Here is a 270527-nt window from a genome sequence, read left to right as displayed (position 1 = left end):
TCCCAGCTTTGATGCAACTGTACTGTCACCGCCTTCTAGATGGTAGCGGGGTGAACACACCTCCAGCCTGTCAGTGATTTAACCAAGCAATAGACCAGTGAGCAACAAACCCATCCTCACAACATCAATGCTAGCCAAGATATTTAGAAATAATGTCACTATATATTAACAAACAATTATATGTACAGTATATAAAATAATAATATAATAACAAGTAGTACACATAATAAGTAATAATGTAATAAACATTATTACAATATAGAGTTACAAAGTAAGGTCGCTCACTCTAAATATATTTTGCAGAGTTAAATTAACTATATATCAGTAGTCAGCTGCATACATGTACTTTCACAGTTACAGTGAGAAATGTAATTGATGACTAGCACGACTTTATACACACGGCACAACACACAGGTCTAAACATTGAACTGGAGGAGTGGATAAAAACACTATGAATGAAAAGAGAACCATGTAGAAATCTTAGGAGAGCAGAGATATACTTGACATATTATAAAAAATATTGACCAAAAATCTTAAAGTTGTCATGAAAGGTCACTCTTCTTGTGTTGTCACAATAACCCCATGATTATAGGATACGGTAAAAGCTGAACTCTTGCTATCAACAGGAAGACAGCCCATGCCTGCCCATGAGCAGACATCTCGTGAATCTGGTGAACAACAATGAAGAAAGCACACTGTTCTCTGTTCCCACTTCAGTCTCATAACATCACATTTCACAGTTGTAAGCAGTTAGCTAGATCTTGCTCGCCCACTCTCCACACACAGATTACATATCTGACACGTCTGTGGTCATTCCACAAATAGAGTGCATTTTGTGTATGTCTAAGATTGTCTGTGCATTTTGATGAAAAACTCAAAACTCCAATAGCACTGTTTTCTTAAAAATAAAAAAAACATTTATCTGAAAATGTCAAACTTCTGGGAAAATTTGTATCCATTGAACCACAAGATGTTCCCATGTTTTCACAAAAAAAAAAGTCAAATCAAAAAATTAATAGTCAATCACAGAGCAAAACAGGTGAGCTGGTCCTACTCTTTCGGACATTTTCTATTTGTGTTTTGTAGTGAAAAACTGAGCGCGTAAAGAATAACATGTCAACACTGTTTCCCATAGATAGACAGGCTAGACATTTTGTAACAAGTTCAAATATTGTTGTTAAGTTTGCATTCAATTTCCCCTCCCTGTTGCACACAACAATCTTCAATCTTCAATGAAATTGTCAACCTTTTCACGGTCCACACTCACTTTCATAGTCACTTTTCTATAAATGTTTCTTAATTTAAACTCTTGAGATGGGATGTTTATGAAGTTGAACATGTGTTTTTTATGATATGTTACAAATTATGAAATAAATTGTTATTTTGGCCAAAATTACACGACCCTATTCACAGAATGACCCAAGAGCAACGTATCACCAACTGGATATGGCATAGATAAAGGAAGACAGAGCAGTACTTGTCTGAGAATACACATACTCGAGTCAGATAAGGGCGGTTGGTGTATGAATGTAATGGTACTGTAGAGGGTCAGGAAATAGGGGCACATTACTGTAGAAAAGTGGAAGTGCAAAATTTCTTCATATCCAACTATTTTGCCACCATGGGCAGGCAACACTAATAAACAAGGTGTACATAGTGCACTCTGTTTGGTATTTGCTTTTCTTTTATTAGGTAAATTGATTGAGGACACGTTCTCATTTATAACAACAAACTAAAAAAAATATTGCTGCCGACAACATTGCAAATCCCAAACATTTGGGCAGCAATTGTCTAAATATTTCATATTATATGTGTAAATAGCGTAAAACACTTCCCCAAAGTGTAGTTAAATATCCTGAGTTAGTTAACAATTTAGGTCTTCTCCATTAACAAACACATATTAAGGTGTGTGGTGCTTACCCAGAGATGGTATGACAAGCTAGCTTGAAGTCTATCTTCTTCCCAGAGAGGTAGATAGAGACCTGCATTTGAGCCCTTATGGTGATAAAGACAGAGAAAGAGGAATCTACAGACCACATTGGGTTGGACAACATTGAAATTGGGAGATACGCACATACACACATCAATACATGAACATGCATATTCACATACAGTTGAAGTCTGAAGTTTAAATACACCTTAGTCAAGTACATTTAAACTCAGTTTTTCACAATTCCTGACATTTAATCCTAGTAAAAATTCCCTGTCTTAGGTCAGTTAGGATCACCACTTTATTTTAAGAAAGTGAAATGTCAGAATAATAGTATAGAGAATGATTTATTTCAGCTTTTATTTCTTTTATCACATTCCCAGTGGGTCAGAAGTTTACATACACTCAATTAGTATTTGGTAGCATTGCCTTTAAATTGTTTAACTTGGGTCAAACGTTTTGGGTAGCCTTTCACAAGCTTCCCACAATAAGTTGGGTGAATTTTGGCCCATTCCTCCTGACAGAGCTGGTGTAACTGGGTCAGGTTTGTAGGCCTCCGTGCACGCCCACACTTTTTCAGTTCTGCCCACAAAATTTCTATAGGATCGAGGTCAGGGCTTTGTTATGGCCACTCCAATACCTTGACTTTGTTGTCCTTAAGCCATTTTGCCACAACTTTGTAAGTATGCTTGGGGTCATTGTCCATTAGGAAGACCCATTTGTGACCAAGCTGTAACTTCCTGACTGATGTCTTGATATGTTGCTTCAATATATCCACATAATTTTCTTTCCTCATGATGCCATCTATTTTGTGAAGTGCACCGGTCCCTCCTGCAGCAAAGCACCCTCACAACATGATGCTGCCACCCCTGTGCTTCACGGTTGGGATGGTATTCTTCGGCTTGCAAGCCTCCCCCCTTTTTCCTCCAAACATAACGATGGTCATTATGGCCAAACAGTTTTATATTTGTTTCATCAGACCAGAGGACATTTCTCCAAAAAGTACAGTCTTTGTCCCCATGTGCAGTTGCAAACCGTAGTCTGCCTTTTTTATGATGGTTTTGGAGCAGTGGCTTCTTCCTGGCTGAGCGGCCTTTAAGGTTATGTCTATATAGGACTCGTTTTACTGTGGATATAGATACTTTTGTACCTGTTTCTTCCAGCATCTTCACAAGGTCCTTTGATGTTGTTCTGGGATTGATTTGCACTTTTCGCACCAAAGTACGTTCATCTCTAGGAGACAGAACGCGTCTCCTTCCTGAGTGGTATGACGGCTGTGTGTTCCCATGGTGTTTATAATTGCTTACTATTGTTTGTACAGATGAACATGGTACCTTCAGGCGTTTGGAAATTGCTCCCAAGGATGAACCAGACTTTTATTTTTATTTTTATTTTACCGTTATTTTACCAGGTAAGTTAACTGAGAACACGTTCTCATTTGCAGCAACGACCTGGGGAATAGTTACAGGGGAGAGGAGAGGGATGAATGAGCCAATTGTAAACTAGGGACTTTTAGGTGACCATGATGGTTTGAGGGCCAGATTGGGAATTTAGCCAGGACACCGGGGTTAACACCCCCACTCTTACGATAAGTGCCATGGGATCTTTAATGACCTCAGAGAGTCAGGACACCCGTTTAACGTCCCATCCGAAAGACGGCACTTGTGGAGGTCTACAAAAAAAAATCTGAGGTCTTGGCTGATTTCTTTGAAATAGATCCACAGGTACACCTCCAATTGACTCAAAATGGTGTCAATTAGCCTATCAGAAGCTTCTAAAGTTATGACATAATTTTCTGGAATTTTCCAAGCTGTTTAAAGGCACAGTCAACTTAGTGTATGTAAACTTCTGACACACTGGAATTGTGATACAGTGAATTATAAGTGAAATAATCGGTCTGTAAACAATTGTTTAAAAAATCATTTGTGTCATGCACAAAGTAGATGTCCTAACCGACTTGCCAAAACTATAGTTTCATAACAAGATATTTGTGGGGTGGATGTTAAACATGTTTTAATGACTCCAACCTAAGTGTCTGTAAACTTCCGACTTCAACTGTACCTCCTACCATACAGCTTTCACCTTTCTCACCACATCCTTTCACACCTCCAGCTTGTGAGTTTTTTAACCAAGCAACACCCCAGTGAGCAGCAAACCCATCCTCACAACATCAACATCAGACACAATGCTAGACAAATTATTTTGAATTAATGTCACTATATATCAGAACAAACAATCATATTTACAATGTGTACAATAATGCAACGATAAGTAATATTCAAAAGTAATGTAATTATTATTACAATATACTGGAGATCCACAAACTAAGGTTGCTCTCACTCTAAAGATGCCGGTATTTTGCAAAGTTAAATGAATTAGATATAAAAGTAGACAGCTGTGTTCATGTACTTTCATAGTTACAGCGAGGCAAGTCATTAATGACGAGCATGACTTTATACACATGGCACACTGCACAGGTCTAAACATTAAACTGGAGGAGAGCAGAAATACGCTTAACATATAATTTAAAAAAAAAAGTCAAGTTATCATGAAAGGGCACGCCTCCTGTCTCATCACAATAACCCAATGGTTATAGGATACGGTAAAAGCTGAACTCTTGCTATCAACAGGAAGACAACCCATGCCTGCCCATGAGCAGACATCTCGTGAATCTGGTGAACAACAATGAAGAAAGCACACTGTTCTCTGTTCCCACTTCAGTCTCATAACATCACATTTCACAGTTGTAAGCAGTTAGCTAGATCTTGCTCGCCCACTCTCCACACACAGATTACAGATCTGACTCACCTCTGTGAAAATGGTCAATCCACAAATAGAGTGCCTTTTGTGTACCTCTGAGATGGTGTGTACATTTAGATGAAACGCTCAAAATTCCAATAACACTGTGATTTCTTTCAAATAATTTGTTTGTTGTTTCTGAAAATGTCATACTTCTGGGAAGATTTTAATCCACTCAAACCAAGATTTTCCTAACTTTTCCCCATCACTGTAAAGCCCTCAGGTTTAAAATAAACCCTCTAAAGGGAACTAAACTCTCGCTTTAATATGGTAAAACTATTCCCTTTAAAAAAAAAATTTAAAGCGACATTGAACTTCTAATAGTCAAATCATAGAGCAAAACAGGTGAGCAGGTTCTACTCTTTCGGACATTTTCTATTTGTGTTTTGTAGTGAAAAACTGAGGGCGTAAAGAATAACATGTCAACACTGTTACCCATAGATAGACAGGCTAGACATTTTGTAACAAGTTCAAATATTGTTGTTAAGTTTGCATTCAATTTCCCCTCCCTGTTGCACACAACAAGCTTCAATGGCTGATTTAAGATGAAATTGTCAACCTTTTCACGGTCCACACTCACTTTCATAGTCACTTTTATATATATTTTTTCTTAATTTAAACTCTTGAGATGGGATGTTTATGAAGTTGAACATGTGTTTTTTATGATATGTTACAATTTATGAAATAAATTGTTATTTTGGCCAAAATTACACGACCCTATTCACAGAATGACCCAAGAGCAACGTATCACCAACTGGATATGGCATAGATAAAGGAAAACAGAGCAGTACTTGTCTGAGAATACACATACTCGAGTCAGATAAGGGCGGTTGGTGTATGGATGCAATGGTACTGTAGAGGGTCAGGAAAGAGGTGCACATTACTTTAGAAAAGGGGAAGTGCGAAATTTCTTCATATCCAACTATTTTGCCACCATGGGCAGGCAACACTAATAAACAAGGTGTACATAGTGCACTCTGTTTGGTATTTGCTTTTCTTTTATTAGGTAAATTGATTTCAGGACACGTTCTCATTTATAACAGCAACCTAGAAAAAAATAGCTGGCAACAACATTGCAAATCCCAAACATTTGGGACTTCTCAAACTAATATTAAAGTGTGTGGCGATTACCCAGAGAGGGCATGATAAGCTAGCTTGAAGTCTATCTTCTTCCCAGAGAAGTACAGTTGAAATCGAAAGTTTACATACACCTTAGCCAAATACATTTAAACTCAGTTTTCACAATTCCTGACATTTAATCCTTGTAAAAATTCCATGCCTTAGGTCAGTTAGGATCACCACTTTATTTTAAGAATGTGAAATGTCAGAATAACAGTATAGAGAATGATTTTTTCAGCTTTTATTTCTTTCATCACATTCCCAGTGGGTCAGAAGTTTACATACACTCAATTAGTATTTGGTAGCATTGCCTTTAAATTGTTTAACTTAAGTCAAACGTTTTGGGTAGCCTTCCACAAGCTTCCCACAATAAGTTGGGTGAATTTTGGCCCATTCCTCATGACAGAGCTGGTGTAACTGGGTCAGGTTTGTAGGCCTCCGTGCACGCCCACACTTTTTCAGTTCTGCCCACAAAATGTCTATAGGATTGAGGTCAAGGCTTTGTTATGGCCACTCCAATACCTTGACTTTGTTGTCCTTAAGCCATTTTGCCACAACTTTGTAAGTATGCTTGGGGTCATTGTCCATTTGGAAGACCAAGCTTTAACTTCCTGACTGATATCCACATAATTTTCTTTCCTCATGATGACATCTATTTTGTGAAATGCACCAGTCCTTTCTGAAGCAAAGCACCCACACAACATGTTGCTGCCACCCCAGTGCTTCACGGTTGGGATGGTGTTCTTCGGCTTGCAAGCATCCCGCTTTTTCCTCCAAACATAACGATGGTCATTATGGCCAAACAGTTCTATTTTTGTTTCATCAGACAAGAGGACATTTCTCCAAAAAGTATGATCTTTGTCCCCATGTGCAGTTGCAAACCGTAGACTGGCTTTTTTTATGGCAGTTTTGGAGCAGTGGCTTCTTCCTTGCTGAGTGGCCTTTCAGGTTATGTCGACATAGGACTCGTTTTACTGTGGATATAGATACTTTTGTACCTGTTTCCTCCAGCATCTTCACAAGGTCCTTTGCTGTTGTTCTGGGATTGATTTGCACTTTTCGCACCAAAGTACGTTCATCTCTAGGAGACAGTCTCCTTCCTGAGCGGTATAACGGCTGTGTTGTCCCATGGTGTTAATACTTGCGTACTATTGTTTGTACAGATGAATGTGGTACCTTCAGGCGTTTGGAAATGTCTCCCAGGAATGAACCAGACTTGTGGAGGTCTACAATTATTTTTCTGAGGTCTTGGCTGAATTTTTTGATTTTTCCATGATGTCAAGCAAAGAGGCACTGAGTTTGAAGGTAGGCCTTCAAATACATCCACAGGTACACCTCCAATTGACTCAAATGATGTCAATTAGCCTATCAGAAGCCTCTAAAGCCATGACATAATTTTCTGGAATTTTCCAAGCTGTTTAAAGGCACAGTCAACATAGTGTATGTAAACTTCTGACCAACTGGAATTGTGATACAGTGAATTATAAGTGAAATAATCTGTCTTTAAACAATTTTTGTAAAAATGACTTGTGTCATGCACAAAGTAGATGTCCTAACCGACTTGCCAATACGATAGTTTATTAAGAAGAAATTTGTGGAGTGGTTGAAAAATGAGTTTTAATGACTCCAACCTACGTGTATGTTAACTTCCGAGAACTGTAGATAAAGAACTGCATTTGAGCCCTTATGGTGATAAAGACAGAGAATCTACAGATCTCATTGTATTGGAAAACATTGAAATTGTGAGATAGGCACATACACACATGTGTACGTCAATACATGAGCACGCATGAGGTCTTTATTCCTGTCTGCACGATGTACTGAGAATCCAGATAGCTGAATAGACGTGGAAAGAATATCCAGAGACGGCCATGTTTCCGTGAAACAGAGTATGTTACAATCCCTTTTGTCTCTCTGGAAGGAGATCCTTGCCCTGAGGATGCCTGGTTGTTCTTTAAAAGTGCTTTCCTCACCATCTTAAATAAGCATGCCCCTTTCAAAAAATGTAGAACTAAGAACAGAAATAGCCCTTGGTTCACTCCAGACTTGACTGCCCATGACAAGCACAAAAACATCCTGTGGCGTACTGCACTAGCATCGAATAGTCCCCATGATATTCAACTTTTCAGGGAAGTCAGGAACCAATATACACGGTCAGTTAAGAAAGCTAAGGCTAGCTTTGTCAAACAGAAATTTGCATCCTGTAGCACTAACTCCCCAAATTTTTGGGACAAAGTAAAGTTCATGGAGAATAAGAGCACATCCTCCCAGCTGCCCACTGAATTGAGGATGGGAAACACTGTCACCACCGATAAATCCACGATAATCGAGAATTTCAATAACTTTCTCTATGGCTGGCCATGCTTTCCACCTGCCTACCCCAACCCCGGCCAACAGCTCTGCACCCCCCCAGCAACTGGCATAAGCCCCCCCGCTTCTCCTTCACCATAATCCAGACAGCTGTTCTGATAGAGCTGCAAAATCTGGATCCCTACAAATCAGCTGGGCTAGACAATCTGGACCCTCTCTTTCTAAAATGTTCAATCTCTCTTTCGTATCGTCTGAGATTCCTAAAGATTGGAAAGCGGCCGTGGTCATCCCCCTTTTCAAAGGGGAAGACACTCTAGACCCAAACTGTTACAGACCTATATCTATCCTGCCTATATCTATCCTACCTAGCCTTTTTAAAGTCTTTGAAAGCCAAGTGAACAAACAGATCACCGACCATTTAGAATCCCACCGTACATTCTCAGCTATGCAATCCGGTTTCCGAGCTGGTCACGGGTGCACCTCAGCCACGCTCAAGGTCCTAAACGATATCATAACCGCCATCGATAAAAGACAATACCATGCATCATCAACCTGGACAAGGCTTTCGACTCTGTCAATCACCGTATTCTTATCGGCAGACTCAACAACCTTGGTTTCTCTAATGACTGCCTCGCCTGGTTCACTAACTACTTCTCAGAGTTCAGTGTGTCAAATCGGAGGGCCTGTTACCGGACCTCTGGCAGTCTCTATGGGGGTGCCACAGGGTTCAATTCTTGGGCCGACTCTTTTCTCTGTATTTATCAATGACGCGGGTGATTTTCTGATCCACCTCTACGCAGACGACACCATTATGTATACATCTGGCCCTTCTTTGGACACTGTGTTAACAAACCTCCAAACAAGCTTCAATGACATACAACACTCCTTCCGTGGCCTCCAACTGCTCTTAAATGCTAGTAAAATGAAATGCATGCTCTTCAACCGATCGCTGCCTGCACCCACCCGCCTGACTAGCATCAATACTCTGGACAGTTCTAACTTAGAATATGTGGACAACTATAAATACCTAGCTGTCTGGCTAGACTGTAAACTCTCCTTCCAGACTCATATTAACCTTTCTGGGAAGGGGGTTCCGCTAGCGGAACACCTGGCCTACAGCCAGTGAAATTGCAGGGCGCCAAAATCAAACAACAAAAATCTCATAATTAAAATTCCTCAAACATACAAGTACTATACACCATTTTAAAGATAAACTTCTTGTTAATCCAGCCGCTGTGTAAGATTTCAAAAAAGGCTTTACGGCGAAAGCACACCATGCGATTATGTTAAGACAGTGCCTAGCCACAAAACCATACAGACATTTTTCAGCCAAGGAAAGGTGTCACAAAAGTCAGAAATAGCGTTAAAATTAATCGCTTACCTTTGATGATCTTCATCTGGTGGCACTCCCAGGACTCCATGTTACACAATAACTGTTAGTTTTGTTCGATAAGTTAATCTTTATGTTCAAAAACCTAATTTTTGTTCGCACGTTTAGTTCAGTAATCCATATGTACAAAGCGCGGGCACAACATCCAGACGAAAAGTCAAAAAAGTTCCATTAAAGTTCGTAGAAACATGTCAAACGATGTTTCTAATCAACCCTTAGGGTGTTTTTATCATAAATATTCAATAATGTTTCAACCGGACAATACCGTTTTCATTAGAAAGGAAGGGGAACGGCCGTCGCGCTCACACGCGATAAACAACTCATGGCTTTCAGCTGAGCCACTTACTCTGAGTGCTCTTATTCTCTCCCCTTTCACAATAGAAGCCTGAAACAACTTCTAAAGACTGTTGACATCTACTGGAAGCCTTAGGAAGTGCTATCTGACCCCACAGACACTGGATTTTCGATAGGCATTCACTTGAAAACTACAAACCTCAGAATTCCCACTTCCTGATTGAATTTTTCTCAGGTTTTCGCCTGCCATATGAGTTCTGTTATAGTCACAGACATTATTTTAACAGTTTTGGAAACTTTAGAGTGTTGTCTATCCAAATCTACTATTATATGCTTAGTCTAGCTTCTGGGCCTGAGTAACAGGCAGTTTACTTTGGCACGCTTCTCATCCAAACTTCCCAATGCTGCCCCCTATCTTAAGCATCTCCAATCCAAAATAAAATCTAGAATCGGCTTCCTATTTCGCAACAAAGCCTCCTTCACTCATGCTGCCAAACATACCCTTGTAAAACTGACTATCCTACCAATCCTTAACTTCGGCGATTTTATTTACAAAATAGCCTCATACAGTCTATCACAGTGCCATCCGTTTTGTCACCAAAGCCCCATATACTACCCACCACTGCGACCTGTATGCTCTCATTGACTGGTCCTCGCTACATATGCATCGCCAAACCCACTGGCTCCAGGTCATCTATAACTCTTTGCTAGGTAAAGCTCCGCCTTATCTCAGCTCACTGGTCACCATAGCAACACCTACCCGTAGCACCCGCTCCAGCAGGTATAATTCACTGGTCATCCCCAAAGCCGACACCTACTTTGGCCGCCTTTCCTTACAGTTCTCTGCTGCCAATGACTGGAATGAATTGCAAAAATCACTGAAGTTGGACACATATCTCCCTCACTAACTTTAAGCATCAGCTGTCAGAGCAGCTTACCAATCGCTGCAGCTGTACACAGCCCATCTGTAAATAGCCCATCCAACCAACTACCTACCTCATCCCATATGTTTTTCTGCTCTTTTGCACACCAGTATTTCTACTTGCACTTCCTCATCTGCACATCTATCACTCCAGTGTTCATTTCTAAATTGTAATTACGTCGCCACTATGGCCTATTTATTGCCTTACTTCATTTGCACACACTGTATACAGATTTTTCTATTGCGTTATTCACTGTAAGTTAGTTTATCCCATGTGTAACTCTGTGTTGTTTTTGTCGCACTGCTTTGCTTTATCTTGGCCAAGTCGCAGTTGTAAATGAGAACTTGTTCTCAACTGGCCTACCTGGTTAAATAAAGGTGAAATAAAAATAAAAACATTTTGGGGCTCGTAAGTAAGCATTTCACTGTAAGGTGACCTGTTGTATTCGGCGCATTTGACTAATACAATTTGATTTGAAATGTATTAACTAGGTTGAAGGCCGACTGGTCAAGCTCTGTTTTATCATGACTTCGAAATACTGAGTTTCTACTTATCATTAAGCATATTCTGACTTACATGTACACAGTAGGAAATAGGTCCTTTTATGCAGTCAGTAGCCTACATATGATTCCATTTTAAATTTGGCTCCCCAGCGCGGGCTGACTTCCTGGCTATTTTGACGCATCTGGCAGTTCCTTCTCTTCCTAGCATGTCACGTGGCATGGTTTCCATAGTAACGTATCAGTTTTGGTTGTTTTGATGCGTTGCTGGACTTGAAGCAAACTGTGGATGTGCTAGCAACAAACAAGCACGTTACGTGTAGATATAGCTAGCGAACTAGCTAAACTATTGTTATATTTTTACAGTAGCAAGCTTTCTAGCTAGTTAACCGTTCCCGAAACGTAGCTAGCAAGGTACTGAAAGGTAAGCCTAACGTTAGCTAGCTAGCTAGCTTTGGCTATCAGTGTCATGATTAAGTTAGCTACGTTAGCTAACTAGCTAGCAAGCAGGCTCCTTAATAACTAATATGTAACTAACAGTAACGTTAATCTAACTAAGGTTAGCTAGCTAAATTATATAATATGGTAAATTATCTCCAGGCTAACGTCACTGTGGTTACTCAAATTAACTAGCGAACGTAGCTAGGTCCTTCTAATAGATTTATTTCGGTGTGGCACCATGCTATGTCGTGACCCCTTTGAAAAGTTTAGTTAATCTTGTTTCAATGTTCTAGAGTTGGTGGCCAAAGCGGGCCAGTGAGGAGGTCAGAATGTCGGGCGACCTGGTAGGAGTGTGGGAAGTGGCCCTGAGCGATGGAGTCCATCGGATTGAGTTTGAACATGGCACAACCACTGGGAAAAGGGTAATCTACATAGACGGAAAGGTAAAACTTGATAAATAATGGTAATAATGTTACACTTAACCCTATTTATTAGACAAGCAGACAAAACGTCAAGCATCAACAAACTCGGAGAATCTTTCCCACTCACTCAACTCACTCCCTCCCTCTCTCTGTTTGAGATTGAGTGGTAGCTTCTCTTGATCTCCCTCAATGGCAGTCGCATTCAGAGTACCATTTGACATGTCATCCTTTGCCATGTTGTGTGTGTGTGTATGTATATTCGCTTACAATTACTACTCGGGGACTGTCAAAAAAGTAAATGTAGGCATTTTGAATGTAGGTCCAATATTATAACAGTATGACAATAACATAGAATCACACTGAATTATTGGACCTCTTGCATTTGTCCCTTTGCCCAGGAAATTGTAAGAAGAGACTGGATGTTCAAGCTGGTGGGAAAGGAGACCTTCAACGTGGGAAGTGCGGCCACCAAAGCGACCATTAACATTGACGCAGTGAGCGGCTTTGCTTACGAATACACCCTGGAGATCAATGGAAAGAGCCTGAAAACGTACATGGAGAACCGCTCCAAAGTCACCAACACTTGGCTGCTCAACCTGGACGGCATCGACTGCAGGGTCGTCCTGGGTAAGATATTTCCTCTCCCCAGCTTTTAATGCAAACATACAGTATGTCAACCACTATAAGGGAAAACTGGTATTGATGGTGGCCTCCATTAACACATTGTCTGCCTGACTTTTTGAGCCATTGAGATTTATTTACAGAGTGCCAAAGATTGCTGTGACAATGTTTGTATTTTGTGGATGTTTGCAAAGCACCTCCCATAAAATATAAATTACATCAAATTACTCAAGTCTGAATGCTGATAGGCTATGTCAGCCACTCCGGAACTTCAAAGTGAAATAGATGGGTTCAAAATAAACTTCACTGTTTTTAAAATGTCCCAAGGTAACGTTAGGTCTGACTTGTCGTAACACAATGAAAGGCAATGGTGCTAAACAAAATATGTCACAGACCCATGTGTTAGGTTATTGGTTGTTGCATTTGTTAGTTTAAGGATATGGAACTAGCTAGGCTATAGTACCTTTGATGGTTCACTATTGAACAGAGTGGGCATGACTGTAAAAACATTCACTCCTAGTGTGGTTAGTATAGTGTTAGCCTATTTCTTTATGCTACAGCCCTTAAAACTCATGCCCCTCAACAATCAAAACAAAGACCACCTGAATTGACTGGACTATTTAGAATAGCAACACCTATCTTCCACTGGTGCTATGTCATGGATGAGGCTGTTATTTTTATAGCCTCTAAACTCCACACCACCATCCTAGGCCTTATGGAAAACAGTAGGCCTTGTAACTGTTCCAGACTGGGAAAGACAGGTAGCCCAGAGGTTAAAGAGGTGGGCCAGTAACCAGAGGGTTGCCAGTTCCAATCCTAGGTCTGAGGGGGAAACCGAGAGCTGGATGAGAGCTGGCAAATGGAGATGCCATCACCTGCTGTTGTGCCCTTGAGCAAGGCACCTCTCACCTAAAACTGCGCTTCCGAGTGGCACAGCGGTCTAAGGCACTGCATCTCAGTGCTAGAGGCGTCAAAAAACAGACTCTGGTTCGATCCCGGGCTGTATCACAACTGGCTGTGATCGGGTGTCCCATAGGGCGGCGCACAAATGGCCCAGCGTCGTCCGGGCTAGGGGAGGGTTTGGCCGGGGTAGGCCGTCATTGTAAAAAAAAAAAAAAAAAAAAAAAAAGGCACCAGGGGCTCATTTCTAAGGCCAAATTCTTATTTTTCTGATTCATTTGGCACTTTGCCATCTGTCCTCTACACCGCTGCTCAGATAAGTTCAGATATCTGGTGATACTGTCCCATTTTCTAGGAATTGGCTCAGATGGGTTGGCCGGTCTAGCGGTAATACCGCAGCGTCTACAGTGTCAGCATAGCTTTGAATCCGGCCTACTTTCCCCACTGTTATACTCTCACTATCTGTTTTAATAAGGTCTGAAAATACCTTAAAAAAATACATATATTTTACCATTGCGTGTAATAATGTAAAAAAAAGCTGAAGACACCACGTAATTTTTGGACACATTTTATTGACACGGTAGCGCCACGGATACGGCAGCGTCATGCTCATTAGCAAAATAGTGTAGAAGCAATTGCCTGACTGTAAACCATTTTAGGTGGCTAGCTAATCATCTTGGCTATCTGTGGGGGGAAACAATTCACTTATTTACCATTAATTAACCACTGCAAATGCATTTGCTAACAAACATGACGCTGTCTCCAAAGTCAAGGTTTCTCCAGCAATATTTACTTGACGTTCTTTGACGTCTCCACTTTACAAGCTCAGGATCCACTTGTGTTGGTAGGCAGTTAATTGTATCTGTTCCTTGATTGTATTTGGCAACCCTGTCCCTGTATTCATAGAGAGAAGCAACTGGTTGGCGTGAAAATGGGCGCGGTTGGCTCGTTGACGCAGCTGATTTGTAGAGGCCCCCCATCTTGGCGCTGTGATCATTTTTATAATTTTTAGGCCAATTTCCTGCAATTCTACATGGAGCGGATTTTTTAAAATTCAGTGTCAGAAGCAAATTTTCTACAATTCTACACATTTTGACAGGCAGCTGAGAGAAAATGTTGTAATTTTAAAGCTACTTTCCTGCAATGCTATTGCAATTCCTGCATTTTGCCATGGATAATTCTGTATTCTTTTGCTCAAACAAAATAAATACTGCTCAATTTTATTTTATAATATTATTTTGGGAATTTCCTATTCTCCCTGACTGTCTAGCTTTTATATTGGTGATTGTTAGTTCTCAAAGACTATATTGTAAAAAATATATATATATACAGTTTAAGTCGGAAGTTTACATACACTTAGGTTGGAGTCATTAAAACTCGTTTTTCAACCACTCCACACATTTCTTGTTAACAAACTATAGTTTTGGCAAGTCAGTTAGGACATCTACTTTGTGCATGACACAAGTAATTTTCCAACAATTGTTTACAGATTATTTCACTGTATCACAATTCCAGTGGGTCAGAAGTTTACATACACTAAGTTGACTGTGCCTTTAAACAGCTTGGAAAATTCCAGAAAATGATGTCATGGCTTTAGAAGCTTCTGATAGGCTAATTTACATAATTTGAGTCAATTGGAGGTGTACCTGTGGATGTATTTCAAGGCCTACCTTCAAACACAGTGCCTCTTTGCTTGACATCATGGGAAAATCATAATAAATCAGCCAAGACCTCAGATAATAAATTGTAGACCTCCACAAGTCTGGTTCATCCTTGGGAGCAATTTCCAAATGCCTGAAGGTACCACGTTCATCTGTACAAACAATAGTAAGCAATTATAAACACCATGGGACCACGCAGCCGTCATACCGCTCAGGAAGGAGACGCGTTCTGTCTCCTAGAGATTAACGTACTTTGGTGAAAAGTGCAATCAATCCCAGAACAACAGCAAAGGACCTTGTGAAGATGCTGGAGGAAACATGTACAAAACTATCTATATCCACAGTAAAACGAGTCCTATAGGGACATAACCTGAAAGGCTGCTCAGCAAGGAAGAAGCAACTAATCCAAAACCGCCACAAAAAAGCCAGACTACAGTTTGCAACGGCACATGGGGACAAAGATCATACTATTTGGAGAAATGTCCTCTGGTCTGATGAAACAAATATAAAACTGTTTGGCCATAATGACCATCGTTATGTTTGGAGGAAAAAGGGGGAGGCTTGCAAGCCGAAGGACACCATCCCAACCGTAAAGCACGGGGGTGGCAGCATCATGGTGTGGGGGTGCTTTGCTGCAGGAGGGACTGGTGCACTTCACAAAATTGATGGCATCACGAGGAAAGAAAATTGTGTGGATATTTTGAAGCAACATCAAGACATCAGTCAGGAAGTTAAGCTTGGTCGCAAATCGGTCGTCCAAATGGACAATGACCCCAATCATACTTCCAAAGTTGTGGTAAAATGGCTTAAAGACAACAATGTCAAGGTATTGGAGTGGCCATCACAAACCCCTGACCTCAATCCCATAGAAATTTTGTGGGCAGAACTGAAAAAGTGTGTGCGAGCAAGGAAGCCTACAAACCTGACTCGTTTACCCCAGCTCTGTCAGGAGGAATGGGCCAAAATTCACCAAACTTATTGTGGGAAGCTTGTGGAAGGCTACCCGAAACATTTTACCCAAGTTAAACAATTTAAAGGCAATGCTACCAAATACTAATTGAGTGTATGTAAACTTCTGACCCACTGGGAATGCGATGAAAGAAATAAAAGCTGAAATAAATCATTCTCTCTACTATTATTCTGACATTTCACATTCTTAAAATATAGTAGTGATCCTAACTGATTTAAGACAGGGAATTTTTACTAGGATTAAATGTCAAGAATTATGAAAAACTGAGTTTAAATGTATTTGGCTGAGCTGTTTGTAAACATCCAACTTCAACTGTAGGTCATTATCTTTTCTACATAATTTATATCTGGTTTTAGTTGTTTCAGTTTACACTGAATGGGTCCCCCCCCACTGTTTGGATTTAGGTGACCCGAAAAAAACACTTAGGTGGACCACCCAAGAATTTCAATGGCATAATAATCCCTGAGTCCCTCACCCTTGCGCTCAGAAACAATTGAAGTGTTATGCACACTACCCTTAAACGTCACATCTACTTTAAATTAACAGTTTAATTGAATGTGCTCTCTAAATAATTACATGACAAATAACACTGAAGGAAAACACAAATGAGTTAGGCCTACTACCATAACCAACAATGCCATCTCGATAAATGATAGCAGGAGAGCATTTGAAAGAGACTGGAGAAATCCAGGTTAATTTTCAGTTCCATTGGTAATTTTGACTCACGCTCCTTTGAAATCAGTCAAAAGCTTATCTGAACATAGCCTAAAGAAAATGCTTTACTTTGGCAGAAGCCAAGTCACAGCTAACTTAAAGGCATGTTCTCATGGTGATCATCAATCAGGAGTACAATATGCGCTGCTTACATTTTCTGTGTAACCTGAAGTATTTTATTGATGTTTGCCTAATATGTGTTATTTCTCTTTCCACAGAGAAAGACACTATGGATATTTGGTGTAATGGACAAAAAATGGAGACAGCGGTAAGCATCTTCCCTCCAATCATGCTGAGTAACAACGCGGATGCCCCGTCTACCGGACAATCTGTTTATTTCCTGTGTTTGAGGGGTGCAAAGTCGACAGCTGACGATTCGCAACAAAACGTTTGATTTTCCGGTGGTCACGCTTCAATAGTTTAGCTATTTAAAGCGTGCTTCATCCGTCTGAAAGGCATTTTAAAATGTTTGACTTTTCAGTGTCAATTAAATCAATTTTTTAAGTTAGTTCAGTATTTCCCCATTAACGTTACAACCGCAGACATTTTTGTAATGACCTGTCAAGCACACTCCGGTAATGGCTGGAAAGGGCTCAATGGAATGCGTTGTTTTTCCGTTGCATCGATAAGAATGTTTAAGCTTTGTTGTAGATTTAACTCATCGTCTCAACACTTACATCACAAGAAAGAGAAGAAAGTTACCTTTTTTGATGGGTGTTAATTTTGGGGGAATTGAAGAAAGTAATAATTTAATATATTTGAAATGTTTACAAATTAATGTGCTGTTATGAAAGCAACTTCTGAAAATGAACACTTGGATTATAGTGATATTATGGCTGTAATCTAGAGCCAAGTGTGTTGATTTTTAATCCAAGGGGATCTTGCTATTGACACACTTGTTGAATTATGTAACAGAATGTGACAACAATGGTAATTAATGAGTCAGTCTAGACAGCACTGGTATATGCAGGTACTGTAGGCCTAGACAAAGTACGTTTTTGGTGGTTGCAGCCCTGTTCCACACCTTTATGTTAATGTATTAAATACACCCAGTGTATTAATGCAAATGAGGCACATATCATTTTGATTATTTTAACACAAAATGTTTTTTTCAATTCCTGATACCGTTAGAAAAATGTATGAGAGGATTCTAGGAAAAAAATGGAGGTTGCATGATTAACATTATTTGATTTTATAAACAAGACGCAATAAAAAACATGTAAAATGCACCACTCCTAACCTCCTAGCCCATTTAAAATCAAATTCCCCTCTATATCCCTCCATACACTCTTAATATATGTATAATATTTCCATTACATTAAACTTTACTGAAATCTATTGATCATAAATGACAATCTGTTCATCTCTATCTCGTTCACAGGGGGAGTTTGTGGAAGACGGTACTGAGACACACTTCACTCTAAGCGCCCATGACTGTTGCATTAAGGCCGTGAGCAGTGGAAAGAGGCGAGATGGCATTATCCACACTTTGCTTGTGGACGGCACAGAGATAGCTGAAACCACAGAGTGATTGTCTGTATAGGTGTTTTGAGCACTTTGTTGGAGTGAAGAAAGCCTTTTTCAAATCAGGGACAAAATAATAGACTGAACATTGGTGCTGTGTGATATTTCACTGTCAAGCTGGAGTCCATGAGGTACCTCTGCACAATGTCCATGATCTTAGATGGTTAACCACCAAAGATCATGAGCATCGTGCAGAGGTACCTCTTGGGCTATAGTTCTGTAGACATCATTTTATCTGGTAAATTGACATTATCACCAGTGGGTGAAAGGCAGGTTGCACAGTTGTGTCAAGAGGAGTAGTTATGTCAAAAAAAATGTTTTTCCTAAATGGGAAAACATTTCTTAATTTTTAAGTTGATGTTCCAGTCACATTCCAGAAAGTGCACTGTGTATGAGGAATCATCCTTGTACTTGTAATTTACAAAACACACATTCTGCTTCCCAAAATGGCACCCTATTCCCATTGACCAGAGGGAGCCATATGGGCCCTGGTCAAAAGTAGTGCACTATATAAGGAATAAGGTGCCATTTGGAGAACCTGTCCATGGGCCATGCAGCTCACTTATAATGCATTAATGTGCCAGGATTATTTGCTTTTGTGTGTAGGCTGCAACATTCTAAAACAAATGAATTGTAATAACTGGAGTATTTATAAACAGATCTGTCCCGTGCATAGTTGGTAACATCAATGGTATGTTTATGTTAATGATTATTTGATGTCAGCCCTTACAATTAATTAATACATTGAGTTTAGTCAAGTTTGGTAGGGGATAAGTGTATGTAAATATATGTGTATGTAAATACATTATATGAACTTGTTGGCCCAAATTCTAACAGTTGCAGATAAAGGAAAACCACACTGGGGGTTCACTCAGAATGTTGATGCTGTATTGGAGGTGTAAAGTGTTAAGAATGATTAATAGCAGTTAACCCAGAACTATAGTCTCGCATATCTGGTCAGATACTTGATTATGTTCTGGGTGTTTAGAGAAACCGTAACGAAGAGCTCCACAATCTTTCTTTGCAAGTTACGGGCAAGTCTATGGGCAAAATGTCCACTCCCCTTCGGGGAAAAAAAGTGCTAACATCTGCGAAATTGTGATTTGTCCAAAGCACCAGAACTAATGCTGCTCGTTATCTCATGCATCCCGTTGTATTTTGCCAGATCTACGCTACCATTTATATTTATGTAGTCTGTCCAGGAGAGATTAAAAACTGACACTTGCCATTGGATAATGACGTGAAAATAAACCTGTCCTAAGTATAACGTAAACCTGTCCATGCACCAGTTTTCCTATATCTGTGATTGATTGATTTGGGGTCAATTCAATGGAACGGGACTTCTTTTGCTAGATTCTAGCCAGTGTCTGACATGAACGGAATAAACTGTGCTGTTACCCTCAGATTCTATTTATTTCATATCAAAAGAGGACTATATGTATTCAGGCATAGTTACTGTATTGTTTATATTATGTACACTGCATGACCAAAAGTATGTGGACAGACACCTGCTTGTCGAACATCTCATTCCAGAATCATGGGCATTAAGTTGGTCACCCCTTTGCTGCTATAACAGCCTCCTCTCTTCTGGGAAGGCTTTCCACTAGATGTTGGAACATGCTGTGGGGACATTGCTGTGGCTTCCATTTAGCCACAAGAGCGTTGGTGAGGTCGGGCACTGATTAGACCTGGCTTGCAGTCTGCGTTCCAATTCATCCCAAAGATGTTCGATGGGGTTGAGGTCAAGGCACTGTGCAGCCTAGTCAAGTGCTTCCACACCGATCTCGACAAACCATTTCTGTATGGACCTCACTTTGTGCACGGAGGCATGGTGATCTTAGGCTTCTGTGTGGATGCTTGGCTATGGAAATACATTTCATGAAGCTCCCGACGAACAGTTCTTGTGCCAATGTTGCTTCCAGAGGCAGTTTAGAACTCGGTAGTGAGTGTTGCAACCGAGGACAGAAGATTTTTACGCGCTACACACTTTAGCACTCAGAGGTGCCGTTCTATGAGCTTGTGGCCTACTACTTTTCGGCTGAGCCGTTGTCGCTCCTAGACTTTCCACGTCACAATAACATCCCTTACAGTTGTCTGGGGCAGCTCTAGCAGGGCAGAATTTTGACAAACTGACTTGTTGGAAAGGTGCCATCCTATGACGGTGCCACGTTGAAAGTCACTGAGCTCTTCAGTAAGGCCATTCTACGGTCAGTGTTTGTCTATGGAGATTGCATGGTGGTGTGCTCGATTTTATACACCTGCCAGCAACGGGTGTGGCTGAAATAGCCAAATCCACTCATTTGAAAGGGTGTCCACATACTTTTGTATATATAGTGTATATTTTGTTTTGTGTGTCAGGTGTTTCAACATTTTTGTAATATGTATATTTTGTTGAACTTGTCAGACATTACTTATTTTATTAAATCCATGTAATTTCACTCAAAGTTGACCCTTATTGTCTTTGTCTAGACTGTTAAAACCACTTTCAGAATCAGTGTGACCTCGCCAACCTGTGTCACATATGCTGTAGTCAACTGTGGTGGAACATGTAGCCAAGGCCTAGTTACCTAGATTAGACACTGCAGAAAATGGATAGGTTTCTTGAAATGGTACATTACTACGTTATTTGAGAAGTGAAAGCTAAGAGATATATTTTTTATGAGAAGCCATTCTCTGGCGTCTGCTGGATGCCTCAAGTAAAGAGGTGTAAGGTTAGGAACCTAGGTAAAATGTGTTTTATATTGGATATTTGGTCGATATTCGGCATTCTCTCATCAATAGCTATTGAACCAAGCCATTACTATGAAAATTATATATTCTGAATCAGGTAGGATGGAGAAAGTCACTTTTTTTTTTTTATGTCTTTTTGTATCTCTTAAGCTCTTAAAACCTGTTACGGCTAGACGTTTCGCTCGACAACATCCGGTGAAATTGCAGAGCGCAAAATTCAATACACCAAAGTGCAATACACCAAAACGAAGATTAACTTCTTGTAAATCCAGCCACCGTGTCAGATTTCAAAAGGCTTTACGGTGAAAGCGAACCATGCGATTATCTGAGGACAGCACCCCATCATACTAACACATGAAAATCATATTTCAACCAAGCAGGTGCGACACGAAAGTCAGAAATAACGATATAATTCATGCCTTACCTTTGAAGATCTTCTTCTGTTGGCACTCCAATATGTCCCAGAAACATCACAAATGGTAATTTTGTTGGATAAATTCCTTTTTTATATCCCCAAAATTTATTTGGCGCGTTTGATTCAGAAATACACCGGTTCCAACTCACCCACAAATTATCTAATAAATTACCTGTAAACTTGGTCCAAACATTTCAAACAACTTTCTTAATCCAACTTTAGGTATCCAAAAACGTAAATAATCGCTAAAATCTAAGACGGAATATACTGTGTTGAATAGCGGATAAAACCAAAGTGGAGCGAGCTCCAGGTCGCGCGCACCAAACAAAAGAGTCCACTTGGCCTGACACTTAGAAAGTACAGCCGTACTTCTTCATTTCTCAAAGGAAAAACATCAACCAATTTCTAAAGACAATTAACACAATTAATCTTCTCCTTTCCCCCCTCTGATAACCAGGTGGTGAATCGCATCTCTGCATGTCTGGCAGACATATCAGTGTGGATGACGGATCACCACCTCAAGCTGAACCTCGGCAAGACGGAGCTGCTCTTCCTCCCGGGGAAGGACTGCCCGTTCCATGATCTCGCCATCACGGTTGACAACTCCATTGTGTCCTCCTCCCAGAGTGCTAAGAACCTTGGCGTGATCCTGGACAACACCCTGTCGTTCTCAACTAACATCAAGGCGGTGACCCGTTCCTGTAGGTTCATGCTCTACAACATTCGCAGAGTACGACCCTGCCTCACGCAGGAAGCGGCGCAGGTCCTAATCCAGGCACTTGTCATCTCCCGTCTGGATTACTGCAACTCGTTGTTGGCTGGGCTCCCTGCCTGTGCCATTAAACCCCTACAACTCATTCAGAACGCCGCAGCCCGTCTGGTGTTCAACTTTCCCAAGTTCTCTCACGTCACCCCGCTCCTCCGCTCTCTCCACTGGCTTCCAGTTGAAGCTCGCATCCGCTACAAGACCATGGTGCTTGCCTACGGAGCTGTGAGGGGAACGGCACCTCCGTACCTTCAGGCTCTGATCAGGCCCTACACCCAAACAAGGGCACTGCGTTCATCCACCTCTGGCCTGCTCGCCTCCCTACCTCTGAGGAAGTACAGTTCCCGCTCAGCCCAGTCAAAACTGTTCGCTGCTCTGGCACCCCAATGGTGGAACAAACTCCCTCACGACGCCAGGTCAGCGGAGTCAATCACCACCTTCCGGAGACACCTGAAACCCCACCTCTTTAAGGAATACCTAGGATAGGATAAAGTAATCCTTCTAACCCCCCCCCCTTAAAAGAGTTAGATGCACTATTGTAAAGTGGTTGTTCCACTGGATATCATAAGGTGAATGCACCAATTTGTACGTCGCTCTGGATAAGAGCGTCTGCTAAATGACTTAAATGTAAAATGTAAATGTAAAGACTGTTGACATCTAGTGGAAGCCACAGGAACTGCAACCAGGTGCCTCAAATCTAGTTTCCCATAGAAAACCGATAGAAAACACAGTGACCTCAATTTTTTTTTCTCCCCTGGATGGTTTGTCCTCGGGGTTTTGCCTGCCAAATAAGTTCCGTTATACTCACAGACATTATTTTAACAGTTTTAGAACCTTTAGAGTGTTTTCTATCCAAATCTACCAATTATATGCATATCCTATATGCCTTTCGGCCTGAGTAGCAGGCAGTTTACTTTGGGCACGCTTTTCATCCGGACGTGAAAATACTGCCCCCTATCCCAAAGAGATTTTAAAGCATTCCATGACTATGAAAACACTACATTCTGAATCAGGGGAGGACAACATTTTTGTTGTTGAATTGTGATTGTTCCTTCTCTCTTTCTTTCTAGAAACAACACATGATCATGAACTCGCTGCTAGTTTAAAGCAATGACATTTCTAATTGTTACAAAGAATGAATGTATTGGCTACATTTATGAGAATAACACATGCATTTGCTTACCGTATCAAGCTTGAAGATGGTACACTTATTTATCACCAAAAAAAAGTGTGATGAGAGTGTGCACCACAAACATCTTTTCAGGGTGTTGAGGCATCCTCTTGTCACGTTCCTTACCTTATTTTCCCTTATTTTGTATTTATTTAGTATGGTCAGGACGTGAGTTGGGGTGGGTTGTCTATGTGTGTTTTCTATGTTGGGTTTTTGTGTTCGGCCTGGTATGATTCTCAATCAGAGGCAGCTGTCAATCGTTGTCCCTGATTGAGAATCATACTTAGGCAGCCGGGGTTTCACGTGTGGTTTGTGGGTGTTTGTTGCCGTGTTAGTGTTTTTTGACCACACGGTAGTGTTTCGGTTTTCTGCACATCGTTTATTGTTTTTGTATTTCAGTGTTCAGTTCAGTTTTAATAAATCATCATGAGCACTTACCACTCTGCATATTGGTCCGATCCTTCTCGCCTCTCCTCGTCCGATGAGGAGGACGACTTAGACTGCCGTTACAGAAACACCCACCACCAAAGGACCAAGCAGAGTGGGAAAGGGCAGCAGCAGAAACAGACACAGGACTCCTGGACTTGGGAGGAGATCCTGGACGGCAAGGGACCCTGGGCTCAGCCAGGGGAATATCGCCGTCCCAAGGCGGAGTTGGAGGCAGCGAAGGCAGAGAGGCGCTGGTATGAGGAGGCAGCGCGGCGACGCGGTTGGAAGCCCGAGATTCAGACCCAAAAATGTCTTGGGGGGGGGGGGGGGGGTCACACGCGGAGTGTGGCTAAGTCTGGTCTGGCATCTGGTCTCCAGTGCGTCTCCTCGGGCCGGCGTGCATGGCACCAGCCTTACAAATGGTGTCCCCGGTTCGCCAGCATAGTCCAGTGCGGGTTATTCCACCTCGCCGCCCCGCCAGGGCTACGGGGAACATTCAACCGGGTAAGGTTGGACAGGCTCGGTGCTCAAGAGCTGTTGTACTCCTTCACGGTCCGGTATATCCGGTGCCACCTCCACGTACCAGTCCTCCGGTGGCAGCCCCCCGCACCAGGGTGTCTCTCCGAGTTCTCTCTCCAGTTGCTCCCACCTGTCCAGCGCTGTCAGAGCCTTCCTCTTCTCCAGCGCAGCCAGAGTCTCTCATCTTCCCAGCGCTGTCTGAGCTGCCTGCCTGCCTGCCCAGCACCGTCTGAGCTGCCTGCCTGCCCAGCACCGTCTGAGCTGCCTGCCTGCCCAGCACCGTCTGATCTGCCTGCCTGCCCAGCTCTGTCTGAGCTGCCTGCCTGCCCAGCGTTATCTGAGCTGCCCGTCTGTCCCGAGCCGGCAGAGCTGCTCGTCTGTCCCGAGCCGCTAGAGCCGTCCGCCAGACAGGAGCAGCCAGAGCCGTCCGCCAGACAGGAGCAGCCAGAGCCGTCCGCCAGACAGGAGCAGCCAGAGCCGCCCGCCAGCCATGACCTGCCAGTGCCGTCAGCCAGCCATGACCAGCCAGAGCCGTCCGCCAGCCATGACCAGCCAGAGCCGTCAGCCAGCCATGACCAGCCAGAGCCGTCAGCCAGCCATGACCAGCCAGAGCCGTCAGCCAGCCATGACCAGCCAGAGCCGTCCGCCAGCCATGACCAGCCAGAGCCGTCAGCCAGGCATGACCAGCCAGAGCCGTCAGCCAGCCATGACCAGCCAGAGCCGTCAGCCAGCCATGACCAGCCAGAGCCGTCAGCCAGCCATGACCAGCCAGAGCCGTCCGCCAGCCATGACCAGCCAGAGCCGTCAGCCAGCCATGACCAGCCAGAGCCGTCAGCCAGCCATGACCAGCCAGAGCCAGCCAGCCAGGAGCTGCCAGAGCCAGCCAGCCAGGAGCTGCCAGAGCCAGCCAGCCAGGATCCGCCAGAGCCTGCCAAAATCGCTCTTCACTCTGGAGCTGCCGGAGGCGTCCTTCACTCCAGCGCTGCCGGAGTCTCCCGCCTGTCCGGTGCTGCCGGAATTCCCCATGCATTCGGGACCCATGGCTAGGGTCCCCAGGCCAAGGTCGGTGGCGAGGATCGCCGCTCATAAAAGGCCACGGGGGCGATTAAGGAGGCGGACAAAAACATTGTTGAAGTGGGGTCCACGTCCCGCGCCAGAGACGCCACCGCGGACAGACGCCCACCCAGACCCTCCCCTAGAGTTTTAGGAGTTCGCACCTTAATTGATGGGGGGGGGGGGGTTCTGTCACGTTCCTGACCTTATTTTCCCTTATTTTTTATTTATTTAGTATGGTCAGGGCGTGAGTTGGGGTGGGTTGTCTATGTGTGTTTTCTAGGCAGCCGGGGTTTCACGTGTGGTTTGTGGGTGTTTGTTGCCGTGTTAGTGTTTTTTCACCACACGGTACTGTTTCGGTTTTCTGCACATCGTTTATTGTTTTTGTATTTCAGTGTTCAGTTCGGTTTTAATAAATCATCATGAGCACTTGCCACTCTGCATATTGGTCCGATCCTTCTCGCCTCTCCTCGTCCGATGAGGAGACAAACGTTAGACAAACGTTACACCTCTTCCAAATGCAGCCTCTTCAAACACCATGGGTAGGGGATGGGTATCCATCTGCAAAAGTGAAGTTTTGCTTTGAAGTCAAGTCATATTGTTTCTACTAGAGGTCGACCGATTAATCGGAATGGCCGATTAATTAGGGCCGATTTCAAGTTTTCATAACAATCGGAAATCGGTATTTTTGGACACCAATTTGGCCGATTCTTTTATTTTTATTTAACTAGGCAAGTCAGTTAAGAACACATTCTTATTTTCAATGACGGCCTTGGAACGGTGGGTTAACTGCCTCGTTCAGGGGCAGAATGACAGATGTTCACCTTGTCAGCTCGGGGGATTCAATCTTGCAACTATACAGTTAACTAGTCCAACGCTCTAACCACCTGCCTCTCATTGCACTCCACGAGGAGACTGCCTGTTACGCGAATGCAGTAAGCCAAGGTAAGTTGCTAGCTAGCATTAAACTTATCTTATAAAAAACAATCAATCAATCATAATCACTAGTTAACTACACATGGTTGATGATATTACTAGTGTATCTAGTGTCCTGAGTTGCATATAATCGATGCGGTGCGTATCGTTGCTCCAATGTGTACCTAACAATGCCTTTCTTAAAATCAATACACAGAAGTATATATTTTTAAACCTGCATATTTAGCTAAAAGAAATCCAGGTTAGCAGGCAATATTAACCAGGTGAAATGCAGTCGCAAAGACCAGCAAGCGCTATGATGAAACTGGCTCTCATGAGGACCGCCACAGAAAAAAAGACCCAGAGTTACCTCTGCTGCAGAGGATAAGTTCATTAGCGTTGCCAGCCTCAGAAATTACAGCCAAAATAAATGCTTCACAGAGTTCAAGTAACGGACACATCTCAACATTAACTGTTCAGAGGAGACTGCGTGAATCAGGCCTTCATGGTTGAATTGCTGCAAAGAAACCACTACTAAAGGACACCAATAATAAGAAGAGACTTGCTTGGGCCAAGAAACACGAGCAATGGACATTAGACCAGTGGAAATCTGTGCTTTGGTCTGAAGAGTCCAAATTTGAGATTTTTGGTTCCAACCGCAGTGTCTTTGTGAGACGCAGAGTTGAACGGATGAGCTTTGCATGTGTGGTTCCCACCGTGAAGCGTGATGGTGTGGGGGTGCTTTGCCAGTGACACTGTCAGTGATCTATTTAGAATTCAAGACACAATTAACCAGCATGGCTACCACAGCATGCTGCAGCGATACGCCATCCCATCTGGTTTGCGCTTAGTGGGACTATCATTTGTTTTTCAACAGGACAATGACCCAACCAACCTCCAGGCTGTGTAAGGGCTATTTGACCAAGAAGGAGAGTGTTGGAGTGCTGCATCAGATGACCTGGTCTACACAATCACCCGACCTCAAACCAATTGAGATGGTTTGGGATGAGTTGGACCGCAGAGTAAAGGAAAAGCAGCCAACAAGTGCTCAGCATATTATGTGGGAACTCCTTCAAGACTGTTGGAAAAGCATTCCAGGTGAAGCTGGTTGAGAGAATGCCAAGAGTGTGCAAAGCTGTCATCAAGGCAAAGGGTGGCTACTTAGAAGAATCTCAAATATATTTTGATTTGTTTAACACTTTTCTGGTTACTACATGAGACCTTTTGTGTTATTTCATCGTTTTGATTTCTAAACTATTATTCTACAATGTAGAAAATAGTAGAAATAAAGAAGAACCTTGAATGAGTAGGTGTGTCCAAACTACTGATTGGTACCGTATGCCTTGAGAAGTTACAGCTCACCCAAAATTATGCCACCAGCTAGTTCAGAACATTTTGCTTTGGGTAATTCAGATACAATCAGATATGTATGACTAGTTTGAATGTATGCTTTCGGTAAACCAAGTAGCTGTCCATAAAGGGCAAAATGTGATTTAAATATCATGATGTAAGAGTGTTTTGTCATGGTGGATGCATGTAACGTTACCTAGCTAGCTAACTGGAGACATACGTGATGGGACTAAAACCACAATGGCCTATTTCGACGAGACTTGGTTTAATAAAAACATAGACCGTTAACCCTAAAGCTGGCTTTGGCTAGCTACAGGCTGGCAGTGACTAGTTACAGGCATGATATTGTCTTGAGATTCACTCCATTTGGCTAGCTAGTCAGCCAACTTAAGCCTGCCAACTAAACTATATTTAAGCCTGCCAACTAAACTATATAGTTAAGTAACGTACTCAGTGCTTAATTTGAGCCGTACCTCTCAAATTTGACTTTGTTTGTTCCTGCACCTATTTGCCCAGATTCGGTACCTCTCGCAACATGATTTATTAATTATTTCGCTGTTCGCACTGTAGACACTGTAGACATTCTAATAATAGCGACCAGCATTAAATGAAGTTACTTCCTCGTTATTTCTCCCACCCACCAGAAAGACCATCATGTAAAAGCGCAGTGATCCTTCTATGTAATCATCCTATCCTGCCACACTGATTCCAGACCTGCTCTCTTATTTGTACATATGGGGAGTGTCAGTGGGGTAAGTAACTGATCTTTACATAGTACTTGGCAGTGGTGGTCAGCTAGTGAATAGGTGGTCCCGACGTAATCAAGCCACATAGCCTAGTCGTCTCCCTACTGAATTTGAGTCGTCGGGAAAGCCAAATAATTACATTGATAAGCCAAATAATTACATTGATAAGAAAAGACAATCGAGTTTGACATTTTTCAAATCCAAAAATCCAGAGATAGATGGTGAATCGAACCCATAACGAGCCAGAGAACTGTTAGTGCCGGAGGAGACGAGTGAGGGGCAAACTGTTCCTGATGGCGATGCTAATCCCGCCAGTTCAGCATCACCACCGGCACCTCCACTAGCAAGTCAGACTCAGCGGGAGAGGGAGACAGGGAGCTGGGGTGGAGGGGGGCAGTGCCTCCACCGACGAAGTGCTCGGAGCAGGTGCAATTTGCAGTTCAAGAACAAGCAAACGTATAATCCCTGGCTTGTCATGCAGAATTCAAAGTTGGGCTGTACAACATGCAAAAATGTAGCTTTGGTTTAGAAATGACTGGAGGGATTAAACTAGCAAAAGAGTGGGTGGAATGTATAGTACATTAACATCCTATGCATCAGACGTAAAAAAAACAACAAAGAGCCCTCAGAAAAAACGTTTTTTGAACATACCTGAACAAAGGCGTATTTGGTGGCAGCAAGCCTTGTAGACAAGGCTAAAGGGGACACCCAGGTTAACACTCAAAATGAGAAAATAAATAGACACTACAGCCAGAGTCTTCAGAACAGCCTTAGAAGGATGCTAAACATCACATCCACATACCCGCTCATGGCTTTGAGATGTTGAATCTCATGGCTTTGAGAAGTTGAATCTCAGGAGTTAAATGGGCTTGACGTGGGGAGAGTCTTTGTGGGAGGTTTTGAAAACTAAGGTTGGACAATTCTTTTCCTTTACCTTCACAGCACAGAACAAGTTTGTAATATCTCTCTCACACGCACTGATGTCCGATCATCTGTTTAAGTAGCCAATAGAAAAAAAATCCACTCTATCATGTTCATTGATTGGGTTAAGATGAACCGTCACTCAAACTAGTCGATCAATGGAGACTCATTGTCTACGCCTCTTTCTAAACCCCACCCTTCGCTGAAAAAAAGCAAAGGTATGAGTAGCGTAACCAAAAGGTAGTAAATGCAGGCAAGAGCGTAGGCAAATGGATTCAATATAACTGATTTTTGGGAAAGTTGAACTGAAAAGGATTTTTGCATAAAATTAATTGCTTGCAAGTTTTGGGGTTTTGCTTTATTATATCATTGTTTTTGTTTACCATTCTAGACATTTTGCTTTCAATTGTTTGGTTTTTTGACTTAAACATCCATTATTTCCCCCTTCCTCGAAAATATCATGTTTACATTTTCAACTTTATATTTAATGTTCACAATTTATTTTATTTTAAATGTAATACATATGGCGTAAAATTGGCCACATACATATCGCTCCTGGATGCTCCGGCTCAAGTAAAGCGCCATAGACCCGCAAACGTATTAAGATAAATGGATACTTTTTTTGCTGGCGTTCTAAAAGAACTCCCCCTTGTTCTGCGAACAACTTGAGCGCATCGCTCTCTTGCGGTACTGTTTGTAAACACAGAAAGGAGTCTATTGTTAGCTCTCCAAGAATAGGGTTGGAGAGCCTGCACTAGAAGCACTCAGGCTAATGTTACACAAAGCAACTTTAACGCAGTTTTAGTTGGTGGCATCCTCTCAAGCAACGTTGCGGTTACATGAAGCAACTTAAACGCCATGAAAATGGCATGCAACCTGGCAATTACATTGAAGCTGCATGTTTGAGAATTCCAAACTCACCCCAACTCATTGGTTGCATTACGTCGTGGTTTCACAAATTATTTGTTTATCCAACCGTTTGGTTATTGTAACAGAGATTTGTGTTCTCTTCGAAATTACATGTATTGACTGATAAACCATGTACACAAATTTGCATACATCTTGTTTTTATTGGCTGTTGCTGCAACTAGTTTCACAAAGTTGAAAAGTTTCAAATGGATGCAACGTAGTTGCAGATGAGTTTTTATTTATTTATTTTTATTTCACCTTTATTTAACCAGGTAGGCAAATTGAGAACAGGTTCTCATTTACAATTGCGACCTGGCCAAGATAAAGCAAAGCAGTTCGACACATACAACAACACATAGTTACACATGGAGTAAAACAAACATACAGTCAATAATACAGTGAAAAATAAGTCTATATACAATATGAGCAAGTGAGGTGAGATAAGGGAGGTGAAGGCAAACAATATATATATATAATAGTTACTTATTAGTTGCAAGGAAGGAGGTGTTTCATTAAGCAATCAAGAAGCAACTAAAATTGAATGCAAGTTGCGTCCTGTAATGGCAACATTACAATCGCCCTCATTGGTTTAAAAGGAATGGGCTGGCAGTCTACACTGTTCTTCAAGCAAATGCGATTTGGCGGAAATTGTTAAAAGTAGTCATTGTGCATAGAGTTGTATGGGTTGTTTAAATTAAGCAATCCTTCGTTTATGTTTGACATACATTTTAAAGGGAAAAATCTGAGTCTCGCGTAATTCCGTCATTATGGAATTGCCCTGAAGCCTCATGTACAGCAATAGGCGTGGTTGAGAGGAGGAGGCATGTCGCGTCGCTTCCTTAGCAACCAAAATGGCAAGTGGCAACAGCTCGCTGTCGAGAAATATATTTACTTGGCTGATTTTAGCTATGAAAGAAACCAGATAACGCCACATTTGATGGGCAAACAATTGCTAGATACTTGTAAAAAAAAAAAGAAGAAGTTATTAGCAAGCTTTGCAAAGAAGGAACATGCAGGTTTCTTAGTTGTAGCGTTTTGCGAAAGTTGTGGTGACATTATTTTATGTGCTGCTAACGTTGCTACGTTACCTCCTCTAACTAACGTTAGCTGACTTCGACCAGTTCTTGAAACGGTTACAAAGTTAAATTTGTTTAAATACGGCAATCACTAGTATGTAGAGGATAACATAATTTCTTTACATTCTTCAACATGGAAACTCAGGTGAGTTTGCTCTAACATGACCCACATAATGTTAGCTAAGTTACTAAAGTTGGTTGAGATGGAACCTGAACGGAAAAAGTTGGTTGAGACGGAAATCCAACATATCAATTATACATTTATAGACAAACTGGACTTAAAGCCAGACAAAGTCAGTGACACAGATGTAACAGTCCAAGTAGAAGACACATCAAACTCCTTCAAATGTTGATATTTGTTTGTGTTGACAACCAAACATAATTCAATTTTACTAAATATCTTTACATTTGAAATCAACCAGTGCTTGAAACCACGAGGCCGTTTTTTTTTTTTTTTTTTTGCGGTTGAATCCTGTGTTAAATTGAAACAATAGCTTTTGACTTTGTAAATAGCATTATTAATTTGCTGCTCTGTTAAACCTACTCTTTGGCATGACTCAACAATCATTCTCACATTGGTAATATTCATTGGAAAATATCAAAGCTAAACAGGGCTGGGCTTGGTTAAAACCATGGATGGAAGACCAAAAGGTAGCTTTAGATAGACACATTCTCCAGTAAGAGGTGCCTCTCAGCCTATTGTTAATTTTTTTCTGATAGTGTACATAACGTTGAGGATCTGACGTTGTCTTAAAGGTACAAATTAAACATATTTTATACAAGGTTTGTCTATGTTAAAATTTGGTTACCATGATGACATAATCCTGTGGTTGAAATTGAATCCTGAAAACAATTGACGTCTTCTGGCGGGGGGAGTTTTGTTAAGTGCGCCAACACTTGCCCTGAAAATTAACATGCATCACTTGCGGTACTGTTTTGGAAATATAAGGTCGGAACGTATCTTTCATATCAGCGAGAAATAGTTTTTGAAAAAAAAGGTCAAATGTACCTTTATAGGATTAACGTAAACTCGTACATCGCCTTGGTCTGTACAATTGGTCCATACAATTGCCCTTATTTTAGCCCTCCAAAAACATAATACTTCCAGATCAACTGTAATGTCAATACCTTTGTAAAGCACAATTTCTCCCCTTTCCAACAGAATCAATTACATGACCTAAACACTGCCCGTTTCTGCATAATTCAAGCAGGCAATGAGCCCCGTCGGGTCTTTTTAAAAATGGCGGGTGGGGAAGCAAAACTAATACGTGATAGTGAGAAGGACATATGTCGTGGGGGAAAATTGCTTTTTTCACTCGATCTGTCCAACTTATCGCCTCTAAAATGTAAATAAAACACTATAAAGAGTTTATATAATGTGTCATTACATACCTATTTGAAGGTTTGTGTCGAATTTGAATCAGGTTTTTAGGGCGGTGCTAAAGTGATCTTAGAAGTAAACAGCGGCTTTGAGAATGATGATCGCATGCAATGATGACGCAAAAAATGACTAGGTATCCCCCCTTACCCCCGTCACTGTCCATTTTTTGTTTTTAAACGATGAGAGAAGTGCTACACCTGGTGGAGAGAGATTGTAAGACAGAAATAGTTGCTTTATGCGTGCTGTACGTTACGACATGACACGTCAAGATATAACGGAGGGTCAGTTTTTTCAACTTTTCTCCAATACTATAGAGCCATTACCATGTCGATCAACGCTTGAATAGACACCTAGTTCACACCCCCGATTTTGAAGTCAACACAGTCGCTACAGTTCCATTAGTTTTCTTTGTAGCCTCGTTTGAATGTCGCGGTTACGCACATTTGTACGGAATGGGGTGAGTTTACGTTAGGGTTTCCACGGCCATATTTCAGAGTCGACTACCTATGCTAATGATATATCTGCAACTCTGAACAGCTGTGTGTAAACAGAAGGCCTGTTGTCACTGAAAAATACTGTCAGCGGCAACTGTGTTAAAACAGTTAAAACAGTGTACAGTAAGTGTATATTTTGCTTTGTGAAATTATTTTGATTTGATATCAAAGTAAAGGCCTTTATGTTTTTAGAACCGTACCGCAATTTTCGATTCATTTTTAGATGCAAACTCAGCAAAAATGAAACGACCTCTCACTGTCAACTGTGTTTATTTTCAGCAAACTTAACATGTGTAAATATTTGTCTGAACATAACAAGATTCAACAACTGAGACATAAACTGAACAAGTTCCACAGACATGTGGCTAACAGAAATTGAATAATGTGTTCCTGAACAAAGGGGGGGTCAAAATCAAAAGTAACAGTTAGTATCTGGTGTGGCCACCAGCTGCATTAAGTACTGCAGTGCATCTCGTCCTCATGGACTGCACCAGATTTGCCAGTTCTTGCTGTGAGATGTTACCCCCACTCCTCCACCAAGGCACCTGCAAGTTCCCAGACATTTCTGGGGGGAATGGCCCTAGCCCTCACCCTCCGATCCAACAGGTCCCCGACGTGCTCAATAGGATTGAGATCCGGGCTCTTCGCTGGCCAAGGCAGAACACTGACATTCCTGTCTTGCAGGAAATCACGCAGAGAATGAGCAGTATGGCTGGTGGCATTGTCATGCTGGAGGGTCATGTCAGGATGAGCCTGCAGGAAGGGTACCACATGAGAGAGGAGGATGTCTTCCCTGTAACGCACATCGTTGAGATTGCCTGCAATGACAACAAGCTCAATCCAATGATGCTGTGACACACCGCCCCAGACCATGACGGACCCTCCACCTCCAAATCCATCCCACTCCAGAGTACATTGCGGACAGTCTGAGCACTGATGGAGGGATTGTGCATTCCTGGTGTAACTCGGGCAGTTGTTGTTGATCTCATGTACCTGTCCCGCAGGTGTTATGTTTGGATGAACTAATCCTGTGCAGGTGTTGTTACACGTGGTTTGCCCCTGCGAGGACGATCAGCTGTCCGTCCTGTCTCCCTGTAGCGCTGTCTTAGGCGTCTCACAGTACGGACATTGCAATTTATTGCCCTGGCCACATCTGCAGTCCTCATGCCTCCTTGCAGCATGCCTAAGGCACGTTCACGCAGTTGAGCAGGGACCCTGGGCATCTTTCATTTGGTGTTTTTCAGAGTCAGTAGAAAGGTATTTTTAGTGTCCTAAGTTTTCATAACTGTGACCGTAATTGCCTACCGTCTGGAAGCTGACAGTGTCTTAACGACCGTTCCACAGGTGCCTGTTCATTAATTGTTTATGGTTCATTGAACAAGCATGGGAAACAGTGGTTAAACCCTTTACAATGAATATCTGTGAAGTTATTTGGATTTTTACGAATTATCTTTGAAAGACAGGGTCCTGAAAAAGGCACGTTTCTTTTTTTGCTGAGTTTAGTATTTGGCTGTTTGGCAGCCATAGCCAATTAGCCTCTAAACAGAACATGTAAGGTCCTTGGACTATAAGGAGTAATGTTAGGCTCCTTTTGTCCATTATTCAGCTAAGGAACAGCAGGACAGACTGTGGCTTAAAATGCATTTTGAAGCTACATTATTTGTTTACAAAGATTGAAATTACAACAAAAACATAAACATTTGCATAATATTGTTATGTACCCTATACAGTACCTTGGTACCTAGGCTGTATTTACATTCTTCAGCAATCAATGGATATACAGTCATTAAAAAAAGTAAATACACCCCCTGGAAAGTATTATTATTATATATATTTTTTTTTACATATTTGGACACATGGATATTTGAGCTAAATTCCATCGACATTCATCGATAAATGTAACCCAATTTAACAAATCACAACAACAACAAAAAATGTTGAAAATGTTATGCAATTAAAATAAACAAAAATGCAATTTCCTTATGTGCAGAAAGTTAGTACACCCCTACCTTTACCATCACATAAAATGGTTAAAATTAGAATCAGGTGTACCAAAACAGGTGCTAATGATTAGAAAATCATTAGAGAGTAACTTGGTCTGGTTGGTTTTAACCATTTGGGTGTGTGATAACACATCATGCCACTATCAAAATAGCTATCCAAGGCCCTTAGAATAAATATTATTGATGCCCATGAGTCGGGAGGAATTACAAATATATTGCCAAGCATTTCGAAGTACATCATTCCACTGTCCGATAGATCATCTGCAAATGGAGAAAATTTCAGACCACTGGCAATCTACCTAGGACAGGTCGTCCCACCAAATTCAGCCTAATAGCTGACCGAAAGATGCTCATAGAAGTCTTAAAGAACCCCAGGGTAACATCAAGGGATCTACAGGCCTCTCTTGCCACAATCAATGTCGAAGTGCATTAGTCAACTGTCAGAAAGAGACTGGACAAACTTGGCCTACATGCGAGGTCAGGCAGGAAGAAGCCTCTGGTCTCAAGAAAGAATATCAAGACACAACTGACATCTCCAGACAACATCTGGGTAAAGACCAAACTACTGGAACAATGTGATCTGGACAGGCGAAAACAAAACACTGCCTTTGAACAGAAGAACCTCATACCAACAGTAAAGTGTGGAGGCGGTGGCATTATGGTTTGGGGCTGCTTTGCTGCCTCAGGGCCTGGCCAACTTGCCATCATTGAGTCAACCATGAATTCAATATTGTACCAGAGAATTATTGAGGAGAATGTGAGGCCATCTGTCAAAAAGCTGAAGCTGAACCGGACGTGGATCTTGCAACAGGACAATGATCCAAAACACAAGCAAAGCTAAAACAGAATGTCTCAAAAAGAAGAAATGTGGGGTTGTGGAATGGCCGAGTCAAAGCCCAGATCTCATTCCTGTCAAAATGCTGTGGGTGGACTTGAAGCGGGCCGTGTATGCAAGAAAGCCCTCGAACATGACACAATTGAATCAGTACTGTAAAGAAGAATGGGCAAAAAGGCCTCCCAGTCGATGTAAAAGACTGATACAGTTACTAGAAACGGCTACAATAAGTTATTTCAGCCAAAGGGGGCAACACCAGCTATTGAAACTAATGGTGTACTTATTTTTTTCTGCATTTCTTTTGATTTTCAATTAATAAAGTATAATCTTTAATAAATACATTTAATAAATCGATTAATAAAGTATAATCTTATATATATATATATATATATATATATATATATATATATATCTATCCATCACTACTTTATACACTGCTCAAAAAAATAAAGGGAACACTTAAACAACACAATGTAACTCCAAGTCAATCACACTTCTGTGAAATCAAACTGTCCACTTAGGAAGCAACAATGATTGACAATATATTTCACATGCTGTTGTGCAAATGGAATAGACAAAAGGTGGAAATTATAGGCAATTAGCAAGACACCCCCAAAAAAGGAGTGATTCTGCAGGTGGTGACCACAGACCACTTCTCAGTTCCTATGCTTCCTGGCTGATGTTTTGGTCACTTTTGAATGCTGGCGGTGCTCTCACTCTAGTGGTAGCATGAGACGGAGTCTACAACCCACACAAGTGGCTCAGGTAGTGCAGTTCATCCAGGATGGCACATCAATGCGAGCTGTGGCAAAAAGGTTTGCTGTGTCTGTCAGCGTAGTGTCCAGAGCATGGAGGCGCTACCAGGAGACAGGCCAGTACATCAGGAGACGTGGAGGAGGCCGTAGGAGGGCAACAACCCAGCAGCAGGACCGCTACCTCCGCCTTTGTGCAAGGAGGTGCACTGCCAGAGCCCTGCAAAATGACCTCCAGCAGGCCACAAATGTGCATGTGTCTGCTCAAACGGTCAGAAACAGACTCCATGAGGGTGGTATGAGGGCCCGACGTCCACAGGTGGGGGTTGTGCTTACAGCCCAACACCGTGCAGGACGTTTGGCATTTGCCAGAGAACACCAAGATTGGCAAATTCGCCACTGGCGCCCTGTGCTCTTCACAGATGAAAGCAGGTTCACACTGAGCACATGAGCACATGTGACAGACGTGACAGAGTCTGGAGACGCCGTGGAGAACGTTCTGCTGCCTGCAACATCCTCCAGCATGACCGGTTTGGCGATGGGTCAGTCATGGTGTGGGGTGGCATTTCTTTGTGGGGCCGCACAGCCCTCCATGTGCTCGCCAGAGGTAGCCTGACTGCCATTAGGTACCGAGATGAGATCCTCAGACCCCTTGTGAGACCATATGCTGACACATGCACATTTGTGGCCTGCTGGAGGTCATTTTGCAGGGCTCTGGCAGTGCACCTCCTTGCACAAAGGCGGAGGTAGCGGTCTTGCTGCTGGGTTGTTGCCCTCCTACGGCCTCCTCCACGTCTCCTGATGTACTGGCCTGTCTCCTGGTAGCGCCTCCATGCTCTGGACACTACGCTGACAGACACAGCAAACCTTTTTGCCACAGCTCGCATTGATGTGCCATCCTGGATGAACTGCACTACCTGAGCCACTTGTGTGGGTTGTAGACTCCGTCTCATGCTACCACTAGAGTGAGAGCACCGCCAGCATTCAAAAGTGACCAAAACATCAGCCAGGAAGCATAGGAACTGAGAAGTGGTCTGTGGTCACCACCTGCAGAATCACTCCTTTTTTGGGGGTGTCTTGCTAATTGCCTATAATTTCCACCTTTTGTCTATTCCATTTGCACAACAGCATGTGAAATTTATTTTCAATCAGTGTTGCCTCCTAAGTGGACAGTTTGATTTCACAGAAGTGTGATTGACTTGGAGTTACATTGTGTTGTTTAAGTGTTCCCATCATTTTTTTGAGCAGTGTATATAGTATATATACACACACACAGTACCAGTCAAAAGTTTGGACACATCCAGGGTTTTTCTATATTTCTACTATTTAATACATTTTAGAATAATAGTGAAGACACAAATAACACATATGGAATCATGTAGTAACCAAAAAAGTGACAATTCTTCAAAGTAGCCACCCGTTGCCTTGATGACAGCTTTGCACACTCTTGGCATTCTCTCAACCAGCTTCACCTGGAATGCTTTTCCAACAGTCTTGAAGGAGTTCCCACATAATATGCTGAGCACTTGTTGGCTGCTTTTCCTTTACTCTGCGGTCCAACTCATCCCAAACCATCTCAATTGGTTTGAGGTCGGGTGATTGTGTATACCAGGTCATCTGATGTAGCACTCCAACACTCTCCTTCTTGGTCAAATAGCCCTTACACAGCCTGGAGGTTGGTTGGGTCATTGTCCTGTTGAAAAACAAATGATAGTCCCACTAAGCGCAACCCAGATGGGATGGCGTATCGCTGCAGAATGCTGCGGTAGCCATGCTGGTTAGGTGTGCCTTGAATACTAAATATATCACTGACAGCGTCACCAGCAAAGCACCCCCACACCTTCTCCTCCATTCTTCACGGTGGGATCCAATTGAGTGGTCCTGCGGAGATCATCCATTCACCTACTCTGCATCTCAAAAAGACACTGCGGTTGGAACCAAAAATCTCAAATTGGACAAATTTTCACCTGTCTAAAGTCCATTACTCGTGTTTCTTGGCCCAAGCAAGTCTCTTCTTCTTATTGGTGTCCTTTCGTAGTGGTTTCTTTGCAGCAATTCGAGCATGAAGGCCTGATTCACGCCGTCTCCTCTGAACAGTTGATGTTGAGATGTATCTGTTACTTGAACTCTGTGAAGCATTTATTTTGGCTGCAATTTCTGAATCTGGTAACTCTAATGAACTTATCCTCTGCAGCAGAGGTAACTCTGGGTCTTCCTTTCCTGTGGCGGTCCTCATGAGCGCCAGTTTCATCATAGCGCTTGATGGCTTTTGTCACTGCACTTCAAGAAACATTCAAAGTTCTTGACATTTTCTGGATTGACTGACCTTAAATTTCTTAAAGTGGTGATGGACTGTCATTTCTCTTTGCTTATTTGAACTGTTCTTGCCGTAATTTGGACTTGGTCTTTTACCAAATAGGGTTATTTGGTAAAACAACACAACTGATTGGCTCAAATGCATTAAGAAGGAAAGAAATTCCACAAATTAACTTAACTGTGCACACCTGTTAATTGAAATGCATTCTAGGTGACTACCTCATGAAGCTGGTTGAGAGATTGCCAAGAGTGTGCAAAGCTTTTTTGGTTACTACATGATTCCATATGTGTTATTTCGTAGTTTTGATGTCTTCACTATTATTCTACAATGTAGAGAATAAAAAAATCCCATAATGTCAAGCAAAGAGGCACTGAGTTTGAAGGTAGGCCGTGAAATACATCCACAGGTACACCTCCAATTGACTCAAATTATGTCAATTAGCCTATCAGAAGCTTCTAAAGCCATGACATCATTTTCAGGAATTTTCCAAGCTGTTTAAAGGCACAGTCAACTTAGTGTATGTAAACTTCTGACCCACTGGAATTGTGATACAATTAAATAATTTGTAAATAATTGTTGGAAAAAATACTTGTGTCATGCACAAAGTAGATGTCCTAACCGACTTGCCAAAACTATAGTTTCTTATTTTTAATACATTTGCAAAAATGTTGAAGAACCTGTTTTCACTTTGTCATTATGGGGTATTGTGTATAGATTGATGATGGGGAACATTTAATTTAATCAATTTTAGAAAAAGGATGTAACAAAATGTGGAAAAGGTCAGGGGATCTGAATCATTTCCGATTGTTACTCAGTGACATTTGTCATGTCCAGCTAGCCACCTAGGTCCGAATGACAATGTTCAACGTTCTCTTCACAGAAGTCTTTGCATAATAAGAAGCTGACCAAGATCCCTGACAGTCCAAACCGCCTCCTACCACAACTTCCACAGGTACGCTGCCTAACATCAGTCTCCCAGGCTTTGGCAATTGCTAACCAGTAAGCCTATGTAACAGACAAGTTTGTCCAATATAGACTAAGCATAATGTCTTGGCTTTGCTTCATAGAAAGTGTGGGTGGTGTAACTCAAATAACTAACCATCTAATTGTTACATTTCCAATTATTTTAATTTATTAGTCCCGTACTCTCTCGTTTTGCACTGAACTATTCAATTATATCTGTCTTCAAAGATCCGCTCCAAACCCCAGTGGCAGGAGACAGCTCCTGCCTTTGTCCTGCAGCCGCCAGTCAGAGGAGAGTCCCATGGCTTTGGGGCGGCAGTTAGACTGTCCAGTAAGTTATGTTCTCACTGATGTAGCAAATTGGACATAGTTTCAACTTCGTTATAGTTTTCAAAACATAATTAACCAAAGGTGACTCTAATGGAGAAGAGCATATTGTATGTTGCAATCAATGAGTAGACATAGCTCCGTACAATAAGAACAATACTTTTTGAACATACACACCCTCCACAAACTGTAAATTGAGTGGTAAAAAAATGATGGATTTTATAATTGACTTCCCTCACCATGTTTTTTTCTTAGCCTCACATACTGTAACTGCGTGGAATATATTCCCATCACCCCAATGCCCCATATGTTTCTTTGTGACCTATATGATAAAGTCCATCCACTGTAACTGTGTGGAGAAGGCAATACTATGCTTTATAATCCCCCTATAAGTGTCTTATGTGACCTATAATGACGTGTTTCCACTGTAGGAGATGTGCTGGGTGGAGGGTCGGGGACCAGGCGTTACCAGAGCCTGAGCAGAGGCCTGGAGGACTCCCAGAGCAGAGAGGCTGGCCTGTCATCAGAGTCCTCCAAACATCGCAGCAGTAGCCACACTCAGCCCAAAAAAGACCGGGAGCAGTTCCGCAGTGCCCTGGTCGGCATAATCCTGTGAGTCCAATCAAATAATCAATCAATCCATACATTGCCTATTCATCTCCATCCATCCAAGCATCCACACACCGACTCACCTGACGTTCGGTAGCACTTTTCACTGAAATACAACATTCTCCTTTCACCAAATTACCCCGTGTTTCAGGCAGCATGAGTCTGCCAGTGGCAAAACCATTGTGGAGGACAGTCAGCCCCCTACCTGTGGGTCCCCCACAGCTACAGAGAAGGATATCCTGGTAAGGGAAGGTGACATTTTGGGGTATATTGTTAATTAATAGGTCCAAAAATGAATGTAGCAACTGTGGATTAGCTCTTTAATGTGTCTTATCTTTTTATGTCCACCTTGTCAGAGATATTACTATTACATCCGCAATGGGATCGACACAGAGCATGTGGCAGCCATGGAGGACTCTTGGCTGGAGAATGTTCTGGACCTGGTGCCCACTCACCTGAAGAGGCTGACTAGGACCATAGAGCTGCTATCAGACGAGATGAAGGAGGACTACCTGCTCAGTGTGAAGAAAGCCATCGGTACCTAACCCAACACAAATCCATCTTTGTTCTTTATAATTATCATTAAGGCATATCTGTCTGTAGACTCAGATTTTTCTCTAGGTTCTGTTCTAAAATGTGCATATCTATTATTAGCCTTTTGCTGCACAGTCTTGCTTTTTAATTAGTCATGTTGTTTTGTTGCTGCTGTTTGCAGTGGATTTCGTACTTCGGGACCCGAGGGAAAACGATGAAGACAAGGTCAAAGATGTTCCTCCTCACAGAGTTGAGTAAGTCCCATAAAATGGAGAGAGAATGTGACAATGTGTGCAGTACTTTGAAACACACTTGGTCCTATTACATGGACAAGAAACCACATGGGCTCAGATTAATTGCCTATAGAAAAAAAGGAATGTCTCCTGAGTGTTTTGTTGCTCCCGAACTTGGTTGTTTAATAAAGCAACATTTTGACCGTCGTGGTCTTCAGTTACTTGACGAAGACCATGTTGGTTGAAATGTTCTAATTATGCTTTTTTGGTCAAATTGTATTCCTCTTAAAAATATTAAACTTCTTCTTATCCTCTTTTCCTTGCTGTACATCATTTTCACTCTTAAGAATGGAGGTGGTCCCTAAACCATGGAACAAATCATTCCTTTATGCCCAAAAGAGGATGAGAGACAAGCTGCATTCCATCAACCCCACTATGCTATCAGTGCTGGACCTGTGGCATGTGTCTTTCAAGTGAGTACACTTCTATCCTACCATCCTATTCTCATAGTCTTATTTCTTTCTATATTTTTCTTCTCTTTCACTGTCCCAAGCCTTTATATTCAGTATTGTCATCTTTTCTGCTCTATGTCTGCCTCTCTTTTTCTTTAATCTCTCACCCCCTGCGTTCTCCTTGTAGGAAGATGCGTCTCATCGATGTTGAGGAGTTCCAGAACAGGCAGGAGTCCATGGAGCTCTCCATCTTCCAGCATCTAGTCACCAGACACATTGAGTGTGCCAAGGACATCCTCCTCAAAAAGTATGAGTACATGTAATAGAGTAGGTTCCCACTGGGCTAGAACCAGTGACCTGCATACTAACACTTTACACTTACATTTCCTGTCACCTCACAAAAGCCATGTCCCTTGCTGAAAAAGGAAACAACTACTTCAGGTCTCAGGAGGATTGATGTCACTTGCAGGATGAATACTACAAGTGCACTGCTAACTAGCAAGCGATTCCACATGGACTTTTGTTAGGTTCTGACAAACAGAGTGAAAAACTAGCAGACAAGTAGTCAAAGCTCAAACCATGTTTATTCACCCACTGGGTCAAAAGGCTGCAAAGACAAAGACATGTTTACACAAGCACATATATTTATATCCTCCTAGGCGGAGTCCACTCCTTGCACCTCTAGACAGTCAATACATCTCTGTTGCTAGGCAAGACCTTAAGTGGTGACTGTTCCTTCTCACTTCATCTGACCTGACCTCGGCCCGAATCCTCACTCCTTCTTAATTCACGGCTGTCCTACCTTATCTTTTACTGAAACCAGACGGTTACCATTTTCCTCTCCTTATAGGATCCTTGAGATTTAACAATAACATATTCTAACAGAATGTAAGCTCTCTGCACTCCTCCTTCCTCACTCAGTAACTTTCCATACACCTAGTTGTTATCCCTCCATTGACCTCAACATATACATTCATTATGCAGCAATCAAATAAGTTCTAATATGGTAACATGAAAAAGCATATTTCAAGCTATAATCCAACACTTGATACCAGTGGAGGCTACTGAGGGGAGGACGGCTCATTATAATGGCTGGAACGGAGCAAATGGAATGGCATCAAACACATGGAAACCATAGGTGTTTCTCAAAATGCATACTACTGTGCTCTGAGCATGCAAATTGGGGCCATGGCAGGGTCAGAGTATGAGTAAAAATCAAGGCATGTGAAATGGAGCATGCATTCGAGAAGCGTACTTCGTTTGTAAATGTTTTGAAACATGCATCGATGCAAGCTTCAACGGAAAGTATGCAAATGAATATGACGCAGCAAAGTAAAAAATGACGCATGATTTCTTGAAATCAATGGTGGACATTATATGAGCTGAAGCGATAATGAAATGCTGACTATTCACATGTCATATGTTGCCTGACAACAATATTTTATCTTGATACGTTAATAAATGCATGCTGTGTTAGTTTTGGCATGTTTACCTGCCTACGTACCGTAGATCGCAAGGTCATGAGTAAATAGCTAGCCAGAAAGCCACGAAGAATTGACATCTATCTTGCATAATATTCATTTTTTTGTTCATTTTTACTTGTTAAACAACCTGACTAGATAGATTTTTATGATTCACATATAGCTAGCTGATAGTTATGAAGTAAAACGGTTGCTTTGTGTATATTTTGTTTCGTCTATTGTTGCCATTGTCCTGGCTGGAAGAAGGTTCAGTGAATGGGGAGGTGAAACGTGAGGTAATACAGTAGGGGGAGTGCGAGTGCTTCTGAAATGTAATGTTTTATGCATTCTCCACACTCTCGTCTTCACAAGAACTTACTCAAGAGAACATCGTCGGAGATTACACTCGGCGCATGAGAGTGTGGAGCACAGTAGAATGCATATTGAGAAACACCCCATGTGTTATTTGATACCATTCCACTTATTCCGCGCCAACCATTACCATGAGCCCGTCTTCCTCGATTAAGGTCCCACCAACCTCCTGTGCTTGATACTACCAAACACCTAAAAATAACTGTAGCAGGCTTCCGAGGTGGCATGTCAGTGAAAAGTAGCATCTTAGCCGGGCTGTGTCTTGTCTTCCATTTCTATCCTATAACCTAACTTTGTGCTTCTGAATAGGTGGTTTCCCGAAGTTCAGCACATTTACTACCAGGGGAACAAACGCAAGCTGGTCCCCAGCAACACCAACGCAGCCAAACTGCAGTCCTTCTTCAACTGTGTGGCTGCCCTGATGGCCTCACAGCTCCAGAGTCTAGCACTGGAGTCCATCCAGGATTACACACACCTCATTTCCCAGGACCCGGTAACTACAATACACACACACACATACACACACACACACACTCAGTGTATGCCAGTCATTTTGATTTTAGGGTCCTATCTCCCAGTACTCGGTGAGGGCCTATGAGCACCCTGGCTTTGTCCTGCGTCTGATCCTGGATGAGAATGACATCAAGTTTGAGCCTGACTTCAAAGACTTTGAGGTCATCCTTCTCAACGTCTACGACATCATGCTGAAATCCATCAGCTTGGTGCCGCGCGTGGAGACCAAGCTCTACTCAGAATGGGTAATATATATATGTGTGTGTGTGTGTGTGTGTGTGTGTGTGTGTGTGTGTGTCTGTGTGTTGGGATGACAGTGCCACTGTGTATCTCTTTGGCTTGAATTGAAGACGTAGACATCCTACTGTGTTTGTGTGTCTTACCCTCACAATTTACGGCACGAGTATAAGACTTAACACCCATCATATCACCTCATCCACCTTCCATCCTACAACACTCTTCCCAAGCCGGGCTGCCAGAGCGGGAGCACACTCAAGCCCATCGTCCTCCCGGAGATCATGCAGGCCCAGCAGGAGGAGGTGAGGAGGGTAATCTGGGAGGAGAGCGCCGGGCCTCTGGACCATGTGCGACTCTACGACAAGTACGCTCCCCTGGTGTCCCAGCAGGCCCAGGATGACGTGGAGCAGTTCCTCCGCGAGCAGCATTCCTTCCCGGAGATCATGATGGAGGTCACCCGTTACCAACAGCTGGCAGATGAGATCCAGTACAGCTCCAGCAAGGTATGGATCTAGTTTAGACCAATGTTACATTTTAGCCCATTTTAAAGATACCCTATGGAAGTTGAATTGCTCATTTTGGCCTCTACCCTTCCCACCATAAGCCTCTTTAACAGAGTTACGTAAAATAAGTATGCCTACATTCAAAAGTAAATTCAACTAAGGAAGGTGAAACACATTTTATCTTTATTGAGGACATTTAGGCCTGGAAAATGGTAAATATACGAAATGGGGATATACTCAATAGATACTGGGTGCCTGAGGGTATGGACTGTTTGGATTTGTTTGGAGGATATGCTTCACTGCAGTCATTTAGAGCAGTGATAGGCTATTGCAACCACTGTTGGTATTGAGCTTGATAAAGTGTTGCTAGGATTTAGAGTTACAACACTAGTTTCAAGCAGCATTGTTAACAAGCTTTGGTCATTCAAACATGGTTTGCAATAGAGATTTTCCATTGTCTTCTCTTCCTTGCCATATTGTGCACAACAGGTGGTGCGCCTGGGTATGTTTGAAGTGCACTGCCACGAACTGATCCGTGCCCTGGTGAAGCGTGCCGAGGGACTGCGGCAACATCTGGTCACACATATGTTGGAAAACCACCAGGAAATGAACAAGAAGTGAGTCACTTTACTACCCTGTGAAGATTCCCATTCTCTCAGAATGAACTTTAGGCCTAAACAAAGCACTCACAAAAATCATCCCTGAGACCATTGCAGAAAGTGCTCTGTCAGAGTGAAGGTTCTCCTCAAGAAATACCTTGGGCATAAAAATACGTTCTGCAATCAAACTTCTCACTTTTGACTAGGGATGCACGATATATCGGGGAACATATCGGAATCGGACGATATTAGCTAAAAATGCCATCATCGGTATCGGCCAATGTCTAGTTTAACGCCCGATGTGAAAAACCGATGCCAAAGCTGACGTTCATACCTATATAACGAAGGTACGTGACGTCACGACGCCACGTAAAATGTTGCGCTATACGTGCAACACAGCATTCATAAACTAGCCCACAATGTCTGCTGTGAGGATCGAGCAGTCAACATGTCAAGCAGTCATTTGAAAGAGTAACAACATTTTAGCGAGACAACTCAAAGGTGAAAACCATTAAAGCCAAGATAATGGAATTCATTGCCCTTGACAATCAACCGTTCTGTCGAGCACCAGTTAACACTACAAAGTGCGCTATTTTTCCGATGTTGTCCTACCGGAGTTACACAGTAATAGCGTCACTGCTATTAGCTTCACAACATACATACTATGGAACGCCGTTTGGATCTTTGCTTGTCAAAAAAGATACAGTAGCACTGTCAAAGCTGTACAAAAAAGTCAGCAAACAGGCAAACACCGGCAACGAACGATGTGTTTACAATACCGCGTTGGTAATAAAGCATAATTTGTTCGGCTGCAACTCCTAGCTAGCTTTAGCTTGGTACCTAGCTAGCACCAATACAACCAGCCTGAAAACAATGACCAGTAAAAACTGAAGTCATTTTCATTATTCTTAGCAATGATTTATGAATCCTTGTAAGTATTAGCTGGGTTGCCACTTGTTGTTCGCCTACTGAAATTGAACTTCAGTCCATGAAAATAAATAGCTAGCCAGCTAATTAACCCTGTTGCCCAAAGCTAACGTTTTAAGCAGCCAGCTAGCTTCATCTGGCTAGTGAGGCTCGACCGGACCAGGTTATGTGTTGTGAAGCTAGCCACAATAAGAATTAGGCACAAAAGTGGAATTTACGGTTTGCCGTCAAAATAAAAGTATGTCATTGACAGTGTTGCAAATGAATACAAATAGTAGAATTATGCCATACTTTTATGAAGGCTAATCCTTATTGTGGCTAGCTTCACATAGATGGGTCCGACCACCATTAATCAAATAAGGACTGTATTATAAATTAGGGTTATTTTAGAGGATGACACCTAGCTAACTATAGCTACTGAAACAGATTATTTCGTTTTGCTATGTTTTTGGGGAAGAACATTGTTTGCATCCATGAGCTAGCTAGCTTTTTTTTATGACCAGCACTGTAGGTGCGCGAGACAACTTTAACAGCATCATAGCATACGTATCGATGAATCGTTGTGACAAATACGAGTGATAGTGTAATCAATGTGTAATAACTACGTAAAAAATGTATGAATGCTTTAAATTATTATGTGACGTGCACTCATATTCAGGTCCTGATTGGTCAACAATCTTATTTGACATGTCAAATAGTGTTAATTAGTATGTTTTGTGACACGCAAAGACCCAGACGGCGTTCCATATAAATCCTGGTTGAGAATGAAATGACTGAACAAATGAACAATGAATCATCACAGCAAGTAACTTAAAGAAATAGGTTTTGATTATGTTTTACTGTTAATGGGGACATGCCAACAAAATAACTTTTTGGTCAGTTGTGTGTGTAACCTTTATTTAACTAGGCAAGTCACTTAATAAAAAGTTCTTATTTACAATTATGACCTAACCCCGGCCAAACCGGGCGACGCTGAGCCAATTGTGGGCCGCCCTGTGGGACTCCCAATCACGGCCAGATGTGACACAGCCTGGATTCGACCCAGAGACTTTAGTGAGGCCTCTTGCACTGGGATGCAGTGCCTTAGACCGCTGCGTCCATGTGTGTGTGTTAATGCTTAAAAGGCTGCTAAAATTTTAAATATCGGTTATCAGTATTGTTTTTTTTTTTGGCAAGGAAAATATCGGATATCGGTATCAGGCCAAAATGTCATATCGGTGCATCACTACTTTTGACCAATACCAAATAGAGTGCAGGACCTTAGCTGACCCCACTTCGTGAACAAGTAAATTTTACAAAAACAAGTGTTATAGCCCTACATTATTGACCTTTAAATCACAATACCATTCAGAGCTCCCTGTAAAGTGCTATCATTCATTAGTCAGACTTTCATGCTCTGGCCTGGCTGTGCTGCCAACGACTCTGAGTTCGCTCTAATATGGTCTGACTGCAGGCTCTGTGATGAATTACCAGATCCCCTGTGTGTGCATGCGTGTGTTTGTGTCCTGTGTGTGCCTGCGTGTGTGTGACTGCAGGCTCTGTGATGAATTTGAGAAGATCGCAGACAATGCACTGAGCACCCCTCCCAACACACAGGAACTGATGGAGCTCAAGGTAAGGTCCCTCATTACACTCGCTGCTGCTGCTGTAGTGTGTATCATGAGTGATTCGAAACCCAGACATAAAATACCATGATTTGGGGGATTTCCACAGAATGTAAACTATAGAACAGTCCTTTGGAGGAAGGATTGTTAACAGATTTGACATTTGTATCTAAAAGAATAATCGAACAATAATTATAACCAAAGTTACTGGAATCTTGAGTAATTTTGGTAATTAACAGAAAATCTATACCAATAGTTGCGGTAAAGAGATCAATCGAACTTGACCAAAACAATGGAATTGCCATGGAAACACGTGGGGGAAAGATCCTGAATCTCCTCATTGCCCCCCAGAAAAAGTAGCCTACGTTTAGGCTATTGTTTAATATGTGTATTTCACATCATGTTGACGTAAAAATCGGAGTAAAATGCTTGTAAGTATGTCAACCCCAACGCATGTTCATGTCATCGTCACCAATCAACTGCATTATGGTTAAAAACGACTTTGACTACCACCAACGATTTCTGTATGCTAGCTATGCTAACCAGCTTATTGACAGGTTGTTTGTTTAGCAATAAAAACTATGTGCGTGCAACCATGGGACACAACAGATGATGTTGACTTAGATTGTTGACAACGTGTAAGCTATATTTTGTCTCCAATGTTTGTTGAAAAGACAAATACATTTGCACAATGACCACTCGTTGTTTCTCAAATACATTGTTAGTTGGTGGTTAGCTAGCGAATTTTAGCCATATTTGCATTGACATGAAATCAGTCAAAACACCTCAAAACAAGACATGATCTCAATCGTGGACTACAGGAAAAGGAGGGTAGAACACGCCCCCATTCACATGGACGGGGCTGTAGTGGGGCGGGTCGAGAGTTTCATGTTCCTTGGTGTCCACATCACCAACAAACTATCATGGTCTAAACACACCAAGACAGTTGTGAACAGGGCACGACAACATCTTTTCCCCGTCAGGAGACTGAAAAGTTTTGGCATGGGTCTTCAGATCCTCAAAAAGTTCTACAGCTGCACCATCAAGAGAATCCTGACCCGTTGCATCACCGCCTGGTATGGCAACAGCTCGGCATCCAACCGTAAGGCGCTACAGAGGGTTGTGCGTATGGCCCAGTACACCACTGGTGCCAAGCTTCCTGCCATCTAGGACCTATATATTAAGCGGTTTAGAGGAAGGCCCAAAAAATGGTCAAAGACTCCGGTGACTCTAAGTCCTAGACTGTTCTTTCTGCTACTGCACGGCAAGCGGTAGCGTAGCGCCAAGTCTAGGTCCAAAAGGCTCCTTAACAGCTTCTATTCCCATGCCGTAAGAGTGCTGAACAATTATTCAAATAGCCAACCGGGCTATTTACTTTTAATACCCCCCCCCTTCGCTGTTTATTAACTATGCTAAGGGCTTGTAAAGTAAGCATCTCACCTGTTGAATTCGGCGCATGTGACAAATAAAATTAGATTTGACCTGATAACAAGATGACGCAAGCCACTTACGATTCCTCACATTGCAGTTTCTTGTCATTCTTGCTAGGAATCTGGCCATCCAGAATCACAACAACAGGCAGACTTCTGCCCCATGGAAGCACGCACATTGTTTTCGTCACGTTGTCAGCCAACCCATTTATAGGCATGGTAGTTAACATTTAGAAGAAGTGTCTGCTAAATGCTATGCACCGAAAACAGCCAAATATATCAAAATCGGACTTAAGGGCCTGTTGTAATACATAAATCTTGAAGGATTTGACGAATATCCACTTTGTTATATCAGATTGTTTGAATGTGCGCCAATATGCTCAATGGAATGATCTGCGCTCCATTGACTCCTTTACTGCATCTACAGTTCAAGTCGGAAGTTTACATACACCTTAGCCAAATACATTTAAACAACATTTTTCACAATTCCTGACATTTAATCCTGGTAAAAATTAGGATCACCACTTTATTTTAAGAATGTGAAATGTCAGAATAATAGTAGAGAGAATTATTTCTTTCAGCTTTTATTTCTTTCATCACATTCCCAGTTTACATACACTCAATTAGTATTTGGTAGCATTGTCTTTAAGATTGTCTTTTGTCTTTGTCTTTAAAATGTTTAACTTGGGTCAAACGTTTCGGGTAGCCTTCCACACGCTTCCCACAATAAGTTGGGTGAATTTTGGCCAATTCCTCCTGACAGAGCTGGTGTAACTGAGCCAGGTTTGTAGGCCTCCTTGCTCGCACACGCTTTTTCATTTCTGCCCACAAATGTTCCATGGGATTGAGGTCAGGGCTTTGTGATGGCCACTCCAATACCTTGACTTTGTTGTCCTTAAGCTATTTTGCCACAACTTTGGAAGTATGCTTGGGGTCATTGTCCATTTGGAAGACCCATTTACGACCAAGCTTTAACTTCCTGACTGATGTCTTGAGATGTTGCTTCAATATATCCACATCATTTTCTTTCCTCATGATGCCATCTATTTTGTGAAGTGCACCAGTCCCTCCTGCAGCAAAGCACCCCCACAACATGATGCTGCCACCCCTGTGCTTCACGGTTGGGATGGTGTTCTTCGGCTTGCAAACCTCCCCCTTTTTTCTCCAAACATAACGATCGTGATTATGGCCAAACAGTTCTATATTTGTTTAATCAGACCAGAGGACATTTCTCCAAAAAGTATGATCTTTGTCCCTATGTGCAGTTGCAAACCGTAGTCTGGATTTTTTGTGGCGGTTTTGGAGCAGTGGCTTCTTCCTTGCTGAGCAGCCTTTCAGGTTATGTTGATATAGGACTCGTTTTACTGTGTATATAGATACTTTTGTACCTGTTTCCTCCAGCATCTTCACAAGGTCCTTTGCTGTTGTTCCGGGATTGATTTGCACTTTTCGCACCAAAGTACGTTCATCTCTAGGAGACAGAATCCGTCTCCTTCCTGAGCGGCATGACGGCTGCGTGGTCCCATGGTGTTTATACTTGCTTAATATTGTTTGTACAGATGAATATGGTACCTTCAGGCGTTTGGAAATTGCTCCCAAGGATGAACCAGACTTGTGGAGGTCTACAATTTATTTTCTGAAGTCTTCTTTTGATTTTACCATGATATCAAGCAAAGAGGCACTGAGTTTGAAGTATGGAGGTATGATGTCAATTAGCCTATCAGAAGCTTCTAAAGCCATGACATCATTTTCTGGAATTTCCCAAGCTGTTTAAAGGCACAGTCAACTTAGTGTATGTAAACTTCTGACCCACTGGAATTGTGATAGTGAATTTTAATTGAAATAATCTGTAAACAATTTTTGGAAATATTACTTGTGTCATGCTCAAAGTAGATTTCCTAACCGACTTACCAAAACTATAGTTTGTTAACAAGAAATTTGTGGAGTTGTTGAAAAACTAGTTTTAATGACTCTAACCTAAGTGTATGTAAACTTCCGACTTCAACTGGTTGTATCATATCTTTGGTAATTTATGATTTTGTATATACAGCCGTGGCCAAAAGTTGAGAATGACACAAATATTAATTTCCACAAAGTTTGCTGCCTCAGTGTCTTTAGATATTTTTGTCAGATTTTACTGTGGAATACTGAAGTATAATTACAAGCATTTCATAAATGTCAAAGGCTGTTATTGATTTCATGAAGTTGATGCAAAGAGTCATAATTTGCATTGTTGACCCTTCATTTTCAAGACCTCTGCAATCCGCCCTGGCATGCTGTCAATTAACTTCTGGGCCACATCCTGACTGATGGCAGCCCATTCTTGCATAATCAATGCTTGGAGTTTGTCAGAATTTGTGGGTTTTTGTTTGTCCACCCGCCTCTTGAGGATTGACCACAAGTTCTCAATGGGATTAAGGTCTGGGGAGTTTCCTGGCCATGGACCCAAAATATCGATGTTTTGTTCCCCGAGCCACTTAGTTATCACTTTTGCCTTATGGCAAGGTGCTCCATCATGCTGGAAAAGGCATTGTTCGTCACCAAATTGTTCCTGGATGGTTGGGAGAAGTTGCTCTCGGAGAATGTGTTGGTACCATTCTTTATTCATGGCTGTGTTCTTAGGCAAAATTGTGAGTGAGCCTACTCCCTTGGCTGATAAGCAACCCTACACATGAATGGTCTCAGGATGCTTTAATGTTGGCATGACACAGGACTGATGGTAGCGCTCACCTTGTCTTCTCCGGACAAGCTTTTTTCCGGATGCCCCAAACAATTGGAAATGGGATTCATCAGAGAAAATTACAGTCCTCAGCAGTCCAATCCCTGTACCTTTTGCAGAATATCAGTCTGTCCCTGATGTTTTTCCCAGAGAGAAGTGGCTTTTTTGCTGCCCTTCTTGACACCAGGCCATCCTCCAAACGTCTTCGCCTCACTGTGCGTGCAGATGCACTCACACCTGACTGCTGCCATTCCTGAGCAAGCTCTGTACTGATGGTGCCCAGATCCCGCAGCTGAATCAACTTTAGGAGACGGTTCTGGTGCTTGCTGGACTTTTTTGGGCACCCTGAAGCCTTCTTCACAGTAATTGAACCGCTCTCCTTGAAGTTCTTGATGATCCGAAAAATGGTTGATTTAGGTGCAATCTTGCTGGCAGCCCTTTTTGTGCAAAGCAATGATGACGGCACGTGTTTCCTTGCGGTTAACCATGGTTTACAGAGAAAGAACAATGATTCCAAGCACTACCCTCCTTTTGAAGCTTCCAGTCTGTTATTCGAACTCAATCAGCATGACAGCGTGATCTCCAATCTTGTCCTCTTCAACACTCACACCTGTGTTTAAAGAGAATCACTGACATGATGTCAGATGGTCCTTTTGTGGCAGGGCTGAAATGCAGTGGAATTTTTTGGGGGGGGATTTAGTTAATTTGCATGGCAAAGAGGGACTTTGCAATTGATCTGATCACTGTTCATAACATTCTGGAGTATATTCAAATTGCTATCATACAAACTGAGGCAGCAGACTTTGTGAAAATTAATATTTGTGTAATTCTCAAATTTGGCCACGGCTGTACGTATAATATGTATTTTCAATTGTAGTATGCATTGTTTATATCTGTCTACATATTGGTCATGAGTTTCTAGTAGATAGAACATATGGTTGAAGAGAAAATATCCTAATTGATGAAAAAAGCATCTAATTAACAATGGCATTACCTTTGCAACTCGTCCAACTATTAACTTTTTTCACAACTGCCACTAGTTTGACGCCAAAACATTGACAACAAATACATACTGACATAGTAAAATAAATGTGTAAAAAAATGTGAACGATTTAAGCAGCAAAATATTATGACCACATCACTGAAAGATAAGACTCCCAGGAACATTGCCCATAAGCCTAATTTGAACAGAGTGTAGAAGACCAGGCACTAAATCAGACTGGGGGAATAAGAACATCAGTCATGATGTTCTCTTCTACACAGAAGATCATACAAAATTATTGCCTGATGATTTTCCTAACTTCCCAATACCTTTCTGATGGATTTTAGTCACTTCAAACCATACTTCCTTCATATTGATATACGGTCAAAAGTACTGTCAGACTGATTTGTAATAGACAATCATCGTCCCAATTAAAAAAGTAAACATTGGCTGTTGATTACATCCCTTTTTTTACATTGTGGTTTATATTTAAATGGGGTCGCGGGACAAAAAGGTTTGGTAGCCCCTGCTCTACGGGGCGTATCAAAGTTCCAGAGTGGGATCTCTGCTGCTTTTAGAGTTTAGAGTAAACATTACCAACATTTATTGGTTATCATACAAGGCAACATGTTTCTTTAGATTGCAGGAAATGGCAGTTACATGTGTTCAAAAAAATCTCTGAGTCCAAAGTGGCACTGCCCACCTCCGGGCCTCCCCCCGGCCATACTCAGCAGCACCACCTTCTTAAATTATCCTGGGGAGAACTCTGGCATTAAAAATAGTCCCCCTCTGCTGGTGATTTGCAGGGTGTCCAGTGATACAAGTAAAAGGAGAGCTGTAATAGGTTTTATTGCCTACTATGCCAATTTCTCCATATATAATGGGCCATAACTTTAAAACTCGCTGATATCCCACTCTGGAACTTTGATATGCCAGTAGAGTTTACTTTGTTCAACAATATATTGAAAAATGTGCCAAATCAATAGACAAATATTCTCAATATTAGGGATGTTAACGTTTAACCGTTAATTGGTTAGACAGCAAAAATGCATTTGACCGGTCATGCTTATCAGTATAGGTTAATTTGCATAATTTAGCATAATTTATTTTTCACACACGCACAGCATACAGAGTCTAGTTTGAGGAGCGGATTAGCCTACCACCTGTCAGACAGTGAATGTATCTCCTCAAAAAGCCTGTAGGCTACTGGAGTGAAACCTGGTGGCCACGATTAAAAATGAGCTATTTTTATTCATAAATCTCTTCTCGTAAAGCGCGCCTCCCATTCTCCATTCGGATGCATAGGCTACTATAGGCTGCCTACCGTTTACTATCAGTTAGTCATCCACCAGTGCAGTGCTTGATTTGAACAGGATCCGGCTCCTCTCAAATTTGACTTTGTTTGTTCCTGCACCTATTTGCCCAGATACGGTACCTCTCGCAACATGATTTATTAATTATTTCACTGTTCGCACTGTAGACATTCTAATAATAGCGACCAGCATTAAATGAAGTTACTTCCTCGTTATTTCTCCCACCCACCAGAAAGACCATCATGTAAAAGCGTTGTGATCCTTCTATGTAATCATCCTATCCTTCCACACTGATTCCAGACCTACTCTCTTATTTGTACATAGAGGTTATGGGGAGTGCCAGTGGGTTAAGTAACTGATCTTGACACAGATCTTGGTAGTGGTGGTCAGCTAGTGAAGAGGTCCCTACGTAATCATGTCACGTAGCCTAGTCTAGTCGTCTCCCTACTGAATTTTCAGCTTCTACCCCCAAGCCATAAGACTGCTGAACCGCTAATCAAAAGGCTACCCGGACTATTTGCATAGTCCCCCCCAATCTTTTTTTTTAACGCTGCTGCCACTCGCTGTTTTTTACTGTGCATAGCATAGTCACCTTACCCCTACCTACATGTACAGTACCAGTCAAAAGTTTGAACACACCTTCTCATTCCAGGGTTTTCTTTATTTGAATTTAATATTTTCTACTTTGTAGAATAAAAGTAAAGACATCAAAACTATAAAATAACACATTTGGAATCATGTAGTAAGCAAAAAAGTGTTGAACAAATCAAAATGTATTTTATATTAGAGATTCTTCAAAGTAGCCAACCTTTGCCTTGATGACAGCTTTGCACACTCTTGGCATTCTCTCAACCAGCTTCATGAGGTCATCACCTGGAATTCATTTCGATTAACAGGTGGAGGTGGTATAGATAGCCCTATTTGGTAAAAGACCAAGTCCATTTTATGGCAAGAACAGCTCAAATAAGCAGAAACAGTTCAGTGAGTTTTATTCAAAAGTCCTACATTTTTCTATTTTGAGTCTGGTCGTCAGTCAGTTTCCTTGGGATTCATTAAAACAAGTCGCACATTTGGTAAACAAAATAGCTGTCTAACTAAGTCCAGCATTATTACATCTCAACATTGTCTAATTTGATTGTTGTGTACTGTCCCTGTTAAACAAATTATTTGATAAATAATACATACCATATCGAGTGGTTACCATTTATTTTGAGAAATGTTAAAGTACTTGAAAGTGTTACCCTTGTCATTTCCTAATGAACCTCACAAATACAAATACAAATACAAATATAAATAAAAGTAAGCATCACTATGACCTTCTAGTTTTCTATTCCCAGAATTTACCACATTCTATCCCACTTTACCAGGCGTTTGTGGACAAGGTGGAGGCTACAGAGATGCCCCTCCTGGAGACCAAGCTGTCAGAGTCCAAGACCCGTCTGTGTTTCCTAGTGGACTATGTCACCTTCTCCCCTGTGGACATGCGCCTCAACCGGCAGACCTTCCAGTGGCACACACGAATGCCCTCCATCTTCGAGGAGCACCGGCAGATCACCAGGGAGAAGACAGAGCAGTACCAGGGTGGCCTTAAGGTCAGTTAGACAGAGGGAGGGAGAGTGGAAGTAAAAAAACAAAAACATATTAGGTGTATCCATTAGTGCACCTTGTAGTAAAACACTGCAACTGAAAACAACAATTAGCGTTTATTATTGGACCAGGTCCAGGTAGTCCCTCCCTGTTTCACTCTGTTTTCGTCAGTTTGGTGCCTGATGAACATGACCCTGATAATCTGTCTAAGCCACTCTTGAAAGTTAACAGTACACCAAACCCTCACAATAACCTAAAACAACCAATTATCCTCCACCTCACATCAATGACATACAGTACTTTGCATTAAAATGACCTTGCAACAAAACTCCAGCATAAATCACTACAGATCACCATTAATTTAAAAAGGTGTCATGTCCAGACCATTTATTAACTTCTATTTATTCAGGGTAGCCCAATTGAGACCACAGTCTCATTCCCAATGGTGCCCTGAGTACAAACATTGTCTCACAAACAGGAAGAAAAATGTACCTTACAAATAAAACCAGAAGAATATAAATAACCACAAGGCACAACCTCAACACCACAATGTCAACAAATAAACCACTACCATCAATCGAAACTGCAATCCTCAATTCATTCAACACCCGAGTCCTAAACTCCCCTAGTGGCACCAGGGAACAAGATGCAAGGAATTTAGTAGGTTATTCCAACAATGTTGGCACTTAAACTAAAGCTAAAGGATTTGGCTCATTCTTTTATACGTTAGCAACAAAATTAGGTAAATTGGAAGCTTGTGTAGTAGAGCTTTGTAAACAAAACATTTATAATTAGGTGATCTATGGGACTTTAATGAGGACCAGCAAACCTTTTGATACAGGATGCAGTGGTTACTATTAAAACTTACTTGTGATAAAGGGAAGGGCACTATCATAGACGGCATCCAACGTTTTAAGAGTAGGGCTGCTGCAATCTGGTAAATGGTGTCACCATAGTCAAGAACTGTCAGGAAAGTTGACTCTACAATCTGCTTCCTGCTATTTAGGGTGAGGCAAGATCTATGTAAAAAAAAGAAAAAAAGACTTTAAATCCTTGCTTTTCAACTAGCTCATTCATATATATTTGTTTAAACATTAAGTCTTTGTCAATCCATGCCCAGATATTTATAGGTGGGAACCCGATCGATGGGAGAACCATCCAATTAACAAATACAGTTTGTAGTCCATCTGGAATGTTTTTGTGAGAGTTAGAGAGCAACATATATTTAGACTTGCACACTTTAAGTACAATACCACTGACTCACCTACTTTGATAGTGCATACGAACAATTATCTCCAAATGTGTATCTCTCCCACTGTATTTCCTCTTTAGCTGCGGTGTGAGAGGTTTGTGGAGGAGCTAGAGAGCTATGCCAAGCAGGCGGAGGAGTTTGTCACCTTCGGGGACCTGTCCGAGCTCAGCAAGTACCTGAAAAAGGCACAGACCCTTAACTCCAAACTGGACACCGCCATGGAGAAGGTGAGGAGGATTGGGACTCTCAGCTTTTCGCCAGGGTTTTATGCAATTAGCATGCTTGCTGAAAGGTGTTGATCTGAAAATAACAGTGGACAATAAAATATTATTGTTCTTCTCTGAAATGACTGTAGAGGGCGGCAGAGACAGTATAATAAAGTGATGATGAGTGTTTGTGTTTACATATGGTGTGCAGGTTCAGTATCTCCAATAACACAGACCCTCATATATTTGAAAAAAACTTTCACACTGAGTAATTTTTTTGATAATTAATTGATTGCTTTCTTTTGTTACCACTGTAATTACCCATGGTTTCAGCATTCCACTTTGCCTTGACGCCTCTGTCTCCACCTCCTTTCCCCCTACAGATCGACGGCTTCAACCAGGAGGAAGAGGCCTTCAACTGGCCCGTGTCCCAGTACCCGCAGCGCAAGAAGGTCCAGGACCGCCTGCTCCCCTTCCTCCGCCTCTACGAGACAGCCTCAGAGTTCCAGAACCAGCACCATAAATGGGTTCACGGGCCACTGTCCGCGGTCAACCCAGACAAGGTGGAGGGCGATGTGGGCAACTATTGGCGTGCTCTTTACAAGCTGGAGAAGGGTTTCGGGGATACGCCCAAGGCTCTGCACATTGCTAGCCGTGTTAAGGCTGAGGTGGAGGCCTTTAAGGAGCACATCCCTCTCGTACAGGTATGTAGCTGTTGATTGAAAATCTTTGCACTTGAAAACGTAATCTGCCTCAGACCACTCGGAGAACAGCTAAGTGTGTCGTTAATGCTTTTTTTGCCCTCCATCGTCACTTTATACACAGAAGATCTCCTCTAAACGTATCCGTCTCGCTGTGACCGCCGATAACTTCTGAACAAAGTTGACTACGAATACAAAGTTGTCAATGTCTTTGCAATTGATACAAACAAGCGATGTATAAAATTATGATTCAAATGAAAATCAAGATGAGTGCATTCAAATATACACTGTGTACAAAATATTAGGAACACCTTCCTAATGTTGAGTTGCACCCATTTTTTCCCTTAGAACATCCTCAATTCGTCGGGTGTCGAAAGGTTGACTCCAATGCTTCTCAGAGTTGCGTCAAGATGGCTGGATGTCCTTTGGGTGGTGGACCATTCTTATTTTTTTGGAGGGTGGATCAGCTTTAATATTGCGGCTTCCATCATTGTAATTGGCTGCATCATTTCCAAACCCCCCATAAATATTTTGTTGTTGTTGTAAATATATATATTATTTTAAATATATATATTTTTAAAATATATCTTCCTTGTTTATTATTTTCCCCTAACCATAACACCCCTCCCCTAATTGGAGTAAACTAATGGACAACAATACATAGGCTTCCATTTCTAGCTTATGCATACTACATACATTTCAAGGACAGTATATTTTACATCAGATATCTTTTCTTTGTTTTTGGTGGACCATTCTTGATACACACGGTAAACTGTTGAGCGTGAAACTCAGCAGCGTTGCAGTTCTTGAAACACTCAAACCAGTGCGCCTTGCACCTACTACCATACCCCGTTCAAAGGCCACTCTGTTTCTAGCTCCTAAGCAACTGCAGTATTTTTTTTGTTTTTGTTATTTCATTCATTATTAGGCCAGAACATTTGTTTGTGTTATGTGTTATTACATACAGCCTGAAAGATCTCCTTCCATAGAGACATCAGGGACTGTAACATGCTCTGTTTCACAGAATCATGGCTCTCTCCGGATATACTGTACCCGTCCCTATAGCCAGCTGGGTTCTCAGTACATCGTGCAGATAAGAAATAACTCTCCAGGAAGAAGAAAGGCGGAGATCTTTGTTTCATAATTAACTACTCATGGTGTGATTGTGGTAACGTACAGGAACTCAAGACGATTTGTTTACCCATCCTAGAATACCTCACAATCGAATGCTGACTGTATTACCGCTTAATTCTCTTCGGTTATCATCACAGCCATGTATATTCCCCCTCAAGCGGATACCACAACGGCCCTCAAGGAACTACACTTGACTTTGTGCAAACTGGAAACTGCATATCCTGAAGCCGCATTTATTGTAGCTGGGAACTTTAACTAAATCTTTAACTTTAATTAAATCTGAGGTAAATGCTGCTGAGGTTCTATCAACACATTGCCTGTAGTACTCACGCATCAAAAACTCTCGACCATTGTTACTCTCCCTTCCAGGAAGGCTACAAGGACGTCCCCCGCTCTCTCTTCGGCAAATCAGATAACGACTCCATTCTCCCTTCCTATAGGCAGAAACTCAAACAGGAAGTTCCCGTGCTAAGGTCTATTCAATGCTGGTCTGACCAATCGTAATCCATGCTGAAAGATCGTTTTGAGTTTGCAAACGACACAACAGTAGTAGGCCTGATTACCATCAATGACAAGCCAGCCTACAAGGTGAGGGCCCTGGCTGTGACATGGTGAGGTTGCACCCAGGTGCAGAGAAGAGAACAGACGAGGAATTAGTGGTTAAGGATCAACATAAAACTTTACTGAGAAATGGTAACGGAAGGAGTACAGTAACACTGGGAAAACAACAAACACTAAGTCTCAAACTCACTCAGGAGACCAACGCACACGGCACACAATTCAAGCTTAAGCAAAGGACAACAGAAAACACACCTCTTTTAACAGGGAAATCCTATTGAGTAAATAGGACACACCTGACTGTCATTAATGTCTCTAGGATGGTCTCTGCCGCCCTCTGGTGACAGGTGGAACCATGACACTGGCGGAGGGATGCCATGTAAATTACCTCTCACTTAACGTTAACAAAAAGAAGGAGCTGATCGTGGACTTCAGGAGACAGCAGAGGGAGCACGCCTCAATCTATGCTTCAAGATTGTTTTGATCATGTGGACTGGGATATGTTCTGGGTTGCCTATGAGAATAACATGGACATGTACACTGACACACAGACTGAGTTCATCAGGAAGTGTATAGGGGATGTTGTTCCCACTGTGACTATTATAACCTACCCAAAACAAAAAACGTAGATCGATGGCAGCATTCGCGCAAAACTCAAAGCACGAACCACCGCATTTAACCACGGCAAGGTGACTGGGAATATGGTTGAATACAAACAGTGCAGTTATGCTCTCCGAAAGGCAATCAAACAAGTACAGAGACAAAGTGGAGTTGCATATCAACGGCTCAGACACAAGACATATGTGGCAGGGAGTCCAGAAAATCACGGATTACAAAGGGAAAACCAGCTACCAGCTAAAACCAGGACACCGACGTCTTGCTCCCCGACAAGCTAAACACCTTCTTCGCCTGCTTTGAGGATAACACAGTGCCGTTGACGCGGGCTGCTCTCGAGGACTGTGGGCTCTCGTTCTCCGTGGCCAACCTGAGTACGGCATTTAAGCATGTGTTATCCCTTGCAAGTTTGCCGGCCCAGACAGCATCCTTAGCCGCGTCCTCAGAGTATGTGCAGACCAGCTGGCTGGAGTGTTTTACAGACATATTCAATCTCTCCCTATCACAGTCTGTTGTGCCCACTTGCTTTAAGATGTCCACCATTGCTCCTTTACCCAAGAAAGCAAAGGTAACTGAACTAAATGGCGATCACCCCGTAACACCCACTTCTGTCATCAAGAATTGCTTTGAGAGGCTAGTTAAGAATCATATCACCTCAAACTTACCTAACACCTAGACCCACTTCAATTTGCATACCGTCTCAATAGATCCACGGACGAAGTAATTGCCATGGTACTCCCCTATCCCACCTGGACAAGAGGACTAACCCTGCACCTTAGAGGATGCTGCCCTATGTACATAGACATGGAAGCACTTTAATAATAGAACACTGGTCATTTTAATAAAGTGTACATAGTGTTTTACTAATTTCATATGTATAAACAGGGTTCTAGTCAATGCCACCCTATTAAACTACTGCTGTATATATACTATTCTATCCTACGTATTCTACAGATATACTAAATATTCTATCCACATACCGTCCATAATGTCTATACATCCCATCACACGCAGTGCCTTCAGAAAGTATTTCGGACCCCTTGACTTTTTCCACATTGTAACGGTCCTGACCAGTTTTATGTTGTTTTTGTATGTGTAATTGGTCAGGGCGTTAGTTTTGGGTGGGCAGTCTATGTTATCTGTTTCTATGTTGGTTTTGGTTTGCCTGGTATGGCTCTTGATTAGAGGCAGGTGGTTTGCGTTTTCCTCTAATTAAGAGTCATATTTAGGTAGGGCATTCTCACTGTTTGTTTGTGGGTGATTGTCTCCTGTGTCGTCATATGTATTTTCCATACGGGACTGTTTGGCTGTTCGTTTCGTTTCGTTTCGATGTCGTCTGTTTCCTGTACGTGAGTTTATGTTTAGTTATGTAAGTTTATGTTCAGGTTTCGTCAACGTCGTTTTCTTGTTTTGATGTTTTGAAAGTGTTTTGTTTTGTTTCGTATTGCCGTCGTATTTATAATAAAGATGGCTTATTTCCCAAATGCTGCGTTTTGGTCCGAAGATCCTTCTCTCCTCACCTCGTCTGAGGATGAGGAGAGCGACAGCCGTTACAGAATCACCCACCACGCTAAGACCAAGCGGCAAGGGAAAAATAAACGGAGTAAGGGACAGGAGAAAAACAAGGATTTCTGGACATGGGAGCAGATAATGAATGGAGAAGGTCCCTGGGCTAAGGCAGGAGAAAATCGCCGTTCTCAGGAAGAGAGGGAGGCAGCTAAAGCCCAGGAGCGGTGGTTTGAGGAGGCAGCAAGGAGACGTGGCTGGAAGCCCGAAAAGCCATGGGAACAGGTGGAGGCACTGAGGAGAGCAGAGGCTACCGGGGAGAGGAACCGGAGCTATGAGGGAACGCGTCTGGCACGGAAGCCAAAAAAGCCCGTAAGTAATTCCCCAAAATTTCTTGGGGGGGGGCTAGGAGGTAGTGGGCCAAGGGCAGGTAGGAGACCTGCGCCCACTTCCCAGGCTTACCGTGGAGAGCGGGAGTACGGGCAGGCGCCGTGTTACGCAGTAGAGCGCACGGTGTCTCCTGTACGAGTGCATAGCCCAGTGCGGGTTATTCCACCTCCCCCGCACTGGTAGGGCTAGATTGGGTATTGAGCCAGGTGTCATGAGGCCGGCTCAACGCGTCTGGTCTCCAGTGCGTCTCCTCGGGCCGGCATACATGGCACCTGTTTTACGCATGGTTTCCCCGGTTCGCCTACATAGCCCGGTGCGGGTTATTCCACCTCCCCGCACTGGTCGGGCAACCGGGAGCATTCAACCAGGTAAGGTTGGGCAGGCTCAATGCTCAAGAGTGCCAGTACGTCTCCACGGTCCGGTATTTCCGGCACCACCTCCCCGCCCCAGCCTAGTACCTACAGTGTCTACACTACGCACTAGGCTACCAGTGCGTATCCTGAGCCCTGTTCCTCCTCCACGCACTCTCCCTGTAGTGCGTGTATCTAGCCCGGTGCCTCCAGTTCCGGCCCCACGCACTAAGCTACCAGTGCGTCTCCAGAGCCCTGTACAAACTGTATCTTCTCCCCCTACTAATCCTGATGTGCTTGTCCTCAGCCCGGCGTCACCAGTGCCGGTGCCGCGCATCAGTTGTGGAGTGGGCTTTGAGAATACAGTGTGCCCTGTTCCTGCTCCCCGCACTAGTAGGAAGGTGCTTATCCTTAGCCCGGTGCCTCCAGTTCCGGCACCACGCACCAGGTCTACAGTGCGCCGTATCCGGCCTGAGCCATCCGTCTCCCCAGCGCCATCTGAGCCATCCGTCTCCCCAGCGCCATCTGAGCCATCCGTCTCCCCAGCGCCATCTGAGCCATCCGTCTCCCCAGCGCCGTCTGAGCCATCCGTCTGCCATGAGCCTGCAAAGCCGCCCGTCTGCCATGAGCCTGCAAAGCCGCCCGTCTGCCATGAGCCTACAGAGCCGTCCGCCAGACAGGAGCCGCTAGAGCCGTCCGCCAGACAGGAGCCGCTAGAGCCGTCAGCCAGACAGGATCTGCCAGAGCCGCCAACCAGACAGGATCTGCCAGAGCCGCCAACCAGACAGGATCTGCCAGAGCCGCCAACCAGACAGGATCTGCCAGAGCCGCCAGCGAGCCATGAGCAGCCAGAGCCGTCAGAGAGCCATGAGCAGCCAGAGCCGTCAGAGAGCCATGAGCAGCCAGAGCCGTCAGAGAGCCATGAGCAGCCAGAGCCGTCAGAGAGCCATGAGCAGCCAGAGCCGTCAGAGAGCCATGAGCGTCGAGAGCCGTCAGAGAGCCATGAGCGTCGAGAGCCGTCAGCCTGCCATGAGCGTCGAGAGCCGTCAGCCTGCCATGAGCTTCGAGAGCCGTCAGCCTGCCATGAGCGTCGAGAGCCGTCAGCCTGCCATGAGCGTCGAGAGCCGTCAGCCTGCCATGAGCGTCGAGAGCCGTCAGCCTGCCATGAGCGTCGAGAGCCGTCAGCCTGCCATGAGCGTCGAGAGCCGTCAGCCTGCCATGAGCGTCGAGAGCCGTCAGCCTGCCATGAGCGTCGAGAGCTGTCAGCCTGCATAGACCTGCCAGAGTCCCTCAGCCAGGATCTGCCAGAGTTTATCAGCCGGGACCTGCCCCTTGTCCCGGTGTTGCCCCTTGTCCCGGTGCTGCCCCTTATCCTGGTGCTGCCCCTTGTCCCGGTACTGCCCCTTGTCCCGGTACTGCCCCTTGTCCCGGTGCTGCCCCTTGTCCCGGTGCTGCCCCTTGTCCCGGTGCTGCCCTTTGTCCCGGTGCTGCCCCTTCTCCTGGTGCTGGATGTTTATTTAGGGGATGTGAGTTTTAGGGTGGGCATTGGGAGGGGAAGAAGAAGACGGGGAGTGACTATGGTGGTGTGGGGACAGCGTCCAGAGCCGGAGCCACCACCGTGGTCACCTGCCCACCCAGACCCTCCCCTGGACTTTGTGATGGTGCGCCCGGAGTTCGCACCTTGAGGGGGGGGTTATGTAACGGTCCTGACCAGTTTTATGTTGTTTTTGTATGTTTAATTGGTCAGGGCGTTAGTTTTGGGTGGGCAGTCTATGTTATCTGTTTCTATGTTGGTTTTGGTTTGCCTGGTATGGCTCTTGATTAGAGGCAGGTGGTTTGCGTTTTCCTCTAATTAAGAGTCATATTTAGGTAGGGCATTCTCACTGTTTGTTTGTGGGTGATTGTCTCCTGTGTCGTCATATGTATTTTCCATACGGGACTGTTTGGCTGTTCGTTTCGTTTCAATGTCGTCTGTTTCCTGTACGTGAGTTTATGTTTAGTTATGTAAGTTTATGTTCAGGTTTCGTCAACGTCGTTTTCTTGTTTTGATGTTTTGAAAGTGTTTTGTTTTGTTTCGTATTGCCGTCGTATTTATAATAAAGATGGCTTATTTCCCAAATGCTGCGTTTTGGTCCGAAGATCCTTCTCTCCTCACCTCGTCTGAGGATGAGGAGAGCGACAGCCGTTACACACATTTTGTTACATTACAGCCTTTTTCTAAAATGGATAAAAAAAATGATCAGCAATCTACAAACAATAGCTCATAATGACAAAGCCAAAACTGGTTTTTAGACATTTTTGCAAATGTATTAAAAAAAATAACTGATACCTTATTTACATTAGTATTCAGACTCTTTGCTATGAGACTCGAAATTGAGCTCAGGTGCATCCTGTTTCCATTGATCATCCTTGATGTTTCTACAACTCGGTTCGAGTCCACCTTTGGTAAATTCAATTGATTGGACATGATTTGGAAAGGCACATACCTGCCTATTTAAGGTCCCACAGTTACCAGTGCATGTAAGAGCAAAAACCAAGTCATGAGGTCGACAGAATTGTCTGTAGAGCGCCGAGACAGGATTGTGTCGAGCCACAGATCTGGGGAAGGGTACCAAAAAATGTCTGCAGCAATGAAGGTCCCGAAGAACACAGTGGCCTCCATCATTCTTAAATGGAAGAAGTTTGGAACCACCAAGACTCTTCCCAGTGCTGGCCGCCCGGCCAAACTGACCATCGGAGGAGAAGGGCCTTGTTCAGGGAGGTAACCAAGGACCCGATGGTCACTTTGACAGAGCTCTAGAGTTACTCTGAGGAGATGGGAGAACCTTCCAGAAGGACAACCATCTCCAAATTTGTCCAAATTTGAGAAAGTGAACGGATGATCTCTGCATGTGTAGTTCCCACTGTGAAGCATGGAGGAGATGTGACAGTTGTGGGGTTGCTTTGCTGGTGACACTGACAGTGATTTATTTAGATTTCAAGGCACACTTAACCAGCATCTATACTACAGTATTCTGCAGCGATACGCCATCCCATCTGGTTTGCGCTTAGTGGGACTATCATTTGTTTTTCAGCAGGACAATGACCCAACACACCTCCAGGCTGTGTAATGGCTATTTGACCAAGAAATATAATTATGCATCAGATGACTTGGCCTCCACAATCACCCGATCTCAACCCAATTAAGATGGTTTGGGATGAGTTGAAAAAGCATCCAACAAGTGCTCAGCATAGCTCCTTCAAGACTGTTGGAAAAGCATTTCAGGTGAAGCTGGTTGAGAGAATTTCAAGAGAGTGCAAAACTGTCATCAAGGCAAAGGGTGGCTACTTTGAAGAATCTAAAATATATTTTGATTTGTTTAACACTTTTTAGGTTACAACATGATTCCATATGTGTTATTTCATAGTTTTGATGTCTTCACTATTATTCTACAATGTAGAAACTAGTAAAAATTAAGAAAAAACCTTGAATGAGTAGGTTTCCAAACTTTTGACTGGGTCTGTATATTTTTATTTTATTTAATCTTTATTTAACTTGGAAGTCAGTTAAGAACAAATTGCCTGTCAAAGGGAAAAAGGCCTCCTGCGGGGACGGGGTCTGGGATTTAAAAAAATATATAAAGTAAAAATATAGGACAAAACACACATCATGATATATATACTCCGGACTCCGACATTGCTCATCCTAATATTTATATATTTCTTAATTCCATTCTTTTACTTTTACATTTGTGTAAATTGTGTAAATCTGTGATTTTGTGCATTTTTATTTGCAGCCGTAGGTGGTAATATCTCTCTAGGAGCTGATTTTGTTGTCAGTATTGTGAAATAATTATGATGTTAAGGTAAGATTTGAATGGAGAAAGCTGATCCGAGAGCAGCGCTCCCTTTCTTTCCATCCTATCAGTATTGACACATGCTCCAACGACGCACTTAGCAACCGTTCGTTTTGCGTGCGTGGTGTTTTGGGAAACGCATGTTACGTCTTCGGGCCGTTGTAGGAAAGATGCATTGTTTAAACACTTGTAAGCCTAAGTTCCATCGCTATCGGGAAACAGGGCCCTTTAACATCGCACCGACCATCATGATTTATGCACTGATTGATTATTATTCTGTCTATTACTGACACTGGAATAATTGATTGTATTCATGTAGCAGCACTTTCCACTAGATCTCAAATAACTTTTACCTTGTATTGCAGCGGCCAACTCATGTCACCCACACTAATCTTTTACAGCTAGTTCTCAACAGTATAAGAATAGCATCATACATTTCCCAGTAATATGAGGATACAGTACACGATACAACAGCCTGCTGCTGTTGCTGTGTAACCCTAGATGCTGTGTAACCCAAGGCTTATTGACCCCACACTTAGCCAAGACACTGCATACTGGATGCTTCCCAAATGGCAACCTATTCCCTATGTAGTGCACTACTACTGTAGCTATGGGCTCTGGTCATTTAGGATGTAGGCACAGTATATGACACAAGAGACTAACAATAAACCAAATCCCCTCCAACTAAGGTGCTGTGTAACCCGGGGCTACGTGACCGCCACTGGAACAGCATGTCAGCGGTGGTGGGCTTCCCGCTGCGTCCAGCCGAGGAAGGTGCCTGCGTGGCCCGCTTCCTTCCACTGCACCTGGAGGCCCACCTGGCCAGCTTCGAGGGCGTCAGCGAGGCGGCCAGCAAGGAGCACTCGCTGGAAAAGGCCATGGAAAAGATGGCCCTGGAGTGGGGCGACATGGACTTTGCCCTGCTGCCCTACCGCGAGACTGGCACGTCCATCCTGTCGTCGGTGGACGAAGTGCAGATGCTGCTGGACGACCACATTGTCAAGACGCAGACCATGCGGGGCTCGCCCTTCATCAAGCCCTTCGAGGCTGAGATCAGGTGAGGAGGGGGGCGGTATAAAATTAGGTGAGCAGGTGAGGAGTTTAAATTACAGTTAAAAAATACTGTGCATTTTGTACAATATTCTCCAATTGAATTGTACACATATTGCAGTACACAGTACTTGTCTGGGTCATATTCATTTGGCACTAAATGGTAGAACATTTACTGAAACCGGAAGTTCCAATAAGAACTGCTTGTTTTTGTTTTCCGTATATATGTTTATTTTTGGGGGGGGATATGGTGTGCACACTGAACATTCTCCCAATTACCACCTTTATTGACAACAATGGAGAATTTAATAAATCAGATTTTTAATATGAATAAAGGCCCTTCATAAACCCTGTGTCTTCTAGGAACATTTCAACCCACTTAATCCCAACATTACTTCCAAGTTTCACCATCATTGTAAAGGCCTCGTTATTTTGATGCTTTGGCAAAGTAATTTCTGAAGATTATTATTTATATTGATGTGGTTAGTGATGTATTTACGTTTGTCCCTCATTTTAAGGCCAACCCCGTTGCGCAAACAATTTACCCCTTTAAAATAATGGACCATTCCACCAAGTTAAATTATTCACAGTAGGAGACATTGTTTGGGTCCTCTGAACAGCATGGTGGGAAAGGAAGTAAGTCATCTCTCTCTTTTTGGCCTATTAATAATTGTTTTATCATCTTTGACTGAGGTGTTCGAGCTCAACACATCAAGCCTGTTCGCTCAATTCACTTTAGGAGAACTGGAATTTGATTTAACTTTCATTATGTGTGGAACATATGTATAATTACTAATTTCATGAACACCATGTAGTCCCATGCTCTTCACCATATGAGGAGTAATGGCCGATTTTCACTTAAAACCTCAAGCCTGTAAATCGTCAACCTTGTTAGATGCCCAATGTTAACTTTATTAGTTTGATATTTTACGTGAGTTTATTTGTACAAGGGATACTTGATCAATGAGAACTTTTTGGATTTATCTCAAACATGCTTTTAAATAATAGTTAGGTAGTTAGCTACATACGTGTCGGTAACAGAGTTGACAGACAGTGTGGTACAAGTGCAGATAAAATGCTCTTAGTTCATAGGATTTTAATCCCTGAGATGGGAAAAGGTTTTTTTCCATAGGCTAAACTTATCCTTCATGCAACTGAATGTTGAAAGAACAAATATTTGAAAGTTAATTTCTTAAAAGTTTGCATGCCTAAAATGCACCCATTTCGTGGAACAATCCAACTGTTTACAAGGTCCTAACATACTCCTTGACTTTTTCCACATTTTGTTATGTTACAGTCTGAATTTAAAATGTATTAAATTTAGATTTTGTGTCACTGGCCTACACACAATACCCCATAATGTCAACATGGAATTATGTTTTTAGAAATAGAAAGGTTTACAAATGAATCAAAAATGAAAAGCTTAAATGTTATGGCAAGCCTAAATAAGTTCAGGAGTAAACATTTGCTTAACAACTCACATAATGGACTCAATAATAATGTTTAACATAATGTTTGAATGATGTCATCATCTCTCTACCCCACACATACAATTATCTTTAAGGTCACTTAGTCGAGCAGTGCATTTCTAGCACATATTCAACCACAAAGACCAGGGAGCTTTTCCAATGCCTTGCAAAGAAGGGCAGCTATTGGTAGATGGGTAAAAAAAGAAGCAGTCCTTTCCAACTCAGTTGCAGGAGAGGAAAGAAACCACTCATGTATTTCACAATGAGGCCAATGGTGACATTAAAACAGTTACAGAGTTTAATGGCTGTGATAGAAGAGAACTGAGGATGGATCAATAACATTGTAGTTACTCTAACCTAAGTGACAGAGTGAAAAGAAGGAAGCTTGTACAGAATACAAATATTTCAAAACATGCATCCTGTTTGCAAGAGGCACTAAAGTTAAACTGCATAAAGTGTGGTAAAGAAATTTACTTTATGTCCTGAATACAAAGTGTTATGTTTGGGGCAAATCCAACACATCACTGAGTACCACTCTTCATAATTTCCAGCATGGTAGTGGCTGCATCATGTTATGGGTATGCTTGTCATCGGCAAGGACCAGGGAGTTTTTTAGGATAAAAAGAAAAGGAAAATAGCTAATCACAGGCAAAATCCTGGAGGAAAATCTGGTTCAGTCTGCTTTCCAAAAGACACTGGGAGACAAATTCACCTTTCAGCAGGACAATAGCCTAAAACATAAGGCCAAATATACACTGGAGTTGCTTACCAAGATGACATTGAATGTTCCTGAGTGGCCTAGTTACAGTTTTGACTTAAATCGACTTGAAAATCTATGGCATGACTGGAAAATGGCTGTGTTGCAATGATCAACAACCAACTTGACAGAGTTTGAATAATTTAAAAATTTATATTGTGCAAATATTGTACAATCCAGGTGTGCAAAGCTCTTAGAGACTTACCTAGAAAGACTCACAGCTGCAATCGCTCCCAAAGGTGATTCTAACATAAATTGTCTCAGGGGTGTGAATACTTATGTAAAATAGATATTTCTATATTTCACTTTCAAAATGTGTTAACATTCCGAAAAACATGTTTTCACTTTGTAATTATGGGGTGTTGGTGCATGATGCGACTCGATTGATGATTTGAAAAAAAGTTGCCTGAAAGGCATGAGCTCTTTGTTTCTTGCACAGGCTGCACTTACTTCATTAGTCTCTCATTCACAATTTGACAAGCACTTGCGAATGCCTCTAATATCCCGGGAGCATCCCCCTAGTGTCCGTAATGGCCCCTAAACAAATCCATGCCTTTAGTGGCCGTTGTGCTCTTGGGCTGAATTTAATAATCAGAAATCCCTTCGCCCGGCTGCATGTTCCGAAGCACCTCTCACTCACATGGCTCTCTCAGATATCTCAATTCTTATTAGCCAATGCACGTCATTTGATTGGGTTCTTCTCACAGGCATCTATCTCAGCTCTGAAGTAGGCTACAAGTGAAGACAGACACATCGGTGTCTGTCTTTCCGAGGCGCATATTGAAGATGTTAGAAGAACTGTCTACATTCACTTTTCATCAGCCAAAAAGACGAGTAGGCCTAACGAACAGCAAAAGCACCAGCCAAGTCAATCTACCATCCCCCATATTACAACAATTGAACTATTCTATTCTGTGCGATAAATAAATATTCCAAACATTGTCTGGGACAGTTGTGGGTTGCGATAGATCCAAAATGAACACAACCACTCTCATCAAAAAAAACTCAATCCCAACCTGGACAACCTGCTGGCTACCCGCGGACGTCCGGATCAGGACCTGTCAGTTCCATCCCCCACTCACCTCCGCTCCGACACCCATGGAGCTGGGAGGTGCTGCCCTTGGGGCGACCGGAGGATGGGCCATTCCCTGCACCATCTGTGGCCGCAGAGGACACACTGCTTGTCGGGGGGTTCCTCAGGGATTCGAGGCAGCAGGCAGGGCACTATCGTGTCACCACAGGCTCACCCAGAGCCCCCTGTTGCTCACATGTACAGTGGGGCAAAAAAGTATTTAGTCAGCCACCAATTGTGCAAGTTCTCCCACTTAAATAGATGAGAGAGGCCTGTACTTTTCATCATAGGTACACTTCAACCATGACAGACAAAATTAGGAAAAAATCCAGAAAATCACATTGTAGGATTTTTTATGAATTTATTTGCAAATTATGGTGGAAAATAAGTATTTTAGGCATGGTTACACAGGAGGGTCACAAAGAGAGAATCAGTCTCTTACTTATTGATTCTGCTGTGTTTCCCGTGGTGCTGGGCCTACCCTGGTTGGCCTGTCATGACCCCAATATTTCGTGGAAACAGAGGGCTCTCAAGGGGTGGTCACGAAAGTGCTCACAGAGGTGTGTAGTGGTTTCGATCGGTGCGACTACGGTGGAAAGTCCAGACCAGTTCTCCACCGTGCGCATCCCCTCAGAATATGCCGATTTGGCTCTTTCCTTCTGTAAGAAGAGGGATTGTGCGATAAATCTCCTGGTAGACGCAGCACTTCCCAGGAATCACGTGTGTCCTCTGTCCCAGGAGGAGACGGCGGCTATGGAAACACATGTCTCCGAATCCCTGGGGCAGGGATACATTCGGCCCTCCACTTCACTTGCCTTTTTTTGCTAAGAAGAAGTATGGAGGTCTGCGCCCGTGTATTGACTATCGGGGTATCAATCAGATCACTGTGAGGTACTCAGGATACGCACAACCTCGTGCATATCCGGGAGAGGGACGAGTGGAAGACGGCATTTAGTACCACCTCAGGGCACTATGAGTACCTCGTCATGCCATACGGGTTGATGAATGCTCCATCAGTCTTCCAAGTCTTTGTTGACGAGATTTTCCGGGACCTGCACGGGCAGTGTGTGGTGTATATTGACGACATTCTGATATACTCCGCTACACGCGTCGAGCATGTGTGCTTAGTCGACTTTTGAAGCATGACCTGTACGTCAAGGCTGAGAAATGTCTGTTCTTCCAACAGTCCGTCTCCTTCCTAGGGTACCGCATTTCCACATCAGGGGTGGAGATGTAAAGTGACCGCATTTCAGCCGTGCGTAATTGTCGAATCTTCTTGTCTAAGAAGGCACAGGTGGCAGAGAAATAATTTGGTATTGTTGCATTGCACAAATCAAGAGTCTTATTTTTCGTAGCGTGACATTTAACATAGTGGTGGTACGTGCGCGGGACCTTGTGCAAAGTGCAATTAAAATACCCTAAAATAAATGTGGGTGCATCGGGGAAAATGGATTCCAGTGTTCTGTGACAGATTATAAATCATCTCTGATGCCTTTGTTATATTAACTTTTCGTTGAATGTACACGACGGTAACAAACAATTGGGGGAACTCACGGGGCAGATAGTAGGGTCGCAGTGACACAGAAAGCAGTTCAATGTCAGGGGTACAGAGTCTCTCGCTTACCAGGATCAATTTACACCACTGGTCTCTAACAAGCAGGCAGACGCCCCCGCCGTGAAGTTTCCCTGTGACTGTCAGATCGCGGTCCGCTCTGACCAGTGTGAACCCGGCCGGCCCCACTTCCCTGTCCGGGACTCTGTCATCCAGCCAAGTCTCAGTAAACGCCAGCAAACAGGCCTCCCGGTATTCATGTTGCTGCTGACAGCGTATCCGCTTTCCCCCTCAGTGACTGGGCGTTGATCAGCAAGGTGGTGTGTAAGGGAAGTTTGTTCTTACATTTTTTAAGTCTGTCTGATTCCTCTGCGTTTTCCGCTTTTGCATTTGGGTTTGTAATCCACTCGCAGACAATAGGGGATTAGATGGGCCATTGGGATATCCATTGCATTTGTGTGTGAGTTGCATTGTAGTAGGATTTCTTTTCTGTATTGGATTCCGCTGTCAGCAGCATTTTCATAACTTAATCCGTTTGTAGCGGGTATGTACACGATCAACAAGATCAGTCTAACACCTCGCCTCTATAAAGCAATCGTTGACAGATGGTTTACAAACAAAGTGTAAAAACAACAAAGAACACCACACCAAACGTCACACACACTGCTGGATGCAACAGCTGGGCCACCAGAGCCTTTACGCACTGTATTTATGACACCTTCAAATGGACTAGATACATAAAGTATTTTAATTTCTAAACGGTAAAACAGATATGAAAATACCCTCAAATAAAAGGTAACATTCTGTACTTTCACCAAATATAAAACATTGGATCTCAGATCACAAATAATTTTTTGATACGGTGTGCCCTAATGAATATGACCCTGATTTATTCATTAATTCATCCATCCATCCCCAGGGAGTGGGAAGGCAAGCTTCTCCTGCTGCAGGAGATCCTGGACGAGTGGCTGAAGGTGCAGTCCACCTGGCTCTACCTAGAGCCCATATTCAGCTCCCCAGACATCATGGCCCAAATGCCAGAGGAGGGACGCCGCTTCACTGCCGTCGACAAGACCTGGAGGGACACCATGAAGCAAGTCTCTCTGGTAAGTAGTAACAAGCACACACTCATACATCAGTTATTAAGGGATTGAATTTATTGTGTTTTTCCAGTTGGCACATAATGTAAGGCGGGTAACTCACTTTCGACTACCGACATATGAATTCAGAGAGCTTGGTATCCTGATCTGTGCCTACGTGCGTGTAGGTTTACCTGTTTTGGACTTTTGACTGTCTAAAGAACTAGAGCTATGTCATGGCGGCCTCGGATACAGCGTGTTTGTATATCAATTTGCCCATGCAACAAAATATGGATATTTCTGTGCATATGCAGGATTTTACTTTTTTAATTAGCTGAATGCCTGCTGTGCTGAGTAGTCCTCTGCCGCTCGCCCTTCCTTTACCACCTTTGTCTGGTCACTGGTGTAGCCTACAAAACTTTACGTTGTACACAAGACCGTTTAATAAACTATTGCATTCCCTCAATAGGCTATTATGCATAAGCACGATTTCCTACAAACTTCATGTTGTACACAAAACTGTTCAATTGCATTCCATGCTTCAGTAAGCATAAGCAGAATTTCATGTTATTTTTCATCTAAAAAAGGAGGGGAGTAGGCTACATGCAGCTATGTACATGTTTTACACAAAATACATTATCAACATGTTCGTACAACCTTTGTTGTCAGAATTGCAAACATGAGCACGACACAAACAGGCAGTCGAGCAATTTCATTTTATTCTTAGCTGCTGAATTACATGCAGCTATGATATCGGCATATAGTGCCTTCAGAAAGGATTCCACTCCCTCAACTTTTTCCACATTGCTTGTGTAACAAAGTGGGATTAAAATAGATTTAATTGACATTTTTTAACAATGTTCTACCCAAAATACTTTGATGTCAAAGTGGAAGAAAAATGTGATTTAAAACACTCATATATTTTGATTTAGAGAAGTTTTTCAACCCCCCCCCCCCCGAGTCAATACATTTTAGAATCATCTTTGACAGCGATTACAACTGTAAATCCAGGTTTGCAAAGTTTAAGAGTTGCAAACCTGGATTGTACAATATTATTATTTTTACAATTCTTCAAGCTCTGTGAAGTTGGTTGTTGATCATTGCTAGACAGACATTTTCAAGTCTTGCCGATTTTCATACCGATTTTAGTCAAAACTGTAACTAGGCCATTCAGGAACATTGCTCGGTAAGTAACTTAAGTGTATATTTAGTCTTGCGTTTAGGTTATTGTCCTGCTGAAAAGTGGTTTTGTTTCAGTGTCTGAACTAGATTTTCCTCTAGGACTTTGTCTGTGCTTATCTCTATTCCTTTTAATTTTATACTAAAATCTCCAGTGTATATTTGGCCTTGTGTTTTAGGCTATTGTCCTGCTGAAAAGTGAATTTGTCTCCCAGTGTCTGTTGGAAAGCAGACTGAACAAGGGTTTCCTCTAGGATTTTGCCTGTGCTTAGCTCTATTCCTTTTCTTTTTATCAAAAAAAATAACTGCCTAGTCCTTGCCGATGACAAGCATGCCCATAACATGATGCAGCCACCACCGTGCTTGAAAAAAGTGTGACTCTGTGATGTGTTGTGTTGGATTTGTATTCAAGACATGAAGTTAATTTATTTGCCACATTTTTTACCTTTTTTTTTTTTTTTTTTTACTTTTGTACCTTAATGCAAACAGGATGCATGTTTTCAAAGATTTTTTATTCTGTACAGGCTTCCTTTTTTTCACTCATTCAACTTAGTATTGTGGAGTAACTACAGTGTAGTTCATCCATCATCAGTTTTCTCCACAGCCATTTAACTCTAACTGGTTTAAAATCACCATTGGCCTCATTGTAAAATCCCTGAGTGGTTTCCTTCCTCTCCATCAACTGAGTTAGAAGGACGCCTGTATCTTTATAGTGACTGGATGTATTGATACACCATCCAAAGTGTAAGTAATTAATAGCTCATAAGGATATTCAGTTTTTGCTTTTTTTAATGTTTAGCCATCTACCAATAGGTGCCCTTCTTTGCTAGTCATTGGAAAACCTCCCTGGTCTTTGTCGTTGAATCTGTGCTTGAAATTCACTGCTCGACTCAGGGACCTTACAGATAATTGTATGTGTGTGGGAAAGAGATGGCGTAGTCATTCAAAAATCATGTTAAAAAACATTATTACAGAGAGTCCATGCAAATAGGGCTGTTGCGCTGACCATATTACCTCCACACCGGCGATCAACGCTCATGAAGGCAGTCAAATTCCACGTGACCGTTTAGTCATGGTAATTAGGCTTCTCCAAGCTCTGATGCTGCTGATAGTCATTAGTAGCCTACCAAACTTGCTAACTGCCTGGTATAGGCTATGCAATTGCTCAAGAAAACAGAGTGATGGCCTCTACTAAAAAGTGGAGAATCAGCTTTCTATTGGCTAGACCTAGTATATTTTCAAATTTCCTAATATTAAGCACATTGCTTATATTTACAACAGGAGTATAGCCTACCTGGCTGGCATGAAAATAAACCATGGGGAAATTGTCCTTCATTCACTATTTAAGTGCATAGATTACGTGTATTTTTTCCCGCTGACCCAGTTTTGCTACAGGTGCCTGATAATGGCCCATTCTAAATCAAAACACATTTCACACAAATATTATTTAGTGTATGTAAAGACAATATTAAATCAAGAATAGTCTGATGGGTGACAATATTAGCCTATCACTTGTGAATTATATATTATCACTTTTGAATGATGCCTAGCATATGAAACAATGCCTTTTTTTGCTACTTTTTCAAATCATAGTCCCACACCTCATGTAGCCTAGCCCATAGAAATATATGTTTTAATAAGGTTTGTATTACAACTAAAGTGACCAAATAACTTCTTAAAATTAAGCAAATTAATACGCTTTACAAGGGGTGTAGAGCCTATCTGGCATACATAAGCAGCGTGTGATTTTCAAGTTTGGGGAAGATAATTTTCACCATAAAAATGTACCTTTATAATAAAAGCTACATGCATAATTGCAGTTCCGGTCACTTTTGATAATGGATTTTCTTACATTTACATTTACATTTACATTTAAGTCATTTAGCAGACGCTCTTATCCAGAGCGACTTACAAATTGGTGCATTCACCTTATGATATCCAGTGGAACAACCACTTTACAATAGTGCATCTAACTCTTTTAAGGGGGGGGGGGGTTAGAAGGATTACTTTATCCTATCCTAGGTATTCCTTAAAGAGGTGGGGTTTCAGGTGTCTCCGGAAGGTGGTGATTGACTCCGCTGACCTGGCGTCGTAAGGGAGTTTGTTCCACCATTGGGGTGCCAGAGCAGCGAACAGTTTTGACTGGGCTGAGCGGGAACTGTACTTCCTCAGAGGTAGGGAGGCGAGCAGGCCAGAGGTGGATGAACGCAGTGCCCTTGTTTGGGTGTAGGGCCTGATCAGAGCCTGAAGGTACGGAGGTGCCGTTCCCCTCACAGCTCCGTAGGCAAGCACCATGGTCTTGTAGCGGATGCGAGCTTCAACTGGAAGCCAGTGGAGAGAGCGGAGGAGCGGGGTGACGTGAGAGAACTTGGGAAAGTTGAACACCAGACGGGCTGCGGCGTTCTGGATGAGTTGTAGGGGTTTAATGGCACAGGCAGGGAGCCCAGCCAACAGCGAGTTGCAGTAATCCAGACGGGAGATGACAAGTGCCTGGATTAGGACCTGCGCCGCTTCCTGCGTGAGGCAGGGTCGTACTCTGCGAATGTTGTAGAGCATGAACCTACAGGAACGGGTCACCGCCTTGATGTTAGTTGAGAACGACAGGGTGTTGTCCAGGATCACGCCAAGGTTCTTAGCACTCTGGGAGGAGGACACAATGGAGTTGTCAACCGTGATGGCGAGATCATGGAACGGGCAGTCCTTCCCCGGGAGGAAGAGCAGCTCCGTCTTGCCGAGGTTCAGCTTGAGGTGGTGATCCGTCATCCACACTGATATGTCTGCCAGACATGCAGAGATGCGATTCACCACCTGGTTATCAGAGGGGGGAAAGGAGAAGATTAATTGTGTGTCGTCTGCATAGCAATGATAGGAGAGACCAATGGAGGATATGACAGAGCCAAGTGACTTGGTGTATAGCGAGAATAGGAGAGGGCCTAGAACAGAGCCCTGGGGGACACCAGTGGTGAGAGCACGTGGTGCGGAGACAGATTCTCGCCACGCCACCTGGTAGGAGCGACCTGTCAGGTAGGACGCAATCCAAGCGTGGGCCGCGCCGGAGATGCCCAGCTCGGAGAGGGTGGAGAGGAGGATCTGATGGTTCACAGTATCAAAGGCAGCCGATAGGTCTAGAAGGATGAGAGCAGAGGAGAGAGAGTTAGCTTTAGCAGTGCGGAGCGCCTCCGTGACACAGAGAAGAGCAGTCTCAGTTGAATGACTAGTCTTGAAACCTGACTGATTTGGATCAAGAAGGTCATTCTGAGAGAGATAGCAGGAGAGCTGGCCAAGGACGGCACGTTCAAGAGTTTTGGAGAGAAAAGAAAGAAGGGATACTGGTCTGTAGTTGTTGACATCGGAGGGATCGAGTGTAGGTTTTTTCAGAAGGGGTGCAACTCTCGCTCTCTTCTATTGTTCTTCTTCTTCTATTATTCTTCTATTGGAACATTCACGCTTATAGCTTACTACCATGTGCTCTTATAATGTGAATAAATATTTTAAGCTAAACATTCTGATCTGTTCCGTCAGCCACATTGCGTATTTATTTTTTATTTTTTTAATGCTAGTGGTTTTATTATTTTGGGTTTTATCACATCCCACAACTGTCCCAGACTATGTTTTGAATAAGTATTTCTAGCACAGAAAATAATAGGTCAACTTTGTACCATGGGGGATAGTAGATTGACATAGGCTAATGCTTTTGTTGTTCGTTAGGCCTACTCATCTTGTTGGCTGACAAAGTAAAGGTGGACAGTTCTTCCAATATCTTCAATATGCACCTCGGAATTGGATAAGGATGTGGGGAGTTGCTTCTCAGATGTGTCTGTCTTCATTTGTAGCCTGTGAGATAGACCTGATCACTTGATGGAGTGCGCAGGGAGAAGGGCACAACAGCCACTCGCCCACACAAAGGGGATGCCGCCGTGAAATTCTAGGCATTATCAAGTGCTTGTCAAATTGTAAATGAGTGACTGATGTAGTGTGTACAGCCTGCGCAAGAAACAAAGCAGAGCTCATGCCTTTCAAGCGACTTTTTTGAAATCATCATTAGAGTTGCATCATGCTGCCTTACAACGTATTAACAATCAAAACATAAAGCCCAATGTAGAACAACTGAAGTTACATTAAAAACTCGAAATTAAGCGTATAGGAGTACCTTTTTCTTTGTTAACCGCCCAACACAGAATAGCCGCATGTGCACACTCCCTCAAATCGTTTAGAGAAAATATCCCTTCTATTTTATTCAGCTTTGTTCAAGTGTATTCTTCATACTACAAAATAATGCCACGGAATTATAAGCCAATCTTGTCTGCTAAATGAACTAGTGTAGCACACAGCCATTTGGCATAGCCAGATCAGGGCCTAACATTAGGACAACTCAGAGTATGCTATTTTGTTCTTCTGAAATAGACTACATTTTCTTCATTTCAAAGTCTTTAGACTTGTCTAAAATAAATAAGGGATTTATTGTGAAGGTGTAGGCTATATTACATTTATTAGACTTTTTCAAATGTAGATGTTCCAAAGGTCAGCATCATTGGCTTGTAGGCTATGTGTGGAAGCCAGGAGATGCTAAATGTGTTTATGTTAATTAGCAGTCAATTAATGTGAAATCGACAGTTATTTGCTTGACAATCACCAGCTGAAGAATTTGTGGCATTCTCTCAACCAGCTTCACCTGGAATGCTTTTTCAACTATCTTGAAGGAGTTCCCACAAATGCTGAGCACTTGTTGGCTGCTTTTCCTTCACTCTGCAGTCCAACTCATCCCAAACGATCTCAATTGGGTTGATGTCGGGTGATTGTGGAGGCCAGGTCATCTGATGCAGCACTCTATCACGCTCCCTCTTGGTCAAATAGCCCTTATACAGCCTGGAGGTGTGTTGGGTCATTGTCATGTTGAAAAACAAATGATAGTCCCACTAAGCGCAAACCAGATGGATGGCGTATCGCTGTAGAAGGATGTGGGTAGCCATGCTGGTCAAGTATGCCTTGAATTCTAAATAAATCACAGACAGTGTCACCATTAAAGCACTCCCACACCACCTCCCCATGCTTCACGGTGGTAACTACACATGTGGAGATCATCCTTTTACCTACTCTGCGTCTCACAAAGACACAGCAGTTGGAACCAAAAATCTCAAATTTGGACTCATTAGACCAAACAACAGATGTCCATTGCTCGTGTTTCTTGGTCATGTTTCAAGTCTCTTCTTCTTATTGGTGTCCTTTAGTAGTGGTTATTTTGCAGCAATTTGACCACGAAGGCCTGATTCATGCAGTCTCCTCTGAACAGTTGATGTTGAGATATGTCTGTTACTTAAACTCTTCAAAGCATTTATTTGGGCTGCAATTTCTGAGGCTGGTAACTCTAATGAACTTATCCTCTGCAGCAGAATTAACTCTGGGTCTTCCTTTCCTGTGGCGGTCTTCATGAGAGCCAGTTTCGTAGCGCTTGCTGGTTTTTGCGACTGCACTTTAAGAAACTTTTAAAGTGTTTTAAAGTAATGATGTACTGTCATTTCTCTTTGCTTTTTTGAGTTGTTCTTGCCATAATTTGGACTTGGTATTTTACCAAATAGGGTTATCGTCTGTATACCACCCCTACCTTGTCAAAACACAACTGATTGGCTCAAATGCATTAAGATGGAAAGAAATTCCACAAATTAATGTTAAACAAGGCACACCTGTTATTTGAAATGTATTCCAGGTGACTACCTCATGAAGCTGGTTGAGAGAATACCAATAGTGTGCAAAGCTGTCATCAAGGCAAAGGGTGGCTACTTTGAAGAATCTCAAATATTAAATATATTTTGATTTGTTTAACACTTTTTTGGTTACTATATGATTCCATATGTGTTATTTCATAGTTTTGATGTCTTCACTATTATTCTACAAAGTAGAAAATAGTAAAAAATAAAGAAGAACCCTGGAATGTGTTGGTGTGTCCAAACTTTTGACTGGTACTGTATATGTAGGTAGGGGTATAATGACTATGCATAGATAATAAACAGCGAGTGGCAGCAGCGTAAAAGAAAGGGGGTGGGGGTGGGGGGTGGGGGCTGTCAATGCAAATTATCCAGGTAGCCATTTGATTAGCTGTTCAGCAGCTAATCAAATGATTATTTGTAACCCTAACCCTAATTGTAAACTTAACCCCTAAGCTTTATCCTCATGTGGACATGGTAAATGCCCATACGAGGGATAATTTTCCTTATTTTACTATCCATGCAGACTTTTGGTCCCCACATGGATAGAAGAACCAACCCATGCAAAACACACACACACACACACACACACACACACACACACACACACACACACACACACACACACACACACACACACACACACACACACACACACACACACACACACACACACACACACACACACACACACACACACACACACACACACATACACACACACACACAGACAGACAGACGGTCACACACAAACACGTACACCAGTAGCCCTATCCTAGAGACTCTCGAAAGGGTAATTGGTGTCCCCAGCAGACCCGAAATGAGACACATCAATATCAGCCCAGCGTCCTCCAGAAACTCGGCTGACTGCACCATCAAATAGAAATTATGGATTTTGTCTGGAAAGAGCGGTCCAGGTGGAGTCTCAAAGAAAATGAGGTTGCAAAGGGACAGAGGGCCTATAGTCTGTCTTAATGTATTTTTGTGGGATGTGTGGGTCCATGCGGTGTGATGTTATGTGTAGGCCTACTAGCAACTGTCTTCAAAATTGATAAGAGATCAAAAATACAGTTCTGATAATTGTAGCCTAACAGCTGCATAATGGAGTAAGATACTCAACACTTAATGTAAAAAAAAATCCACCAAATATTGACTGAATTAGGCTGTAGCACATAAACAAACAAAAAACAAAAAACAAAATTCAATTTGGTAGGAATGTATGTATTTCATTGAATTCTGTTCAATATTCATATACTTTTCTTCTTTGAAACAACACATGCCAACATTTTAAAACCATGGCCTATTTTTGTGTTTTGTTGCTTAGATAAATGTTTTAGAATAAAAACGTTTGGCTCATTTGCATATAGACAGGGCATACATTTTGTTGTTTTTGCATGGTATTTACTCTATCCAACCTGCATCTTTCTAAGGTACCACCCCATTACAATCTCACATTCTACTGTACCTCCGATCATGATGAATTTCACTCATATTCATGATTGTTTGTGTCAAATTCTCTTGCATATAACATTAGGTGGAGAATATGTTTATAAAACAGGCGGGTATCCTTTTCTTAATATTAACACCCTTCTACAGAATATACCAACACACAAATAGTTTACAATGTCTGCAAGATCAAAACCCTTATCTACGACATTTTGTTGTTAATTTTTGGAAGCGGCTTGAGGTACTTTGTAAACATTTCAAATGAATGACATCTTTAAACTGTATATAAAAAATCAACACACACTTGTGCAATGATCGCATTCTCCTCTGTCTCCTATATCATCCCAGAATATTATGTACACGGTAGTGAGGTAGGAAATTAACACCTGCCACTAGCCAAATGCTGGTACTGTAGATTTTGGCATTGGCTGGTAAAATGTCTATTCTTCACAGCCACATTGGCGGGTGGTCACACAAAGCATTTTGGAGCATTTTTATATTTTTTCAATCTAATTCCCACATTAGATTGAGTGTGTGTGTGTTTTATGTGATATAGTTTTATCTTCAACCACAGGGGTGCGCTCCAGATCCGTGAAGCTCACACCAGCCTCATCCCGCAAGTCATTATTTACTCTCTACTTTAATGTGTCAATTAATGTGTCAGCTTGTCCTCAGATGCAGATGGGAGTGAAAATTGTTCATGTTTTCTTTCTTATGTTTTTTCACAGTCAGTATTTCTCCCAGTTAGGGGCGGAGGTGGGGTCATGTCCTGAACTAAAATAAGTCATGATTGAGCTGTCAGGTATGCCAAGCAGAGAGAAAGAGTGTGTCTGTGTCTGTCTGTGAATTCCCCTCCTTCCCTCCCCCTCCTTCTCCTTCCTTCCTTCTCAAGGTAAACTGCTTTGACACCACACACTTGTAATTAGAGCAGCACAACGGAGATCTGCATGGAGGAATGGAGGTGTAAATTGAGGAGGTTGATGAGGTGGAGGAGAGGGGTGGGGTACTGTGTGCCTATGTGTGTGTGTGGGGGGACAAGGTTATACATGACAATGTTTTTAGTTAAGGTACTGCAGTACCACTCTTATTGTACTATATCTCTTGGTCGTGCCAATTCAACTCCCATGCTGAAGGATTTCATCTGTTTGGCCAATAAAGACGACAATGACACATTAAACATACATTATGGCAATGTCATCCATAAATATTACCTTGGTGCGTTTAATCCCTGTCCAAGCGTCGCCTTTGAAATATATGCAAGTCAAAAAACCACGTTCCATTGTTGACATTTTGAAGGGGACTTGCATGTCACCCGGTCTTATCAGATGTTTGCGGGATCGTAAAAACAATAGGAAAATGCGCTTTGTACAAGCAACAGTTGGAGTGTGCGTTGCTTTTCATAAATAGATCCAGTGACAATTACTGTGTGTGGCAGCTTAAGTTAATTTCCACCCCACAAAAACAGGGAAATAATGACTGGAAAGGGAAGAATCCTGAGGTGGGTGGGGCATGCGCATTGCTATGTGTACAGAGGGAAGAGAAACGAACGTAGATTTTAAAAAATGCGCTTACACTCAGGAGAGGACCCATTCAGTGTCTCACTCCTCACAAAGCCTTTCTGTTCGCAGACTGAATAGAAATGTCCCCTTTATTATATTGTATTATACCAAGAGATGTGCAAGAGAACTGAGTCTGATGCAAGAGCTGCCATTTGTCTGAATGCTACAATGGCTAAATCATCTGTCCTGATGAAGGAGCGAACAACTTAGCACAATCACCCAATTCAAACTCATCAAAATCAGCTTTTTATTTCACAATTTGCTTGCCAAATGAGGTTGATGATTAGATTTAGCCTGTTATCGTGAGTTGGTTACAGTAGCCGGAATGTCGCTAATAACGTGATCTCGAGAAGGGAGACTATCGCCCATAAAATCCAACAAAAAAGGGATTTCATCTTAGAAAAGACAGTCTCCCCTTTCTCGCAGTAGGATCATCAAATTGCTAATTTTCACAGTTACAAAAGGTGATTTAAAGAAGGCTTAGTGAGATGGGGTGCCTATTACCACTTCTTTATTACATGCTTTTTAGAGTCAGTCTTCAGAAAAAGTTTATTTTGGAATGAGAGACATCATTAAAGTAAAATTTCCAGCCACTGCCTCAAATAAATCAATAGCAATCAGGGTAAGAGAAGAAAGGCAATTATTATCTCTTACTAGATGCTGTGTGGGTTCTATACTTTGTGGGAGGGCAGAAAGAGAGGATAAAAACATGTTTTTAAATCCCCCCCCATCCTCCATTATAACTCCCCTCCTTACTTCAAGAACTTAGACTTTTCCAGTGCAACCCTGAGAAGAGTAAAGAGTACGTGTTGTATTTGATCTAGTGTCGCACATTGTTCAATGCTTATTTTTTTTCCCATTCACATGGATAGGAATTGCCATAGATTTACATTTAGAACTCAATTAATAGTATATCTGTGGGAATTGCTCTGTGCTGTACAACTACTGTATACATTACAAAAAGGCTAGACTAGAGTAATCTCTAAAGCCTTCAGCCAATAATGTGAATAATGTCGCATTCAAGTTCCAACAGGACTGTATTAACTTTGCTCTCTCATTTTATGAAGAAGGGAAGACTGAAGGTAGTTAGTCTACAGTATGTGGTTTAGTTGTAATTTAGTACACACAGAGATAGATATCCATTTTGGTGTTACGTGTTTGTTTCGAACTTTTCTTAACATTTTCCTCAAAAAGGAAAAGCACACCAGTTGATCACGGCAACACCAAAATGGTTTAGTCTCTCTCTTATCAGTAAAATGGATACATTTAAAACTTTCCCCCTGTCGTTAAGAAGATGCTTTATAACTCCAAGTTCAGTTATGAGTTATGTTTCTCTGCATTATCTCTGTCTGTGCTCTTCGTATTATATCAGCATGGTAGTATCCCTCGGAGCCGTGATCATGCATTCCCCATCTAACCTTGGAAGATTAGATAGACTTTAGGCCTTCCAGGGATGTCTAGAGCCAACATGTTAAATTAGTTGAAAGCCGAGATCAGATCAGACCTGAATTGTACTGTGGGCCTCAAGACTTAAAAAAAAAAAAAATCCTAGTTTTATGTTTGACTGGAGGCTTGAATGAGGATATTGGAGCGAACTCAGAACATCGATGCTATAAATATAGATGGAGACAAATTGCAGAATAACAACGTAAGACACACTGTGACTTTTGTGCACGTCAATGCTAGATTTGCACTAAAGTTTACATTTCACAAGCATATCATAAGTCGTGATTAATCTCTAAGTGAATATGATACCGTCGAAGTGTGGCAAATAGAATAAGAATGACTGCTCTATCACAGTCAGGGCCATATTCTGACATAAGAAACCATGTAGCTGGGTAACTCAAATTGTCACACACATCAGTGCCTGTATTCAAAAAGAGTCTTACTTTATCTAAGATCAGCCCCCACCCTGTCCATATAATCCTTATTATGATCTAAAAGGCAAAACTCATCCTATATCAGCAATCCTACTCTTAAAGCGGCAATCAGCAGTTGAAACAATGACAAAGCATTATCACCACCCCTGTTTAAGTAAAAAGGGATGGGGCAGGAGAAATGTAACCGCTCTCAAATGTATAGACATAGCTATGGATGCAAGAACTGACCATCCATCTCATCAAAATTATAGTTTTAACCATGTTTTGAGGTTATTTCGTGTTTGTCCACAGTGTACAAATAAATAGTGCTACCCTCATGGACAACCTCACACTCATGGACATTTGCTTATATGGACAACAACATCTGAAAATGCTCTGGATACATTCAGTAATATAATAAGAACATTTTGGAGTAGGTACAAGATAAGACAAAACAATTACAAGGGTTTGAGTGAGAGATCCAACTGGTGTCTCGAAGTGGCCACACACGTCTCCACCTGTGCACAGTTACTAAGTCATTTCAATGCACTTTCATGACTTAATGAAAGAGTTTTCAACTATAAGGTGATACTTTGACCTCTCATAGCATTGCCATTGAGGAACTGAAGCAAGCACACTTGTAGTTTTTTTGTTAGGAACATCCCCACCATCACACAATTACTGTTGTTGTTGTTTTACGCTATCCTAAAATGTTCAATTATAAATCACAATCTGGGTCAGGTGGGCATCATTTGAAAGCTTATTCTATTGCCAACACGACTAGCTAAGTCATATGTACGGTGTTAGGCTTTCAAAAGTCACTTTAGACAAATTGTAATTTTGGTGCATGTAGAATGGAGTCACAGGTGCATTCATGCGCGTGTTCCGCGGCTAATTTTCATCGCAATACAACAAACGGGCTCATTCTGTTCAGGACAACCCAGGGTATAACACGTCACCCTTGGAACTGTGGGTGAAACAAAGCGATCATAAACGTTGAGACTGTAAATGACATGAGTTTTTTTTCAAATATGGAAATGTGAGGTGCACATTCGAACTCCGGTGGATGGTTTGTTTGTGTGATATCAAAGCATGTATGATATCCTCTCGATTTACAACATTTCCCTCACTCGGACAACAAACAATGAACAAAAGTATCCCAAGTATGGGAGGGATGGGTCGTCTCCTTGTCATGCGCGGTGCTCAAGTTTATAACGGCTGTCAGTCAATGCCCATACAGAGCTGTGAAGCGGAGAACCGGAGCTCTGACGTCATGTATACAGTAGCATGTTACTGTACATCCACTGCGTTCCAATTTAGGTGGTTATCAATGACACCATCTGTCATTTTCAACCCGTATCTGTGAGTGGAAAGGGGTACTACTATTCACATAACCATATTTGCAAGAGATCCCAATGAATTTCAATGGCCATATACTTAAATGGGAAGAATTCAGGTCGCTACTTATTTTCAATGGTGTAAACTATAAACTTTAAAACTGCTGACCGGTCTGGAATAGGTTGCTTGTATACAGCTTTTTGATACCATCTATACTTTCTGAACAATGTTTTAAATGGGCATAAAACATTTTTTAAAGTCACATACACCGGATAAGTGCAGTGAAATGTGTTGTTTTACAGAGTCGGCCATTCTAGTACAGCGCCTCTGGAGCAAATTAGGGTTAGGTGCCTCAGTCAAGGGCACATCAACAGATTTTTCACCTTGCCGGCTCGAGTATTCGAACCAGTTTCAAACGCTCTAGCCGCTAGTCTACCTACCGTCTCCAATCCCATTTGGATTCGCAACTGCTCTTGAACAGTTAAAGATACCAACACCAAAACAACTTTAACACGTGCAGACTGTCTCTGGTGCTGTTGCTTGAAAACACATTGTTGATACTACTTGTACTATTCACACTACAACCATATTTGCATAATTCCCAATGCATTTCGGTGATAGACTTGAATGGGAAACATTCTGGTTGCTACTAGTTTGCAACCATTTAAGATAGAAACACCATTCAAACTATGAAACGTGCAGACTGGTCTTGAGTAGTGTGCTTGTATACAGCTTTTTGAAACCATTTATACTTTTTGAACTATAACCATTTAAATGTGTATAAAAGCTCCATATGCTTCATGGTACATTTTTGGATTCACCACTGCTCTTGAACCATTAATGATACAAACATGAAACCAACATTGAAATGCGAAGACTGACTAAAATCTTGTCAAAAGCCTCTTGATACTATATATACTTTTTCAACTTTAACTCCATAGACTTCAAAGGCAACATTTGGATACACATTACTCTAGATCTGTTTCAGCTAAAAACACCACCCAAATGTTGACATGTGCAGACTGACTCAACTTAGATGGTTTCAACAAAGCTTTTTGCTACCATTCATACTTTATTAACTATAAAGCTGGTTATTTCCACATTCATTTCAGAGGTGGAATGCAGGCTTCAACATTCTAAACTGAAATCCACTGGCACAAAACTTTCAGAATGTTTAAACTAAAGGATTTTGTGAACTTAAATGCACATGATATGGCTTTTGATGATTTAGTGATCACTCTAGCCTAATATACTAGGCCACTATAATTCACTATAATAACTCCACACCTACAAACCACCATCAATTTACTTTTTGGTCCAGCCACTGACAGTTGGATACAAAAAATCTACCAGCCACTCAGATTTTCTAACAAACAACCAAAAACAAAAAACAGGTGTGCATTCTGTTTTTCTAAAACAGGAAATATATTACTAGTAAGAAGTAATGGGGTATATTGCTTAATTTAATAAAAAATTTGTAACCTGGCGCAGCGGTCTAAGGCACTGCATTGCTTGATGTGTCACTACAGACCCGGGTTCGATCCCAGGCTGTGTTATAACAGGCCGTGTCTGGCGCACAATTGGCCTAGCATCGTCCAGGTTAGAGGAGGATTTGGCCGAGGGGCTTTAGTTGGCTCATCACGCTCTAGCGACTCCTTGTGGCGGGCCAAGCACCTGCAGGTTGACGACAGAAGTCAGTTGAACGGTGTTTCCTCTGACACATTGGTGCGGTTGGCTTCCCGGGTTAAAGTGGGCGGGTGTTAAGGAGCGGGTCATGTTTGGCGGGTCATGTTTCGGGGGACGTATAACTCGACCTTTGCCTCTCACGAGCCCGTTGAGGAGTTGCATCGATAAGACAAGATTGTAATTGGATTTGACAAAATGTGAGTTTTTTTTTTTACACGTTTAGATACAATAGTAAAAACAGATAAACAGTTCTACAACTGAACATCAAGAATCAACAAAGTGCCCTGCCATAAAAGACAGAGTTATATGGCATATTCATTATTACAGTTCACGGCTCTATTTTTTTTACAAGGACTAAATTATGTGCTCCTAAGTAGCAATGTAGAAGAACACAAATAAATCCTGGACAGTGGTCACCAGCCTTTTCTGAGTCAAGCTCACTTTGTCAAAATGCAAGTCAAGATCTACGACTCAGATTCTTTTTTAAACATGACTTAACAAACGTAAGCCTATGCAACATTAACCAATTATAGACAGTTCTTCAGCAATGATGTTGCCTAATACCTAATACATTATCACTGCATATTGGCTATAATTGAATTGCCCTGCCAATGTTGTTCTTCTCAGACCATATTGAAATGATTTACACTACCGTTCAAAAGTTTGGGGTCACTTAGAAACGTCCTTGTTTTTTAAAGAAAAGCATTTTTTTTCTCCCTTAAAATAACATCAAATTGATCAAAAATACAGTGTAGAAATGGGTGATTTTTTATGGATTATCTACATAGGCGTACAGAGGCCCATTTTCAGCAACCATCACTCCTGTGTTCCAATGGCACGTTGTGTAAGCTAATCTAAGTTTATAATTTTAAAAGGATAATTGATCCTTACAAAACCATTTTGCAATCATGTTAGCACAGCTAAAAACTGTAGTGCTGATTAAAGAAGCAATAAAACAGGCCTTCTTTAGACTAGTTGAATATCTGGAGAATCAGCATTTGTAGGTTCGATTACAGGCTCAAAATGGCGAGACAGAGAGCTAGCAAGATTTCATTTTTTTTTTCAATTTTAATTTTCACTTACTTAGTGAATGCAGCTAGCTAGTTTAGCATACTCAAACACCCGGCTCAAACAAGGATGCTATGTTACCTAGCTGGCTATTGCTATCCAACATTGTAACTCTTCCAAGTCAAGGTAAGCTTTTGGTTTTATTAATTTATTGCCACCAGGGCCAGCCGGTGTAACTGCTTAACTGCTTGCTATCTGTACACTGTACTGCATGATTGAAGCGGTGATATGGCTGTGTGTAGCGATTAATGTTTATAATATGAAGGTATGGCTTGGAAAGGTTTTTTCGAACTGGTCACAGACAGCTGATGTGTTGTGCACTGAAGTGTACAAGTGAAGGGAAATGGTGAGAGGAGGAGAGCGCATAGATGTGAGAAGGAATTATACAACGATCTGGCTGCTATGAAAGTGAACTGTGTTTGTGTGTGATCAGGGGTTAATTCATTCCACCGATTCTGTAGAAAAACATTTCTTAAATGGAACAAAAATGTTAATTTGCAACTGTTGGACTAATGATTACACCCTAGATCAGCTAGATGCAGGCAAGATTGTGTAAGGCGGTATTGAATGTGTCAATGTGATTACACCTTGATTACTCAAATTTATCTTGACCTGTGCACCTACGTTGTAAACTTTCATTCATAGGCTAATTTGTAGCAACCTCATGATGGGTATAGGGAAATTATGAGTATCATGTAGTAGCCTAAACCTATCAGTGTTAGCATTGAGCTGTAATAGAAATAAGGCCATGCTCATAAAAATAAATGATCATCCTCCCTCATCTTAAATGGCACCGATCGCCACTGATCTCATAGTATCAACGTTGCTGTGCGTTTGAGGTTTCTTTTTGCAGTCTATGGTTCGAGGAAACTGGAGACACAGGGATCTGAGCTATCTGATTGGCCAGCGGTAGGCCTATAAGTGAACTTGACTTGCTCTATGCACCTGCCGGGTAGGCGGAGTTCAACCTTCAGACACATGAAATGGTTAAAAATAGGAACACTTTGCCTTCCCGGCGCTAGGGCTGCTGAATAAAGTTCACCTACCGCCAACACCGGGAAAAACATTAAATAAATAGGAACGCAAAGCTTTATCATTAGATTGCGATCGACCGGTTGGTGACCACTTATATAGGAGAACAATGAAAGTATTTGAGTGTTTTAATGATAAGAAATTACCAATAGTTCATGAATATACGTTTTTAGGAGTGATCCATGCTCAATCAAGCACAATCATTAGGTGAGATAGAAATGTTCAGCTCCCCCTTTAAGGGGGCAGCTTGCTTGTCTGTGATGAAAAAAAACTCAGACGGCAATGTCTTCCTAGCAGCAGACAGGTGGAGCAAACAACCTAGTGTGTGAAGAAAACAATGTCTGGCCAAGAAACACAATGAAAAAGTCACACTTTAGTAGCCTTTCTTGTCAATTCGACCAACTTCTACTTGTGGCCTGTCCCCAAATGTTCTGTGTGACCACCCGCCAACGTGACTGGTGAAATAGATATTCTTACCTACCAATGCTAAAATCTACCCACATTTGGACGGTGGCCGGTGTTAATTTCCAACCCTGCAAACCACCCCAAAATGGGTCACTATAACTAACACATAGCCAATGAAAACCGTATTACTACCATTAATACTACGGCCATCCCTGCCATTTACTACTACTATTTCACAACCATAAATACTTCAAAGACTAGCAAGCACACCACATTTACTTCAGTAAATGTCCTTTTCTAGTTATTACAAATTTAAGTCCAAAAATTGATGTTGCAACAGCAGATTGCTCCTTTTAATACAGGTCACGCCCAGATTATGGGAAATATTCCATTTCCCTCTATCCCTGACAGGACAAGCACGTGCTGACCGTGGTGGCCATTGACCAGATGCTTGAGAAGCTGAAGAAGTCAAACGAGTTCCTGGAGTTGATCCTGAAGGGCCTCAATGAATACCTGGAGAAGAAGCGCCTCTACTTTCCACGATTCTTCTTCCTGTCCAACGACGAGCTGCTGGAGATCCTCTCTGAAACCAAAGACCCCACAAGGTAAGAGCCCTGGCGTTAACCTTATACCTGTTCAGACCTGGGCTCAAATACTATTTGAAATCATTCTAAATACTTAATTGGGCTTGAATGAACTTGCCTAGCACAATGGCACCAATGGTATAGCCTTAAAATGGAAAACTCTGTCCATCTGGCGCTCCAGGCAGGGTAAAACAAATGCTAAAATGACTGTTACAGTCCTATCCCCGTGGGATTAACCCTATTTCACTAGTGCGTCACAGTGTAAATTATGCGTTGTATTGTAGCATTTCAGTTTCACGCGAATGCTGCCGTCAATCAACCAGAAACCGTGGATTGACGGCAGCATTCGCGTGAAACTGAAAGCGCGAACCACTGCTTTTAACCAGGGCAAGGTGACCGGAAACATGACCGAATACACACAGTGTAGCTATTCTCTCCGCAAGGCTATCAAACAGGCAAAGTCCCAGTACAGAGACAAAATAGAATCGCAATTCAACAGCTCAGACACAAGAGGTATGTGGCAGGGTCTACAGTCTATCACGGATTACAAAAAGAAAACCAGCCCCGTCGCGGACCAGGATGTCTTGCTCCCAGACAGGCTAAATATATTTTTTGCCCGCTTTGAGGACAATACATTGCCACTGACACGGCCCGCTACCAAAACCTGCGGGCTCTCCTTCACTGCAGCCGAGGTGAGTAAAACATTTAAACGTGTTAACCCTCGCAAGGCTGCAGGCCCAGACGGCATTCCCAGCCGCGTCCTCAGAGCATGCGCAGACCAGCTGGCTGGTGTGTTTACGGACATATTCAATCAATCCTTATCCCAGTCTGCTGTTCCCACATGCTTCAAGAGGGCCACCATTGTTCCTGTTCCCAAGAAAGCTAAGGTAACTGAGCTAAACGACTACCGCCCCGTAGCACTCACTTCCGTCATCATGAAGTGCTTTGAGAGACTAGTCAAGGACCATATCACCTCCACCCTACCGGACACCCTAGACCCACTCCAATTTGCTTACCGAACCAATAGGTCCACAGACGACGCAATCGCAACCACACTGCACACTGCCCTAACCCATCTGGACAAGAGGAATACCTATGTGAGAATGCTGTTCATCGACTACAGCTCAGCATTTAACACCATAGTACCCTCCAAACTCGTCATCAAGCTCGAGACCCTGGGTCTCGACCCCGCCCTGTGCAACTGGGTCCTGGACTTCCTGACGGGCCGCCCCCAGGTGGTGAGGGTAGGTAACAACATCTCCACCCCGCTGATCCTCAACACTGGGGCCCCACAAGGGTGCGTTCTGAGCCCTCTCCTGTATTCCCTGTTCACCCACGACTGCGTGGCCATGCACGCCTCCAACTCAATCATCAAGTTTGCGGACGACACTACAGTGGTAGGCTTGATTACCAACAACGACGAGACGGCCTACAGGGAGGAGGTGAGGGCCCTCGGAGTGTGGTGTCAGGAAAATAACCTCACACTCAACGTCAACAAAACAAAGGAGATGATTGTGGACTTCAGGAAACAGCAGAGGGAGCACCCCCCTATCCACATCGACGGGTCAGTAGTGGAGAAGGTGGAAAGTTTTAAGTTCCTCGGTGTACACATCACGGACAAACTGAATTGGTCCACCCACACAGACAGCGTTGTGAAGAAGGCGCAGCAGCGCCTCTTCAACCTCAGGAGGCTGAAGAAATTTGGCTTGTCACCAAAAGCACTCACAAACTTCTACAGATGCACAATCGAGAGCATCCTGTCGGGCTGTATCACCGCCTGGTACGGCAACTGCTCCGCCCACAACCGTAAGGCTCTCCAGAGGGTAGTGAGGTCTGCAGAACGCATCACCCGGGGCAAACTACCTGCCCTCCAGGACACCTACACCACCCGATGTCACAGGAAGGCCATAAAGATCATCAAGGACAACAACCACCCAAGCCACTGCCTGTTCACCCCGCTATCATCCAGAAGGCGAGGTCAGTACAGGTGCATCAATGCAGGGACCGAGAGACTGAAAAACAGCTTCTATCTCAAGGCCATCAGACTGTTAAACAGCCACCACTAACATTTAGCGGCCGCTGCCAACATACTGACTCAACTCCAGCCACTTTAAAAATGGGAATTGATGGAAATTATGTAAAAACGTACCACCAGCCACTTTAAACAATGCCACCTAATATAATGTTTACATACCCTACATTACACATCTCTTATGTATATGTATATACTGTACTCTATATCATCTACTGCATCTTGCCATCTTATGTAATACATGGACCACTAGCCACTTTATACTATGCCACTTTATGTTTACATACCCTACAGTACTCCTCTCATAGGTATATACCGTACTCTATACCATGTACTGCATCTTGCCTATGCCGTTCTGTACCATCACTCATTCATATATCTTTATGTACATATTCTTTATCCCTTTACACTTGCGTGTATAAGGTAGTAGTTGTGGAATTGTTAGGTTAGATTATTTGTTGTTATTACTGCATTGTCGGAACTAGAAGCACAAGCATTTCGCTACACTCGCATTAACATCTGCTAACCTTGTGTATGTGACTAATAAAATTTGATTTGATTTGATTTGATAGGTAGGTAAATGGAAGGTAACAGTATGATTTGTATTCCCTCCCGAGTATAAGAGGTGCCCAAGCTTTGCAGCAATGTAAACTCTTTGTAAATCTATCCCTTTAAGCCTTAAAAGTGGGCTATTTTTGTGGATAAAGTGTTTCTTGCCCAAGGTCCTAGAGTGCAACTCAACTGAGGCAGGCAATCACTAGCTTGATTGTGACACTGCTGAAATGAAATTGATTGCTCTTGAAAAATCACAGCTCAAGCCTTTGCTATAAGACTTCAGGGACACACTAACCACTTGTTAGGAAGAACTGAGATACACTGAACAAAAATATAAACGCAACATTTAAACCGTTGGTCCCATGTTTTGTGAGCTAAAATTAAAGATCCCAGAAATTTTCCATACGTATAAAAAACGTATTGCTTTCTAATTTTGTGCACACATTTGTTTACATCCCTGTTAGTGGGCATTTCCTCTTTGACAACATACTCCTCACCTGACGTGTGGCATATCAAGAAGCTGATTAAACAGCATGATCATTAAACAGGTGCACCTTGTGCCGGGGAAAATGAAAGGCTACTTTAAAGTGTGCAACTTTGTCACACAACACAATGCCACAGATGTTTGAGGGAAAGTGCAATTGGCATGCTGACTGCATGAATGTCCACCAGAGCTGTTGCCAGAAAATGTCATGTTAATTTCACCACCATAAGCCGCCTCCAACATCGTTTTAGAGAATTTGGCAGTATGTCCAACTGGCCTCACAACCGCAGACCATGTCTATTCAATATCAAAATAGATAAAATAGAAAATAGATCAAAATAAAAAACATGATAAATAAGACTGGAAGCTACGCTACAGGAAGCTAAATCTCATTCCAAAATCATGGGCATTAATATGGAGTTGGTCCCCCCTTTGCTGCTATAACAGCCTCCACTCTTCTGGGAAGGCTTTCCACTAGATGTTGGAACAAAAGCATTGGTGAGACTGGGCACTGATGTTGGGCGATTAGGCGTGGCTCACAGTCGGCGTTTCAATGCATCCCAAAGGTGTTCGATGGGTTTGAGGTCTCAATATGGCCTCAATGTTTTGCCAATATCGTGCAGCCCAACATGGCAGTGGGGAAATCATCTCAAAGGAGTACAGAAAATGCAGAAATTGATTAAAATACTGACAATTATTTTTCATTGAAACCAAAAAACATAAAATACAGTCAAATACTGTCAACATTTTTTTTTTTAAAGTGATATGATATTTTGGCTATATCGCACAGCCCTAAAATGACTCAGTGCCTTCAGAAAGTATTCATACTCCTTAGCTTATTCCACATTTTGTTGTGTTTTACAGCCTGAATTCAAAATCTATAAAAAAATGTATCACCCATCTACACACCCCATAATGACAAGGTGAAATCATGTTTTGAGACATTTTTGCCAATTTGTTGAAAATGAAGTACAGAAATATCTAATTTACATAAGAGTCAATACATGTTAGAATCACCGTTCACAGCGATTACAGCGTTGAGTCTTTCTGCGCAAGTCTCTAAGAGCTTTACACACCTGGATTGTATAATATTTGCACATTATTCTTTTTTTAAATTGTTCAAGCTCTGTCAAGTTGGTTGTTGATCATTGCAACACAGCCATTTTCCAGTCATGCCATAGATTTTAAAGTCGATTTAAGTCAGAACTGTAACTAGGCCACTCAGGAACAATCAATGTCGTATTGGTAAGCAAGTCCAGTGTATATTTGGCCTTGTGTTTTAGGTTATTGTCCTGCTGAAAAGTGAATTTGTCTCCCAGTGTCTTTTGGAAAGCAGACTGAACCAGGTTTTCCTCTAGGATTTTGCTTGTGCTTAGCTCTATTCTGTTTATTTTCATCCTAAAAAAAAACTCCCTAGTCCTTGCCGATGACAAGCATGCCCATAACGTGATGCACCCACCATCATGCTTAAAAATATGAAGAGTGGTACTCAGTGATGTGTTGAGTTGGATTTTTACTTTAGTGCCTTATTGCAAACAGGATGGATGTTTTGGAATATTTGTATTATGTACAGGCTTCCTTCTTTTCACTCTGTCGTTTAGGTTAGTATAGCTTCTACCCCCCATAAGACTCCTGAACAGCTAATCAAATGCCTATTACCTCAATTACCTCGACAAACCTGTGCCCCCGCACACTGACTCTGTATCGGTATCCCCTGTATATAGCCTCGCTACTGTTATTTTACTGCTGCTCTTTAATAATTTTTTACTTATCTATTTTTTACTTAACACTTATTTTTCTTATAACTGCATTGTTGGTTAAGGGCTTGTAAGTAAGCATTTCACTGTAAGATCTTCACCTGTTCTATTCGGCGCATGTGACAAATCAAATTTGATTTGATTTATTGTGGAGTAAGTACAATGTTGTTGATCCATCCTCAGTTTTCTCCTATCACAGCCATTAAACTATGTAACTGTTTTATTGTCAGTATTGGCCTCATTGTGAAATCCCTGAACAGTTTCCTTCCTCCCCCGCAACTAAGTTAGGAAGGACACCTGTATCTTTGTAGTGACTGGGTATATTGATACACCATCCAAAGTGTAATTAATAACTTCACCATGCTCAAAGGGATAATTATTGTCTACTTTTTGTTTTTGTTTTTACCAATCTACCAATCAGTGCCCTTCTTTGCGAGGCATTGGAAAACCTCCCTGGTCTTTGTAGTTGAATCAGTGAAATTCACTGCTCGACTGAGGGACCTTACAGATAATTGTCTGTGTGGGGTACAAAGATGAGGTAGTCATTATCAAATCATGTTAAACACAAGTATTACACAAAGAGTGAGTTCATGCAACTTAAGTGTCTTGTTAAGTACGTTTTTACTCTTGAACTTTAGTGTTGCCATAACAAAGTGGTGAATACTTATTGATTCAAGACATGTCAGCTTTTCATTATCAATGAAGTTGTAAACATTTTTTAATACATATTTCCACTTTGACATTATGGGGTACTTTGTGTAGTCCAATGACACAAAATATAAATTTAATCCATTTCAAATTCAGGCTGTAACACAACAAAATGTGCAGCAAGTCAAGGAGTATGAATACTTTCTGAAGAATAACAACACTTTATATTTTCTGAAATAAACAAAAATGAACTACAGTAACTGTTGGCATTTCAGTTTCCCGCTGAACTGAAACCGAACCGTGCCATGACCCCAAAACCGCAATACCTACTGAACCGTTACACCCTAGCGATCGGGGGTAGCTTGTCAGAAAGCCATGTTTCAGAAAAATAGGATATTGCAATTACAAGAGTCTCTTTGAGGGAAGTGGTGGCCGGTTTTCTCCTCGCCTTAGTTTTACCAGGACCCCCGCTCGCTCTCCTGCCTTTTTTTTGGACTGCGCTTCCTCTTTTGTAGCCCGAAGATTGGGTCAGAGGTACACAAAGAGCCCAGGCAGATGAATCGAAGTTGATGCCGGAATTTCGTTTATTAACTGCCGATGTTCAAAAGTTTTTGTTAATCATAGGAAATAATAGCAGACACATTTCGAGCAAAGAAAGTAAAGATACATGCCAAAAGAATCACAAAATAGCAAAGTCGAGTTGGAGCACGCAAGACGGCAGACATACAGTACGGTGCCATCTCTCTTAATGTGTATCAGATGTTAGGGTTATTTATACAATAGATAGATGCATTGTAGCGGTTGGTCATACACAGGCTTTAAAGTAGTGATGGCATTTGAGTTCCTTCCGTAGTGAGGTATATGGGCATATTTACATTTCAGGTGTTTTTCACAACTCCTGTTCAGAGAATAACCTCCCAAAGTATAATATGAACAGAACACACAAACTTGGCCACTACATGCACTTCATTCAGCAATAAAGGAATTCTCAGAACCACCTCATCAAGATGGCTCAAAAGAGATGGGAATAAGGAGAAGAAGAGAAAAAGTTGAGGCTTCGAAAACGAAAATCCTGTACTTACTGTGGGAATTTAATTCTATAATGTCTTCTCCTCACGACACTCTGCCCTACTTACTCCACCGTGGCTCCCTGAGTAGGCGAAAGGCTGATAAGCATGCCTTGTCTTATTTCACCAAAGGCATGTGGTTTATAATGAATGTGATTTCAGACAAAGGAGGCTCAGCCCTTTACTCTTCTGTTTCTTTTCCCCCCCCCTTCTCATCCACTACTGCCATGAATTTCATTAGCCTCATGTCGCCTCGTGCAGTCACTGACTTTTCTGAAAAGACAGAATTTTCCAAACACCTACGGTAGTTTGATTTTGACAAGGCGAGGAATCTGTTGCGAGGCTGAATAGGACCTAGTGTGCCGTCTTAATGCCCTTTTGAGCAAGGATGTGCCATTCTCCCATCCGTAGTGCTTTACCGCAGTTCTTTCTGTATCGAAGTTTGGCAAGACCAACCCAGTCAACCTGCACAACCATTTCATGCAGCCACACATTTTCCCCAACGCTGCTTGGTTGCTTTATGATTCATGAGTATTTTTTAAATTAACGACTGTCCTTTTTTTCAGAACTGTTTTTTTTTTTTTTTTAGTGTTAGACTTCAATCCAACACAAAATAATGTATTGCAAAGTAATTTGTCACAGAAAGCACAACAAAATGCTTAGGCGTGGCGCATGTGTCGTATGTAAGATTTGATTCGTCTCTTTTGTGTTCCCCGACTGGTGGTTAGAGGACAATCAATAGCTGATTATCATCAGGATTAGGACAGATGCAGTAGTTTGCGTGCGGTGTGAATAACAAACATGTTGTTGATTTTCCAGGCAAACCCTTGCATGCAATATAATAATCACAAGCAGTAGGCCTAAACGAGATGCTCCAACTGTGGCAGTGTTATACAGATAGGGAAGGACATCTAATTGTGGGAAGTGATGCATGGAAAGCAAGGACTTTGCCACCCAGGAGGGCCAAGATAAATAGGCGACCTGCTTACATTTGGATTATGCCTTCTATTAAGGGTATGATTAATCTTAAAATTTAAAGTTTGTTAGTTTTGTGGCCTAGGATGATCGAGCAGTGTAAGCTGCTTTGTCCAAAAAACATATACCGCTGCATGGGTTTGTTTACATCCCACTGCTATTTCAGCACACTCTTTCCTCTATCTTTCCACGGTATCTATCCTATCCAATCAACATCAAACAAACATGTTTGGCATTTTTGATACATAAAAAGTGGTCTGAAGTCAAACTGTTCATGCTCCATGCAATATGTGTTGTGCGTCCGGTTGTAGGTCTACAGTGCATTCGGAAAGTATTCAGACCCCTTGACTTTTCCCACATTTTGTTACATTACAATCTTATTCTAAAATATATTTAATTGTTTTTTCCCTCATCAATTTACACACAATACCCCATAATAACAAAGCAAAAAGAGGTGGTTTAGACATTTTTGCTAATTTATTACAAATAAAAAACTGAAATATCACATTTACATATTTGTATTCAGACCCTTTACTCAATACTTTGTTGACGCACCTTTGGCAGTGATTACAGCCTTGAGTCTTCTTGGGTATGAAGCTACAAGCTTGGCACACCTGTATTTGGGGAGTTTCTCCCATTCTTCTCTGCAGATCCTCTCAAGCTCTGTCAGGTTGGATAGAGAGCGTCGCTGCACAGCTATTTTCAGGTCTCGAGATGTTGGATCGTTGCCCTGTTGGTAGATGAACCTTCGCCCCAGTCTGAGGTCCTATAAGCACTCTAGAGCAAGTTCTTGTCAAGGATCTCTCTGTACTTTTCTCCGTTCATCTTTCCCTCGATCCTAATTAGTCTTCTAGGCCCTTCCGCTGAAAAACATACCACAGTATGTTGCTGCCATCACCATGCTTCACCGTAGGGATGGTGCCAGGTTTCCTCCAGACATGACGTTTGACATTCAGGCCAAAGAGTTCAATCTTGGTTTCATCAGACCAGAGAATGTAGTTTCTCATGGTCTGAGAGTCTTTTAGGTGCCTTTGGGCAAACTCCAAGCGGGCTGTCATGTGCCTTTTACTGAGAAGTGGTTTCCGTCTGGCCACTCTACCATAAAGTTCTGATTGGTTGAGTGCTGCAGAGATGGTTGTCCTTCTGGAAGGTTCTCCCATCTCCACAGAGGAACTCTGGCGCTCTGTCAGACTGACCGTCAGGTTTATGGTCACCTCCCTGAACAAGGCCCTTCTCCCCCGATTGCTCAGTTTGGCCGGGCGGCCAGCTCTAGGAAGAGTCGTGGTGGTTCCAAACTTCTTCAATTTGAGAATGATGGAGGCCACTGTGTTCTTGGGGACCTTCAATGCTGCACACATTTTTTTGGTACCCTTCCCCAGATCTGTGCCTCGACACAATCCTGTGTCGGAGATCTACGGACAGTTCCTTCGACATCATGGCTTGGTTTTTGCTCTGACATGCACTGTCAACTGTGGAACCTTATATAGACAGGAGTGTGCTTTTCCAAATCATGTCTAATCAATTGCATGTACCACAGGTGGACTCCAATCAAGTTGTAGAAACATTTCAAGGATGATCAATGGAAACCGGATGCACCTGAACTCAATTTCGAGTCTCTTAGCAAAGGGTCTGAATACTTATGTAAATAAGATATTTCTGTGTTTAATTTTTAATCAGTTTGTTTTCACTTTGTCATTATGGGCTATTGTGTGTAGATTGATGAGGAAAAACATTTATTTAATACATTTTAGAATAAGGCTGTAACGTAACAGAATGTAGATAAAGTCAAGGGGTCTGAATACTTTTCAAATGCACTGTATGTGCTCCTGACAAACTTTGTTTTTGGGGTGAACTAGGCCCATTATTTTTTTACTACTTTGTGTCCCTAAAGGGTGTTACAAATGTGTGCTTGTAATTTGAGAAGAGTTACCCACACACATCCCAGTGAAAAACTCTCCACTGGCTTCCAGTTGAAGCTCGCATCCGCTACAAGACCATGGTGCTTGCCTACGGAGCTGTGAGGGGAACGGCACCTCAGTACCTTCAGGCTCTGATCAGGCCCTACACCCAAACAAGGGCACTGCGTTCATCCACCTCTGGCCTGCTCGCCTCTCTACCACTGAGGAAGTACAGTTCCCGCTCAGCCCAGTCAAAACTGTTCGCTGCTCTGGCACCCCAATGGTGGAACAAACTCCCTCACGACGCCAGGACAGCGGAGTCAATCACCACCTTCCGGAGGCACCTGAAACCCCACCTCTTCAAGGAATACCTAGGATAGGATAAAGCAATCCTTCTGCCCCCCCCCCCTTAAAAGATTTAGATGCACTATTGTAAAGTGGCTGTTCCACTGGATGTCATAAGGTGAATGCACCAATTTGTAAGTCGCTCTGGATAAGAGCGTCTGCTAAATGACTTAAATGTAAATGTAAATGTAAAAACGCTGCATAAATGCTATCCATGATTGTCCCCTTTCTTTCTTTAGGGTTCAGCCTCATCTGAAGAAGTGTTTCGAGGGCATCAACGACGTGGTGTTCACAGACGTGCTGGACATTACCCACATGAAGAGCAGCGAGGGAGAGGTGGTGGAGCTCCTAGATATAATCTCCACCTCCAAGGCCCGCGGCCAGGTGGAGAAATGGCTCCTAGAGCTAGAGATGGGTATGATCAGCTCCCTGCATAAGGTACAGTACCAGTACTTATGGCAACTCCATTGATCTTCTAACAACAGATCTGATATCAGTGTCTAAGGTCTGCTTAAAAATAGATAAATTATATATCTGACCCTGGACCAGTATTTTGAGAGATAATGTACAGTGTCATCAACACCCACAATACACTGTACCATGGACTGGCTAGGCAATCAGTTGGAATCTACGGAGACAGAATTTTCTTAAGCCTTCAGAAATGATTAGAAATAAAAAGTACTTGGGCAATTACTCTAGATCAAATTAAACCTGAAAATGTAACTATTTTTGCCTACTAAGGATTCAGCTCTATGTGAATACAGTAGATTTTGGTGCAAATTAATTGAAAATACTTATTTTTCAACCAAAAAAATCCTCAAATTTTTTTGTAAAAAGAAAATAAGGTTATAAAGATTTGTTCTTAACTGACGTGCCTAGTTAAATAAAGGTTAAATAAAATACACATTCTCTCCTAATTACAGTGTTGTTTTGATCATTATTTTCAAATCCAATGGTTGTGTGCCCCAGGTGATTGGGGAGGCCATTGAGGCATACCCCAAGGACCTGAGGATCAACTGGGTGCGTACCTGGCCCGGCCAGACGGTGCTGTGTGTTTCCCAGGTGTACTGGACCAAAGACATTCACGCGGCCATCGTCTCAGGGCAGAAGGTACAAGGCCAAACTACATTGGAAAGAGTTTACCTTATATTATATCATATAATATCTACAGATGAAAACTAGCCAGCTGGCTTAATCTGGCACATCTTATTGATGTGCATTATCACTGTCAAATAAATACAGAAATATAGGAATATAGGCTGCTGTCATGCTGCAGAACAGATTAAGTGCTATCTCACAACTAACTGAGGAAGAACCACTTGACGAGCACTGGACCATGTTAAGAAAAACCTGGTGTGTTTGTGTGCGTGCATGCGTGTAAAAGCCCGCACAAGTTACTGTGAGTGCATGGGTGTATGCCTTTGCATATGACCCTATGATTGACATATATTTCCCTGTCAAACCAGTGATGTCTCCCTTTATGGTTTTGCAGGCCCTGGATGTCTACCTGCAGCAGAACAACAGTCAGATCGATGACATTGTGATGCTGGTGCGCGGGAAGCTGTCCAAACAGAACCGGGTCACCCTGGGTGCTCTGGTGGTACAGGATGTCCACGCCCGAGATGTACTAGCCACACTGGTCCAGAAAGGCATCAGGGACGAGACTGACTTTGAGTGGCTCAGTCAGCTACGCTACTACTGGGTGGTAAGTGTATGCGTGTGTGTGCATGTGGGTTTTTTGGGGTGTGAATGTGTGCATGCATGCATGTTTTGTTTGTGTCTATGTATTTTACCTTTGGCTCCATTTAAGTACTAACTGACCAGGTTTGTGTTGACTTGACCTCTGTATATACAGGAGGACCGTCTCCAGACTAAGATGATCAACGCCGGCCTTGCTTATGGTTACGAGTATCTGGGGAACACACCACGCCTGGTCATCACTCCACTTACTGACCGCTGCTACAGGTAAGGACCACTAATACTCACCGCACTCGTTGGCAAGTCAGAACCCTCAACATGCTGATGTGCTGCGACTGTAATGCAATGCCCTCAAATCAGACCTATGTTCAAATACTATATGAAATCTTTCATGCGACTTGGTCTAGAAGGATTAGAGTGCCAAGTGTGCGGGGTTTGCACTCCTTGTGACTATTCTATTGGTTCTACTGTGCCAGGCAAGCACAATCATGCATAGATAAAGTATTTTAAATTATTTCAAATAGCATTTGAACACAAGTCTGCCGCTTCTCCTACAGAACACTGTTTGGGGCCCTGCACTTATACTTGGGAGGGGCACCTGAGGGCCCCGCAGGTACAGGGAAGACGGAGACGACCAAGGATCTGGCCAAGGCTGTGGCCAAGCAATGTGTTGTCTTCAACTGCTCCGACGGCTTGGATTACATCGCCCTGGGCAAGTTCTTCAAGGTGGGCATATCCCTCTTGCGTGGTAAAACCTGACTAACCCTGAGTGAACCAGACGCTCACCATTGATAAGTGAAGTGAAACAAGGGTGTGTGCAGCGTTCAGTCATGTTTAACCAGGCTAAGATCCCTCACACCCACTCTTACTGTAGGGCTCAGCTTCTAGTTGGCATGGCTCTATTGATGAATGGCCTATGCTCATGAATACAGTTTTTAAATTATGATAAACGAAAAACGTTCCAGTTTTAAAATGTTGTATTGTAGACCAGCTGATTGAAGAGGGGTCATTCAGATCCCAAAAAAAATGAGATGCAGGGCTGAGACCGTTTCCATGGTAACAGTGACACTTTGGAATGATGAAACTTTGAAACAAAGTTGCCACTTGTTGTAGCAAGTGTTGTAGCAAACCAGTATCATGACATACATGCACCACAAACAGGGCACATGTGTATCGGCTAGCTAGCTAGCTGCTTGGCTAGATACAGAACATCAGCACACTGTTCTTTGATTGGCTAAACAAATCTGTCTCTTTTGACATGTTGCATCTTGGAAACTCCAGCAGCTGACATGAGACATTCTGAAACTACATCGTTTAGATCAAGCAAACTTCATAAAACCATCTTGTCTCGGCTGTTAGATCTGTACCGGGCTTTATAGGCATTCCGTGAGGCAGTTATTTACTCAAATATGATGATAACATTTTATAATAACTGCTTAACAGAATTGTCTACTTTTTGTTTCTGACCCAAAAGAGGACCCCCATGGTGTGGCCCCCAATGCAGGTCATTGTGATTCAGGCCACTTGTATAAGAGCTTAGATTTTTAAGAGGGTCCTTTTGGGTTATTCATCTTTAATTTAATTCAAGTTTTAACTCATCCTTTACTCGACACTTCTCTGCCCACACGAATATGGACTGACAAATTCTTAATATCTACACTTGACACATTGTTCTAACAACACTGCTGGAGCCATGCAGTACCATATAGATATTGTGTTTTGGGTGGCATGCACATTGAGACTTTTAGCCTTGAGTTAAGGATTTTCATCCAGAAAAGCTGATTGTCCCTTTTTGGGGAAAAATGTAACTGATATGTAACTGATAGCTAACATTCCCAAGGTTGAGTGCTCTCCTGTTGTCCATGATGGGTACTAAGACATAGGCTACTACTGAACCTCCTAAAGAACTTGTGTGGCAGCAAGATGGATATCACAACGAAGCCTTGGCAACCGCAACTGGTCCAAGTTATGCTGTGTGTGTATATGTCTGTTTCAGCTGTTTCAATTTGAAGCTGGTGGACAAAACCTAAAGCAAAAGACTCAAACACTAAACTTAAGGAGGGAATGGGGGACAGTTGTTTGAATTCAGGCTGTGGTGTTGCAATTTGCCTAGTTTCCACAAGGGGGCTTCGTTTTACATATAACTCCTTTAAATTACAAATGCCAAGGTATTTATATGAAGGGACTCACTTAATTTGTGCCCTATTCAAAGTGCAAATATGCACGTCTGTGATGCCAATGCTGTGGGCTCTATAAAAAAACATATATTTAGTTTTAGCTGCATTCAGTACCCGTTTAAGGTCAATACGTGAGTTTTGTATGACATTTAAAAGCAGTTTGTAGATCAGCACAGTGTCATCAGCATAACAGTATACAGTTCTTCACTAAGGAACCAATATCGTTAATATACAATGTGAGTAGTACTGGCCCTAGAATAGACCCCTGCGGTACTCATTTTGTGACCTTGAGGAATCAGGTCAGCAACTATACATTGAGATCTATCAGTTAGGTCATTAGTGAACCAGTTGCAGGCATTTTGATCAAGTCCGACAGAGGACAACCTAGGCAACAACAGTGAAGGATCCACTATAGATAAAAAGCAACGTTTAAAGATCTAGAGCCTTTGATACTTATCAAAGGCTCTAGATCTTTAAACGTTGCTTTTTATCTAGAGAGCATACAATAACATTGACTAAGGGATGCAGCTGAGATGGTACTATGTCCCTGTCTAAATCCTGATTGACATGTGTTTAGTATACATTTCCTAGATGTGCATAAATGAGTTTCTACTAAAATAATGTAATTTTACTCATTTCAAATGTAATTCTCTATTTGAGGCGTATGTGCATGCTTCTCTTGTCATATCTCTTGTTGCTTGGCAGGGTTTGCTGTCCTGTGGAGCCTGGGCCTGCTTCGACGAGTTCAACCGCATTGACCTGGAGGTTCTATCAGTGGTAGCCCAGCAGATTCTCACCATACAGAGAGGTGTGTGTTAGAGAGTCCCATAGTGTGTGTGAGAGCAATTCCCCATAATTTACACATTCTCACACCATACAGAGAGCTGTGTGTGTCCATTAAAGACAGATTCTCAACATACAGAGAGTTGTGTGTGTGTGAGACGCCATAATACACATTTTCACACCATACAAAGAGGTGTTTAGGTGTATAGTTCAACTGTTAGTACTTCAACTATAGCGCATTTGGCCACATGTTCTTACTTGTCGCTAGCATGGTCAGTCAATGGCACTGGTCAAATGTAGTCCCGGTCTCTGTAATATAATAATAATAATATATGCCATTTAGCAGGCACTTTTATCCAAAGTGACTTGCAGTCAAGCATGCATACATTACATTACAATACCTACATTTTCTCTCTTAGGTATTACTTCCCATGCTGAAATGCTGCTGTTTGAGGGGACGGAGCTAAAACTAAACCCCTCCTGTGCTGTGTTCATCACCATGAACCCAGGATACGCCGGTCGCTCTGAACTGCCAGACAACCTAAAGGTACCTACATTTACATTACATTTAAGTCATTTAGCAGACGCTCTTATCCAGAGCGACTTACAAATTGGTGCATTCACCTTATGACATCCAGTGGAACAGCCACTTTACAATAGTGCATCTAGATCTTTTAAGGGGGGGGGGGGGGGGGGGGCAGAAGGATTGCTTTATCCTAGGTATTCCTTGAAGAGGTGGGGTTTCAGGTGTCTCCGGAAGGTGGTGATTGACTCTGTGCTAAATGTATTAGTATTATTATCTGAGATCACATTAGCACAAGCCTCAGTGACTGTACCCAAGAGCCATCTGGTTGTACGGGATCACATGATGGCACACATGACATATGTTACGTCCCAAATGGCCCCCTATTCCCTACATAGTGTACTACTTTTGACCAGAGCCCATAGGGTTGTAATGCACTATGTACGGAGTAAGGTATCATTTGGGAAGCAGGCACAATTTTGGTGGGTTGTTTCCTTTCGATAGGCTCTCTTCAGGACGGTGGCCATGATGGTCCCGGACTACGCCATGATATCTGAGATTGTGCTCTACTCTTGTGGGTTTGTGACTGCCCGGCCACTGTCGGTGAAGATCGTAGCTACCTACAGGCTGTGCTCAGAACAGCTGTCCATGCAGCACCACTACGACTACGGCATGAGGGCCGTCAAGTCTGTGCTGACCGCCGCCGGGAACCTGAAGGTACCTGTCACAAGTCATCACATTGACTCTTTGCCCATGTCGTTCAGGTCCCTACAGTGTACTCGCAATAAGCGGTTACCTCTGTCCTCTAAGTTCCCACAATGTTCACCTCTATGGCAGTGTTTCTTAATCCTGTTCCTATGAACCCAATGGACTACACAACTGCTTCCACTAATCAACTCATCATTAAACCTTTGATAAGTGGAATCAGGTGTGTAGTGCTAGGGCAAAACAAAAATGTGCATACCTACAGGCCCCACAATGTCCTCACATTTATCCTTTGCTCCTTTCCTCTCACTTTGACGATTGTGATGTTTTTTTTTATTGCTAGATCAATTGGACAAAAGGGAAAATTATTAACAACCCTTGTTGTTAGTAATGGGACAATTTGTCCTCTCAAACCAGGTTGTCATTGTCTGAAGTTGAATATGAAGTCGAACATGACTCTTTGCAGCCACATAAGATTGAAATTGTCTCTTTTGACATTGTGATGACAGTGAGAAATTGGGGCGTTCGTTCCTAACACGCAATGACATAGCAGAGTACAATGAAGACAGAACCTGGAAGATTGACTTTCAAAGATAAAGGTCTGAACCCAGAACCTGGTTCCCCATATAAATAGAACATATTCTTTCCCAGGCTCTAAGGGTTGTTTTCGGAGCGCCGCAATGCATTCATGTAATTTTTACATCAATTTCAGCACTGCCGCCTCCAGGACTTTACCCTGTCGCCTCTTTCAAAATTACTTTTGGAAAATAGTGGCATGCATTTAGCCCCTTGAGCTAAAGCGACAAAAACCACTGAAGGCTCCCTCGTCTGAAATAGAGCGCGTGTCAGTGCACACAAAGGCTCCTGAATGATATCTTTCCCCACAAGGCCCACATTTGTCTCTCTCTCAATATGTATCTACCTCTTCACACCATTATCTCTCTCTCTCTCTCGTGTCACAGCTGAAGTATCCTGATGAAAACGAAGACATCCTGTTGCTTAGGTCCATCATTGACGTCAACCTGCCCAAGTTCCTGGCTCATGATCTACCGCTCTTTGGGGTGAGATTTGCAAAGTCAATTCCTGACAATATAAACTCAGGAAAAATAGAAACATCCTCTCACTGTCAACTGCGTTTATTTTCAGCAAACTTAACATGTGTAAATATTTGTATGAACATAACAAGATTCAACAACTGAGACATAAACTGAACAAGTTCCACAGACATGTGACTAACAGAAATGGAATAATGTATCCCTGAACAAAGGGGGGGGTTAAAATCAAAAGTAACAGTCGGGTGTGGCCACCAGCTGCATTAAGTACTGCAGTGCATCACCTCATCATGGACTGCACTAGATTTGCCCGTTCTTGCTGTTGTTACCCCACCACTATACATGTGCATCTTCCCAGGGCATCACCTCTGATCTGTTCCCCGGGGTCAAACTCCCCAAACCGGACTATCGTCTCCTGCTGGAGGCCATCAAAGAGAACAGCGATAAGATGAACCTGCAGGTGACAGACTTCTTCGCAGAGAAGATCCTGCAGATCTTTGAGATGATGATCGTGCGCCACGGCTTTATGCTGGTGGGGGAGCCCTTTGGTGGGAAAACGTGCGCCTACCGGGTGCTGGCAGCAGCCCTACAAGACATCTGTGAGAAGGTAACTTTCACTTCTTACATACAGATGCCATATCTTCTTTTGATCATCCTGCTGCTGCAGGATTCTTTTCCTGTTGTGTGAAACTGGATCAAATGAAGATATGGCATTTTAGTTCAATTCTGTGTCTAAAACCCCTTTAAAGGCCCACAGGAGCGGAAATTCATTTTTTTTTCATTCACTTTTTTTCAGCTGAAAGATGATGCCAATAGCTTACCTATGATGTTGCACAATGATTTAAGTCAATAAGTTATCTTAGTCAAAGTATGATATATTTGGGCTTGAAGTGGGAAAGCCAAACTGGTATCTTCGATATTTTCTGTGTCAATTGCATGTGTTTCCTCTATGAGATGACGTGCTAATACTTTTTAGTCTACATTTCTTTCCAGGGCTGGGATTCATTTGAATGTTACCATCCACCAGCATGGCATTGTTTATTAATCAGAAGCACCTGCAAAGTTCTTCCTCTCCGCGAGTTGCGACAGCTGTACCAAACAGCTTTTCGCCGTAACCTACATGGCCTACATTCAGCCATGGTGCATAGGGGTGTTTAAACGTACATTTTCAACCATTCCATGGGTCTTACGGAAACATGTCCACCCACCCGCGGCACCGGGCCATGCAATAGGAACTCGCCTTCACTACACGCTCCACTGGTTTGGTTAACGCAGCTATAGTAGATCCACAAGTGGCTATCCTATGATAAAAAGGCACCCGCGAAAGAAAAAGAAACGTGTTTATCTATTTTGTAGTGCCGTAACATTTGTATTGGTGTTTAGTGTTGTCACATATCATTTGTGGCGTACATCATGAGCATGGTCATTTTAGCCTTATCCCTATAATTTCACTTCCCCAACCATGGCATCAGCACGGGCTGCCTTGGCTCGCTATACCGCAGCCAAATAGCCTGCCAGCACCCTACTAATGGTTGCACCGTGTTGTAGAAGAACGCGTCTCTCGTCCAAACCATTCAGTAGGCTATCCATATTACCGGAGCTTCGTCTATTCTTTCTATGGCGGATTCGCGGCCGCATTTTATGGAAGCTGCCAAAACTTTGGAGATAACAGTAGATTGCAAATACAAAGATACTGGTTTCCCCTATCCGTCTGTGGCGGAGTTTTCCCTATGCTTATGACAGATCCAGCTCCAGAACTAGCCATAGCCTAGCTGGCTAATCTTTTGAATACGGTATAGACCTAGTTAAAAAAATAGCCACAACAGATAACATTAGCAAGCTAGATGAGGTTAGCATGTTAGCTAGATACACTGACAGCTGTCAGCGCTTTATTGTTGTTATTTATTCACTCCACGTGGAAATCTCCAGAACGTTCCCACCCTCAATTCGTGAACATTTTCTTAGCAGCCTTCGTAATTTTTTAGGGTTGAATTAGAGGCTGCATTGCCCTCTGGTGGGGGTGTTAAAACCCCTCTCGTTAATTTTCAAAGAAATAGACGGTATAGAGAGCAAATATGACACTTCAGTGCCATGGTTGACTGGCTGGTGAACAATTTGCTGTTTAGGATGGGTCGGATTGAATTTTCCAAGGCAGTTCATTTAATATTTTTGGACTTGAGATGTGCTCCTAAAGCAACCCTCGTATTTAATCTCCAATTTGACATCCATGCATGAGTTTGTGGAAGTCCATGTTAGCCGAACTTAAGTGTCCAATCACTTTGGCTGCCATAGTAAAAAGAGAACCATGTTTTCTAAATCAGAATCACCTTTACTCAGAATTTTACTTGGTGATATGGTGCTGCCAGTGATGGACAACACTTAGAGACATAATACCGACAGGAGTTTAAACAAAGTTATACACCATATATAACAAGGAAGAAATTAACATAGAGCTATAAGAGAATGAGCAGTGGATATACAGTCGTGGCCAAAAGTTTTGAGAATGACAAAGCTGCTGCCTCAGTTTGCATGATGGCAATTTGCATATACTGCAGAATGTTATGAAGAGTGATCAGATGAATTGCAATTAATTGCAAAGTCCCTCTTTGTCATGCAAATTAACTGAACATTTCCACTGCATTTCAGCCCTGCCACAAAAGGACCATCTGACATCATGTCAGTGATTCTCTCGTTAACACAGGTGTGAGTGTTGACGAGGACAAAGCTGGAGATCACTCTGTCATGCTGATTGAGTTCGAATAACAGACTGGAAGCTTCAAAAGGAGGGTGGTGCTTGGAATCATTGTTCTTTCTCTGTCAACCATGGTTACCTGCAAGGAAACACGTGCCGTCATCATTGCTTTGCACAAAAAGGGCTTCACAGGCAAGGATATTGCTGCCAGTGAGATTGCACCTAAATCAGCTATTTATCGGATCATCAAGATCTTAAATTGTTGTGAAGAAGGCTTTCATCAGTCCTGTGTCATGCCAACAGTAAAGCATCCTGAGACCATTCATGTGTGGGGTTGCTTCTCAGCCAAGGGAGTGGGCTCATTCACAATTTTGCCTAAGAACACAGCCATGAATAAAGAATGTTACCAACACATCCTCCGAGAGCAACTTCTCCCAACCATCCAGGAACAGTTTGGTGACGAACAATGCCTTTTCCAGCATGATGGAGCACCTTGCCATAAGGCAAAAGTGATAACTAAGTGGCTCGGGGAACAAAACATCAATATTTTGGGTCCATGGCCAGAAAACTCCTCAGACCTTGATCCCATGGAGAACTTGTGGTCAATCCTCAAGAGGCAACAAAACCCCACAAATGCATTGATTATGCAAGAATGGGCTGCTATCAGTCAGGATGTGGCCCAGAAGTTAATTGACAGCATGCCAGGGCGGATTGCAGAGGTCTTGAAAAAGAAGGGTCAACACTGCAAATATTGACTCTGCATATACTTCATGTAATTGTCAATAAAAGCCTTTGACACTTGAAACGCGTTTAATTATACTGCAGTATTCCATAGAAACATCTGACAAAAATATCTAAAGACACTGAAGCAGCAAACTTTGAAATGTTATATTTGTGTCACTCTCAAAACTTTTGGCCATGACTGTACAGTGGGTCTACAATTGATATACAGTGCCTTTGGAAAGTATTCTGACCCCTTGACCTTTTCCACATTTTTGTTACAGCCTTATTCTAAAATGGGTTAAAAATATATATCCTCAGGACTCTACACACACTAACCCATAATGACAAAGCAAAAAAAAGTTTTTAGAAATTCGCCGCAAATTTTTGAAGAAAAAAACAGCAGAAATACCTTATTCACATAAGTATTTAGACCCTTTGCTATGAGACTCGAAATTGAGCTCAGGTGCATCCTATTTCCATGATTTGGAAAGGCACACATCTATCTACATAACGTCCTACAGTTGACAGTGCATGTCAGAGCAAAAACCAAGTCATGAGGTCGAAGGAATTGTCCGTAGAGCTCAGAGACAGGATTGTGTCGAGGCACAGATCTAGGGAAGGGTACCAAAACATTTCTGCGCCATTGAAGGTCCCCAAGAACACAGTGGCCTCCATCATTCTTAAATGGAAGAAGTTTGGAACCACCACGACTCTTCCTAGAGCTGGCCGCCCGGCCAAACTGAGCAATCGGGGGAGAAGGACCTTGGTCAGGGAGGTGACCAAGAACCTGATAGTCAATCTGACAGAGCTCCAGAGTTCCTCTGTGGAGATGTGAGAACCTTCCAGAAAGACAACTATCTCTGCAGCACTCCACCAATCAAGCCTTTTTGGTAGGGTGGCCAGATGGAAGCCACTCCTCAGTGAAAGGCACATGACAGCCCGCTTGGAGTTTGCCCAAAGGCACCGAAAGACTCTCAGACCATGAGAAACCAGTTTCTCTGTTCTGATGAAAACAATTTTGAACTCTTTGGCCTGAATGCCAAGCATCACGTCTGGAGGAAACCTGGCACCATCCCTACTGTGAAGCCTGGTGGTGGCAGCATCCTGCTCTGGGAATGTTTTTCAGCACTAGGGAGTGGTAGACTAGTCAGGATCGAGGCATAAATTAACAGATCAAAGTAAAGAGAGATCTTTGATGAAAACGTGCTCTAGATCACTCAGGATCTCAGACGGCGGCAAAGTTTCACCTTCCAACAGGACGACAACCCTAAGCACATAGCCAAGACAATGCAAGAGTGGCTTCAGGACAAGTCTCTGAATGTCCATAAGTGGCCCAGCCAGAGCCTGGACTTGAGCCCGATCAAACATCTCTGGAGAGACCTTAAAAATAACTGTGCAGCAATGCTCCCTATCCAACCTGACAGAGCTTGAGAGGATCTGCAGAGAATAATGTGAGAAACTTCCCAAATACAGGTGTGCCAAGCTTGTAGCGTCATACCCAAGAACAATCAAGGCTGTAATCTGTGCCAAAGGTTCTTCATCAGAGTACAGAGTAAATGCTCTGAATACTTAAGTAAATGTGATATTTCTGTATTTTATTATCAAAAATTTCAAAAAATCTGTTTTTGCTTTGTCATTATGGGGTATTGTGTATACATTGATGAGGGGGGGAAAACAATTGAATCCATTTTAGAATAAGGCTGTAACCTAACAAAATGTGAAGAAAGTTAAGTGTCTAAATCCTTCCCTTGATGGATGTGCAATTTTGCAGGATCAGTATGAGTGTACAAAACATTAGGCATACCTGTCCTAATATTCAGTTGCATCCCCTTTTGCCCTCAGAACAGCCTCAATTCGTGGACTGTACAAGGCTTGGAAAGCATTCCACAGTGATGCTGGCCGATGTTGACTCCAATGTCTCCCACAGTTGTGTCAAGTTGGCTGGATGACCTTTGGGTGTTGGACCATTCTTGATACACACAGGAAACTGTTGAGTGTGAAAAACCCAGCAGTGTTGCAGTTTGAGCACACTCAAACCGGTGCGTCTGTCACGTATACTCCCTCTCCGACCTCGAGGTCATCAGGTTGCTGATTATCCCGCACACCTGTCACCATCATCGAGCGCACCAGCACCTGATGACACTCACCTGGACTTCATCACGTCCTTGATTATCTTCCCTATATCTGTCACTCCCCTTGGTTCTTTCCTCAGGTGTTATTGACTCTGTTTTCATGTCGGTGCGTTGTTTGTATTTTGTGTTTATTGTTTTGTTTATTTATTAAAACACTCACTCCCTGAACTTTCTTCCCAACTCTCAGCGTTGTCCTTGCAGAGTAGCACCTCAGCTAAAGGAAGAATCAGGGAGTGTTTTTTGTTTGTTTTTGTGTCAGTGTAAATTTGTCCGGAAGCTGCTACAGACTCGCATGCCTCAGGCAGATCTCCAGGCTCTCATGCCTCAGCCGGCTCGTCGGGCTAGCATGCCTCAGCCGGCTCGTCGGGCTCTCATGCCTCAGCCGGCTCGTCGGGCTCTCATGCCTCAGCCGGATCGCAGGCTCCCCTGCTTCCACCGGCTCATCAGGCTCTCATGCCTCAGCCGGATCGCCATGCTCCCCTGCCTCAGCCGGTCTGTCAGGTTCCCGCTCCCTGCCGGCTCGACAGGTTCCCGCGCCTCAGCTGGCGTGACAGGTTCCCGCGCTTCAGCAGACCGGCCCACTCCTGATCCCCGGGTTCGACCCCTTTGTCGGCGTCCTGTGGCTGGAGCCGCACGTCAGGGAGGGGGTACTGTCACGTGTACTCCCTCTCCGGCATCTAGGTCATCAGGCTGCTGATTATCCTGCACACCTGTCACCATCGTCAAGCGCACCAGCGCCTCATGACACTCACCTGGACTCCATCACCTCCTTGATTATCTTCCCTATATCTGTCACTCCCCTTTATTCTTTTCTCAGTTGTTTTTGACCCTGTTTTCATCTCGGTGCGTTGTTTGTGTTACGTGTTTATTGTTTCATTTATTTATTAAAACACTCACTCCCTAAACTTGCTTCCCGAATCTGAGCGCACACGTTACGGCGTCTGGCACCTACTATCATACCGCGTACAAAGACTTCAATCTTTTGTCTTGCCCATTCACCCTCTGAATTGTGCACATATACACAATCCATGTCTCAATTATCTCAAGGCTACAAATCCTCCTTGAACCTGTCTCCTTCCCTTCATCTTCAGTGAATGAAGTGTATTTAACAAGTGAATCAATAAGGGATCATAACTTTCATCTGGATTCACCTGGTCAGTCTATGTCATGGAAATAATGTTTCGTACGGTCAGTGTATCTAAGTGTGGAGAGATGAACAGAGTGTGGTGCAGTTATTTTGTGTACAGTTCAGCGATGGCTTGATGTGGTGTGCAACATAAGGTGCATATTCCTTTAGTCTCTATGGTCCAGATTGCCGGTTGGTGAGGGCCACAGCACAAGGAAAGAAACTGTTCAGTTGGCGGGTAGTTTTGGTCATGATTGACCTGAACCAGTCTGCCGAAGGATACTTTTTGAAAGAGGGGGTGACCGGGTGGGAGTAGTTTGCAATGATCTTTGATAGGTGGCAGCTGATGACCTTCTCTGCAGACCGGAGAATGTGTTGCAGTCTGCCCTTGGAGGCCGATGCAGACCCAAACCAGAGAGTGTTGGAGGATGTGAGGAAAGGACTCAATGATTGATTCTTTAAAGGGGGCGGCAGGTAGTCTAGAGCGTTGGACTAATAACTGAAAGGTTGCAAGATCGAATCCCTGAGCTGACAAGGTAAAAAAATATGTTGTTCTGCCCCTGAACAAGGCAGTTAACCCACTGTTCCTAGGCCATCATTGAACATAGGAATCTGTTCTTAACTGACTTGCCTAGTTAAATAAAGGTTAAAAAAAAACAGATCAGGATTGACTGGGGGATTTTGAGTTTTTCAGCTGGGTTTAGTACATCTGCTGGTGTGCCTTCTTGGTGACCACTGTGATGGTGTCCTCCCACTTGAGGTTGTGGGAGATGATAGTCCCCAGGAATTTGAATGATTCAGCCATGCTAACAGCTGAGCCACCAATCTGGAAGGGGATAGATGGTGGAGGCGTTTTCTAAAGTCAACCACCATCTCTGCGGTTTTGTCTGTGCTAAGTTCCAGGTTCTTGTGACTGCACCTGGTGATTGAGTGGCATTTGTGAGTCAAATCTGCAGTAAAACTGGTTAGTTTATTCGGTATTGAGCGGTTGTCTGCCGTCGGGGACTCGGGAGATTTTGGTTTGTAGTTCATTTGTTTTATTCCTTTCCAGACAGACAAACAGTCGTTGTTGGAGAACTACTGCTCCAGCCTGACTTTGTGCTGCTATTTGGGTACCTTAATTTATGAGTGTAACTTTTTCTTGGTCTTACTGGTCTTGCTCCTCTGGTCTTCTTCTTTGGCAGAACATTGTCTAGTTAGTACATCCTTTCCCTATAGTTGGTCCACTTCTGCACTGTTTACTAGACATCACTGTTTCCCAGACAAGCACAGCACAGCCGTTAGGTGTTTACATGCCTGAGAGGCCTTCTAGCTTCCCCATGGGAGGAGACAGAATGGTAAATGATGGAATGCCGAATGATGTCACATTTATCATCGTCCCCGGCAACGCTAGACGGCCCGTCATGTCCATCCTCCTCTCATTTCCGCAAGCTTCCGCTTCTTTTTTAACACCGTCTGACAGCTCCACTCAGAAATGGCACTCGCTGTGGTTTTGGCTCTCCTCCTTTGTTTGGAGAAGCTTTTTATCATGGAGACATTGATCTCGGAGGCGATTTATGCCTTGGCAGAGGAAGTGTGGTCAAATGAGGTGCTCGCCTAATCTACATTGCGTTCTAGCTGTCTTTTTTTTCCTTCTTTTTTTCTGGTGCTTTCAGATGGGCTTGGATCTGTTATCTATTTTAAGTAACTGGTTTCTATTGTCCACAGATAATGTTGCTAATCAGCTCATTTTGTGTGTGTGTGTGTGTGTCTGTGTCTGTGTCTGTGTGTGTGGTCTATGTACTGTAGGGTTTAATGGATGAAAACCGGGTCCAGATCACAGTTATAAATCCCAAGTCCATCACCATGGGCCAGCTGTACGGTCAGTTTGACCCGGTCTCTCACGAGTGGTCGGACGGCATCCTGGCGGTCAGCTACAGGGCCTTCGCCTGCTCTCAGGTAAAATGTTCATCCACGGTAAACTCCAAAAACAGAAAAAAATGGAGAAAGTGGAACTCAAAACATTCCGACAGAAACCGCAATGACCAAACTCTAAATTATAAACTGAGTCCTGAATTCTGATTGGCTGAAAGCCATGGTATATCAGACCGTATACCACTGGTACGACAAAATATTTTGTTTTACTTCTCTAATTTCATTGGTAACCAGTTTATAATAGCAATAAGGCTACTCTGGGGTTTGTGATATATGTCCGATATACCACGGCTAAGGGCTGTGTCCAGGCACTCCGCATTGTGTGATGCTTAAGAACAGCCCTTAGCCGTGGTATATCGGACATATACCACACCTCCTCCGGGCCTTATTGTTTAATTATATGGCTCTACTGCCATGCACTGTTTCCATGGGAACAGGGATTTTAGTTACAATCTGTGGATTATAACCTTTTAAAATGAGATTAAGATGTTCACAGAGATCAATAACTCAAGGGAATTAACTTGTTGTCACTGCAGTGGGTCAAATGCTGTGAGACCTTCATCTAGGAGGCTGTTAGAAATGACAGAATGACAGTAAGAAATGACAGAATGACAGTAAAATATCTTCATTTCCCTATTAAACAAATCCGCTGTTATTTGTCAGTCAACAATTGTAATTGACAGAAACAACGGGTAGCTTTGACACCTTTTGATCACACTTCTCTTCAGGAGCTTGTTGTTTTTTCCCAAAATATTTCACCTATCAACTTGAGGTATTGAAGTACATAGGTATTTTCAATATGTTTTGACAGCTTATGTATTAAAGCAATAAAGTGCGTACCACCGAACGACGCCTGGCTTCACTAGGCTAGAATACTTTATTCCCTGCTTGTTATTTAACACACTAAATCCGGTAAATTCCAGTTTTGTTGGCACTTTAATTTGAAATCATTAGCTTTGACACAGGAAGCATCTGCATACTTTATGTGATTCCCCCCCCCCCCCCCGGTTCAGGGAGATCTTTTCAAGTAATGTTTTCTGTCAGATGATTACATTATGCTTTCTCGAGCACCAGATGGCCCAAGCCGATCGCATCTCGAGTTGTTTATATTATAACAAATCAATTTAACCAGAACTCCTGCCAGCTTTCTCATTGGAGGATTGGTGCTTGATGTCGACCTCCATTATGCATGTGTAGGTGTTAATTTACATCAGTTCTGGAACGCTACATTTTGTATATGAGGCCTGTTATGACCTTCAAAGTTGGACTCGAGGTGAATAGTGTCAGGGAAAGTATGAATATGTGCATATGATTATTGCTTAATCCGTATGGGCCATCTTTAAATCAACTCCGATTTACCTAAGATTTTTTTTTTAAATGTACTTTTAAGCCTTTCAGAAACTTGTGAGCTCCACTAATACCTCCCACTAATACCTCCCCTGAGCACTGCAGGATCTCCCTTTGCTGTAGTTTTCCTTTTGCATGAGCTATTTTATTTAAGACTGAAACGGGCATGACCATAACCTGTGGTGACAGCAAAGATTGAGAGAGTGGCAGGCTTCACTTGTTAGCACCCACACAGCCACGCAATCATCTGGGTGCACGTGGGTCCACTCCTCTTTTGTGCCCCTTGAAAACTGATAGTTAGTGATAGTTAGAAAGTACCACACAGCACATACCTCTTTCCATCCGTAGAGTCCGGACAGGAAGTGGCTGATCTTTGACGGGCCGGTGGATGCTGTGTGGATCGAGAACATGAACACGGTGCTGGACGACAATAAGAAGCTGTGCCTGATGAGCGGAGAGATCATTCAGATGTCCCCGCAGATGAGCCTCATCTTCGAGCCCATGGACCTGGAGGTGGCCTCCCCAGCCACGGTGAGACTGGGAGTTGTAGTTCTATTGAGGTTCTCAATATAGTTCTCAAATACATACAGCACTGATAATGGTGGGAGAAGAAGTTCTGTAAGGGCTAATTGAAGTATTATCAGCAAGAAATATCATTATCTTCGTCACATCTTGATGCATAACTCATGGCCTTATTCAATCCCGACTATTTTAGATCACAAATCTTTTAACCAACTTAAAGTCACTGTCAATTACGTATTTATTATCTGCACTGTGTTATGTCAGGAAACATCAGGGGGATTTCATGAGATTTAATGGCCCAAACAAAACAAGCATCAGGTAACATTCTCTCTGATGTCTTAGAAAAAGAAGTCAGATATGCAGTTGAATAACTGGGGCAGACTTCTTGTACAGTATTGTGTAACGGTATCAGCCTCCACACTGTCACAATGCGGGTCACTAAAGGGAGAGACCAATCCTCTCAGCACATAATTACAGTCACAATTACAGACAAATTGACACCAGAAGGACCAATGGCACACTATGTATGTCTCGCAGAGTTTGGGCATGTTGGTAATTATATAATACAGTCCACTTGGATCTTCTGTGAACACATTAAGTATGACAAGGACTGTTTCATTGACACAGTAGTCCTGTGCACAACGTTCATCGTATGTAGTGTCCAGAGATTTCTCTGACCACATAACCTGACTAAGAAAAACTTGGGGCTCTTATAGGGGTAGGGCTAAAACTGTATAAATAACGTATCTTAATTTGATCATCCTGTTGTTGCAGGAATTTTCATGCACAGCAGGAAATGCAAACTTGTGTATTCAAGGTTTAAAAAGGCTTCTAAAGTTTGCACTTTAAAATGTCAGACTTGATTTGCCGTAACGAAAAGTGTATCAACCCCTTAAGATTTTTTCCATTAATTATAATCCACATAATACATTTTTTCTTGTAAGGTCATGTTGTGGTCAGGAATAACCCCTTTCTGTGTTGCATATGATTTGAGCCCAGAGTTCCTGGGCAGCCCTACAGTACATTCAGAACGTATTCACCCCCTTGACTTGTTCAGCCTGAATTGTCACTGGCCTACACACAATACCCCATAATGTTAGTGGAATCATGTTTTTTTTAAATTTGTATTATACAAATTAATAAAAAATGTAAAGCTGAAATGTCTTGAGTCAAGTATTCAACCCCGTGGTTATGGCAAGCCTAAATAAGTTCAGGAGTGAAAATGTGATTTACAAGTCACATAAGTTGCATGGACTCAATTTGTGTGCAATAGTGTTTAGTGTAGTTACTCCACAATACTAACCTAAGTGACAGTGTAACAGTCCTGACCTATTTATGTTAGTTTTTATGTGTTTTTGGTCAGGGCATGTGTTTTGGGTGGGCAGTCTATGTTATCTGTTTCTATGTTGGTTTCGGTTTGCCTGGTATGGCTCTTGATTAGAGGCAGGTGGTTTGCATTTTCCTCTAATCAAGAGTCATATTTAGGTAGGGCATTATCACTGTGTGTTTGTGGGTGATTGTCTCCTGTGATGTCTTCGTTTGTGTTCGATATATTCACTTTTGGAGCTGTTTGGCTGTTCGTATGTTTCGATGTCCGTTCCTGTTCGTGAGTTTACGTTTGTCTATGTAAGTTTATGTTCAGGTTCCGTTGTACGTCGTTTTGTTGTTTTGTTGTTTTGTTAAAGTGTTTTTGTGTCGTGTTCATCTTCGTGTTAAAATAAAAGAAGATGGCTTATTTTCCAACTGCTGCATTTTGGTCCGTTAATCCGCCACACGATCGTGACAGAATTACCCACCATAGGACCAAGCGGCATGACCAGCGGCAACAGGAGCAATACAAGGATTTATGGACATGGGAGGAAATTTTAGACCGGGAGGTACCAGGAGAATATAACCGCCCCAAAGCTGAAATGGAGGCAGCACAACGAAGCGGTAGGAAGCCTGTGGGAAAACCCAAAAAATTTCTTTGGGGGGGGCTTAAAGGGAGAGTGGCGAAGTCAGGTAGGAAACCTGCGCCTACTCCCTGTAATTACCGTGGAGAGCGAGAGTACGGGCAGACACCGTGTTACGCAGTAGAGCGCACGGTGTCTCCTGTACGTGTGCATAGCCCGGTGCGGGTTATTCCACCTCCCCGCACTGGCAGGGCTAGATTGAGTATTGAGCCGGATGTCATGAAGCCGGCCCTACATATCTGGCCACCAGTGCGTCTCCTCGGGCCGGTTTACATGGCACCAGCCTTACGCATGGTGTCCCCGGTTCGCCTACATAGCCCGGTGCGGGTTATTCCACCTCCCCGCACTGGTCGGGCAACGGGGAGCATTCAACCAGGTAAGGTTGGTCAGGCTCAATGCTCAAGGGAGCCAATACGCCTGCACGGTCCGGTATTTCCGGCGCCACCTCCCCGCCCCAGTTCAGTGCCACCAGTGCCTACACCACGTAACAGGCTTCCAGTGTGTCTCCAGAGCCCTGTTCCTCCTCCACGCACTCGTCCTATGGTGCGTGTCTCCAGCCCGGTATCACCAATTCCGGCACCACGCACTAAGCCTTTTGTGCGTCTCCAGAGTCCTGTGCATCCTGTTGCTGCTCCCCGCATTAGCCCTGAGATGCGTGTCCCCAGTCCGGTACCACCAGTTCCGGCCCCACGCACTAAGCCACCTGTGCGTCTCCCAAGTCCTGTACACACTGTCACTTCTCCCCGTACTAGTCCTGAGGTGCGTGCCCTCAGCCAGGTGCCACCAGTGCCGGTACCACGCACCAGGTATAGAGTACGCTTTGAGAGTTCAGTGTGCCCTGTCTCTGCTCCACGCACTAGTAGGAAGGTGCTTATCATTAGCCCGGTGCCTCCAGTTCCGGCACCACGCACCAGGTCTACAGTGCGCCGTATCCGGCCAGAGCCATCCATCTCCCCAGCGCCATCTGAGCCATCCGTCTCCCCAGCGCCATCTGAGCCATCCGTCTCCCCAGCGCCATCTGAGCCATCCGTCTTCCCAGCGCCATCTGAGCCATCCGTCTCCCCAGCGCCATCTGAGCCATCCGTCTCCCCAGCGCCATCTGAGTCATCCGTCTGCCAGGGGCCTGCAAAGCCGCCCGTCTGCCATGAGCCTGCAAAGCCGCCCGTCTGCCATGAGCCTACAGAGCCATCCGCCAGACAGGAGTCGCTAGAGCCGTCAGCCAGACAGGAGCCGCTAGAGCCGCCCGCCAGACAGGATCTGCCAGAGCCGCCCGCCAGACAGGATCTGCCAGAGCCGCCAACCAGACAGGATCTGCCAGAGCCGCCAACCAGACAGGATCTGCCAGAGCCGCCAACCAGACAGGATCTGCCAGAGCCGCCAACCAGACAGGATCTGCCAGAGCCGCCAACCAGACAGGATCTGCCAGAGCCGCCAGCGAGCCATGAGCAGCCAGAGCCGGCAGAGAGCCATGAGCAGCCAGAGCCGTCAGAGAGCCATGAGCAGCCAGAGCCGTCAGAGAGCCATGAGCAGCCAGAGCCGTCAGAGCGCCATGAGCGTCGAGAGCCGTCAGCCTGCCATGAGCGTCGAGAGCCGTCAGCCTGCCATGAGCGTCGAGAGCCGTCAGCCTGCCATGCGCGTCGAGAGCCGTCAGCCTGCCATGAGCGTAGAGAGCCGTCAGTCTGCCATGAGCGTCGAGAGCCGTCAGCCTGCATGGACCTGCCAGAGCCGTCCAAACAGGACCTGCCAGAGTCCTTCAGCCGGGATCTGCCCCTTGTCCCGGTGTTGCCCCTTGTCCCGGTGCTGCCCCTTGTCCCGGTGCTGCCCCTTGTCCCGGTGCTGCCCCTTGTCCCGGTGCTGCCCCTTGTCCCGGTGCTGCCCCTTGTCCCGGTGCTGCCCCTTGTCCCGGTGCTGCCCCTTGTCCCGGTGCTGCCCCTTATCCCGGTGATGGTCCTTATCCTGGTGCTGCCCCTTGTTGTTGTGCTGCCCCTTGTCCCGGTGCTACCCCTTGTCCCGGTGCTGCCCCTTGTTCCGGTGCTAGCTGTTTATTTAGGGGAAGGTAATGTTTGGGTGGTCAGTGGAAGGGGTAGAAAGAAGAGGGGAGTGACTATGGTGGTACGGGGACAGCGTCCGGAACCGGAACCACCACCGTGGTCAACTGCCCACCCGGACCCTCCCCTGGACTTTGTGCTGGTGCGCCCGGCGTTCGCACCTTGGGGGGGGGGTACTGTAACAGTCCTGACCTATTTATGTTAGTTTTTATGTGTTTTTGGTCAGGGCATGTGTTTTGGGTGGGCAGTCTATGTTATCTGTTTCTATGTTGGTTTCGGTTTGCCTGGTATGGCTCTTGATTAGAGGCAGGTGGTTTGCATTTTCCTCTAATCAAGAGTCATATTTAGGTAGGGCATTATCACTGTGTGTTTGTGGGTGATTGTCTCCTGTGATGTCTTCGTTTGTGTTCGATATATTCACTTTTGGAGCTGTTTGGCTGTTCGTATGTTTCGATGTCCGTTCCTGTTCGTGAGTTTACGTTTGTCTATGTAAGTTTATGTTCAGGTTCCGTTGTACGTCGTTTTGTTATTTTGTAGTTTTGAAAGTGTTTTGTTTTGTTACGTGACCATCGTATTTATAATAAAGATGGCATATTTCCCTGACTCCGCATTTTGGTCCGAAGATCCTTCTCTCCTCACCTCATCTGAGGATGAGGAGAGCGACAGCTATTACAGACAGAGTGAAAAGTAGAAAGCATGTACAGAATACAAATATTCAAAACATGCATCCTGTTTGCAATAAGGCACAAAAGCAAATAAATTAACTTTATGTCCTGAATACAAAGCATTATGTTTGGGGGCAATCCAACACAACACATCACTGAGTACCACTCTTCATATTTTCAAGCATGGTGATGGCCACATTATGTTATTGGGTATGCCTGTCATCGGCAAGGACTAGGGGGTTTTCATCATAAAGAAAACAGAATAGAGCTAAGCACAGGCAGAATCCTAGAGGAAAACCTGGTTCAGTCTGCTTTCCAACAGACACTGGGAGACAAATTCACCTTTTAGCAGGACAATAACCTAAAACAGGCCAAATATACAGTGGAGTTGCTTACCAAGACAACATTGAATGTTCCTAAGTGGCCGAGTTACTTTTTTTAAACTTAAAAAAAAAAACTTTAAAACTAAAATTCAATTGGCTTGAAAATCTATGGCAAGACATTTTTAAGTCTGTCTAGCAATGATCAACAACCAACTTGAAGCTTGAATTATTATTATTATTTTTTTAAGAATAATGTACATACATTGCACAATTTCAGGTGTGCAAAGCTCTTGGAAGACTTACCCAGAAAGACTCACAGCTGTAATAGCTGCCAAAGGTGATTCTAACATGTATTCATTCAGAGGTGTGAATATTTATGTATTTCAAAAATGTCTAAAAACATGGTTTCACTTTGTCATTATGGGTTATTGTGTGTAGATGTGTAAAACATATATACAGTATATTTAATCCATTTTGAATTCAGGCTGTAACCCAATGTCGTGTCTTTGCTATCGTTAAATTGAAGACTTATAGTTTTTATCAAAGATTCCTGTAGTTAGGGATTACGCGATCACTTGAGTAATAACGTAACTAATTAACTATGAATTCTAGGGCACCAGGGAAAGTTATTAGATTACAAAGTTATAATTTCCCAATATAACCTTTCAGATATTTTCATATCTGATCAATAGTCTTCTGATTAATGATTTATTTATTTTTTACCTCACGTTAGTCTCATTCCAAACGTCGTAAATTGTTGATTATCTGCACGAACCCAGTCTTCACTATGAGTCATCCATACATCAATTGTCTTAAATTATTTATTTATTACTAACTAATTAATTCACAGAAATGCATAAACAAACAAACAAACTTAAAATAGTTACATGAAATGATAGGAGAAAATATGCCCTAGTGGGCTGAACCGGCATGGCGGCTGTTAGACAAAAGGGATGGATGGGGGGTCGATTCAGAAGTCACTACAGAGTCCATAATTATAACAATTGACATGCTAATCCTTACACATGAACGCTCACTCATTCGGGAACAATTGCAATCAATATATATATATTTACGCTCATTGTGTGTCGTCTTGATCGTTGGAGAGAAGTTCGTTTTTGTTGGAGTTCCTTCTATCGTAGTTATTGTGGAGAGTTCAGAGTGACATTCGTTATAGAATGGATGTTTCGGCGGTTGTCTTTCTTCGCGTTCAATGATACCGAATTCCTAGCTGCAGACTAGTAGTCAATATCAAAGACTTGTTATTATTGGTATAAGAGTTTTAACCACGTGGTATGGTTAAAGATTCAGCAATTATACTCAACCTTCGTTCTCCTCCTTGGAGGATAAACATGGTCTAATGGTAATTTCTTAGAGTTGGCTTTTATTCAGATAGCAGAGAGGGGCTGTCCCATGGTCTCTGACCCATACTGGGCTCAGGGCGGTCCTTGGATTTAGTTCAAATCAAAAAGGTATTTGTATTTTTCTTAATTAAACAGTCCAAAATCATATTACACAATTATACAAACAGTATCATACTCACTCATTCATTTTATACAACAACCAGATGTAAACCTCATATCTGAGGTTATTATGTAAACAGCGATATGGTAATGTAGTCCCACAGTCTCACATGAGTTTCCCACGTGGTGACAAATGGACCGGTTCATAGCTGGACTCTCCACCGAGCTTTCATACTTTTGCAGGAATATGAAATATGTTCGTACCTCAAGTTCTGTGAGGTGGAAGAGAATTCCTTTGTCCTGAAAGTTTACCATCTGTCTAATACTGTTGGGCCATGAGGAGATTCTCAGGAATTTACGAAATCTCTCTGTGATCACCGCTTGGGTTGTGGTAGGAAAGGGAGAGGCAGGGAGAGGGGGATGGGGTTTGCACTACCCAAGCAGGCGACGTCATGACACCAACAAAACATGGAATAAGTCAAGGGGTATGAATACTTTAATGGCACTGGACAACTTTGATAGCTTTCTACTACTTTAATCGATTTTAATAAAAGCAATGTTTCTTGCCCATGAGGAAGCTATTTATCAGAGTTATTGACCTCACAATATGCCAGATTCGAGTAACTTACATTGTGGTGCTGAACCTTGAAGCAGCAGCCACGGCACAATCAGTCGGAAATAGTTTCAACCTTCATTGTAATTTGACTATACTCACAACAAGAGGGCTTTGTGTTGGAGTATATTTCTTCCTATTTAATAAATAAGAGGTAGGCCTACCTGTTTGACAGAACAAACCAGGCTATAGACAGCTATCCATAGATTTGATGGCCAATTCCTCCTCCCACCATGCACTAAAAACAGATCTGATTAATATAAAGTGATCTATAACGGTGCTTCGGTCCGCAATGTTGTAAGGATACCTTTTGGTTCATTTCTATGACATTCAGTGGCTGAGCTACAACCTTCTATAGCCGACAAGACAAGTGTTTGTGTTGTGTGTAACAGGTGTCTCGCTGTGGCATGATCTACATGGAGCCTCACATGCTGGGCTGGCGGCCCCTCATGTTGTCCTGGCTCAACACACTGCCCACCACAGTCAACGCCATGCACAAGGACCTCATCACTGGTCTCTTTGACCGGATGCTGCCGGCCTGCCTCCAGCTGATTCGCAAGGCCACCCAGGTACAATACAAAGATGTAGTCATTCTATATTGGACATTCCCATAGATATATTTATATTAAACATCATGCGCACCATGTTATCCAATGGTTTCTCAACTCCAGTCCTCCAGGACTACTGTCTCTTCTGGTTTTCATTCAATTTAGTGACTTGTGTATTTACAGTTGTATATGTTTTTCGACCTGGCAATCATTGGAGTTGTATAGTGAATTCAGAATAGACTAGAATATATGGATATCAGAACAGCGATTACTCACCTTGAACTGGACAAAGATTTTTTTCTTTAAGACTTGCTCCCAGGCAAGTCCCAAAACCATAAAAAAATGAATATCTTACGTTCCACCAAGTCGTGGCTGAACGACGACACGGACAATACACAGTTGGCTGGGTTTCTCGTGCATCGGCAAGACAGAACAGCTACGTCTGGTAAGACGAGGGGTGGGGGTCTGTATTTTTGTCAATAACAGCTGGTGCGCGATGTCTAATATTGAGGTAGTCTCAAGGTTTTTCGTAGCTGTCTATTTACCGCAAACCGACGCTGGCACTAAGACCGCACTCAACGAACTGTATAAGGCCATAAGCCAACAACAAAATGATCATCCAGAAGCGGCACTCCTAGCGTCTGGGGACTTTAATGCAGGGAAACTTAAATCCGTTTTACCTCATTTCTACCAGAATGTCACATGTGCAACCAGAGGCGGAAAACAACTCTAGACCACCTTTACTCCACACACAGAGATGTGTACAAAGCTCTCCCTCGCCCATTTGGTAAATCTGAACATAATTATATCCTCCTGATTCCTGCTCACAAGTAAAAACTACCAGTGACTCGCTCAATACGGAAGTGGGCAGAAGACGTGGATGCTACGCTACAGGAGTGTTTTGCTATCACATACTGGAATATGTTCCAGAATCATCCAATGGCATTGAGCAGTTTACTACCTCAGTCACCGGCTTCATCAATAAGTACATTGACGACGTTGTCCCCACTGTGACCTTAACGTACATATCCCAACCAGAAGCCATGGATTACAGGCAACATCTGCACCAAGTTTAAGGCTATAGCTGCCACTTTCAAGGAGTGGTACACAAAGTTCATCACTAAGCTCAGGATGCTGGGACTAAACACCTACCTCTGCAACTGGATCATGGACTGCTTGATGGGCCGTCCCCATGTGGTAAGGGTAGACAACACATCTGCCACGCTGATCCTCAACATGGGGGCCCCTCAAGGGTGCGCGTTTAGTCCCCTCCTGTACTCCCTGTCCACCCACGACTGCGTGGCCAAGCACGATTCCAAAACCATCATTAAGTTTGCTGACGACACAACAGTGTTAGCTCTAATCAATGACAACGATGAGACATCCTATAGGGATGTGGAGTTGGTTGAGAGTTTCAAGTTCCTTGGTGTCCACATCACCAACAAACTGTCATGATCCAAACACACCAACAAAGTCATGAAGAAGGCACAACAACACATTTTCCCCCCTCTGGAGACTGAAAAGATTTTGCATGGGTCCCCAGATCCTCAACAAGTTCTACAGCTGCACCATTGAGAGCATCCTGACCGCCTGGTATGGCAACTCCTCGGCATCCGACCGTAAGGTGCTACAGAGGGTAGTACGTACAGCCCAGGACATCACTGGGGCCAAGCTTGTGGGTAACAGAGAGAACAGTCTATCACTATATACTAGGCAGTGTCAGAGGAAGGCCCAAAAAATGGTCAAAGACTCCAGTCACCCAGGTCATAGACTGTTCTCTCTGCTACTGTACGGCAAGCAGTACCGGAGTGCCAAGTATAGGTCCAAAAGGCTCCCTAACAACTTCTACCCCCAAGCCATAAGACTGCTGAACAATTACTGGACTACTTGCATTCTGCTACTCACTGTTTATTATATATGCATAGTCACTTTACCCCTACCTAGTGTACAAAGGACCTCGACTAACCTGTAGCCCTGCCCATATATACACACACACACACTTTTTAAAATTAGTTTATTTAGTCAACTCTATTCTTAAAACTGAATTTCATGGTAACCTGTTGTATTCGGTGCATGTGACAAATCCGATTTGATTTGAATAGAATAGGGTTACAAAAGTATCTCTAAAAGCCTTGATGTTCATCAGTCCACGGTAAGACAAATTGTCTATAAATGGAAAAAGTTCAGCGCTGTTGCTACTCTCTCTAGGAGTGGCCGTCCTGCAAAGATGACTGCAAGAGCACAGTGCAGAATGCTTAATGAGGTTAAGAAGAATCCTAGCGTGTCAGCTAAAGACTTACAGAAATCTCTGGAACATACAAACATCGCTGTTGACGAGTCTACGATACGTAAAACACTAAACAAGAATTGTGTTCATGGGAGGACACCACGGAAGAAGCCACTGCTGTCCAAAAAAAACATTGCTGCACGTCTGAAGTTTGCAAAAGTGCAGCTGGATGTTCCACAGCGCTATTGGAAAAATATTCTGTGGACAGATGAAACTACAGTTGAGTTGTTTGGAAGGAACACACAACACCATGTGTGGAGAAAAAAAAGGCACATCACACCAACATCAAAACCCCATCCCAACTGTAAAGTATGGTGGAGGGAGCATCGTGGTTACGGGCTGCTTTTCTGCCTCAGGGTCTGGACAGCTTGCTATCGTCGACGGAAAAATGAATTCCCAAGTTTATTAAGACGTTTTGCAGGAGAATGTTAGGCTATCTGTCCGCCATTTGAAGCTCAACAGAAGTTGTGTGACGCAACAGGACAATGACCCAAAACACAGAATGGCTTCAACAGAAGAAAATAAACCTTCTGGAGTGGCCCAGTCCTGACCTGAGTCCTGACCTCTACCCGAATGAGATGCTGTGGCATGACCTCAAGAGAGCAGTTCACACCAGACATCCCTAATGAGGCGAGACCCAAATGTGCCTCCTGCAGCCACAGGAGGCAGATGGTTGGATTCTTAAAATGTTTATTAATCCAAAGAGGTAGGCAATAGAATGGTCGTGGACAGGCAAAAGGGTCAAAACCAGATCAGAGTCCAGGAGGTACGGAGTGGCAGACAGGCTCGTGTTTAAGGCAGGCAGAATGGTATAAAGTCCAGAAACAGGTAAGTCAAAACCAGGAGCACTAGAAAAAGGAGAATGCAAAACGCAGGAGAAAACAGGGAATAACGCTGGTTGACTTGGAAACATACAAGACGGACTGGCACAGCGAGACAGGAAACACAGGGATAAATACACTGGGGAAAACAAGCGACACCTGGAGGGGGTAAAACTGATCAGGGTGTGACAATCCCAATAATATTGCAGAATTTAAACAGTTTTGTAAAGAGGATAGGTCCAAAATCCCTCCTGACTGTTGTGCAGGTCTGATCCGCAACTACAGAAAACGTTTGGTTGAGGTTATTGCTGTCAAATGAGGGTCAAACAGTTATTAAATCCAAGGGTTCACATACTTTCCCCACCCTGCACTGTGAACGTTTACACGGCGTGTTCAATAAAGACATGAAAACGTATAATTGTTTGTGTGTTATTAGCTTAAGCAGACTGTGTTTGTATATTGTTGTGACCTAGATGAAGATCAAATTTTATGACAAATTTATGCAGAAATCCAGGTAGTTCACATACTTTTTCTTGACACTGTATATTGTATCTCAATGGTTGTGTACCTGTTCCAGGAGCTCTCCCCGACATCAGACACAAACCTGGTGAACTCGCTGATGAACTTGATGGATTGCATGATGGACGAGTACAGCGAGGAGGTCAAGATGAAGGGCATGAATGAGAGGGACATCTGCTCCTGGCTAGAGGTGAGGGGTGGGAGAGGCCCTGTGGCGAGGGTCGTGTTCATTAGGGCATGGAATGGAAAACATTTTTAACGCTCTGCTACGGAAACTGAACATGAGTGTTTCTTATTTGACAAGTATGAGGAGTTCCTGTTTTGTTCTGTTCCTTGCCTAATAAACATTACCCAGATGAAGCACAATGTAACTGTAACATTTTAAGTAGACAATTTAATAGTTGACAATTTTGAATCAATTAATAGGTACTTCATTCTAAATGAGTTTGAAAACACTAAAGACTGTTAACTTTAAATTCAGAGAAGTAGTTGCCACCTTCTCATGGACATGATTAAAAGAGGGTTATCCCTCTGAATGTATCCCTGATTGAAATCTACTTGTTTGGTAAAAAAAATGTTAAAGCTAAAAAAAAGTACCACCTCCACTGAGACCCAAAATGTTTTAGTAGATGAGCCAGCTCCTATAGATTGTTCTGTGCTGAATGAATCATATATTGTGAAAGCAGTGGTATTATCACAGATAGAACAATGAGACAGATATTTCCCCGTATGTATAAATGTGAAGCATCCACTTGGCGTTTCCACTCACTACCAAATATGATTGTAAGAGGAAGCCCAGTGGCTGGCAGTGGGAGAAGATGGAAGGAGATGGATTTTGTCGTGTCTTTGGCTATGCCGGATTAAGTGATATGACATGCTATTCTATAAAATAATTTATCTGTAATTAATATTACCTGATTATGTCACGCCCTGGCCTTAGTATTCTTTGTTTTCTTTATTATTTTAGTTAGGTCAGGGTGTGACATGGGGAATGTTTGTGTTTTGTTGGTTTTGGGTGTTTCTATGGTAAAGGGGTTGTTGGGTGTAGTAGATGGGTTTGTGTTGAGTTCATGTGTCTAGCGTTGTCTATGTATGTTTAGTTGTCTAGGAGAGTCTATGGTTACCTGAATGAGTTCCCAATTAGAGACAGCTGATTTCGGTTGTCTCTGATTGGGAGCCTTATTTAGGGTAGCCATAGGCTTTCATTTGTTGTGAGTAGTTGTCTATGTGATACGTTTGTAGCCAGTGTGTGCACATCGTTGTTTAGCTTCACGATCGTTTTCTTGTTTTTGTTTAGTTCGTAAGTGTGTTTGTTTCGTGTGCCTTCTTCGTCAATAAAAAGGAGATGGCTTATTTTCCTAAAGCTGCGTATTGGTCCGTCAATCCTCCACACGATCGTGACAGAACTACTCACCAATACAGGACCAAGCGGCATGGAAAGCGGCAACAGGACCCACCTACACAGGATTCGTGGACATGGGAGGAGATACTGGATGGTAAGGGGCCGTGGGCACAACCGGGAGAATATCGCCTTCCTCGTGAAGAGCTGGAGGCAGCTAAAGCCGAGAGGAGGCGATATGAGGAGGCAGCACGGAGACAAGGCTGGAAGCCCGTGAGTACAACCCAAAAATTTCTTGGGGGGGGCCTTAAAGGGAGTGTGGCGAAGTCAGGTAGGAAACCTGCGCCTACTCCCTGTACTTACCGTGGAGAGCGAGAGTACGGGCAGACACCGTGTTACGCAGTAGAGCGCACGGTGTCTCCTGTACGCGTGCATAGCCCGGTTCGGTACATTTCAGCTCCACGTATCGGCCGGGCTAGACTGAGCGTTGAGCCGTATGTCATGAAGCCGGCCCAACGCATCTGGTCACCAGTGCGTCTCCTCGGGCCGGCGTACATGGCACCAGCCTTACGCATGGTGTCCCCGGTTCGCCTACATAGGCCGGTGCGGGTTATTCCACCTCCCCGCACTGGTCAGGCGACGGGGAGCATACAACCAGGTAAGGTTGGGCAGGCTCGGCGCTCAAGGGAGCCAGTACGCCTGCACGGTCCGGTATTTCCGGCGCCACCTCCCCGCCCCAACCCAGTACCACCAGTGCCTCCTCCACGCACTAGCCATATGGTGCGTGTCTCCAGCCCTTTACCACCAGTGCCTAAACCACGCACCAAGCCTCCTGTGTGTCCCCAGAGTCCTGTGCGTCCTGTTGCTGCTCCCCGCACTAGCCCTGAGATGCGTGTCCCCAGCCCGGTGCCACCAGTCCCGGCACCACGCACCAGGCCTACAGTGCGCCTCAGCCGGCAGGAGTCTGCCGTCTGCACAGCGATGCCTGAACTGCCCGTCTCCCCAGCGCCATCTGAGCCATCCGTCTCCCCAGCGCCATCTGAGCCATCCGTCTCCCCAGCGCCATCTGAGCCATCCGTCTCCCCAGCTCCGTCTGAGCCATCCGTCTGCCATGAGCCTGCAAAGCCGCCCGTCTGCCATGAGCCTGCAAAGCCGCCCGTCTGCCATGAGCCTACAGAGCCGCCCGCCAGACAGGAGCCGCTAGAGCCGCCCGCCAGACAGGAGCCGCTAGAGCCGCCCGCCAGACAGGATCTGCCAGAGCCGCCCGCCAGACAGGATCTGCCAGAGCCGCCCGCCAGACAGGATCTGCCAGAGCCGCCCGCCAGACAGGATCTGCCAGAGCCGCCAACCAGACAGGATCTGCCAGAGCCGCCAACCAGACAGGATCTGCCAGAGCCGCCAACCAGACAGGATCTGCCAGAGCCGCCAACCAGACAGGATCTGCCAGAGCCGCCAACCAGACAGGATCTGCCAGAGCCGCCAACCAGACAGGATCTGCCAGAGCCGCCAACCAGACAGGATCTGCCAGAGCCGCCAACCAGACAGGATCTGCCAGAGCCGCCAACCAGACAGGATCTGCCAGAGCCGCCAACCAGACAGGATCTGCCAGAGCCGCCAACCAGACAGGATCTGCCAGAGCAGTCAGCTAGCCATGAGCAGCCAGATCCGTCAGCTAGCCATGAGCAGCCAGATCCGTCAGCCAGCCATGAGCAGCCAGATCCGTCAGCCAGCCATGAGCAGCCAGATCCGTCAGCCAGCCATGAGCAGCCAGATCCGTCAGCCAGCCATGAGCAGCCAGATCCGTCAGCCAGCCATGAGCAGCCAGATCCGTCAGCCAGCCATGAGCAGCCAGATCCGTCAGCCAGCCATGAGCAGCCAGATCCGTCAGCCAGCCATGAGCAGCCAGATCCGTCAGCCAGCCATGAGCAGCCAGATCCGTCAACTAGCCATGAGCAGCCAGATCCGTCAGCTAGCCATGAGCAGCCAGATCCGTCAGTCAGCCATGAGCAGCCAGATCCGTCAGTCAGCCATGAGCAGCCAGATCCGTCAGCTAGCCATGAGCAGCCAGATCCGTCAGCTAGCCATGAGCAGCCAGATCCGTCAGCTAGCCATGAGCAGCCAGATCCGTCAGCTAGCCATGAGCAGCCAGATCCATCAGCCAGCCATGAGCAGCCAGATCCGTCAGCCAGCCATGAGCAGCCAGATCCGTCAGCCAGCCATGGGCCGTTCCTCAGTCCGGAGCTGCCGTTCCTCAGTCCGGAGCTGCCCCTTATCCTGGTGCTGCCCCTTATCCTGGTGCTGTCCCTTACCCTGGTACTGCCCCTTAGTTCGGAGCTGCCCCTGACCCTGGTTCTGCCCCTTACCCTGGTACTGCCCCTTAGTCCGGAGCTGCCCCTTAGTCCGGAACTGCCCCTTAATGCAGTGGGGTTAATGTGGAGGGGGGTCATTTGGAGGAAGCTAAGGAGGCGGTTAGGGACTGTGGTGACGTGGGGACCACGACCAGAGCCGGAGCCGCCACCGTGGATGGAAGCCCACCCAGACCCTCCTCTAGACTGGGTAATGGTGCGCCCGGAGTTCGCACCTTAGGGGGCGGTTATGTCACGCCCTGGCCTTAGTATTCTTTGTTTTCTTTATTATTTTAGTTAGGTCAGGGTGTGACATGGGGAATGTTTGTGTTTTGTTGGTTTTGGGTGTTTCTATGGTAAAGGGGTTGTTGGGTGTAGTAGATGGGTTTGTGTTGAGTTCATGTGTCTAGCGTTGTCTATGTATGTTTAGTTGTCTAGGAGAGTCTATGGTTACCTGAATGAGTTCCCAATTAGAGACAGCTGATTTCGGTTGTCTCTGATTGGGAGCCTTATTTAGGGTAGCCATAGGCTTTCATTTGTTGTGAGTAGTTGTCTATGTGATACGTTTGTAGCCAGTGTGTGCACATCGTTGTTTAGCTTCACGATCGTTTTCTTGTTTTTGTTTAGTTCGTAAGTGTGTTTGTTTCGTGTGCCTTCTTCGTCAATAAAAAGGAGATGGCTTATTTTCCTAAAGCTGCGTATTGGTCCGTCATTCCTCCACACGATCGTGACAGATTAAGCTAATCAGGTTAGATAAATAATTAGAAAGTCGGGGGACCACAAAATAATGTTAATAGAGCTGTTATCTACCGAATAAACTCTTAAAGACCTAGTAATCTTTTACGTCAATAGCAGTCAATATTTAATTGTCACCTTGTTTAGTCTCATCTGAAAGTGGTACATTTTTGGTTATCCTCACGAACCCTGGCTAACAAGTTGAATCAGCAATAGAACATTTGGTTTAATTATTTATTTACTAAATTCCTAAATCACACAGAATGGATCATACATTGATTACAAATTATGTCAGAAAGAAAAAATCCCTGGTGGACGGAACAGATACGACGGCTGGTTACACACAGAGAGGGGGTTGGGTTTGAGTGAAAGAGCGGGAAGACTGAGTAACAAAGGGAGAAGCTATGCTATCGTAAATACAGAATCTAATGCATTATAAATAACTGCCCATTTGAAAAAGGAGAATGCAATAAATATTTACTCTGAGCTGCGCTTCGATAGATTGGTCGTCGATGGAAGCATTTGTCCTTTATGGATCTCTGGTCCTCTGAAAAATGTCTAGTGGTGAACTGGAGCGTGGTAGAATGGATACTCTGTCCATCCTCTCCTAGCCCACGTTTAGCGAATGCTGCTAACTCAACGGATAGGAGGTATCACTTCTGGAGTGAATAAGAGTTCAAAGTTTATACCAAGTTGCCATACTTTTAAGCTCATGCTATATTCTGGCTGGTATAGTCGAAATTCATCCTTCTGGCGTGTATGTCGTCACCTTCACATTGAAATTGGATGCTAATTTCGTTAGGTTCTTGCTGAGGTTGGCTTAGTTCTGTAGGTGGTCTTTGTCCTTTCAATGTGGGGACCTCAAGTCCACACATCCTTGGAACAGCTTATTATCTGAGCCCTTATAACGTAGGACTGTCGCCTTAACGTCCTCGGAACAGAAAGTTACATTTTCGTCAAGGGCTTTATATAGGAGGGGAGAGAAAGGCGTGTTTCATAGTTTATAACCAATGTCTGTTCACATGGGCAGGGCCACTGAGTTGATCATAGTTCACTCATGAAAACCCAATTCTCTCATTTTGACACTTCACACTTGTTATCAACCAGCATTCAGGTTTCCAAGCGGAGGCAAAAATGTCAAAGCCTTCCCTCTCCGTCTTGAGTGAGCCTCACCTCAGTAGGCCAAGTCCTGGATACTCACGCCAAACCCACCTCAGTGGGAAATTCCCTAAAAACACGCCACTTCGATACAGCTATGACTTTTTTGTAGCAGGTTAGGAGAATTAGGTTAAGGTTTGGAAAAGGGTTAGGGTTAGCGAAAATGCTCTCATAACCTGCTACGAAAATGCACTTATATCAAAGTGAAATGTTTTTACGTAGTCCCTGTCAGCGGAGATGGGAAGCCAATCAATTCAGAGTTTAACATCAGCACACGCATTCCACAGTCACAGAATAAAAGTCCCTTTTCGGGTCTTTTTTCATATCAGACATCCTACACAGCATTGTCATTATTAGCAAAGAAAGGTTTACTGAGGCCTAGGCCTACACTATGGAGCTACTTGCTAATCAAGACATAAATATGATTTACTTGTTGGTTAAAAATCACTTGTTGGTTAAATAAATTAAGAAATATAAATGAATATTGTAAAAAATGATATTCTGTAGTCAGGGTTATTCAACTCTTACCCTATTAGGTCCGGAGCCTGCTGGTTTTCTGTTCTACCTTATTGCGCTTCACTCAGTTTGTGGCAATCTCTTGGAACTGCTACAGAAAGGATACCTCTATATTGATTTATACTCCCTGCTTACCTGACATTGTCAGCCATGCTCAAGTGATAAAAATCAAAATCTGTGTAATGGAATCCTTCCTGCATTCCATTTGTGTTTTATCACCTGAGAATTCTTTATTGTGAGCATCTTGTGAGATTCTGACTATCATTCTATCTTGGCACCACAGGGCATCTTCATCTTCTGCCTGGTGTGGTCGGTGGGTGCCAGCTGTACGGAGTCCGGACGGGTGAAGTTTGACAGCCTGGTTCGAGAGATGATGGAGGGTGCCTTGAGCGAAGAGACACGGGCACGCCATGGCATCCTAGAGCATGTGGAGTCTCCTGCCAAGCAGCTGACTGTGCCTCTGCCCACGGAGGGCACACTCTATGAGTATCGCTTCATTAAAGAGGTGAGATTGGTCGGAACCAGGTAAGACCTACAATAAGCTCCACAGAGTGAGTCTCACGTTTATGTTGATTGTTGAAGAGCCAACTGAGTTTGACAGTAAATAAGACTCAATAGCGCAATGAAGCCAAATTAAGTCGGTTAAGACGGCGTCTCATGGTGACATAATTTGTGCAGTTTCAGCTTCTCCAGGAAGTTACTCAAGTTAACTCAAGGTGAAGGCCGACCGCGTACTGCAGGTTGCAATTAGCAATTAAATTATCCTAAACTTTTTCTGTGTGATTTTAAAATAATTGGATTAAGGACATACATCTGGTGTATTAGAAGCAATTATTGGTACCATGATTGTCTTCGATTTCTGTATTTTATTTACATGAAGATTGACCACAAAGATTAACATTTTTCTATTCACTATAATGGGGTATCCTGTTTTCTGCTAACAGTACCTTCAGTACTGTAGTGTTTTAGCTCTTATTAGTTATTTATATAATAAGAAAGACTCCGAATACAAGGAATTGAACTGGAGCTTCACATTTACTAAAACGAGTTAGTACCAGAATAACATAGAACGACACTGCGCATGACCAAGGGTTCTCCATTCTTAAAGGGGACATCAGTAATTAACAGAACATAACAAGTACCGTGGTCGTCCTTGAACTTCCATGGTTTCAATGAGAGGGGCAGTAGTTCTCTGGTTTGTACGGTAGCCCCAAGGTGCAAAGTAGCACCTTATCTGCAGGGGTCAACTGTAAGTCTTAAGGAGTGAGTACTGCACCCAATAATAAAATACTGTGCCACTTGACAACATCCATTCGCTATATCACTATCACAGTAAGGCAACTTCCATTGGGCTTAATTGAATTGTGTTTCCAGTGAGTGGATATCGAGTTGCTCTAAGACATGAAATGAGTAAGCGATCACTTTAAGGCCTAAATAAATTAACAGTTTGAGGTAATTTATTTTTTAAATAAAATAATGTATTCTTCTACAGGGCCCAGGGAGGTGGGAGTTGTGGACTGATGAGTTGAAGATGGCGCCCACTATCCCCAAGGATGTGCATTTCAACGAGATCATTGTTCCCACGGAGAACACAGTGCGCTACACAGCTCTAATGGAGCTGCTTATCACCCACCAGAAGCCCACCATCTTCATCGGCCCCACAGGCACTGGCAAAAGTGTCTACATCATTGTGAGTGGCCTCTTATCTCAGTCATTATTTATCAATTATCTCAATCAGCCACTCAGCTGTGTCTCATTTTACACCAATTATTTCAATCAACCAATCAGTGTCTGATTTTACACCAGTCTCAACAATGGGTTTCAATAATGGCCTTGGATGTTCTTACTTGGCTTGTTTTTCATGTTCCTTGTAAAAGCCTTTTCCATCCTCCCATTGATCCTCCAGTCCAGCTAATCGATCGATCAGATTTTCTGTACTGATTTTCTGACCCTATATTTCTCTATGTGCATTTAAGTGATGAGCCTGTAATAATTGCCTCAATGTTTGAGGTCACTTGCCTTAAACACATTACCTTCACAGTATATAACACTCTTACTCTACCACCAACGGCATAATCAAACATATTGAATCAACCGGACACCACTAAAAGTGGCAGGTAGAAGTTAGACTCCCCTTAGGCAACCCTAGCAGCCCCGTATCACCTTAGGTACATCACCTGTCTGCCTGGTCTTCCTGTAGAAACATTAGCTCATAGATCAGACACCAGCTACTCTAATACTGCTCACTGGGGCTTCGTCTCCCCATCTAGCCCAGCTGTGCTCTGTCCGACAGAGCAGAACCGACTGCCTGTAACCGTGCCTGGCAGAGCAGGGCGTCTCCGGCGTGCCAGGGGTGATAAACGAGCACCCGGCCTGGGCTCGACAGTGGGCACGCCCTGCCGACAGATACATTGTACGTGCTGCCGCCACTGCCAAGCTCTCCCGCCAGAGCGCTATTTTCGGCTCTGAGGAGGAGAGAGGTGTGACAGCGCATGCCTCCAGATCCATCATTTTAACAGCCCCCATCCATTCTCTAGCTCGTTAACGTTCTACAAATGCTGCACTGGAATTATTATAAAACATTTTTCACTGGGGGGGGTGGGGGGGGGGGGACTGTGTAGGGGTCTCGGATGGTTGAGGGGCAGCTCTCGGGGAACTGTGGAACTGTGGAGCTTGGGCTGGCTGCTGATGGGTCGCTGGTTCGGGTCCCCGTTTTTGACCTTGTGGGAGATCTGTCGACGTGCCCTTGAGCAGGGCTTTGACTGTCGTTGCTTCTGTGGGTTGCTCTGGATGGGAGTCTGTTAGATAACTGAATGTGATCTTGAGCGGTTTTACTGCAAGTAATTTGTATGTTTTAAAAATATATGGATTTCATTCTTGTTTCCTGACCGATTCCGCGTTGGGGGGATTCCACTAAGCATAATACGTTTTAGTCGCGCAGTTTTGCATCTAATGTGTGACACATGGATTTCCCTAACTCCGTTTTAGACTAAACTGAATTCATGAGCAAAATTATCCTATTTACACTTTGTAGTCTATTTTGACACTAGCATAACTGTTTCTGACTAATATCGATAGAGCATAGGCCGTTTTCAAAGGGATGCGTTGCTTTAGGCAGTCGCTCTTTAAGCATCAAATATGACGTTTCAGTAATGTTTATGAATGAATCATGATTAATGATGAGTGAGAAAGTTAGTTGCACAAATATCATACCCCTCCAAAAATGCTAACGTCCCCTGTCATTGTAATGGTGAGAGTTTAGCATGTCTTGGGGGTATGATATATGTGTGTCTGTAACTTTCTCACTCAACATTATTCACTATTCATTCAGCATTATTCATAATCTTGGAAGCATCCACATTAATTTAGAAGTGTTAAGAGACATATTATATTCTTATTTACAATACAAGTTACTGTAAGGGTTGCGGAACTGGTGGCAGTGAAGTCAGACGCAGGAGAGCAGAAATAGGTAATAGCCGGAGCAGTTTAATTTCAAAACCAACGGCAATAAACATTTTTAAAAATTACATGGGTACAAAACCCGACGCGCACCAGTAACAGTGCACAAGCACTTACGAACAAACAATTCCACACAAGGACATGGGGGGGGTGTAGGATGTGTAGGAAAACAAGACAAAACAAATGGAAAATGAAAAGTGGATCGACGATGGCTAGAAGACCGGTGACGCCGACTGCCGAACACCGCTCAACAAGGAGATGAAACAACTTCGGTGGAAGTCGTGACCCCCCCCTTGACCACGCGCCGAAACCGGCCTCAGGGACGACTGAGGTCGAGGTGCAGGGCGATCCGGACGGAGAAGGTGGAACACCCGCAGCATTGAAGGGTCCAACACGTCCTCCACCGGAACCCAGCATCTCTCCTCCGGACCGTACCCCTCCCAGTCCACGAGGTACTGAAGGCCCCTCGCCCGACGTCTCAAATCCAGTATGGATCAAACGGAGTACGCCGGGGGCCCTCGATGTCCAGAGGGGGCGGAGGACCTCCCGCACCTCAGACTCCTGGAGCGGTCCAGCCACCACCGGCCTGAGGAGAAACACATGGAACGAGGGGTTAATACGGTAATCGGGGGGAAGTTGTAACCTGTAACTCACCTCGTTCAGTCTCCTCAGGACTTTAATTGGCCCCACAAACCTCGGACCCAGCTTTAGCCCCCTCAAGCCAATGTCTCCACGCCTTCAAAGCCTTGACGACAGCCAACAGCTCCCGGTCCCCCACATCATAGTTTCGCTCCGCCGGGCTGAGCTTCCTCGAGAAGAAGGCACAGGGGCGGAGCTTCGGTGGCGTACCCGAGTGCTGAGAGAGCACGGCTCCTATCCCAGCCTCGGACCCGTCCACCTCCACTATGAATGCCAAAGAGGGATACAGGTTGGGCCAGCACGGGAGCTGAGGTAAACATAGCCCCTCAGGTGACCAAAGGCCCTGTCTGCCTCAGCTGACCACTGCAAACGTACCAGTCCCCCCTTCAGCAGTGAGGTAATGGTAGCCGCTACTTGACCAAAACCCCGGATAAACCTCCGGTAGTAATTGGCAAACCCTAGAAACCGCTGCACCTCCTTTACCGTGGTGGGAGTTGGCCAATTACGCACAGCTGAGATGCGGTCACTCTCCATCTCCACCCCTGAGGTGGAAATGCGGTACCCTAGGAAGGAGATGGACTGATGGAAGAACAGACATTTCTCAGCTTTGGCATACAGGTCATTCTCCAATAGACGACCAAGCACCTTGCGCACCAGGGACACATGCTCGGTGCGTGTAGTGGAGTATATCAGAATGTCATCAATATACACCACTACACCCTGCCCGTGCAGGTCCCGGAAAGTCTCGTCAACAAAGGCTTGGAAGACTGATGGAGCAGTCATCAACCCGTACAGCATGACAAGGTACTCATAACATACTGAACGCCGTCTTCCACTCGTCTCCCTCCCGGATACGCACCAGGTTGTAAGCACTCCTGAGATCAAGTTTGGTGAAGAGGCGCGCCCCGTTTATTGAGGCGCGCCCCGTTTATCGATCAGGGCCCTGTCATTCCATCCTGATCCGGAGGCCAGGGTTCGAAAGTCCAAAGCGATCTCCTGTGTGCTCCTCATCCCCTGCCGTAGGTGGAAAAGACGTTCACCCACCGCTCTGCCCTCGGGCGGGTGGTCGAAGACTGCCCGGAAACGACGTGTGAACTCCTCAAAGTGGTACAGCACCAAATCTCCTTCCACCCACACGGCGTTGGCCCACTCCAGGGCTTTCCCCGAGAGACAGGAGACAAGGGCGGACACCCTCTCACTTCCCGAAGGAGCCGGGTGGACGGTTGCCAGGTATATCTCCAACTGCAGCAGGAAACCCTGGCAGCGGGCAGCCGTCCCATCGTACTCCCCGGGGAGGGTGAGGCGAACCCCACTGGAACCGGGTGCAGGGGAGGGCCTTGTTGTGCTGGGGGAGGCGTTGGAGGAACTCCCTGTCTCTCCCAGCGGTCCATGGTTTGGACAACGTGGTCCATGGCGGCGCCGAGATGGTGGATCATCGCCTCTTGCTCCAGGACGCACTCCTCGACCCCTATACCAGGGGCACCTGCTCATGCTGACTCCATATGGGTGGAGTGGAATTCCATAAGGGTTGCGGAACTGGTGGCTGTGAAGTCAGATGCAGGAGAGCAGAAGTGGGTAATAGCTGGAGCAGTTTAATTTCAAAACCAACAGCAATAAAATAAAATAAATACAAGGGTACAAACCCGACGCGCACCAGTAACATAGTGCACAAGCACTTACAAACAAACAATTCCACACAAGGACATGGTGTCACGTTCACTGTCTTCGAACTCCCTGTCATAGATGAGCCAATGCACAGCGTGCATGTAATTCCACATTACTTTTTATCGTAGTGAAACCTTCACAAAAAGAACAGGTAAACAGAAACAAACGTGACGCAACCGTGGCGCACACAAACACACACGAAAAAATGTATAATTACCCACAACATTAGGTGGGAAAAAGGCTGCCTAAGTATGATTCCCAATCAGAGACAACGATAGACAGCTGCCTCTGATTGGGAACCACACTCGGCCACAAGCAAAGAAAAAGAAACATAAAATGCCCACCCAAATCACACCCTGACCTAACCAAATAGAGGAAAAAAAGGCTCTCTAAGGTCAGGGCGTGACAGTACCCCCCCAAAGGTGTGGACTCCGGCCGCAAAACCTGACTCTAATGGGGAGGGTCCTCCGGGTGGGCATCTATCCTCGGTGGCAGTTCCGGTTCGGGACGTAGCCCCCGCTCCTCACGCTGATCCCTCCGCTTCCGTGGAACCAGACCGTGGATCGTCGCCGGAGACTCTAGACTGTGGATCGTTGCCCGAGGAACCGGACCGTGGATCATCGCCGGATGCTCTGGATTGGGAACCCCCGCTGGAGGCTCTGGACTGCAGACCGCCGCTGGAGGCTCTGGACTGCGGACCGTTGCTGGAGGCTCCGGACTGCGGACCGTTGCTGGAGGCTCCGGACTGCGGACCGTTGCTGGAGGCTCCTGGACTGCGGACCGTTGCTGGAGACTCCGGACTGCGGACCGTCGCTGGAGACTCCGGACTGCGGACCGTCGCTGGAGGCTCCGGACTGGGGACCGTCCCTGCAGGCTCCGTGCCGGGGATCGTCCCTACAGGCTTCGGGCCATGGATCATCACTGGAGGATACTGAGAAAGTACTTACTGTAGTAGGTGCAAGAAAGAGCTCTCATTGTAAAAACATCATTTCTAGAACACTACAAGAGGTACTCAAAATACCAGCTTGAGACGAGCAAAACAGAAGAGTGTTGCGTAATAAGCGTTCTTATTTTCCAGTTAAGATTCATAATATCCTAAATCTTCTTTGGTCATACAATCAAAATAATAGTAATTAGTCAACTCACAATGCATGACTAGGCTATTTGATTACATTACCTCAAACTCAAATTTAGGGACTGTAGTTTAGACCATCCCCTCAACTCCCCACTCAAAAGGAATTGGTGCAAAGGACCATGAATCTCAAAGAACCATCTGAACCAGCTGTTATAGTCACAAAGGAAAAACACTTTTTACACTACAGTGCCAACACGAACCGATCTGCGCTGGCTCATATATTTTCTCTTCAACTTTTCAACAGTCCTCTCCAGGACTGGTTCTAGCTACTATGAAGAATGTTTAACCAACAGCTCAGTAGTGTGAAACAACTCTAACTTCCCACAATCTCTCTGCAGGACTTTCTGTTGAATCGTCTGAATAAGGATCTATATAGCCCCCTGATGATTAACTTCTCAGCACAGACCACAGCCGCCCAGACACAGAACATCATCATGTCAAAGCTGGATAAACGCCGAAAAGGGGTGTACGGCCCGCCCATGGGCAAGAGAACGGTAGGTTCGCCAGGCTGCGCGTGTGTGTGTGTGTGCACATGGATGCGTGCGTGCATGAGTGACTGACATTGTCATGCGTGTATGTGTTGAATTCTTGAATGATAATAATGGCGTTGATAAGTCCTTGATGTAGTGTTGTGCTGACATTGAAGAGTAGTATTGCAGCAGAGTGAGAGACATTGTAATATAAGTTCTTTATTTGTCCAGGTGGTGTTTGTGGACGATGTGAACATGCCGGCCAGGGAGACGTACGGGGCCCAGCCCCCCGTGGAGCTGCTGCGTCAGTGGCTGGACCACTGGAACTGGTACGACATGAAGGACTGCTCCATGATCAAGCTGGTGGACATCCAGATCATGTGCGCCATGGGGCCGCCCGGTGAGTCTAGCACGTACAGCTCAGCTGCCCCTTTACTGAGTTTATTTGCTCACACTTTTTTTCACAACACTATTCAGCAGTTGCTGTTTATTTAAAGACCCATTTTTATTCAATGTATTATTATTGCTCTTTCTTAGGGGGGCATTGAAAGAAGCGTTTAAAAGGTTTACATGCTATCACAGTCATTTGTCCCACGTGCGCTTTCTAACTCTGTGCCCCTATGGAAACTGATTTGAGGATTTGGGGAGGGTGAGCTGGTCTTAGATCTGAGCCTAAGGGCACCTTCTACCGAAAGCCATTTTCAAAGCATTGGATTTCTGCCCTCAGGTGGTGGGAGAAACCCTATCACAGCCCGCTACCTACGCCACTTAAACACGGTCACCATCAACGACTTTGACGAGAAGACCATGTACACAATTTTCTCCAGAATCATGGACTGGCACCTCACTATAAGGTAACAATATAGTGTTGCTGAGAAGTTAGCCCTCTCTTCAGCAACATAGATATATAGTTCAGCCTAGATATACAGTACATATTTAGGCCTAGACCTAACCTCCTAGACAAATAAACCCTTTTCGGGTCGTTCCACCTCAAATGGCACAAGAAAGAGAATTTCGACGTGGTATGCATTTTGCAATGTTCTGTACTTTGTCAAGTACACTCCTATATTCTTGTATTCACATATTAAAATTACTCCCATCTTTCAACACGCATGTTTTCACAAGTAAATTGTCATGTAAATTGTAAAAACAAACCTGCATGATTGAAGGTAATGAGGTTCAAAGCCTGGCTACATCTTCTCAAATTACTATATGGCACTTTTATTTCCAGGTTTTGCCAAAGGGGGGTGTGTTCTGTTGATAGTATTGACAGACAGCTGTAAGAATATTAAAAGATAAATATACAATGCAGAGAACTAAAGATCAATGGAACTAGTTGTTTTTCTTTAATGGGGAACTGAAGATTAATGGGTCAGGGACATGGGTTGTTTTTCAGTTCAACAACTGTTTATAATCTGTGAAGGGGTTCCAGGCCGGGAATCATACAGTTAAAAATCAAATCAAATGTATTTATAAAGCCCTTCTTACATCAGCTGATATCTCAAAGTGCTGTACAGAAACCCAGCCTAAAACCCCAAACAGCAAGCAATGCAGGAAAAACTCCCTAGAAAAGCCAGAACATAGAAAGAAACCTAGAGAGGAACCAGGCTATGAGGGGTGGCCAGTCCTCTTCTGGCTGTGCCGGGTGGAGATTATAACAGAACATGGCCAAGATGTTCAAATGTTCATAGATGACCAGCAGGGTCAAATAATAATGATCACAGTGGTTGTCGAGGGTGCAACAGGTCAGCACCTCAGGAGTAAATGTCAGTTGGCTTTTCATAGCCGATCGTTCAGAGTATCTCTACCACTCCTGCTGTCTCTAGAGAGTTGAAAACAGCAGGTCTGGGACAGGTAGCACGTCCGGCGAACAGGTCAGTGGTCCATAGCCGCAGGCAGAATAGTTGAAACTGGAGTAGCAGCAGGGCCAGGTGGACTGGGGACAGCAAGGAGTCATCAGGCCAGGTAGTCCTGAGGCATGGTCCTAGGGCTCAGGTCCTCCGAGAGAGAAAAAGAAAGAAAGAGAGAATTAGTGAGAGCATACTTAAATTCACACAGGACACCGGATAAGACAGGAGAAATACTCCAGATATAACAGACTGACCCTATTCCCCCGACACATGAACTACTGATGCATAAATACTGGAAGCTGAGACAGGAGGGGTCGGGAGACACTGTGGCCCCATGCGACGATACCCCCGGACAGGGCCAAACAGGCAGGATATAACCCCACCCACTTTGCCAAAGCACAGCCCCCACACCACTAGAGGGATATCTTCAACCACCAACTTACCATCCTGAGACAAGTTCCAGTATAGCCCACAAATATTTCCGCCACGGCAAAACCCAAGGGGGATGCCAACCCAGAAAGGAAGATCACGTCAGTGACTCAACCCACTCAAGTGACGCTCCCCTCCTAGGGACGGCATGGAAAAGCGCCAGTAAGCCAGTGACTCTAACCCTATTACAGGGGGTGAGGCAGAGAATCCCAGTGGAGAGAGGGGAACCGGCCAAGCAGAGACAGCAAGGGCGGTTCATTGCTCCAGTGCCTTTCCGTTCACCTTCACACTCCTGGGCCAGACTACACTCAATCATAGGACCTACTGAAGAGATGAGTCTTCAATAAAGACTTAAAGGTTGAGACCTAGTCTGTGTCTCTCACATGGGTAGGTAGACCATTCCATAAATATGGAGCGCTATAGGAGAAAGCCCTGCCACCAGCTGTTTGCTTAGACATTCTAGGGACAGTTAGGAGGCCTGCGTCTTGTGACCGTAACGTATGTGTAGGTATGTACGGCGGGACCAAATCGGAAAGATAGGTAGGAGCAAGCCCATGTAATGCTTTGTAGGTTAGCAGTAAAACCTTGAAATCAGCCCTTGCCTTTATTGGAAGCCAGTGTAGGGAGGCTAGCACTGGAGTAATATGATCAAATTTTGGGGTTCTAGTCAAGATTCTAGCAGCCGCGTTTTGCACTAACTGAAGTTTATTTAGTGCTTTATCTGAGTAGCCGGAAAGTAGAGCATTGCAGTAGTCTAACCTAGAAGTGACAAAAGCTTGGATTAGTTTTTCTGCATAATTTTTGGACAGAAAGTTTCTGATTTTTGCAATGTTACGTAGATGGAAAAAAGCTGTCCTTGAAACAGTCTTGATATGTTTGTCAAAAGAGAGATCAGGGTCCAGAGTAATGCAGAGGTCCTTCACAATTTTATTTGAGACGACTGTACAACCATCAAGATTAATTGTCAGATTCAACAAAAAATATCTTTGTTTCTTGGGACCTAGGACAAGCGTCTCTGTTTTGTCTGAGTTTTAAAGTAGAACATTTGCATCCATCCACTTCCTTATGTCTGAAACACAGGCTTCCAGCAAGGGCCATTTTGGGGCTTCGCCATGTTTCATCGAAATGTACAGATGTGTGTCGTCCGCATAGCAGTGAAAGTTAACATTATGTTTCCGAATGACATCACCAAAAGGTAAAATATATAGTGAAAACAATAGTGGTCCTAAAACGGAACCTTGAAGAACACCGAAATTTACAGTTGATTTGTCTGAGGACAAACCATCCACAGAGACAAACTGATATCTTTCCGACAGATATGATCTAAACCAGGCCAGAACTTGTACGTCTAGACCAATTTGGGCTTCCAATCTCTCCAAAAGAATGTGGTGATCGATGGTATCAAAAGCAGCACTAAGGCCTAGGAGCACGAGGACAGATGCAGAGCCTCGGTCTGACGCCATTAAAAGGTCATTTACCACCTTCACAAGTGCAGACTCAGTGCTATGATGGGGTCTAAAACCAGACTGAAGTATTTCGTATACATTGTTTGTCTTTAGGAAGGCAGTAAATTGCTGCGCAACAGCTTTTTCAATTTGTTTTGAGAGGAATGGGAGATTCGATATAGGCCAATAGTTTTTTATATTTTCCTGGTCAAATTTTGGCTTTTTCAAGAGAGGCTTTATTACTGCCACTTTTAGTGAGTTTGGTACATATCCGGTGGATAGAGAGACGTTTATTATGTTCAACATAGGAGTGCCATGCACAGGAAGCAGCTCTTTCAGTAGTTTAGTTGGAATAGAGTCCAGTATGCAGCTTGAAGGTTTAGAGGCCATGATTATTTTCATCATTGTGTCAAGATATTTAGTACTTAAACACTTGAGTGGCTCCCTTGATCCTAGGTCCTGGCAGAGTTGTGTAGACTCAGGACAACTGAGCTTTGGAGGAATATGCAGGTTTAAAGAGGAGTCCGTTTTCTTTCTAATGATCATGACCTTTTCCTCAAAGAAGTTCATTAATTTATTACTGCTGAAGTGAAAGCCATCCTCTCTTTGGGAATGCTGCTTTTTAGTTAGCTCTGCGACAGTATCAAAAATAAATGTTGGATTGTTCTTATTTTCCTCAATGAAGTTGGAAAAATAGGATGATCGAGCAGCAGTGAGGGCTCTTCGATACTGCACGGTACTGTCTTTCCAAGCTAGTCGGAAGACTTCCAGTTTGGTGTGGCACCATTTCCGTTCCAATTTTCTGGAAGCTTGCTTCAGAGCTCGGGTATTTTCTGTATACCAGGGAGTTAGTTTCTTATGACAAATGTTTTTTGTTTTTAGCGGTGCGACTGCATCTAGGGTATTACGCAAGGTTACATTGAGTTCCTCAGTTAGGTGGTTAACTGATTTTTGTCCTCTGACGTCCTTGGGTAGGCGGAGGTATTCTGGAAGGGCATCTAGAAATCTTTGGGTTATCCGAGAATTTATAGCATAACTTTTGATGATCCTTGGTTGGGGTCTGAGCAGATTATTTGTTGCGATTGCAATCGTAATAAAATGGTGGTCCGATAGTCCAGGATTATGAGGAAAAACATTAAGATCCACAACCCTTATTCCACAGGACAAAACTAGGTCCAGAGTATGACTGTGGTAGTGAGTAGGTCCAGAGACATGTTGGACAAAACCCACTGAGTCGATGATGGCTCCGAAAGCCTTTTGGAGTGGGTCTGTGGACTTTTCCATGTGAAAATTAAAGTCACCAAAAATGTGAATATTATCTGCCATGACTACAAGGTCCGATAGGAATTCAGGGAACTCAGTGAGGAACACTGTATGTGGCCCAGGAGGCCTGTAAACAGTAGCTATAAAGAGTGATTGAGAAGGCTGCATAGATTTTATGACTAAAAGCTCAAAAGACAAAAAAACGTATTTCTTTTGTAAATTGAAATTTCCTATCATAAATGTTAGCAACACCTCCACCTTTACGGGATGCGCGGGGGATATGGTCACTAGTGTAACCAGGAGGTGAGGCCTCATTTAACACAGGAAATTCATCAGGCTTAAGCCATGTTTCAGTCAGGCCAATCACATCAAGATTATGATGACATTGACTATAACTGCCTTTGAAGTGAGGGATCTAACATTAAGTAGCCCTATTTTGAGATGTGAGGTATCACGATCTCTTTCAATAATGGCAGGAATGGAGGAGGTCTTTATTCTAGTGAGATTGCTAAGGTGAACACCGCCATGTTTAGTTTTCCCAACCTAGGTCGAGGCACAGACACGATCTCAGCTGAGCTGACTACACTGACTGTGCTAGTGGCAGACTCCACTACGCTGGCAGGCTGGCTAACAGCCTGCTGAAGTCGGAAGTTTACATACACCTTAGCCAAATACATTTAAACTCAGTTTTTCATAATTCCTGACATTTAATCCTCGTAAAAATTCCCTAGTAAAAATTCCCTCTTATTCTGAAATGTCAGAATAATAGTAGAGAGAATGATTTATTTCAGCTTTTATTTATTTCATCACATTCTCAGTGGGTCAAAAGTTTACATACCCTCAATTAGTATTTGGTAACATTGCCTTTAAATTGTGTTAACTTGGGTCAAACGTTTCAGGTAGCCTTCCACAAGCTTCCCACAATAAGTTGGGTGAATTTTGGCCCATTCCTCCTGACAGAGTTGGTGTAACTGGGTCAGGTTTGTAGGCCTCCTTGCTCGCACACGCTTTTTCAGTTTTGCCCACAAATTTTCTATAGGATTGAGGTCAGGGCTTTGTGATTATTTTGTACCTGTTTCCTCCAGCATCTTCACAAGGTCCTTTGCTGTTGTTCTGGGATTGATTTGCACTTTTCGCAACAAAGTACGTTCATCTCTAGGAGACAGAACGCGTCTCCTTGCTGAGCAGTATGACGGCTGCGTGGTCCTATGGTGTTTATACTTGCGTACTATTGTTTGTACAGATGAACGTGGTACCTTCAGGCATTTGGAAATTGCTCCCAAGGATGAACCAGACTTGTGGTGGTCTACATTTTTTAATTCTGAGGTTTTGGCTGATTTATTTTGATTTTCCCATGATGTCAAGCAAAGAGGCACTGAGTTTGAAGGTAGGCCTTTAAATACATCCACAGGTACACCTCCAATTGTCTTAAATGCCTATCAGAAGCGTCTAAAGCCATGACATCATTTTCTGGAATTTTCCAAGCTGTTTAAAGGCACAGTCAACTTAGTGTATGTAAACTTCTGACCCACTGGAGTTGTGATACAGTGAATTATAAGTGAAATAATTTGTCTGTAAACAATTGTTGGAAAAATTACTTGTGTCATGCGCAAAGTATATGTCCTTACCGACTTGCCAAAACTATAGTTTGTTAACAAGAAATTTGTGGAGTGGTTGAAAAACGAGTTTTAATGACTCCAACCTAAGTTTATTTAAACTTCCGACTTCAACTGTAGCTATGTGTGTCAAGTTGTCATTGGTCCAAATGATCTATACATTGAAGCTGACATGGGATAATTTGTATTTTCACCATTAGCCCAATTTTTCTGCAATGAATTCTAATGGGTCAACCACAGGCTAGGTTTTGGTTTAAACTACATCCTGTCTCTTTGTTCAGTGGAAAAACAATGAGAACAGAGAACAATGAACATCAACCATCCACTTTCCAGCATAACAACTATGATTTGTTCTCTTTAAATAAATATATTTCTCTCCCCTTGATTTGCTTTGGGGTCTGTGTGTTTGAAGAATATCATAAAATTCAAAAGGCACTCGCACATCTGAGCAATCTTATTTGCAGGTGCATGGCAACAATTGAACAAGATGAAGGAAAAAGGAAACCGCACACTGCTCTTGATATTATCACCGATATTTATCACGGCTGAGGCTATAGTGTGTGTGTAAATGTGCGTGTGTGCGTGTGTGTGTGTGTGTGTGTGTGTGTGTGTGTGTGTGTGTGTGTGTGTGTGTGTGTGTGCATGTGTGTGTGCGCATGTGGAACGTCTGCACAATTGTTATTGCGTGTATATAATATAATTTATGACTCCTTCCTCACCAGGTTTGCTTTCCCCAAGCCATTTGCAACACTGACCGCTCAGATCATCAATGGCACAATGTCTGTGTACCAGGAGGCCACCAAGAACCTGCTGCCAACCCCGGCCAAGTCCCACTACCTTTTTAACCTGCGAGACTTCTCCCGCGTTATCCAGGGCATCTGTCTGTCCCGACCTGAAACAGCTGAGAACCCCAGCGCCATCAAGCGCCTCTGGGTGCATGAGGTATGTATACAGGGCTCAGTATTCATGCTTGCCCGGGACAGGTAAAACATAAATAATTCAGACAAGCAGAACATAGATGTAAAGTTTAAAAAAAGTCACACGAATCACAATATCAAATATTTTATCCTATCAGAATTGGATCAGTGTCCTCCGGATGCGTTGCATGTGTTGCGGACTTTCATCTCCCAAACTCTGCACTTGCATTACCGTGGTGCTATCTATCCATATGGGAAGTACAAATATTGGGAAAAATGATTTAAGTTGAGTGCCAAATTAATTGTAATTTTATTAACATAAATGCAACAAAACAAATCTAACTTTGCAAGACGGAGGGGTTCATCTTGTGTTAGGCACAGCGCATAGAAACCATTGAAAGGCACAAACGGTCTTTCGATCACATGTGGTCGTGATGGAAGACTGATTGCTTCCAACAAAAGTACACAACTTGCACATTTCCAGCTATCTTTGAAAAGCTTTTTCATGTCTTAAAGGGGCAGTGTTGTTCACTACCTAACCAAAGGTATGTGGACGCCTTCTCCTCAAACATCTCATTCCAAAATGATGGGCATTAAGATGGAGTTGGTCCTCCCCTTTTCTGCTATAGCCTCCACTATTCTGGGATGGCTTTCCACTAGATGCTGGAACATTGATGTAGGGACTTGCTTCCATTCAGGGACAAGACCATTAGTGAGGTCGGGCATTGATGTTGGGCGATTAGGCCTGGCTCGCAGTCAGCGTTCCAATTTATCCCAAAGGTGTTTGATGGGGTTGAGGTCAGGGCTTTGTGCAGGCCAGTTAAGTTCTTCCACACTGATCTCTAGAAATAATTTCTGTATGGACCTCGCTTTGTGCACGGGGGCATTGTCATGCTGAAACAGAAAATGGCCTTCCCCAAATTGTTGCCACAAAGTTAGAAGCACAGAATCGTGTAGAATGTCATTGTATGCTGTAGCGTTAAGATTTTCCTTCACTGGATCTAAGGGCCTAGCCCAAACAATAAATAACGGTCCCAGACCATTATTCTTCCTCCACCAAACTTTAGAGTTGGCACTATGCATTGGGGCAGGTAGTATTCTCCTGGCATCCGCCAAATCCAGATTCATCCGTCAGACTGCCAGATGGTGAAGCGTAATTCATCACTCCAGAGAATGTGTTTCCACTGCTCCAGAGCCCAATAGCGGCGAGCTTTACACCACTTCAACCGACGCTTGGCATTGCGCATGGTGCTCTTAGGCTTGTGTGTAATAACAATAATGCATTTTATTTTGTGAAATGGTTCGTTGCATCATACAACACAAAACAATTTTCGGTCACCTTTATGGCCCATGGTGATAGACATTTATTTGTATTTTTGGACAAGTGACTTGAGCTTTAGGATTGAAGTCAAAAATCTATCCTACTTGTCCGAAGATCAAGTGGCGCGAAAAAGGTTATTGTCAAGCCCTTATGAATCTACACTCACCGGACAGTTAATTAGGTACACCCATCTAGTACCCGGTTGGACCCCCCTTTGCCTCCAGAACAGCCTGAATTATTTGTGGCATTTTGCAAGGTGTCGGAAACTTTCCACAGGGATGTTGGACTAAGCTGATGCGGTGGCATCATGCAGTTGCTGCAGATTGTAAACTGAACTCGCTGTCGTGTTCCAGGCAATGTTTTTCCACTCCGCAATTGTCCAGTGTTGGTGATCGCGTGCTCACTGGAGCCACTTCTTGTTTTTAGCTGATGGGAGTGGAACCCGGTTTGGTCGTCTGCTTCAGTAATCCATCGGTGACCAGGATCGAAGAGTTGTCCGCTGACTGGATGTTTTTTTGTTTGTCGCACCATCTTCGGTGAACGCTAGATACTGTCGTGGGTGAAAATCCCAGGACGGTGGCGATTTCTGAGATACTGGATCTGGCTCGCCTGGCACCGACGATCATACTACGCTCAAAGACGCTGAGGTCACTTGTTTTGCCCATTCTGACGTTCAATCGAACAGTACCTGAATAAACTGGCCCATGAGTCTATATTCTCAAGGTTCTAACAAATCATGACGTGTAAATTGTAATAATATTCAGCGGCCCGTTGCACCAGTTGGTCTTAAGTGGGTCGTAACTCTATTTCCAGCGTAAAATGTGCTCTACGCCAGGCCAAACAATTATACCTGTTGCTCCCACCAGGGTGTAAGCCCTTCTATAAGCTACGCATAGACGTAGATTCTATGCCTACTAGGGAGCAGGTGTAGGGTGTTAAATTGGGACTGTCTTTTTCATGATATGCACAGAAAATAATGGAAATCTATATTTCTTTTAAGGATGTGAGTCTATATTTCACAACCTCATTTTGAGTTGCCTATGTCTAGTCAATAGCAACCTAATACACTTGATTTATATGCTACATTATAGCATGCTAAATATGTCTGATCAGATATTAGCAAACTAATCCTGTCTCTTTGAGCTGCCACCTCCACTTATTTGCCCAGCCAGAGCTCAATTAACCAAAAAAACAGATACAAGTCAAGGGCTTTAAGTCAGGATATAGCCTAGGCTACTACGTGACTGAAGAGCAAAATAATACACCTGTTATACTAGGCTAGTGTAGGCTACATAATATGTTAGCAAAATGTTCTGATAACACTGTTAGATGAGCAAACTAGACTAAAGATTAGCATCATGAACACTCACTTCAATTTGGCTGACATTTTTCCCAGCCTAATAGTAACCAAATATCCAAATGGAGATTCTGTGAAGTCAAAAAGCTGACGTTTATCTCAAAGCAGTGCAGTGTCCCGATCATAACGGTCCTGAAATTATAGTCACCACACACTGATTAAAGTATTTAAAATGGTTGGATGACTTTGGGAGTTTCAGTAAGCAACGATATCGTAAATGCCTTCAATGGCATTAGCCTACTTTATTACAATATTTTTGTAATTTAGTGATATTCATTTCCACAGTAATTATTGATTGATCCATCCAGTTGTGGTTAAGAAAACGTGCATGCATAGTGGAGGGCTTTGCGAGTGATGGGACATGCCTCGCAAAGTTTAGAAATGCCACTAGGATGGTACCAGCCTTGTAATGGGCGGTGCATAGCAACCATCATTATGAAGCATCAAATCTCATGACACAGCTATATGCGCATTGCTTTCTTCAAACTTACCTATGACTAGTCATATTTTTGGTTGGTGCAACAGGTGTAAATTATGATCCCAAAGTCAGACGTAGCTATGCCCGACCTAGCATTTAAGTCCAACTTTCTTACGTCCAACTGGTGCAACCGGCCCCAGGTGTTCAATCCATGCTGACAAATTGCTACTTCATTCACTCTCACAGGTCCAGAGGGTGTACTACGACCGTCTAGTGCACGATTCAGACCGGGCCTGGATGGTGGGCTACCTCCAGGAGGTGTCCCAGTCCTACCTCAAAGAGGACTTCCACCAGCTCTTCCAGCACCTTGACCAGGACCAGGACGGGTGCGTGACGGAGGATGACCTCCGCAGCCTCATGTTCTGCGACTTCCACGACCCCAAGGGCGAGGACCGCAACTACCGCGAGGTGAACAACCTGGACCAGCTGCGGCAGGTGGTTGAGTCGCACCTGGATGAGTACAACAACGTCAGCAAGGCGCCCATGAACCTGGTGCTCTTCCGCTTCGCCATCGAGCATGTGTGCCGCATCTCGCGCGTGCTCAAGCAGCCGCGCGGCCATGCCTTGCTGGTTGGGGTGGGCGGGAGTGGGAGACAGTCTGTTACCCGGTTGGCCGCCCACATGGCGGAGGCGGAGCTCTTCCAGGTGGAGAAACATTTTTTTCATTAACAATTGTATTTTGTATGAAATTACATTAACTGTCAATAACAATCACAATATACTTTCTGAACAGGTGGAGATTGCAAAGAGCTATGGCATGACGGAGTGGCGTGACGACCTCAAGCTGATCATGCGCAAGTCCACACAGGGCGACACGCACGGTGTCTTCCTCTTCACTGACACGCAGATCAAGATGGAGTCCTTCCTGGAGGACGTTAGCAACCTGCTCAACACTGGAGAGGTGATGGATGGATGGACAGACAGACAGACACTTTTCTTTATCCCCTATAGAGAAATTCAGGGTCACAGACACAACAACAGAGACAAACACACATACTAGGCGTATACATTATGTGATTTATGTAATTTGCCTAACTTGAACTTTTTGTAAATCATGTTAATATTGCATGAATTAATTAATGGTTTGCATGAACATTTGAGATACACACCCATATCTCAATTTACGAAATACATAAATGTAAACATTTAGGTGGTAATTTTTTTTTTATAATGATCAACAACAAAAAAATGGCTACAGTGTCATGAAAAAAATCCTCATTCCCTTCCTTTTTCCCTTTCCTCACGCCAGGTACCCAACCTGTTTGCGACTGACGAGAAAGCAGAGATTTGCGAGCGCATGCGTGTGCTTGATCGTCAGCGGGAGCGCGACAAGCAGACGGATGGCAGCCCGCTATCGCTCTTCAACATGTTCCTGGAGCGCTGCCGCTCGCAGCTGCACGTGGTGCTGGCCATGAGCCCTATTGGAGACACCTTCCGGAGCCGCCTGAGACGCTTCCCCGCCCTCATCAACTGTTGCACCATCGACTGGTTCCAGGTAATATACACTACATGACCAAAAGTATGTTGTTTCCTGCTCATCGAGCATCTCATTAGAAAATCATGGGCATTAATATGGAGTTGGTCCACCATTTGCTGCTATTCTTCTGGAAATGCTTTCTTCTGGGAAGGCTTTCCAATAGATGTTGGAACATTGCTGCAGGGACTTGCTTCCATTCAACCACAAGACCATTAGTGAGGTCGGGCACTTATATTGGGCAATTAGGCCTGGCTCTCAGTCAGCGTTCCAATTCATCCCAAAGGTGTTCAATGGGGCTGAGGTCAGGGATCTATGCAGCCCAGTCAAGTTCTTCCACACCGTTCTCGACAAAGCATTTCTGTATGGACCTCGCTTTGTGCACAGGGGCATTATCATACTGAAACAGGAGAGGGCCTTCCCCAAATTGTTGCCACAAATTTGGAAGCACAGAATCGTCTAGAATGTCATTGTATGCTGTAGCTTTAAGATTTCCTGGATCCTGGAGGAGTGGGCCCACTCGTCAGGCACAAACACCCGGTTATCTAGGTTATGAGGTCCAGGTTGGAATGCTGGGACAGGACAGCCCCCACTCCGACATCCGAAGCATCGGCCTCCACCACGAACTGATGGGACGGGTCAGGATGAATCAATATGGGAGCAGTGGTGAAGCGGTGCTTGAGGTGCCGGAACGCCCGGTCAGCAGCTGGTGACCACGTGAATGGATCCTTGGGTGAGGTGAGTGCAGACAAGGGGGGAGGCAGAATGCTTTAACCCCGGATAAAGCGGCAATAAAAGTAGGCAAATCCCAGGAAGCGTTGCAGCTGCACTCTGGACGAAGGCTGGGGCCAATTCACAACCGAACGAAGACGACCCGGTTCAACATGTTGCCAGGGCCTGGAACACAGCTGGGGCGTTGGTAAGGCCAACTGGCATGACCAGGTATTCGTAGTGACCGCTGGCCGTGTTAAAGGCAGTCTTCCACTCGTCCCCTTCTCGTATCCGTACCAGGTGGTAGAGGTTCCGCAGGCCCAACTTGGATAAAATGGTGGCCCCCTGGAGCGTCTCGAAGGCCAAGGTGATGAGTGGTAGCGGGTAGCGGTCATTGAGGCCCCGGTAGTCGATGCACGGGCGCAGGGTTTTGTTTTTCTTCTCCACAAAGAAGATCCCGCAGTCATAGGGTCGGTGTGGAGGAAGTGGCCCAGGCCTTACTGAAAACATCCCGGAGATCCTGGTACTCTGCGGGAATGGCGAAGAGGTCCGGGTCAACTTCTGAGTCCACAGGAAGATGACCCGGGGCAGGCTGCGCTGACTTCTGACAATGGCCGTGGCAGAATATTATTATTCTTTTTTTTTTTTTTTTCCGCCTGCAAAAAGGAAGGAAAATACGACTAAACATTTTCCACAGAAATACGAAATAACATCATAAATGGTTTTTACTTTTGCTGAGCTTCCATCAGAATCTTGTACAAGGAGTCCTTTGTCCAGAATAAATCGTTGTTTGGTTTTAGAATGTCCTCTTCTCCTGTCGAATTAGCAACCTTAGCTAGCCAAGTGGCGCGAAGATGTCCATCTTCACCTAACGCAGAGAACGAAAAACTCCAAAACTCCCGATAAACGTTGAATAATCTGATAAAACTATATTGAAAAAACATACTTTACGATGATATTATCACATGTATCAAATAAAATCAAAGCCGGAGATAATAGCCGTCTATACCTTGGTAGACAAAGGAAATAGTGGTCACGTCATTCCAAGAGCTCTTGTTCGACCTCAGATCAAGATAGACACCCCATTCCACCTCCCACTGCCTGTTGACATCTAGTGGAAGGCGTATGAAGTGCATGTATATCCATAGATTTCAAGCAATTGAATAAGAAGGCCCTGGAACAGAGCCTCGATTTCAGATTTTTCACTTCCTGTCAGGAAGTTTGCTGCAAAATGAGTTCTGTTTTACTCACAGATATAATTCAAACGGTTTTAGAAACTTGAGAGTGTTTTCTATCCAATAGTAATAATAATATGCATATTGTACGATCTAGAATAGAGTACGAGGCAGTTTAATTTGGGCAAGATTTTTTACAAAGTGGAAATATATTGACAAGAAGTTAAGATAGGAATGTGATTTTAGGAGTCATAGGAGATACCTTCTAATCATATCCTTTGCACATTAAGTAGCCACGCCCCAAATGAGGTCAGAGTGCTTAAAAGCACTAATAATTAACATTTTAGACCAGGAAATGTGAGGCGAGAGTGACATGTCTTAAATGGTTGAAATGTTTAATCTCAACATAAGGTGAATAAGATCACTTCACCGACCAGAAGGACTCAAGCTGCAGTGTAGGTCTCCATTGGTTACGACCCTGAAAATCAACTCAATCCTGAAAATCAACACGAGGTGAAGACGAAAAAGTAGCTTCTCTAACAATCATGTTACGGCTGAGTAGCTGTTCTAAGTATTGTAACTAAGAAAGTGAATTTAAGTAGGACCATCCTGTTACTCTCATCAAACCATTATTCGACTACACTGCTCCACCCAACTGGGGATCATTGACACGGCTGATTAGCTGTCTTCAGAGGACCACTCTTCCAGAACAGGTGAAAGTAAAACACATTCCTGTTAGTTCTGCTTAAGGCTACAGGACAAAGCATTGAAGCCACGGACACATAAGAAGAAGGACATTGTGCCCTCTGCTGGACATTCAGAGCCTTACCCTTAATTTGGGAGAAGGCCCAACGGAACCCTTTTCACGGAGGCCTGGGTCCAACAGAGATACACGATGAAAGGAAGACATTCAACACCTAAATACATTCATTATTCCTTACCAAAACGTGCGGCAAACTCCAAAAAAGTCCACTCACTGTCAACTGTGTTTATTTTCAGCAAACTTAACATGTGTAAATATTTGTATGAACATAACAAGATTCAACAACTGAGACATAAACTGATCAAGTTCCACAGACATGTGACTAACAGAAATGTAATAATGTGTCCCTGAACCAAGGGGGGGGGTGGGGGGGGGTTCAAAATCAAGAGTAACAGTCAGTATTTGGTGTGGCCACCAGCTGCATTAAGTACTGCAGTGCATCTCCTCCTCATGGACTGCACCAGATTTGCTAGTTATTGCTGTGAGATGTTACCCTACCCTTCTACCAAGGCACCTGCAAGTTCCCGGACATTTCTGGGGGAATGGCCCTAGCCCTCACCCTTCGATCCAACAGGTCCCAGACGTGCTCATTGGGATTGAGATCCGGACTCTTCGCTGGCCATGGCAGAAACACTAACATTCCTTTCTTGCAGGAAATCACGCACAGAACGAGCAGTATGGCTGGTGGCATTGTCATGCTTGAGGGTCATGTCAGGATGAGCCTGCAGGAAGGGTACAACATGAGGGAGGAGGATGTCTTCCCTGTAACACACAGCATTGAGATTGCCTGCAATGACAACAAGCTCAGTCCGATGATGATGTCACACATTGCCCCAGACCATGACGGACCCTCCACCTCCAAATCGATCCCGCCCCAGAGTACAGGCCTCGGTTTAACGATCATTCCTTCGACGATAAACGCAAGTCCGATTATCACCCCCGGTGAGGGGTGATAAACATTGATAAAAGATACAAGTGTCATTCACAGATTTAAAGATATACTTCTCCTTAATGCAACCGCTGTGTCAGATTTTGTAAAAACTTCACGGAAAAAGCAAACCATGCAATAATCTGTGTACAGCGCTTAGAGACCAACACAACCCAAGAAGATATCCACCATGTTGGTGTCAACATAAGTCAGAAATAGCATTATAAATATTCACTTACCTTTGATGATCTTCATCAGAATGCACTCCCAGGAATCCCAGTTCCACAATAAATGTTTGATTTGTTCCATAAAGTCTATCATATATGTCCAAATTACTCCTGTTGGTTCGCGCGTTCAGTACACAATCTAAACTCACAACGCGCGGGCAGGCCCAGGCCAAAGTTCAGACGAAAAGTAATATTACAGTCCGTAGAAACATGTCAAACGAAGTATAGAATCAATCTTTAGGATGGTTTTAACATAAATCTTCAATAATGTTCCAACCGGAGAATTCCTTTGTCTTCAGAAATGCGATGGAACAGAGCTCGCTCACGTGAACGAGCATGGTCAGCGCATGTTCAGCTCATGGCAGACCTTACTCAATCCCCTCTCATTCGGCTCCACTTCACAGTAGAAGCATCAAACAAGGTTATAAACTAGATGCCTTAGGCAGTGCAAAATGACCCCATAAACACTGTGTATTCGATAGGCCAAGAGTTGAAAACCTACAAACCTCAGATTTCCCACTTCTTGGTTGGATTTTTCTCAGGTTTTTGCCTGCCATATGAGTTCTGTTATACTCACAGACATCAATTAAACAGTTTTAGAAACTTCAGAGTGTTTTCTATCCAAATATACTAATAATATGCATAAATTCCCAATCTGGCCCTCAAACCATCATGGTCACCTAATAATCCCCAGTTTACAATTGGCTCATTCATCCCCCTCCTCTCCCCTGTAACTATTCCCCAGGTCGTTGCTGCAAATGAGAACGTGTTCTCAGTCAACTTACCTGGTAAAATAACGGTAAAATAAAAAATAAAAAAATAAAAATATTAGCAACTGGGACTGAGTAGCAGGCAGTTTACTCTGGGCACGCTTTTCATCCAAACGTGAAAATGCTGCCCCCTATCCATAACAAGTTAATGTGAAGACAGTCCTAGAATGTATCCACGATAAATCTCCCTTTTTCTCTGTCTCTATTTTCCCAACCCCCTTCTCCGTCTCTGTGTAATAAGCCGTCATAGCTTGTCAGTCCACTGGAGACGTTTGTCTCATGTAAGTGTGTATGTGTATTCTCTGTTATTATTTAGTTACTTAGTAAATAAATACTTAGTAAATAAATCATTAAATCAATTTGTGTGGTACTGAATGATGAGCAATGGTTGGGGTTCTTGCAGATCCAAGAGGGTTACGACTGTTCAGAATGAGACTGATGTGAGGTAATGATTAACCTGTCTAGGATGAGGGTGCCGCTAGCGGCACTCCCCCCCCACCCCCACTGAAAAGGCAGAGCCGCGAAATTCAAACATTTTTTTTTTTTTAAATATTTAACTTTCACACATTAAAGTCCAATACAGCTAATGAAAGACACAGATCTTGTGAATCCAGCCAACATGTCCGATTTTTAAAATGTTTTACAGGAAAGACACAATATGTAAAGATGTACATCTATTACCTAAAAACACATTAGCATAATCCACCATCTTTTATTTGTCCACCAACACCAGTAGCTATCACCAATTCTGCTAAACTAAGATATTTATAGCCCCTAACCAAGAAAAAAACTCATCAGATGACAGTCTGATAACATATTTATGGTATGGGATAGGTTTTGTTAGAAAAATGTGCATATTTCAGGTAGATGGCATAGGTTACAATTGCACCCACCGTCACAAATGGACTAGAATAACTACATAGAGCAACGTGTTTACCTACTTACTAATCATCAAACATTTCGTAAAAATACACAGCATACACTTATCGAAAGACACAGATCCTGTGAATACAGACAATATTTCAGATTTTCTAAGTGTCTTACAGCGAAAACACAATAAATCGTTATATTAGCATAGCACATAGCACATAGCAGCCCAGCATTGATTCTAGCCAAAGAGAGCGATAACGTCAACATCGCCAAAATATATTATTTTTTTCACTAACCTTCTCAGAATTCTTCAGATGACACCCCTGTAACATCACATTGCAACATATATATACAGTTTGTTCGAAAATGTGCATATTTAGCCACCAAAATCATGGTTAGACAATGTGAAATGTAGCCCAGCTGGTGAGAAAATGTCCGTGCGCCATATTAGACAGTGATCTACTCTTATACATAAATACTCATAAACGTGACTAAAAAATATAGGGTGGACAGCGATTGATAGACAATTTAATTCTTAATACAATCGCGGAATTACATTTTTTTAATTATCCTTACTTTTCAATACAGTTTGCGCCAAGCGAAGCTACGTCAAAAAACATGGCGTCCTAAGCCACTAACATTTTTCGACAGAAACACGATTTATCATAATAAAAATGTCCTACTTTGAGCTGTTCTTCCATCAGTATCTTGGGCAAAGGATCCTTTCTTGGGTCTAATCGTCTTTTGGTGGAAAGCTGTCCTCTTGCCATGTGGAAATGCCAACTGCGTTCGGGATGAACTGGAAGCGTGCCCAGCGATTCACAGCGTTTCAGAAATAAATGTCCCAAAATCGCACTAAACGGATATAAATTGCTATAAAACGCTTTAAATTAACTACCTTATGATGTTTTTAACTCCTATAACGAGTCTTAACATGACCGGAGAAAGATTACTCCCAACACTAATGCTTGGAACAGGTGCGGGTCGGTGTCCTCCACGCGCATGACGCACCAAGAAAAGAGTTGCTAGCTACAGGGTTTTTTAATTTATAGTGCCTGTGAACGCGCAATCGACCCCATTCAAATCGTCATCACGTAAAGGCATCCAGGGGAAGACGTAAGCAGTGTCCGTATACTCATAGCAATAACTGTGGCCTTTTAACTGACTCCAGATCAGGGGCCAACATTTCTGAAATCTGACTCCATGTCAGGGAAATTGCTGTAGAATGGGTTCTGTTCCACTTAGAGACAAAATTTCAACTCCTATAGAAACTATAGACTGTTTTCTATCCAATAATAATAATAATATGCATATTGTACGATCAAGAATTTTGTGGGAAGCCGTTTCAAAAATTACACGATTAGCATAAATAGTGACAACAGCGCCCCCAGCCTCAACAGGTTAATAAGTGACTGTTATCGATATATAACTTATCTTCCAGAGTTTAATTTGGGAGATGGTAACTCGTTAAACATTTTCTTCCGTGGTGCCCAAATTACTAATGAGTTAATTGTTACATGATTATTTTAATTGGGAAACAATTAAACATAGTTCTTTTGATTTGTTTAACACTTTTTTGCTTACTACATGATTCCATATGTGTTATTTCATAGTTTTGTTGTCTTCATTATTATTTTACAATGTAAGAAAATTAAGAAAAACCCTGGATTGAGTAGGTGTGTCTAACCTTTTGACTGGTACTGTATATAATTATGGAACTCAGTCAGGCTTTTCATTTACTCTGATCTAGGATCAGCTTCCCCTCCCCAATCCTAACCTTGCAAAACTAATGCAAGATCAGCTTCTCTAGGGGCAACTTCACCCTATACCCACTCCTCTCTCCTCCCAGAGCTGGCCAGAGGACGCGCTGCAGGCGGTGGCCTCACGGTTCCTGGAGGACATCGAGATGACGGACGAGTCGCGAATGGGCTGCATTAACATGTGCAAGAGCTTCCACACGTCCACCATCGAGCTGTCGGCCTGTTTCCTGTCCGAGCTGCAACGACATAACTATGTCACGCCCACCTCCTACCTGGAGCTCATCTCTACCTTCAAGGCTCTGTTGGAGAAGAAGAGAGCGTAAGAAACAGTCAAAACAAGAAGGCTGTTTCTCAATCCGCGAGGACGCTTCCCTTTGAGGCAGGTAGCCAACAGGCAGCTGCCTTTGGATTGAGAAACAGTCGACATATTTTCCCCAAAAATTTGTGGCTTTTACATTCATTTATAGCCTGGTCCCTGATCTATTTGTGTTGTGTAGCCAACACCTGTGGTTTTTGGCAAGAGAGCACTAAACAGATCTGAGTCAATGTTAATAATTTGTAATATAGATGCAAGAGATTTTGATATTATGCCAGTGGTTATGAATATATTACTACCCATTAAACTGACATAATTAAGCTGAAACACCCAACACTCTCTGCATCCACAGAGAAGTAATGAAGCTGAAGCGCCGCTATGAAGTGGGCTTGGAGAAGCTGGAGTCTGCAGCTGCCCAGGTAGCCACTATGCAGGTGGAACTGGAGGCCCTGCAGCCGCAGCTGCGTGTGGCCAGCAAGGAGGTGGATGAGATGATGGTGGTGATTGAGCACGAGTCGGTGGAGGTTGCCAAGACGGAGAAGGTGGTGAAGGTGGATGAGGCGGTGGCCAACGAACAGGCCATGGCGGCCAAGGCCATCAAGGACGAGTGTGACGCCGACCTGGCCATCGCCATGCCCATCCTGGAGTCAGCCCTGTCCGCTCTGGACACACTAACCAACCAGGTTGGAAAACGATTGGGAGATTGCTTTACATTGACTTTATAGTCCAATCTCCAATGGCCTTGTCTTCTGCTTTATCCCAACCCCTCTCAGAATTCAGCCTTTGCCCACCCCCTTATAAGATATTTTTCCAATTCCCATTTAACTATATTCAGTATATTTATTCTTCTTTGTATATAAATGTTAGGCCCAATCAATGATAGCCTGTCTCCAGATAAGTTTGTGGTTCAGCCAATTTATCTCTGTTGTATTCATTCTTTGTCAAGCCAGTCAGAAGAGTTTGCTAAAGCATATAGAGATCTGGGATGCAGCTAAGTCAATGTATAACTTTATATAGAGATGATGCTGAAAGGACCAAATCCATAACTTGAGAATCATGTGCACAACACTTTGGCATATCCTAAATCTCTCATAAACATTAAATGCACAAACAAATTTCAGCCCTAGGTGACTGTGATTGTTTGCCCCTTTGTCTAGGACATCACAGTGGTCAAGTCCATGAAGAGCCCTCCACCGGCGGTCAAGCTGGTGATGGAGGCCATCTGCATCCTGAAGGGCCTGAAGCCGGACCGCATCCCTGACCCCTCGGGCTCCGGCAAGAAGGTGGAGGACTTCTGGGGCCCGGCCAAGAAGCTCCTTGGAGACATGAAGTTTCTTCAAAGCCTTCACGAGTATGACAAGGAAAACATCCCACCCCACCTCATCGCCATTATCCGCAAACAGTACATCACCAACCCAGACTTTGTCCCCGAGAAGATCCGTACCGCCTCCACGGCCGCCGAGGGGCTGTGCAAGTGGGTGCGCGCCATGGAATCCTACGACAAGTGAGTAACGTGTAGAGCTGTAATGTGAATTGTGATCACATTGAATAGTACAGTATAATATAGTATTTTCTTGAATCTTATAAGGATACTGAGTTGTTTTATTGAAGTAAATTGAAAGAAGCCTTGGTGGTTATTATTAGAAAATGTTAAGTTACATTTCCTGAATGGAACCCCAACCTATATATTCTCTCCTCTCGCTCAGAGTGGCCAAAGTGGTGGCCCCTAAGAAGGAGAAGCTAGCTCAGGCCGAGGGGGAGCTGAAGGTGGCCATGGAGAGCCTGCGTAAAAAACAGGCTGCCCTCAAAGAGGTCCAGGACAAACTTGCAAAGCTGCAGCAGACACTGGAGGCCAACAAGAACAAGAAGGCTGACCTAGAGAATCAGGTCAGTGGGGTTAGGCACAAATTACGGAGGTGAACCATCATCTCCTTCAATACACCAGCCAGCTCTGGTTAGCAGCTATCCACTTTCTTTCAAATATGTACATAATGGTTTAAGACCAAAATACAAATGTATCAGTATTTGATGTAGTATTACATCCATTAATCCAATGGAATATATAGTTGAAGTCGGAAGTTTACATACACTTAGGTTGGAGTCATTAAAACTAGTTTTTCAACCATTCCACAAATTTCTTGTAAACAAACTATAGTTTTGGCAAGTCGGTTAGGACATCTACTTTGTGTATGACACAAGTAATTTTCCCAACAATTGCTTACAGACAGATTATTTCACTTATAATTCACTGTATCATAATTCCAGTGGGTCAGACACTAAATTGACTGTGCCTTTATTAAACAGCTTGGAAAATTCCAGAAAATGATGTCATAGTTTTAGCTTCTGATAGGCTTATTGACATCATGAGTCAATTGAAGGTGTACCTGTGGATTTATTTCAAGGCCTATCTTCAAACTCAGTGCCTCTTTGCTTGATATCATGGGAAAAATGAATAGCAATGCCAAGAAAAGCAATGCCAGCCAAGACTTCAGAATATAAATTGTAGACCTCCGCAAGTCTGGTTCATCTTTGCGAGCAATTTCCAAACACCTGAAGGTACCACGTTCATCTGTACAAACAATACTACGCAAGTATATACACCATGGGACCACGCAGCCGTCATTCTGCTCAGGAAGGAGACGCATTCTGTCTCCTAGAGATGAATGTACTTTGGTGCGAAAAGTGCAAATCAATCCCAGAACAACAGCAAAGGACCTTGTGAAGATGCTGGAGGAAACCGGTACAAAAGTATCCATATCCACAGTAAAACGAGTCCTATTTCGACGTAACCTGAAAGGACGCTCAGCAAGGAAGAAGCCACTGCTCAAAAACCACCATAAAATAGCTAGACTACAGTTTGCAACTGCACATGGGGACAACGATCGTACTTTTTGGAGAAATGTCCTCTGGTCTGATGAAACAAAAATAGAACTGTTTCGTCATAATGACCATCGTTATATTTGGAGGAAAAAGGGGGAGGCTTGCAAGCCGAAGAATACCATCCCAACCGTGAAGCATGGGGGTGGCAGCATCATGTTGCGGGGGTGCTTTGCTGCAGGAGGGACTGCTGCACTTCACAAAATAAATGGCATCATGAGTAAGGAAAATTATGTGGATATATTGAAGCAACATCTCAAGGCATCAGTCAGGAAGTTAAAGCTTGGTCGCAAATGGGTCTTCCAAATGGACAATGACCCCAAGCATACTTCCAAAGTTGTGGCAAAATGGCTTAAGGACAACAAAGTAAAAGTATTGGAGTGGCCATCACAAAGCCCTGACCTCAATCCTATAGAAAATGTGTGGGCAGAACTGAAAAAGCATGTGTGAGCAAGGAGGCCTACAAACCTGACTCAGTTACACCAGCTCTGTCAGGAGGAATGGGCCAAAATTCACCCAACGTGTTGTGGGAAGCTTGTTAAACAATTTAAAGGCAATGCTACCAAATACTAATTGAGTGTCTGTAAACTTCTCACCCACTTGGAATGTGATGAAATAAATAAAAGCTGAAATAAATCATTCTCTCTACTATTATTCTGACATTTCACATTCTTAAAATAAAGTGGTGATCCTAACTGACCTAAGACAGGGATGTTTTACTAGGATTAAATGTCAGGAATTGTGAAAACTGAGTTTAAATGTATTTAGCTAAGGCGTATTTAATCTTCCGACTTCAACCGTGTACAGTACCAGTCAAAGTTTGGACACACCTGCTCATTCCAGGGTTTTTCTTTATTTTTACTATTTTCTACATTGGACATTTAACATCTACAGTGAAATAACACATATTGAATCATGTTGGAACCAAAAAGGTGTTAAACAAATAAAACATTTTTTATAGTAGGCACTTCAGATTGTTAGATTACTTATTAGATATTACTGCACTGTCAGAACTAGATGCACAAGCATTTCGGTACACTCGGATTAACATCTGCTAACCATGTGACCAATAAAATTTGATTTGATTTGATTTTGATTTGAATCATCTTAGAGATTTTTTGGCAAGAACAGCTCAAATAAGCAAAGAGAAACAACAGTCCATCATTACTTTAAGACATGAAGGCCAGTCAATGCAGAACATAAACATTTGTTCAAGTCCAGTCGCAAAAACCATCAAGCGCTATGATGAAACTGGCCCTCATGAGGACCGCCAAAGGAAAGGAAGACCTAGAGTTACCTCTGATGCAGAGGATAAGTTCATTAGAGTTACCAGCCTCAGAAATTGCAGCCCAAATAAATGCTTCACAGAGTTCAAGTAACACATATCTCAACATCAACCGTTCAGAGGAGACTGCATGAATCAGGCCTTTATGATCGAATTGCTGCAACAACAAAAAAACACTACTAAAGGACACCAATAAGAAGAAGACACTTGCTTGCGTCAAGAAACACGATAAATGGATATTAGACCAGTGGAAAACTGTCCTTAGGTCTGCTGAGTCCAAATGTAAGATTTTTGGTTCCAACCACCGTGTCTTTGTGAGACGCAGAATAGGTGAATGGATGATCTCGGCATATGTGGTTCCCACCGTGAAGCATGGATTAGGTGGTGTGATGGTGCTTTGCTGGTGAAACTGGCGGTGATACGCCATCCCATCTGGTTTGTGCCTAGTGGGACTATCATTTGTTTTTCAAAAAGACGATGACCCAACACACCTCAGGGCTGTGTAAGGGCTATTTGACCAAGAAGAAGAGTGATGGAGCGCTGCATCAGATGACCTGGCCTCCACAATCACCCGACCTCAACCCAATTGAGATGGTTTGGGATGAGTTGGCCCGCAGAGTGGAGGAAAAGCAGCCAACAAGTGCTCAGCATATGTGGGAACTCCTTCAAGACTTTTGGAAAACCATTCCAGTTGAAACTTGTTGGAGAATGCCAAGAGTGTGCAAAGCTGTCATCAAGGGTGGCTACTTTGAAGAATCTAAAATATATTTTGTTTTGTTTAACACTTTTTTTGGTTGCTACATGACTCCATATGTAGAAAATAGTAAAATAATATCCAAACTTTTAATTAAATTTTACACCTTTTCCTCCCCAATTTTGTGGTATCCAATTGGTACAACAGTCTTGTCTCATCAAAGCAACTCGCATATGGACTCAGGAGAGGCGATCGTCAAGAGCCGTGCCTCCTCCGAAACACAACCCAACCAAGCCTTACTGCTTCTTGACACAATGCCTACTTAACCTGGAAGCCAACCGTACCACTGTGTCGGAGGAAACACCGTACACATGGCGATGGTGTCAGCGTGCACTGCGTTCAGCCCGCCACAGGAGTCGCTAGTGCTCGATGGAACAAGGACATCACTGCCGGCCAAACCCTCCCCTAACCCGGACGACGCTGGGCCAATTGTGTGCCGCCCCATGGGTCTCCCTGTCAGGCCGGCTGCGACAGAGCCTGGACTCAAACCCAGAATCTCTAGTGGCACAGCTAGCACTGCGATGCAGTGCCTTAGACCACTGCGCCACTTGGCAGGCCCGTATCCAAACTTTTGACTGGTACTGTATATATCTATATATTATTTTGGTAGGTTTTTTTTTACCCCTTTTTCGTGATATCCAGTTGGTAGTTCCAGTCTTGTCCCATTCCTGCAACTCCCATACGGACTCAGGAGAGGTGAAGGGCGAGAGCCATGCGTCCTCCGAAACACGACCCTACCAAGCTGCACTGCTTCTTGTCACACTGCTCGTTTATCCCGGAAGCCATCCACACCAGTGTGTGGTATGGAAACACCGTACAGCTGGCGACCGAAGTCAGCGTGAATGCGCCCGGCCCGCCACAAGGAGTCGCTAGAGCGCGACGGGACAAGGACATCCCGGGCCAGCCAAACCCTTCCCTAACCCGGACGACGCTATGCCAACAGTGCACTGCCTCATGGGTCTCCCGGTTGCAGCCGGCTGCGACACAGCCTGGGATCGAACCCGGGTCTGTAGTGACGCCTCAAGCACAGCGATGCAGTGCCTTAGACTGCTGTGTCACTTGGGAGGTCCCTGAATTGTTTTAAAGGGTCATTTTCAAATGAGTTCTATAGCTCTCTCCCTCTTGGCACTTGCTTAACACGATTTGTAGTAGCTCGACTTATTGGCAGAATTTTGTGAAAGAATTGAAAGCATTTTTCCCGATTTAACATTTGCTTAAGAGCATATACAGTGCATTTGGAAAGTATTCAGACCCCTTGGCTTTTTCCACATTTTGTTGCGTTAAGCCTTATTTTAAAATGGATTAAATAAAAGCAATTCCTCATCAATCTACACACAATACCCCATAATGACAATGCGACAAAACAGTTTTTATTTTTTTTATTTTTGTAATTACATACGTTTTTAGACCCTTTGCTATGAGTCTCTAAATGTAGCTCAAGTGCATTCTGTTTCCATTGATCATCCTTCAAATGTTTCTACATCTTGGTTGGAGTCCACCTGTGGTAAATTCATTTGACTGGACATGATTTGGAAAGGCGCACACACACCTGTCTATGTAAGGTCCCACAGTTAACAGTGCATGTCAGAGCAGAAACCAAGCCATGAGGTCAAAGGAATTGTCCGTAGAGCTCCGAGACAGGATTGTGCTGAGGCACAGATTTGGGGAAGGGTACCTTTTGAACACCAAAAGACCAACAATCATATAGGGGCTATCCCAGGCGATCGGAGTAGATGAAAATACTCTAATATAGTTTTATCTATTTTCATTTAAACTTTCTCAACATGAAAAGTAACCACACTAAGCTAAAACGGGAGAATTAAATAGCCATCAATCGACAACAATGTCTGTTCTATTTAAGATTTAACGGTTATTTTTCAAATCTCTTCCAAAAGTAACTCCTATGTACAAATGTTTGGAAGGATATTGAGTGTCATTGTTGAGTGTCCTTATAAGATACATTGTTGGTAAAGCCTGCCTTCAATCATTCAATCAAAACAAGATGATAATTGAATTTTAATGGAGTAGTAGCCTCTGCCTCTGCATTATTTAAACAAGACCATGTTCATGTTCAGTCCATGTGAAACGAGACGTTTTGAAACAGTGAAGGTTCTACCCAAACTATTTCAAAACGTTTACCCATTTAGTGACTACTGAACGCGACACGGACGGTAATGTTACAAATCCTCAGCCTTGTCCTTCCCTTCTCGACCTCTAGGTGAAATTGTGCAGCAAGAAGCTGGAGAGAGCTGAGCAGCTGATTGGTGGGCTGGGTGGCGAGAAGACTCGCTGGAGCGAGACAGCCTTTAACCTTGGGGACCTCTACACCAACCTGACAGGGGACATCCTCATTTCGTCAGCCATCGTAGCCTACCTGGGGGCATTCACCTCCAGCTATAGACAGGTAGGTACACAGTGGTGGTACACACAGGCATCATGAAAGACTGGTACATACTGTAGGTACACACACAGATATACAGGCTCAGAATAGAATATTTAATATTTACCTACTGGTTAAAGTAGGTAAATACAAGGTAGAGACATACAAAGGATATCCTCTTTCATGCCATTATCCAGTCAATACGGGAATTGAAAATAATTCCTGGAGAGAAATTCCATGTTCTTTTCAACTGCCAGGATATTAAATGGAATTGACTCCAACAATGAATGTAAAGGGTGATATTGGATCCTGGTGCCAATGCGCAACAGGTCGTACTTGGACATAGAGTTACAGTGACATACAGGTAAAAACTCAGACATAAATTGATATACAGGTGCGTATATGAACATGCTGGCACAAAGGGACATAAAGAAATATAGTATACAGCACAGGTAGATACTGTACGAATAAAATTGAAAAAAAGGTACATACAGGGACATAGAATCAGTTTGCATGTCAGTGAGCACTTGAGAGAGTGTTTACATCTATGTGCAGCGGGTTTGCCTGTGTGTGTTTTGATGCACTTGGCCTCAGTCAACACTAAGAGCTTTGATGTGACAAAGACGAGAGGACGCCAGATAGTTAAAATATTTAACTTGGATGCTTTTCTATGATGCTCAAAAGGAACTGCATTAAAGAGTCTCCCTCTAAATACGTTATTATTGCTACCCCTGCATCCTCTCACGCAAGTATTTTTAACAACAAACACGAGCCGTCATGAAAAATAGATGACACTGATCAAAACATTGTTGCGATTGTGGGAAATGTTTGTGATTAAAGTAATTATTTTCATGAGCTGACGATATGAAATTCTTACTTTTTGATCTGTGCTCGTGGGATGGTGTGCTCCCATGTCTATTTGTATGTGTTTTCCAGGCTCAGACCGAGGAGTGGATGGAGCTGTGTAAGAGCAGAGACATCCCGTGCTCCAGCAACATGTCCCTGATGAACTCGCTGGGCGAGCCGGTCAAGATCCGCAGTTGGACCATTGCCGGGCTGCCATCGGACAGCTTTTCTGTAGACAATGGCATCATCATCTCGTAAGTCCACAACATAAGCCACATATTACCTCAGCCACCACTTAGAGTACTTTTAGCAACCCCCTCTGGTGATACATGGCAGCCATTGTATGCCAACAGCCTTGCTCAATAGCATATCGACAGATCTTTCACCTAGTTGGCTCGGGGATTCGAACTAGCAACCTTTCAGTTACTGGCCCAACGCTCTTAACCGCTAGGCTGCCTACTTACGTTTCAATCCCACTCACCATGTTCTGTTACCTAATGCAAGAACCATAGGAGGTCTCTCCTGCCGACTGCCTCGGCAGAGCCACACTCGGGGCTCGCAACTAATTTTTTTCCTCACCGTCCCGATGTGCAATTTCAGCATCCCAAACTTAACTTGAACCGTCCCAAACAAAGATTTTCACAAAAATTACACCAACAAAATATTTAAAAAACGGATGAGCGTGCTTTGTAATGTTTCTATAACTATAAATCTATTACTAGTCAAATGTAATGTGGTTTATTGTTTCATAACATTTTTTGTGACCTGCCTTTTAACCAAAATATTACAGATGAGACAGACATTTTCACCTTCCCCTTTAAGCCTGTGAGATTGAGAGTCTGACTAGAATCTGCCTTGTTTCTCTTCCCTAGCAGTTGGAACTCAAACATTGACAAACAACCTAGCTTGTGAACAAAACTACGTAAATAGCTAAGGAACACAAGGACAAAGTCTCTTCATGTGAGCACGCACAGCCCCAAGCCAGGCAGTGTTGCAGCGCGAGGCAGAAATACTTTGCCCGTTTTACAGTGTGCATTTGGTGCAGGTCAGGGAGACAACCATATTATATTGAATACCATAGTAGCTAGCCATAGCCTACAGATAATGCAAATGCCACAGCAACTCCCGACACACGAAACCTCAGCTCCTGGCCGGCGGACCGCAGACAGGCTGGGAGAGAATAAAATGTGCAATCTAATAGGCCTATTTGCCCAACATTGGAGTGATATTCTAATATTATACATTTCCATAACCTAAATAAATACATATGCAATGCCTAGCCAGCTATGTCATTGTTTGAAACCTGGACATTTTACATAGCCTCTCTTACCTTGCTTTTAATAGCCTACAGCCAAAATCCGACCATAGACAAAAAGCTAAGATGACTGAAACCAGCATTTATTCTGTCCAAAGGCAGTAAGGCAAAATCCTATTGTTGCATCTTCAGATATTACTTCTTTCTATGTCTATACCATTAGGCTGAATATCAATCTCTGTCGCATTATAAGAAACGCTGGCATCAGATGTGCGTTTGAGAATGGTGTTCTCCAGTAATAGCATTTTGGAACATTCACGCATATGGCCGAGACAAGTGAACACATTGCTGCGCTTGTAATGTGAATTATTCACAGTTTATCGACTTTTAAGCTACAGTTGAAGTCGGAAGTTTAAACGTATTTGGCTAAGGTGTATGTAAGCTCAGTTTTTCACAATTCCTGACATTTAATCCTAGTAAAAAATCCCTGTTTTAGGTCAGGATGACCACTTTATTTTAAGAATGTGAAATGTCAGAATAAGCGTAGAGAGAATGATTTATTTCAGCTTTTATATCTTTCATCAAGTTCCCAGTGGATCAGAAGTTTACATACACTCAATTAGTATTTGGTAGCATTGCCTTTAAATTGTTTAACTTGGGTCAAATGTTTCGGGTAGCCTTCCACAACCTTCCCGCAATAAGTTGGGTGAATTGTGGCCAATTCCTCCTGACAGAGCTGGTGTAACTGAGTCAGGTTTGTAGGCCTCCTTGCTCGCACACACTTTTTCAGTTCTGTCCACAAATTTTCTATAGGATTGAGGTCAGGACTTTGTGATGGCCACTCCAATACCCTGACTTTGTTGTCCTTAAGCCATTTTGCCACAACTTTGGAAGTATGCTTGGGGTCATTGCTCATTTGGAAGACCCATTTGCAACCAAGATTTAACTTCTGACTGATGTCTTGAGATGTTGCTTCAATATATCCACATACTTTTCCTTCCTCATGATTTTGTGAAGTGCACCAGTCCCTCCTGCAACAAAGCACCCCCACAACATGATGCTGCTGCTTCACGTTTGGGATGGTGTTCTTCGGCTTGCAAGCCCCCCCTTTTTTCCTCCAAACATAACGATTGTCATTATGGCCAAACAGTTATATTTTTGTTTCATCAGACCAGAGGACATTTCTCCAAAAAGTATGATCTTTGTGCCCATGTGCAGTTGCAAACCGTAGTCTTTTCAAACCGTAGCTTTTTTATGGCGGTTTTTGAGCAGTGGCTTTTTCCTTGCTGAGCGGCCTTTCAGATTATGTTGATATAGGACTCGTTGATATAGATACTTTTGTACCTGTTTCCTCCAGCATCTACCAAAGGTCCTTTGCTGTTGTTCTGGGATTGATTTGCACTTTTCACACCAAAGTACGTTCATCTCTAAGAGACAGAACGGGTCTCCTTCCTGAGCGGTATGACGGCTGCGTGGTCCCATGGTGTTTATACTTGCGTACTATTGTTTGTACAGATGAACGTGGTACCTTCAGGCATTTGGAAACTGCTCCCACGGATGAACCAGACAATTTTTCTTCTGAGGTCTTGGCTGATTTCTTTAGATTTTCCCATGATGTCAAGCAAAGAGGCACTGAGTTTGAAGGTAGGCCTTGAAATACATCCACAGGTACACCTCCAATTGACTCAAATGATGTCAATTAGCCTATCAGAAGCTTCTAAAGCCATGACATCATTTCCGGATTTGTCCATGCTGTTTAAAGGCATAGTCAACTTAGTCTATGTAAACTTCTGACCCACTTGAATTGAAATAATCTATCTGTAAACAATTGTTGAAATATTACTTGTGTCATGCACAAAGTAGATGTCCTAACCGACTTGCCGAACCTAGAGTTTGTTATAGTTTGTTAACAAGAAATTTGTGGAGTGGTTGAAAAATTTGTTTAATGACTTCAACCTAAGTGTATGTAAACTTTCGACTTCAACTATAAATGTTGTGATCTGTTTCAACCTTGTCTTTGTGTTTAAACATTTTACTATCGAACCACTGTTATATCTTTTTCTGGCTTACCGTCCCGCATCTGTCCCAACATCTGTTTTGAACCATCCTTGGCATCATTTTTATCGTCCCCAGAATGACGGGACTCCTTTAATTTCGAGCCCAGGCCACACTGTCCTCCCAGTGTGAGTGTGTGTGTGCCTGTGCGTGTGTGTCATGTTGTGCCTAACTGTTCTCTTCGTGTTTGTGTGTTTGTGTGTGTGCAGCAATGCCCGACGGTGGCCCCTGATGATCGACCCCCAGGGCCAGGCAAACAAGTGGGTAAAGAACATGGAGAAGGCCAACAGTCTGCACATCATCAAACTGAGCGACGGAGACTTTGTGCGCACCCTGGAGAACTGCATACAGTTTGGCACACCAGGTGAACTCCCATAGCCTAGAATCCAAATTATATTTTGAAGTGGAACTATGGTTAAACTGAGCACATGAGTTTGGATGCCAGACTAAAACCACTAGCCTCTGGTTGGTGCAGTACTCCTGGTCACATGAAGGGGTCTCCCGTCACCACAATAACAGATACAGATGTGAATCTGTATTCAGGATCAGAGAACACAGAAATGTGATGTGGTGGTGGGCATTTGTTTCTCTATTCTTAAGGGCGAGAGTTTTAATGATACTTACAGTTTTAGATACATTTATATCTACACCCCCAGGACCCTTGGGATGGAGTAAACATAGGCTACTGCATAGAAATAGATTCAATGTATATTCGCTACTGTACATCAAATTAGATGTGTGTTCAACTAAGTGTGTTGGTTGAACCCTTGGTTAAATCCATGTGTCTTTGCGGGAAGAGGGAAGCTGACTACCATCTCTGTGGGTAGATGGATGCAATCTTTTTTAGATTAACATGTTTGGTTGGTTGTTTGTGTTGTTCTCTCTTTGTTAAATACGTCCCTCGAGTTTTAGCCCTGGGGTGGATTTGCATTGCCTCAATTCCCACCGCCATCGTATAGACTTGACTGTTGTGCCCTCAGTATTTATTTGTTTTACAAAACTGCGTAGAAAATGTAACCCTTGCAACGAAGAACCATATGTGCTTTTAAAAAAATGCTGATATTGTTAAATATTTATTTTTAAATTGGGGGGGGGGTGTGAATACCACATCAAATGTCATTTTTTCCTCTTACTTTTTATAATGATTCATGTGGTTTTTCATCTGTATGATTTCAATTGTTCACAATAACAAACAAACAAGCTTTTACCAATCCAGTAGCTCTTGTCGCGGCATAGGCTGGGAGAGCGATACAAAGCACAAATATAAAAACAAAGCCCAACTCGGGTTAGCTGTCAGGTCAATATGTACTTGCAGACAACAGGAACAGCATTTACATATGCTGTGTCCTTGTATCTGGTATTGATATTTTTTGATATTTTATTTGGATCCCTATTAGCTGTTGCAAAAGCAGCAAATCAAGTCACATACACATGGTTAGCAGATGTTAATGCGAGTGTAGCGAAATGCTTGTGCTTCTAGTTCCGACAATGCAGTAATAACCAACGAGTAACCTAACAATTTCACAACAACTACCTTATACACACAAGGGTAAAGGGATGAAGAATATGTATATAAAAATATATGAATGAGTGATGGTACAGAACGGCATAGGCAAGATGCAGTAGATGGTATAGAGTACAGTATATACATATGAGATGAGTAATGTAGGGTATGTTAACATTATATTAAGTGGCATTGTTTAAAGTGGCTAGTGATCCATTTTTTACATACATTTTTCCATTATTAAAGTGGCTTGAGTTGAGTCAGTATGTTGGCTGCAGCCACTCAATGTTAGTGGTGGCTGTTTAACAGTCTGATGGCCTTGAGATAGCTGTTTTCCAGTCTCTCGGTCCCTGCTTTGATGCACCTGTACTGACCTCGCCTTCTGGATGATAGCGGGGTGAACAGGCAGTGGCTCGGGTGGTTGTTGTCCTTGATGATCTTTATGGCCTTCCTGTGACATCGGGTGGTGTAGGTGTCCTGGAGGGCAGGTAGTTTGCCCCCGGTGATGCGTTGTGCAGACCTCACTACCCTCTGGAGAGCCTTACGGTTGTGGGCGGAGCAGTTGCCGTACCAGGCGTTGATACAGCCCGACAGGATGCTCTCGATTGTGCATCTGTAAATGTTTGTGAGTGCTTTTGGTGACAAGCCGAATTTATTCAGCCACGCTGTCTGTTGTGGGTGGACCAATTCAGTTTGTCCATGATGTGTACGCCGAGGAACTTAAAACTTACTGCCCTCTCCACTACTGTCCCGTCAATGTGGATAGGGGTTGCTCCCTCTGCTGTTTCCTGAAGTCCACGATCATCTCCCTTGTTTTGTTGACGTTGAGTGTGAGGTTATTTTCCTGACACCACACTCCGAGGGCCCTCACCTCCTCTCTGTAGACCGTCTCGTTGTTGTTGGTATTCAAGCCTACCATTGTAGTGTCGTCTGCAAACTTGATGATTTAGTTGGAGGCGTGCATGGCCACGCAGTCGTGGGTGAACAGGGAGTACAGGAGAGGGCTCAGAACGCACCCTTGTGGGGCCCCAGTGTTGAGGATCAGCGGGGTGGAGATGTTGTTACCTACCCTCACCACCTGGGGGCGGCCCATCAGGAAGTCCAGTACCCAGTTGCACAGGGCGGGGTCGAGACCCAGGGTGATGGGTGATGAGTTTGACGATGAGTTTGGAGGGTACTATGGTGTTAAATGCTGAGCTGTAGTTGATGAACAGCATTCTCACATAGGTATTCCTCTTGTTCAGATGGGTTAGGGCAGTGTGCAGTGTGGTTGCGATAACGTCGTCTGTGGACCTATTGGGGCGGTAAGCAAATTGGAGTGGGTCTAGGGTGTCAGGTAGGGTGGAGGTGATATGGTCCTTGACTAGTCTCTCAAAGCACTTCATGATGACGGAAGTGAGTGCTACGGGGCGGTAATTTAGCTCAGTTACCTTAGCTTTCTTGGGAACAGGAACAATGGTGGCCCTCTTGAAGCATGTGGGAACAGCAGCCTGGGATAAGGTTTGATTAAATATGTCTGTAAACACACCAGCCAGCTGGTCTGCGCATGCTCTGAGGATGCGGCTGGGAATGCCGTCTGGTCCTGCAGCCTTGTGAGGGTTAACACGTTTAAATGTTTTACTCACGTCGGCTGCAGTGAAGGAGAGTCCGCAGTTTTTGGTAGCGGGCCGTGTCAGTGGCATTGTATTGTCCTCAAAGCGAGCAAAGAAGTTGTTTAGTCTGTCTGGGAGCAAGACATCCAGGTCCGCGATGGGGCTGGTTTTCTTTTTGTAATTTGTGATTGACTGTAGACCCTGCCACACACCTCTTGTGTCTGAGCCGTTGATTTGCGACTACTTTGTCTCTATACTGACGCTTAGTTTGTTTGATTGCCTTGCGGAGGGAATAGCTACACTGTTTGTATTCGGTCATGTTTCCGGTCACCTTGCTCTGGTTAAAAGCAGTGGTTCGCGCTTTCAGTTTCGCGCGAATGCTGCCATCAATTCACCGTTTATGGTTTGCGAATGTTTTAATAGTTGCTGTGTGTACGACATCGCCGATGCACTTGCTAATAAACTCGCTCACCGAATCAGCGTATTCATCAATGTTATTGTTTGACGCAGTGCGGAACATATCCCAATCCACGTGATCGAAGCAATCTTGAAGCGTGGAATCAGATTGGTCGGACCAGCGGTGAACAGACCTGAGCGCGGGAGCTTCCTGTTATAGTCTCTGTCTATAGGCTGGGAGCAACAAAATGGAGTCGTGGTCAGCTTTTCCAAAAGGAGGGCGGGGGAGGGCCTTATATGCGTTGCAGAAGTTAGAATAACAATGATTTAGAGTTTTACCAGCCCTGGTAGCACAATCGATATGCTGATAGAATTTAGGGAGTCTTGTTTTCAGATTAGCCTTGTTAAAATCCCCAGCTACAATGAATACATCCTCAGGATATGTGGTTTCCAGTTTAAATAGAGTCAAATAAAGTTTGTTCAGGGCCGTCGATGTGTCTGCTTGGGGGAAATATATGCAGCTGTTATTATAATCGAAGAGAATTCTCTTGGTAGAAGAGAATTCTCTCGGTCGACATTTGAGTGTGAGGATTTCTAAGTCAGGTGAACAGAAGGACAGCTACTCTTCCTGGGGTCCACACAAAACATGAAACATGACATAATACATTACTTTAATAGACAAGAACGGCTCGAGGACAAACTACATAAATTTAACCTCTCTCAGCCAGTGAAACTGCAGGGCGCCAAATTCAAAACAACAGAAATCCCATCATTTAAATTCCTCCAGCATACAAGTATTTTACACCATTTTAAAGCTACACTTGTTGTAAATCCAGCCAAAGTGTCCGATTTCAAAAAGGTTTTACGACGAAAGCACACCAAACGATTATGTTAGGTATGAGCCAAGTCACAGAAAAAGACAGCCATTTTTCCAGCTAAAGAGAGCATTAACAAAAAGCAGAAATAGAGATGAAATGAATCACTAACCTTTGATAATCTTCATCAGATGACACTCATAGGACTTCATGTTACACAATACATGTATTTTTTGTTCGGTAAAGTACATATTTATATCCAAAAATCTGAGTTTAGGCAAGACGCTACTGTATCACTTGGCAAAAAGCCTGAAAAATGCAGAGCGCCAAATAAAAATGAATTACTATGAAAATTACTATAAAATCAAACTTTCATTAAATCACACATGAAATCACACATGAAAGATACCAAATTAAAACTACACTGGTTGTGAATCCAGCCAACATGTCAGAATTCAAATAGGCTTTTCGGTGAAAGCATACGATGCTATTATCTGAGAATAGCACAATAGTAAACAAAGGGAGAAGCATATTTCAAGCCTGCAGGCGTGACACAAAACACAGAAATAAAAATATAATTAATGCCTTACCTTTGACGAGCTTCTGTTGTTGGCACTCCAATATGTCCCATAAACATCACAAATGGTCCTTTTGTTTGATTAATTCCGTCGATATAAATCCAAAATGTCCATTTATTTGGTGCGTTTGATCCAGAAAAACACAGGTTCCAACTTGCTCAAACGTGACGACAAAATATCTCAAAGATTACCTGTAAACTTTGCCAAAAAATGTCAAACTACTTTTGTAATATAACTTTAGGTATTTTTTAACGTTAATAATCGATAAAATTGAAGATGGGATGATCTGTGTCAAAATACAGGATTAAAACCAACCGTAGCATGCCCTCAACCTATTTCTCAAGACTGTTGACATCCAGTGGAAGCCGTAGGAACTGCAAGCAAGTCACTTAGAAATCTGGTTTCCCAATGAAAACCCATTGAAAAGAGAGTGACCTCAAAAAAAAAATTTGGAATGGTTTGTCCTTGGGGTTTCGCTTGCTAAATAAGTTCTGTTATACTCACAGACATGATTCAAACTGTTTTAGAAACTTCAGAATGTTTTCTATCCAAATCTACTAATAATATGCATATCTTATCTCCTGGGGATGAGTAGCTGGCAGTTTAATTTGGGTATGCTTGTCATCCAAACGTGAAAATGCTGCCCCCTACCCTAGAGAAGTTAAAAAAGACACACGTAGCCTACATATCAATTCTAAGGGTACAAATAGTCTGGAGAGAAACAGAACTGTGTGTTATGTTCGCCTCCCATTTGCTCCTCCTGTATATTGCTTTTCATACATGTATTTCACTGTAAATGCCCATTCTATATCTCTCTATTCAACTCATTATTATTATGAGAAAATGCATTTTGTCTCTTAATCACATCCACGATAGCCTATCCAAAGGCAAAGTGCAGAAAAGAAATAGGCATCCCCAGTGGAATGATGAAGACATAGGAGCAAAAGTTTCTGTATTACATAACTAATGACCAGTAATTGTCTGCTAGGAAGCGTAGTACCATGGTCCTTGAGGGTCCTATAATGGAGTGTCACGGTGCTAAACAGAGGATTTTGGAAGGGGGAGCAGGTGTATTACAGAGTGGTCTATAATTTGCCAAGTGTGGTCTAACCTGGAAATAAACCGTTTTACAACTAAAAGTTGCAAACACAACACTTTTCCCAGAGGGTAAAATGTGTATGTTTTTACATATTTTGTTCTAATCCATTTTGCACTCATTTATCTGGTCAGTATTATTGAACAAAGCCCTATTGTTTTGTCAGTGCTCCTGGAGAACATTGGTGAGGAGCTGGATGCCATTCTGGAGCCCCTGCTGCTGAAGCAGACCTTCAAGCAGGGCGGTGCCATCTGCATCCGCCTGGGAGACTCCACTATCGAGTATGCCCCGGACTTCCGTTTCTACATCACCACCAAGCTCCGCAACCCCCACTACCTGCCCGAAACTTCTGTTAAGGTTAGACTACCATAGAACGCACACACACACACACATACGTGCAACACACACAGAGAGGAGGGAGGAACATATGCACACACACACGCAAACTGATTTGTAACATGCCTCCGTTATACTTTATTGTTGAAGGTGGATTCATAGCAAAATAATTCTTATTTACAGATGTTGTCAAATACAGTATTGGCACCCTAGCACATTTCAGTATTTCTTTTAAAATAAGTTAATATAATAATAAAAAATTGGTGTTCGCATGTATTTGTTTGATTTACAAGTACAAAATTGAGTTACAAAAAAAACTGCACAGGACCAAAAAAAAACATTCAAAACAAATTTAAAGAGAAAACAGATCATTCTGCTCTCCATTGTAATATGGACCTGTATTTTATAATATCTGTAATTAGGATAATTCATCCCTTTTTTAATACAATGAAATACAACACAAACAGTTTTGTGAATAAGTAACAGCCGTAGATGACAACTCTGTTTATAATTTATGATCACTGTACTGGATTTGAGCAATTATACTAAAGCATGTACACACATGGCTAAGATAACCAATTTAGGCAATTGCATTTGAAGGAAACTAGCCATCGAGCTCCATAGGGGTTGAACTTGCGAGGCTTCATTTCAAAGCGAGGCCTCACTATCACATCTACCTCCTTAGAACGACGACACCTGTCTGCATGGACTCTGTTCTTCCCCAAGTGTGACTTTACAGTATGTGTGTTTCTATCCATAGCCGAGCAGCACATGTGCCTGAGGCAGGTGTAACTTTCTTCTAATGAGCCTTTACTGCTCATTCATGCTTCCCAGAGCTCACTGGCATGCAGATGTGCAATCTTGTGCTGTATGTGCTAAGGGAAGTGAAAATGATACAATGCAGAATTATAGGGGAGTCTGGCTATACCTTTCTCCTTCCTCATGTAGTCTTTAGAAACTGTATCTGCTCCATACAAAATGGCTGAGCATCGTCGTAGCATTAGAGCATAGTCTATGATTAAAATAGGCCTCTTATTTTAAAATGAAAATTGTAACATTCAGACTTTGAAATGGTGTTCTAAACATCAAATATGGTACTGCTCTTAGAACAAAACTGTACACCAGATCCACTGTACTTAATAATTGCAGTGCTTTTCAGACAGAGTTTCAGACAGCTGCTTCGAAAGTATGATATCTCTCTCAAAGAGGGAAGGGAGCGAAGTTTACAGCGGGTTACGCACTGCAGTTTCAGGGAAACAGCACTTGAGCAAAGATGCATTTACCACCCAACACACATCAGCCAATCACTCAATATTGTCCCATTTAATGTAGCAACACCAATACAAGCAAGTGAGTGTGTGTCCTCGGGCAGGCCCCCAGAAAAAGCAATTTTCAGATAATGCACATATAAAGTGAATGGCATTATGGAGAAAAAAAGGCATTACCAAGGATCGCATTTCAAGCATCTATTTGCAGGGCCACCCGCCTGTTTTTTATAGGCCCCCATTAAATAGATTCAGCTCATTTTTTACGAGCACACTTTTTCCTGACTGCCTACAGTACACTCTCATGATAGGCTCTCATTCTTCCCATCGAGCCATATTTGAAACACAATACCTCCAATCGGAGCAGGCCCAGCGCCGGCGCCAGAACTAATCAGTTCGATGGGCCTTTGATTTCCATGAGCGGGCACGTTTTTTCACGGGAACTCCATATGTGTGCACGAGCTTGCGTGCCATAGGCAGCTTGTGAGTTTCACGTTGGGGAAGCTTTCAATTTATCCTACCATTACTACCAATCTGCGTGCCAGTTTCATTTCAATAATAACGTTTTTTGTTTCTCAAAATCATTGTCAAATGGTTAATCGATACAATTCTGCCATTTGGACACATTGATACATGATTATCCATTGGCAGCTAAAGAAACGAGCGCATAGAACTCAGAGATAGCCTATAGGCCAATGCAGAAGTAACCCTATAACTTAATCATCAATTAAGTAAAATACATAGGCCTAAAGCCGACAAGTAAAAACAGTAGAACATATTTCACAATCATCTCTCTACTCCGCCTGTCTGCCCCTCTTTCTTCCTTTCTGTCTTGACTTGAGCTATTGCTGGTGAAGTACAACATTGTATCAAATCATCAACTGTGTCAGCCTGAAGCTGTCGCCAGCAAACTTGCAACATTGCATCAGCTAGCCTATTCACGAGTCAGTGAGCTCGGGACAAACAGCAGTTTTTTATGATGTTTTCACTGGATATAGGGAATCAGTCTGGAGGAAACCTGGCACCATCCCTACAGTGAAGCATGGTGGTGGCAGCATCATGCTGTGGGGATGTTTTTAGCGGCAGGGACTGGGAGACTAATTAGGAATGAGGCAAAGATGTACAGAGAAAAGTAGAGAGAGATGCTTGATGAAAACCTGCTCCAGAGCACTCAGGACCTCAGACTGGGGTGAAGGTTCACCTTCCAATAGGACAATGACCCTATCCACGCAGACAAAACAACGCAGGAGTGGCTTTGGGACAAGTCTCTGAATGACCTTGAGTGGACCAGCCAGAGCCCAGACTTGAACCCGATCGAACATCTCTGGAAAGACCTGAAAATAGCTGTGCAGCGACGCTCCCCATCCAACCTGACAGACCTTGAGGATCTGCAGAGAAGAATGGCATAAACTCCTCAAATACAGGTGTGCCAAGCTTGTAGCATCATACCCAAGAAGTATTGAGGCTGTAATCATTGCCAAAGGTGCTTCAACAAAGTACTGAGTAAAGGGTCTGAATACTTATGATATTTATGGTAAATGTGATATTTCCGTTTTTTATTTTCTATAAATTAGCAAACTTTTTTTTTTTTTACTGTTTTTGTTTTGTCATTAGGGGGTATTGTGTGTAGATTAATGAGGGGAAAAAATAACAATTTAATACATTTTAGAATAAGACTGTAACTTAACAAAATGTGGAAAAAGTCAAGGGGTCTGAATACTTTCCGAATGCACTGTACGTTCCCAGTCAGTAGTGTTTTGGATGTATGGGTAGGCTACTCCCGTGGATAGGCATTGAGTTGGACATAACAGGTTTTTTATTGAATGAACATCCCCTGATCAATCCATCCCTATGTTTTAAATTTTTCGTTGTAAAATTACTGTGTTATTATTATGATATAACACCTGTTGTGATCGGCACATTTCAGTGATGAATAGGCTTTGTAAATCACCTTGTCATCTATCCATCATTCTATTGACATGGACATCTGTAAATTATTTATCCAAAACATTGTAACATCTCATTTGTATGCTGGTATATTGTGTCAGATTTTTTAAAATAAAAATAGTGTCAGAACATTTTGTTGCAAAATGATTTCATAGGATAGCTACAAGTGCACAATGATTGCAGTGCCAGTGCACTCAGTGGTTCCCCCAGTGATGTCTCTACAAATGCACAGAAAAAGTCGTTTTAGGGGTGAAATTAGATTACTATTGGTTGTGAATAGGCTACTGGGTGGTTGTTGAGTTGTTTTGTAACGGTTGTTTGCCCTGCAAAAAAAATTCAAATACACCTTTTAAGCCAGGCCAAAGGAACTGCAGGGAGCGCAGATTTGATTATTTTTTGAAAATGGCAGCTCCGGGATATATACAGGCTTTGAGAGTCTTTACCACCAGCTGAGCAGGCCTTGGCATTAATAGAAATGCAATTAGATGCCTGGAGAAGTGCACTCATTTATTAGAGCGAGGAGTAGATACCAGATACCAGCTTTTAACCTCTAGGATAGTAGGTTCTAAGGACTGGGTGTGTGGGTTGAGATGTGCTCACTTCTCTCGCTTGTGATAGAGGAAAAAGGCTATTGCTGTAGCTTTAAAAAAAGGCTATTACAGTAGCTTAAGGTGAAAGTTACCACTGTGGGATTGGATAGTAGTGAAGTGCGAACCATTAAATGAGCACACCTAAAGGAGATATTTTTCTCTCTCTCTCACACTCACAAACACACGTTTGCAGGTTAGTCATTTAGCAGACGCTCTTATCCAGAGGAGGAATTAGGGTTAAGTGCCTTACTCAAGGGCACATCGACAGATTGTTCACCTTGTCGGCTCTGGGATTCGAACCAGCGGCCAACTGCCACCCCACACACTACTGTAAACTCTATAGTGATGTTTGTCATTTGTGAAGGCTGATGTATTGTGTTTGTTTGCCCTATACTGTGTGTGTGTACTATAGGTGACTCTACTGAACTTTATGATCACCCCCGAGGGCATGCAGGACCAGCTGCTGGGCATTGTGGTGGCCAGGGAGAGGCCTGACCTGGAGGAGGAGAAACAGGCCCTCATATTGCAGGGGGCCGAGAACAAGAGGTAATTGCTTAGTGCAGGGGTGTCAAGCTTATTCCATGGAGGGCCTAGTGTCTGTTGGTTTTGAGTTTTTTCTTTCAATTAAGACCTAGACAACCAGGTGAGGGGAGTTCCTTACTAATCTGTGTCTTAGAGAGAGAGAGAGCACATGTAAAGATGGGTTTTTGTTTGATAGAAATCTGCATTGGCAAAAGTTAATGTCATAGGCTACGTCACATGATCACCAGAGACGTTTGATTTAAGCAATACCAATAAATACATTTTTTTTTAATTAAAAAAGGAAATCATGGTCAACAAATGGGGGAGTTCCAATCATTCAGTCTGTTCAAACAAAGGAACAGGTAGCAGAGTAGACTCTGGTACTAATCACATGACCTTTCCACCCCCTCCCCCCAGGCAGCTGCAGGAGATCGAGGACAAGATCCTGGAGGTGCTGTCCTCTTCAGAGGGCAACATCCTGGAGGATGAGACGGCCGTCAAGATCCTCTCCTCGTCTAAGGTTCTGGCCAACGAGATCTCGGAGAAGCAGGCCATCGCCGAGGTGACGGAGGTGAAGATCGACGAGACGCGCATGGGTTACACTCCCATCGCTGTGCACTCTGCCATCCTCTTCTTCTCCATCGCAGACTTGGCCAACATCGAGCCCATGTACCAGTACTCGCTCACCTGGTTCATCAACCTCTTCATCGCTTCCATCGACAACTCGGACAAGAGTGACATCCTGGACAAGAGGTAGCTAGCTAATTAGCAAATTGTGATGAAAATATTTTTGGCGGAATGCAAATATTGCAGACAGTGTGTTTTTTGATTAGCACACAGTATTAAGCGTGTCATGGATGCTGAAAGTTAGTAAGCGGAAGTGTTCCATTGAAGTCAATTGACATTTTTAAACATGGTCTAGCATAGGACAAATAAGCTTGAATGTCAGTGCATTCATATACTCTGCATAAATATGGCCCCAAAGAGTGATGAAAATAGGAAATAAAAAGTAGATGAACCACTCGTTCAAGTGAGTGAGCTCCCCACCCCTTCCTATCCTTACGGTAACTAATCGGTTGTCTGTGGGGTTGTCACAGACAAAGACATTGCTGGTTACATAGCTGTAGCCTATTGACACATTACTGTCCGGCCTGGCAGTGTCTTTGTCTGATGGCCTTTAAAAGTTGTGAATACTGCTTGCTCCTTTAACCTAAGTGTAAACACTGAATCCAAAATGGACGCCTAGTGCATTGACAGACACATCACAACACACTAGCTCGAAGCAGACTGCAGAACAGGTCACAGTCCTAGAGTCCTAGCAGCCCTAATCAACAATTATGTTTGATTTAATGCAGTGGCATCACTCAGAGAGATGTAATGGCCACTTCGTGAGATAAATGCAGTAGGGGGGAGGGGGTTCCATCATAACCCACTAAATCTATTGTCTGCATAATGAGTAGAAGTGATGGCAGATGAGAATAACTGTCAATGCAGCATGTAGCCTAACTAATAAATGACTTGTTGCAGGTCTGCTCCATAATTTGCATGGGCAATGTTTTAGCTCTTGCCAAATGATGGGTTTTTGGTACCGTAGCCACTTTGAATGATTGACAAAGCATTGACCAAGCTATATCATTGGCTACTGTTAAACCTATCAAACATGTATTTTTTTACTAGGGACAGATACAAGTAGGCTACATTGACATATTGTAACGAACCGTCAGAAGTGTTGAACCATAGCAGACCTTTGCAGAACATAGTTGTATTATGCAGTTTATTTTAATATACCAACTTTTCAAATACTGGAGGTAGTTGACTATAGTGAATCAACTATTGTCAACTATTTCCTTCGATATTCAAATACAGGTCTCAGAAAAACAAAATCATATTTTTATGTATTTGAATATATGCAAGTTATTTGAACGCAAAACACATATTTATCTGATGGCTGCCAACTATTTTATGAAGAACCAAAATACAGTTAGTTGAATCAGTCTAAATATATTATAAGCATATGGTTTGGAGGGCTCTTGAATAGAAATGTAGCCTAGCTAGAATAAAATACATGATGGACGTGAATAACCTCAACATTAGAGTAGACCACTTTTGTAGCTTGAAAATGACTAACACATTCATGTTCATTATAAGTGAGACATACGGTAATACAGCAACACTTCACATGAAGTCCCTATACATGTGTAGTAACGTTGCTTATTACAATAGCAACGTTGTCGTTATATAGGACTTAGGAAATTGCTTTAATTGCATAATAACGGAGATATTACATTATTACATTGGAATAAGGAACAGTGACTATTCCTTCTGTGTACAGTAGTTGCAAAAACTCTCCTCTCATTGCTATGCGATTAAAATGCAATTACCAAAGTATTATGTAACAACATGCTAATAAAATGTTGCTCAAAAACTATATACAGTTTTTTTACACATGCATAACAACAGTTTAATGTTGTGTTACTGAGAATGCTAACAGTAACAAAATATTGCTATTAGGAAACTAAATATCTCAAAACTGCCTTATTGAATCAACTACAACCATGGTAGGTGTACAATCATGTTAGCGTGTATTCTGAGTAAACTATCCCTTTAAAGATGGTATAGTGTTTGAAACAAGAGCACTTAGCCTTAGATGAACAAAGAGGTTCAAAGTCGTTTTTGCTACCTGTCCAACTTGCTGTTTGCAATGTTTGCAAGTGGCTTTGAATTACTCTGCAGTATTTTCAGGCATCATACAATTAATTGCAGCTTTCCACCTTTTCAGTGGCATGTTGAAAGAGTCATACAGTATTTGAGCGTCACAACTTATTCAAACTTTCAAAGTATATTTGGTTAATTGGTTTGACTTGATTATGTTAATTAACATAAATACATTTAGCATCGTTTTACATTTAGCATCCTCCAAGAATACAAGTGGCATGACGTTGGCCTGTTGGGGGAGGTTTATGACCCCTTTAAATGCCTTTCCCCTTTTCTCTCTCTCTACTCTATAGAGTTGACTCTTGTAAAGCCTTTGTAACATAGCGAGTCTGGTAACATCGAAAGGTGGGAAACGGAACCATATTTCGGTAATCCAACCAGTTGAAAATATGCGTTGGTACTTAATGAATATGATCTCAGATCAGTTGTTGTCTGAGACATTACTACTCATGACAGGAATAGTAATGATAAACTGTATCTTGGAAAGTCGACACATTCTAGTTATCAGATTCACATGGAATTGTTGTGCAATTTGGAAGGGGGTGGAGACAATCACAAAGACAGGTGAAACAGATCAGGGTGTGACAGTAAACTTAAGATGACGGACGAACAGGTGGAAACTATTGATTTTCAAAGGGCTCACCGTTTCGGTGGCAGAGCAGAGGGAAGACCCCGTCCGATCGTTGCTATGCTAAGCCACTACAAAATGAAAATTGCCTTGTTAAAACAGGGTTTGGGAATTGAAGAACACCCATTCTCTATTCATGAACAATTTCCCCATGAAATAATGGAGAGACGACGTGCCCTGTACCCCACTTTCAAAAGGCTCTGAGCAGAGAAGCAGAATGTTAATCTTGTGGTCGATAAATTATATGTAAACAACTAAATGTTCAAGGACTCAAAGATTACAACGTGGCTGTGAGTGATAGCTACCTCCAGTTGAAGTAGTCCCCGATACATATTTGCACCGCATTACGCAGTACAAATATGGATTAATATGTTTTTACCCAAAACATTTTTTGGGCATAATGGACTTTTTTATTAGATATTTTTTTCATGCAGTAAGGAACCGTAGACTATGTGGACTTAAAATAAGGTTGGATTTATGGTAATGCAGAATGGGTATGATGAATTTATACTTTTTCTATTCAAGCAATATGAAACTTTGGATTATATGGACTTAAATAATATCAATTTTTGATTTAGGGGAAGGCGAAGATGGGTAAGTGTGACCTTTTTTCTTTGAATGTTTTATTATTTAATTTGAAGATTGTACATTATAAATACAAAGGTTGTTTTTAGTTTTAGTTTTACATGGCCTAATTGTAGAGGTTGGGTATGTTATTACTTAAAAAGCTGTTATATAGTGTGGGCCTTGTTCGCGGATGTGAACTTAGTAAATATGAATAGATTTATTGTAAGGATAAAGGATTATAGAATTAAAAACCTGCCTAGGTTCTCAATTGGAATAGGCCAATAAGATCCTAAAATAATTGGGGTCATTACCCTTTTACATTTAAAAAAATTAATCTCAATATAAAAATGTAAACAATGATTATTTTTCCGATACACACCGGCAAATGGATTAGGTTTTGTCAACAGGTTTGTTGTCTCTATTAGTGTGTGGCGGGCTGGTTAACACTGGGATAAACTGATTAAAGTTAACGGTAGAACCAACATAATAACTGGCTTATGGAAGCACTTCTCTATGCCAGATAGAGGTATATTGGTGATTCTACACCTGCATTGCTTGCTGTTTGGGGTTTTAGGCTGGGTTTCTGTACAGCACTTCGAGATATTAGCTGATGTACGAAGGGCTATATAAAATAAACTTGATTTGATTTGATATTATATACACTGCTCAAAAAAATAAAGGGAACACTTAAACAACACAATGTAACTCCAAGTAAATCACACTTCTGTGAAATCAAACTGTCCACTTAGGAAGCAACACTGATTGACAATAAATTTCACATGCTGTTGTGCAAATGGAATAGACAACAGGTGGAAATTAGCAAGAAAAAAAAATGACCTCCAGCAGGCCACAAATGTGCATGTGTCAGCATATGGTCTCACAAGGGGTCTGAGGATCTCATCTCGGTACCTATTGGCAGTCAGGCTACCTCTGGCGAGCACATGGAGGATCAGACACATCAGACCCCTTGTGAGACCATATGCTGACACATGCACATTTGTGGCCTGCTGGAGGTAATTTTGCAGGGCTCTGGCAGTGCTCCTCCTTGCACAAAGGCGGAGGTAGCGGTCCTGCTGCTGGGTTGTTGCCCTCCTACGGCCTCCTCCACGTCTCCTGATGTACTGGCCTGTCTCCTGGTAGCGCCTCCATGCTCTGGACACTACGCTGACAGACACAGCAAACCTTCTTGCCACAGCTCGCATTGATGTGCCATCCTGGATGAGCTGCACTACCTGAGCCTCGTGTGTGGGTTGTAGACTCCGTCTCATGCTACCACTAGCGTGAGAGCACCGCCAGCATTCAAAAGTGACCAAAACATCAGCCAGGAAGCATAGGAACTGAGAAGTGGTCTGTGGTCACCACCTGCAGAACCACTCCTTTATTGGGGGTGTCTTGCTAATTTCCTATAATTTCCACCTTTTGTCTATTCCATTTGCACAACAGCATGTTAAATTTATTGTCAATCAGTGTTGCTTCCTAAGTGGACAGTTTGATTTCACAGAAGTGTGATTGACTTGGAGTTACATTGTGTTGTTTAAGTGTTCCCTTTATTTTTTTGAGCAGTGTATTTCTATATAAGCTATTTATGCTACCTTTTATATTCTTGATCCTAATGATATAGGCCTAGGTGTAAAACAGCCGAGGTGATAGAGCAACGACCCTGGAATAAAAAACAAAATATGTGTGGGTGGAGAGAGGGTTGGTTTTATAGGTTTACTTGCTCTGGATTGTCAGTACTGCTTGTATTCTTGGCTATCGTGCCATGGCTGTGTCAGAGTCGATTGTAAGTTGTATTCCTTTATGGGCAGTGTGATGCCTAAGACTAATGACTGCAAGTAAAAATTTGAGGCCGTTAGAATCTATGTTCCTTTTTCCTTCTTTTTTTGCCGGAATACAACAGGATATAATGAGGACTACATGAAATATGTCTAGCATGTAATGGACATTAAAAAAAGGACTGGTCTTGTGATATATTTAGGTTGTTTTCTTATCATTTAAAAAAAAAAAAGTGAGCAGGCTGGGCTGACATGCTTATAGTCTTGCCAGGCCTTTCTAAATATGAGCATGCGTTTATAAGATTGTGCTGTTATTATTTCTATTAATATTTTCTGTTATTGTTACTATTATATTTTTTTCTGACTGTCCTCCATGTTATTTGGTTAGTTCTCTTAAAAAGCACCCACGAAGATATTTATGTTATCATGGGACTGCCCATATTTCCCTCTGGCCAACGGCAATTGGTGGCCAGGGGTGTGCCTTTGGACGCAAAAGTGCATCCTGAGTCAGGGAGATGGTGAAAACAGACTTTTCTTAGTGAAAACAGACCTAGATATGGGGGGAGGTTTTAGTGGGTGGAATATTAGGACAATTGGAGGTTTAAAGTTTGCAGCTATAGTATGCTTAACAGTGCAAATATTAGTGTACAGCTATATTGACACTTAATCATAATGGTGCTTTTTAATGGTACGTTTACAAACATTGGTTATGGTAAGTATAATTGAATTGTGGGTATTATTATGGTAAGTGGGGAAATAAGTGGAGCCAGTTAAAATTGTAATGGCTTAGCAGATCATTAAACAAGAAGATCAATGTTTACATGGCTAAAAGATAAATAATATAATATACATTGCTTACAGGAAACTCATTCTACAAATATAAATGAGGTTGGGTGGGAAAAGGACTGGGAGGGAGAAATATATTTTTTTTTCATGGGCAAAGAAACTCAAAAGGGGTGACTTTACTGTGCAAACAGATCCACAAGGAAGATGGATTATTTTAAATATGCTATTGGACCAAAAACAGATCTGGCTAATTAATCTATATGGGCCAAATAATGATGATCAACACTTCTTCGAAAATATATATAAAAATCTATTGAGCTCACAAGCAACTAATGAATCTATTATTATGGTGTGAGATTATAATACGGTTTTAAGTACCTCAATGGATCGTAAAGGAAATCACTCTACAAACTATCACCCTCAAGCACTAAAGGAGATCACGAAGATCATGGATACATTAGAACTAGTTGATATATGGAGGCTGAAAAACCCTGACCTAGTGAGATATACATGGAGGAGGCTTAATCAATATAGCCGTCTTGATTACTTCCTAGTCTCATTCTTGCTGGCATCAAAAGTTTAAAAACGATTAATAGGAGACCACCATCTAATTGGCCTCCATATAACTTTCCACGTGGACAATTGGAAATTTAATCAAAGCCCATTTGTTGACATACACAACAAAATAATTAATAATTGACTTTCTTTTGCACAACATAGGTACAGCAGATCCCCTTATTGTATGGGACACTTTTAAATGTAATTTTAGAGGACATTCAATACAATACTCATCATTAAAACTAAAGCAGTTTATGTCAAAAGAGATTAGATTAATAAAGGAAATAGAGGAATTAACAGCGCAGGTAGTTGGTGTAGTGACTTTTGCTATACCGGATTAAGTGATATGACATGCTATTCTATAAAATAATTTCTCTGTAATTAATATTATCTGATTAAGCTAATCAAGTAAATAATTAACTAGAAAGTTGGGGCACCACGAAATAATGGTTATAGAGCTGTTATCTTCCGAATAAACTCTTAAAGACCTGGTAATCTTTTACATCAGTAGCAGTCAATATTTAATCGTCACCTTATTTAGTCTCATCTGAAAGTTGTAAATTATTGGTCATCTTCACAAACCGTGGCTAACAAGTTGAATAAGAAATCCAACATTTGTTTTAATTATTTATTTACTAAATGCCTGAATTACATATACACAGAATATATCATACATTGATTACAAATTATGTCATAAAGGAAAATGTCCCTAGTGGACGGAACAGATATGACAGCTGGTTACACAAAGAAAGGGTGTTGGGTTTGAGTGAAAGAGCGGGAAGACTGAGGAGCAAAAAGGTTTTGTGTGTCTCTATCGGGCCGTAGGCAGCTATGCTATCGTAAATACAGTTTATTATGCATTCTAAATTACCGCCCATTTGGAAAAGGAAAATGCAATAAATATTTACTTGAGCTGCGCTTCAATAGGTTTGTCGTAGATGGGAGTCCGGGAGTCCGGGTTGTCCTTTGAAGAATGTCTGGTGGTAGAACGGTTACTTGGTAGTACCGTCGTTGTGTGGTAGAACAAATACTCTGTCCGTCCTCTCCTAGCCCACGTCTACAGTTGCCGCGCTAACGCAACGGCTAGGAGGTATCACTTCTTTAGTGTGAATAAGGGTTCAAAGTTCATACCAAGTTGCCATGCTATATGCTCATGCTATATTCTGGCTGGTATAGTCGAAATTCATCCTTCCGGCGTGTAGGTCGTCACCTTGAAATTCGATGCTAATTTCGTTAGGTTCTTGCTGAGGTTGGCTTAGTTCTGTCGGTGGTCTTTGTCTTTTCAACGTGGGGACCACAAGTCCACACGTCCTTGGAACAGGAAGTTACATTTTCGCCAACCGGTTTATATCGTGGTGAAAGAAGGGTGTGTTTCATAGTTTACAATCCATGTCTGTTCACTTGGTCGGGGCCTGTGAGTGAGCAGAATGGTGTTCTTCTGACAAACCGTTCTCTCATTAAGAAGCTAAAAATTACATTTAATCTTTTCACAAGTAGTTTCATATTTAAATATTCAAATTGCACAACAATTCCATGTGAATCTGATAACTAGAATGTGTAGATTTTCCAAGATACAATTTATGTCATCCTATCATCAGTAATCATGTCTCAGACGCCAACTGAACTGACATCATATTCATTAAGTCCCAACGCATATTTTCACCTGGTTGGATTACCGAAATATGGTTCCGTTTCCCATCTGTTGATGTCACCAGACTCTCTCTCAATGTTAACAAAGGCTTTACTAGAGTCACATTGGTAGAGTAGAGAGAGGATAAAGGGGAAGGTATTTATGGGGATCATAAACCTCCCCCATCAGGCCAACGTCATGACAATGGTAAGGAAACTGTACTATAGAGGCACATCGTGGATGAAACAAAAAGAAATGGAGGTACTTATTCAAGAACGATCAAGTGTAATATATTACAAATATAAAGCGAATTGGATAGAAAATGGTGAAAAATGCAACAACATTTTCTTGAATCTTCAACATAGAAATCATACCAAAAATAATTTACAGAAACTCGTTACAAATGATGGAGTCATCCATGGTTCCCCAAATTATATTTTGAAATGTTTTCTTTTCAGTCTCCTCCATTTCCACTGAATGATGTTAACTGTAAGGATTTCTTTCCTAATAATAATAATGTAAAATTAAGACATTTACAAAAAGACCTGTGTGAAGGCCAATTTACAGAAGAAGAACTTTTTGATGCAATAAAAAAATGTCAGTCTGGAAAAACACCAGGGCTTGACGGTATACCAGTAGAGGCATATCAGACCTTTTTTGATGTACTCAAATATCAATTATTAGCATGTTTTAATTGCTCCTATACAAATGGTAGACTTTCAGGTACTCAACAAGAAGGTCTACTTTCATTACTACTAAAACAGGACCCAGGTGGTAATGTATAAAGATCCAGTCCATTTAAGAAACTGGAGGCCTCTTACATTTCAATGTCGTGCTGCGAAAATCCTGCCAAAATGCGTAGAACGTAGAATAAAAAAGGTTTTACCAGATATTGTTCATCCTGATCAGACAGATTATTTACATTGATGATATATTGAAGATAATATACGACAGTTACTTGAAACAATTGAACATTATGAAACATCAAAGATACCAGGCCTGGTCTTCAATAGCAGATTTTTAAAAGGCTTTTGATAAAGTACGACTAGAATTATATATAAATGCCTGGATTACTTTAATTTTGGTGAGTCTCTTATACAATGGGTTAAAGTTATGTACAGCAACCCCAGATGTAAAATAGTAAATAATGGTTACTTCTCAGAAAGTATTTAGCTTTCATGAGGATTAAAACAAAGTTGTCCGTTGTTTCCATATCTATTTATTATGGCCATTGAAATGCTAGCTATTAAAATTCGATCCAACAAGACCATCAATGGGTTAGAAATCGAGTGGCTAAAAACAAAAGTGTCAATGTATGCCGATGACTCTATTTTTTTATTCTAAGTCCGCAATCTGGATCCCTGCACATTTTCATTGAAGATCTTGATCACTTCTAGCCTCTCTGGATTAAAACCTAATTATGACAAGTGTACCATACTATGTATTGGATCGTTAAAAAATGGTGTTTACAATACCTTATAGCTTACCAATTAAATGGGTGGATGGTGAAATAGACATACTTGGCATTCACATCTCCGAAAATATAAATGAATTTACCACAAGACATTTCTATAGAAAGTTAGCAAACATAGATAAGATTATGCAACCATGGAGAGGTAAATACCTGTCTATTTATGGAAAAATCACATTGATTAACTCTTTGGTCCTATCACAGTTTACTTACTTACTCATGGCACTGCCTACTCCAGATGACACTATTTTTTAAATCATATGAGCAAAAAATATTACGTTTTATTTGGAATGCTAAGCCAGAGAAATTAAGCATGCCTATTTATATAATGAATATGAGTTTGGGGGGCTAAAATTATTAAATATTAAAGCTTTAAACCTCTCACTAAAAGCTTCACTCATACATAAATTATACTTAATCCCAAAATGGTTCTAAAATGGTAGATTATTAAGGCTCATCCTTTGTTCAAAAATGGCCTTTTTGCCTTTATACAGATTACAACTTCTCATTTCCGACTAATTGAAAATTAAATTTTGTTTAAAGTATCACCATTAAACAATCCATACAAAGCTAGTTACAATTTCACTTTTATCCTCCAGAAAATATACAAATGCTATGGATAAACTCAAATATGCTGATTAATAAAAATATTATGGAAAAAAGTTACTTTTTTAATTATATGAATATAAACGGAGGAGTTATGTCCCATATGCAGCTATCAAAATACACTGCTCAAAAAAATAAAGGGAACACTTAAACAACACAATGTAACTCCAAGTCAATCACACTTCTGTGAAATCAAACTGTCCACTTAGGAAGCAACACTGATTGACAATAAATTTCACATGCTGTTGTGCAAATGGAATAGACAAAAGGGGGAAATTATAGGCAATTAGTAAGACACCCCCAAAAAAGGAATGGTTCTGCAGGTGGTGACCACAGACCACTTCTTAGTTCCTATGCTTCCTGGCTGATGTTTTGGTCACTTTTGAATGCTGGCGGTGCTTTCACTCTAGTGGTAGCATGAGACGGAGTCTACAACCCACACAAGTGGCTCAGGTAGTGCAGTTCATCCAGGATTGCACATCAATGCGATCTGTGGCAAAAGGTTTGCTGTGTCTGTCAGCGTAGTGTCCAGAGCATGGAGGCGCTACCAGGAGACAGGCCAGTACATCAGGAGACGTGGAGGAGGCCGTAGGAGGGCAACAACCCAGCAGCAGAACCGCTACCTCCGCCTTTGTGCAAGGAGGTGCACTGCCAGAGCCCTGCAAAATGACCTCCAGCAGGCCACAAATGTGTATGTGTCAGCATATGGTCTCACAAGGGGTCTGAGGATCTCATCTCGGTACCTAATGGCAGTCAGGCTACCTCTGGCGAGCACATGGAGGGCTGTGCGGCCCCCCCCAAAGAAATGCCACCCCACACCATGACTGACCCACCGCCAAACCGGTCATGCTGGAGGATGTTGCAGGCAGCAGAACGTTCTCCACGGCGTCTCCAGACTCTGTCACGTCTGTCACATGTGCTCATGTGCTCAGTGTGAACCTGCTTTCATCTGTGAAGAGCACAGGGCGCCAGTGGCGAATTTGCCAATCTTGGTGTTCTCTGGCAAATGCCAAACGTCCTGCACGGTGTTGGGCTGTAAGCACAACCCCCACCTGTGGACGTCGGGCCCTCATACCACCCTCATGGAGTCTGTTTCTGACCGTTTGAGCAGACACATGCACATTTGTGGCCTGCTGGAGGTCATTTTGCAGGGCTCTGGCAGTGCACCTCCTTGCACAAAGGCGGAGGTAGCGGTCCGGCTGCTGGGTTGTTGCCCTCCTACGGCCTCCTCCACGTCTCCTGATGTACTGGTTTGTCTCCTGGTAGCGCCTCCATGCTCTGGACACTACGCTGACAGACACAGCAAACCTTTTTGCCACAGCTCTCATTGATGTGCCATCTTGGAGGAACTTCACTACCTGAGCCACTTGTGTGGGTTGTAGACTCCGTCTCATGCTACCACTAGAGTGAAAGCACCGCCAGCATTCAAAAGTGACCAAAACATCAGCCAGGAAGCATAGGAACTGAGAAGTGGTCTGTGGTCACCACCTGCAGAACCATTCTTTTTTTGGGGGTGTCTTACTAATTGCCTATAATTTTCACCTTTTGTCTATTCCATTTGCACAACAGCATGTCAAATTTATTGTCAATCAGTGTTGCTTCCTAAGTGGACAGTTTGATTTCACAGAAGTGTGATTGACTTGGAGTTACATTGTGTTGTTTATTAAGTGTTCCCTTTATTTTTTTGAGCAGTGTACATGGGAATGTCTGCTCAATCCAAATTTACAACCAACTGATTGCAGCAGGCAAGCGGAAAAGGAGACGGTAGGGGACTTGTTTGCTTGACATATATTAAAGATACAAATTGGCTGAAAGGAACTGGCATAAATAGAAAAATAAATCAGTTTAATTTGAGGACAAATATGTTGACAGCTGTGCCATACAGATTGCAAAATAAATGAGAAGAGTTTTGACATACCAATTCCATGGCACATGGTTTATGAACTGGTTCTGAAAAACGACACTTGATTCAACACTTCAATTTAAATTATATAAAATTCTTGCCACCAACAGAATGCTATATATGGGGCATACAGCAATCTCAGCTCTGTAGATTTTGCTGTGAAGAGACAGAATCAATAGATCATTTATTCTGGTATTGCCCCTATGTAGCTTGTTTCTGGTCACAGGTTCGGGAATGTTTTTTTTTTTTAAGTCAAAAGTCCACAACATGCAATTAAAATGACCCTTACTAATAGCAGTGTTGGGCGATTTGGAAAGCCATAGTCAGTCAATAAATATTATAATCATACTCCTGGGAAAGGTGTTCATCTTTAGCTCACAATCTGGGGGCACTATGAGATTAGAAAGGTTAAATGTATGGATAAAATATAGGTTTGGCTTTTTCAAGAGAGGCTTTATTACTGCCACTTTTAGTGAGTTTGGTACACATCCGGTGGATAGAGAGTCGTTTATTATGTTCAACATAGGAGGGCCAAGCACAGGAAGCAGCTCTTTCAGTAGTTTAGTTGGAATAGGGTCAGGTATGCAGAGGCCATGATTATTTTCATCATTGTGTCAAGAGATATAGTACTAAAACACTTGAGTGTCTCTCTTGATCCTAGGTGCTGGCAGAGTTGTGCAGACTCAGGACAACTGAGCTTTGTAGGAATACACAGATTTAAAGAGGAGTCCGTAATTTTCTTTCTAATGATCATGATATTTTCCTCAAAGAATTCATGAATTTATCACTGCTGAAGTGAAAGCCATCCTCTCTTGGAAAAATCGGATGATCGAGCAGCAGTGAGGGCTCTTCGATACTGCAATGTACTGTCTTTCCGAGCTAGTCGGAAGACTTCCAGTTTGGTGTGGCGCCATTTCCATTCCAAATAGTAATACTCTTGGTACAAAATCTTTAGTTTACAATCTGTAGAATCTATGAGAATAGAAAGATTCCAAACTTTTATGAAACATCACAACACAGTTGAAACATATACTGAATGATTTTCAGAGATAGATGGGAGGGGTTGAGGGTAGCTGAGGGGTGGGACAAAAAATATATAATTAATGTAAATGTACCATGTCCATAAAATGTATATAGTATGTATAAACTGGAAGTAGAAGTCTAAGTATTGTTGTCCATTAGTTTAAACCAATTACGGGAGGGGTGTTAGGGTTAGGGGAATAAAGAAGAAAAAGATATCTTTAAAAAAATATTTAAACTAGTTGTTCAACAGGAAAATGTGTTACTGTTAAAACTATAGTTATTCTAGGTCTGCACCATAGTGCTTATAGATGGCAAGATGTCCTGAAGAAGAGCTCCTGGCCTATCTGCCAGACTGACTTTCTCCCTGCCAAACCATCGATTCCTCTCTCTCTCCGCTCAAGCCAAAGCAGAGACATGCCTTTCCAAACTGTTTCTACTTCTGTCTGAAGCTGACTAGACACCATTCGCTTTCCATTTTGTATAAGTTGTTGTGCTTGTTTTTGGGGGTTTTGCAAGTGGTGCTAGATTGTAGGTAGTAATGAAATGCTCTAAAAGCTACATCAATTATTATTGTTAGGCTATAGTTCATGCTACTGTCCCATAATGTATTACCAAAGTGACGAGAATCAACATGAATGAAATTTTACTTCTCAAGCTTTATTTTACATTTTGCAGCACATTTAAGAAAATCAACACTTTCAATAAAAGTTTAGTCGACAAAGGCCTAAACCTAGGCATTAATCAAATCTTTGTTATTGTTTTTACCCCAGGTTGCAGATTCTGAGGGACCATTTCACCTACTCTCTCTACGTCAATGTGTGCCGCTCGCTATTCGAGAAAGACAAGCTGCTCTTCTCCTTCTGCCTCAACGTCAACCTGCTCATGCACGACAAGCTGGTGGGTTAGCTTTACAGCAACGTTCTCAACATATTGTCAGAACCATAGACATGAACACAGAACTTCTGTGTATGTATTGGTTTATGTTTGGTTTATTGTATATGGCCACAACTTTCCCATAGCATTATCACACCGTCACTGCAAGGTTATATTAATGCATAACCACATATTTCCTTCTCCATCAACAACTTCTCTTGACTAATATCATCAATACACACACACACCCACACCCACACCCACACCCACACACACACACACACACACACACACACACACACGGCAAGGGCGCAGTTGTAAATGAGAACTTGTTCTCAACTGGCCTACCTGGTTAAATAAAGGTGAAATAAAAAAAGATATATATTTCCAGTCAGGACCATATGGGTCTTAGCTCTCCCAGGATCCCAAAGCCTCACATTCCCAGCAAAGCTCCAGATTGACCCTTTGTCTTTCCCCCCTCTCCACCCAATCCTCCACACCAGGTGGATGAGAGCGAGTGGCGCTTCCTGCTAACAGGTGGCGTGGGCCTGGACAACCCCCACGCCAACCCTTGCACCTGGCTCCCCAAGAAGGCCTGGGATGAGCTCTGCCGCCTCGATGAGATGAACTGCTTCAAGGGCCTGCGCAAGGACATGTCCCGTATGAAAGACGCCTGGAAGGAGGTGTACGATAGCCCGGTGCGTTACTGTAGCATTGCAATACAATATAATCCGATTTTTATGTTTAACTATGTGGTCTGTAGATACACACACAGACAGGTAGGCAGACAAGAGCATGCATGCACACACACACAAACAAACAAACAAACACATCCAATACAATTAAATTTCCTTTATCTTTAAATACGTTTCAGCCACAGACAGTGAAGGTACCTACCTCCGTGGACAATGAAATCAGATCCTTACTCCATATAACTCTGAGAGCAAAACAACTCTCAGACGTCTGATGTAAAAATGTGTTCAAAAGTATCCGGGGATTATCCCTCCTCACTCACACCATCTCTCTCCCTACCCGGCGCAGCGGTTCCACGCATTAACCAAATACATCGGCTGGCCCCGCTGCACATCCCAGATTGCTTCTCTTACCACTTAATTACATTTGATTAATATTGCTACAGGTCAATAAAGAACTCCCAACACACACGCTCGCACACACACACACACACACACAAACACACACCCACGTACCTAAAACAAATGTGACGCCAAATCGTCTCCATTATACGTGGGGATAACCTGATTATGGGCACCGCGTAAATGCAATCCCCTCCAGATTTGCGTCTGATGAATGCAAAATGGCCATGAATTCCCTCATTATTAAGGGGAGTATTAAAGCTCACGTTTAGTTATATAAACAGCATGGTGAGGCTCGTGTCGTTTGGCTACCGTGGTTCAGACATTTGGAAGGAAACACTATGCTCCCATTGGGCTCTACTCAAAAGAAGTGCACTATGTACGTAATAGGGTACCATTCCACTTTTAACACCCCACTTCTTTTTCTCGCAAAGCTGGCCCTGGACATGGGGGTTTATTGGAATCCAGTTGCGTTGTAGGGAGTTCTTCCTGGTTTGTCTTAATGTTGTAAACAAGAATTAGGCTAGTTGGTAAAAGGTGAAGAATATGAGTGTGTGAAGCAAGCTTTTTCAAGTTTTTATTTCAATGCTGTAGTTTAGAGAGACGAGGGGATTAGTTATCGTTAAACCATCTATCGAATATCTTTGTATTTAGTGAGTATGTGACATTGTCTAACAATGCGTGTGCGTGTGCTCCTGTGCAGACTCCCCACCACACACCTTTCCCAGCAGAGTGGCAGCAGAACCTTGGACAGTTTCAGAAGATGCTGGTTATACGCTGTCTTAGACCAGACAAGGTGAGTTACCACGCGCACGCACACACACACACACACACACACACACACACACACACACACACACACACACACACACACACACACACACACACACACACACACACACACACACAAATCCACATTCTTCACCCTCCTGCCTCCCAGGTCATTCCCATGGTGCAGGAGTTTGTATCGGACAGTCTGGGGCGTCAGTTCATCGAGGCGCCCCCCTTCAACCTGGGGAAAGCATTTGGGGACAGTCACTGCTGCGCCCCCCTCATCTTCATCCTCTCCCCCGGTTCTGACCCCATGGCCGCCTTACTCAAGTTTGGTGATGAGCAGGTATGGATAAGCCTGGGTACCAGTCTGTTTGTGCCATCATGCCACTCATTGCCACTCCATTGGCCCATTTCTACCTAGGTTTAGCCTAAATGACATTTGTTGTGGAAAAACAACCATCCTGTTTTGCTTGTCCCTAGCTGGTCTTGTTGCTATAGATGTTTTACAGAAAAAACACGAGTAGACACGCAGAGTAGATAGATCACAGATTGATAAAGCTTGTAGATTTCTACAAGGTTAAAATATCCTTAAATGTTTCAAGTCATTATCATGCTATAGCTAGGCAATTAATGGTACGTTTGTCACTCAATCTTTGGGATTCCCCTTTTAAAGCAGCCTGTTGACACGTGTGTCTGCACGCGTGTGTCTGTACGTGTGTGCGTGTGTCTGTCTGTGTGTTCCCCAGGGCTTCAGTGGAAACAAGTTGACCTCTCTGTCTCTGGGCCAGGGCCAGGGCCCCATCGCCATGAGCTTGATTGAGACGGGCGTGAAGGAGGGCACCTGGGTGGTCCTACAGAACTGTCACCTGGCCACCTCATGGATGTCCACTATGGAGAGAGTGTGTGAGGTCAGAGGGCAGCTTGCACTGTGATGACACACCTCAGTCTCAATATTATAATAATCATTTAGTTAGTTAGTTTGGTGTGGGGGTTACAGAGGCACTTAACCAGTTTTTCCCTTCAATGCTGCAGGACTGTTTTGAGAATACTGATTGGAATATGTTCAAAGATTTATCCACCCAGGACTCATCCATCAACATTGAGGAATATACATCGTCAGTCACAGGCTTCATTAGGAAATGTGTTGATGATGTTGTACCCACAATAACAATCCGGACATACAGTACCCCAACCAAAGACCATGGATGGAGGGAGAAATCCGTACCATGCTGCCCGTACTGCAGCATTCAATGTTAGCAGAACAAACCCCGATGATTTGGTGGCGTACAAGGCAAGTAGGTACGATCTCCGTGAATCCATTAGGCAAAAATAGACAGACTCAAACTTGAATCAATGTTCGACAACTCAGACTCTCGACGCATGTGGCAAGGACTACAGACTATCACGGACTACAAAGGCAAATCCAGCTGTGTGGTGCCCACCGAAGCCTCCCCTCAAACCTAACACATCTGAACAAGAGGAACACTTTTTTGAGAATGCTGTTCATTGACTACAGTCAGGGTCGGCTCCAGGCAAAGCGACATAAGCAGTCGCTTAGGGCCCCAGGACGCTAGTCTTCCCACAACCCCCCCCCCCCAAAAAAAATAATACAAATATATTTTTTTTAGGAACTCAGTCAACTTACTGTTGAGAGTTAGAATAGTAGTAGTTCGAAATTCGGTTGTGCACATCTTTACTAACCGTGAAACTTCAACAAAACAAGAAACGAACAATGAAACGTGAAAGTCGTGGTGCACAAAAACACTCACACAAACAATAACCCACAAACACAGGTGGGAAAAATGGCTACCTAAATATGATCCCCAATTAGAGGCAACGATTACCAGCTGCCTCTAATTGGCAACCATACAAAACACCAACATAGAAATATTGAACTAGAACACCCCCTAGTCACGCCCTTACCTACTACACCATAGAGAACCAAGGGCTCTCTATGGTCAGGGCATGACAGCTGGTGATTGTTGAATGGGCCGGTCTCTCAGGCAGCCTCACGGTCTAGTGAGGCTGGGAGCTCCGAGGATCTGAACCCGAGGTAGAAGCCACCGGAGAGGGAGATAGAGCCGAGGACGAAGACGCAGGTCCCTCTGGATCCGATCTTGATTGGAAAGCCACCAAGGACGAAGGTGCCGGGATCTCTGGATCCTGGTCGGCAAAGCTGTTTCTGGTCTGTGTCAGTTCCGGGCTCAACATCTCCATGGAGACCCCCATTGCCAGAGGATGCCTTTTTCGACTTCCACGGCGAGTGACGTACCTCCATGGCTGGTTGGGTCGAGATTAGCTCCGTTCTCCAGGAAAGGGGGAGACCCCTTCGGGGATGGAACCCTGCCTAGCACCGGCCAGTCGGCTGTGGAGAGCCGACACAGCAGCAAATCTTCCACCAGGCCAGAGCGACGGCTGGCTACTGGGGTGGAAGAAAAATAAAAAGTAGGTGGGCGTGGGTTCCCCAATAGCTTATGTAGGTTTGCTACTTGCTTGCTAAGAGTTGCTACTTCGCTCCCGTAGTCCTCCGCAAGCAGTTGCTACATTGAAAGTCAGCGCGGTCCACATTGTCCCGGAACAAAGCAAAGTAAACGCAGCTCCTGCAACGCTGGAAACGTTCAATAGCAGCCTCCATTTGAGACCGCAGCTAGGCTAGCTGGGCTTTCGCGTCTCTCCCCCTGTACGGAATCTGGCAGGATCCCGGGACAGATAGCAACGCTCACAGCAATTTAGCCCAACAGAGCCGCAGGATTCAAAATGAAATAAAAGTATATAAAAACACTGTCAGCTTTTAAACCAAGGTCTTTAGTTCAGATTTCAGCGTTAGACAGGTTTCGGTGTTCGACAGCGTTCAACAACAACAAACATACGTCGCGCTCATTGAGAGATATATATATATATATATGTATATATATATATATATATATATATAGGGGTAAGGTAACTAAGCAACAGGATACAAGATAAACAGAGTAGCAGCAGCTTGTATGTGAGTGGGTGAGCGTGTGTTGAGTCAGTATAAATGTATATACAGTACCAGTCAAAGGTTGACACACCTACTCATTCAAGTGTTTTTCTTTATTTTTGCTATTTTCTACATTGTAGAATAATAGTGACGACATCAAAACTATGAAATAACACATATGGAATCATTTAGTAGCCAAAAAAGTGTTAACCAAATCTAAATATATTTTAGCTTCTTCTTGGCATTCTCTCAACCAGCTTCTTGAGGAGTGTTTTTCCAACAGTCTTGAAGGAGTTCCCACATATGCTGAGCACTTGTTGACTGCTTTTCCTATGCAGTCCAACTCATCCCAAACCATCTCAATTGGGTTGAGGTCGGGTCATGTGATGCAGCACTCCATCACTCTCCTTCTTGGTTAAATTGCCCTTACACAACCTGGAGGTGTGTTGGGTCATTGTCCTGCTGAAAAACAACTGATAGTCCCACTAAACGTAAACCAGATGGGATGGCATATCGCTGCAGAATGCTGTGGTAGCAATGCTGGTTAACCTCTCTAGGGTATGTGGGACGGTAGCGTCACACCTCGTCAACAGCCAGTGAAACTGCAGGGCGCCAAATTCAAAACAACAGAAATCCCATAATTAAAATTCCTCAAACATACATGTATTTTACAGCATTTTAAAGATACACTTGTAATTCTGGTTGTCTTTTCTACCTTGTAGTTTCACTCATTTGGTGTCCCAGGTCGGAATCAGTTCCTGATCATCAGTCCCTGATCAGTCATGCCTCATGAGCTTAATTCAACTGTCTATCCCAGGGGTGTCAAATATACAGGTGGTCTGAGTAAAAATAAATACATCTAATGTTTTTTTTGTGTGTTTTTTTCGGGGGGGGGGGGGGAACAATCCTAAAGGGATACTGCGAGATTACGTGTTCTGTTTTTCTACTTACGCAGAGTCAGATGAACTCGTGGATATATTTTTTATGTTTCTGCATGCAGTATGAAGGAAGTTATTGAGGTAGTTATTTTATTTCTCAATTATAGCTTTAACCATGTTTTGAGGCTAAATAGTGTGTTTACATTTACTTTTTTTTACAAACATTGGAGTAAAACAAGCTTATATTTTGGGCTTTGGGATACGACTGTTGAACTAAGCTCATGAGACATTTTCTAAGTTATATTCTTCAAGAATCAATAGGTAGATACATCCAAAAACGGATGTAGCAACTGCTGATTGCCTCTTCAAGTCAGAGTCCCCAATAATAATACCGTTACAGTATAAGGGGTATAATACACTGATAAACATTTGTCTGTTAGTATACCCCAATGTCTCTACCCTGTGTGCCTCTGTTAGGAGCTGAACCCTGACACCACCCATCCAGACTTCCGTCTGTGGCTGACCAGCTACCCCTCGCCCACCTTCCCTGTGGCAGTGCTTCAGAACGGGGTGAAGATGACCAATGAGGCGCCAAAAGGCCTCCGCGCCAACATCGCCCGCTCCTTCCTCATGGACCCCATCTCCGACCCAGAGTTCTTCTCCAGCAGCAGCAAGCCGGTGTGTGTGTCTGCCTATGTGTATATATATATATATATATATATATATATATATATATAATCTACAGTACATATTTGTATTTCAGATTGTCCCTCTAAATCTATAATAATATAGAAAGATTTTTCATTAACCGCCTGAGATGTTTCAATCATTAATGGTACCTTGGCTGTTATAAATGTGGGTAGAACCATTTTTAAGGAATACATAATGGTCGTAACGTTTGTGTGTCTCAGGTGTTTGTACATCTTTTACACTCTTTGTAAGATGGTGGACTAAATGTGCGTGTGTTTGTGGGGTCTCTCACAGGGTGTGTTTAAGAGGCTGCTGTATGGCCTGTGCTTCTTCCACGCGTTGATCCAGGAGAGGAAGAAGTTTGGTCCCATGGGCTGGAACATTCCGTATGAGTTCAATGAAACCGACCTGAGGATCTCTGTCCAGCAGCTCCATATGTTCCTGGAGCAGTATGAGGTACATACTATACACTACATACACCACACAAACACTTCCAGAGTTTCATGACTCCCAATAAAAATGCACACACATGCACATGTGTGCTATGCACACACATGCTTTTGTGTTATTGGCCTTAATTTAGTATTTCTACTAATTTAATTTAGCAATACGTTTAACAACTGTCCTCTATTGTGAAAGTGCAAAAATGTATCAAGCTGACTCCCTGGCATGTATTTTTATGACTTTTAAAATTTATGGTTAGTTCCCTGTTGTAGTTCCGGACGTCCATTTTGAAAACATATTTACCCCAGGCTACAGGTAACTGCTAAAATAATGGATACAAAGTATATTGGAAGCAGGTGCTTCCACACAGGTGTTGTTCCTGAGTTAATTAAGCAATTAACATCCCATCATGCTTGAGGTCATTGTTTAAAAATGCTGGGCAGGCCATTATTTTAGCTACCATGGCTATGTCCCCATAGGATGGCAGTGATCATTGAATGGTTTGATGAGCATGAAAATGATGTAAACCATATGCCATTTGAAGACTTGTGGGAGATTGTGATAAAATGCACAAGATTTGTGGAAAAAGTCATTGTCAACAACATTTAAATAGTCAGTGTCAACCTAATGTGTGGGTTGTGATTCTTCTCTCTCTCTCTCTCTCTCATATACATTATTGGCTGCTTCCCAAATGGCACCCTATTCCCCAGTCAGACCCGAGTCCCAGTTTTCATGACTTGTGACTCGATTTAAACTTGAGCATTGGTGACTTGGACTCATACTCGCCTTCTCGACCGTTGGTGACACGGACTTGGACTCGGAGTCTTGGACTCGCACACACAGCCGACATCAGCTGGTGAGCCGCGGGGCAACAAGCGATGAGTGCGGGGCAGACATGCAGGCAGGCTGCGCTCCGGCTCCGCCTCTGATCACACATGTCGTGAAGGCGCCGCTTTTGTTTCCCGTAGCTAACCAGTCACCAGCCTTTAGTTTAGCTACCCTTTGCCTGGTTAAGAAACACAAGCTGCTTTACTAAATTACAAACAATAGCATTGAGTTTACTAGTAAAACAACAGTATAGCTATGTTTGTCTCTCTTCCCCTTGTGTATAGAAAAGTAGTCTGTCTTTAAGTACGTTGTCTTGCTCAACCCTCCCACTTTCCCAATTGCATTCCATAGCCAGGTTCTGACACGTCTCTTTCTTTTCTACAAAGAAAACAGCTTGTTTCTAGCCCTAACCATTCAAAGGTATGACGCTTATTACCTGTGCTACATTTTGTTCTTTGTATCGTGCATTGGCGGTCTGCATTTTACATTCATAAACCATATTGACTAAATAATTCCTCTTGCCACTACACTATATCTGACTGGGTAAATAACTACATTTTGAGTTGATGTGGACCCTGTGAATCAGACTTAAGCACTTGGACCAGGACTCGAGCACTGGGACTCGGACTTCAGCCATATGGAATCGTGACTCGACCATTGGGGACTCGGATGTTGACTCGGACTGGAGCACAGGGGGACTTGGGACTCGACACGGACTCAAGGTTTAGTGACTCGACTACGTCACTACTATTCCCTATACAGTGTATTTGGAAATTATTCAGACCCTTTGACTTTTTCCACATTTTGTTACATTACAGCCTTATTCTAAAATGTATAAAAATATATATAGAATTGCAATCTACACGAAATACTCCATAATGACAAAGTGAAAATAGGTTTTAGAAATGTTTGCAAATGTATTAAAAATTAAAAACATATACCTTATTTAAATAAGTATTCAGACCCTTTGCTATGAGACTTGAAATTGAGCTCAGGTGCATCCTGTTTCCATTGATCGTCCTTGAGGTGTTTCTACAACTTGAGCGGAGTCCACCTGTGGTAAATTCAATTGATTGGACATGACACACACCTGTCTATATAAGGTCCCACAGTTGACAGTGCATGTCAGAGCAAAAACCAAACCATGAGGTCGCAGGAATTGTCCGTAGAGGAAGAGTGGTGAGGGAGATGGATGCCGTTTTACGGACTCCTAACCAATTCTGCTATTGTGTGAGTTTTTTTGCCTAATTTGTAATTTATTTTGTACATAATGTTTCTGCCACCGTCTCTTATGACTGAAAAGAGCTTCTGGCTATCAGAACAGTGATTGCTCACCTCGTACTGGATGAAGATGTTTTTATTTAATGAGCCAGATGCAAAGGATTTTCTTCAGACGCCAGACAAGGCTCAAATCCCTGCCATTTGCATGAAGAAGAGACGGAAATATAGGGGTTGTAGGTTAGAGTGCCTTGTAAGAATCCGACAGCGAGTGGGTGACCGCCTCTACCATTAGTCCTATTAGCCAACGTGCAATCATTGGATAATTAACTGGGTGAGCTCCGGTAAAGACTATCCTACCAACGGGACATTAAAAACTGCAATATCTTATGTTTCACAAGTCGTGGCTGAACGACGACATGGATAACATACAACTGACTGGGTTTTCCATGCATCAGCAAGAGGGAACAGCTGCCTCCGGGTAATACAAGGGGTCGTGGTCTGTGTATATTTGTCAGTAACAGCTGGTGCACAACATCTAATATTAATGAAGTCTCAAGGTTTTGCTCGCCTGAGGTAGTGTGGTCTACAGCTTATCATGAGACACTCTATCTACCAAGAGATGTTACATCTATATTTTTCATAGCTGTCTATTTACCACCACAAACCGATGCTGGCACTAAGACCTCACTCAACGAACTGTATAAGGCCATAAACAAACATGAAAATGCTCATCCAGAGGCGGCGCTCCTATTGGCCGGGGACTTTATTGCAGGGAAACTTAAATCAATTTGACCTTATTTTTACCAGCATGGTACATGTGCAACCAGAGCGGGAAAAAACTCTAGACAACCTTTACTCCATACACAGAGAGGCATACAAAGCTCTCCCTCGCCCTCCATTTGGGAAATCTGACCATGTCTCTATCCTCCTGATTCCTGCTTACAAGCAAAAACGAAAGCAGGAAATACCAGTGACTCACTCAATACGGAAGTGGTCAGATGATGCAGATTTTGAGCTACAGGACTGTTTTGCTAGTACAGTCTGGAATATGTTCCGGGGGTTCTTCCGAGGACACTTCATCAGTCACTGACTTCATCAATAAGTGCATCAATGATGTCACCCCCACAGTGACCGTACATTCATACCCCAACCAGACGCCATGGATTACAGGAAACATCCGCACTGAGCTAAAGGGTAGAGCTGCTGCTTTCAAGGAGCGGGACTCTAACCCGGACACTTATAAAAAAATCCCGCTATGCCCTCCGATGAACCATCAAATGGACAAAGTGTCAATACAGGAATAAGATTGAACCCTACTACACTGGCTCTGACACTCGTCGGAGTTGGCCGGTCTTGCAAACTACTACGGACTACAAAATGAAGCACAGCCGCGAGCTGCCCAGTGACACGAGCCTACCAGACGAGCTAAAGAACTTATATGCGTGCTTCGAGGCAAGCAACACTGAAGCCTGCATGAGATGACCAGCTGTTTCAGACGACTGTGGGATCACGCTCTCCGTAGCCGATGTGAATAAGACCTTTAAACAGGTCAACATTCACAAGGCCAAAGGGCCAGACGGATTACCAGGACGTGTACTCCGAGCATACGCTGAGCAACTGGCAAGTGTCTTCACTGACATTTTCAACCTGTCCCTGACTGAGTCTGTAATACCAACATGTTTCAAACAGACCACCATAGTCCCTGTGCCCAAGAACACCAAGGTAACTTGCCTAAATGACTACCGACCCGTAGCACTCTGTTGCCATGAAGTGCTTTGAAAGGCTGGTCATGGCTCACATCAACACCATTATCCCAGAAACCCTAGACCCACTCCAATTTGCATACCGCCCCAACAGATCCACAGATGACGCAATCTCTATTGCACTCCACACTGCCCTTTCCCACCTGGACAAAAAGAACACCTACTTGAGAATGCAATTCATTGACTACATCTTAGGGTTCAACACCATAGTGCTCTCGAAGCTCATCACTAAGCGAAGGACCCTGGGACTAAACACCTCCCTCTGCAACTGGATCCTTGACTTCCTGATGGGCCGCCCCCAGGTGGTAAGAGTAACAACACGTCTGCCACGCTGATCCTCAACATGTGGGCCCCTCAGGGGTGCATGCTCAGTCCCCTCCTGTACTCCCCGTTCACCCATGACTGCATGGCAAAACACGACTCCAACACAATCATTAAGTTTGCCGACAACACAACAGTGGTGGGCCTGATCACCGACAACATTGAGACAGCCTATAGGGAGGAGGCCAGAGACCAGACAGTGTGGTGCAACCTCTCCCTCAAAGTGATCAAGACTAAGGAAATGATCGTGGACTACAGGAAAAGGAGGGCCGAGTATGCCCCCATTCTCATCGACTGGGCTGAAGGTTGAGAGCTTCAAGTTCCTTGTAGTCCACATCACCAACAAACGGTTCAAACACACCAAGACAGTCGTGAAGAGGGCACAACAGTGCCTATTCCCACTCAGGAGACTGAAAAGATTTGGCGTGGGTCCTCAGATCCTCAAAAAGTTGTACAACTGCACCATCGAGAGCATCCTGACTAGTTGCATCACCGCCTGTTATGGCAACTGCTTGGCCTCCGACCGCAAGGCACTACAGAGGGTAGTGCATACAGCCCAGTACATCACCGGGGCCAAGCTTCCTGCCATCCAGGACCTCTATACCAGGCTGTGTCAGAAGAAGGCCCAAGAAATTGTCAAAGACTCCAGCCACCCTAGTCATAGACTGTTCTCTCTATTACCGCATGGCAAGCGGTACTGGAGCTCCAAGTCTAGGTCCAAAAAGGCTTCTTAACAGCTTCTACCCCCAAGCCATAAGACTCCTGAACAGTTAACCAAATGGCTACCCGGACTATTTGCGTTTTTACGCTGCTGCTATTCTCTGTTTGTTATCTATGCATAGTCACTTTACCTCTACCAACATGTACTTATTACCTCAATTACCTTGACTAACCTGTGCCCCCGCACATTGACTCTGTACCGATACCCCCTGTATATAGCCTTGTTACTTTTATTTTATTGTTTCTTTTTAATTATTTGTTATTTTTCTATTTTCTTACTTTTATTATTAATTCATTGTTTACTTCAGTTTATTTAGTAAATACTTTCTTAACACTTTGTTGGTTACCGGTTTGTAAGTAAGCATTTCACTGTAAGGGTACACCTGTTGTATTCGTTGCATGTGACAAATCAAATTAGATTTTATTCAATTTTTTTTATTTAGAGCTCCAAAACAGAGTTGTGTTGAGGCAGGCACACAGACAAGACAACGCATGAGTGGCTTTGGGAAAAGTCTCTGAATGTCCTTGAGTGGCCCAGCCAGAGCGCGGACTTGCACCCTATCTCACATCTCTGGAGAGACCTGTAAGTGGCTGTGCAGTGACGCTCTCTATCCAACCTGACAGAGCTTGAGAGGATCTGCAGAGAATAATGGGAGAAACTCCCCAAATACAGGTATGCCAAGCTAGTAGCGTCATACCCAAGAAGACTGATAATCGCTGCCAAAGGTGCTTCAACAAAGTACTGAGGAAAGGGTCTGAATACTTATTTAAATGTGATATTTCCTTTTCTTTTTGGTTAAATAAATCAAAAAAACTATTTTTGCTTTTCATTATGGGGTATTTTGTGTAGATTGATGAGGGGAAAAAAAACTTTTCATCAATTTTTGAATAACGCTTGTTCTCTCACTCGCTCCAACATGATCTATATCTACAGTAAGTGTACATGTGGGTACCAACTGACATTTACAAGTGCTTTTGCTGCACTCGAGTCTCTTTCATCAGCCCGATTCAAAACCCCCTTGACATTTAAAAACCACAGAAAGTACTCCGTTGCCCTTCTCAACCCCCTTCCTACAAAACAAGTTGTGAAGAAACTGAACAAGAGGCATCTTTGAATATGCTGACATTTTCCCTCATAACCAAAGAGCCACCTGCAACATTTGCAGGGGACATTTTCATCCACAATGCCATGGACAGTGGTTTCCCCCTGTCTACCTTTACATTTCTCCCAAACTTTAAAGTTCTATTCGACCTCTACTGTCACTTGTGCAACTATATCAATTATTGAAAAATTGCTGTTTTGTCACCAGCTGAAAGGAGATGTTGTCATTGGGGGACTGAATTTGAATAATTCAGTGCTTCTTTAAATACCTTCAAACACACTGCATTGAGTTGACACTGACCCATATCTAAATGTCATCCCATTGTGAATGCATGTGAGCATTCGAAAAGGCACCCTATTCCATATATAGAGCACAACTTTTGTCCCTATGTGGGACCTGGTCAAAAGTAGTGCACTATGAAGGGAATACATAGGGTGCCATTTTGGATTTAGCTCATAAATCCCTATGCCCAACCTACACAGACGTATGCATCCCCTGGTCAAAAGTAGTGCACTATATAGGGAATATGGTTACATTTCAGACAGCTCATGACTCCCTCTGCCCACCCGACACAGGAAGTTCCCTTTGAAGCCATCCACTACATGACTGGTGAATGTAACTACGGTGGCCGCGTGACGGATGACTGGGACCGGCGGACGCTGCGCACCATCCTGACGATCTTCTACACCCCCAAGATTCAAGACCCTGACTACAAGTTTGACCCCAGCGGTCTGTATTACTCACCACCAGAGGGAGACGTAAGGAACAACTTCTCATATGGTTGAAGTTTATTTGTGTGCTTTGTGAAAGCAACAACACAAAAAATCCCACATCGCTCTAGCTCCAAAACATTTGAAGTTTTAAACGTCACATTTTCTTTAGGAATTGTCCTTTTGTAGTTTATACTTCATTTATCCAGGTGAGTCCCATTTGAGATCGGAATCACTTTCGAGGGAGCCCTGGTCAAATGAAATGGACTGTTCGCCTAAATCGCAAAACTGTTTATTCTATGGTTGAAACTAAAGGGATGTTGCATCCCAATATCAAAACATTTACTTCAAATTCGAGCAGGGTTCTCCAACCCTGTTCCTGGAGAGCTACCATCCTGTAGGTGTTCCAACCGTAATCTAGTGCACCTGATTCTAATAATTAACTGGTTGATCATCTGAATCAGGTTAGTTACAACTAGGGTTGTAATGAAACCTACGTGAGGGTAGCATCCAGGAATAGTGTTGGAGAGCCCTGAAGTATAGGTGAACTGTACCTTTAAGATCCGAGAAAGATCGGATATAACCCTGGGATGAATTGACACAGGCATGTTCATATGTATTATTAATGCCCATCTGTGCATGAAACATGTACATTGCTCCCACTTAATATAATGCGAAGACACATTACGTATTCATTCATTTCAGTTATGATGTATTCTGTCTTCCTTTATTAAATGTGATATTTGTCCATTGGGGCAGCAGGTAGCCTAGTGGTTAGAGCATTGGACTAGTAACCGAAACGTTGCAAGATCGAATCCCCGAGTTGACAAGGTAAAAATCTGCTCCTGAACGAGGCAGTTAACCCACTGTTCCGAGGCCGTCGTTGAAAATAAGAATTTGTTCTTAACTGATTTGCCCAGTTAAATAAAGGTAAAATAAATAAAAATGATATTTGTTGTATAATGAACAAAGATTATTACGTGAGAATGAGGAACAGTCAACATGAAGGCATCAAATACTATAGAACTACACTTTAAATGGTCTAGCTTTGGCAAACTATAGATGTAAAGAGACAGAGAAGTCAAGAAAGTCACTTGAGGTGATTTAAGTAGTACATTAACTTGTTCAAGCAAAGTTCACTTTGAGGTACCTTTAAAAAGTTATTAACGAGACACAGCGGCCACTGACAATTGTGCCATTTAATTTATTTGTGAGAACGATTATAATATATGCACAATTTTATTTGGCATTTTCCTAAACCCCATATTTTATTCATGAACTATCATTTACATAGTCATTATTCTAAATGTCACCAATCTCTCCCCCCCTCCCCCCTTCTGCAGTATAACAGTTACATAGACTACACCAAGGCTCTGCCTCTGAATCCGTCTCCTGAGATTTTTGGTATGAACGCCAACGCTGATATCACCAAGGACCAGTCCGAGACGCAGCTGCTCTTCGATAGCATTCTGCTCACACAGGTATGGCCAGCAAACTTACCACAATAGTCCGTTGTAGTGCCTTTACTTAAACACACACACACATATTATACACACACTGAACACACACACTTGATTTGTAATATAGACACGCAAAGATATGGAATACAAAGTAAGCTCACCAACATTTTGGCACAGTGAATCCCAGTTTTCAGAAGTGTCATGATTGTTGTCCTAATCTGCCATGTCCTCCCATGGCAGTGTTATATGCCATGCTCTCTTACAGCCATTTTCAAATGACAGTATAGGTTTTATGACAGCTACTTAGAGCAAAGTGCTAGCCATATGGTCCACCTCCATACAACTGTGAACTCACTCAAGTCATATGTAGAGTGACGCTCAATGGCGGTGTGTTTTGGCTTGGGATCTACTGAAACATTGGCTTAAGTTAGCACAGCCCTTTCTTTCCGTTGGCAGTGAATTTGGAGGTACATCATAAACCAAAGCAAAGCACACCCTCTTGTCACCTATCCCAGATGTCCCAAATCTTTGTACGTAATGTATTCTCATGGTATGTCTCCAAACTCAGAGCAAACCCGTGTGTGTGTGTGTGTGTGTGTGTGTGTGTGTGTGTGTGTGTGTGTGTGTGTGTGTGTGTGTGTGTGTGTGTGTGTGTGTGTGTGTGTGTGTGTGTGTGTGTGTGTGTGTGTGTGTGTGTGTGTGTGTGTGTGGTGCATGTACGCATGCATACACACACACACACACAAACACACACACGTCTTACCTATTTTATCAGTATCTTTGCCAGACTTTAATATTGGATTACCTTCCATTAAACTGTACCATGCAACATTAATTAGGAAGAAAAGTTGTTTGTACAGAGATATCTCCCTCCAAAAAACTAAACTCCCTTTAGTGTAAATGCGATGCATTGTCTGCCTTTGACGGAGTAAGATAACATGGTGTGACAATCAGTGGCTTTGGAGAAACTCTGTGATCCCACTATCATGACCCAAGGCGAGGCACAGATGCAGACACAGGAGGCATAAGTTTGGAGTCCTACTATGTTAATTAATCCAAACGGAGTAGGCAAGAGAATGGTCGTGGACAGGCAAAAGGTCAAAACCAGATCAGAGTCCAGGAGGTACAGAGTGGCAGACAGGCTCGTGGTCAAGGCAGGCAGAATGGTTAGGCAGGTGGGTACAAAGTCCAGAAACAGGCAACGGTCAAAACTGAGAGGACTAGAAATAGTAGAAATGCAAAAAGCAGGAGAACTGCTGGTTGACTTGGAAACATACAGGGTGAACTGGCACAGAGAGACAGGAAACACAGGGATAAATACACTGGGAGAAATCAGCGACACCTGGAGGGGGTGGAGACAATCACAAGGACAGGTGAAACTGATCAGGGCGTGACACTCACTTCTCATACTCCATTAAAGCTCTCTTTGAGTCGGCCCAAGTTACTAGCTCGTAGAAGCTTAGCTTACATCTATCACAATCACTCACAGTAGAACTCTAAAGGAGTGAACATCAAACCCAATCGGGTGACAGAAATTGAGATAACTCCAGCTGTAGATTCTAGATTTTTTTTATTTTTATAGCTTTGCTGAAAATTAGGCAGCCAAAAGTTTAGGGTAAACTGCTCAGGCATAATGGCGCACAAATAGACACACGCAGACACACAAACGCACACCACACACACATATGCACACATACACTGAGTATACATTGAGTATAAATTGATGCAGTGCCTGTATACAAAACATTAAGAACACCTGCTCTTTCTATGACCATGGACTGAGCAGGTGAATACAGGTGAAAGTTATGATCTCTTATTTATTGTTAAATCCACTTCAATCAGTGTAGATTAAGGGGAGGTTAAAGAAGAATTTTTAAGCCTTGAGACAATTGAGACATGGATTGTGTATGTGTGCCATTCAGAGGGTGAATGGGCGAGACAAAAGAATAGTCCACCACCCACAGGACATCCAGCCAACTGTGGAAAGCATTGGAGTCGACATGGGCCAGAATCCTTTCGACACCATGTAGTTCTGCTGTTCTGAGGGCAAAAGTGGGAGAGTGCAACTCAAATGTTAGAAAAATGGTCTCAGTCGAGGCTCCGCTACTTAAAAAAAATATATATATGATTTTGCTAGTACAATTAGGACTCAATGAAGCCTAATCTTGATTCATACTTATCGTCTTCACTAAGATTAATATCAGTTGCAGTCAAGTGTGAACTTTATTAGCAGCTAATACGGGACCATTACTCTGAATGACCGATAAACAGGAAGATGCTCCATGTGGAATGAAGCAGCTATTTGTCATTCCTACTGTAACCCCAACTATCATCTAATGATTATCCATTACCGCTGGGTCGTGACAGAGCTACCAGTGAGTAAATATGGCAAGCGGGAAAAGAACCATTCTTTAGAATGAATTACTTTGAAAAGTTGAGGGAATTGTTTTTTATTTGTTTCCCTGGCAGTCCAGACTTATGCAAGAAAGGGATTTGAAATTTCATGATGACACTTGTTGGTAACCAAACCTCTGTGTGTGTGTGTGTGTGTGTGTGTGTGTGTGTGTGTGTGTGTGTGTGTGTGTGTGTGTGTGTGTGTGTGTGTGTGTGTGTGTGTGTGTTTGTGTTTGCAGGGAGAGTTAACAGTAAGTACTGCTGAGGCCTTGGACCTCAGTGAGCATTACAGATAGCTGTAAGTGAAGCACAGGGCTTAGACTCAATGGAGAAACAAGAGTGAGTACAGATAAATTGATGCAGTGCCTGTATGTAGTCAGAACAATCTTGAGTTGGTCAAGGTTATAGTTGGATTTTCATGATAGGGCCTTGGAAGAGACTAACACTGGTAAAAGAAACATTTAAACATTTTTTTCACCTTCAACATACCACTAAGTAGCACAAAATTGTATTTGTTGTCCAAACTCGCACACACTAACTTCTCTGTCTCCTGTCAGTCACGTTCCTCAGGCGGTGACGCCAAGTCATCAGACGACATGGTGTATGACGTGGCGGCAGACGTCCTCAGCAAGCTGCCGCCCGACTTTGACATTGAGGCATCCATGCGCCGCTACCCCACCAGCTACAACCAGAGCATGAACACAGTGCTGGTGCAGGAGATGGGCCGCTTCAACAACCTGCTCAGGATCATCCGAGGCTCCTGCATCAACATCCAGAAAGCCATCAAAGTAAGGAGAACATTAACCTAATTTACAGGCGTAAAGGAAACACCTGAGCGGGGTCAAAAGAAACCTGGAAGCATCCGGTTTTCAGGCTTTGCCTCTATGCTTTTCCATCCGTTTTTCCCCGACCCACTGACGGTGGGAGGATATAGGCTGCATTCCAATTCACTACCCTTCTCCAGATGGGTGCACTCATTCACTTGCCCTAATGCATTTAAAAGTATTGGATTGGTGCAAGCATGGAGTTTCCACCATATTCCTTCCACCATTCCAGGCAGGACAATGGCAACAATAGAGACTAAACAAGATATACACAAAGCAAGTGTTTTACTTCATAATTATCAGCTAGATACAGTATATGTGAATTGTTGTAATCTAGCTAGACAGCTAGCTAGTTAAACAGGCAACAATGACCTAAAACAAATGTTATGCAAGGTACAGTAGATGTCAATTCTTTATGGGTATCTAGCTAACAATTCTAAGTGGTTAGCCAGTTAGCCCTATTTACTTACTATGGACTTGAACCTTCCTTCTTCTATCCATGACAATGGCAATAGAGACCAAACAATATATACACAAAGCAAACATTTTACTCTATAACTATCAGCTAGCTATATGTGAATCGTAATAATGTAGCTAACAAGATAGTATAGCAGACATAAATGACCTAAAACCAATTTGTTATCCAAGGTAGATGTCAATTTTTTGTGGGTTGCTAGCTAACATTTTTTTGTGGCTATCTCGCTAGCTAACGTATCAGGATAAAATATCGTAGTCAGGCAACATATGAGATGTACTGTATATAGGCAGCATTTTATTCCGAAGTCAGAGTGTATTTTCTCTCGCTTCAGCTCAAATAATGGCCGCCATTGAGTTCAAGAAATGTTTTGTCATTTCTTACTTGGTTGCAACATACTACTTTGCATACTTTCCATTAAAGTTTGCATTGATGCATACTTCATATTATACAGTACCAGTCAAAAGTTTGGACACACCTACTCATTCCAGGGTTTTTCTTTATTTTGATTATTTTCTACATTGCAGAATATTAGTGAAGACCTCAAAACTATGAAACAACACATATGGAATCATGTAGTACAAAAAGTCTTAAAACAAATCTAAATATATTTGATATTTTTCAACGTAACCACCCTTTGCCTTGATGACAACTTTGCACACTCTTGGCATTCTTTCAACCAGCTTCATGAAGTAGTCACCTGGAATGCATTTCAATTAACAGGTGTGCCTTGTTAAAAGTTAATTTGTGGAATTTCTATCCTTCTTAACGTGTTTGAGCCAATCAGTTGTGCTGTGACAGGGTATGGTTCTAATACAGAAGATAGACCTATTTGGAAAAAGACCAAGTCTATATTATGGCAAGATCAGCTCAAATAAGAAAAGAGAAACAACAGTCCATCATTACCTTCAGACATGAAGGTCAGTCAATCCGGAACATTTCAAGAACTTTTGAGATTTTCTTCAAGTGCAGTCGCAAAAACCATCACGCGCTATGATGACACTGGCTCTCATGAGGACCGCCACAGGAAAGGAAGAGGAGTTACCTCTGCAGCAGAGGATAAGTTCACTACAGTTACCAGCCTCAGAAATTGAAGCCTTAATAAATGCTTCACAGAGTTCAAGTAACAGACACATCTCAACATCAACTGTTCAGATGAGACCGCGTGAATCAGGGTCTTGAATTGAATTGCTACAAAGAAACCCCTACTAAAGGACACCAATAATAATAAGAGACTTGCTTAGGCCAAGAAACACAAGCAATGGACATTGTAAATCTGTCCTTTGGTCTGATGAATCCAAATTTGAGATTTTTGTATTTTGGTCTTTGTGAAATGCAGAGTAGGTGAACGGATGATTTCCGCATGTGTGGTTCCCACCATGAAGCATGGAAGAGGAGGTGTAATGGTGTGGGGGTGCTTTGCTGGTGACACTGTCTGTAATTTATTTAGAATTCAAGGCACACTTAACCAGCATGGCTACCACAGCATTACACCATCCCATCTGGTTTGCGCTTAGTGAGACTATCTTTTTGTTTTTTAATGACCCTCCATACCTCCAGGCTGTATAAGGGCTATTTGACCAAGAAGGAGAGTGATGGAGTGCTGCATCAGATGACCTGGCCTCCACACTCACCCAACCTCAACCCAATTGAGATGGTTTGGGATGAGTTGGACCACAGATTTAAGGATTTTAAAATGTTTTACCTTTATTTAATTAGGCAAGTCAGTGAAGAACAAATTCTTATTTACAATGACGGCCTACACCAGCCAAACCCGGACAACGCTGGGCCAATTGTGCGCCACCCTATGGGACTCCCAATCACGGCCGGTTGTGTTACAGCCTGGATTCGAACCAGGGTGTCTGTAGTGATGCCTCTAGCACTGAAATGCAGTGTCTTAAACCACTGCGCCACTCGGGAGCCGTCATAACACTTTAAGGAAAGCAGCCAACAAATGCTCAGTATATGTGGGAACTCTTTCAAGACTGTTGGAAAAGCATTCCGGGTGAAACTGGTTAAGAGAATGCCAATAGGGTGCAAAGCTGTCATCAAGGCAAAGGGTGTATAGTTTGAAGATTCTAATATATTTTGGGATTCTTGAGGGCAGGGGGCAGCATTTTCACTTTCGGGAAAAATATCATGCCAAAATTCAACTGCTTGCTACTCATCCCCAGAATATAAGATATGTATATTATTAGTAGATTTGGATAGAAAACACTCTGAAGTTTCTAAAACTGTTTGAATCATGTCTGTGAGAATAACAGAACTTATGTAGCAGGCAAAACCCTGAGGACAAACCATTCAAAATTTGTATTTTTTCGATGTCACTGTCTTTTCAATGAGCTTTTTTAGAGACACCAGATTTCTAATGGACTTGCTTGCAGTTCCTACCGCTTCCACTGGATGTCACCAGTCCTTGGAAATCGGTTGAGGTTATTCCTTTGTGTAGTGAAGAAGTAGGGCTATCGTAAATGAGGGTCACATGAAGTAAATATTTTGAGAGAGTCACGTTACGAAAAAAGTTGCGTCAGTTTGTTTTCTTTTTGTATTGAACACAGATCCTCCCATCTTCAAATTGATCGATTATTAACGTTTAAAAATACCTAACGTTGTATTACCAAAGTAGTTTACCAAAACATTTCAAAGTTTACATGTAACTTTTGATATATTTTGTAGTGACTTGGCGAAAGTTGGAAGCTGTGTTTTTCTGGATGAAACGGTCCAAATAAATTGACATTTTGGATATATATCGACGGAATTAATCGAACAAAAGGATCATTTGTGATGTTTATGGGACATATTGGAGTGCCAACAAAAGAATTTCGTCAAAGGTAAGGCATGATTTTATATTTTATTTCTGCGTTTTGTGTCGTGCTTGCAGTGATGAAATATGCTTCTCTCTTTTTTTACTTTTGTGCTATCATCAGATAATAGCATCTTATGCTTTCACGGAAAAGCTTTTTTTAAATCTGACATGTTGGCTGGATTCACAACGAGTGTAGCTTTAATTTGGTATCTTACATGTGTGATTTAATGAAAGTTTGATTTTTATATCATGTTAGTTGAATATGGTGCGCTGTATTTTCCCTGGCTATTGGCCGGTGGGACGTTTGCGTCCCCCCTGCCCCAGAGAAGTTAAATAGGAAAAACAAAGAAAAACCCTTGAAAGAATAGGTCCAAACTTTTGACTGGTACTGTATATACAAAGTACGCATTTGAGAAGTGCCCTCCTTGCTCCGTTTCGCATACTTTGATATGGACTCATACTCCATATCATACTTAATTTGTGTGCTCGGAGCACAGTAGTATGCATTTTGAGAAACACCCAATGATTCTATTCTTGGGTTGCACATTGTGTCAATATTATGAATGTTCTCTTGAGGTCTGGTGCCCAACTGAACGTTCTACTCCATGCATTCTCAATGGCACTAATGAGATAGGTGACGTTTTACGGGCTTCTGATCAATTCTGCTTTTTTTTTTACACTGATCTTAACTTCTTTTTTACATGTCTCCAGCATAATTTCCTATGACTTAAAACAGCTTCTGGACATCAGAACAGCATTCACTAACCTTGATTTGGATGACAATTTCTACTTCGACGAGTTGGCAGCTCGGGACTTTCTGCTTACTCCGGACCAGGCCCTAATCCCCGGGTACTCGAAAGAGTAATTGACGGCGCAAGCTGGCATTCTGATGAGACTGCTGCCGTTCTATTGGCGAACGTACAATCACTAAAGAACAAACTGAACAATCTCTGCACGAGACATCCTATAAGCCGGACCTGAAGAACTGTAATAACACTTTACTTGATCCCACTTTACTTGACCATGTCATAATATGTCATAACAGCTGACATAACTTGTCATAACCTGTCATAATATAGTTACACCTGTTGTGACATATTGCATTATTTTATGGCTGGTTATGACAACTACATGAGTGTCGAAACCCACATTTATTCAAATGTATTTTTTCCCAGCCAAGAACTTTCCTTTCGTTTGTTTCTTAAATCCTTTGTTGTTGTTGTAATTACATCTTTACAGTCATGTTTTTTTTTAAATCATATTTTAAATAATTTGTAGAAAATGTACTTTATGACACTGTCAAGAAGCATTATGGCCATCATAACCATATAAGCCAGATAGGCCTCTCACGTACACTACCGTTCAAAAGTTTGGGGTCACTTAGAAATGTCCTTGTTTTTGAAAGAAAAGCTAAATATTTTGTCCATTAAAATAACATGAAATTGATCAGACATACAGTGTAGACATTGTTAACTTCTTATGGGCAGGTGGGACAGAAATTGCAGAGTGCGAAATTCAAACTACAGATTTATAAATATTTAACTTTCATAAAATCACAAGTGTAATTCATCAAAATATAGCTTAACTTCTTGTTAATCCAGCCAATGTGTCAGATTTCAAAAATGCTTTACGGCGAAAGCACACCATGCGATTATCTGAGGACAGCGCCCTGCATATAAAAGCATGAAAAACATATTTCAACCAGGCAGGTGCGCCAAGAAAGTCAGAAATAGCGAAATAATAAATGCCTTACCTTTGATGATCTTCTTCTGTTGGCACTCCAAAAGGTCCCAGATATATCACAAAAGGTCATTTTGTTCGATAATGTCCTTATTTTTATTGTCGTGTCTTTACTATCATTAACTGAAGACTTTGTTTTTATCAAAGATTCTCTGTAATTATTATTACGCGATTAAACTGATTAATCATGTAACTGTAATAAACTAGGAAGTCGGGGCACCAAGGAAAATATTCAGATTACAAAGTTATAATTTTCCTAATATAACTTTTCAGATATTTTCATATCTGATCAATAGTCTTCTGATTAATGAATTATTTATTTTACCTCACGTTAGTCTCATTCCAAACGTCGTAAATTGTTGGTTATCTGCACGAACCCAGTCTTCACTATGAGTCATCCATACATCAATTGTCTTAAATAATTTATTTACTAACTAAGTAATTCACAGAAATGCATAAACAAACAGTAGATAGTTACAAGGAAACGATAACGGAGTTTCCCTAGTGGGATAAACCGGTATCGCGGCTTGGTGGACAAAAAGGGAAGTGGGGGTCAACTGAGATGAGACACTACAAAGTTGATAATTACAACAATTTAAATGCTAATCCTTTGCACATGAACCCTCACTCATTCGGGAACAATTGCAATCAATATATATATTTACGCTCAGTGTGTCGTCTTGATCGCTGTTGAAAAGTTTGTTTCTTTTGTAGAATTGTCCGTCTCTCTCTTTCTCTCTGTCTGTCGTGGTTAGAGTGGTTAGTTCAGAGTGACATTCATTCATGTCGTTATGGATAGGTGTTTCGGTGGTTGTCGTTCTTCGCGTTCAATGAGACCGAATTCCTAGCTGCAGACTAGCAATTAATATCAAAGACTTGTTCTTATTCTGTCGGTATCGATAGTCTAAGAGTTTAACCACGTGGGATGGTTAAAAGATTCAGCAGTCTGGTCTCAAACCTTGGCCTTCTCTTTATCGAGGTAAGCTGGTCTGCAACCTTTGTCCTCTCGTGATTGAGCGAAAACATGGTCTGGTGAGAAATTCTCAAGGTGGGGGTTTTATTCGGGAGTTGCAGAAAAGGGCCTGTCCCAGGATGCCCGACCCTAACTGGGCTCATGGGCGGTCCTCTGATTTAGTTAAACTCAAAAGGGAATTGGAGTTTCCTTCATTAAACACTCCAAAATCACATTACACAATTTTACAAACAGTATCATCCTCACTCATTCATCTTATACAACAATTAGATGTAAACCTCATATCTGAGGCTATTATACACTGCTCAAAAAAATAAAGGGAACACTTAAACAACACAATGTAACTCCAAGTCAATCACACTTCTGTGAAATCAAACTGTCCACTTAGGAAGCAACACAGATTGACAATAAATTTCACATGCTGTTGTGCAAATGGAATAGACAAAAGGTGGAAATTCTAGGCAATTAGCAAGACACCCCCCAAAACAGGAGTGATTCTGCAGGTGGTGACCACAGACCACTTCTCAGTTCCTATGCTTCCTGGCTGATGTTTTGGTCACTTTTGAATGCTGGCGGTGCTCTCACTCTAGTGGTAGCATGAGACGGAGTCTACAACCCACACAAGTGGCTCAGGTAGTGCAGTTCATCCAGGATGGCACATCAATGCGAACTGTGGCAAAAAGGTTTGCTGTGTCTGTCAGCGTAGTGTCCAGAGCATGCAGGCGCTACCAGGAGACAGCTGGAGGTCATTTTGCAGGGCGCTGGCAGTGCACCTCCTTGCACTAAGGCGGAGGTAGCGGTCCTGCTGCTGGGTTGTTGCCCTTCTACGGCCTCCTCCACGTCTCCTGATGTACTGGCCTGTCTCCTGGTAGTGCCTGCATGCTCTGGTTTCTGCTCTGCTTGCTTTTACAACTCAGGGGAAAGAGCGCAACACACTGATTGCAGCTTCATCAGTTCAACTCTCCAGTGCTGGTCCAGCCAGCCTTACAGAAGCTTTGCCTTCCACACAGCCTGTCTGCCTGCTCTGTGGTGTCCGCATGGTCCTAAATCTGGCTACCCACAGCCTACCCAAATCAAATTTATTTATATAGCCCTTCGTACATCAGCTGATATCTCAAAGTGCTGTACAGAAACAGCACTTACCCGACCACTCTGAGGCGTCTGCATGGTCCTAAAGCACACCATTGCCGCTTTTTGTATCACATTGCAATGATAAAACTGGGGGTACAAAAGTGCAATTTCAGGATGTGGGGTGACATGACCTCCCTGTCCCCAGTGATTAGTTGCGCCCCTGACAATAACCAAATGATTGGATAGACAAATAATTAGTGAATTAATCTAACGCAGCAGATGACAGGGTGAGTTTATAATTCTCGAACATATTACAAAAGCAGCTTCAATTTGACTGAGATGATGCGACTTGCAACCTGATTTTTCTTCTGAATTCCGAAAAAAGATAGATTCCTATTTTGATGCAGTCTGATGCGTTTTCCCCCCACTTTTCCGGAAAATCTGCATAATGTCACAAACGCTGCTGTAGCGGCCATTTTCATGCTTTCGAGTATTCGGACGAAAAAACTGACTTGTTAGAAAGAGCTTTTAGATGTAGTATAACGTTAGCTAACTAGCAAAGAGTGAGGGGAGAGTACTGGACTTAACGTTAGCATTTCTAGCTAATTATTTAACATTAGTTACCGATGTTAGCATTGCTAGCTAGTAGATTTGGCGACATCATAATGACGACAAAGTTGTTTCCTACTAATTATTTGTCTACTTTAGCAATGCCATTGTATTTTCAAGACACTAATTTAAACGAAACAATCATTTTGGGAGTCACGATGGCTGAGACGTCAGAATTTAGAATCTTCATAACAATGGCATTACTGAGTGATGGAGGTGCAACCCATGAATACGGCTTGTTCTAAGTGCGCTGGTTCAAATGGACTTGTTGAGATGTTTATTTTGATTGCAAAGGGCTAGCCACTGTTTTACCACACTGAAAAGCAGAGCTGGCCTCAAAAGCATTCGATTCCTGTCAACTAAAGTTGTTCAAATGGTAAATTTACTAGATTAAAGTGACTCTCATACTCCGTGATGTATACCCTCAAAGCCTAATCCAACAACATAACTGTAAACAAGAAAGATATAAACAATGGAGCCAATACATCCCATGAGAGAACACACTTAGTGTTCTTCAGTCTTCTATTCAAGCGCTGGACTTCTCTGCCTAGATCCTACTCCATGTGAATGCCTCAGCGCTGAGGTGGTACTCGAGAGGTCACCCTCTGTGTCCAAGTCGGCCCTAGTAATCGCTTCAGAGACAAACACTAGCTCTAGGGAGCCTCCTTAGGGTACTGTCACTGTAGAGTTCCCACACAGAGTCCCTGTCTCAGCGAGTCGACTTTTCAGATGAAGCTCCAGTCCTGTGGGGTTAAAGCAGGAACGGTATGATGAGTAGGGTTATCGGGGGGTGACAGTGATTTGAGTGGAGTGGAGCCTCTTGCGTAGCCTTTCTCAAGTACCCGTTATTTGGCTGTCACATCTCTGGAGGGATGTTCTAAACGGACAAGCCTGGATCTCTTCCTGGCTGCTACACTCCAGAGTCTGGGACTCTCTTCTTCCTAGGTCTGAGATGGGCTATAGTGTTCACTGTTCAGCATACCTACTGTCCATAGGACTTTAAGAAATTAGTGTTTTGCTTTGTGTATACAGTATGTATGGGTATTATGATTTATGTGTTATTTAGGCTAGACCACTATAACTCCTGAGTGGCGCAGCAGTCTAAGGCAATGCATCTCAGTGCTAGAGGTGTCACTATAGACACCCTGGTTCGAATCCAGACTGTATCACAACCAGCCGTGATTGGGAGTCCCTTAGGACGGCGCACAATTAGACCAGCGTCTTCTGGTTTTGGCTGGTGTAGGCCATCATTGTAATAAAGAATTTGTTCTTAACTGACTTGCCTAGTTAAATCAAAAATAAAATAACTACAATGTATTGCCATACACATTAACTGTGTGTCTGTATGTGTGCGTGTGTGTGTGTGTGTGTGTCAGGGCCTGGTGGTGATGTCTGGTGAGCTGGAGGAGGTGGTGAACAGCATTCTGAAAGGTCGTATCCCTGGCATGTGGATAAAGAAGTCCTACCCCAGCCTCAAACCCCTGGGCAGCTACGTCAATGACTTCCTGGATAGGCTCAAGTTCCTTCAGGTACATGCTCCGTGTGAAGTTTCCCCTAGGTAGTGAAGAATGGCGCCGGAGGGGATGGCTGCCATTTTACAGGCTCCTAACCACTTGTCTTTTTCCCGCATTGTTTGTAACTTATTTTGTACATCATGTTGATGCTATCGTCTTTTATGACTGAAAAGAGCTTCTGGATATCAGAACTTCTGGATGAGCTCCATCCGAGACCATCCTACCAACAGGACATTAAAAACTGTAATATCTTATGTTTCACCGAGTTGTGGCTGAACGCCGACAAGGATAATATACAGTTGGCTGGGTTTTCCGTGCATCTGCAGGACAGAACAGCTATGGCCGGTAAGACGTGTGTCTGTTATTTGTTAATAACAGCTGGTGCGCAATGTCTAATATTAAGGTAGTCTCGAGGTATTGCTCGTCTGAGGTAGAGTACCTCATGATAAGCTGTAGACCACACTATCTACCAAGAGATTTTTGATCTATATTTTTCGTAGCCGTCTATTTACCACCACAAACCGACGCTGGCACTAAGACCTGTGGTGTCATATTTCTGCTTTACCAAATGAGGAGAGTTACAAACTTCCCACACCAGTCAGAGTTGTACTTAAACTACATATTTTTTAATAAGAGTTTTGCAATAGCCTTTTTTGACTTTCAATGATGCGCTATCTCTAATCAACCATTGAAAAGTACCAACAGAAAAGTACAAAGATCTTTTATAGCCAAGATACACCCCTCTCAACTTACACTGACGAACCACAGATCTTAGGAACAGTTCACAAAGGTTACGATTTGTATAAAAGATATCTATAAAACATAGCAGGCAGTTACTGCTGTGTCAACAGTTTTCATTGTTAAGACCAGTGTCTGGCCCCCTTACTCCAAAAGGGAACCGTCTCTCCCTGGTACGGCATAGAACAGAACCATTAGCTCATGTTCTCTGGAATGCTCTTTAGGTTTTATCACCCAAAGACATCGTAAATCTCCTCTGTCAGTGCTATCTCATAGAGGCCCATCCTCAGTGGAACACACACACACAATAGTTGAAAGAATACTCTATTTGGTCAAAAGTAAATATTATAATGTAATACAAGCATTATAACATAATCTTGCAATTTTCCACGACATTTCCCCCATTTTGAGAATCTTCTCAATTTAAAAGAAAATTACAAGATTTAAGAGAACATGAATTTACATAGAAAATACATATATTCTACATAAACCAAAATCACAAAACAATAACTCATTAAAAACAATCATTCAGTTTTAAAAATCATTCAATTTCCAGAGTCAGGACAGGCAAAGGTCAAAAACAAGGAGGAACAGAAAAAGAGAGACTACGGGAAATTAGGAGCTGAGACAAAATGCTGGTAGGCTTGAACAAACAAGAATAACTAGCAACATAGACAGAAAACACAGGTATAAATACACAGGGGATAAATGGGAAGATGGGAAACACCTGGAGGGGGGTGGAGACAAGCACAAGGACAGGTGAAACAGATCAGGGAGTGACAGAATGAGATTTCGACGAGCACATGTCCACATACTTTTGGTTAAGTAGTGTACTTTAAACTTTGACTATTAGCCGAGGGCTACTGTTGGATATTGTGTTGCTCCTGTTGACAAGGCTGTCTCTCTGACCTTCAGTCTGCCTTTATTGTTTTTAACAGAAAACCTTTACCTCGTGAGGGGGTAGGTAAACTTTCATACTGCACCTGCAAAGTATCACCCTTTAATTGCCTGCCGACCTTAGTTTGCCTTTGTGCTGTGCTTCATTCGTCCCTCTGCAGGACTGGTATGAACACGGGACCCCGGCAGTATTCTGGATGTCAGGCTTCTTCTTCACCCAGGCCTTCCTGACAGGAGGCCAGCAGAACTATGCCCGCAAACACACCATCCCCATCGACTTGCTGGGCTTCGACTTTGAGGTGCTGGATGACAAGGAGTATTGCCAGCCCCCCGAAGACGGTGAGACAGACAGAGGGTGGAGGGATGGAAGGGTGAGAGAGGGCAGTGAGAAGTAAAAGGGTGAAGTAGAGAAAGAGATGAGGGATGTGATTTCTCTTGATTAATCAGGCATTCCTGCTTTTCTGACACAATCCTCCATTCATTGAAACTGACCTATTCCTGAGCCAAAATCCTGCTTTCCCAGTTTATGTTTGTCCTGATCACATCCAGAGCAGTTTTAGAGAGGGCAAGTGGGAAGAGAGAGAGAAAGGTGATGGAGAGAGAGTCTGAAAGGTAAGGGTTAGAGCGAATGGTGGGTAGCAAGAGACTAGAGAGAGAGTATGGAAAGAAAGGGAGGGAGGAAGATAATGATTGGAGAATAAGAGAGAAAATAAATCGATACGGAGAGAGAAAGAGGGACGCTCCCCTCCTCTGTCCCCAGCCCTGCAATACCCTCCTAATGGAAATTATTTAAATTCACATGAAATAAGCCATTGAATTTGTTAGAAATGTGTTCAAAACATGTTGTATCATGTTGTACTGCAACCTCTCCATCAGTCCCCTGCTGCTCTTTCATCAGCTTGCCATGATGCTCCTGGCTTTAAGAGTGGAAGCCACAGTTACACTCGAGTACAATATTAAAATTGTACTCTGTGCATCATGTTGAAATTGTACTCTGTTGTGTGTGTGTGCGTGGATCAACAGTTGGTGTGCTAGGTATCGTGTATCTGATTGTATGTGTGTTTCTCAGGTGTGTACATTTATGGGCTCTACCTTGACTGTGCACGTTGGGACAGAAAGACCAAGCTCTTGGCTGAGTCCTACCCCAAAGTGCTACATGACGCCATGCCTGCGGTGAGTAACTCATCACAAGCTCACAAATTACACCTTAAGCAATACACATACAAATTTGCAACAAACATCAGGGAATGATTTGTCATTCCTAGGTGAAAGATCATCTTAAACTATTTTTAGTGGTTCACAGCGAAGCAAAACCTATTGTTCTTCTTAGATTTTTTTTTCTTTGACATAGTCAAATAACTCAAGAATTTACTGGTAACTTTTTTTCTAATTTGGCAAACAGAAACTAGAGGTCATGAGTAACTTGGTCAAAAGGATTGGTGCCGATTGACCTATAGGTTCAGTGTTATAAGCAGTCTAACGTAAACCCTCATAGAGTTGAACTCGGAAGTTTACATACACCTTAGCCAAATACATTTAAACTCAGTTTTTCCACAATTCCTGACATTTAATCCTAGTAACAATTCCCTGTCTTTGGTCAGTTAGGATCACTGCTTTATTTTAAGAATGTGAAATGTCAGAATAATAGTAGAGAGAATTATTTATTTCAGCTTTTATTTCATTCATCACATTCCCAATGAGTCAGAAGTTTACGTACACTCAATTAGTATTTGGTAGCATTGCCTTTAAATTGTGTTAACTTGGGTCAAACGTTTCTTGGGTGAATTTTGGCCCATTCCTCCTGACAGAGCTGGTGTAACTGAGTCAGGTTTGTAGGCCTCCTTGCTCACACATGCTTTTTCAGTTCTGCCCAGAAATGTTCTAAAGGATTTGAGGTCAGGGCTATGTGATGGCCACTCCAATACCTTGACTTTGTTGTCCATAAGCCATTTTGCCACAACTTTGGAAGTATGCTTGGGGTCATTGTCCATTTGGAAGACCCATTTGCGACCAAGCTTTAACTTCCTGACTGATGTCTTGAGATGTTGCCTCAATATGTCCACATCATTTTCTTTCTTCATGATGCCATCTATTGTGTGAAGTGCACCAGTCCCTCCTGCAGCAAAGCACCCCCACAACATGATGCTGCCACCCCCGTGCTTCACGGTTGGGATGGTGTTCTTCGGATTGCAAGCATCCATCTTTTTCCTCCAAACATAACGATTGTCATTATAGCCTAAAAGTTATATTTTTTGTTTCATCCGACCAGAGGACATTTCTCCAAAAAGTACGATCTTTGTCCCCATGTCCAGTTGCAAACTGTAGTCTGGCTTTTTTTATGGCGGTTTTGGATCAGTGGCTTCTTCCTTGCTGAGCGGCCTTTCAGCTTATGTCGATACAGGACTAATTTTACTGTGGATATTGATACTTTGTATCTGTGTCCTCCAACATCTTCACAAGGTCCTTTGCTGTTGTTCTGAGATTGATTTGCACTTTTTGCACCAAAGTACGTTAATCTCTAGGAGACAGAACACGTCTCCTTCCTGAACGGTATGATGGCTGCGTGGTCCCATGCTGTTTATACTTGCATACTATTGTTTGTACAGATGAACGTGGTACCTTCAGGCATTTGGAAATTGCTCCCAAGGATGAACCAGACTTGTGGAGGTCTACAATTTGTTTTTGGAGGTCTTGGCTGATTTATTTTGATTTTCCCATGATGTCAAGCAAAGAGGCACTGAGTTTGAAGGTAGGCTTTGAAATACATCCACAGGTACACCTCCAATTGACTCAAATGATGTCAATTAGCCTATCAGAAGCTTCTAAAGCCATGACATAATTTTCTGGAATTTTCCAAGCTGTTTAAAGTCACAGTCAACTTAGTGTATGTAAACTTCTGACCCACTGGAGTTGTGATACAGTGAATTATTAGTGAAATAATCTTTCTGTAAACAATTGTTGGGAAAATTACTTGTGTCATGCACAAAGTAGATGTCCTAACTGACTTGACAAACTTTAGTTTGTTAACAAGAAATGTGTGGAGTGGTTGAAAAACGAGTTAACCTCTAACGAGCCTCTACCCCGGATCCGGGAGCACCCCCCACCCCCCCCACACTGATTAGCATCGCTAGCATAGCGTCACAATTAAATAGTAGCATCTAAATATCATTAAATCACAAGTCCAAGACACCTAATGAAAGATACAGATCTTGTGAATAAAGCCACCATTTCAGATTTTTAAAATGTTTTACAGGGAAGACACAATATGTAAAATCTATTAGCTAAACACGTTAGCAAAAGACACCATTTTTTTACTCCAACAGTTTTTTCCTGCGTCAGTAGCTATCACTAATTCGACTAAATAAAAATATATATAGCCACTAACCAAGAAACAACTTCATAAGATGACAGTCTGATAACATATTTATGGTATGGCATAGTTTTTTTTTTTTAAATGTGCATTTTTCAGGTATAAATCACAGTTCTACATTGCAGCTGCAATCTGAAATAGTGCCGACGCAGCCAGAACAATTACAGAGACCAACGTCATATAACTAATTACTTATCTTAAAACATTTCAGAAAAATACACAGCGTACAGATATTGAAAGCCCAACATCTGGTGAATCCAAACAATATTTCAGATTTATTAAATGTTTTATAGCGAAAACAAAATGTAGCGCTAAATTAGCATAGCCACGCCAGCCAGAACCAGCTGGGCGCCCACGACCAGTTCACATGCACGACAGATATATGAAATAACATCGTAAATTGGGTCTTACTATTGCTGATCTTTCATCAGAATGTTGATCAAGGTGTCCTTAGTCCTGATGAGTCGTTCAATCCATTCATAATGGCAACTTTCCCTCTTCATTTAGCATAGGTACTGGTCGACTGGCACGGATCTGTCCAAAGTAAAAAAAGTCACAGAACGGAACACGGCAAAACTCCCGAAAAAATTCAAATAATCTGATTAAACTATATTGAAAAAACATACATTACGATGATATGGTCACATGTATCAAACAAACTTCGAGACGGAGATAGTTTTCATCCGTAACGGCAGCAAAACAGTAGACAATCGCACCTCCAAATCGCGCGATTCAGAGAACCGGAAGTTGTCGGTCACGCCAAAGAAATAGGTCTTATTTCACGTCAGTACAAGATAAACAAAAAAATTCTCCTCTGACGTCCTCTTGACACCCAGAGGAAGACGAATGAAGTGTGTTTCGGGTCATAGGTGGCGTGACCATATATAGGCAGAGTGTTGAAGCGAGCATACACATCTTGCATTCTTCTTCTTGGTCAGGGAAAGTGCTGTCAAATGACTTCTGTTTCACTCAGAGACAAAATTGAAACGGTTTTAGAAACTATAGATTGTTTTCTATCCAATGGTATTAATTATATGCATATAGTAAGAGCAATAATTGAATAAGAGGCAGTTTAATCTGTAGAGCAAATTATGCTAATGCGAAAACAGCACCCCCTGTATTCTCAATAAGTTAACCTGTCTAGGATCAGCGTGGCGCTAGCGGCACCCCCCCCCCCCCCCCACTGAAAAACCAGTGCCGCGAAATTCAAAAAAAATATTTTTTTAAAATATTTAACTTTCACACATTAAAGTCCAATACAGCTAATGAAAGACACAGATCTTATGAATCCAGTCAACATTTCCGATTTTTAAAATGTTTTACAGGGAAGACACAATATGTAAAGATGTACATCTATTACCTAAAAACACATTAGCATAATCCACCATCTTTTATTTGTCCACCAACACCAGTAGCCATCACCAATTCGGCTAAACTAAGATATTTATAGCCCCTAACCAACAAAAAAACTCATTAGATGACAGTCTGATAACATATTTATGGTATGGGATAGGTTTTGTTAGAAAAAAGTGCATATTTCAGGTATATGGCATAGTTTACAATTGCACCCACCATCACAAATGGACTAGAATAATTACAATGAGCAACGTGTTTACCTAACTACTAATCATCAAACATTTCGTAAAAATACACAGCATACACGAATCGAAAGACACAGATCCTGTGAATACAGACAATATTTCAGATTTTCTAAGTGTCTTACAGCGAAAACACAATAAATCGTTATATTAGCTTAGCACATAGCAATTAGCAGCCCAGCATTGATTCTAGCCAAAGTGAGCGATAAAAGTCAACATCGCCAAAAGATATTAATTTTTTCACTAACCTTCTCAGAATTCTTCCGATGACACTCCTGTAACATCACATTACAACATGCATATACAGTTTGATCGAAAATGTTTATATTTAGCCACCAAAATCATGGTTAGACAATGTGAAATGTAGCTCAGCTGGTCAGAAAATGTCCTTGCGCCACTTAGACAGTGATCTACTCTTATACATAAATACTCATAAACGTGACTAAAAAATATAGGGTGGACAGGGATTGATAGACAATTTAATTCTTAATACAATTGCGTTATTACATTTTTTAATTTATCCTTACTTTTCAATACAGCTTGCGCCAAGCGAAGCTACGTCAAAAAACATGGCGTCCTAAGCCACTAAAATGTTTCGACAGAAACACGATTTATCATAATAAAAATGTCCTACCTTGAGCTGTTCTTCCATCAGTATCTTGGGCAAAGGATCCTTTCTTGGGAGAAATCGTCTTTTGGTGGAAAGCTGTCCTCTTGCCATGTGGAAATGTCAACTGAGTTCGGGATGAACTGAAAAGCATGCCCAACTTTTCACATCGTTGCAAAAATAAATGTCCCAAAATCGCACTAAACGGATATAAATTGCTATAAAACGCTTTAAATTAACTACTTTATGATGTTTGTAACTCCTATAACGAGTGAAAAGATGACCGGAGAAATATAACAGGCTAAACTAACGCTTGGAACAGGAGAGGGTCGGTGTCTTCCACGCGCGTTACGCAGCTCCCAAAGAATGACTAGCTTCAGAGTTTTTTCATTTGTAGGGCCTGTGAACGCGCAATCGAGCCCGTTGGAATCGTCATCACGTAAAGGCATCCAGGGGAAGACGTAAGAAGTGTCCGTATAGTCATAGCAACGACAGTGCCCTTTTAACTGACTTCAGAAAAGTGGCCAACATTTCTCAAATCTGACTCCATGTCAGGGAAATTGCTGTAGAATGGGCTCTGTTCCACTTAGAGACAAAATTTCAACTCCTATAGAAACTATATACTGTTTTCTATCCAATAATAATAATAATATGCATATTGTACGATCAAGGATTTTGTGGGAAGCCGTTTAAAAAATTAGCCACATTAGCATAAATAGTCTAAACAGCGCCCCCATCCCCAACAGGTTAATGACTCCAACCTAAGTGTATGTAAACTTCTGACTTCAACTGTACATATGACTAAAACGTATGGGATGGAGGGATGCAAGAAAGAGCGATAACACAGAGAAAGCTGCACTGCTTTCACACATTTTCAAACTCTAGGGACATAGACCTTCAGGAAAATCACTATGAGACATTTTCACCGCAAGTGAGGCCAGTGGGAGCATTGGGCCAGTCGAGCCGACAAGGTAAAATGTGTTTTTCCGCCCTTGATTAAGGCAATTAACCCTCATAATTGCACCAGCGTTGCCGTCAATTATGGCTGATCCCCTGGCTGTGACCCCACTCTGTGAAGGTGTCTTAGGGGGAGTGGGATGACTGGAATGTGTCTCCTTCCAGACTCACATTAAGCATCTCCAATCTTTTATTGAAAAATGTAATCTAGATTGGGCTTCCTATTTCGCAACAAAGCATCATTCACTCATGCTGCCAAACATACCCTCGTAAAACTGACTATCCTACCGATACTTGACTTCGACGATGTCATTTACAAAATATCTTCCAACACTCTACTCAGCAAATTGGATGCAGTCTATCACAGTGCCATCCGTTTTGTCACCAAAGCCCCATATACTTCCCACCATCGCGACCTGTATGCTCTCGTTGGCTGGCCCTCACTTCATGTTCGTCACCAAACCCACTGGCTCCAGATCATCTATAAGTCTTTGCTAGGTAATGCCCTGCCTTATCTCAGCTACTGGTCACCATAGCAGCACCCACCCGTAGCATGCACTCCAGCAGGTATATTTCACTGGTCACCCCCAAAGCCAATTCCTGCTTTGGCAGGAATCCTTCCAGTTCTCTGCTGCCAATGACTGGAACTAATTGCAAAAATCACTGAAGCTAAAGACTCATATCTCCCTCACTAACTTTAAGCATCATCTGTCAGAGCAGCTCACAGATCATTGCACCTGTGCATAGCCCATCCAACTTTTGCTCCTGTGCACCCCAGTGTCTCTACTTGCACATTCATCTTCTGCACAACTTCTGATATATCATTCCAGTGTTTAATTGATCAATTGTAATTACTTCGCCACTACGGCCTATTTATTGCCTTACCCTCCCTAATCTTACCTCATTTGCACACACTGTATATAGAATTGTTTCTATTGTATTAATGACTGTATGTCTGTTTGTTCCATGTGTAACTCTGTGTTGTTGTTTGTGTCACACTGCTTTGCTTTATCTTGGCCAGGTCGCAGTTAGAACTTGTTCTCAACCAGCCTACCTGGTTAAATAAAGGTTAAAAAAAAAAATATGCAAAAAACACATTTCCCACCTGTACAGGTTACCCTCTTGTACATACAGTGAAACAGGACTGCATAAGCACCCCCTAATTATTATTATTATTATTATTATTATTATTATTATTATTATTATTATTATTATTATTATATTTCTACTACATGTAATGGATAGCCTACATGGCCACTTGATTATTTGTAGTGGCAGTTTAGACCAGAAACAGACACGCCGTTAGCTAATGTTCACAAAATATTTTCCTTGTTGAACGCATCTCTGCCCTGCTCCAGCACAGCTTTTTGGGGTAAAGCACCCTACATAGGGAGCTGTAATGCAACATACATAGGGAGCTGATATGTTACATGTTATACACCATTTATACAGTATGACATAAGCTTATAGAGGCATGAATATTGCATGAATATTGTGCTTACGAAGACTTTATAAGTTGTAGATTGTTTAACGTGGGATTGTATAAGTAAATATCAGTTTTATAAGTAAGGTCTAAGTAGAGCGAACACTAAATAGCTTTTGTGGTGCAGTGCGGTGTGTTTGAATCCTGGCCTACGTGTTAAGATCCTGATGAGATCCTGATGATTTTTGTTGCAAATGATTCAGTATCTACTGAGTTTCCATTTCATGTCAGGACAATGTCTCCATCTTCCCTCGATGCATAGCGTTATACCTCACAGTGGTTTCAGAGGATAAAGATTAATGTATTCATTTCCCATGAATTCCACCGGGCATAGAGAGAGAGGGATAATAGAGGGATAATATCTTCCCATGTATCAGTGGACCCAACTGTAGTGAAACCGAGCAGATTCTATCTATATTCTGTGTCTTAACTCCTACGAGGCAGCTCTTTTTATCAGACTACAATACCCTGTCGGTGCCAAGGAGAGTACAAACAACAACAAACGGCAGAATCAAAAAATGATGCTCCGTTGTTCAACCCAGGAGATTGTTCCCAGCGTCGTGTTCAAAGCTCTATCTCAGGGCCTCACCCAGCCGCATCAATTTCAGCCCAAACATGGCAAGCGCAATAACAAAGTTTGTCCTCTCTTATCCTCCCCTAGTTTCTAGCGGGCTTCTTAATTACAACTTGATATGGTGTATGAATAGTATATTAAGTAAGACATTAAAATAGATTGCTAGTGGCAGATTCCTGCAAGAAGCTCTCAGACAAAGTATAACTGATTGCTTTGTACGTTTTCTCAGTTGTTTCTTCCCCCCTCTTCTTCTTTGCCCTCACAATGCCGGCTGTTGAATAATGCACAAGCATTCTCTTTTTAATATTCAGACATTTCAGGGCACTCTTATTATCAAAATTTGTTTTGACAAGAGCGGAACTTTATTTAAAATGTGTTTATTATTTGTGTGGGGAAACACAACACTGTCAGATTTGAAATGCAAATCTAACCAGCAGCTCCTGCTATCAAATTGGATGAGGATTTCACAAACTCGCTTTTGTGAGAAGTTGAGTGTTCCAGTTTATCCTTTTTGTTTTACCAGACCTGCTAATGTACCCCAGGGTCTCACTCTCTCACTACTATTGTATCAAATGTTACGCCACCAAATTTCCAACTGGTTTAATTGTTTAATTCTCTGATGTTGTCCCAACTTTCTTCCTCACATCCATTCTCCATTCCATTTCCTAAAACCATTATCCCACCTTGTCTTTTCTCCTCATCATTGTCCTCCTGCCTACTCCTCATGTGGACATCATCCCCCCTCTCTGCCTGTACCCCCTCTCTCCATTCCTGTCCTCCATCCATTCTTCCCTCTCCTGCCCCCCAGATGTGGCTGAAACCAATCAAAAGGCAGGACATCCCCCAGCGTATGTGCTACCTCTCCCCCGTCTACAAGACCGGCGAGCGCCGCGGCACACTCTCCACCACTGGCCACTCCACCAACTACGTAATCGCCATGGCGCTCAACTCGGACGTGCCCGCCGAGCACTGGATCAGACGAGGGGTGGCGCTGCTTTGCCAGCTCAATGCATAGACTTCCCCCTATGCTCTGTTTTACACTTACTATTTATCCAGTTTTATGTAAGAATTGTTATGAAAAGGATGTTCTCTGGCTTGTTTTTTTTTTCACACAGTGCTTCATGAATGTATTGCTGAGAATAGTTTGTGATAATATTTTATTTTGATGGGCTACGGAAGCATACACAAAAGCACAAGTGATGAGGATGAGCCCAAAACCTCATAGATGCAACGCCTCTATACCCACAAGCACTGGACATTGAACATCAGCCTTAAAATCTTAAAATTCGACACGGCTGATTGCACAACAATCAGAACTTTTAAAGTTCTTGAGTAGTCTGCCAACAATGATTGCCATTACATTTTCACAATAATTCTTGATTTCTAAGATGCATCTGTACATAGAGCAACGTTTTAGAGCAACACAACTTTCTTTAAACGAATCAAATTTTGTTTCAAATTCTCCAATGACAGATGCAAACACAGATTGTTCTTATTCTATCTTGTTCTGAGGGCAGCTCTGCAGAATCAAATGTGATCTGAGATGGGTCATTCCACCACTAGAGCGCCTTTTTGCTAAGGTAATTTGGTAAAAAAAATATAAACCGGTTCAAATTCATTAAAAAACATGTTTTCCCATCTCAAGAGTTTAAATTAAGAAAATATACTATAGTAGGTGTCAATTAAAGTAACAGGATTGAAGTTTTTAAAAAATCTTAAATCAACCATAATTGCTGTGTGCAACAGCGATGGGGCAGGGATGGGGCAATACAATGCACACTTCACATTAAAAATGAAATTGTTAAAACGATTCTAGTCTATCTTTTCTAATGACGGACAAACATAAATGAATCACCAATCACGTAAAATAAGTAATAATCTTAAAAAATGACTTGGCTCACGTCAACACCATCATGCCGGAAATCCTGGACCCACTCCAATTTGCATACCGCCCCAACAGATCCACAGATGACGCAATCTCAATTGCACTCCACATTGCCCTTTCCCACCTGGACAAAAGGAACACCAATGCTGTTCATTGACTACAGCCCAGCAATCAACACCATAGTGCCCACAAAGCTTATCACTAATCTAAGGACCCTGGGACTAAAAGGTTTATAGCCGACCTCGGTACGGCAGAAGTTGTTAGCAGAAAATAGAATCCCCCCCATTATAGTGAATGGAAAAATTGAAATCTTCGTGGTCAATCTTCATGTATATAAAACATTTTTTTGAAAACAATCATGGTACCATTAATTGCTTCTAATGCACCAGATGTACTGTATGTCCTTGAACTGATTATTTTAAAATCGCACACAGAGAAAGTGAATGGCAGCCTGCAGTTACTGAATGAGAGGTGGCAGCAATGAACTAGTTTGCAACGTCACTTCCTGGTAGCTCAAACTGCCCATGTTATGTCCCTAAGGTTGCATTTACACAGGCAGCCAAATTATGATATTTTTTCCTGACTAATTGGTCACATTAGATCTTTTCACATCAGATCTTTTTCAAAGTTCATCTGATTGGTCAAACTAATATCTAACAACTCACAACAATACACACAGATCTAAAAGTAAATTAATGGAATTAAGAAATATATAAATATTAGGTGGAGCAATGTCGGAGTTCGGAGTATAAATAATACAGTACCAGTCAAAAGTTTGGACACACCTACTCATTCAAGGGTTTTTCTTTATTTGTACTATTTTCTACATTGTAGAATAATAGTGAATACATAAACTATGAAATAACACATATGGAATCATATACTAACCAACAAGGTGTTAAACAAATCAAAATATATTTTATATTTGAGATTCTTCAAAGTAGCCACCCTTTGCCATGATGACAGCTTTGCACACTCTTGGCATTCTCTCAACTAGCTTCACCTGGAATGCTTTTCCAACAGTCTTGAAGGAGTTCCCACATATGCTGAGCACTTGTTAGCTGCTTTTCCTTCACTCTGCTGTTCAACTCATCCCAAACCATCTCAATTGGGTTGAAGTTGGGTGATTGTGGAGGCCAGGTTATCTGATGCAGCACTCCATCACTCTCCTGCTTGTTCAAATAGCCCTTACACAGCCTGGAGGTGTGTTTTGGGTCATTGTCCTGTTAAACAACAAATGATGGTCCCACTAAGCACACACCAGATGGGAAATGCTGTGGTAGCCATATTGAAAAGTGTGCCTTGAATTCTAATTAATCACAGACAGTTTCACCAGCAAATCACCCCCATACCATCACACCTCCTCCTCCATGCTTCACGGTGGCAACCACACATGCGGAAATCCTCCGTTCACCTACTCTGCATCTCACAAAGACACAGCGGTTGGAACCAAAAATCTCAAATTTGAACTCATCAGACCAAAGGACAGATTTCCACTGGTCTAATGTCGATTGCTTGCGTTTCTTGACCCAAGCAAGTCTCTTCTTATTATTGGTGACCTTTTGTAGTGGTTACTTTGCAGCGTTTCGACCATGAAGGTCTGATTCACGCAATCTCCTCTGAACAGCTGATGTTGAGATGTTTGTTACGTGAACTCTGAAGCATTTATTTGGGCCGCAATTTCTGAGGCTGGTAACTCTAATGAACTTATCATCTGCAGCAGAGGTAACTCTGGGTATTCCTTTCCTCTGGCAGTCCTCATGAGCGGCAGTTTCATCATAGCGCTTGAAGGTTTTTGCGACTGCACTTGAAACTACTTTAACAGTCCGGATCTCCAGCGGCGATCCCCAGTCCGGGGCATCCAGCGACGATCCCCAGTCCGGGGCCTCCAGCAATGATCCCCAGTCCGGGGCCTCCAGCGACGGTCCCCAGTCCGGGGGACCGTCGGTACGGTCTTTATTATTTTGGTTAGGCCAGGGTGTGACGAGGGTGGGAATGCTAGTTTTTGTATTGTATAGGTTTTTGTATATCTAGGGGTTTTGGTAAGTCCAGGTATATGTATGTCTATGGTGGCCTGAATTGGTTACCAATCAGAGGCAGCTGTTTATCTTTGTCTCTGATTGGGGATCATATTTAGGTTGCCATTTTCCCTTTTGGTTTTGTGGGTTCTTGATCTATGTTTAGTTGCCTGTCTGCACTATCCATATTAGCTTCACGGTTCGGTTTGTTATTTTGTTCGATTTGTTCAGTGTTCGTTCTTTTAATAAAGAAGAATGTACGCTCACCACGCTGCGCCTTGGTCTCCTCCTTACGACGGCCGTGACAGATGGGATGTTTAGACATTATGGACAGTATGTGGATAGAGTATTTAGTATACAGTTGAAGTCGGAAGTTTAAATGCACTTAGGTTGGAGTCATTAAAACTTGTTTTTCAACCACTCCACAAATTTTTTGTTAACAAACTAAAGTTTTGGCAAGTCGGTTAGGACATCTACTTTGTGCATGACACAAGTATTTTTTCCGACAATTGTTTACCTCAATTGGAGGTGTACCTGTGGATGTATTTCAAGGCTTACCTTCAAACTCAGTGCCCCTTTGCTTGACATCAGGGGAAAATACAAAGGAATCAGCCAAGACCTAAGAAAAAAAATGATAGACCTCCACAAGTCTAGTTCAGTAATTTCCAAACGCCTGAAGGTACCACGTTCATCTGTACAAACAATAGTACACAAGTATAAACACCATGGGACCACACAGCCGTCATACCGTTCAGGAAGGAGACGCGTTCTGTCTCCTAGAGACGAACGTACTTTGGTGCAAAAAGTGCAAATCAATCCCAGAACAACAGCAAAGGACCTTGTGAAGATGCTGGAGGAAACAAGTACAAGAGTATCAATATCCACAGTAAAACAAGTCCTATATCGACATAACCTAAAAGGCCGATCAGCAAGGAAGAAGCCACTGCTCTAAAACCTTCATAAAAAAGCCAGACTACGGTTTGCAACTACACATGGGGACAAAGATCGTACTTTTTGGGGAAATGTCCTCTGGTGAAACAAAAATAGAACTGTTTGGCCATAATGCCCATCGTTATGTTTGGAGGAAAAAGGGGGAGGGTTGCAAGCTGAAGAACACCATCCCAACCGTGAAGCACAGGGGTGGCAGCATCATGTTGTGGGGGTGCTTTGCTGCAGGAGGGGCTGGTGCACTTCACAAAATAGATGGCATCATGAGGGAGGAAAACTATGTGGATATATTGAAGCAACATCTCAAGACATCAGTCAGGAAGTTAAAGCTTGGTCGCAAATGGGTCTTCCAAATGGACAATGACCCCAAGCATACTTGCAAAGTTGTGGAAAAATGGCTTAAGGACAACAAAGAATTGGAGTAGCCATCACAAAGCCCTGACAGCTCTGTCAGGGGGAATGGGCCAAAATTCACCCAACTTATTGTGAGACGCTTGTGGAAGGCTACCCGAAACGTTTGATCCAAGTTAAACAATTTAAAGGCAATGCTACCAAATACTAATTGAGTGTATGTAAACTTCTGATCCACTGGGAATTTGATGAAAGAAATTAAAGCTGAAATAAATCATTCTCTCTACTATTATTCTGACATTTCACATTCTTAAAATAAAGTGGTGATCCTAACTGATCTAAGATGGGACATTTTTACAAAGATTAAATGTCAGGAATTGTGAAAACCGAGTTTAAATGTATTTGGCTAAGGTGTATGTAAACTTCCGACTTTAACTGTATCTGTAGAGTACGTAGGATAGAATAGTGTATATTTTCACTAATAGTTGAATAGGATGACATTGACTAGAATACAGTATAAACATATGAAATGACTAGGTGCACAGTATGTAAACATTATTAAAGTGACTAGTGATACCATGTCTATGTAAATAAGGCAGCAGCAGCCTTTAAGTTGCAGGGTTGAGTAACCGTGTGGTGGCCGGCTAGTGACAGTGACTAAGTTCAGGGCAAAGTACTGGGTAGAGTCCGGCTTGTGATGGCTATTTAACAGTCTCATGGCCTTGAGATAGAAGCTGTTTTTCAGTCTCTCGGTCTCTGCTTCGATGCACCTGTACCCAATCTCGTCTTCTGGATAATAGCGGGGTGAACAGGCCGTGGCTTGGGTGGTTGATGTCCTTGATTATCTTTTTGGCCTTCCTGGGACAGTGGGTGCTGTAGGTGTCCTGAAGGGCAGGCAGTGTGCACCCTGTGATGCGTTGGACAGACCACACCATCCTCTGGTAGCCCTGCAGTTGTTGTACCAGGCGATGAAACAGCTCGACAGGATGCTCTCAATGGTGAATCTGTTAAATTTTGTGAGGGTCTTAGGGGCCAGGCTAAATTTATTCAGCCTCCTAATATGTGGGTTGACCATTTCAGATTGTCAGTGAAGTGTACGCCGAGGAACTTTTCACCTTCTCCATCGTGGCCCTGTCGATTGTGGATGGGGGCATGCTCCCTCTGCTGTCTCCCTCTGAAGTCCATGATCAGCTCCTTCATTATGTTAATGTTGAGGGAGAGGTTATTTTCCTGGTACCACTCCGCCAGGGCCCTCACCTCCTCTCTGTAGGCTGTTTCATCAGTGTTGGTAATCAGGCCTACTACTGTTTTGTTGTCTGCAAACATGATGATTGAGTTGGAGGCGTGTGTGGCCACTCGGTCATGGGTGAACAAGGAGTACATGACGGGGCTGAGAACGCACCCTTGTTGGGCCCCTGTGTTGAGGATCAGCATTGTGGAGGGGTTGTCTACTACCTTCATCACTTGGGGTATTCCCATCAGGAAGTTCAGGTGTTTCGTTTGTCCGGAAGCAAGACATCGGTGTCCATTACGTGACTGGTTTTCCCTTTGTAATCTGTGATTGTCTGGAGTCCCTGGTCTCTCGTCTGAGCCGTTGAATTGTGACTCCACTTTGTCTCTGTACTGACGTTTTGCCTGTTTGATTGCCTTACAAAGGGCATAACTGCACTGTTTATATTCAACCATATTCCCAGTAACCTTGCCGTGGTTAAATGCAGTGGTTATAAATGTGGTAGTTAGCACTTTCAGTTTTGTGCGAATGCTTTCAGTTTTGTGCGAATCTATCTACTGTTTTTGGTTTGGTTAGGTTTTTCTAGTCACAGTATCTGTATATACTTCCTGATGATGTATACGTCAATGTTATTCTCAGAGGCAACCTGGAACGTATCTCAGTTTTCCTCATCTGTGACCAATCAACTCAAATCGGTCTGTTGCAAAATTTGAAAGTATTTTTTACATTGGATAAAAGTAGAGACTCAGATCTACAAAATGGTATATCATACACTAGTTGAGGAACCATGGGAAAGTAATTCTGCTCTGAAAGTTGATACATTTGTAAACTCACTTTTGAGAAAAAAGCATTTGAATGTTTTGGTATTGCTACTGGAGAGCCCTTCTTCGTCTAAACACATTCAGCATTTTTCACACCTTCTTAAGGTTTAGTCCCAGCAATCTCTGGGGGAATAGAGATAATAAGGGCATTTATTTCAAGTACAGAGGAAAGTCGAGGGGAGGACGGCAGGAAGGGACAGAAGAGAGGAGGGTATTTTTACAAGATTAAGAGTGGGACATAGCCAGTTGAATAAGTCCTTAAATGTGATAGGAAAGCATCCAACAGGAAAGTGTGATTATTGTCAGGAAACAGAGAGCGTGTAGCATGTATTGCTACAGTGTGGACAGTATCAGAGGGAAAGAGAAAGGCTGAGATCTAGTATGAGGGAGAAGGGAATGCAGGAAATTAGTCTAAAGTATATATTGAGTAGAACGTCATTAGATATAGACTCAAATATTTTATCTTTAAGACCAACCGCCGATAAACCCCACTGAAGAAGAAGAATCTCAATAAGGGTTGATCCGAGCGTTATCTATTAGCTTGGGTGCTTGACTGCTGTTAACTTGCTAGCTACTTCCAGACACAAATGAGAGAACAGCTCACTGAATATTACTCGCCCTAGCAGAGTAGGCTGTTATGTTATCCAGAGTGTTGGTGACTGCAACTGTACTGTCAGATTGTACATTCGTAAATTCAGAGTGTTTCGCTCTCGGAGCGCACACTGGACGCTCTGGCCGATGAGTAGGGCTGATCTGAACTTTCTGACCTCACAACAGCAGTCAAGCACCCAAGCTAACTGGCTAACATTGGCTAGCTACTTCCAGAAAAATGAGAGGACACCCCGCTCTGATGATTTTACTCACCCTAGCAGAGCTTGGATAGGCTGTTTTCATGTTATCCAGAGCGTTGGTGATTGTCCTGCTGGCAACAATTGAATTATGCTTTTTTTGCAGACGCTTACTGACACCGGCAATATTTAACGGATGTTGTGCGTTCTTAAATTCATCAGTTATTCTGTGCTCCGATACACTCAGACAAGAGTTTTCTGAAGTCGGAGTAGATGGCCAGACGGAATATACGTTAGCTAGCTAGCTAGCTAGGTAAACAATGTACCATTATCCCAACTCATCATGTAACTACCCTGCATGAATCTGCAGGTAGCTAACCAACCAGGTTCAATGTTAGCTAGCTATCATTAGGCTATAGCAAACCAAGCAAATGGCTCTGAGATATGAATAATAAGATCATACACGTAACATTAGCTACTGAGCCAGCCAGCTAATGTTAGCTAGCTAGGTAAACAGTGAACCATAATTCCAACTCATGACGTTACTCCCCTGCATGAATCTGCAGGTAGCTAACCAACCAGGTTCAATGTTAGCTAGCTAACATTTGGCTATAGCTAGCCAAGCAAATGGCTCTGAGTTACGAATAATAAGCTTTATACACGTAGTGTTACCTAGCGAGTCAGCCAGCTAACATTAGCTAGCTAGCTAATAGTACACTGTAACTTGAAATGAAACCACTTTCTGTCAAAATTAGAAAGTGTAATATCTGAAAATGTAGCTAGCTTGACTATCTTACCCGTATCTCCTATCGGATGCCATGGATTCCCTTAGTTTGAAGATGTAATCCAGAGACAAGTGTTTTCTCCATGTCTTTAGCTATCATGCTCGAATTCCACTGATTTCAAAACTCTGTCCTCCAGAAAGTGGAGAGCAAAACTTATGCAGTTTTCCTACACGATACATTAAAAAAATCTGTGTTAGGCAGGATTACCTAGACATACTGACCAGCGCAAATAGAAGTGTGCTATATCGCAGACCAATCCAAACTCATCTCTCAGTATGTCCAGCCCACTCATTATCTCAGCCAATCATGGCTAGCAGGAAGGTTGCTCACTTTTTCTTTCGCTAAACTGACTAGGCTTGTAATTTAAGAATTTAAGTTTGTTTAAAACCTCTTTGGGCTAGAACGCAGTATTTTCACGTCCAGATGAAAAGCGTGCCCAAAGTAAACTGCCAGTTACTCAGGCCCAGAGGCTAGGATATGCATATAATTGGTAGATTTGGATAGAAAACAACTCTAATGTTTCTAAAACTGTTAAATGTATGTCTCTGAGTATAACAGAACTGATATGACAGGTGAAACCCCGAGGACAAACCACCCCCCCCCAAAAAAAATATTCAGCCTACCACTGTTTTCAATAGCTGTCACTTTTATTATAAGGCCAAATCCTCCCCGATTGCAGTTCCTAGGGCTTCCACTAGATGTCAACAGTCTTTAGAAAGAGTTTTAGGCAGTTTTTTTTTTTAATTAGCCAGAAATTTTTGTATTTCTAGATGGCTCCAATTTTGGCTGTAGTGATTCCAAGCGCGTGGAGGAAAGCGCGTTCTTTTTTGTTTATCTCCGATAAAAACAATAGCAATTCTTCGTCTTAAATTTTATCATTTATTTGCGTATTAGGATACCTAATGTTTGATTATAAACGTTGTTTAACCTGTTTGGGGTGCAAGCCCGACCTCGGACCGAAAATGACAACAGCTGCAGAGCGCGAAATTCAAAATCTATTTTTTAAAAATATTTAACTTTTACACATTAACAAGTCCAATACAGCATTTGAAAGATAAACATCTTGTCAATCCAGCCAACATGTCCGATTTTTTAAATGTTTTACAGAGAAAACACCACATATATTTATGTTAGCTCACCACCAAATACAAAAGTGGACAGACACGTATGAATTATGATTATGAAGTATGAATTATGATTGAAGTAGCATGCACAACCAACCGAAATAAACTAAAACCAACCTAAAGAGCCCAGAAAAAACGACCTCAGATGACAGTCATATAACATGTTACACAATAAATCTATGTTTTGTTCATAAAAAGTGCATATTTTAGCTATAAATCAGTTTTACATTGATGCTACCCAAAAATGCTAATACATAGCTACAGTCTGAATCCAGCCGGGAGTAGCCAGAGAAAATACATACACCAACGTCGGCTACTAATTACACCTCATAAAACATTTCAGAAAAACATATGGTGGATAACTAATGAAAGACAGATATCTTGTGAATACAGACAACATTTCCGATTTTTGAAGTGTTTTACAGCGAAAACACAATATATCGTTATATTAGCTAACATCATAAGCTAGCATAAGGCAGCATTGATTCTAGTCAAGCGCTAGCCTAGCATAGTTAGCAGCGTTAGCATTCAACAGTTCGACATATATATGAAAAAGCATCCCAAATTGGGTCTTATCTTTCTTGGTACTCCATCAGAATGTTGTAACGGGGTCCAATGTCCAGTAGAGTCTTTAGTTGGGTTCCAGAACGAAAGATTTCCCTCTTTGGTTAGCTAGCACGGTAGCATTGCTGCGCCAGAAAGCGTTTCTTCAAAAAATTCTTCCGTCGTTTCACATCTAAAGTCCAGAATAAATTGCAATAATATAATTAAAGTATATTGAAAAAACAACCTTTAGGATGATTTTGTGACATGTAGCAAATAATATCGTAGTCAGGCATCATATTCAAAGTTATCTACCTCGTTCCAGAAGCCGAGATCAAATTATCCTTCGCGCCCGGATTTTTATTTTAACTGCGCATGTCTCACAAGAAGTTCTGTTATTCAGTCCAGGGACGAGATATTCGACCCCTTTCAATTCTCACTTCCGCATTACAGTCTGACGTACACCTCTGACGTGTCCCTATTGTCCCAAGTCAAATGGCCTTTTATAGAGAAGGTCTTAAAGAGACACATCGCATTTTGGGAAACTCAATTCGGCTGGGAAAATGGCTGTAAAAATATTTCTGTTCGACTTAGAGAAACAATTCAAACCTTTTTAGAAACTACAGACTGTTATCTATCCAACAGTAGTAAATATATGCATATTGGAAAATAAAAAGTTTCTTAGGAGGCCGTTTGAAAATGTGCACACATTTTCCAGTTTTTTCAATATTCAGCGTGCAGCCAGAACAGGTTAACATGTTTGGAAAAGTTTATTAATAATGTTTGGGATTCATTTTGTATGCATTTTGACAGATTGAAACTGAGTGGATTATTTACTGAAGCGCACCAGCTAAACTGGGTTTGTATGGATATAAAGAAGGACATTATCGAACAAATGGACCGTTTGTGATGTAACTGGGACCTTTTGGAGTGCCAACAGAAGATGATCATCAAAGGTAAGGCATTTTTTATATCGCTATTTTTGACTTTCGTGTCGCACCTCCCTGGTTAAAATATGTTTTTTATGCATTTGTATGCAGGGCGCTGTCCTCAGATAATCGCATGGTTTGCTTTTGCCATAAAGCCGTTTTGAAATCAGACACGGCGGCTGGATTAACAAGAATTTTAGCTTTATTTTGATGTATTGCACATGTGATTTTATGAAAGTTAAATATTTCTAATAATTTAATTTGAATTTCGCGCTCTGCAATTTCACTGGATGTTGTCGGTGTTCCGCTATCGGAACGCCAAGCCGTATTAAAGCACCTGAAAGTTGACATGTTCAAGAAGGCATTTCTGCCAAAAAACATGCATTTAAAGACCTGAGACATGCGCATGAGACATACGCATTTCATGAAACGGGTCTCTTATTTGCTTTGCTAAAGTCTCCAGCTACAAAAAATCCAATAAAATATGTGGTTTCCAGTTTGCTTAAAATCCAGTGTAGTTCCTTGAGGGCCTTCGTGGTATATGCTTTAGGGGGAATATACCCAGCTGTAACTATAAGCGAAGAGGTAATACGGTCGGCATTTGATTGTGAGGTATTCTCGGTCGGTGACAAAAGGACTTGAGTTCCTGTACGTTATCACAATCACACCATGAGTGGTTAATCATGAATCATACACCATTGCCTTTCTTCTTCCCAGAGGGTTTTTTGTTTGTGTCTGTGCAATGTACTAAGTACCCAGCTGGCTGTATGGACAGGGACAATGTGAAAAAGAGTATGTTACAGTCCTTAATGTCTCTCTGGGAGGAGATCCTCGCCCTGAGCTCGTCTACTTTATTGTTCAGAGACTGAACATCACCGAGTAATATACTTGGAAGAGGTGGATGGTGTGCATTTCTCTTCAGTCGGACTAGAAGTCCAATCCGAATATCTCTCCTCCTCTGGCTGCGTCTTGGAGCAGCCTCTGGAATAAGTTCAATTCCCTTGGGCGGTTTGAACAAAGGATCCAATTCGGGAAAGTCGTATTTCTGCTCGTAATGCTGGTGAGTTACCGCCGCTCTGATATCCCAAAGGTTATTTCCGGCTGTATGTAATAACACAAAAAACTTTCTGGGCTAATAATGTAAGAACTGATACACCATTTTTTTAAATAAATACTACAATGTTGCTTAGAAGCTAGAAGGAGAGCTGCCAATTCTGTCGGTGCCATCTTACTAATATCAGAAGTGGGCTGCCTGTGTAAATGCAGCCCATGAGAGCCATCTTAACCTATTTAACTTGGCTTCAATGCGCTATTGTGTCTTCACATAGGAATGGATAGTGTCACGTAATCGATAGCTTTGTCCATTCATACACTACATGACCAAAAGGATGTACACACCTGCTCGTCGAACATCTCATTACAAAATCGTGGACATTAATATGGAGTTGGTCCCCCTTTGCTGCTATAACAGCCTCCACTCTTCTGGGAAGGCTTTCCACTAGATGTTGGAACACTGCAGCGTGGGCTGCCTCCATTCTCGACAAACCATGTAGTTTGGACTTTGCTTTGTGCACGGCGGTATAGTCTTGCTGAAAGAAGAAAGGGCCTTCCCCTAAATGTTGCCACCAAGTTGGAAGCACAGAATCGTCTAGAATGTCATTGTATGCTGTAACGTAAAAATATCCCTTCACTGGAACTAAGTGCCCTAGTCCGGACCATGAAAAACAGCCCGAGACCATTATTCTTCCTCCACCAAACTTTACTGTTGACACTATGCATTCGTGCAGGTAGCGTTCTCCTGGCATCCGCCAAACCCAGATTCATCCGTCGGACTGCCAGATGGTGAAGCTTGATTCATCACTCCAGTGAATGCGTTTTCCACTGCTCAAGAGTCAAATGTGTACGCCACTCCAACCGACGCTTGGCATTGCGCATGGTGATCTTAGGCTTGTGTGCGGCTGCTCGGCCATGGAAACCTATTTTATGAAGCTCCCAACAAACACTTATTGTGCTGATGTTTCTTCCAGAGGCAGAACTCTATAGTTAGGTTTGCTCCCGAGGCCAGACTATTTCTACCTGCTACGCGCCTCAGCAGTCCTGTTTTGTGAGCTTGTGTGGCCTACTACGTGGCGACTGAGTCGTTGTTGCTCCTAGACGTTTCCACTTCACAATAACAGCACTTACAGTTGACCGGGGCAGCTTTAGCAGGGCAGAAATTATTTAACAACTCTTCAGTAAGGCCATTCTACTATCAATGTTTGTCTATGGAGATTGCTTGCTGTGTGCTCGATTGTATAGACCTGTTAGCAACGGGTGTGGCTGAAATAGCCGAATCCACTAATTTGAAGGTGTGCCAACATACCTTTGTATATATAGTGTTTATAGTCATTGGGTACGACAACCTGTGTGTACTAATATTGCTATTAACTGTCATATCCAGTACTATAATGACCATACAGTTAGGCTAATACATTACTACAAATACTGAACAAAAATATAAACGCAATGTAAAGTGTTGTTCCCATGTTTCATGAGCTGAAATAAAACCCACATATTCCATATGCACAGCCTATTCCTCAAAAATGTTGTGCACAAATTAGTTTACATCCCTGTTAGTGAGCGCTTCTCCTTTACCAAGATAATCCATCCACCTGACAGGTGTGGCATATCAAGAAGCTGATTAAACATCATGATCATTACACAGGTGCACCTTGTGCTGGGGACCATACAATTCCTAGAATGTGCCACAGATGTCTCAAGTTTTGAGAGATTGGATTGTGCAATTGGAATGCTGACTGCAGGACTGTCCACCAGAATTTAATGTTCATTTCTCTACCATAAGCCGCCTCCATTGTTTTATAGAATATATCACAACCACAGACCACGTGTAACCATGCCAGACCAGGACCTCCACATCTGGTGTACTGCAGTGGTTCCCAATTTGCGAGTCTATGGACTAGCTAGCGCCTAGCTACTCTACTATCATAGTGTGTTATTTGGGCAAGCTACCACAGTTGCCTGAGACTGTCACCCGCCACGGCGTGAAACGATAGACATTGATAGGACACACATCCAAATGTATGATAGATGGGGGCAATGGGAAGGTGGCACAGGTGCACTAAGCATGGATAATGGGACACACCACATTATTAGGGAGGGGGGACGTCAACGATGACACACTGCACTGTGTTATGATGGATGAGCATAGGGCTGCTGGGCCGTGATAGCTGCCTCTCTGAGCCGGTGGGTAGCAGTCTGGGGCTGAGTTCTCCAGGTTGGGAGTCAGCCATTTCATCTATCTTACACAGACCGGTGACGAACTCTGCCTGTCCATTATCTGAGATATAAGCTCCAATGCAGTGGGACGTATCTGCTGATACTGATGCGAGCCGACAATATGTGAACTTATCTTGTTGACAAATGTATTTCGAGACCAATTGGACTGTGCCATGCCTTTTCGTTTCCTATGACAGTTTTCAAAGGAATGGGGAGAGTATTCAAAGTGTTACTTGCGTAGGATAGTGTCCTAAAGGAAGGTGGCCTTAGCAATAGTGTTAGTATCAACTAGATAGGTGTTTGTTGATGGGAGACTCCCATTAAGGTATTCCTTCAGTACAGCATCTAAGCTGCATCATGCCCCAGTTTGGCTCACCAGAAACAGAAGCAGCATGGGATAGAGAAAGGAACCTAACAGAGTGGTAGGGGAGGGAGAGGAGAGTAAAAGTGTAAACATCATCTGACTGTATGATCATGAGATATGTATAAGCCACTGCTTCTGATTTATGGAATGGAGGTACGGGGAGCATGAATGAGAGCTCGATCATCATGCATACAGGAGACTGGAACACCACAGAACCAAAAACGATATATTTTTAAGGCCAAGAAGCACAAGTACTGACACATGACCCCATATTTCCCTTCCCTCTTCCAACCCTCCCCCGCTTGAAGCCAAAGTCAATAAGGATCTGGTCTTCAAAGATGAAAATGAGCAGCATGATGGTGAACTCAGTTAGCAGGCCCAGGTTCTAGAGGAAAAAGTGGGCCAGCTGGCCGGGCTTATGTTCTTCGCTGTGGCCGTGAAGCATCTCTGGTAACTAGAGTAGGGGAGTGAGGTCACAATGTAGTCAGACACCATATGTAACAATGAAGAGGGGACTACAGTATATAAATGTTACACACTAGGAGGCAAGAGAGGTCATTACACTGTACTGGACTTTGCCATTAGGATAGGTGTTCCAAATCTTTCAGGCCTACGATCCCATTTTGATATCAGAAAATGATCACGACCCCACCATGTGAAAAAAGTTATGTAATCAACATTTCTTTTTGGGGCTATGACAATCAATTAGAATTCATTCCGACAATATTTTTGACAGTATTTAAATCTGGTATGGTGGAATGTATGTTGGAATAAGTCAAGGGGTATGAATACTTTCTGAAGGCACTGTAATTAGTGCAAATATTCATTCCCCTTGACCTATTCCAGATTTTGTGTTACAGCCCGATTTCAAAATGTATTTTTTTTTTTAAATGTCTCACCCATATCTACACACAATACCCCATAATGACACAGTGAAAACATGTTTTTTTTAATGTTTGCAAATGTATTGAAAATAAAATACATATCTAATTTACATAGGCATTCACACCCCTGAGTTGATGCTTTGTACAAGCAGTGATTACAGCTGTGAGTCTTTCTGTGTAAGTCTCTAAGAGCTTTCCACACCTAGATTGTGCAACCTTTACCCATGGCTATTTTCAAAGTCGTCAAACTCTGTCAAATTGGTTGTTAATCATTGCTAGACCATTTCCAGGTCTAGCCATAGATTTTCAAGTAGATTTAAGTAATAACTGTAACTCGGCCACTCAGAAACGTTCACTGTCTTCTTGGTAAGCAACTCCAGTGTAGATTTAGTCTACTATTTTAGGCTATTGACCTGCTGAAATGTGAATTTATCTCCCAGTGTCTGGTGGAAAGCAGACTGAACCAGGTTTTCCTCTAGGAGTTTGCAAGTGCTTAGCTTCATTCCGTTTATTTTTTATCCTAAAAAACTCCCAAGTCCTTAACAATTACAAGCACACCCATAACATGATGCAGCCACCAATATGCGTAAAAATATGGAGAGTGGTACTCAGTAATGTTTTTTATTGGATTTGCCCCAAACATAAAACTTGTTTTCAGGACAAAAAGTTAATTGCTTTGCCAAATTTTGCCTTGTTGCAAACAGGAGGCATGTTTTGGAATATCTTTATTTTGTACAGGCTTCCTTCTTTCACTCTGTCAATTAGGTTAGTATTGTGGATAAACTATGTTGTTGATCCACCCTCAGTTGTCTCCTATCACACCCATTAAAACGCTGTCACTGTTTTAAAGTCACCATTGCCTCATGGTGAAATCCCTGAGCAGTTTCTTTCCTATCTCGCAACTGAGTTAGGAAGGACGCCTGTATCTTTGTAGTGACGGAGTGTATTGATACACCATCCAAAGTGTAATTAATAACTTCACCATGCTCAAAGGGATAGTCAATGTCTGCCTTTTTATTTTTACCCATCTACCAATAGCTGTCCTTCTTTGCTAGGCATTGGAAAACTCACAGACGATTATTAAAGCTCAAACCAAGTTCAGACAGCTGAACAGACAAAGGCATTTTTCCACCAGCACAAGTATATATACCCCAAAAGTCTCTTCCTTCCCTCTAAACATGACATCTTTATTGCTTAGCAAGAAGTTAAGTGATGTGGGTAATAAACTGTTCCTTCTCCCTTAATGTGACCTGATCTCCGCCTCCATTCCCCACTAATCCACAGCTCTCCACCCTTATCAGTGGCCACAACCATGTGATTACCTTTCCTTTACTCAGTACATTATATATCCAACCTTAATTGACTCCGCCATATACATTCCTCCTACAGATCACCATTACATTCTGGTTTAGAAACCAGACGGTGGCCCTTCTCATGTAGATGAACTGTGGGTCTGTTCCTTATCGGAGGAGATCTGTCACGAAGATACTAAGGCACTGTTGATTTTCTTCGCTGAAAATGGTCACAGAATGTCCCCCTCTAAGATGCAGTTGTGTAAAAGTTTGGTTAAGTATTTGGATCATGACATTACTTCTAAGGATCACGCCATCTCCAAAGATAGGCTTGAGTCCCTGTCTAAACTTGTTACTAAACACCACATGATGTCACTGACGGGAGTGGCTGGTTACTGCCACCCATGGTTGAAAGATTACGTGGAGACAGAACAGCCTCTGCAAGATTGTATTCATGGCAGAAAGATGGAAATGTCTGAAGTGCTGGAATGAATCAGCCTTGATTAAGTTAAACTCTACTGTCGAGCCCCTGTTTCGGTTTACCATACCACACCAAACCATTCCATCTTTGTCTCTGAGAATCATGGATTTATGTCTGCTATGTTGACACAGTACCACGGAGTTGGCTATAGGCCAAGTACCACAGAGTTGGCTAAGCATTTATACACTGTTATTTGAGGTTTGGTTTCCTGCCTCCGCTTTGTTACTGAGGCGGTTTGGCATGTTCATATATTGTAGCAATGACTGAGTGGTTCATGCAATTATTACAGACTAAAACTTCCCATTTTACTCCTGCCAGATTACTGGATTATCAGAACATTCTGTTGACAATGTCTCATGTTACCCTGAAAAGATGTACAGTGATTGCTACACTAAAAGATTTGTGATTATGCTGCGGGATTTAGAGGTAATTTGTGGTTTAGTACGGTACCCTGTGTCACCACTTCATTGCTCCAGACCAGCGCAAGGGGGAGTTAGAGCACTGATTATGCTTTTGGGTCCTACTGTGTCTCTGACAATGAATGGGCGACATAAACCTAAATAGAAACTGATAATTGTGCACAACTTCAGTATTACTTACTAAAACTAAGGTTTTTATAATTTTATTTTGCTCTTAATGTAGTACTGTAGCCCACTCCTGACCAGTCACATTCTATAGCGCCTGAGTGGTGCAATGGTCTAAGACACTGCATAGCAGTGCAAGTTGTGTTGCTACAGATGCTGGTTCAATAACCCTGCCAGCCTTGACTGGGAGACCCATGAGATGACTGTAAGATTTTGGTTTCTCTCCCTCTAAAAACAGATATAAATAATTCTAAATAACAAACTGGCTTTATTTACAAATTAGTAACAATGTCTCACCCAATATTCAAGAATGGTCTTTTTTTCACTCATTTTACGTTATTTGAAAGCGAAATAATCTCCAAAATATTGTCATTTTTTAAACAAAGTGAATATTATTATTACTATTAATTTTAAATTACATAAAAGCCCCTTGGATATTCTCACAGATATATTATTAACCCTGTTATTAGCAGGACAATATACACTGCTCAAAAAAATAAAGGGAACACTAAAATAACACATCCTAGATCTGAATGAATGAAATATTCTTATTAAAGACTTTTTTCTTTACATAGTTGAATGTGCTGACAACAAAATCACACAAAAATGATCAATGGAAATCAAATTTATCAACCCATGGAGGTCTGGATTTGGAGTCACACTCAAAATTAAAGTGGAAAACCACACTACAGGCTGATCCAACTTTGATGTAATGTCCTTAAAACAAGTCAAAATGAGGCTCAGTAGTGTGTATGGCCTCCACGTGCCTGTATGACCTCCCTACAACGCCTGGGCATGCTCCTGATGAGGTGGCGGATGGTCTCCTGAGGGATATCCTCCAAGACCTGGACTAAAGCATCCGCCAACTCCTGGACAGTCTGTGGTGTAACGTGGCGTTGGTGGATGGAGCGAGACATGATGTCCCAGATGTGTTCAATTGGATTCAGGTCTGGGGAACGGGCGGGCCAGTCCATAGCATCAATGCCTTCCTCTTGCAGGAACTGCTGACACACTCCAGCCACATGAGGTCTAGCATTGTCTTGCATTAGGAGGAACCCAGGGCCAACCACACCAGCATATGGTCTCACAAGGGGTCTGAGGATCTCATCTCGGTACCTAATGGCAGTCAGGCTACCTCTGGTGAGCACATGGAGGGCTGTGCAGCCCCCGCAAAGAAATGCCACCCCACACCATGACTGACCCACCGCCAAACCGGCCATGCTGGAGAATGTTGCAGGCAGCAGAACGTTCTCCACGGCGTCTCCAGACCCTGTCACGTCTGTCACATGTGCTCATGTGCTCAGTGTGAACCTGCTTTCATCTGTGAAGAGCACAGGGCGCCAGTGGCGAATTTGCCAATCTTGGTGTTCTCTGGCAAATGCCAAACGTCCTGCACGGTGTTGGGCTGTAAGCACAACCCCCACCTGTGGACGTCGGGCCCTCATACCACCCTCATGGAGTCTGTTTCTGACCGTTTGAGCAGACGCATGCACATTTGTGGCCTGCTGGAGGTCATTTTGCAGGGCGCTGGCAGTGCACCTCCTTGCACAAAGGCGGAGGTAGCGGTCCTGCTGCTGGGTTGTTGCCCTCCTACGGCCTCCTCCACGTCTCCTGATGTACTGGCCTGTCTCCTGGTAGCGCCTCCATGCTCTGGACACTACGCTGACAGACACAGCAAACCTTTTTGCCACAGCTCGCATTGATGTGCCATCCTGGATGAACTGCACTACCTGAGCCACTTGTGTGGGTTGTAGACTCCGTCTCATGCTACCACTAGAGTGAGAGCACCGCCAGCATTCAAAAGTGATCAAAACATCAGCCAGGAAGCATAGGAACTGAGAAGTGGTCTGTGGTCACCACCTGCAGAATCACTCCTTTTTTGGGGGTGTCTTGCTAATTGCCTATAATTTCCACCTTTTGTCTATTCCATTTGCACAACAGCATGTGAAATGTATTGTCAATCAGTGTTGCTTCCTAAGTGGACAGTTTAATTTCACAGAAGTGTGATTGACTTGGAGTTACATTGTGTTGTTTAAGTGTTCCCTTTATTTTTTTGAGCAGTGTATATTTGTCATGGCTCCCGAGTGGCGCACAATGGAATTGCCTTGCAGTTCTCCAGCTGTATCCACTGAAACAGCAGTGGGCGCGTGAGGTTCAAGGCACGAGGGTAGGGGGCATGGGATGGGCCTAGCCCATGGGGAAAGGGAGGAAGGGGGGTGGACCCCCACCCCGCCCCACTGGGTAGCACAGAGCAACACTTTAAGGGACATTGCACTAATAATGGCGCTGACTAGGGAAACGTTCCCGCTGTTCTTAGTGCCTGTCTGCACGTTCAAACTAAAACAATGTAACTAATAATGGCGTCAAAAATGCCCCTTTAGATATGAATTCGGAGGGCCGATATTATGAAACATTAAAGCATTAGACCTGTCACTAAAAGGCTTCACTCAAAAGTCATACTTAAATCCAAACTGGATTTAACGAGAAATGACATGAATATCTCACATTTGTAAATCCCAAACTCTAAAAGTAAACACGTTTTCAAACACTTGTAGCCATGTTAGCAGAACAATAGACTCTTTATAGCCCTGCTACTGTAGGTGTGAATATCCCCCTACCTGCAAAAAATGACATTGCGACCAAAGAGAACAGACGAAATGGACATCGTTTTCATCAAGCCAGCTTCTTTCTATGGTGCTACCTGTTCCAGGGTTAGGACCGTAAACACGAGAGAACTTGATAATGAGCCGGAGCTGAGATAATCACCAAAACTAAAAGGTATTTTAGTTTCAGTGCATTCTGTGTAGGCATACTGTGTAATAAAATCAATAATTAAATAAAGGTTAAATTAAATTTAAAAAAATGGTGTACTAAAAACGTGAATGTGTTTTTGCAGACCATACAAACATGCCAACAACCATCCGTGGAGATCAGTGGACAAAGGGCTGGACAACGGGCCGCACTGAAAAAATGCGTGGTTGCCAAGAAAGGGGTTAGTTTAGATAGATTCTTAAAATGTGTACACAGCATATGTGTGTTGTAGTCACTTTTAATTCTTAATTGATCTATCATTACTATTATAGGCCACTGTAATAGATGGGGGCTCAGGGCGGAACCATTCTGCTCATCTGATGAAGGTGCACATGGATCAGATTCAAACTTTGAAAACCGAGATCGAGTCATTGAAGGCAGACCAGCAGAAAGAGAAACATTATCGGAGGGCAGAGATACGGGCTACAGCTGATGCATTGGTCCAGAGCCATGCGGCATTGGCGGAGAGACAGGCAGAGAATGACGCGAGGAATGAGATGGGAGTCACGATCCATGCCAGGCACACCTGTGAGCTCTGGAACTCCACCTCCGACAGGCAGAGTTAACATACGTGGCAGATTCATCAGGTCGTCGGTTCACCCTAACATTTCCATTCCTCTTCTGACAACAGAACTTGACCAACTGCTCACCAGGCACAGCAAGGGCCATCCGGACCGTTATGCTGTTCTGCTGTAGCCTAATAAACAAATGCAGGTGGCTTATATCTTCAAAATGCTTTAAATGCTTTATTATCCAAATGTAAACGCATATACTGCACAGTACTGTATTTCTTCATCAGCATCTTTATGATTTCGTTCATAAAATAATTATGAAAATACTCTTTCAAAATGCAGATGTTTATTTAGTTATGGATCCATAACGAATTACTATGGGAATAAATATCACTGAATTACAGAAATATTGGAACAAAGTTGTCTAATGAAGGTAAATAAATTGTTGCTTACTGGAAAATACTCTTTCAAACACACGGTCACATTGTATAGCTATTAGCAGGGCTATATTTTGACCTTTATGAGCGGTGCACAAATGGCCCAGCGTTTCTCTCCCTCTAAAAACAGAAATAAATATTTTGGCCTTTGCAAATATTATTTTGGCCATTATTCAGATAACAATCGCTCACTTTCATCTTTTGAAAATGAAATAACCTCCAAAATATTGTTATATATTATCAAGTTGATGGCACAGTCATATAGCCCAGCACATACATAAACCTGAGTTACTCACTCTTTCATGGATCAAAATAAATAAGTACCAACAATCTTTCTTTAATAAATAAATGTTTTGGTTATCCTAACCGGGACAAAATGTACAGTATTATAATAGCCCATTATGGGCTATTAGCAGGACAATATACCTTTACCAACACCTCTCTGTATTTTGATACTTTGTGAATGGGGGCTCCCACAGTGCAAAATGCGTTGCTACAGGTGCAGGTTCGATACCCGTGCTGGCCGCCACCGGGAGACCCATGAGGCGGCTTTTGGTTTTAATTTAGAATCCTCCAATCCTCTATATGTAATTATTGGCGGAGAGTCACGTCATATTTTTCAATATACTGTAGACATACCGTAGGTGACATGAGTCTCACTAGTGTTGAGTAATGTGCTGTTAAAGTGGTGTAGGTCTTACTTATTACAAGAGCATATTGAAGTTAGATGCAATAGGATTTGAAGCAATAGCTTACAAATATTTCAGCATCGTTTCACGCTGCTCTGAGACAGGAATGGGGGCTGGTCTTGATAAATCAATGAGATTTGTATTTTCACTGAATCTCCGTTTTATATTGGTTAGACTACAATTATACAATTAGGGTGTATATATTTTTCATTCCATCCTAACGGAAATGCAGAGGGTTTTTAATTTCCCTTGGAATAGAAACCCCATAATATTAATTCAATTTATTAAGCAAAATGTCTTAAAATCAGTCCCATATACTATGTTCTTACAAAAAAAGGCTTTACATTCTCTAGCATAACCACTATTGAAGGCTATTACATGCTTCTAAAAGATGCCCTCTGGTGGTCAAACTAGCACTTACTCCCATCACTGGTACCAGTGGTTGACACTTAAATAACGTGCCATAGAATTCAGCGGCGCTGCAACTTTTAAAGGACGAACCACTGTAATCGGCTTAACCCATCTACTCGTCTCCCTACAGCTGATGCCGGGGAAGAACATGACTGTGAATTGACCATTGAGATTGACTGTAGCCCAAGGCTTGACCTAAAAGACGTTCCTCCATTGAAATCTGACTGAGTTTTTCTGTGGATGGCTCTGCCTTGCGAAACAGCAAGGGTGAACCTTTAGTAGGCTATACTGTTGTCACCGCTGTTCAAACTGTGGAAAGTGCCAGACTTTCCTTTCACTTGTCTGCTCAGGCAGCAGAGTTACTTGGTTTGACCAGGGCATGTATTTTCGCTGAGGATTACACTGATACTGATAATAGATATGCATTTGGTGTTGTGCACTATTTTGGCACATTTTGGAAAATAGAGGATTTTTTACTTGGTCTGGAAAAACTACTGCTCACTGTGATCTTGTCTCTTCTCTGCTGATTGCCGTCCAGCTCCCTTCAGCTATTGCAGTGGTTCAGTGCCAAGCACACACTTCTGCAATGGGCAGTGTTTCTCAAGGGAAGGCCAAAGCTGATTGTGTGGCCAAGCTGGCTACTTCCTCTTCTGTTTCCCCCTTTCTACAGATGGCAGCAGTTCCTGTTCCCACTAACCCTTTTTCTCCTAATGATTTTGTTGTTTTGCAGGCAGCAGCTGATGCGACTGAAAAAAGGCAGTGGGCTGAACACGGTCACAAGGACACCTCAGCTGTATGGCTTGATGATTATAATAGACCTGCATTGCCTCGTTTTACTTTCCAATACCTTGCTAAATTGTCACATGGTCAAGACCATGAGTCAAAAGGGGGGATGGTGTATCTTCTAAATAAATATTGGAGTACAGTAGGATTTACTGTGTTTACAGAAATGTATTGTAATAAATATGTGATCTGTAGGACTAACAATGTTGGACGCAGCATTTCAGTAACCCCCACATCCCATCCCAGGCCAGATAGGCTTTTTGAGCACAGTAACGGCTCTCGTTGGTGGTAGGAAGGGTAGACCAAAGCGCAGCGTGGAAAGTGTTCATGATTCTTTTAATCAAAAAACACTTAAACAAAATATCAAAAGCGAAAACGAAAGCGCACAGTTCTGTCAGGCAAAGACACTAAACAGAAAACAAGATCCCACAACTGAAGGTTGGAAAAAGGGCTGCCTAAGTATGATCCCCAATCAGAGACATCGATAGACAGCCGACTCTGATTGGGAACCATACCCGGCCAACAAAGTAATATACAAACTAGAATGCCCACCCCAAATCACACCTTGACGTAACCACATAGAGAAATAAAAAGGCTCTCTAAGGTCAAGGCGTGACAAGCACTTCATGATGGACTTCATGGAGTTGACCCCTTGTGAGGGGAACATGTATTGTTTAGTGATTGTTGACATATAAAAAAAAAAAATGTTGTAGCTTTTCCTTGCAGGAGAGCTACAGCAGCTGCTGTGGCAAAGGCTCTTCTGAGAGAGATCATACCAAGGTGGGGTCTGCCGTCAAAAGTCCTCTCCGACAATGTTCGGGATTTGTGAATGAAATTTTTCGGCCCCTGTCAGAGGCTTTACAGATTGATTTGAGAACCCATTGTGCCTATCATCCTCAATCTGTGTGTGCGGTAGAATGGGAAAACCAAACCCTAAAAACTATATTGATTAAACTGATTGGTGAAACAAGTCTGGCATGGGTGAAGGTGCTTCCATGAGCATGAGAGGCAGATCCGACACAGTGACTGGTCTCTCTCCCCATGAGGTGCTGACAGGGCAACCCATGAGAATGACTAACATGCTATTTCCTCAAAACAGGTTGACATTGCAGGGAATGGAAGAAGACATGGTTGCATACTGTGTCTCACTTAACAATGTTCTTAAGACTCTCTTCCCACGGGTGAAGGTTTCTCTGCACAACCTATAAGGAGGAACTGAGCATTGTCTGCGCCCTGGAGACTTTGTGGTGGTAAAAGACTACAGAAGGAAGAGCTGGAAGGATCCTCGTTGGAGTGGACCATATCAAGGTTTTGCTGACCCTTCCGACTGCAGTAAAGGTAGCTGAGAGGGACACCTCGATTCACGTCTCGCACTGCAGACGAATTCCTGTCCTTGAGGAGGATGGCAGGAGCCCCATCCCTTAGGCTGTGTGGCCTGCCTGTATAGATCTGCAATATTGTGTTGATTTTAACAGTTGGTTGCCCTCCAGCGGGTGAACATTCAGGTGAAGATGAAAGTTCCGAGCCAAAGGTACCACCGCAGACCCGGAGGGTGGTCCAGAAGGAGGAGCCAGCCGAAGGAAGAGAAGTAAGAGGTCAAGATGAGGGAGGGAATCTGTTCCTCTCTCGAGCTGAAATGGCAGCAAATGTCACCTCATATCAGACTTATTTTTTGGGTATGTGGGTGGGGTCCTGTGGGAGTAGGCAAGGGTCTCCCATATGTAGGGGTTCCCTTGAGGGTGAACTTAACTATTTAACTGTCCTCAATATTGTCATTGGCCAATTATCTCCAAAGAATTCTGACCCCATTACTTATTTTGTGATGGAAAATGTTATTGTCAGCCTTGTATATCCTAGACCAAAAAATTGCAGTGACCCACCCATCACTATAGTAGGATCCATGGTAACTGCTCTCATGTAGTACATGATTCTGTTACATGAGCACCAGGAAATGAGAGTTATGCAATTTATGTCTACAATAAGTCTATCGCACTGAAAGGAACCCAAAATGGCACCTTTTGGTTATGTGGCCGATTTGCTCATCATAGTTTACCTCCTAATTGGGGAGGGATGTTTACTGTTGGGTTTGTGCTGCCGGCCATGAGAGTCCTTGGAAACACAGAACCAGAATTGAGGATTCTGTTCAGGGACTATCATCAGCCAACCCCTCATTTTAATAAGCGATCCCTTGCAGATGCCACTCAGGTGCAGACCTTCTTCTCCCGATTTGCTTGTGTTTTGCTGCCCCAATATGGAGTTGCATGTGCTCTGAATGAGGAAGTGTTAGCACTCCGCAAGGTGGCCCTGCAAAACAGAAGGCACTTGACTACTTATTGGCTGATCAAGGGGGTACTTGTGCACTCATTGGTGACGAATGCTGCAGTTTTGTCCCAGATGTGTCATCAAATGTGAATGATCTTGCTAACTACATTGCCACTGTTGAAAAGTCTCATTGCGGGGAATCAGAGTGGGTGTTTACTGGAAGGCCTCTTTGGAGCTTGGGGCTCCCAGATAGCTCATTGGGTGATAGCTGGAATCTTTTGTTTAATGTGTTTGATATTGCTTTCTTGTTGTAAGGCCATTTATACTTCCCTGGCAACTCGAATCTCAGCAACCATACTGTTCAATGCTACAAAAGAAGATGATACTGATAACTTGCTGTCTCTCCAGGAACTTCCCTTCCGCCCCTATAATGGATGATAATAGACAATAATGAGTTAGTATCCATGTTTGATTAAGTACCTGACGGTTTTATTAAGTTAGGTTGTTAAACGACAGCAACCTTACGACGTAAAGGGTAATTCAAAAATGTTTTCTTACTATTGCTATGCCTCTCGTATATAATAATCAGTATTTACTAAATGCCCTCCTGTTGCTAGACTGAACGTGTGTTAAGATGTAAGATGTGAGGGTGATGTGGACATTTTTAGTGTCCTCTGTGTCTCTGCAAATAGGTGACTACATGTAGCGTGCTGTTTCCTGATTATTTTGTTAGGGTGTTCTGTGACTGCTCTTAGGGAGGGGACTGATAGAAGAACAGAAAGAAGGGAACACATTAACTATGTGTGCAAGGTCATGATCAGCTTACTCCACCCTAGGAGCAGAGACACCTAGTTTGTGCATGAGTGTAACGAGTGCTGAAGGGAGAGCACCCCTTCATAGCTTCTGACACACTTGTACTTTGAGTATTACGTTTGTTGTAACCTCTCCGGCCGAAATCAATAAAGGTCTGTTCATTTAACTTTGATGTGGAGTCCTTAGTGGTAATTTCCCCGACACTATATTTAAGACATGTCAGTGCCCATCCCTTCAAGTTAAAAGCCTGTACAATTTAAATGCTGCATAATGGTACAGCATTTCATAAACTTGACTGTGGGAAAGTTGATATGCTTCAGTGTGTTGCCATATGACTGTTTCACATTTGTCTCCAGCGATTATAAAGTAAAATATACAGTATCTAAAATAAGTGTAATTTATATTTACAATTCCCTTATCCAAACGGACTACTCACTTACCTAGCTCTTGTCAAGTTATAAATGACAGAGAATGGTGTTATTTCTATCAAAGAAATTAACTTCTTCTGGCAGCAAGCCCGAGGCCGGCCACAATATAACAACAGCCACTTCAAGTGCAGGGCGCGAAATTCAAAATATATTTTCACACATTAACAAGTCCAATACAGCAAATGAAAGGTACACATCTTGTGAATCCAGCCAACATGTCCGATTTTTTAAATGTTTTACAGCGAAAACATCACGTATATTTATGTTAGCTCACCACCAAATACAAAAAAGGACAGACATTTTTCACAGCACAGGTAGCATGCACAAAGCCAACCTAACTAACCAAGAACCAACCAAACTAACCAACAAACAACTTCAACAGATGACAGTCTTATAACATGTTATTCAATAAATCTATGTTTTGTTCGAAAAATGTGTATATTTCAGGTATAAATCATAGTTTACATTGCAGCTACAATCAGAAATTGCACCGAAAGCAGACAGAATAATTACAGACACCAACGTCAAATACCTAAATACTCATCATAAAACATTTCTGAAAAATACATAGTGTACAGCAAATGAAAGCCAGGCATCTTGTGATTCCAGCCAATATTTCCGATTTCTTAAGTGTTTTACAGCGAAAACACAATATAGCGTTATATTAGCTTACCACAATAGCCAGAAACACAAGCCATTTACCAGCATCAAAAGTTAGCGGTCGTAACAAACCAGCAAAAGATATATAACTTTTGACAAACCTTGATAAGCTTCATCAGATGACAGTCCTATAACATCAGGTTATACATACACTTATGTTTTGTTCGAAAATGTGCATATTTAGAGCTGAAATCAGTGGTTATACATTGTGCTAACATAGCTACTTTTTCCCACAAAGTCCGGATATTTTTCTGACACTTTTTCTGACACACATATTCTGACCAAATAGCTATTCATAAACATAACCAAAAAATACATATTGTATAGGAAATGATAGATACACTAGTTCTTAATGCAATCGCCGTGTTAGAATTAAAAAAATAACTTCATTGCGACATCCAGCTTAGGTATAGCGAGAGAGTACCCAAAAGCTGGGCGCAAACGACTAGCACAACATGTTCGACAGATTTATGAAATAGCATCATAAAATGGGTCCTACTTTTGCTGATCTTTCATCAGAATGTTGTACAAGGGGTCCTTTGTCGGGAACAATCGTTGTTTGGATTTAGAACGGCCTTTTTCCCTCTCGATTTAGCAAGCACACTTGCCAAGTGGCACGAATCTCTCCATGTCAACAAACGGAAGAGAACGGAACACGGCAAAACTCCCGAAAAAATTTCAAGAATCTGATTAAACTATATTGAAAAAACATACTTTACGATGATATTGTCACATGTATCAAATAAAATCAAAGCCGGAGATATTAGTCGTCCATAACGACAGCTTATCAGAAGGCAAATCCAGGTCCCTTGACGCGCTCTCCAGAAAACAGGAAACTGGGACACGTCATACAAAGAGCTATTATACGAGCCCAGATCAAGTTATTCACTCCTTTTCTTCTCTCACTCCTTGTCGACATCTAGTGGAAGACGTATGAAGTGCATCTAAACGAATAAATATCAAGGACTTTAATAGGCAGCCCCTAGAAGAGAGCATCGATTTCAGATTTTCCACTTCCTGTCAGGAAGTTTGCTGCAAAAGGAGTTCTGTTTTTTTTTTGTTTTTTTTTAATCTTTATTTTAACAGGGAAAACAGACTGAGACCTGGATCTCTTTTACGGCTGTGCCCTGTGTAAACATGTTGACATGTACAGTTTTAGACATACAGACAAGAACATTTCAAAACATACACAATTCAACAGAAACACTGTTTTATCTGTTTTACTCACAGATATAATTCAAATGGTTTTAGAAACTAGAGAGTGTTTTCTATCCAATAGTAATAATAATATGCATATTGTACGAGCAAGAATTGAGTACGAGGCCGTTTGAAATGGGCACCTTTTATCCGGCTACTCAATACTGCCCCTGCAGCCCAAACAGGTTAAGATGGGGCACCAGCGTCCTCCTCCTGAATCATCCTCACGATGGCTGCAGAAGCTGGGGTCCTTGGGATATGTTGCCTCCAATGGATTTGAGGTCTTAACAATGCTTTGCCCAGCTCCTTGAGAAAGAGTCGTCTCCTCTGGAGCTTCGCTCTGTTCCAATCTGGGTTCAACGTCATCCAGATGACAAACGCACTGTACGCTATGTCCAAGATGTTGAAGAATAATCACAAATGGCTAGCGTAGGGTTCTTGTTTTGCAGCTGTAGCCAGTCACCAGCGTGTCTGAATTGTCCACCCCTCCTTTTGTGGCATTGTAATCTGTTATGATTTCTGTTTTTTGATGTTCCTGGCCACAGATTCTCCCATTCCTATTAACCGTACTCATGATTACCACATTTTTGCCTTTCTTTGGAAAGTAGGACACTAGGGACGTGTCGGCAGTGAACACAAACTTAGAGGAATTGATAGATCTGTTCCGTGTATTCAACAGCTGAGGTGGGAGCTCTTGGTTGTTTTTTCGTGCTGTTCTTCCCATTGTCAGCTTCCTCTTGAGGAGCTCCTGTCCAAGCTTGTGCAAAGTAAAAAAGTTGTCACATGTAATTTTGTGGCCACGGAGTCCCTGTGTCCCGTCCAAGACAAACCGTCTCCCTTGGTTCTTCTCAGCCTGCGTCTGGCTTGCCCCTGTACTCTTGCAAGTTCCACGCATACGATGAAGCAGCATCACAGACAGCCCAAATCTTGAGTCCATATTTTGCGGTTTAGACGGTATGTACTACCTGAAGGGACAACGGCCCTTAAATGGCATGAGCTGCTGATCAACAGTAACGTTGGGCCCAGGGTTGTAAAACAGGGGAAGGCAGTCCACCCACTTGTCCCATACTGATCTTATTGCAGCTGCTTGTCTCTCTGCCGCCGAGCTGGTCTGATGTTTCGGTTTTCGAAGCAGATAATCCAGGAAATAATGTGGAAGTTTTTCCAGAGACATTGTTCTACAGAACAGTTATCTGCCAGTTTCTGCATCCCACAGGGATTCTGTGGATTCCCCATTGGATCTGAAAACACCAGCAAGGATAAGAACCCCAAAGTATGCATGTAAATGAGTTTGGTTCATCTCCTTCCATTTCTCTCCAAAAATACACCTTCCCTCCAAATCATTGTGTCCAGAATGATTTTATGGATGATGCCTGGGATGAACAGTTCAAAATAAGACTTTTTGTCCTGCACATTAGTAACCGCCATCCGCGTCAGCCCTGGTTGCATCCTTATCACAATGGCAGCGATGCAGGGGGGCTCATTCCTTGGGCAAGAAGACCATTCAGTTTCATAATTTTTTGACATCCATATTTCTCTTCCTGCAGGCTGATGATGAGCTGGATGCTGATGGGAGGGTCCTGGGGCTAGCTGGGGGTCAATCTCTGCTCCCGAGTGGCACAGCGATCTAAGGCACTGCATCTCAGTGCTAGAGGCAGTCACTACGGACCCTGGTTCGATCACAATCGGCCGTGATTCGGAGTCCCATAGGGCGGCACACTATAAAGGTTAAATAAAATACAAATACTTCTTCCAAATCACTGTCAGACTCCGAATTGACATAGACATGATCCTCATATTTGGGGAAAATCTTCCAAAGTGGAAGACACTCCTACACTAGCTTCTCCCTCTGCAAAGATTTTTTTCTAAGGCCCTCTGAGCAGAGATTATTTTTGCCATACTGATTGATTGTGATAAGGAGCCACACATACAAAGACAGTTATTTGTTGTATGCCTCCCCCAATTTGCACCTGGCTAGAGTAGTGTGGGAAAATACAGATTTTTCTTTTACAGTGTATCGAAATAATGTTTTGTAATAACATTGTGCAGGTTCCCGCAATATATTGTGTAGTTTCACACACTACAAAGGGTAAAGAGTGCGAGAAAAGCGGGAGACAGGCAGACATGCAGGGAGACAGACAGGTTCTTGGTGCTTTGTTGAAACAGCAGGCCCAGGGAGGAGGAAGACAGAGTGAAGGCAAAATTCTTTTCACCTACACACACACACACACTTTTCCACACTTTTATTACCCTTGGGTCCAGTGGACCGGAACACAATATAAACTCAGCAAAAAAAATGTACGTCTCTTTTTCAGGACCCTATCTTTCAAAGATAATTCGTAAAAATCCAAATAACTTCACAGATCTTCATTGTAAAGGGTTTAAACACTGTTTAACCATAAACAATTAATGAACAAGCACCTGTGGAACGGTCGTTAAGACACTAACAGCTTACAGACGGTAGGCAATTAAGGTCACAGTTATGAAAACATAGGAGACGAAAGAGACCTGTCTACTGACTCTGAAAAACACCAAAAGAAAGATGCCCAGGGTCCCTGCTCATCTGCGTGAACGTGCCTTAGGCATGTTGCAAGGAGGCATGATGACTGCAGATGTGGCCAGGGCAATAAATTGCACTAAGACAGCACTACAGGGAGACAGGAAGGACAGCTGATTGTCCTCGCAGTGGCAGACCACGTGTAACAACACCTGCACAGGATCGGTACATCCGAACATCACACCTGCGAGACAGGTACAGGATGGCAACAACTGCCCGAGTTACACTAGGAACGCACAATCCCTCATCAGTGCTCAGACTTTCCGTAATAGGCTGAGAGAGGCTGGACTGAGGGCTTGTAGGCTTGTTGTAAGGCAGGTCCTCACCAGACATCACCGGCAACAACTTCGCCTATGGGCACAAACCCACCGTCGCTGGACCAGACAGGACTGGCAAAAGGTGCTCTTCACTGACGAGTCGCGGTTTTGTTTCACCAGGGGTGATGGTCGGATTCACGTTTATCGTTGAAGGAATGAGGCTTACACCAAGGCCTGCACTCTGGAGCGGGATTGATTTGGAGGTGGAGGGTCCGTCATGGTCTGGGCGGTGTATCACAGCATCATCGGACTGAGCTCATTGCAGGCAATCTCAATGCTGTGTTCCAGGGAAGACATCCTCCTCCTTCATGTGGTACCCTTCCTGCAGGCTCATCCTGACATGACCCTCCAGAATGCCACCAGTCATAAAGCTCGTTCTGTTTGTGATTTCCTGCAAGACAGGTATGCCAGTGTTCTGCCATGACCAGCGAAGAGCCCGGATCTCAATGCTATTGAGTACGTCTGGGACCTGTTGGATCAGAGGGTGAGGGTTAGGGCCATTCCCCCCCAGAAATGTCCAGGAACTTGCAGGTGCCTTGGTGG

General features: G+C 42.8%; 2 protein-coding genes across 3 annotated transcripts; both read left to right on the top strand.

Moving 5' to 3' along the window:
* The first annotated feature begins 11481 nt into the window (after positions 1-11481).
* On the top strand, positions 11482-19921 carry LOC129821411 (fas apoptotic inhibitory molecule 1-like). Of its 2 annotated transcripts, none has more exons than XM_055879051.1 (5): positions 11482-11679; positions 12000-12149; positions 12527-12755; positions 17213-17262; positions 18376-19921. In XM_055879051.1, the coding sequence occupies exons 2-5, from the start codon at positions 12036-12038 to the stop codon at positions 18523-18525; spliced, it is 543 nt and encodes a 180-aa protein (XP_055735026.1). In that variant the 5' UTR covers positions 11482-11679; positions 12000-12035; the 3' UTR covers positions 18526-19921. The 2 variants fall into 2 exon arrangements, with proteins under 2 accessions (XP_055735026.1, XP_055735025.1); XM_055879050.1 differs by having other exon boundaries at positions 11483-11689.
* Positions 19922-31305: 11384 nt separating this feature from the next.
* Positions 31306-243862, top strand: dnah7 (dynein, axonemal, heavy chain 7). The gene is made up of 67 exons (XM_055879049.1): positions 31306-31663; positions 40181-40252; positions 40492-40594; positions 41022-41202; positions 41351-41441; positions 41556-41736; positions 41915-41987; positions 42314-42439; positions 42606-42725; positions 44560-44743; positions 44829-45008; positions 45231-45503; positions 45993-46120; positions 48565-48643; positions 56445-56669; positions 57997-58143; positions 58506-58826; positions 67902-68269; positions 74032-74218; positions 91877-92070; positions 102050-102248; positions 102780-102920; positions 103303-103515; positions 103666-103775; positions 104066-104234; positions 106391-106493; positions 106888-107015; positions 107496-107708; positions 108659-108757; positions 109107-109355; positions 117210-117359; positions 119031-119213; positions 126661-126837; positions 130502-130633; positions 136820-137041; positions 138029-138226; positions 143773-143928; positions 144136-144304; positions 144632-144758; positions 151230-151449; positions 154767-155225; positions 155314-155481; positions 155830-156075; positions 163348-163577; positions 163927-164257; positions 164732-165078; positions 165281-165461; positions 170709-170894; positions 171807-171970; positions 175236-175390; positions 181174-181364; positions 185558-185691; positions 186085-186420; positions 200100-200226; positions 200706-200900; positions 202000-202092; positions 202237-202413; positions 202817-202978; positions 206391-206591; positions 206898-207059; positions 213579-213761; positions 215057-215194; positions 218125-218355; positions 227442-227594; positions 229376-229553; positions 230284-230387; positions 238612-243862. Exons 1-67 carry the CDS (start codon positions 31652-31654, stop codon positions 238816-238818), a joined length of 12042 nt encoding a protein of 4013 aa, XP_055735024.1. The 5' UTR covers positions 31306-31651; the 3' UTR covers positions 238819-243862.
* The last annotated feature ends 26665 nt before the right edge of the window (positions 243863-270527 follow it).

This window comes from Salvelinus fontinalis, chromosome 23 (genome assembly GCF_029448725.1).
Source record: "Salvelinus fontinalis isolate EN_2023a chromosome 23, ASM2944872v1, whole genome shotgun sequence".
NCBI classification, from domain to species: domain Eukaryota; kingdom Metazoa; phylum Chordata; class Actinopteri; order Salmoniformes; family Salmonidae; genus Salvelinus; species Salvelinus fontinalis.
The sequence above is the reverse complement of the archived record's forward strand: the minus strand, read 5'-3'. Positions and strand labels throughout refer to the sequence as shown.

Bases quoted from the DNA above. Each gene is read 5' to 3' on its own strand.
- LOC129821411 (XM_055879051.1), top strand. From the start codon at position 12,036: ATGTCGGGCGACCTGGTAGGAGTGTGGGAAGTGGCCCTGAGCGATGGA. The intron at 12,150-12,526 runs GTAAAACTTGAT...CCCTTTGCCCAG, and splicing joins TAATCTACATAGACGGAAAG to GAAATTGTAAGAAGAGACTG. The intron at 17,263-18,375 runs GTAAGCATCTTC...TCTCGTTCACAG, and splicing joins GACAAAAAATGGAGACAGCG to GGGGAGTTTGTGGAAGACGG.
- dnah7 (XM_055879049.1), top strand. The intron at 144,759-151,229 runs GTAACAATATAG...CTTCCTCACCAG, and splicing joins GACTGGCACCTCACTATAAG to GTTTGCTTTCCCCAAGCCAT. The intron at 218,356-227,441 runs GTAAGGAGAACA...TGTGTGTGTCAG, and splicing joins ACATCCAGAAAGCCATCAAA to GGCCTGGTGGTGATGTCTGG.